Source organism: Neopsephotus bourkii, unplaced genomic scaffold, assembly GCF_033783945.1.
Source record: "Neopsephotus bourkii isolate Nb327-2 ecotype Australia unplaced genomic scaffold, CSIRO-AGI_Nbou_v1 NB_518, whole genome shotgun sequence".
Classification (NCBI taxonomy): Eukaryota; Metazoa; Chordata; class Aves; order Psittaciformes; family Psittacidae; genus Neopsephotus; species Neopsephotus bourkii.
The window spans coordinates 398,254-686,611 of NW_026901019.1; the positions used below are offsets into that span (position 1 = coordinate 398,254).

Sequence of the window (288,358 nt, forward strand, 5' to 3'; positions counted from 1 at the left end):
GATATCTGTGATGGAAGTATGAAAGACGTGCAAAATCTCTTCCATATAGCTGGACAACATCGTATGGGCAAGTTGCTTTATATACCATTCTGTGATAGAAAAGGGTCTCACAGGGGTGTTGTTTCCCCCCTTCATTTCAATTAAATCTTCTCAGGGAGTAGGAGTAGTGGAAAAGAACCTGAAAGATGACTTTTAAGAGGTATATATTGCTGCATTAATTGTAGTACAGATTCTTTCCCCCACCCTCCCATTGCTTTCTTTGGAGGAGGAGATATCCCAGCAGAAGAACTAAAGGCTGGAGGAAGAAGCTTGGTATTGCTGGGATGGTACAAGCCCCAGCTCCTGTGCTGCTGCTTTCCTCCTTTGTCATCTATGGTTTTTCCTAGTCACCAGGAGGGGGTCTTGAGTCAGGTCTGTGGCTAGCTGACCTTCCTCCCTATGCTGCAGCAAGGAAAAAGAGAATGTGGAAAGGGGCAGTGGCATCATGCTTTGGTGGTCTTTAATCAGCTGAGCCCTGATTTGGATCCTAATTCTATTCCACACCCTTATGAGAAAGAGGAGATTTAATGACAATCCAGATAAGCTTGCAGCTTTTTGAGCAATGAGGTGAAGCAACTGATAAATACAAAGCACATCTCACTTGTGATAGAGGACTTAAACAGAAGTACACATTCATCATGTTTGAAGTTTCTAGAAAGTAGAGAATAAATGCAAGGGTTCTGCAATAAAAATTGACAAACTTATAAATACCCGTAAGAGGAGTTTTAAAGACAAATCTAGGCAACTTTAAACACAGTTGTCATAGTATCAGCCATGTTATTGAAGTAGAGAGGTCATACATAAGGATGCAGAATGTGTACAATTCTGACTAGATTGTAATTCAAACAACTTCCTGTTGCATAGGCCCATATCTTTAATAGAGAAATGTTGCAGAAACATTTATTAGTTCTGGTGGAAGTTTAGAAGACAGAAGAGACCAATCACTCCATATCAGAACCAACCAAGTGTGAAATATGTTGAACAAGTGGTATCTTTATATGTAAAAATCTGTCTCGGGACAGTGTTGACTAAATAGAAATGCTAGAAAAGCAAGAAATGCTTCCCTTCTCTAGGTCTGGAAAGTTAAAAAAGAAAACCACCCCTGAATTTATCATTTGTGTGCTGACTAGGACTAATCAAACTTTGGCTGGTTTGCTTGGTTTTTAGTTTGTTTTAGGGGAGGATGGGACAGAAAGTCCAGATCTGCATAATAGGAAGGAACTCTTTCATTAAGGGGCTGTTGTTTTTTTTTTTTATGATAACCATGTGAGGCTGCTGTGGCAGAGCTGAAATCTTACAAAATAATTAGAGATGGATTAGCAGTCAAAGCTGCCTGATGAATGTAGTGAATAATTTGATTACCTCCTATCAGGCGTATGTTATGTATATTTTTACTTTCCAGATCCTTTCCAAATTTGTGGTTATTGGAAGCAAACCAACTAATAACAAAGAACAAAGGAAGAAAGAATAATTTGGAACAATGGCATTTTCAACAGTACCAACTAAGTAAGTGCTTGAACAGGCATCTGCACATGCTTGTAACTTTCAAAAGGTGGAATATGGATGAAAAAGAGCAATCCTCCTTAAACAGCATTTCTAGAAAACATTCAGCAGATAGAGGATTTGTGATCAAATTACACTGGGCTGCAATTCCCTCACCTTATGCAGAGGATTTCAGTAAGGGGGTGGAATATGAAAAGCCAAAGCTTGACTGGAGTTGCAGCTGAAAGCTAATGTGAAGTTACAAAAAGGGTTTCTCCAGGTACATTGACAGCAAAAGGAAGGCAAGGGAAAATGTGGGCCTGCTGCAGAATTGGGTGATTGTCCTGGTGATAAGGAAAAGGCCAAGATATTCAAGGCCCCCTTCACCTTGGTCTTTACTGGGAAAAAGACTTGCACATCTCCCAAGCTTCTGTGTGTGGCTGGTAGTAGACTTGGGGAAGGGGGACTACCCACAGTAGACGAGGATGAAGTTGAAGCCCACTGAATCAAAGTGGTCCCATACAAGTCCTGGATCAAATGGCATGCATTTGAGTATTGAGGGAGCTGGTCAGTGTTACTGTGTGTTCACTCCCTGTGACATTTGAAAGGCATTTAAGGAACTGCCCATGATTGAAAAAACACAAATGTTAGGCCTTTAAGTTCAGTATGTCTGATCGAATGTCACTGACTTTGGGCTTATTGAACAAGGGGAAATCACAGTATGCCATTTAAGCTTGACTTTTTTGGGCTTTTGATAGGGTCTTCCTCAGTAACCTTATAACTGGGGAGATGTGAATGGGGTGGGCAGACTATGTATGTGAAAGAACAGCTGTACCACCAGACTTGAAGGGTAGTGCCTCATTGGTTTGAGAGTCTGACTGATGCCCAGTTAGGAGGGATCAGGGAGTGATACTGAAGCAAGTCCTGTTTGATATGTTGATCGGTGACTCAGATGGAACACAATGCACACTCAGCCAGTTTTCAGCTGATCTCCACACCAGATTGGGGAGCTTAGTTGTCATACTGGAGGCCACAGCTGCCATTTAGAGTAGCCTTGGCAAGCTGCAGGAATAGGCCAGCAAGAGCTTCATGATGGTCAACAGAGACAAGTGCAAAGTCCTGAACATGGAACAAGCTATCCTCATACAGTGCTGCAGGCTGACTGCCAACTGGCTTGGGAGTAGCCCAGCAGAAAAGTTCCTGGCCATCCTAGTGGTCAAAAGAAATTCAGCATGGGAATTCAACACCTACAGAGCTATGTTATCAATATACCCAGCAGGCATATGCTGTGAAGGTGTTTGAGGCTAGAGCACATGATGTACAAGGACAAGCTGAAGAAGTGGGTTTGGCTGCACCAGGATCTAATTACAGTGTTCACCTTCTTAGGGGGAATTACAGAGAAGATGGCACAAGGCTTCTCTCTGAGATGTGCAGCAACAGGACAAGAGACAAAAGTGAGAAGTTGCACCCAGAGAAGTTCCAATTGTGGGTAAGAAAAGTTCAAAGTGAGAGTGGCTAAGTACTGGAACACATTTCCAGAGTGGCTGTGGACACATGGAGATACAACTAGACTGGACAAGGCTTTGAGCAATCTAGTTCAGCTTTGAAGATAGCCCTGTTTGGAGCAGGAGGTTGGCCTGCAAAGGATCCTGACCAACTTCAACTCTGCTGTGATTATAAATACACTTCTGAGAAGAATCCCTGTGGTATGGGGGAAACAATATTGATGACTCAGTAATTGTCATGTTTTGGGGGTTACTGATACAATGTCCCAAAGCTCCAGTAGGAAGACTTGTAGATGAGCTCATGTGGCAAGGATAAGTGCATTAGTGCTATTGTAACCTAGTTAAATATTAGGTAATCACACTGTGTCTTCTGTCGGCCAAATTCATGTACATACACTGATGCTGACCTCTGCACTCTCCTGGGCAATCACAGCATGGTGTGGTAACAAAAATAAATGTCAGAAAGTGCTGAGGATCCCATGTGATACAGAATGTCCTGTTCCATACAGGGTATCCCATATTATTATGTGGTCAATACAATTTCTTATAGAAGGGAATATATATCTGGCATGGCTTTCCCTATATTTCTGTTGGCAGCGGTATCTTTCTGGATGTGCAGGATGCCATGTACTGGGAGAAGTCAGACTTCTCTGTATGGTCAGATAAAACATGCATGTGCAAGAGGTCTGATGCCAGACTGGTGCTTACTATGCAACTTCTCTTGAGCATGTGCAGCAAGACAATATTACGTATACTGTGAATCTGATGTCAGACTTGCTTTGCATGCATGGTTTATCTCTCTGGGACTATCCTAGGTATCATCCTGCAAAATCTGGCTGTGTATACTGTGGTATATCACTCATTTTCAGATACATTAGGAAGTTCTGTATAGCCAGGATTTGGAAAGATGGTAGGCCATCCTGTCAGTGCTTCAAGTGGATGTTCCCACACTTACAACAGGCAGAATTACAGCATACTTGGACTATTGATTTGTGTTTTTTTTTCTCTCCACATCTTGATAGGCATAAATGTTCACTCTAACAGTTCCTAAATCCCCTTCTGGCCATTGTGTGCAGCAGGAGCTGGCAGATACTCCACAGAAAAGCCTTGCACTGATTCTGTCCCATGGGCTTTCAAAGCCTGTTGTTTAAGAGTGTCTCCTGTAGCCTGTGTTCCTTAATATTTGTGTGTTGGTTTCATGTCCAGGTCTCAGATGGGTTATCAGTGTTTCTGTGTGAGATTAGATTTATCCTTCTATTGTTGCACTTATTTTACTTTTCCTACTGGAGGGCCGCTCCCCTGCCTTTTACTTCTTGCTGGCTCTCAAGGCAATTGTTATTTCAGGCTTGTTGATTGTGTCTGCCAACTCCCACATAGCTCCTAGAGCCTAACCCTGAGTGGGGTAACACACTACTTTCTATTGCCTATCCATTGAATCAGGACCTGCCTCTCCCCAGAGGACATGTACACTAGTCCTTTCTCTCTGCTTTTTCTGTTTTCTCTAGAGGGTTATATTGCAGTGAGCTCTTACACCTGGAACTAGACTTTCAAGACTGGGCATGTAGACTGTAGTATCTCATATCCACTCTGGAATGGGCAGAGAGGGGAAATTATTACGTAATCACCAGCAGATTATATCTTAACATTAAGCTTGTGAATAGCTCCTTGGAGCCCTGGGATTACTTAGTTGGGGTTTTTTTCCTTCTTAATCAGGAATATGTGGTTTTCCCGAGTTCATGTTTAACAGCAAGTGAACTGCCAGATCCTTCTTGCTTGCTTTGGTCAAGAGAGTAAAGATTCGTGTCACAAGAATGTCATTGCATTACTATTTAAGTGCCCTTTATTTTAAGGGATGTCACTAGGTTTTGTGGCAACTGTATCTTTGCATATAGCTTAAAATACAGCTTTCTTTACAAGCTTCTCCCTCCTTGTTGGTGCATAGTATTTACATCAGAAATAGAGAGACAAAATTAGAGAAAAGAGTCCTTCATGTGGCACCATACATTTACCTAGTTAAAAGTCTTCACCACTTCATCTATTTTGTAACTGTTTTCCAGTACATCAGCTTTGGCACTTACACTCTTACTTAAGACCTCATTAAGTTTCAAATAGCTGCTGTAATAAAGGACACAAGACACCACCAATAACCCAGCACAAAAGTGCTTCTGCTGCATACTTGAAAATAGTGTTATTCCAGAACTACACTGCCCTGAGATGCAGGAGGGGGAAACAGTCATGGCCCAACAGCATTACACTCAAACTCTCAGGAGAACACTCACGCAAGGAAGAAGTTCCCTCTGAGCTAACAGTAAGAAGTAAGATGTTAAACCCATGTGATTCCATGACCTTTAAACATTACAATTTGCAGGAGTGTTTACTCAGATCCTTTTCTAAAGGCTTCTAGTGCCTTATACTTGAATATTTTTTGTCTTTGACTGATATATTTGGGTCTTTGGTACTAAACCAACCTGATTTCTCAAGTAGAAAACGTAGTGTTCTCCTATTTTCTATAGTGCTTGTTTTTTTGAAGAGGGTACAATCTGTGGGATATAGGCGGACACTGACAGTTGTTTGTGTCGACTAATACACTTTACTTGAATCTTTGCCTCACAAATAATACAGGAATTTCAAATACATGCAGATTAAACCTTTATGCTTTTGTGGCTTCTCTCTTAAGACTGCCAAAAAGGTTTCTGAAGCATGGTGTGGTAGGTAGGTTGGTTTTGCTGACATTCATTTGGCTGCATTAGTCATTACCAGTTTGACTAATGGGAAGGACACCCTGTATGTTGTCATTGCTATTTTTATCCATCAGCACAAGATGATACATCTGTAGAATTTTTAAAGTAATTCCTAGTTTTCTATAAATACTAATACCTTCTTTGTAAGCAACTCCTGTTTAATGACACTTCTTCAGAATGCCATATTTGAGAGACTAGTGTGTCCTGCTGCATACACTCAGAGCTGGGAGGCACAGTGGAAGTAATTCCAGCTGGAAGGAGGAAGGGAAGTTTTCAGGGTATAGGTCTTGTGACTCTTGGGCCTAGCTAGAATCTCATATATACAGTTCATTAGATAGTAAAGGGTAGTTGTTGCTGCTCAATTAGTTTGGTTGCTTTAAAAATACACACATTCAGGTATTCAACCTGTGCTGATTTATGCTTTGCCAGTGGACACATGTCAGTCTTCTCATTTCTGAAGATGTGTTCATCACGGGTTGTCAAGTTCAGTTGTCATTTTTATTTGCCATTTCTGTTTGTACAGATCAGGCTGCAAATTCTTCTTTCATGTTTGTTTTAGAGGTTTTCATAGGCAGGAATACTCAGTGTTCTTGTATTGTTCTGAGTGACACTGACATGCAAATAAGTAACACTGAAACTTGGAAGAGTGTTAATTAGAAATTATTATAACCTGACTTAGCACTATGGTATCTTGCCAAACTGGCTTTTTATTCTTACGCGTGTCTGATTTGTGTTTGTGGCGGGAAGCTAATGATTTCATGGAATTGTTTGGCTTAATCCTGCTTTCTTTACAGTGCAGAAGTTTTATGTGATGAAGAGTAAGTCACATATCAGAATGAGGTTCACTGGGTATGACCTGTGGTGATTATCCCAAATAATATTTAGTATAGATTTCTATTTTAGTAAGTACAGGTAGATAATACATTTGGCCTGTTGTTTCCTTAAATGAGATTTGCATCAGTTTGAGACTGGCTACACATACGTGATTCCTCTGGTTGTTTTTTTGTAATTCTTATTGGTGTGAGGTCACAGCAGGGTCCTTTGAAATAAATTATCATTTATGGAATGACATCATTAATCAACAACAACATAAGACCAAATTTGTTGTAACTTCTGATCATGTTGCCATCCTTGTAGCTCTGCTGATGAAGAGCAATTTAGGCCGCTGTGAGCAAGGATTGCTGTGTCTAGCTGGACCAGAATCTCACTTAAAGAGGTCTCTAAGTTAAAAGAGAAGTAGATCTTATCTTTACATCTGAATGTTCTACACAGACATCAAAAGGCTATTTCTTAAAGTCTTTGAAGTGAGATGGGTCTAACACTTAGCCTACTCCTCCTTCCAGCATCCACAGGGACACTGGGGCTTTGGGCTGGGGTTATGGAAGCAACAGGTCTGCTGCCTTAGCCGGCCTGCCCAGCTGCTTGCCATGCTCATTAGCTGGGGTGGGGTGCCCTGATGACACACCTTTGCAGCATCTTGTTTTGGAGTTAGTTGGTAGGAGTGCTGTGCTCAGCTGTGCAGTCATATCCTACCTTCAACTACAGGTTTATATGAGCAATATGTCAGGTAGCTAAACCAAAGTTATTCAGAATATTTAGCACAGGTGATGCAAATACCAAACCCTGTGGGACCCCGCTCTGTGGCCAGTGCTGTGTTCAGTAATTGTCGATGTGGTTTGACATGTGGGGTTGTGAGCAGCACAGCAGCATTCTCAATATGACACATCATTCTGTCTTTTTTGCATCTCCCGTTTTGAGTAATTCTTTGTAATCTCTCAGGAAGAATTCCCGGAGGTTATTTTTTTCTGCTTCTCTAGGAAAGTATGTGGTAGTAGCCACAGTTCAACATTACATGACATTGCATTACTTATGCAATATTTTAAACATCCATGAACCAGTAATAGCTATAGGCCCGGCAAAGTGAACCCTCTTTTTGTAGGTATTTAGTACAGGCATAAAACGAATGTCTGGCTATGCCCCAGTAAGCTTACAGTTTAGAAAAAGGAGACAAAATTGGAAGTTAGCATAAACAGAACAGTATGAATAGAGGGGATTTCACTGTAGTTTTTTCTTGATGTTGGTCCGAGTCTTTCAAACTATTGAAAAGGAAGTTATTATTGAGAAGCGGTGGGAAGGGGAAAGGGAAGACAAATAGTGGCCCAATAGTGTGAAGGGAAAGAGTAGAAAGAATAAATTTGAATCAGAGAAGCTTTTGGCAACTGACTTCATAGAAATAATACAATAGCAAGGGGAGAAAAAGCCCATGCTCAAATCACATCAGGAGTCAGTTCAGAATTTCCAAATAGGTTGCTGATGCTTGCTGGCAGCTTTTAACTTCAGCTGGAAGAAAAGAGCCTCTTTTCTCCACAAACCAGAATTAATCTGTAACGCTTTTCTCCTCCAGCTCAAGTGACTTGTGTTAAGGGAGCAGCTTTCAGACAAGGACCCTGGATCAAGTCCTGTTTGGGTACAGTGGAAGATTTCCAGCTGTATTTTAAAGCACCATTCACCTCTTGTGTCTGAACTGTTAATTTGCAGTGGGGTCACTCCCAACTTACACTACTGCTAGGACATTAATGGTCTAAGTAACTGCACCTGCTATGCTAATGAAAGTGTGCATAATAGCTCTAGTAATTTAGAAAATTAGGTATTGTGTTGGGGTGGGGAGGAGGAGGAAAGGGTATAAGGGGTGAGAACTTGGTCAAAAGAAATATAGATTTCAGATCACTTGCTGTATTATTACCACAGTGTTATCAGTGCTGTCAGTATAATGCCTTCACTATTTTACTGGCTGTATTCAGCTTTGCAGTTGAATGTGTTGAAGAGTGAGAGGGCTTTTTGAGTAAGGAAAGAGGGAATTGCAATAATGTTAATTACAAAAATAAATAATCCTCCCTATTCTTTTGATGGCAGTGTTTTAAGATTGTGAGAGCAACCCCTAATAGAAGATAGGCTGTTAGACATCCCTGAATCAAAATCATAGGAAAACAGGACTGGAAGGGACTTTGAGCAATCCATTCCTTGCTCCAGTCTGCAAAGACATATACCAGTATGAGTCCTGATAAATATTTGTCTAACCTGTTTCTGAAATCCTTCACAGCCTCCTCATGCAATCTATTCAAGTCCTTAACTGTGCCTACTGTTAAAAAAAACATTTCTAATGCCTAATCTAAACCTTCCACCTGCAGTTTACACCCATTACTTCTTATCGTGCCATGCTGGGCATGAAGAGCAGTTTAATTCTCTTCCTCTCTGCATCCATCTTTTATGTATTAGATAATGCTTATGTTCTTTTGAGTGTGCCTTTTTGGGTACATCTGGACTTGGATGAAAATAGTTTAAAGGTAAAAATAAGGCAGAAAATAAATCAATTTCTGGCTGAGACTGTCATTTTAGCCAATCAGGCAGCAAGTGTCTGAAATGGCAGAGTTGGAAAATGCTGGGCAGGGCAGGGTGATTTGCTTAAGGCAATATGGGGCCCTAAACATAGTGCATAAGAGAGGCTGGTGCCTGCCATGTGTTACACATCTCTTACGACAGTGCCTGTCTGGCATTTCTGTCTCAGCTTGCCATGTCTCAGCCTGTATCTCTCCCCCGTCACCTGATCTGTGGCCAGGAACCATGGGTGCTTTTGTCAAGCCTCACTTTCAGGGATTAAGTTAGTTCTCTGCTTCCATTTTTAGTTCTCTCTATTTTTTGAAGTCAGAGATGGGTGAGAAAAAGGGGATGGGAAAACTTGAAATGTGGCAACAGCTACAAGTTGCCCACCTAGTGGGAACAGTTAGAACTATGCCCACACTCCTTCAGTCAGCCGTCAAATGCCAAACTCCAGTATATGCCAGGAAATGCTTTCCTCCTTTCTTCTTCATATCTTACAGGGCCTGGCAAAGATCCCAAAAACTCTGTTGTCCAGAATGCTCCCTGAGTCCCTGACTGATTTCAGCACCTGCTCCAGACCAGTGTCCTGTAGCATGTGTACTACAGAGGCTTCCCAAGCATCCTGCAGATAACTGTGGTGGCCCCAAGCACTTAGGAGCACCAGCCTGCTTGGCATGACATGCTTTGACTGTCCACTGTGTCCTTTCCCGTATGTTCACAGCTATGCCAGCCCTTCATGATGGTATTCATGCAGAGGGTGTGAAGTCTAAACTGAAACTTTATGGTTACATGGTTTAAATTATATAGAATATATAGTAGTACCCTGTATAATTGGAGATAATTTTCTTGTTGCAGCCTGTGCTTTGGATCAATAGAGCAGCTTTCCAGTACTCCAGATGTAAGGTATGAACGCGGATCTGCAAACTTGAATAGGCACTGATTATACTGGGGTCACATTTTCTTTTCTGTGATGAAGACCACAAACTTACTTTGCAATTAAAACACATGACAACTCATGTTCTTCTGCTGGTTGTGTGATTCTGAGAGCTGGGACCTGAAACAGAAAGCTACAGTGTTACATATAATGGGCCTCTTCAAAAATGGAGAGGAAATAACTGATTCTGCTGTTGCATAATTCTTGAAAGAGTGAGCCTATTGAAACTCTTCCTCAAGTCCATGAAGTCTGGAATTGCTGCGTTCCACTCCAGCAGTGAAAATACTTCACAAATGTGCAGTGCGACAGAATTTTACCTGGAGAATAAACTTGAAAAACAAATGTCCATTTTTGCTGTAGTTTCTAAAAGAACACTGTGTTAACTCTGATTTTCATTTTTATCGAGGAAACCATTTCGTCGTCTTGGAATGGGGGTGGCTATTAATGCCGTGAAATGAACCTGGAGAAGTCCTCTAAGTGTAGAGCTTACTGTTGATAATTGTGACACCCAGTGGTCATTTAAAGAACCATAAAAACGTAGTGTAGAATGCAGTGAACCTAAGGCTACATAAAATACCGAGGTTTACACAATAAATGTGTGCTTTTAAGGGTAGTACTCTTTTCCTCAGTAATTTGTACAGATAATAAAAATAAGCTATTTTATGAGCTGTGAGAGTTTCATCCATTCAGTTTATGTTTTACCCGATTTAACAAACATACCTATATATTTGTGTTTACTTGTACAAAGCTTTTTAGTATCTTGTGAGGCTGAGGTTACAACTCCAATAAAACACACTGGATGGATGACAAGAATTTGCTTTATTGCAGTGAAGTATGAAATGGCTTTTAATTTTTGCTGGCGAGAAGCTGGCTCAGAAGTCTGGGAGATAAAGGGACCTTGTTTCCCCTCCTTTGTTTGCCACTGACTCATTGTGTGGCTTAGAGCAAATTGCTTGTGTGCATGGCTGATAAGTACTTCAGCCAGTATGTTCATAAAGGTGCAAAGGTGTAATTAGTATTAGTCTAGGTGGCCTTCACCTCCAACCATTTATGCCATAGTCAAGAATGATTAAATTATATGCTGTGAATAATGTGTCATATTTATACTCCGAAGCAGCATATTACTTTATGAGCTGTGTTTTATTACAAAGCACTGGATACAGATTTAGTTCCGTATACCTGGTAAATGGGAAATTAGATTCCATTGTTTATGGATTGCTGACCATAAAATATTTACTCTTGGTGGCATGTTTTAAATAAAGGAATACCATCAAAATTCATAATATCTAATTGTGGTGAATTAAGCAGCACATGTCCATTATATATAGTTATATCTATTGTTTGGGAATGCCTCATGGAACTGCAGAAGCTTTTTTCCTACACAGCAATAGGAGCAATGTCAAAAGACATCCAGTTATAAACCTGGAGATTAGACAGAGCTGCAAAGTCAGTTGTTGCCTAAGGCTCTCTTCTTGGCTGAATTTAGCTGTGTCTATACTGTGTGCCTCAGGAGTGCTCTTCAGGCTCCCTGAATGTGCGCGCCCTGTCTACATCCACAATTGGGATGACATCTGAATTCCCACCATTTAGTCATCTGTGCCCTACCCAGTTTCCATGCAGGGAAACAGCAGTCAGAAAGGAGCAATGAGATGTTCTGGCAAGTCCTCTTCTGTAAGGGTGAGGAGAGAACCAAGGCAGACAGATGCAAACACACAAGCTGAAAGGCTTTTACAGCATCACTTTCCAAGAGCATAAGTATTAACTTTTTAACTTATTTTTAATTTTTATTTTTATGACCATCAGTGTTTCATATTTAATAGGATTGCATGAAATATTTAATTGTCATAACCAAAACGGTATGTGAAAAAAAGGTTGTAGAAGCACCTCTGCTCCCTGGAAAAGGCTCTGGGGAGACCTTAGAGCACCTTCCAGGGCCTAAAGGGACTGACAAGAATTCTGGAGAGGGGCTTTGGACAAGGGCCTGCAGGGACAGGACAAGGGGAATGGCTTTAACCTTACAGAGGGTGGACTGAGATGAGACCTTAGGCAGAAGTTCTTCCCTGTGAGGGTGCTGAGGTGCTGTCAGCACCAGAGAAGCTGTGGTTGCTCCATCTCTGTCAGTGTTCAAGTCTAGGTTGGATGGGGCTTGGAGCAACCTGCTCTAGTGGAAGGTGTCCCTGCCTGTGGCAGAGGGTTGGAACTAGAGGATCTGTAAGGTCCCTTCCAACCCAAACCATTCTGTGATTCTATGAAAATCCTTAATTGTTGAATTCAAGACACAAATACCTTAAAACAACTGCATATGTTGGAACTAAACTGGTTTATAATGAAAAATACAGAGGTTTTATGTCATTACTTGCATTCCCATAACATTTAGTAGTCCTGGTTTCACACTGCACTGCCCTGATCTTCACAAGGACACACAGTCAAAAATACCATAGGTAACAATAGATGGAAACAGATAGAAGAGTGCACCCAAAGAAATTGAAATAATACTTCATAAAATGCATTGTTTACTGTGTAGACTAACAGATTGTCACCTGGTGTTCTTAATTGCAGGGTGAAGAGTGGTTTTGTCTTCCAGCTTCTGATAAGGAAAACAAAAGTATGTGACATTATGTTGTACTAACATAAGAATATAGACTGGTGCTTACTGATAACAGTAAAATATGTACACCTGGTACAATTGTAGATTAGTTTCTGGAAGGAGACTGTGAATAGATCTTTTGCTTTTGAAACTAACCCTTAAATATGGATATTTGCCACAGAAATTTGTTAGTACTTGGTGTCCTTCCACTGTTTATTCTGTACTTGAATGACTTGAATTCTGGTTTGGGGTCATAGGTGCCTGCTCTTGTTTTTCTTGATTTTACATGTAGCTCATTTCAGTCCTTCCACTAGTGCAATATTTTATGTTGTTGTTGTTTCTTTTTAGCCTTAAAAAAGCTTGATTTTATTCCCCAGACACTGGATAAATCATGTTAGAAACCAGTTTCTCCTTAACTTTGTTTACACTATTTTTTGCTAGCCAGCATAAACAAAGCCTCAGGCAATTTGCCATCCTATTCTAGACAGGATGTCTAACAAGTGCAGTAAGTGCAAGATGTTTACATTGTGAACTGAGTTTGGGGTTTTTTGCTGCCCAGTTCTGTATTCTTCATTCTAAAAGTATTTTCCCACTGTATGAGGAGAAAGCTACAACTCACAATGTGCAAATCTGCATTTTTAGATAAAAGAAGACACAGGTATATGCTAGCTGGAAGAAACCTGTTCCAACACTTGAATTATAAGAAAAAGAGTATGTTGAGAGAAGAAAGAAGTCTGACATGTATGTTAATATTTACCTTAGTTTATGTATTGGGAAGAGCGTGCTTGGTACATCATGAGTATTGATGTTGTTTTATCCCTTCCTGCACAGTATGCACTTGCATACACTGGAAGGGCATCTCCTGGTAATTGTTATTAATTGCTATGATGCAGTATGCCAGAGGCTCATGATGTGTCTCTGATACCTCACTGAAACCAAATGTTTCAGAAACAGCCATAAATATCATAAAATACAGTTTTCCCAATAAAGCTACACCCCTACTGATAAGCTGGTGCCCTGAGGCCTAGCGATAATGGGACCTTCTGACTTAAACTGCCAGGCTCATCCCTCTTCACACCACCCTTCTGTGACAAACCAGCTCTTCCAGCGCTCAAGTTCATTTCAGTAGTTAGAAATTAGCTCCTCACACTCAAGAGCATTGAGGCTTGGCTCTTTGTAAGCAGTGGCTGTGAGATACACACATTAATATATTAACTTCAGAGCAGCCTCAGAGCCTGGAAGCAGGGTGAGCCACAGTGCTCTGTCGGGAGATCAAAACAAGTGGATCCACCCTCATAATCTTCTTCTTGCACAACCCCTGACATGGCTGTGCGTGGATGTGTTTCACCCTGAAAAGAGGTGAAAAGAGGGCAGTCTGCTGACTTACACAACAGAGGAGACACAAGTGAATTTTTAGACTTGGCCCCTGCAGCCAGTACGCTGAGAAAAATAACAACTATAAAGGATGTAGTAAGCAAGTTGATTTTGTATCAGGGTGAAATGTTTAATAATTACTAGGCCAGACTCCTGCCTTCTGGTGTTTTGAGTGCTGAGGTATAAAAATAAAACTCATGAAATACAAAACAGCATTTCTGGATGGTGGGAGTGAGCAAGATTTTTTAAAGGATGTTTGTTTAAGTGCTACTACAGCAGATGTAATTACAGATCATACCATCTCTCTAAGTCCCTGGAGTTCAAGAGGTGAAAATGGCTGTTTAGGACTTGTGTGTGCAAGTGTCAGAGAAGCTGGAGAAATTCTTTTCTCTTGAAGTTGAAAAGGCTTCTCAGGCCCTAAAAATAACAGAAATTTCGTTTTGTTCACCAGAAAACCTTTCCACCACAAAGTCAGTGACTTGTAGGTCCAATGTCAATCCTAAGAACCTTTGAACACCAGAATATGAAAGGATGAAGCATCCTCTGGTACACGTGTTTGAGGTGCCACTTTAGCACCAGTGTTTTCAGGAATACAGGCACAGGTCTCGGTCACTAAATACCCCTGTGGTGTCAAGGACTGTTCCTTCTCTGAAGTTTTTACATGTCTATTTTCATCTTCAAGCACAGATAGCCAAGGGAGGAAGTAACTGACTGACCAACTACTGAACAAAGGCCTCTTTAAAGAAATGTCTTTGAGAATCAACAGACAAAATTATCAGTTGTTAGCCCATCGTTGATTTACAGCAGAAAATCACTTGGACGTTCTTCCCTGAAAAGTCCTGCCTACTGCTCTGCAAGGGCTCAGATGGGGCACTGTTGCTTTATTTCATCATCCCTTTAATTGTGTAGTATTCCAGAAGTACAAGGAAGAGGCAAGAAACCAATGGAGAAATTAAAAAAGTTAGGGATGTAAAATCTCAGCCATTGATTATAAGTGGATTTCAATTCACCCGTGCTAGAAATGTGCCCTATTGTTTTGGATGAGCCACTGTACCTGCTGGTGCCTCACACCCTTATTTAATTTAGGCCAGAAGTTCCATCTTTAGCCTGAGCCAATCTAAGACTGTACTAAGCCAAAAGGACTTTCCTCCCCCTTTTTGCATCAGACCAGCAACTCACATGACCATACAATAAACTGATCCAACCAAAAACCAGCCCTGGGAGAAAAAAAGGGACATTAGTTTTTAATTAAGTCTGGAAGCTAAGCCTTGTGTGCCACTAGACAATTGCTGGTGCTAACAAAATAGATAGACTAGGAACTAGAAGGAAGAAGATAGACAACTGCCCTCAGCAGCAGTGATATTCAGCAGGTGAGTCTCGTTTTAAGTGGGTACGTCTACTTTAGCATGCAGTATGGCCCAAGAAGATTTGCTCTCTAGAGAGAAACAGGAGGGGTTTTACTCTGTGTTAGCTCTAGGCTTGTCCCATGCAGGACCTTGGTGTATTGGGTACACTCCTGGAGCACATCTTCCAGTTTAGTTGATACAAAAGCTTATGTAGATGCACCCAGTATGTGCACTGGTTGGCACAAAGATGTTTTGAGACCTCTAGATCTTATCATAATACAAAAGTATTTAGAGTATATTTAAACTCTCTATTTGGAGATGGAATGTAGCAGACCCAGTGTTGAGTGAGGAAAGAGATCACAAGGATTTCATGTGGTTTTATCCCCACAAAAGACCTCGTCCTGCTTCCAAGCAATGGAAGTGTGCCAAGGCTGAAGCTCAGGTCTCCCTGCAGTTCCTGTTAGGGATGGTGCACTTGATGTTTTTCCCCTATTTGTGACCATTGCTGTACCAAAGTACAGCTCTGCTTTTCTCAGCTCCTGGATGTTTCCTGTGGACTCACACTCTAGTTTAAATGTGCATTTTTGGGCAGCATCTTTAATTTGTCCTTTGGGGGTGCTTTGCATTTAGTGCTTGCTGGTATTTTCACCGGTCACTCTGGCAGCAGAAGGAAAAACAGCAGGGGGCACCAAATCTGCATAATTCGGTTAAGTGACAGCACCCAGGGCCACGCTCTGCATACTTACAGTTTTCTAAGATACCTCCTTACTTCTCAGGTGATAAAGTGGTGAAAGTGGGGGTCAGATTTCCACAAATGTAGAAATCGAGGCCAGTAGCAAACCTTTCTCCTGCCAGTTGTCATCCCACTCCCTTCCTTACTTGGTGCTGTAGGCTCCAGAACTCATGTCCAGGAAGATGCTCCCTCCAATACTAAATTCAAGAACGTGTTTATATTGGTAGAGTTGGATTAACTGAAGGTTTTGCCTTTCAGTTCCAAAGTGTGCTGGTATTACAGAATAGGCAGAAGTTCTTCCCTGTGAGGGTGGTGGGACACTGGCACAGGTTGCTCAGAGAAGCTGTGGCTGCCTCATCCCTGGCGCTGTTCAAGGCCAGGTTGGACAGAGCTTGGAGCAACCTGGTCTAGTAGAAGGTGTCCCTGCCCATGGCAGGGGCTTGGAACTGGATGAGCTTTAAGGTACCTTCCAACCCAAAACAGTCTGTGGTTCTGTGACTAGCATTATGAAAAGATTTCATGCCGAAATCAGTGTTGGACTCGTGAAGAACTCTCAATGGCTATGCAAAATGTTTTCAAGCCTACAGTAAGTGATCTAGCTTAATTCTGCCTCTGTTTTTTTGCAGAATATGGAACTCAGCTTCCTTACAACTTACTTTTTAATAAAAAAATCCTCTGCAAAATAAAATTGGAACACAAAATGGCAGGGGCTTGGAAATAGATGATAAGGCCCCTTCCAACTTAAACCTTTCTATTATTCTATGATTTAGAGTATGTTGGGTAAGGTAGTGAGTCTCTGATTTGTAAATTATAACCAAAATCTAGCTAACAATCCAGTCTTAGACCTTAGATGCAACGTACGTGACATTTCTAAGGTAGGTTAAGGAAGCATTGTTTGGTTGACATTTTTACTTGACTATTAATGTAGTGTTGGGAACATGCAAATTTAGCAACATATTTTCATGTCTTTACCAATAGAAGAGTATTTCTAATCTCTAATTTAAATCATTTTTTGTAATTTAAGACCATTACATTTTATTATATCTGTAGTGGGCAGAGAATATTATGTTCTGTCTCCACATTCACTACCCCTTTACATATTTGACTGCATGTGTGTCTTCAGAGTTTTCTTTAGGTGAAATGAACTCAGTTCTTTGGGGTTTCTCTGAGAGGTTGTATTTGACATTTCTAACATCTCCTGAATTATCTCTAAGCGGTCACATAGTTTTCACAAGTGTAATGTCCAAAAATGTCATTACTTCACATCTTCAATGCTACATTTTGGCTTATGTATCCCAGTACAATGTTTTCTGTTTTCATTCTAGATTGATACTATTGACTCATGTTCAGTTTGTGAGGAAAATATGCAGCTAAGTTTCTGAGGACTGCTGTATTGTGTTGTGAAAATGCAGCCGGTTTTGCTATTCACGATTCACTGTCAAAATGGAAGGATTTTGCACATGGGATTGAGTAGGATTCTACCTCAGCTCTAGCACTACTCAAAATTTTCATTGATACTTTGGATAACATAGTAGAGAGGATTATTAAATACCATTCAGTTATCACTGCAGAGAATCCTTTCACTTCATGAAAGGTGATGATATTTGCATCCTATCCTATGAAAGGGTAGGATGCAAATTGAGAATCATCATGACAAGAAATCAGTGTGAAAAGTTATGCAATTCAACAACAAAAACGAAGAACTACTGCATTTAGGTAGGAATAATTATTAATTATTCACAATATTATTCACAATTACACACAATATTAAGAGCGGGAACAATTAGACAGCACTACAAAACGATGTCAAAATCACAGAGTTAGCATATATGGCTTTAGTTGCTCGTTCCTTTTCCCAAGACCTGCTACTTTGCTATGGAAAGAATTTTTTTTCATTTCATACAGTTTTACCCTGATTCATCACTGGTCCTTGCTATTTTTTCCTTGCTCTTTTCTGGGTACTTGTTTAATTTAAATTAACAGAAAAAAATAATGGAATAAAAAAACATGCCACAATATTTATCATTCCCAGGCTATGCCCTTTTCTGAAGATGTTTTTTTTACCTTTCTCAGTCTTCTGGAACCTCATCTGTCTTTCAGGATTTCTCAGTCTGAGATTATAGCAACTTTTAAACTATAAACCACATTGCAAATGTGCCTGTCTCCTTAGGTAAATGGGTTTTCATGTAAGGAAATTTCATGCATATCTCAGACTGTCTCATAATGTTCTATAGTGTTTATTATTGTCAAAGATAGTAAAATATTAGTTATTATTGTGAAAAAGCACTTTTTCAGAATGCATATAGGTACCATAAAACTTGTATATTGAAGCAGAACCTCATTTAAGAAGTTGTATAGACAGAAGGGTGAATGTGATGACGTGGTGATCTACTTTCACAGTGTAATACAACAATAAATTCAGACGCCTTAGATTTGAGGCCCAATATTGTAGGGTTTGGAATCTACATCTGATGTTGACAAAAGAGACTGAGTAAAATGGGTTTATACAACTCATGGTTGGTGCTGAATGTTTCTTTGCCTTTCAGCCCAGTTAAAGTAATGTTTCTATGACTTAAGTTTCTAAGCTGAAAGTTGTTTCCTTAAGGAAGACCCCGGTTGTGTAGTGGAAAAACTGGAAGATGTGAGACCTCACTTGGAGTATTGTGTGCAGTTCTGGTCTCCTCAACATAAGAAGGACATGGAACTGTTGGAACAAGTACAGAGAAGGGCTACGAGGATGATCAGGGGACTGGAGCACCTCCGATATGAACAGAGGCTGAGAAAGTTGGGGCTGTTCAGCCTGGAGAAGAGAAGGCTGCGTGGAGATCTCATAGCAGCCTTCCAGTATCTGAAGGGGCCTATAAGGATGCTGGGGATGGACCCTTCATCAGGGACTGTAGTGATAGGACAAGGGGTAATGGGTTAAAACTTAAACAGGGGAAGTTTAGATTGGATATAAGGAAGAAGTTCTTTAAGGGTGGTAAGGCACTGGATTGGGTTGCCCAGGGAAGTGGTAAATCCTCCATTCCTGGCAGTGTTCAAGACTGGGTTGGATAGAGCCTTGGGTGACATGGTTTAGTGTGAGGTGTCCCTGCCCATGGCAGGGGGGTTGGAACTTGATGATCTTAAGGTCCTTTCCAACCCTATGATTCTATGATTCCATGATTCCATGTCAGACAGCTTTCATGCACTTCTGTAGCTAACAGAGACAACAATTTTATTTTTGCTTCTCACGAGTCAGCAAATCAATTTAATTAATTTTAAAATTCTCCCTCTGGTTTCTAAGAAATGAAAGCAAGAATATGTTGCTAAACATGTAGGTAAATATACTCCACTTAAAGCAACTTGCAGTTGCCTGTGCCTTTTGAGGAACACTGTTAAATTGCATCTTAGAAAACACAGTGCGATGCCGCAGAGAAACAGTCAGTGTTTTATGAGCATATTTTTACTGAATTCTAAGAATATTGATAAAATCAAAGAATTGGAAACAATGTAATGTGTTTGGTTTTAATTCAGACGTGGCAGCCCTGCAGACTGAAATAACCAATGGATTTTGGAATGGATAAAAGCATAGATGCTCCCCAGTGTGGTTTTTGGATATGAGTGTGGAGATACCATTTCTTGGAGCAGAAGAGTAATTATGTCTTTGTTCCTCTTTGCTTGCACTGAGATGATTAGCAGGGAAATCTCATTGTGCTGGATACACTTCTGAGTTTTGCAAGACAAACGCTTTCCTAGTAAGGATTGGATTTGCTTATTTCAGACAGTGTGGTGAACCATCAGAGGACAACTCTTGGCTGCTGTGTCAGGCTCAGTGCAGTGTGGGCACACCATGCCACTCTCAGCCGTCTTAGTTGCTCAGATGAGTAGTTGGTAGGTTGATCAAACTGTTCATTCAGCTGCTAAAGCTCATTTACATTAATTCTAACTTCTTCCTTGGGAGACACTAGGCCCTCCTCTTCAAAGTGGAAATGAACTCAATAATGCCATCTGTGGACATAGATCATCTTAATTAATTTTCCTACTGACTTTTGTTACTTTTGTAATACACTTTTTTTCTTGCTGGGCATCTATTACCCTGCTAGTCACCTCCAAATCACCTCGCTTCTCCCCAAATCTTCGTTCGCGAAGTCAAGCCATGATGATGATGACCTCGCTTCTTAAGGGGCATTTCAACAGAAGGGAGTTAATAGGAATCCACATTGGGTGTGAATTTCCAGTTCATTAATTCACACTATTCTTGCTGGAGACACTTCCGTGTTAAAGGTAAAATAGCTTACTGTACTTTCAAAGCAAGATTGTGTTCTCCTGCCAGGAGAGCACAAAAAAGTGTTCTTAAAGTGCCCTTACTGGGAAACAGGGCAGCTAAGTTGCAGTGCTTGGAAATACACACCCTAATCATCATAAAGTAGCTTCTCCATCTGGGCCAGAAAATATATGAAGAATACTCAGGAGGTTGTCCAGTGCGTTACCTTTTCCTGCAGTATGATCTCCACTGAAAGCATGTGTTTTGTCTGGTCACATTCAGATCATCACAGTGGAAAACTCTTCCACAGTTCAAATCAGCAAAAACGCTTTCCCATTTTCAGTTGTCTGGATGTTCAAAGTACCTCTCAGAAGGTAGCATGCATCTATACATGTTAGTAACAACAGGAACTGACAGATCATGAACATTAATCGGAAATGCCAGTACTAGCAGTAAAATGTCATCTTTCCTTCCATTTCAAGCCTGAATCTGTCAGCTTGGTTAGCTTTGCCTAACTGAATAGTTTTGCTTATGTTAATTGTTTCAATGGATGTGGAATTACTGCCGCTAAAATGAATGCTTCAGAATCCAGAATAGCTCCTCACTTAAATACTTGCTGAAGAAATACTTTTCTTTTAGATAACCATGTCCACAAAGAAAACCTGCCAGGAGTCAGTTTGATTCTGAGACTTGCTTTACTTGCAATCTAAAGCAAACTCTTTCAATATTTGTTAGGGAAAAGAGGAAAAGAAAAACAGTTCATTCTTATTGTGTGCTATTTCACATCAGTTTATAGGTGAATAGTTCATGTAACCCAGTCAGCAAGTAACTCATATGTAGCAGCTACCCCTCTAAATCAATTGGCTGTCTGATGTCAAGGCAATTACATTAAATATAAGGCTGGTGCAAGTTCAAGGAGAAGAAAGCTTAGTTTCTCTATAGGAGGACTAAATGCCTTGAGCTGAGAAACAGATTTTATGTGTGTGCACGCAGTACTTGTGAGTCATGATAGTTTCTTAAAGGCTGTTTAACTTTCTGAAGTTGACATGAGTCATTGTTCTCTTCCCAGGTAATGAGTAGTTAAGATCACATTTAGCTCTTCCATTTCTCTAGTAATCTCTGAGACTTGCATTTCATTGATCTTCCTCTGAACTGCTTCAGGATTCTGAGTGACAAGTAAAGGCTTTAAGAACTAACACAAGATAGCTCCATTTGGAGAGCATGGATGACTAGAGCTGGCACTCGTTCCTGCTCAGCCGCTTTTGTCCTAGAAATAAAAGTGACAGTTTAAGAAAAAAAAGCATCCTATATCGTTACTGATTAATGTAGGTACAAAACCCTTGTGGTTTAGGCAAGTTTATTTAGGTGTTTCAAGATAACAGAAAGAAAAAGAAGACAGAACGGAGTTTAGGATATTTGTGGTATAAAATACACTGGTACCTCCAACCAGGTTTTCAAACCTTTCCTGTTTTCTTCAGAAGAGATGGGTATGTCACAGAGAATCACTTTGCTTTGCTGGTTCTGCTTCAGACTGGAGATATTTTATATGATGTTAAAACCAGGATGGCTAATGTATTGAAGGTTTATATTTAGAACAGGAATGATCTTTCATCACAGCATTCTCATGAGACTCTTTGCTAAACATGTTCCCACTCCCCCATTGCCACCTCCAACCTTTTCTTCTGGTATTTTTCCAATTTGCAATATGAATTCTTCAGTTCTTGTTGTCAAATGCTGAAATAGTTTTTATAAAGGACTTAGCTGAACCGACTAGAAATTTTAGGTGCTACAATCCTTATTTTAACTCCCTCAGTTTAAAACATCCCTATTTATGGTGTTTTCATTTTCTCTCTGGTACAATAAGAGGAATATGTTTCAAATTCACAGAAGCTTAGGGGATCAGTTTGGACAATCTTTCAATTCAGCATTTGATAACAGAACAGATTTCTGTTATTGATATGCTATTAATACAATGTGTGGCCTTTAAACAGAGGTAAAACCTGATTCTAATTTAGCAGAGGTAGAGAATGAGGAGGCAGGGATATAAGGGTCCTAAGCTGATGGCATCAGTCCATTGGTACTGTCACTGGAGTGCATGCCAGTGTACCCACTTCTTACGAACTGCATCAAAAGTGAAAACACTCTTTTTCTGAATAAACACAGCCAGAATTTAATGTTTATATCTTCATTAGTCAACACTATTATTTATGCAGACCATATTGTAACCATTTATGCATGCAAGTTAAAAATGACTAACACTATTAATTCAGTTAGAACACAGATGTAGGTTTGGTGAAATACCTAATTTTTCTAAACTATAGCAAAGACACCAGGCCTTGGTTTACTGCTCCAGGTTGTTGTTTGCTGGACAGCAGGGATAAACATTCAGTAGTGGTCTCAGTATAAAGAGGAAGAGCATCTGATTCAATATGAGAGAATTTTGAAAGGTGTTGCATACTTGACTTTGTTCTGGCTTCTGTGCTCGGAATGATAGAGCTATGAGGTGTGATCTGATACAGCCTGCAATGTGCGTGAGCAACCAGTAGGGCTTGTAGATGACCAGAATATTTCAGGCTCTAGGGAGGTTAAAAATCAAACACCATTAGATCAGAAGAATTTGGCCCCCAAATGTTATTCAGTGTTTGGACAAATGCATGTCTTATGCAAATTGTCTTACTATCATAGCTACCTCTGCAAGATCTTCAGTGACTGATGAAGGCTTTCTCATAGGTTACTTATTCAGAAAGTTTGTTTCATTTTCATTCCTTTATGGAATTCAGTTATTCAGAATTGGTAAAGTTTGAGCCCACTCTCCCCCACCACAGACCCAAATTAAATTCCTTCTTAGCAATCTTAGCAAGAATTACTTGTGTGAAGTTTCCAGGTATTGATTTGAAGCAAAACAGGTAATGTCAAAGGCAATTAAGAGATGTTGCCAGTGAGAGGACTTCACACCTGGAAGTAAGATGAATATGACTTCTGCTGTTGCCATGAATAATTATGGTCATTGGCTAATTCTAATCCTTCTGAAAAATTCACACATAGTTATTAGAGATCTGTTGAAATTAAGTGAATTCATTCCCCATTCAGTTTCACTGGTTGTGCTTTAAAGCAGGCCCTCCCGGGCCACTGCTATTTTCACTTGCTTTTGCTACTCTATCTTGGAACCAAGAGCAGAGATCCTGTCTTTCTGGAGTGCTTCGTATCCTGTTAGATAGTTCATCACTGGTGAGAAAGCAATCTCAATGAATTCCCAGGAGAGAACAGCTGAATTTGGAGGAGATGAGGAAGTGGGAGGAGTGAGATCAGCTAGTTCAGGTGAGTGACTTAAGTTCAGATCTGAAGCTTCAATTTTGCCAGTGGCCATTATAAGCATGAGTGTAATTCTGATATTGGCCGGCAAGTGAATAGGAGAAGCAAAGCAGTATAGCATATACTTCATGCTCTGAACAATCTTATTTTGCTATTTAGGAACATTTCTAATTAGAAACATTTCTAATTAAGAATATTTCCTAATATATTGGGAACATTTTAGGAACATTGCATAGTAACCTATGCTTTTCTAAGTGGATTTCAGTGATTAAGCATGGAGCTCATAGTCTGACAGGGACCTTAGGAAATCAAACAAGGACCAATGTAAAGTCATGTACTAGGGAATGAGTAAGCCCTGGTAATGATACCGGCTGGGAACTGACAAGTCTGCTGAAAACAACCTGAGACTGCCAGTGGAATAGGTTACCCGAAGAGAGATTTGGCCATCTGTCCTTGGAGATTTTCAAGATTTGACCAGATGAAGCCCTGAGAAACTAATCTGACCTTGCACCTGGCCATGCTTTGAGTAGAAGGGTGGACTAGACACCTCCTGAGGTCCCTTCCAACATAAACTTTCCCATGATAATATAGTTAAAATTCATTCAAACAGTTCCTAAAAAAAGAAGGTGGGCACAGTATCTTTGCTCACAGCTGGTGAAATGATGTATTTATTTACCTGGCAGTAAAATGAGATTATTATCAGTGGGTTTGTGAACTATCATATTCCCAGTGTCTGAAAATAAGACTTCATTAACAAAATGTCACTCGCCTTTATTAATGCAAAGGTAACCTTTTGAAAATGAACTGACCATGAAGTAATACAGTTGTTTCATTTGGAATCTGTAGATAATCTGAAATAATAATGCATAAGAGTATGAAATGCTTCTATCAATCTCTGTGGGATATTAGCTGTAAAGCCCAATGACAGCAATTTGCATATAAGAGTTGTTAATAATTTAAAATTACTTAAGGTTCACAAAAGAGATAGATATTATTAAATTAAATTAAAATATTCTCAATCTAATGAATGACAATTAACTACTGTCATTAATAAAATGGCTTTTACTCTAACATCACTCAGTAATATGTTACACTGCAAACTATACATGGTCACAATAACATGTGAATCTTAAAACTGTGAACAACCTTGGCTGAGGGCATACCACCTTGTTGGTGGATTTATGGTCATTTTAACCTCTCACTTCAGGGACTGATGGTGTAATAAAGGCTTGTCCTTTAGGTTTATACAGTTGTGGAATTTACTGGGAAGTTGAAAGGGCTTGTTAGCAGTGTCTGCTCATCTCTGATGCTGTTCTATAAATTAACCACAGGAAATTTCTTTCAGTAACTTCAGATTTTTTCATTATCTAGCACAAAAGGTCATTTCATATGAAATCAAGTGCTCCAAGATCTGCTAATGTAAGGACATCCTGAACTCATAAACCTAACTAAATCTATTTTTACCACATATGTAGGAACATTGGACATCATTTGGAGAGCAGTCTGTTGCTCACCAGATGTACTCCTTTGTTATTATTTATCTAGTGATTGAAATTTTATGGTCTCTTCATAGAGGTTCTCACAAAGTAAAAAGCCATCCTTAAGTAAAAATTTCCAAATCATCTCTGTCTGTGCCTTGACCTGTGATAGTATTTGCAGAGTGATAACTTTGAAAATCAGCATCTCAGTAGCAGTTGTACAGAAGTAGCACCACCCCTCTTGTGATGCCTCTTTATGAAACTGGGATCAGACTGTATTGCAAAAAAAAGCCTGCTTGATTCTCTAATTCCTTCAGGAGCCTGCAATCATATTTTCCAGTAAACGTGCATGGTAAAGACAAATACCTTCTGTTTACGAACACAACAAAACATGCTTCAGTGGGAAGTGTAGCATTCCAAAATTCAATCTGCTCAAATACAGCAAGGACACTTCTTTTTTTTGTAAAAAACTCTTTCTACAGAAGTTTTAAAACACACTGTCATGATCTGTTTGTGTGTATTGTGGGATTACAGCCTACAAAACCAGTTCAAATAAAAACTTTGCTAGGAACTGTTGTGAAGTTTGAAGTACCTTTTGTGACTCATCAGCAAATACATTTAGAAGAAATAGCCTCTGGTTAAAGATGAAAGGAGATAATACAAACCTTTTTCTTTTTTTTTTTTTTTTTTTTTGTTTTTTTTACAATCTGAACATGACTTTATTTTTCATTTCTTACAGACTTTCTATTTGATCTGAAATTCATCTCCTTGCATCAGCTTTCTGAGTATTTTTTGATGCTGCAGTCCTGGGTTACAGGTGTATGCCGCAGGGTGAGAGCATCAGTCCCTTCTGGAAATGGCTTGGGAATATATCACCTGGAGGAAGCACGAGAATTTGTGAAATACTGAAGACAGAAGAACAAAATATGAGGTACTAAATCTGAGGCTGTGGCTGCTAAAATGAGCTGTTGAGCACTGGAGGGCTGCAGAACCCCTGCACCTGTTATTTCCAGTAATAGAAAAGAACCCCAGGTGTGTATCAAACGTGTGGATGCAATTTTGTTTGTTTGGGGAGAAGAAGTGTTAAATAAAATAGCAGTTCTCTAAATACATAGCTGGAGTGTGAATTAAGACAAGAGACAGTAAAAACCAGGAGAAAGTTGCCTTGGAGTGTAGTCCTAAACTGAGTTTAATAGTTGGTTTCACTTTGTCTTTTATAATACCTACAGTATATCTCTACTTTTATAGACATGCATGTATATGTGTGTATCTACATACAAGTGCTCCAGAAATAAATGTTTTGTTTTGGTTTTCTTGCAAGTGTCAGTATTTCAATTTTAACACAGGTATATCCAGATATTAAAGTAACCATGGCAAAAAATACAATAATAAAAAAAGAATTCCAAAGACTTCTTCTGTACCTAATTTGCAGCTCTTTTCAAAATGTGTGGTTATGAATAAACCATTTACTTTCATAAGCAGAGGCTCTGCAGGATTTCAGATACAAAAGAATTAAAAGGTCAGAGAATTAGAATGCCTTCACTGCATTAAGCAAAGTTCGTTACTATTTGCCGTGTTCGTCCTTAATTAAAGCATCAAATCACATGTATAGTCTGGAGCAGCGCAATTATAAAAGGTTACATCCATCAGTTTCTTCCTGTTTGTTAATGACTGGCCTTGACTCTTGATTCAGTCAGCACTCTTTCCTGAGGATAAAAGTGCGTATTATGTTCAAAATAAGAACCATAATTTCAAACACAAATAGGTTGAAAACATCTAAATAGGAAGCTTGTACTGAACTTGGCTTTGGTGAAATTACCATCTCTTGTACCATGAAGTTTGACTTTTCACAGGTGACCCCTAGAAAATTTCGACATAGTTTTGTTACTGAATGCCCTTCTGTGCATAAAAGCTAGAAAAAATGTTGTGAACTGAAATTCTTTTCAAGTTTTGTAAGGAAACTTCAAATGGATAGCTCTCATCCATGGTGTTCAGAATATATTAAAATGGGAGTTTTCTGGCAGTTCTTAAGTACTACTGGCTATACATAGTTGCACATATTTGGTACGCTGGTATGAGTTCAAAAAGAGATGGCCCATCAAAGAAATTCTGTTTTATAACGGGGATGTTCTCGGTGTTTATGAACTGGTTTATTGAGGTATTATAAAAGGAACACTTTGAAAAACTCTTCTCTTAGATCTTTCCTCAAACTAACAAACCTTAAAGCAGGTAATTTCATTTTAAAATATTACAAAAGGGAAGGGCTCAGAGTGCCCAAAGCCAGTGTATTTGAAGACAATGACAAGGTGGTGGGATTGCACACAGGTGTGTCACATTTTAAATTATGACAAATAAACCACAACTTATTTGTCTGGTCAGCTCTCAATGTCAATGTCAGTCAGCTTCATTCCAGATACAACTCACTGGAGCTGGGTATGTCAGATCTTGATGGGAGTTCAGACTTGACACAGCTCAGTTAAATGGTAACAGGAAGCTAAATCTTAGTTCAAGATAGTTTAGGAATGGAGTAAAACTGATTAATAAAAAACTGATAGAGAAGAAAATAGCCAAGAACAGCAAAAAAAGTCTCTGTTAGTAAGACCATATATTCTGCCCTTGAGTTTAAAACAGAATCAGCTAGGCTGTAGAACACCTTTAAGGTCATCAAGTCCGACTGTTTCCCCAGCACTGCCAAGGCCACCACTAAACCATATCACCAAGGGCCTTGTCTACACGGGTTGTGAACACTTCAAGGGATGGTGACTCCACCACTGACCCGGGCAGCCTGTTCCAATGCCTGAGCACCCTCTGGGGAAGAAATTTTTCCTAATCTCCAGTCTACACCTCCTCTGGTGCAGTTTGAGACCATTTCCTCTTGTCCCATCCTTTGTTACTTGGGAGAAGAGACTGACCCCTGCCTCACTACAACCTCCTGTCAGGTAGTTGTAGGGAGAGATAAGGTCCTGAGTGTTCTCCACATTAAACCCCCCCAGATCCCTCAGCGGTTCCTCATCACATTTGTGCTCCAGACCCTGAACCAGCTGTGTCGCCCTTTGTTGCCTGCTCCAGCAACTCAATTATCTCTCTTGTAAGGAGAACATTTATCTGATCCTAAAAAGAAAAATAAGAATTTAAAAAACCCAAACACTTGAAGTTTAGGCATGAAATTATCTCCTTGGGATTTGGCCTAAACCCACACCACCCCACGCTCCTCCTCACGCTGTCGTGACAGGATTCCAGTCCGAGCCCCCCCCACTCCCGCCCCGCTGAGTGGGCCCGCCCTTCGGGGTCTCCCTGGCGGCGGGGTCCGCCCACCGCCTTACCTCAGCGGGGAAAGCAGAGCGGAGCACCGCACCTCACGGGCTGTCGGTGTGGCGAGGGGAGCGGCTGTGAGGGGGCGCGGCGCTCCCCACCGGGTCCGGGTGTGTGAGGCAGTCCCCTCCTCCACGAGGGCGCCCGCTGGCTTGGCTGCTTTCTCCGTCGGGATTTCGCGGGTCACTGTTCTCCCGGTCGCCCGCCGGGACTCCCTGGGCGGCGGGGAACACGGAGGGCTCTCCCCGCCATGGCCTTCACCTTCGCCGCTTTCTGCTACATGTTGTCGCTGGTTCTCTGCGCAGCACTCATCTTCTTCGCCATCTGGCATGTGAGTACCTCAGCACTCCTTATGCCCCCCAGCCCCTCCGCCGCGCGCGGAGACCATTAAAACCGGCTGCAGCCCGGTGGGAGGGTGTCGTGCCGTGAGGGAGAGGAGCTGGGGAGGGCAGCCCTGCTCCCGAGTTTCTGAGGTGAAGCCCCCATGGCCGGTGTGTGCGGCCGGCGTCCCGCGGCGGGAGCGGGCACTTCCCTCCCTTCACCCGGCCCGCCCCGCCCCGGCGGTGCCACCACAGACCGAGGGCGCTGTGAAACCCCGGCTTGCGGGGCCTTACTTGTTACAAATCGACCACCCTAAACACCGGTGGTGATCGCTTGTGCGAGCCCAGGCGGCCGCGCTGCTGGGAGCGCTTACAGCCCGAGTGCTGTCTGAGCCGTGAGGGGAGCGCCCAGCCGTTGTGAGAGGTGCTCGGGGCTCTGGCGGTGTTAAACCGGGAGGTGCTCCCGGTAAGAACACCTGCTTTTCTTGCCCGAGAGTCGAGCGTGGTGAGGCAGAAGACGCCCCGCGCCTGGTGAAGCTGTGAGGTGGTTTTTCATGCGGTGATTACTGCGTTAGTAAGTTCTTTTAAAAGTAGGATTTGAATGTGAAACTCGCTCTTTCTTCTAAGGCATGAATTGGTATTGGAGCCCACCTTCATTGGCTTCGCTCTGAAGTGGTGCTGTTTAGTCCTTCTTGTACCCGGGGTGGCCGTGGTAGGCATAAGGATGAAACTTGCAAAGTGTTTCTTTCCACAGTAGTGAGATTATTCTTATGCTTGACTTAAAGTTCTTTTAAGTGGTTGCGTATTTTCACTATGCGTGTTCTACTCAAATAATTTAATGCCAAAAACATTCGGGATGCAACAGTGTAAGTTGAAAATAGGGCAAGTCTCAGGAATGTCTCTTCAGATACCTGGCGGAGTAAGCCTTTCCTTTGTCTAACAAGCAAGGGAGATACAGCGTTTATTGAAATGAAAGTAAAGCTGCTAGCTTGTTTGTATTTAAGCATCTTAAGTGTGAAACATATCACTCTGTTGTGAGAATTCTTTGAAGTCAAATTGTTTTGAACTCTTAATAGTGCAGTCACAAGTTTTTTCTTATGAATGAAACTGCAAAAGTGTGATGGTAATGCCAAGTACTGTTGGGATCCCAAGTACTATAAGGTCTCTTAGCAGTCACCTACTGCACTTCTGTTCTCTGAAAAAGAGTAGCAAAAGTTAAATGGTTACTTATGTTTTCTTATTGCTTCCTCCCCGAACCTTTAGGTGCTCAAAAGCAAGAAATCTACAGCTTCTTTAAAGGGTTCTGCTCTGAATCTCTTGCTAAAAAGTAATCACAGAATCATCGAACGCTTTGGGTTGGAAGGGACCTTAAAAGTCATCTGGTTCCAACCCTCTGCCATGGGCAGGTACACCTTCCACTAGACCAGATTGCTTATTTTCTTCATTAGTACCACAGTTTTAAGGATTTTTGGTTTAATGTATTTCAAGTCTGTTGTCATATTGTCTTTTTCCCACACTGAAGTTGTTGTCTGAAGACATACAGTACTTGCAGCAAATCTGGCAAATTATTCTTGTGTAAATCAGTTTAGTTACTGCAAATTTACTTTCGGTGAAACATTTCCAACTTTGAATCTGTACACTCCTGGAGAGTGATCCATTAGTTGTAGAGCTCCATAGGAAGCAACTAGGAAGGGAAAACTTTTGTCAATAGGCTGATGTTTATGGTGCATATTTGTTAAATCTGTTGAAAAACTGTTGAGGGATTGAGGTTGAAAATGGCTGAAAATCCTTTCTATTGTACTAGAGCAAGAATTGGTACTTTTTGATATTTTTCAGTATCTTTTCTTATAAATAGATCATTCTATTAAAACCATGGTTTGTGAAGGTCATGGAATAACAGATTTAATATCCTGCCAGAATAAACTTTTAAGCATACAGTTACTCACATACACAAAACATAAAGATTTTTCTAGAAGAGCTGTTATCCTGTTGTTCTTTCTTTCTTCTAAAATGCAGTCTAGCATGTAGCTTATGTGTTGAGTCTTAGGAGTTTCTTTTACCTTAAGCACCTCGTTGTGAAAATCTTCCCAAGAAACAAAATTCTTACTCCTTCACTGTGACCTGATTTATTTTTTTTTCACTGTAATATACTTGTGAGGGACAGTAAATATATTTTAAACAGGTTCTTATAAAGGCAGTGGAGGATTTTGATTATTATATTTGCCTGTTAAAATGCATTTAAAGTATTATTAAAAAAAAAGAAGCACATTTCTATACTAAGAATAAGTTGTTGATCCCTCAGAGTGTCCAATAACCTTGAAATATCTGTGAGGTTCTAAGATTGAATTTTATAACTTACTTTAAAGGACAAGAAAAAACTGTAGCATTTGGACTTTATATTGTTCTGGCCTGAAGCTGGCTGAGATTTGGGCAGTTATTTGGGTACTGGATCAAATAAAAATCTCATTTTCTTCCTTCTGAGAAGTCAGATGAATATAATTTTCATTAATACTGATGTAATAGGTTCAGTAAAAACTGAAACCAAAATAGAAGAAGTTAAAATGAGGATTTTTATTGTTGAAAACTGTGCTTTTCTGATGCCTTTCCTCTGAGAAATTAAAGGCTCTTTATACATTGCTGTGCTCTTTAGGGGCGAACAGAATGAAGCTGGTCAGAACACTTAAACGGAATTGTAGCTGAAGTACAGGAACTCCTTCAGACATTTGGAACATGCAATGATTTATTTATTTTCTTTTTTCTATCTCCGAGTTATCTTATACAGGTTGTCACTGATGTTTGTCATGATTAAAAAAACCCAAACCCAAATTAGATACTATTAGAAACACTTGTTTAAGCTATGCACAAGATGTGAGATGTTGGAGCACGTCCAAAGTTCAGCAGTGGTGCTGGTGAAGGGGCTCTAGCACAAGTGGGATGAGGAAAAGCTGAGGGACCTGGGGGGTTTAGTCTGGAGAAGAGAAGTCTCAGAGGGGACCTTATGGCTCCCTACAACTACCTGAAAGGAGGTTGTAGTGGGGTGGGGTTGGTCTCTTCTCCCAAGTGACAGGACAAGAGGAAACGGCCTCAAGCTATGCCAGGGGAGGTTTAGACTGGAGATTAGAAATACTTTCTTCCCCAAAGGGTGGTCAGGCATCGGAACAGGCTGCCCGGGGCAGTGGTGGAATCACTGTCCCTTGAAGTGTTCAAACACCATGTAGACAAGGCCCTCAGTGACATCCGTTAGGGGTGGCCTTGCAGTGCTGCGGTAATGGTTGAACTTGATGATTTTAAAGCTGTTCTACAGGCTAGCTGATTCTATGAATATATGTTGTAAACTCAGTGGCAAAGTATGTAGTCTTACTAACGATCACAGAGACTTTGTTTTGCTGTCCTCAGCTCTTATAGAAAAGAACAAGCTTTTTACTCATGAGTTTTACTCTGTTTCTAAACTGTCTTGAACTAAAAATTACCGTCCTGTTAAAACTTAATTGGGCTATGTCAAGTCTGTTTGAACTCCCATCAAGATTTGGCATAACCGCATTCATTTATAGAGTTGTGTGCACTGAAATTGGTGACAGTTATTTGAACCAAACATAAGAAGAATAAAGGAGCAGAACTTTTTGTATTTTCTCGTTTTATGCTTTCCTTTTCCCTTATTTTCCTTTTGAAGCGTGATGATAGTATTAATCCTGATAAACTGCCTTAATATTATTCTGGCTTAACAGTTCTAAGTTCACAGGTATATTTAAGAACAGTGGGAGGCAGTGACTGAACAGAGTAATACAGACTAAGATCGACTTTTAATTTTAAATTAAAGCATACTTTTTTTTACAAACACCAGGGAAAGAAGCCCTTGGAATCTATATTCAGTGCTGTTTCTGCTGTTGGCTTAGCGTGTTATGTTTAGTACACAGTTTGAGTTACCTGTACCTTGTTTTCTCATTTACTAAGCTGTGGGTAATAGAACTAAATTTCAGATACTGCATATCATTTTACTTACCATCTATCCTTAAAGCCCTTTCGCTTTCTGACAGAAGATGCTATGTACATATAAGATATTGCTGCTTCTGGTGCTTGTCACTGTACTGTTCTGTGATGTGGAATGTTTTATTACTACCCAAATTGCAATAGCTTAGGTAAAAAAATCAAAAGCTCTTCAATAGGTATATATGCGGAATTTAGTGAGTATTCAGTGTGTGACTCACTTAGGCTTTGTCATAAAATTCCTAGCCTATTTTTTGATAGATTGTACAACCTTAATGTTAAAGGTACATAAAAAAGTATACAAGAGGATCATTTGAAGCTTGGTTTGATAGGAAATTCAGTTGAGCAAAGCACTTTGGGGACAGACTAGGTGCTAGTCTATGAATGTTCTCTGTGTATCAGTGTTATGTTGTTTCTGTAACTCTGGTTTGGAGGATAGCTATCTGTCTCACCTGAAACCAATAAAAAAATCATATTGTTTCTGTAAGTCTGGTTTGGAGCATAGCTATCTGTCTCACCTGAAACCAATAAAATCCATGAGCTGACTTGAACCTGTGCTTCTCTTCAGTGAAGGCTGCCAGGCATCTCAGTTAAGCTCTTTTAGAGTTTGTCTTGAAAAGAAGGTAATTTCCTTACAGACTTGTGGTCAAGGTTGAATTTTCTTTCAGATACTGAAGCTCAGTGCTGTCCTTAATTCAGTTCTGTAAGAATATTGGATAATTATGTTATTAAAAATAACATCAGATTAAGGTTTGATGAAGGGGAACACAAATGCAGTTGCTCTATGTTAGACACATTTCTTAAAGGCATTATTTCTTCTCTAAGCAGCTAAGCACTTTGTCCCTGAGGGTTTCATAGTCATGACAGTTTGAGGAATGAGTCTGATATTTTCACTCTTTTTAAAGACAGAGCACAACCAGATTGGGCTGGCTATAATATAGCTTGACAGTTTCCTTACAACTTTTCTTTCAGAAGTTTGTCACATTAATGCTGACAGACAGATATTAGGCCAGGCAGCACTGGCTGTGGAGCCAACTATATTTTATATATTGGAAAATAAGTATATTTCAATTTAGTTACATTGTCATGCTTAAATAATAATTAAAAAAATCACAGAAAGCTTTGGACTGTAGCACAGACTTAAATGCTGTGGAAAGACTAAATTGGATGTCTGTGTATGCTTGAACTGTCATGATGAGATTTATTTCCAGAATGATTTTAAATTGTGAGCAGTTGCCACTGGCTATAATTCCAGATGCTTCACAAGTCGTAGTGACTCCATTATCTGTGTAAAATAAATTAGCTGTGGAGTCTCATGCTTCCCACAGAAATGTGCACAAAACTATTTAAACATTATTTACTTGTCACGTATGTAAGATTTTTTTTTTTTTGGTCTTAAGATTAGTTGGAAAATCTACTTACTAGAGAGACTTTATATCCAAATTGGTAAAGTATTTCTAGTGCTTTTAAAAATATTTTTTTTTTTAAGCTGCTGTGCTTATGAATAACAAGACAATATCTGTCATATTTTATTAGATTGTGAGTACAAATCTTAGATTGATTCTGAGGCATGGGGTTATAGCTCATTACATGCGCTTGTTTATTCAGCCACCAAATACTACATAAAGTCACACCTAAAATACTGAATTGAACCCTCAGACCTCTGGCTTCGTCGATTCCCCTCACCCCAACATGTGTCCTTTTATCAAAATAGTGTTTCGGAGGAAGAAAGAGGAAGAAGCTCAGAAAATAATAAGAATCTTGTTACAGATATTAGACCTCTCTGTGACCTATTCCTTTTCCTTAGTGCCTCTGACATGCAGCTCATTTATAACCAGTGTTGTGCCTGGCAGCTGAAGGTGACTCTATCAGGCAATGGAACTAGGTCTCACCTGACTCAGAAGCTGCAGATACTGAGAGATATCCTTTTCTGGAGGTTGGTGGTTTAGGAAACACTTCCAATTTGTATAGAATATCTCTTCCATATGAAACAGGTAAGAATTATTATTTCCATCCTCCAACGAGATAGTCACTTAAAGCCACAGGGCAGAGTCAGTTTGTGAGATAAAGGTAGAAGAATGTCAAATAGTACTTGATTTGCTAGGTAACTTCCTGTGTTTCACAGGAAATTTCCATTAAAAAAAATATAAATCGTGTTTCTGATGCTGTGCGGAGAAGATGCAATTACATTGACAGAACGGTTCCTGTGTTCTTTGGTATACTTACAAGTTACTTAAGAAATAACTGTTTCCTCTTAAGCAATAAAAGGTTCACAGAAAAATTTCAATTAGAAGGGACCTAAGACATGATTAAGTCAGGTCTCTTCTTCAGGGCAGCCCTAATTTCAAAATGAGGCCAGGCTGCTCAGAGCTTAAGAACTTTCTATGAATGGAGAGTTCACAGCCTCTCTGGTAACTTGTTCCAGTACTTTACTCCTCTCACTGTGAACATTGTGTTCTTACACACAGCTGGAATTTTCTGTGGGTACAACTTCTGACTTTTGTCTCTTGCCTTCTTTGGTGCGTGCCCCTGAGAAATACTTTGTGCTGACTTCTGCCTAACCCACCCCAGAAAACTGAAGGCAAGATCATGCAGATCATCCTGAGTATACTCTTGCTTTAGTGTTTCATAAGGAGTCTAGGAAAATTCAGAGGAACATTTTGTGGGGCAGGACAAGAGTCTTTATATTTTTCTCCACTTCCCACTGAAGAAGTATTACTATAAAAAGCAAGAGTTTATTTTAGGAATGTCATTGTGAAAAGTTACACTAGAAGGCAATGGAAAAAAATCACGAAGCAGTTACAATAGAAGTAGGTTTTCTCAACAAGATGCTGCAGGAGTGCTGAACTTGCAGCTTCGGTTTTGATAATGTGAGCTCATGAAGCAGAACATAAGGGAGATGAAGAAATAGTGCCATTACAGAGTAATCTGATAGTATACTACTTGCAGCTCCTCACCAGTACAGTAGGTCATGAAAAACCTTTGGGTTGGTTTTGGGTCCTTTTGTGTTTTTATGCTTCTGTGGGTCATGTAATAACTTAGCTGTCAGAGATAGATTTTGGTTGTTTTTTAAAAACAGATGGAAGCCTAAGCCAAGCACATCACTGGAGGAACTGAAGTTTAAAAAATGAAGGAGATCTACAGTAAAATGGTGAGAATTAGTAAGTCCTCATCTTTGCAATTCTCTGAGATAACCAGGCAAGTGCCAGGCATTGTTGATACAAGCACACTTTTTTAATAGAATGTCATTTGATTTTTGAATGCATTTAAATGCCAGACATCTTCATGCTGTGAGTCACTGCTTCAAGTGTTTGATCATTTAGTCAATCTTCTGCAGCATTATTATTTTATTGCATTCTGAGTTCTGGCTAAATTGTATCATTGTAGCATGCTAGAATGATTTGGGTTGGAAGGGACCTTAAAGCTCCCCTAGTTCCACCCCACTGCCATGGGCAGGAATGCCTTCCACTAGAGCAGGTTGCTCCAAGCCCCGTCCAACTTGGCCTTGAGCACTGCCAGGGGTGGAGCAGCCACAGCTTCTCTGGGCAACCTGTGCCAGTGCCTCACCACCCTTATCTAAGTATAAACTACCTTGTGGGTTCACAGAATGGGCATTTACAAGCAAACATAATGAAGGCTCCACTGAGATCAGTTTGATTGCATCTGCTTCAAAGTTGTTCTTCCCTCAGTATTATGTAAACACTATTAGCAGATCCTTTAGAAAATTGACTTGCTGATCATTTAAGTGGCAGGGTTGTTTGGAGCTGAAATGTGTCCTTAACCTTGATCACACTCCTGTAATTAAACTAAGGAGTTTTATAAGAACATAGTGAACAGTTGAGGATGCTTTTTTGGCTGTTGTTATTTTACTTTTAACATTTGACCATTTGTACTGGCTGCTGTATCTCTTTCCCTATTCATGCAACCACAGCTGCATTGCTGTTCTATTGCTTTACCTTACCTTATCACTGCAAACACAGCTCTGTAGCTGATGGTCATTTGTGTATGTGGGTGTGAGGCTTGGCCTTGGAGTTACTTCCTCCAAGATTCTGCCTGGCCTCTTTTTGGGAAAGAAAGAAAACTTGGGAAGGTCTTGAGTCTGGGCATCCTTGCTTGATGCCACCTGCATTAGAAGAGCCCCTGCTCCCTTCTCCTGTCCCTTGCTGATCCAGCTGGGCTTCTGTTGTGCCCCTGGGAGGCAAGAAGCACAGGTCTGGCAGCATTCCTGCCTCCATTCCCACAGTGGGCTCCTTCCCATAAATGGCATTGGTAGGAACCCATTGTTGAGTGGGTAATGAGGAATAAAATGCTGTGAGAAGGGGGGAAATGGGACTGTGGGAGGCAGGGGTTCAGGAAGAAAGATGTGAAGGAAAGAGCAAATGAGAGGAAGACAATGCACTTGTGAGCAAGTCACTAATGAGGGAAGACTGAGAACACGGAGTTCTTGTCTGGGAGACCATCTGAAAAGAGAAGGCTCCTGAATCTAGAAGGTCTGATTGAATTCAGGTGGCAGACATTTTTGGACAGCCTGTATAATGAGTCCTCTGTGTGGGTATGGTGTAATATGTGACATGCTTGAACAGAGTCTTTTTTAGCAACAGAACCCAGATACCCTTATGCGTTTCCTGGATTCTGGTAAATATGCATAAATCGCTGCTGATAGGAATGAAGAATGCTAGAGAGGGGAAAAGAAGTAGCTGCAGCAATGTGGAGAAATGGAAGAGAACCCTGTGTAAGGAGCATGAGAGGGAATGGAAGGTAATACTTCTCCCAAGCATGTACCAGTGTAACAGAAATGGAAAATGTCAAAACAATAACTTGTGGCAACTTGTAGGAATCTTTGAAAGCTGAGGAATAGCATAAATAGTGGTGTGGTGATAGGGTTGGAAAGTTGCTTGGAGACAGCACTAGCCAACTGGCCAGTCTCTCATCCATGAATTTTGTCTTACTCATACTGAAAATAAAATCTTGTTCTCTTACCTCCTTCTTTGGAGTAAATATTTTTTTTAGTTGTATCTATTCTGGTACATTTTCCTATCTATTTACTACCCTTTTTCTGAATTTATTCTGCAGAAACATCCTGTTTATTCCTAGCTTTGGGATTATCATCTTTGTGCCGGTAACTAATAGAAAAAGTGCTTCAGTTCATTTTGAGAATTATTTATGAAGAGGGAGCTTTGCAGCTTTAATGTGTCTGTGCTTTTCTGCTTGCATATGCCCCATACTATAGGTTTGATGAGAAGAACAAGACAAGTAGAAATGTCGCAGGGGAGCACATTGCATGGAAAGTGGGGTAAAAGAGAAATTATTTGTAATTTTGAGGAAAAACAAGGACACAAGGGTACTCCCTCTCACATCTATAGGTAGCCAGTAATACTGTCTCCAGACAGAATTAATGTGTTATTGGTCTAATGTGACAAAACTACCACCCTTTCTCCTGCCGCCTTCTGGCCAGGATTTTGAATTAGGTCTTCCACCAACTCAGGTCTAGCCTGTCCCCAGTTTGGTGTGAAAAAAGCTGTGTAGCAAAGAACTTGGCCTGTACAAGTAAAAGGTGTACAAATTTGTAGCAGTGAATCTGAGAAAAAGGCTGTGTAGTGAAGGACTTGGCCTGTACAAGTAAAAGGTGTACAAATCTGTAGCAATGGATCTGTGATACAGAGGTAGTGAGAAATACATCTGAGTTGTTTCTTTTTTGGCTGTATTTTCTCAGTTGATACAGAGTTTCGTATAGAAAGAAGCAAAGGCAAAGCAGTGCTGTGCCTTGTGCTGAAAGCAGATTTCCCCAGCCTCTCCTGGGCATGGATAGAGAATGCTGTTTTCTGCTTACCCTGGTTGCTTGAATAGGTCTGCAATCTAGTTCATCTGCATTAGCTGCTGGCTGAATCAGAGGTCAAGACTAGCACATGCAAGGCTTTGCCTTAACTGTATACATCTGCTTGTTCAGTTTATCTGCAGATACGGTCTTTCTATGCTTTCTAGGAGATAAGATCTGTTAGGATGTCCTTTCTTAGCTTGCTGAATGTGTAGCTGTGACTGCGCATCCATACTGTAATGGAGTGTCTGCTTTTCAAGATACTCATGACTATCAGATCAATTAATACCTAACTAACAAGTTCCAGCATTCATGATAGGACATGTCAATTTGTTGTCACTGGTGCTCTGTGATCTTGCTGTTTTGGTGTTGAACTGAAGAAATCGGAAGCAGTTAGGTACTGAAATGTGTAAGAGTTTTTGTTCTTGTTATCTAAATGGAAAAACCTGCTTTGTTTTAGAAAGAATCCACCTTAAGCACTCCATTGCATGTAGGAGGAGGAGACCATATGTAGGGCAGAATACTGGCGGAATGCTCATGTCAAAAATACAAGGAGTGTGGGAGATTATTATATACAGTTCCCTATTGCTGCAGAGATTCAACCTCTATGTCTCATAGCAGACAAAGGTGCATAGATTTGGGGGCTTTGGGGCTGGTGGAAAACATTGTCAAATCCGTGTAAGATTTTATGGTAGAAGAAGAGCATTCATAAAACCACTTGGGAGGGCAAATTTTGTACCTGCTGCCTCTGATTTAGACCCTGACATAGCTTCACTGCTGACCTATATTGTCTCCAGACACAGGCATCCTGCTAAATGGAATGCTCTCACCTTGAATAAAATTCTTAGAAAAATAAGAGTTGGCCTGTTACCTCTGTAATCCCTTCAGTGAAATGTGTATTTATGCACAGTGGCATGATACCAGCAGTGGAACTAATGCTGTTATCCATGTTTCAAAAGAATTAGTATTTTGATATTTTGGTATTAGTATTCTGATGGTTCAGATTCTCTTGTGAGAGACAGAAAGCATGATTTTTTTAAGTAACTGAGGCAGAAGAATTATTTCTGTCACACTGAATGTAATTAAACTTAAATAATGCATCTCCATGTACATGCAAGCTTTTTTCTGTTCAGAACAATGTGGAATACTCACCAGTTCTGTTGCTAATTGAAAATACGTTCTTTTTCTCAATATTGGTAACAGTTTGTATCACTTAAAAACCAGTTGAGGGGTATGTTTGATTCATACAATACTGCTACTTTCTCAACAGTTCCCTGTACTGAATGCAGTAATGTAAAGTTTAAAAAAGGAAAAAGAATTGTGACAACAAAATGATGAGATCCTGTGGGGTGGGAGGGAAGCATGGCAGTCTGGACTTACCTTAAAAATTCCTCCTCCGCTTGAGGTCTGTTTTGAAATGTGTTCTATCTGCAGGGAGCAAAACTATTAGCCTATTTAGAAACAGGCTCTGTACAGCTATATTAGCATCATCCCTCCTGCGCAGCTTGCTTGCTTGTCTTCCTTCTCTGAATAAACCGCAGTTTATATGCGTGCAGCTGGTTTTTGCCTGGCTGGATTTCAGCTGGTCTAGACTGGAAGGCAGTGAGTGGGTATGAAGTTGTGATACAAGCACATGTAATCTCTGAACTCTGTACTTGGGGAAATAGGTGGGATATTTGTCTCCTGAAGGAGTGGGTTGATGTCTCTCAATTTCAGGATAACTGGGGAACATAGTTCAGTGACTGTGGTGAGCAAGTGAAATATGTGTATAGAATCCTATTGTTAGATGGTAAAACTGTCCTTGCAGTTGGATGAAATGATTTCATAGCAGTTGTAGAAATCTGTCAATAGATGCTTGTCAAATCATCCTCCTGGGAACATTGTGTTCACAACAGAATTTTGCAGCTGCTGAGGTTTTCTTAGTGGATTTGTCAAAACTAGTAAACGAATTCTTTACCATTCAGAAACCAGGTTGCTTTTCAAATTTTTGTCTGTAAGGTTGCAATAATAACCAGTAATTCATAGATGTATAACTTTCCATTCAAAGCATTCAAAGCTCACTACAGTATGGCTGTATTCCTGAAGATAATTTTCTGTCTGCTTCACAATGTGGATGGAGTTTTTAGTTCTTATACTAATAGGTGGACTGTTTCAAGTGATTACCAAATAATTCTTAGTGGTTTCTTCTGCACCTCTCTTCAGGTTTGGACATCTAATTCAGCACAGCTGAAATAATAATATTGCTTTTGTCCATCTGTGTAGGTGGTGTTTGTTTTGTTTCATTTTCTTTTTCTTCATTTGTATTTTTTTTCTTTATGCAGGGAAATACAATGGTGTAACTATATCAATGCATTATATGTGTTTGTGTATGTGTGCATTCTAAGCAAGAGAGCTCTCCTAAAGGCTCAGATTTGGCTTTTCATCAATATTTACTTACAGTGGTATAATTATATCTTTACATTTCCATAGGTAGATAGGAAAGCTTTTTTAATCTTGTTTGCAGAATGGAGATAATGTGTTTTTGATTTTGCATATTGGAGTTTCTGTTGGAAAAGGCTTAGGATCTGACTTAAATACTTCATAGAATCATAGAATGGTTTGGGTTGGAAGGGACCTTAAAGCTCATCCAGTTCCAACCCCCTGCCATGGGCAGGGGCACCTTCCACTAGCCCAGGTTGCTCCAAGCCCCATCCAGTCTGTCCTTGAACATCGCAGTAAGATTTTCATGGCTGTTAAGTTAGCCTAAGCTTCCAGTTAGAGCCTAAAAAGTTTAAATCGTGTTGGCCTATATGTAACATCCTCTTACAGACAAATGAACTTTAATAAAAAGATGAAAAATAGGTGCTCAGGTATATATTTGTGCCACCTTGGATGGAGCCATAAGAGCCTTGTTTCCTTTAGCAATGTGTTTGCGTTTCTGTGTGGAGAGTTGTTCAATGGTGGCAGCATATGGATTTCCAGTGAAGTAGAGCGGGGAAATGCCATACAATTGTTAGTGTGAAATCTGACAAACAGAAGAATTTTCTGCCCTTGAATGATTTAAAAACATTTGCAGTCTTAATCCAAAAAGGCACTGCTTAAAGCAATGCTCTCCTCTGGAGATGAACAATAAACGGTACAATAATCAGACAGAAATGCATATTTTCACTTCTCATATGTTAGGAGTCTGTTGACAGTATCATTGCTTCCCCTAATATTCGATGTGGTGCAGCAATCTGGAAGTTTTGGTTCTTTTGCCACAATTCTGTAAATAATTTAATTTCTCTGATCTTCATTTTTCCCCTTATATAAAAAGTGAGTTATCTTCTCCTTGCATTTGTTAAGACCTTCATTGCCTTGAAGGGAGATTTATAACTGCAGGACATTGTTCGTTGTTACTGTTTTGTGGAGAATTAATAAGTGTAAGAGTCAAAATAAGTAAATACACTGGGAAGAGATAGGGAAGAAAGGAATACCTTTCATGTCACTTTCCTCTCTGCACTTTATTTGGCTGTAGTGTTAAAATTCTTATCAAAACCAGCATTTCAGACACGTGGGCCTGGGAAACTATTGAATTACCTGGCAAGTATGATGAAAACAAAGTTTTAAGCTTTTTTACCTTTTAAAATAGGAGATGTTTAACAAAAGAATATAAACGAGGTATAAAATATGACAAAAGGGATAAAATTCTCTGGCTTCTGCGGCAGGTTGCCCATCTATTCATACAATTTTAAATAATCTTTCATGCTTGGTACCATGAGCCACGTCAGCTCAACCAGAAGAGAAAGAGGGAAGAGAAACCACCGTCTTGAACAAATGTTCACCAGCCACATATCTGAATTTCTTTTGCACACACATTATCACATCAAGATAAGAATTGGGTAGCAAAAATTGTTCTCAGTCTGTCACTTTGTCAATGTCACTGTTCTCTGCATCTCTCTGTGGGCTCCCCTTACTCCATCGTGTCAAGGCAGTGATTTATTTTCCATTTCAGATTCTTAGTCATTCTTACCTGACTGACCCTCTCTCTCACATTTTATCAATTGTTGCTTCTCTCAACAAAATTTAACATTCACCCGCCTTGCATCAACGTGGTTCAACCATCATACATGTTCAGCACTTTCCCAAACATAGTAAATATGTCTATATGTAGCTGTTGATGGACAGGCATGAAGTTTAGGAGTACAGAATGTTCCTAACCTTGTCCAACTTCTGTCCACATGCTGACTTGCAGACAGTATATGAACTGCTGGTATGGGTGCTGTGAAAGTTGCCTGTGAGTGTGGAGGGGTAGGTAAATTGTTTAAACGAACCATTAAAGAAAGTTTTTCAAGATGGGATTGTGGTGCACTGACAGTGTGGTAGCAAGGAAACATATGTTAAGTGTTACTGTTCTATAATGTGGTTTGTGTGGTTGTCAACAAGTTCTGTTTTATCTTGTCTTTTTCTGAGATGCCAATAAGCAGAGATATCCAACTTCTTTGCTGTCACTGAATTCACACCCACTCCACTACCACCCTAAACCATCATATTGTTAATTAAAGTATATTTCTGTGAGAGCTCAGTGATTTCAAAAACATAAATGTCTTCCCTAAAAATGAGAGACCATAATTCATATCCCATTAATAGGTGAAATTTTCAGTTTGATGGATGCATAAGCATAGGAATAAAACCCAGAATTCAGGTTCAATCTTGTGAACACTTCATTATTCAAAGCTGTTATTGTCAGGAAAGATGAGCACAGAGTGCAGGTAATGAAAATGAATTTTATAAATATAATTGCAATTATAGCTGTACTGAAACATATGTTATCACAATCTCATCTGTTTGGTATGTGCTGAAACTGGGGCAAACTCCTAGCTGACTTACACTTGGGGTTCTGAGATTTGCAGATGGTGTGAATCATCAGGGAATGCAAACAGTGTTTTTATAAACCTTTAGTTTTATGAGGTGGATAACACCCACAAGTGCACTTCTGTAAACAGACAATAGCAGAGTGGCAGAACAAACTTCCTGCCATGTTTTGCAATGTGGAATCACAGGGAAAGCTCCATAAGTCAGAAAATAGTTCAATATCCATGGCCTTGTCAATCCTTGGGCACATTCTGCAGTAATCATAAATATTGCTCAACCTGATGCTTTTTTGTTTCTGATTTAGCTTTGCAAATAGAGAACTTTGTGGTTTTATTTCTTGAAGCTCCTAGATAAATGCTCTCGCAGCCCAGAAAGCCAACCATATCCTGGGCTTCATTAAGAGGAGCATGACCAGCAAGTCGAAGGAGGTGATTCTGCCCCTCTACTCTGCTCTTGTGAGACCTCACTTGGAGTATTGTGTGCAGTTCTGGTGTCCTCAACATAAAAAGGACGTGGAGCTGTTGGAACAAGTCCAGAGGAGGCCATGAGGATGATCAGGGGCTGGAGCACTTCCTGCATGAAGACAGGCTGAGAAAGTTGGGGCTGTTCAGCCTGGAGAAGAGAAGGCTGCATGGAGACCTCAGAGCAGCCTTCCAGTACCTGAAGGGGGCCTATAGGGGTGCTGTGGAGAGACTCTTTGTTAGGGACTGTAGTGGTACGACAGGGGGTAACAGATTCAAACTTAAACAGGGGAAGTTTAGATTGGATATAAGGAAGAAGTTCTTTACTGTGAAGCAATGGAATGGGTTGCCCAGGGAAGTTGTAAATGCTCCATCCCTGGTGGTGTTCAAGGCCAGGTTGGACAGAGCCTTGGGTGACATGGTTTAGTGTGAGGTGTCCCTGCCCATGGCAGGGGTTTGGAACAAGATGATCTTAAGATCCTTTCCAACCCTAACTATTCTATGATTCTTTGATTCTGAATAGCAAATGATTCTTACTCTCCTTCAATGAAGCAGTGTACAATGTTAATATTTACTAATAGAAATAAGTTTCTCCTCTGTTTAAGATCAGTCCCTAGGACATGTTTCCATGTGCTGTCTGTTTAGCTTTCTGACTAGAGGCTAGTCATTTTTCTTTGGAACAGTCTCTTTATTGTGTGGCCTTTGCAGAGATGAGGTTGCTGATGTCCATGCCTATGTGTGTTTTGTAGTCTTAATTGCCATCCTGGATCAAATTAGGTAACTAAAATATATTGAATGATTTATCAAATACATTCAGTTATGAAGGTGAATCACCAGGGAATGCAAGCAGTGTTTCTCTAAACCTTTAGTTTTATTAGGTGGGTAAACAATTCGTACCGTGAAGTGCTTTGACTGAGATCTGTTATATCGTTTGTGTCCAAATGAACTGCTCTGTCAAGATGCTGACAAGTGTGGCAGTTTCAGAGGTGAAACAGACCTTGAGCATATCTGAATGGCATCCCAGGGCATTCAGCAACTCTGAGCAGCTCATGTATGGGAAACAGGTAGCTGTACTGCATCTAACTGAAATGGAAACAGGCAGGAGATCGTTTCTCCAGAGTATGGCCAGAACACTGCACCTCCTATGAAAGCGTTATGAAATACTCAATGGAGGCAAGTAGTTTTTTGGTTTTTGTGAGGGAAAATGACAACTCTGGCCAACCCTAGGCCATTAACTGCTGCAGAAGGCTGGTTGTAATTGAAAGTGGAAGATGCTTCCTAATTAATGATATAAACCACACTGCAGCACAACCCAGCCTGATTTTCAGTAATACAGTATAATTTGTTGCACAGTTATGTGGTGTATTGCTAGCAAGTGCCAATCTTAAGAAGCTACATCTTTCTCAATTGCATCTTTAGAATTAAGACACTCAACATTGTGATATTAAAAAAATAACCAAAACAAAATGCAAAAAACCCCCACAATAAAACATGTCCCCCCAACTTTGTGTGTCTTTACATTCCTTTTAATTGTGAGCCTGCCTAATGTTACCCTTTAAAGCTTTTCACTGTGACTGAGAAATAGAAATGCACTTTTTCATAAGTGAAAATAGATACCTTTATGTCATCACTGGATTTCTATTCCTGCAGATTTAACAAAATATAAACTATTATGGAGCTTTTATGAAATAATATATTAAAATTGAGGAGGATTTGTTTCTGTCAGACTCCAGAGAGGCACTGGAACTTTTATTCAAGAAGCTTTCCTCCAGTCCTGTGTGCTTGATACCACACATCAGTCTGTTTCTTGCAGATGTAGTGGGAATGTCTCTTAGCATTGTCATAATTTGCAGGCATCCCCAGAGGTTTGTCTATGAGACTATAGTATTTACACTTACTGGTGTAGTATTTACATTTACATGAAAATAATATCCCCAATACTGTCAGATTTTTTCAGTGTGCTTAGATACAATGCAAGTAAAGCATAAAATAAATCGCATGCCAGCAAATTTAGAGCAGGGTTTTGACTACAAAGTTGGGAATGCTCACAAAAAAAAGAGAAAGGAAAAATATTGGGAAATGTAAATATGTAGTTTGAGTGTAACCTGTTTCCAAAGCTGCCATTTAGGATTTCTTCAAGACTTAGCTGCAATAGTTCAGGCTAGCTCAACAGAGCTCTGCCTTAATGATTCTGTCTTTCAGAGCAGCCTTGCTCTTCATCTAAACATGCTTCAGGGTTATCATTCTGTCAGCATTCAGTGAATCTTCAGAGGCTTTCCTGGACTTGTTGAAGGGGATCCATCTTTGGATTTCAACATTTGGGTTCCCCATTTTGTTGTCTCAGACAAGTCTTCCCTCGCAAGATGGATATTGTATTGGCTCTGATTTCATTATTATCTCAAACTCCTAGTTGCTGTTCCTGACTACCAAAAAAAAAAGAGCGCAGCACATTTCAGCTCATCTCTACATTTACAACAGAAGGAAAAGCTGTTACCACTGTGCATTATTACAAATAGTCATCTCTCAAAGCTCGTAACAGTTTTCTGTCTTAAAGCTATGTGTGTAAGTACCAGTGCAGTGAAGCAAAGAGAATTCAAGGGAGATGCACAGGATCCCTAAGTAAATCAGTGGCAGAGCTAGGAACAGAGGCAGCTCTCTTACCTGTTACAGGGCCATCCTTCTCCCTTACCGTTAGTGCTGATCTTGATGCCCAATTGCAAACAGAAGTATGTGCATCTAACTCAAATGGATGTTACCCTCAACAGTTGGCCCAGCTTGAGAATATGAAAGGCTATTCAAAAGGTATTAAATAGAGGTGTCATGAGCCTTACTCTTCACAATTGTACTCCAACCCCCTCAAAGTTTCTGTTATTTGTGGTTTTATCTTAGTCTAAACATCTGTTGCAGATCTAATTCCTAACTTTTAAAGGTAGTGCATCTGTAGGGAGGAGTGCTTCACTTATAATCACATTTTATACTTACCTTTGTGGTATATTCTGGCACTTTTACTTGCCATAGTTGCATAAATTCAATTCTGTAGAGTGCTTTTATAAAATGCCACACTTTCGATTTTAAATATGCTTCAGTGTGATGAATGCAGCATTCGAGTGGGATGCGGAGCAGTGCTTAGTGTTGTGGATTGTAGCTCCAGGTTTTATTCTCAAGCCTCTCACCAGATTATTATATGAATCATGGACAAGCTTGCTGCTTCTGCATTGCATATCTGTAAAATGAACATGCTTTATGCAGCAGGCCTGTGTTGATACCCAGTTGGGTATTTTTTGGACAGCTAGGCAACAGGCATGCTGTAACATGTCATAGAGCAGTTGTTGTGCTTGTATGTTAATTACATGACTGCTACCTTGTATTTCTTTTTTTTTTTTTTAATTGAGAACAAATATTTTACTGGGTTGTGAATTGTCTAAAAAGGGATCACTGTTCTAAGATCTCTTTATGTGATGCCTGTGATAGTGAGCTTTCATTGTTTGGGTGGAGCAAGCAGAAGAAAAGGTATTACTGGAATACAAACCTAACATTAAGATTGTGCTTTGAGATCTCTGAATGAAATATGCTGAGGGTTATTACAGCTTTTTTCTTCCAAGAAAACATTATCAAATATTATTATTTTTATGGGCACTTTTATCTGCTGTACTTTAAAAGCAGACAGTAATTATCAGCATGTCTCAATCCATCAGTCACTGGAGAAAACTAAAGGATATGAGCAAAGGACTTCTCTCCATCAATGTGGTCTAAAGTAAGATTCTGAAACCTGCAGGATTTAGGAAGGATGTTTTCCTTTGGAGTGGTTTAACTTTTGAGGAGATTGCTTGTTAACAAATAGAAGTTTAATAATAATTAAATTGATACTAATTCAGATTTACTATCTGAAGTATGTTAAATAAGTAATGAGAAAGGGTTGTTGTTTATGTGTTAAACCTGGAATAGCACATCTGATCCATCTCTGTGTTTTAGACAGCTTAGGACATTTTCCATCAAGTCTGGAGATGTATTCATTTGTAGAATAGTTTATTTGAAAGTTTAAGAATTCTAATTGATATGAGGGAAGAAATCTGGAAAGCAATGATGCTGGAAAGGCTGCAGACATGATTTTACAGTGATAGTAATGGATTCCATGTGTCATATGTAGGAGTATCCTGTGTTCTGTTTTAACTAGTTAGTTCTGAAAGGAACTCGCTGGGGAAGCTAGTTTCCAGTATGTTTTCTGGAAAGAGGAAGGGATACAATACGTCTAACTAAAGGAAAAAGAAGTGTTTGAATGAGCATTCATTATAATACTTGAAAAACTCTTTTTCAGATAATTGCCTTTGATGAACTCCGGACAGACTTCAAAAACCCAATAGACCAGTGCAACCCAGTCCATGCGGTGAGTACAGCCAGTGGCTGTTGTTTAAAGAAAGGGAGATGCACTGAGCTGTCAGTGAAAGTATGAGTGGAAATGAGCATACAGTTTGTTGTGAAGCCAAGTGTAGTTTGGAAAGTTAATTGATTGGGCCAGTCTTAGGAAGCCATCTGGCAACTCTCTATGCTGATAGCTTTCCTTTTTGCTGAAAAAGACAGGAAAATAATTTGGAAGTTTGACTTTAAAGGGTATATGTGATGCTAATGCCTTCTTTTTATCTTTTCATTCTGTGGTACAACTTTTCCTTTTTGAGATCATTTGCTTTCTCTGTTCAAGCATGGGATGACCACCTTTTCCCATACTGTCTATATCAATGAGTCAAAGCTTAAAGGAATTTGATAACAAGCACATTCCTAGACCTCTTTGTCCTGTAGCAGCTTCTGAATTCTCTGCTTTAAGAGTAAATAACACTTTCTGCTGCATCTGCTATGGAAAAGGTTAAATACCACCCTGGAACTATAAACTCAGTTTTACCTAATGAACCAAAATGCAACTCAGATTTAAGCATATGAAAATTTCTCTGTTAATTAAAGCTGTAATCTAGAGTGATTTTAGCTGACTACACTTAAATGTGCATAAAATCTGTACTACCAGTACTGAGAGCAGAACTTGGCTCTCTCTCATCTCAGTGGGAATTACAGTGATTACGGCAGGTGCTGAATTTGATCTCTACAGAGCACCAAGTTATTTAATTTACTGCAAATGATAGCCAAATTCAGTAGCTACTACTTTGCCATTTAACCTTGTTTCATAACTCAGCAGAGGATTTGTGGTATTCCTTAGACAGCTGATGATTTTAACCATGATATTTACAAAATCTTCAATTTAAAAGACTTGTCTACAGTTCACTAACAAGCAAAGAATGAGAGCAGAAGAAAGAAATTATATGAAAAAATTGTATAGAGGACTTAATTGGAAGTAATCTTGTTTTGTATTAATCTTATCTATTTTTTATTTCCCATCTTGAGAACTGCACACAAGAAAAAGGTATTTATATGTACCAAACTCCATTAATTTTTCTCCTCCTAAAATTTGTAAGATGTTTCCTGGAGATAATTTTCTCTTATTTTAAAATATTAATAGAATGGGTCTCCAGGATAAAAAAAATAATCTGTTTCAGTCATATTAGTGATGTGATCAAAAAGTTTATTGTAGAGATTCCAGTAAACACAGGAATATGTTCAGTGATCAGTTGATGTATTTGACTCTCTTCTATGAAACTTGCTGTGATAACTCAAACAATAATCTCAGACTGCTTTCTTCTGCACAGTATGCATGTTAATGACTTTTATATTGACATGAAAGGAATACTTTTAGCAGGTATTCCTTACACTTGATGGAAGATGTGTTTCCCTTTTTCCCTGTGCATAGTTGCTCATGTCCATATTCCATTTATTTGGTGGGGTAGTTTTTCTTCAGTGCACTGTATGTTTGCTGTTTACTCATCTATCTTCCACAATGTTTTCATGACAGACTCTTTTAGACAAGAGAAGACTTGACTATGGAAAAATTGGAGCCAAAAACAATGGCAGTACTGAGAATTTAATTCAGATTTCCTAATTCACACTCTCTTACCTACAGTTCAAAGATAGACTTCCAACTTCTCCAAGGCCAGCTGCAGTTAGGCATCTGTCTTCTAAAGGGAAGTGAGAGAATTATCTTTCCTTCTCCACTTACTTCCTACTAAATGCAAGAAATTTTCTGCAGCTTCACAGGCACGTCCACACAAGTCTGTTCACATGTTTGTAACCATAAGTCTAAAATTTCTTAGTCTCTTGTAGATCACAGACATCAGAGAGAGGCACAATATTTATCTGGTGCCTGTCGAGCTGCCACTGCCTCATCGTCTTTCCAAAATTATACTGGTTTTATTTTTTTCAATGGCTTAAACTTGGGGATAGGAAAGGAAAAGAGACATTTCTTTGGAAAATAGAAGTGAAACTCCAACTTAGAGCACATTTAAAACACTTGTAAAGCAAAAAGCTTAGGGAGACTTGGCTTTCTCACATTGGTATTTTACATTACCTGCTTAAAAAAGGTCATCGTGCAGAATATCGTTTTCCATGTCTAAATGAAAATATTACCAGATGGTTACACTGCAGAAGGCAGAATGGGGTTTTTGTCCTCAGAAAACTGACAGTAGAACTTCTCATGGTAACTCCAGTGATGGGTTATGCAGAATGAAATCTGATTTTACTATTGAATTCCTCATTTTGAGCCATTTAAAAGAAAACTTGCCTTTGACTTCTTTCGGTGAATCAAGCTTAGACCATTTTGAGTCATAGTGCTTTACTACAGTGACTTACAAGATTTGTGAATACATCTGTATTTAAAGTGGCCTTTCTAGGACATTTCAGGTATTCTTCACTAATGGGTTAAATTCAGACACCCCTTAGTGATAGAAGAAGGACTGCCATGCTACCTTGGTACTTGTTTTTCCCATTCAGAGTTATCTTGAAGCCAGAGGTTGGGTACATGAAAATGCAAGAGCAAGTCTCTGTAGTATAGATTGGCACCATTGGATAGAGCCAAAAATGTTGCCTTAAAAAGAACTTAACCTCTGACTCAAGGCTGACATGGACTTGAATCCCCAGTTTATGTTGCTACACCCAGTAACAGATTTAAAAATGACTTTGAAATGGTAAATCATTTGGCTTGGAAGCAGTAGGTGAGAAGCATATGCTAATGTTTCAGAGTAATTGCTTCCCTGCAGCCATTAATTATGATTTTGACCCATTGTAATTGAGAACATAAGAGAATCTCCTCCTTTTCTTGCACTTTTTTGACAGAGAGAGCGGCTGAGAAATATTGAGCGTATTTGCTTCCTCCTGCGAAAGGTGAGTATAAACTGGCCTAGGATTTGTGTATGAGAATTAAAGCCATGCAGTAGCAACATGTATTCATTTTCTCTTTGAATGATCCTCATGCTTCATTGACGAAAGGCTGGATTCTGCTGCAGAAATGGGAATCAAGGTGACCTTGTAAGAACAGAGTAAGACAAATTATGAAAGGTTAACATAACAGAGGATTTCTGGATAAGAACTGAAACTTCAGGACATCATCCCATTCATTTTGGAGCATGCTTTTCGAAGGCAAGGAATCATTTTGCAGTTGCAGCTTGAGGTGCTTTTATAGCCTTATCAATTGATATTGTTGTAGTACAACAATAACAGTGGCTTACTATTTATAGCCTCAACATTTTATTAGCTACATATTTAATGTTTAAGGGTTTTAATTGGCTTACTAGAAGAGTTGATATGCTATTTATTTTAACTTGACACAGGAGTGCCTCAGTTTCTGAGGAATTTGAAGGAGCTTATGAATTGTAGGATTGATACATTCATGTGTTACTCATCTGTAGCTTGAAAGAGGGTTTCCATAAACATCCATTGTTTTGGCTCTCTCCTGTTGAAGTTGAAATAATCATAGTTCGAAACTATTTTATTCTCTATATTCATGTTTCTATAAATTGCCTTCTGCATAGTAATGAAGCCACCTAAATCATTTTGCATTTTTGCTTAAAAAGGTCGTCACTGCAGTGTGGACTGCTGACTGCATCCTAATCAAGCTAAGAGCTAAATTCAGATATGGTTTTAGGAAACTGATGGCCTGCCTCATCCTCAGAGGTCTGGGGAAAGACGGTGCTGGGTTGTACTGGTTTGGACTGATTTCAAAGGCATAACTGTGTCTGTCTGCATGCAGAATCTAGGAAGTGTCTTTCTCTGATCAGTCAGAACTGGAGTCATTCCTGTTTGGCACCATTGTGAGCATGTGACTGTTAAGAGGCCTGTTTATGACAGCAGGGATATGAAAATAAGATAAAATATCGCCAATAGCTTTCTATTTTATCAACTAGTCAGCCAGCCAACTTCAAGCAGTGTCCCAGTTACTTTGACATAAAGCAACTGGTGAGTGGTAATGTATTAATAAATGTGAGCCCCATGGGAATGCCTTGCCTGCCTCAGTGTTTAATTTTTATTGAGCCTCAGCCTCACTGTGAACAGCATTTTGACTAATTATAGGCTCTGTATGCGTAAGGGATTGGCTTTGCATCTCATTCACTTAAGCAGTTTGTTGATTCAGCCTCTTCAAAGTTTTTTTCTGGGACATATTTGTTTTAATTGAGAGATTAGATGCAAGAAGAGGAAGGTGCAATAATTACAGAGATTTGTAGTCTTCAAATCTGACAATCACTAAAAATAGCTCTAGTTTATGTAGTATAGAGGATTTGCTGAGGGGGAAAACTCTGGAAAAACAGTAGAGAACTGAGTGCCAGCTATACAAGAAAATATCAGCTATGATGCTTTCAGCAAGCGCTAAATATATCCCTCATTATAACATTGGCTTTAGGTCTGTTTCTATGAAACAGCAACATATCTGTTTTCCTATGTCTTGAAGACAAAATTCCTTTAAAAGGCTTTGGTAACAGTGATATCTTGCTATTTGTGACGTTAGAACTTAATGCTGAGGTTCTGCTGTGAATCTGCTTTTTAAGGAAGTTATAGGTGGGCTATAAAGATATGCTTAGTTTCATTATATGCTGGTTTTAGATGGAGTTCTTGGAAATTTTTAAATGGGCATACAATATGTCATAGAAATCTGACATTCCTATGTCATAGAAATCTTTGCCAGTGGGCAGAGCGTTTCTTAAATATTGATTTTTGGTTTTATCAACAAAATACTTGAAGAAGGTTAATAACAAACTGTGACCAGGTATGTGATATGTCACCAGATCTTATATAACTTATTTACATTTCCAGAAATAAAAGAGAGGATGTACTTGTGCTGTAGCCAGGCATATTCTAACTCTTGGTGTGGGGGAAATGTTTCTATATGATTAAAGTAGGAATCATGTGAAGCACATATATGTGATGCTGGCATGTGTACATGTATGTACACATGGGTCCATGTTTTTATGGTTCTGCAGAATTACATAGTCTAAACTTCCTGGTTATTGGAGACAGCCTAAACTTTCTGTTTACTGGAGAATGATGGATTATATATAAAGAAGCTATGAACTTTGTATAGCCATGGTCAGATCTCTTCTATCCTTGAGGTAACTGAGAGGAAGGACTTCCTTTCTGAAGCAAGCACAAAGTGAGGTTCTCTAAGGATGCAGGTATCTCATTCAGTGCTGTGTTTGGGGGATTTATAATATAGATTTGTGTTTGCGTGTGTGCTGTTAACTGTTGAATATTCCATTGTGTGGGCAATGATATGTCATAGAAGTGTTAGATGATTCATGTAGGACATACACTGATATGGGTAAATGCTGTGGAGTCTGTGTCTATGCTATCTTTTTTTGCTAAGTTTTCATTGTTTCTCGGGATATGATTATGTGACACTACAATGCTGTGCAGAGGCACACAAACTAGGTGACAATGAGCTGTGTTGTGCTACTGGAAGCAGTACAGTATACAGCAGTACAGGCTTCTTGGGCTGATTAGCCCTGCTGCGGAGTGGGGTAGGTGAGGTGTGCCATACAGATCTACTGTGATTTTTGTGATCCTGTATTTTGATTCAATTATTAAAATACATTCAATTAATGATGACAGCAATATTACAGAATTGCAGTTGTATTTCAAGACATCTACTACCTGATTGATTCTTTTTGGATATAATTACTTTAGCACTAAAGACAGTTAGGAATGTCCCAGGTTAAAACACCATCTATTTCATTAATCAGCCTCTGTAACATTATTACTTTACCTTTGAGGAAATTTAAATTAAGTTGTGCTTATGTTGTGCATTGTCATTTTTGTAATTACTTTGATAAATGCTTACTAAGGAGGAGAGTTGATTGAACTTGCTTCTTGCTCAGTGAACATATTTCAGACTTCAATGTGCTCCTGCCAGACACTGCTGAACAATATGTGACCTTTCTCAAATTATCAGCAAATAATTGTTTTTAAACCCTATAAAACTAAAGTATGAGTGATTTGTGAAATGCAGAACTGGAAGTTACCTGGAAGGGAATTAAGTAGATAAGACAGGCTTCTACTTGGTTTCCTACTATAATTGAGCCTTTTAGTTAAGGTAGGCATAAAATTTGTAAAACTGTAAGTGTAAGAAAATATTGTGCCAGAGCTCAATCCTTTTATCTTGATTTTATTTGGATTTTTAGGTTTTTGTTGTTGTTGTTTTTTGTTTGGGTTTTTTTTCAAGTCCTGAAGAGATGATTGGAAGAGAGCAAATGCAGCAAGAAATCTAATCACAGGCAAGGTGACATTAATAGCGAAGATGCTCCAGATGAGCTTGAACTGTCTTGAGAAATACATAGACGAAAAACCCTTCAGGGATAACTCTTGAACAACCAAACACAGCCATTTCGGTACTCCAGTACTAGCAGTAGCAATAGCAATAGTAGATGGTGCTAGGGTATTTAACACACAAGAAAACCTTCTCACCTAATCGTTTTTGAAGCAAGTGGTAATGTTTTAGGTAGGAGGTTGGGGGTTGCCAGTGCTTGGTCTGTTCTAGTACTTGTGTCGTTGTGTTTCCAGTGGAGCTGGATCTCTGGTAGTAGTAGTGAAAAATTATTCTATATTTGATAGTTCTGGGGTTTACCAGGTTCTGTTGTGGGTTTTACTACTCTGCAAAAATAAAATCTGCTTTTTAAAATGTCTGTTCCATCATATGCACCCTAATACACACCACAGTTGTGTTTTACTCTCCTTACAGGTTTTGGTAAGTAACCAAAAAGAGTGCAGTTATAGAAGGCATTTCATTTAAACTGAGATCCTGTAAATAAAATGTAAAATCCTAGTGAGCATAGTACATAATTCCAGACACCAGAGTGTCTGTGTGTGGTTTTGTTTTGCTGTGTTTCCATATATAAATGCTTTGTAAGAAACCTCAAAATTACTTATATATATGAAATTAATTCAGAGGCATGAGTAATCAGAAGCTTAAAGGGTTGTGGGTTAACACCACAGGTTCAACTGTAGATGGAACATTCCAAGGGAGAAGGTAAGGCTTGATCCTGTGTCTGTATCATGCCTATTTATCACTGCTGAATGCACATACCCAGAGCTTGAAAAATACCCGTGATATGTTCAATGAAGCTCATTGGATCAGCTAACCAGGGAACAAGTTAGCTTTTGAGCTTTTCCTTCATAGTGGATGTAAACAGTATTTTCTGAGTATGATGGTTCTTGTACTTCACATGTAGATGCATATAATGAGAAATCAGCATTTTTAAAAAGTAGCCCTGTCTGTCCTTGTTTATGCTTATTCAGCTGATACCTTTTTTTTTTCCTGCAGATCTAGAATGGAAGAGATTAAGCAGTGTGCACTAGGGCAATTGCTGTATGAAATAATTTTCGTATTTGGACCTTGTTAGTTTCCAGACCTTCACTTACTAGTACCTCCTGCCGTTCTCTGCATGCAGCAGGTACAGTGAACACACCCCTTTGCAAAGTGTCAGGTGTCTCGATGATCTCAGTTGACTCATCATATTCTATTGTTCTTGATAAATTTGCTGGTTATTACGATGATTGCTCCTTCCATTGTTCTACCTCACAGTCACTGGGAAGCTTGAGAATGTGATGGATTTTAAGCGTGTGTTTCTGGACATGTCAGTTGGTTGCTTCATCATGGATTTAGGGATTTATAGATGAGTGACATTCTTTTAGCCAGTCTGCAGGCTGATAGTCTTTAGCAGAGTACTCCTGTAAGCCTATAGCATGGTTCATTAAAACACTTAATATAGCGTTATATAAGCAAATTTAGCAAATGTGATGTGTACACACAAAGTGGTGTGTATCTTGTGTCATCTGAGAAGAAACCAGAATTTTTAGTCTAGTCATAAGGTATTTTGTTGACTATGGGAATAGCCATGGTATTCTGCTTTGCAGGACAAAGAGGCTGATGTTTTCAGTGTTCTGATAAACTGCTGCTGTAACAAATATCACAAAGGGGATTAAAAACAGGACTGTGTGATGTTTTTCCCATTAACAGTGGACTGTTACAGTGATGGAGCACATGAACTTTGTCCACGCACATTAGAGACCAAGGAGTTCATCATTGTTACTGGTTTCTCAGTACATGATGTATTTCTTGATGTATCTAATGCTCTCTCTTTTCATACCTCTTCAATATGATGAAACTGCTGAGTTTTGACTAATCATCTGGGCAGCAGGAAAACTGTCAGGAGACCCTTCCTACTGAGTGACTGGGGGCATAAAACCTAATGAAGAGACAATGTGCATAACTGCTGAAGAATGAGTATAGAATTGTGTGTAGAAAACATATGGCAGGCACCCAGGTAGTTATTCAGTATCTCCCTGGGACTCAGTGCAATAGACCTGGTTTATATTGAAAAGCTTTCTGAATGTCCCTGGATTTAGGAAGGGTTTGACTTCAAGTGTGGTATTCATGCTTATCATTCATCTCTAAGGTCAAATAACAACACAAGTGACTATGATAGCCCTCTGTGGGCATGCTGAGTCTCTCTTTGACATTGACAGGTTGGAGCAATCTCTGCTTATTGCTCTGAGATGAGAAACGTGTTGATATTCTAGTATAAGCCCATGTGGAATAGCCCTGGACTTAGATATGAGTTTGAATTTGTTATAATTTAGGCATTTAGATAAAAACTGTGTAGTGTAATTGTGGTGGTTAGGACCAAATATAACTGAATTTGTGTAGAAATTCCCAGTGAAACTCAGAACTTGTTGATTAGACAATTCAGCACATGCCTTCATAGCACTTCACTTGCTCTAGTAATGCTTTAGTCCTGGAAAATAAATTTCTTCCCTTTGGTTTTAGCCATTACTGACTGAGGGCTGTGTCATAAAGGAAGGGGACTTGTACGTGTTTCCATGAAGCTGGGGTACATTTTGATATAATCACATTGATAGTTTTATTAAGATCTGAACTTTCTATTAATTGGCCTGATAATATGAATATGACGCAGTTGTTCAGAAATCCTTTTTGTACATACTTAAACATACAATCTGTTATTTGGATGACAGATATTCTAAATTAACATTATTATATAAAACTTTGCAGTAAATTCAAAAAGGTGGTTTCAGGCTCTTCTGTTTAGTTTTCTTTCTGGAAGAAAAGTATAATACAGGAGCAAACCTGCTTTTGTTGTCTTTAGGTGGATATTCTTCTGTCTTCTGTTTTACCCCTCTTTTAATTGCATTCTTTATTTCCTTAGATAGATACTTTGATCTTTTAAAGGCTCTGTTGTGCTTTAGCCAGAGATTCCTTTCAGCAAGACTTGGCTCTCCTTTTCTGTTATGTTTTCATTAGTGTTTGTGTTAAGCAGTGCTTCCAGACTCAGTTAAAGGATAAACCCTTATTGTGCCAGGTGCTACGAAGCCCACACGGTAATGAAGAGTATTTGTATACACTCATAAGACATATATGCAGCAGGAAAGGAAAAGTTGTACAGCTGATCTGATGATAGGAATCTTGTTTCCAGAGAGCGTTCTTGTTACCTATGTTGCTAACTTTCTTGCTGGCAAACAGTTTGATTTTTTTTTTTTTTTTAACTGAAGCCAAAAATGTGTTTGCTATTTTTTGAGGGCTCTGATGGTTCATTGAGTTAATACTTGCATGTAGCCTTTAATCTCTACAGCAGCTGTTCAAATCCAGCCCGTCTGGAGAGAGACTTAAACTACTACAGTCCAATTGGTGACTGTTGGGAGTAAATTATCTTGTGTGGTATGCTCAGAGTCTTGTGATGCTTGCTCTACAGAAATCCTAATAACCACAGACAATAAGATGAAATACACCTTTGTCAACATTATAATGAGTATGAGCTACACCCCCCTGATATACATATGCACACATAGTTAGCTCCTAAGCTGTCTCAGAAGAAAGTCTAGAGTTTGCATGCAGGCATTGGAATAAAGGATATTGCTGCTTCTAACGCATTCTGTGGGATTGCATATTTTGTAGAATGCAGGTTTGCCATGCTGCATGCATTCTGTCAGGACTTCAACTGATCTTGGACTGTAATTACAATATCTCTCAGAAAACTAAATTCTTTTAAGTTCTCTTTTGTTTGAAGTTCTCTTGCTTGAGGTGATTAGGACTTTTTAAAGTACCTTAGACTCTGAATGCATGTGTGAGAAACATAAAATTGGTAGATGTGTATTTCATTACTTACTTGAAAATTGCTAAAAAGCTATTAGATGACAAAGCCAACTTTTTTCTGCCCTTCACAGTGGCTCTGACAAAGTATTTTTATATTAGAAATGAGAACTTTACACTCCAAGGATAAAATCTGAAGTTAGCTAAAAATGTATTAATACACAATTTTACTTTATAGAAAACCTGACTTATGGATGAGGGGTTTGTAGACAATTTTGGTACAGCATCTCTTGTTAGTCAAGGAGGCATGAGATATGAGAACAGTAAATATGCTGTTTATGTAAACAGCAGGGCTGTCTGTACGTTGCACAAGTGAAAGAAAGAAGAATGTAGCTTGATGGGGAAGTGAGGATGCAAGAAAACCAAGTAAAGTATTTTTAACTGAAATATAATATTTTTTTTAGTAGCTCTGTGTTGGTTTAATTGTTTTCTGCCTGAAAGAGGATGGAGTTTAACTAATAGTGAATCACACTATGTAGAGGTTTTGTTTGCATCTGGAAACATGAGGGACATAATAATTTCCCCTGAATCTTGCAATTAATTTGCAGTATGGACAAAACATAGGCCTTCTGTGCCGTTGTTGCCAAGCTGCATTTTTCCTTTTTTTTTGGCACTCCAATAGGAAACTCAGTACAGTGTCTAAAAGCTTCTCTTTCCTTTCCTGTTTTTTCTGCCTACTCTTTTGTTGCATTTATTATCTATGAAGTGTGGAATGGGATAAAATGGGGGTGTGCCCTGTTCAATTAGTCTCTTGGGTACCCACATAATTTTCATTTCATCACAAAGAGTAGAACTTGGCACAGTAGCTGTTTTGTAGAACTGACAGTGGAACTGGGACCAAAGAGCCAGCAGTATTCACAGTTTCTGCACAATCAATCCCATAAATGTTGCTTCACTGGAGGTAGTACATCTCTTCTTCACACTTCTTATTTTACTGTGAATATATTGAGTTCATATTTACTAGAAAAGTACTACTATTGCAATAAAAATAACCAACATAATCCCTTTTGTCCTTTTTTTGTCCTTTCCTTGTATAGACTATCATATCTGGAAAGAAAGTACTCAAGATAGGACTTCAGAATTTAGAGGAAGTAGAATATTTCTGGCAGACAATCCATTCACTACTGACATTCCTTTTATGATGTGCATTGTGCCAGCACTAATTTTAGTCAAATTTACAAGTTCCCGAATTCAGCACTTTTCAAAAGTTAGAACATAACAACTGGTATTTTTAGCAGTCATTACCTGAGAATGTCTGTGTGCTTACCTAAGGAGAATGAAAAGTTATATCCTGCTGTGCCTGCACTAGTGTTCAAAGCAGGGGTAGTTCATAAGGGGAAGAGTTACAAAGCTATTGCAAGAGTAAGTTCACACTTAAGACTCAGCCATAGTTTGGTCCTTACCTGCCTTTTACTCCAGGGAGGAAGTTATATTTGCTGATGCACTGTCTGGTGGCAATTGAAATATCCTTTGAATGGAGATACATATGGTTATTCATAATACTATTACTCATGAAAATATTTATGTATAAAACTATTTCAGGTTAACCAACTGTATTTTGCTGTTAATCTCATCTCTTAAATGTTTATTCAATAGTTAAAGTGGCAAACAGAGTATCACCCTGTAATAGATGACCTCCTGCTTTACAATTCAGCTTCTTCCAGTACTGTTCCGGAGGATATGTAAACATATGTCCTTAAAGTATCAGAATATCACAAGTAGCAGCAGAATAAGGCTGAAGATGCAGCAAAAATGTACATGAGTAACTGTTGCCTGGAATGTACTCCTGAGAGCAGTGTACTTCTCAGCTGCTTTGGGTAATGTAATTTATGCATCTGTTCCTCAGAGCTGTGTTGAAGATATTGGCAAAATTTGACTTGGTAATGCACTATATTTGTTCTAATTTGGTATGCAATAAAGTAAATATTTATATTTTAATAAAACCAAAGAAATAGGGGTTAAATCAAATGTCAGTGTTGTACTTGGCAGAATGTTCATTGTGGATTTAAGTCAGGAACAAACCCTATAAAACCACTATGCAATTACAAAAAGCCATATAATACCTAAAAATAGAGTACAATGATTTTGCATCATACCTGTTAAACGGATGAAAATTGTTTCTGCTGGGAGTTAAACGTCCTACCTTGCATTTAGGTGCTGATGTTTTCAAAAAAGCTGTTAGAATAGCAGGGCAGGGATTGTCTTTACCATGCCTGCACTATGCCAAATCTGCTTCCTCAGACTAACAGTCTTTACATGCCAGGTATGGAAACAGTGCTTCAGTGAACACTTAGTTTTCAGCATTTATGAAGCTGTCAGTTTTAGGCAGACCCTCGGGAGAAGGCCTGAGGGCCAGATGAATTTCTTTTTATGTTTACTGAGATTCTGCATTCATAGACCTGCCTATGAAATGAGGGGCTGGATTCCTATATTCTAATGAACTGCTGTGGTGCTAATTGTCATTCTCACCAGTTTTGGATGAGCAGACAAAGATGGCATGAGTTCTTGGAATAACCCAGCTGCAGGGCATCCTGGCTGGTTGTGTTTGAAACACACTAGTTGGGGTAGGATAAAAAAGCATTTGTTACCCTTTTTCCTGTCAGTGTTGTGAAAATTAGAGAAGTTCTCACTCCAGGGTTGCTAACCCAGCTTCTGTTGCTGGTTCTGAATTAACATCAAAAAACAAAAAGGTTGTGAAGCTGTCTCCTGGTCCCTGCTGAGTGGAAAAGAACAGTTTGCAGAGGAGGAACACTTGTAAGATCAGAACACATCTGCCTTGATGATGTGCCTTCCAAGGACAGGGCATCTTCTGAATTGTACTGGTGCCCTGCAGGTTTTATAGTGGAGAAGCCTTTTTTAAGTTTCACAGTCTCTTTACCTGTTGGCTCGTATGACCTCCGATAGTCTCTGCAGTACAGAAATATTTATAGATACTCTTGATGAGTGTCCCATAAAGACCTGATCTTCCTCCGACTCTTGTTAAAGTTACTACTTGTCCTATGACAAAGCTTAAATATCCTAGTCATAAACTAGCTCCAGTGGAATCTGTAGCTTCTGAATATATTTATCCCCATGTTGCGGAAGACAAAAATGAGACAATGAGAAGTGAAACAATAGGCCTAAATATAGTTGTGTTTAGTAGCTGAGATAGCAAAAGCACCCAGAAATACTGTATTTTAATATTAGATCCGGTTCTGTGTTCCAGGCGGATATCGGGTGCTTTGTGGGAATAATAATTAGGTTCTCTCTGTTTTATTTCATTGTCTAGTATCTGTGCTGTGGAGTGACTTATGTTCACATCCATTTAACACTGTTTAAAGAAATTCTAGTGGTTCATTAGAATAATGGAATTACCTTTACAAAGCATTGGCTTTGTGCTGCTTTGCTTTGTTGTTGTCCAGGGTGGAAAACATACATGTTACGTCCTTTCTTTTACTTTTCGGTATGCGTTTGGTCTGTAACATTGAGTCTTGCATATGTCTGAAGAGTCTTGCCATTACTCTTCCCTAGATAAAATGTAGAGCTGTTCATGTGAACTTCGAGTGCTCCAGCTGCGGGTTTTTCTTTTGATGATCTGGAATGCATTTCCAGACGTTTTCTTTCAGCTAGTTGCATACCATACACATAGCAAACTGCTAAATACTTACAAAGGTTTGCATAACATGGTTTTGAATTACTTAAAATGCTTTGGGTAGCGGTTTGTGTTACAACAATTTTAACTACGCAACTGAATTTCTGAGTGATTGCTATAAGTAACTAGAGGACAGCATGCAGGGGCACAAGCAAGAGTGGATTTTGACAGGAGAATTTAAAGAAACTGAACTTGAAAATTTGAACTGAAAACCTTAATGTATTTACTGTGACAGCTTTGTATTGGGCTCTAGGGCAGCCTCTCAGAAGTTTTGGAAGTCAAGTAATTCAAATAATTTAAAGATTAGAAAGATACACAAGGAATGTAAGTGGAAAGCCTTCCTGTGTTTCAACAGTAAATTTAATGTCTTCTATTTATCGATGCAGCAGTATGTTAAAAACTGTTGCAAATGTTAAGATATATGGTCTATTTAAATTAAACACCTATTTCTTTAGATTGTGCAACAGCAGGAGCAAACAGGTATGAGTTGTTTCTGTGTAGGTACTTTATACATGCATGCACACTCTGGGATAACGCACATACGGCTGCTATTTTTCTGTGTGTTTTTACTTTTTTCACTTTTTTGCACTACTCTGACTTTTGTGGTCTGTGTTGTTCAATTAGGAGAATTTCAGAGTCATTAAATGTCTTCCTTTGGTCTCACAATGTCTTTAATTCAGCAGTTGATACTCCCCCAGTGACCTAAGTTAGCTCTGTCAGGCTCTATTAGGATGGTCTTTAAAGTGTAGTTAAAGTAACCATTGAGTTTTGAAAACGTTAAGGTCATTTCCATCCTCTCGTTCCCTTCTATCAATGAGGGCCAATTTTACATGTCAGCTGTAGTGAGGGATATGGTGGAAAAGCAGCAAAGTGAGAATCATAGTGACATGCCACAGCCATCCTTTAATGGGTGAGCCAATCCTTTAATTGGGTAATGCAGTAGCATTAACCAATGCAACAAAGCAGCATGCCCTTAGGTCAGGCCTAACTTTGGGCCCTGGATTGAATCGATGCATGCATGGTGTTTTCAGTTTCTTGTTGCTTTTAGGTGGATGGGAAAGGGCTCATGTGTTTGCAAGGTGACTTGGTTTTGACTTGGGTATCTCACTTGAGCTCTTGGTGAAGGAGAATCAACCTCTATTTCTCTTCAGCTTTGTTTCCTGCTGTCTGTGGGAGGAGAAGGCAAGCATTGAGATGGAAAGTTGTCTCTGCCTCTAACAGTGTAATGAAAACTCTCTGAAACCCTGGCAAGGGTAGAGTGTCTAATGGCTAGCAATTTCTGTGTATGGTGCTGAATCTGTGATTACAGTGTGGAGGCTAACATGCAGAGATAGAGAATGATGTAGACTCGGAGTCTTTTGGGGGAAAACCAACAATTCTGTGAGAATTACTGTGCTGCACTCGATTAGCACAGTAAGCAAATTGCTAGAGACCTTGATATTGCAGTGGCTTAACAGTGACTGGGAAAACCATTTGGTTCACTTGCAGATTTATTCTCTAAGCATGAGAATTTAATAGCAGTGGTGAAGGGAGATTACTATTCCTGCTATGATACTTTCCCAGTTTTAGTTTCTATGAGTTATGTTACATGCCCTTTTCATTGGCCAAGGTGTAAGAGTCACTCCATGTAAAAATGATACAATGTTCTGTAAAAGCAAAATCAGATTTGAGAAGGATGTATCCGTCTGTAATAAACAGAATAAGGAGGAAAAGTACTGTCAGAAAAAGATGGATTTATCTTTTGTGTAAGACCAACAGAATATATTTAGGAAATAGGAAGCTGAATAAAATGATTTAGGACTGAGCTTCCCAAGAGATGGCTGCCTGCAGTTGCAATCTACAGAGGTCTTTGTATTCCTATAAATGTAAAGAAGCTGCTGACAGGTGCTTAGCTTCAGTGTTCCTTTTTCCATTCTTTACTTCAGCTGAACCTTGATGTCTATGCACAGCAAAGCCTACTTTATTTTCTTTGGAATTAGGGAGGAAGAATCTGCCTACACAGGCATGTGTGTGTGTGCTGCTTCATATGAGGATGTATTGAGTATTTAAAGGGAGATGGCAATGATACAAGTATGTTATCTACCTAAGATTTTACATTTTAAATGCTATTGATGGATTGTGAATGAGGATTTTCAGTATTTACTGATATGGCTATTTATTTAACTGTACAAATCAAAGCAAAACTTAGAAATGTATGGTGGTTTCTTTCCCTTGCTTATAGCAAAAGGTGTTTCTGATTAGCAGCCTTTTCGTCTAGAAGATGACTTTCCTTTTCAGGCTTTCCTGTATTTTTTCCACAGGTAAGTGTCAACCAGCAGAGTTTCTGGTGATAAATTTGTAATGCCACTCCTTAGATTGGGACTCAAAGTGACCAAGTTGCAGCCCTTAAGAACTGTGCTGCTTTGCCAGTTTTTCCTCCAATGCCATGTTCTCTAACCATCTCAAGGTTTCATCTTGTCAGAAAGCAAAGGTTGTTATCTGAATCAGAGTGTTCCTGGTTCAAAATGGAAGTATACTGGTTACAGCTCAACATGTTTACCATCTGGCATATTTGTATGCTCTTCCAGGAATGAATTAAAGACTTTGGTTGAATTCCTACTGCACAGCTATCTCTATCTCAGAAATCGCTATTGCTGTTGATTACCTCAGTGGGAACAAGGATTGAGTGTTGGTTGTTTCTGAGCCAGCTTCCTTCTCTCCAGGAGCCAAATCCTTTGTGTGTTAAAGTTGATCAAAAGTTTCCATTGCTGAAAGGACACTGTATCAAACTGCAAGACGGATCTTACAGCCAAGAACTGAGGCAGCATTATTTTTCAGTTTAGTTATTCAGTTTAATTTTCTTCACAATCCTTGCTGTTAATGCTGTTCTACAGTTCATATTTTAAATTCTCTCTCCTTTTAGATTTGGTCTCTTAGGTAAGTCACCTGAGTATAAGCAGTAATTGGCTTTGAAGGCTGGGCTTCCTTTGCAACTTTGCATATTCTCTTCAGAAACTGTGATCAGCACTGATCCTTTCTTTGTTTACATCCATAGGAAAATATCCCTCAAAGAAAAGGGTGAAGAGACATAAGTGACTCATTTATTGTTCTGTCAAAGCATATGTAGATTTAATTTATACCAGAAACTGTGACTGGGAAGTGAGTCTGTTTCTGAGAGTCTACGGCTTCCTTTGTTCTTTGTTTCCTTTTTGGCTTCACAGCAGATCTTTTGATTTGGTTTGGTTTTTAATCTCTGCATAAATTTTCACCATGGGTTTCCTTCCCTGTTATTACCAGCCAGCCCACTGATCAGGCACCAGGCTTGTGTTCCTGCTAACTTTGTGGATTGTGTTGGAATCAGAAATCAAATATGTGATAATTAATGTAACATGCTTTTAAGTGTTGTGATGTTTAATGGGTAGATGTACATCATGAAGATCTTTCTTGTCTGCAGTTTGTGATGAAGATGAATCATTCTTTGGGGAAAGGTTATAGTCATGTTGTAAATCACATTCTAAAAATGAAAGAAAAAATAAAATCCAGCAGTGATAAATAACTACCATCTGGAATCTGAACGATGTAATTGTATTACAATTTGTCATCTACATAAGATAAGCTTTTGAGAATGTATAAGTTGAAGGTGTAGACATAGAGATACCCAAATGTGTTAAATACTTCAAGTAGTAAAGTTAAATGAAGGTGAAAAAATACATTCCATGTGAGGTAGAAAGACTTATAGTACCAAGAAGATGGAACTCATTGCAACACAGCTGTATGGGAGTAGGTAGGCATTAGGGGTAGCCATACAGTAGGTTTTACATTGTTTTAAAAAATAAGCCTCACTTTAATTACTTGCCAGATGAAAATGAATGGACATCCGAGAAGACACTGAGATGCTTTTTGTAATTTAACTTTGGTTGATGTGGCTCCAAGATGCAGCAAGGGATGCAGATTAACTGTGTATGGGATTGTCCAGCTTTGAGAAATATGTACTGCTGAAAGAAAAGAAATAGAGGTTTTTGAGAAAAGGCATTGGAATAAAACAAGAGAAGAAAGCCAGCTAAGAAATAGGAAAACAGTGGAGAAAAAAAAAAAAAAAAGGCAAAATGCCTTTAGAAATAACTACACTCAATCAACAGCACATAAATTTCTGCTTCTGCCAACTGCCTACTCACTTTCTCTTTTAATAGAAAGAATCACCCTGGGTCTGAAACAAGTAGTGTGGGGAGCCATGGATTTACTAAGGAAGTGAGATTCCTGTTTTAGTAGGTTATAGCTTGCAATGCTGATTTAGTAATGGATTTTATCTCTATAGGGTGTATATAACACATTAAAGTGATAGAAGCAGCCTTTCATTTTTCTGAGGATGCTGCTCCAGTGTAAAAGTGAAGCTTCAGTAATAACTTTATTATTTCCTTTCAGAATATTTTAGTAATGAAACTTAGTTCTCTAAGAAGCCTTTTACAGACATTGCTTTATTCTCACAATGCTTCTGTAAGTGGTAGCAGCTCATGGAGTATAGCCATGTTTAGAACCTGGTACTGCATCTTGTGCTCATTGCTCATAGCAAAGCTGTCTGTCAACTGAGGCATGTCTAGGGACAGACAGACAGGCGACTTGCAGAGGTGGTTTGTTTTGTGGAAAACTGCTTAATTGATTAAAAGAGGTGCTTTACTAACAAACAGCTTTTATTTCTGTTCCTTTCTTTTTAGCTGGTGTTGCCCGAGTACTCTATCCATAGTCTTTTCTGCATAATGTTTTTGTGCGCTCAGGAGTGGCTCACACTGGGGTTAAATGTTCCTTTGCTTTTTTACCACTTCTGGAGGTAAGCACATCTTTTATGCTGACTTCTTGTTAGCCTTATTTGCCAACTCATCACCCATGCAGGTTGTATGAACTATGACATGCAGTGATAGGAGTGTGGCTGGATATCTTTTACCTGGAAGTTTTTGCCTATGAGCAGCTGAAATGTTCACAGAGAAAAAGTAAATATTTTTCATGAATGCTTACTATGGGTACAGAAAACACATAATATAAATATGGGGTTTAGTTGGTAACTTAGGTGAATATTGCAAAGTGTGTCCGAATGCACTCGCCACAGCTGAATGAAAACTTGGAAATCAGGCTGGAATCTAAAACTGGAACTTGGTGAGGCTCTAAGTACTTAGCAGATAGGAAGTGTTTACTTCTGAACTGAAGTACCGAACACAGAAGGCAGTTCATATTTGAAAGATCTTGGATCTATTCATTCATCTCTAGCAAGGAAATCTTTCAGTTGAAGTTGTGAAATAGAGACTGGCAGATTGACAGGATTTTGCTTCTCATTTTCTTTGGCACCTTTGTGCTTTTTTTTGTTTTTTTTTTTTTTCAGCATAAAATAAGTTGTACAGTAAAGAGTATCTGTTCTGCAAGGGAAGTCTCTTACATGCTGTTGCACTAGGGATTGCAGTAGTTGAAGAGCTGTTGTCTTTGCCCTGCCCACATGAAAAAGTGGGGAGTGTTTTCGCTCTCGATCTCTGCTATGTGTTTATATTCATTAAAGAGCTTTCAGAGTTGATCACATAAGACCTGCTGTTGAGCAGCTTTAATATTTTCTGGACAGGCAGTGTCAGCTGCTGCTGCATCTTCGTCTGCATTCTAGTGGAGGATCTGCCTTCTGTTGCCTCTGAAGATAACCAAAAAATACCAGCTTTTGTGGTTGTCAGCTTGGAGACTTCACTAGTTTTTCATTTCTGCGGTGTTTGTAGAAGCATGGATTACTTTTGTCTGTCAAGTTCTCTTTGTGTTACAAAGATACATATTGAAGCAAGTACCTCCAGTTGCAAAGTAGCTTGAAGAGTTCTGTAACTCTAACTTTTGGCAAAACCATTATCCCAACCAGGAACTAAATAGTAGTAGCTTCTTTACACTATTTTCTGCAAAATCTTAGCACAACACCGTATGATAAAGTGTATTATTCAGAAGTTAAAGTGCCAGTACAGTTCTCAGAAAGCTAAATTAAGTGGAGCTAGGAGTACTTTTCTCTCTATTGCTTAGGTGCAATAAAAATAATCATGTTTTATGGTGCTGTTTTACTAAGTATTAACGACTAAAGTGTGACAATAATATTGGTTTAGAAAGCTTTTAAAAACAAATTAAATTGTATTTTACGATCAAGGTGAGAATGGTCTGATTCTAAATAATGTATCAACCTTTGGAGGGACCTTTCGCTTGTCTTTTTTGCTTTCCATGATTCTCCATATGCTTTGCTATAATAGCTTGTCTATATAGGTATTCCGGAACTTCTGCTGGTTTAACCACAGATGGGTTTAGGTTCATTGTGTAATCTTCAGGAAAGAAAAAACCCACATGGGAAGATACTGTGTAATATCTTCATCTCAGTTAAGATAATAAAGTAAGGTTCCACTGTTAGTCTCTGTAAAAGAATTTGTAATGTTACTAAAGATTGTAAGTGGATGTGATTAATATTGAGAGGAAGTTATTATGAGAACATTTACTTTCAAAATTTGATGCTAGTCACTTGTTTTGGGATTTTAGATCTTTCTATCTATGTGTTTGTCTTTATAAGCAATCCCAGTAATCTTCAGTGTTTACTATTTCAAAGCAATAGCAATAACAATATTGCATCTGACTTACGCTGATCTTAAAGCAATTCATTAACTTTGCTGAGGATTTTTTTTTATTCACTTTTGCTTTTTACTGCAAAGTAGCAGAAACAAAAGCTCCTTTGCCAAAAAAGTTCTTCTGTGAGGATTTTCTCAAACATCCAGTCATTGCTGAGAATAATTAGAAATCTCACCTATTAAGAAGAAAAACATTTTCCAATGAAGATTATTTGGATAATAAATTTTTAAGCAGTCCTACATGTGGAAAACATTAGTCAGCCAGCTCTTGCATTACTCCATATTGACTTGTTTCCTTTTCAGACTTGAAGGAACTTACCTATCAGTTGGTTGAGACTGTCAGCTTTCATCATGTCTGAAATCAATTGTATAGGTGCAGTTAAAGCCCAGTAATCTTCTTTCCATGCTGTGATCATAAGCTGCCACATATCACTCACAGTATGTAAATTATTAGTGAGTAAGCTAGAAATAACTGTACAGGAAGGGGGAATTTTTCAATCTAAAGAATTAATAGAATACAGAAAGTCCAGATTCATGAATTGGTTGGTTCTGTAAGAACGGTCTGCTTAGACTAGTGTCCTGATTTTAACAACATCTGGAGATAGAGGCTTGAAGAAGAGAGGAAAATTCCTCCTATATCATGGAAATGCTTGTCATCTGGGAGGGTGATAAGGAGGGTGTATATTTGCACGTATTTAATACAGAATATTATAGTAATTTCAGATGTCTTCTGTTCTTTCAGGTATTTTCGTTGCCCAGCAGATAGTTCAGAGCTGGCATATGATCCACCTGCAGTCATGAATGCAGATACCTTGAGTTACTGTCAAAAAGAGGCCTGGTGTAAGCTAGCCTTCTATCTCCTTTCCTTCTTCTACTATCTGTACTGGTAAGTCTGGTCATTTCACTAAGGAAATGGTAGCTGCTTTTCATTTGACATGTGGAATTGTGTTTAGGAATGACTGGAGCCAATTGGCCCGTTTTCTTAATCTTATAAAACTTGCTTCTGATCTGGATTCAGGGAAACATGCCCACTTACACATGTGCTTATATCTGCTGACACCTCAGTACAGAATACAAAATGTTTATCTAAGGGCTGAGCCAGGCCCCAGGGTCAACCCAAGGGAAGAATTTTTGCTCCTCTGCATAGCCTTTTAGGATGGGTGAAGTGGCAAATGTTTTGATAATGGCATTACATCAAATAAAAATGATAGCATTCTTATGATTCAAGAGAATCGTAAGAAAAATACTACGTCTGCTGGTGTAGTGATGCTCAATGTAATAGGTAGATGGTGGGTAGGAAAGTGGAGTGCACCATGACTGTAGTCATTCCTGCAGGCTTCCTTTCATGACAGGGTAAGCACATGTCTTGTCCAAATCCCTCATCTAAGTACATTCTTGAAGATACGCACTCCAGTTGTGTGTTGTCTCCTGACCTTTTCTGCTGTTAGATGTCCTTAGTGCACAGTCATAAATGCTCAGTGCAAGAATATGTGAGGTTCATATTTAAGGTAAGTCCTTTTCAGAATCCTTGTGCTTTTAGCCTCCCCTCTAATTACACCGTAGAAATATTTGAAACAAAAGTTAACGTTAAACACAGGTGTTGTTTTTATGATGCCTTTGTTCTGCTCCTTCTTCCATAATGCGTTTGGACAGACTGCCTCTTCAAGCCAGTCTCACATGCAGCAATCCCTCTGTAAGGCAAGTTTGTACGCTAGTGAAGAAGATAAATGTTATTTCTCCTTTGATTACTGGCCCAGTATCTGTTCTGTTTTTCCCCATATCTCAAGGAGTTATTGCTGCAGGTTTTTGTTTCTCAATACTGCTTTTAAGTACTGTTGAGAACAAAGTTTTCTATCCACGTGTGCATGTAGAAGTGCCTGTCTGCATACATGAGAGAAAGAAAGCAGAAAGACCCAGACTCACAGAAGCTAGTAGGTGCCTAACTCACATTAAGATGGATGGGGCATGAAAATCTGAGGAGGACTTTAGCTTTGAGGATTTAGGCTGAGCACCTGTGCCCTAGTCCTCTTCACAGAGCCAAGAGTGGAAAGCATGGCAGTTATGCTAGACAAACTCTGTTGGTAGTGCTGGCAAGGAGGCAAGGCACAGCTGGAGAGAGAAGTGTTTTAACCCCACATTTTTGTGTTGGCTAAAAGACTGCAAAGTCAGCTGTGCAGTGTGGTCTGGCATTTCTGCTGGGATTCTACTGTTGTGTAGCTTCCTCTGAGTGCTGCTTCTTTAATTCTAAAATGTGACCATACTCCAAAATTCACTGCCTGGTGCTAAATAAAATAGTATTAATTACATTCAATTTTGCTGTGCTTTCCTGGGTATTGTCAGAATTAGAATTGCAGTAAAATGGAGCCATGGCAATTTACTGTGGTGTCTTTGCTTTTCAGAGTTGCATTTAATATATATGGATTTACTCCAGCTGGGTATGCGTTTTATGTTTCTTCTACTGAATGGATTTTTTTCCAAAGGAAACAAAGTAATGCAGTTTTGTGGGAAACCTTGCTTTCCCTGCTGAGAGTTGCTGGTTGAAGTTTTAAAGATCAGATGTTGTGAAGTAAAATGGGTTTGTTTCTTCACTGTTCAAATTCAGACATCAGACTCCATTTTAATAAGCTCAAACACAGCTTGTAGTTCAGTAGGATATCGATAATGAATTTGTTATTTCTTGAGTCCTTTTTGATATCTGTCTTGAATACACCACAATTAAGATGCTTTAGAGAGCTAGAATGCAAAGGAAAGCACAGGACATTATGGTCAGACCTGAGAAACAGACAGTAAAGGGTGATAAAAATCAAAGTGCTCTGTATGCTTCAAAAGGATACTTTCATATTGTGTCCTTCTTTTATTTTCAGCATGATCTACACTTTGGTGAGCTCTTAACTACAAGATCATCATTAAAGACTGAAAACAACAAAGGCTTGGAGGTGCAAGGATGAGTGAGCCAAGTGATGCATGATTAAAAACAAACAAACAGACAAAAAAAAAAAGGCAAAGAGAGGAAAACATTGAACCCAGGAAGTACAGAGAATACATGAAAGAAAGACCCAGCAAGAAGAAGCAGAGTACTATGGGAGAATGGCTGAGTTAACTGTGTTTATCTCCTGTTTCTCAGTGTGTTGCAGTAAATGACTTTCAAAGCAAGTAAAACAAAAACTGCAACAAGGTGGGCTGTTACACAGCTGTTCACCTCTCCAGGGATAATGCTGCTTGGTTTAGTGGCTCCATTATAAACTATAGTTCCTACTGTCTTCCAGGGAACAAAGATATTTTTTTTCTTAATGACTGCTGTGGACTGAAGAAGCAGAGGGCAGGATCATCCTTTACAGAAGGAACAGCTGTACAGCACATTGAGAAAATGAGCACAGACTTGAGTGCAGATAAGATGTGAATGTTCTGCAGGGATGTGCACATGATGCTAATCAAACAGGGATGTCAGATCGTGTGGAATTGCTTCAGTGTTGGGATTTTTTCCACCCATAGCAACAATAACAAAAGAATTTGCAGTTGCAGTGTTCTGCTTTCTAATGATATTCTGCTCTTGTAGGTGAACATCTGGTATGTTCCTGTACCTCATTTGTAATGCACTAATAACATAGTGACACATAGAAGTATTTTGGGTTTCACCTAATCATGCCAAACACTTATCAGAATAGTTTTCCTCTGACTGGAAAAAAAAACAGCAAGAGAAAGGTAAAAGCTGCATACATTAAGGAGGATTGTAACATAGGTATTATATTCATGAAAATGCTGGACCAGCTACTTATGGTCTGTAATTCTGTTTTGCAGCTTTATTTTTGCTGTCAAGTTTAAGCTGAAACAAATATACAAAATGTTTGTCTTGTATGAGGTTCATATTGAAAGATGTTCAGGGTTTTTATAATTTAAATGTTTTAAAATTTTATCATGTAATTGTCATTTAATTCTTATATATGGGCAGTATATCCTTACATATATATATGTATATAAAAATACACATTACATAAATACTCAAAACCTATTTATATTTTAGGTAAATCTGTTTGATTGACAGGTCAAAGGCATCAAGTGTCCAGAATTCCTGCTAGATATACTTCAGTGCTGAACCTAATGGACCAGGGCTGGCTCCCTCAGAGTCGCTAAGTTATTTCAGTACAGCCACTGGTGCTCTGGGTGGTAGGCAAGCCTGTAAGATCAAGACTAACCCCAGTGCATGCACAGAGACCACTTGGATCTTGCATTGTGAATGAGCTAATAAGGTATGTTGCTACCAGAGATGCTGCAGAGAACAGTGCAGAGAAGCCCATCTGTACCCCAGCTTGGTGTCAGCTGATCTTGGTAGCACTAGCTTATTGTTGACCCTGCCAAATTTGGTCTGACTATTGAGAGCCAATAGTTTGTTCGTATACCAGGCTCTGAGAACTTTTTAGTCTGGGCACAGGGCTGCAGCAGGAGAGATGGCAGTCTCACAGTCAGCACTGCCTCTGTGCTGACATACCCTGTTTCAGAGCATGGTGCAGAAGCAATGGCTGGATGGAGTATCTCGTGTCTGGCAGAGTGAAAACTGAGCTGTAGTTGCTGCATGTGTACAGTGCCAGCAATCCTTCTGGTTTGATCTGGCTGTTAAAGTTAAATCCTGTTAGCCTGCAAAGCACAGTTGGTACATGCAGACTGCTCCTGGAACATGTCAACTCCCAAGCCATGCCTGGGCGTTGCTTGGAAGAGTGCTAGTTGTCCTGCACAGAAATTATACCGGGGGCATTACGACAATATTTAGATGAGCAAGTTGTCCCAAGTGCTGACATTCTTTAATTTACAAGTACAGACATAGCCAGTAAGTCTTATTCAATGTAGTTCTTACAACATAGCATTCCTAGTTCTGGAAGTATACAACAAGGCTGCCAAATGAGGTTGCTTGGGAAGCTAATTTGGGCTCTAATGGTTCATTAGTTTAAGTTTTGCACACTAGGAAAGTGGCTGAACTGTTCTTGAAATGACACTGACCCCACAAGCAATATAGATATACTCACTTGGAATGTGCTTGAGCTAAGAAACTTCCCTGGGTCATTACAGAGCTAACTGATAAAGCTCTGCTGCCATTGTATAGTGAATGCACAACCTGTAAAAAGCTGATGACTGTAACTGAATTCCTTCCTAACTAAAGCATCTTGTTCTACAGAAGTATAGGAACTAGATTCAGAAGAACAAATCACATTGAGTAACTTCTAGATATCTTGCTACCTCATCAAACTCTGAGCTGTGAGCACGTGAATGATCTTTCAATGCATCTCCCAGGATGCATCGGAGGTGGAAAAAAATCATTTCAAGTTTCACATTTCCAGGTTATCTACTTAAGGTCAGTTTCATCAAGAGGCCTGGAATTCCTTTTGTGAGGTTGAGTGGATGGAAGTATGGTTATGTTTTGCCTGAAAGCCAATAATCCCAATTAAAAAAAATAATCCTGCTGTTCCCAGTTATCTTTTTTTTTTCTCTTTAAGAAAAATCTCAATTTGAACTCAATGGAAAAACTATTTAATGTGAGGATACTTTTCTCCTTCATTGAATTTAGTGAAGCTTCTCGTGAGAAAAAATAATTTATGAAAGTGGCTAAAGAGGAAGTTTAGTGTAAAAAAAGACAGGTACCTCCAACCCAGAACTCAAGTAATGAGACCTTCTAAGGTATCTGGCAATATTGAGAAGCTGCTAGTGTTATGGACCTCATAGACAGCGAAGTATGATACAGCCTTTGGCATATTCCGTGCTCTGTGTTGTTACACAGGTGGGCTGCAGTGTCTTTCTGGGTTACTCCCGACAGAACACTGCCATTTGGCTGCATGGCAGGCCAGTGTTAAGCCATTATGCAGTGATGCAGCTGTAGTGGTATCTGGACTTCAATTCCATATTCATACTGACATTCAAATTAGTAATTTTCACACAGTGACAGAATTGTCTCCTTGGATTTGTCAAAGGATACCAAAAAGAAAAGACCCCAATTTTTTTTTTTCTTCTAAAGTCAAATAGCTCTCTTGTTATGTATCAGGAAGTGTATGATTGCTGTAAGAAGTCCAGAAATTTACCCTGGATTCTGTGTTGTGGCTGTGTGGTTTGTTCTGTGAGCAGTTGTGGTGGGTGTTCTCAAGACCTGATTTGTCATTTTCTGTTAGACGTGCCAGCTGTATTATAGGAGAAGAAGCAAAAACAGAAAGGAAGAACAAGGGATACAAGATTCCCTGACCATGTGGCTGGCTAAACACAAGCTAAGCATGCTTTGGCCAGAGCAAGGGAAGTAAAGAACTGCATAGCTGTTGATGAAGAATATTAAAAACGCTGAGATTTTTGGGTTACAAGGCAGTCTCTTCCCCATGTCACACTTCTAAGGGAGAAAAATCGATGATACCGCTTTGTCTCCAGTTCTCGTTTTTGGTTGGTGGAGGCTGAGGATTTCTTCCCCAGGCCTACTCTCTGCTTGTCCCTTTTCCTGGAAGGCTGAATGTCATTACTAGGAGCAGCAGTTTTCTTCTCTTATATGCTCTGGTAATAGAAATAAATCCTACAGAGACACAAGAAAACATGTCACCTCCCTCTGCTCCATTGAGAAGGTGTGCAATGAGCGCTTGCTTAAATGTGTTTTTCCTCCTTTATACCACCTATAAAGTGTAAATGCTGATACCTAGCTTGTGAAATCTTTTCATACATATAATATATAGTTGATTTACTTTTATAACTGTTGAATCTGCTTAAAGGAAAAGGGAAGGAGAGAAAAACACATAAAAAATGTGAGAGAATGAGACCTGACTGAGGTGCTTACCAAAAGTATAGCTACACAGTGTGCTGGGCTATAGCTGCCCCTTCCTGGAAGGGATGAAAGGCAGCCGCATTGGCAAGGTGTTGTTCTGTGGTTCTGCCCATCCTATTTATAGTCAGGTAATGCAGTGATGCTGAATAAAATTGTTGCTGCTATGACTGTTTCAGCAAATCAATGCTGATAGCAGAATGCTTCGCCTACAAATAATTAACTACACTTAAGCTGTCAGAAATGTTTTTCCATCTGTTTCCTTGGGCCATAATCTTAGTGTTTTGCACTAAACCACAAAAGGGGGAAGAAAAAGTTCTTCAACCTACACCTTACAGAAACTGCACTGAGGGTGTTGTGAGCTGGCAATGCTGTTTGGGTCATAATTCCTCATACATTTATATGGCTGTTAGCAATCTATGGCTTTTCCTTTCTTCATTCTGTCTTCACAGAGATGTTTTTGTAAATTTTTTTTTTTTTACAGGGCATGATTCAAAATCCATTAATTTACTGGAGATTTTCTGTTGTTTACAATAGTCTTCACTTAATGTCCATTACTCTAGAGCTACATGGGGAATAGGTTCGCGCTGGAAAATCCCTAGAGCTTTGCCAGTAGTGATCCCATCCTTTAGATCTCCATTTAGCTGAATTATGTTAATAGAAGAGGAAAATGCATTTCAGAGGAATAACTGAAACGTTTCAATGCTTGTGCCAGACTGTCACAGAAAGTCGTACTAACTTGGTAAAAATCTGGCTTCATGGAAGTTCCTGGCAATCTTCTCTCTTATTTCATGTGATCCCACTTAGCGTAGTAGTTTCCACCAAGAGGTCAATGGAAATTAAAAACAGAAAAAAATCCCAAAACCAATAAGTTTAGTTAATCAAAAATGTCATTGGATGTTAAATAAAGCTTAGGTTTCTACAAATAAGCAGGTGGTCAAAAGGCTGAAGGAAGATCTTTATATTTGGGAAGCAACAAATATTAGGCTGCCATCCATGTAGCACTGAACTTTGTGTCAGTGATCTCAGTCCATCTTCTCCATATAGTGTTGTTTAGATCAGTGCTCATCAACACATTGTTCTGATTTATTTTTGTTCCGCACAGTAATGCAGTTGTAGGTGGAAAGGAAGGAAGATTCTGCTTTAAAATACAGTATTCCTTTCTTTTTTTTTCTCCCAGATAACCTATGAATGTTCTGTAACAAAATACTAATGATGTATTTCAGGGATGCACCTCAACCTAAGAATGAAGCCATTTGCTGCAGATAATATTCTACTGCAATGTAATAAACTGCAGTTCTAGAAATATTTTTAAGTTCTTTACAAAATTAAAGGTAGTTATTTTCTTACCTTTAAATTGCTGGCCAACTTCTCATGTAAGAGAAAGTGTACTTGTATGGCCCAGTTGACCATCTGTGTAGTCAAAATCTTCAGTAAAGCTCTGAGGTTAGGAAAGCCATTTTTAATATTTTTTTTTCTCCTAATAATGGGACCACATGTTTAGGTCATATATTATGGAAATGAAAAGTTAAAAAGCAAAAATCTCTTATTTTGTCCAAAGCTTGAATAGGTGTTGCATCTTTTTTTTTCCCTGTGGAGTATCCTTGATATCACCAGTCCTCTAGAAGATGCAAAGAAGTCTGACTCTCCCACTGTTCTGACAATTACAGTCTTGTTAAGCAGAGTTTCAACCACTGATCAGTAGCATGAAACACTGACTGAAAGTATAGCTTTTACAAACCATGCCAAGGTTTGTGGAGATGTCTTGAGTAACACAACAGTGACCCAGTCTTTCAGAGTAGCTCTCACCTGTGCCATGGTTATATAGAGTATGACAAGCAAATAACAGTACAAGTAATATATAGTGCAAGCAATGCAGCTTTTTGTGCTCCATTTCCAATGCATTTTTGGTAATACAGTATTTTTGCTTGGTGTAAAAAGCAGTATATATCACAAGACAGAAGACAGTCAGGCTGTGGCAGTCAGCAGGAAGGCAAAGTTTGACTATAGTTACTTCCAAACATTTCAAGTAATTACTTCTGACAGTTACTGACAGCTCAGAGTTAACTGGAGGTGCAAATTGTAATGGTATTAGTAGCTTTAGCATTGGCATACGTTTGCTTCTTTTGGAATAAGAATCCATGTGTCTTCTTAAACATACTTAACACATTTTTAGACCTTACCTCACTCTGAATATACAGTATATTTAAATGTATTATAGAAAAAAGAAACCACACCAAGAACACCCAACACCCTACATCAAAAGAACAAAAAACAACAGATGAAACACTAATAAGAAATATAGCAAACGTGACAGATTCTGTAGCAAATTTCTAGAGTGCTTTGTTTTTCAAGGGTAAATTCTAGGTTTTATGTCATTTATTGTGGGTCTCTGGACTGCCAACAACAACAGTTCTGCAAGGATATGAGCAAATACAAGCTTGGCTATGTTTTCCCAGCTGACCAGGAATGTCTCGTCATGTAGCCACATTTACTACAGAGCAGATGACATCCACTTTGTCACTTCAAATCACTTGCCCTTTAAAAAGGTAAGAACACCACAGTGCAAACCCCTTCTTAGCCATTTGCAGCTAGCAGTGCTGACCTACCTTGCCTTTACAAGCTCAAACTGGTCTTTGGGTTGAAAAATAGCACCAGGCAAAAGCAATTTTCACTGGCCTGTTCTTAAGCTTCAGCTTTTACTTTTCTGGGATGTTTTTTTTTTTTTTGACTGAAAGGAAGATTTGTTTCCTATGCCTAAAAACCAGCATCACTATATTGGTTTTAGAAGCCATCCTCCCACCCATCTGCCTTTTCCTACATGCCAGAGTGTACTGATTCTATGTCTTTGAAATGTGTTTTTCTCTTCAGGTCTGATTTTCAGCATTCCTGCTTTTTCAGTGCTGAGTAGGCGTCCAGCCATAAAGGAGGTATATAAATGAATTATAAACTTGTATAAAATAACTGGTGGAGGAGGACTTTTATCTAGCTTATCTTTCTTATAACAAAAACAATGGGAGCACTGTAAGAAAATGAGAGGCATGGATGTGAAAAATGAGAAGAAATACATGCCCCATTCTAGATTCGATTATCAGGACACCAAATATTCAGTATTGTTCCATGTGAGCTTACACCCTTACACAGGTAACAAACATTTCCATAGTTACATTTGAAAGAATGAAACTTAGAAGAGTTAGAAACTCACAATTTTGAGGAGCCATCCAGCTGCCAGTGGCTTGAGTTCAGTACCTGATTTAATCCTATGATCAGCTTATCTATCAGAAAGTATTTTCCAACAGGAACTGTTCTATGATTTTCCACTTTGTTCTGAAATGTCTAGAGGGAGCTGCAATCAGAAATAGCAGCTGAAGCCAGATGGACCATTGCTTTGTTTGTTTAAGGACTCTTGATTCTGTTCCCAAATCACCATAAATCCAGAACATCTACTGAATTAGAAACTGCATTTCAAATTAAGAACTTCTCTACAATGAGAATAAAAAAATCAGAAGCTCCTAGATGACTTCAGAGTGTAAGCCTAATTATCACAAATATTTGAGTATTTACTTAATTGAGCTAAGGATCCTAAGAATCTCTGGGAAGTGAGATAAAACACTTGTCCACATACCAATAATTCAGTGTGTAGGAGCAAACAGTAAGAATTTGTCATGTGGTAGCTCTTCTTCAACAGGTCTTTGAATTTGCATTTGTAAAGCAGTCTGCAGTTTCACAGGCCATTTGCACTGGAAGTGCCAACAGAGAAAGTTAATGCAGGGTAACCAATGTATTCTTCAGACCTTGGTTGCTCTTTAGTTTCATTTTCCCTACAGGTGAACCCTTAAACTCCTAAATAGTTAACGACACTTAAAAATGCTATTTGAGTGTGCTCTGATTGCTCCTGTTAACTGCAGAGAACATCCTTTAATCAACTAACCAGAAAGGATAAAAAAATAAGGCAAAGCCAGGTAATCACTCCTTAAGAAATTAAGTTCACGTGGTTATCAGAATTGAGAAAATGAGAGTTCAGTTCTTGGCTGTTGCACAGCCTTCCTTTGTCACTTTGGGCAGACACTTCATTTCCCAGGTCACCATCTCCTAACTTGAGGTGGTAGTGCTTCCTTTCTCCTTCATTTTATCTGTCTTGTCGTTTTAGATTATGAACTCTTGTCCATGAAGCCATTTCTTTCTCCAAGTAATGCCTGGCACTGCATAACTGAAATTGGGAATTTCATGTCTAGATGGTATTACAAATAATTAATGCTTTTTCTCATGGGAGCAAGCAACTGAATTCAGTGGAATCAGTCAAAATGTATTTGTTCCACTGTTGGTAATATTGGTACCTGACCTGGTTATGTTGCTGTGCCTTAGGGCCTGTTGACAAACCTAAGTGTCCTCTAGCCTCTGAATGCATATAATGCTGTAATTTGATGCTGCCAAAAAGTACTGAAATGTAAAAATAAATCCAAACAGCTCCCCATTTCAGTATACTCTAACTATTCTATGATTCTGTGATTTTGTACCCTTCTAATTCCTCTTTGCTCTACCCTTTATCATTTTCCTTTATCACACAATGATGTCCTGCTTTACTTTTAATTCAGAATTGCATAGAAAGCAAACCCAGTGCAAGGTCTGAGTAAAACAGTGCCGCTGGTTCTAATCCCTGTCATTTTTCTGCTTGTGGACATTTATTTGGGAACAATATCTTATTTTGGCTTTAACTAGGTAGAAGTGGAAATTGGCTGTTTTGATAGAAATCCTTTTTTATTCTGGAATATGAATAAAGCCACATGTATAAGGAATATGACGTTTAAACATATTTATCTGCATTAGCACAAATTTGTTACTAGGCTAGATAGAAGTTGCCTCCATTTGACAAAGGTTGATAGTTTTTTTGTAGACATAACCTAGCTGCAAAACAGCAGAGCTGTGTTCACAGGCAGGAATGTGCTGCAATTGCAAGCACTGGTGTAAGCCTTTCCTAACCTTCTGCAGAATCATGCAGGCTACTAGTGGGCATTTGGCCTATGAGCTGATGCACCTGATTTTGCATTGCAGTGGCTGAGGAGTGTTCACAGGTTAACACCCCTGTAGGACCAGTGTTCATTATTGCACGGGAAGTAAAACCATGTGGGAAGTTAGAATTTTAAGCAGTGCCAAACTTCTGCAAAGTGAGTTTAACAGTTGTTTCTTCCACCATGGTTCCACACTTGATTCTGGCCACTTAATGTTCTAGACCCTTGAGTTCAATACTGAAGTAGACTAGCAGTTTTGTATGTGTGTATGCATTTTTGTAAGAGATTACATGGGGTGAACTATAAAGGAATGTAAGGTTTTTCTATATCCCTTTAATTGTCCATTTAAAAGCCTTTAAATACTTTGGTATTTAACTTCATGCTCCTTGATGCTATCTAGAAGCTAAATAAATTCTTGTCTGTTAACGTAATGCACAAAGGGAAGTGTTCTTCTGTTGTCTCTGTGTATCTACCACTTACAGCAGGTCTAATCAGTAATGTTACTTAACGGGATTACACTGAGCAAGAAGCAGCTGCTGTATTTCTGGACTGCAGTGGCTTTTCTAAGGCATTAATTTAAAATTCCCTTCTGACAAGTGCTGCTGGTGGGTTCAGAAGAGCTGCTGTGTGGTCATTGTGAGCCACACCACCTCAGGTCGCTTGAGAGCCTTTTTTCAAGGGGTGTTGAAGACACTCCCTGAAGTGGCTCATTCTTTGACTCTTTGGCCTTGAAAACCTAACAGCAGTTAGCAAGGTCTGCTGGAGAAAAATGAGAGCTGATCAGTCCTGCTTGTAATCCAGAGCACTGTCATTCTTCCAGCAGCAGCCAAGTGCTTTGGCTTTCAGTGAAGGAATCTGGTGTATTTTTCTGTTTGCCTTACACAAGTAGGCAATGTACCTTTAAGTTAATTATTAAATAAGATAGTTAAATTGTTTTGGAAAATGCAAACCATTCTTTCACTACCTGTTGCCTTTAAGTAGAAGCAGTATTTATCTTCCAAAAGCTTCCTGAAGTGGTCGTGGCAGCAGCAGAATTCTAATGCACCTTCTCTCATTCATCATTTGAAGTCTAAAACAACAAGCGATGAATCTTTGATGAACCTTGTCAAGCTTCCTTCCGATTGTAATAGCAGTTCTAAAGGCTTCAAAAGTTCAGAAACAATTTGTTATGACTGCACTTACTTTTTTTCCTCTACCAGCACTCAGCACAGTGCTGAGCACTGATACATGACTCGATTAGAAAGTCTTGTCCCTATATTTCTAGTGTAAACAAAAAGCTATGTAGCAAACATTAGAAGGATGTTTTCCAGAGAAATCCTAATAAAAGCTGCCAGACTACAAGGATCCTTTCAAAGATTATTTTGTTTATATTGTTGTAAGTGTAATCAATCAATTGACAGTATCTAGAGACCATCTCTATCCCAGAGCACTGGGAGTAATTATGACTTAGTGGTGCTTTTTTCATGTAGTCACAGGGCTCTGTTTTCTCTCTGCAACATGTTTTAACATCCATGAAGCACATTTCTATCTCCAGCAGGTACCTTGTTCCCAGACCTTGGTACAGGTTTTATCAGAGACAAATAGTGTGCTCTCAAATGAGGACATTACTTTTGTCATCTTGGTTTTGTGCCTCTTCCTGCTAAAGGCTAGTCTGACCTACTGCATGCAAGCACTGAGAACTCAAAAGACCAGGAAATTTGTTCACTCGTAACCCAACCTTTGCAGTCACTGTATGTGGTTTTTTGTCTGAATTAAGTCATATCTGCATGGCTGCCTTGTTTCAGGGCTCTCATAAAAACAGAGCAACTGATCTACAGACAGTTTTTGACACCTTGCAAACCCCAAATGGAGCAGAGCTGCTTTGTCATGTCCTTGCCAATTATCAGGAGCAATAGGCGCTTGGTAGGACTCCACCCTGCCTTGCTAATTCTGACTGCTGGAGTGTCTGTTTGGGAACTGCTATTAGCTGGCCCATGCTGAGGTCAGCTTTCTTATTATGTTAAATGATGGACTACTCTATGAGTTCTAGCTTTGTTTCTCCAGTGTTTCTGTTCAGCAATAAATTGAAGTGCAGTAATAATGCTGGACAGGTGGAGCAAAAATATACAAGTTGTTTAATGGGCTTCTGCCAATTGGTACTGAGGGTACAGACTCCATATATCCTTTCAGGGTATTTATCAATTCTACCCAGCTATGAAAACTTCAGTTTCAGTCACTGACTATTTAACCTGCAGGTCATATGTGCAGAGGTGAATTTATGAGGAAAGCTTCTTCATCAGTAGTAGGTGACAGAGGTCACCAAGTGATGATGCTCTTTTGAGCCTCACTGTTGAGTCTGTGGTTTCTCTAGTATGTTCTGAAAGATCTCACAGTGTTGATCTGTGTAATTCATTTAACTCTGACTAGTGACAAAGAGCCAGCTTCAGTGGCTGAACTCCTTGCTGTCCCTCATTGTTCCCACTTGGAAAGCCTTCTTCATTGTTTGCCTTCTCAGTTTTTGACAGGTAATGCTGGGGCTACAACTTTTCACAAAAATGGGAAGTTTGTGTATTTACATTAGGTGTCCATGCATAGCTGAGACAGCAGAATTCCAGGAAACCAGAGTGTGGATGAGGTGGCTGTCCTGTGTCTTCACTGCAGGTTAAGTAGACTGACCTTGTCCTGTAATAGATGCTGATCTTTTGTAATGTAAGCCCTGTGAAATTCCCGGGATCATCATATCAGTGGATGTTTGTACCTACCTGTCCATAACAGCTGTCTAGCTCAGCAGCTTATTTCTTATAGTGGCCAGAATCTCAGAGGAACATCTAACATTTAATAGATGTGAGACAGTCTGTATGTTAAGTCCCATCCTGACCTTTTATAGCTGGAGATTGGTAGAAGCTCCTGAAGTCTGTAGTGAATGTGCCTGAAACATTAATTATGACTAACACTAATCCAATTGAATTTTGGGGTTTATATTGCCATGGGCTCTGGAATTTTATTACATGTTATTTGGGGACAAAAAAAATACTGCTTTGGAATATAATCCTAGTTTAATTGAAAGCCCCTATTCCCTTTGACTATGAGATTGGCAAGACAGAAGTTCTTGGTGTATCACCTTTACAATATTCATTAGCAAATTCTATCAGGAACCAATTTGTCTTCTTTTTTTTAGTGATCAAAACTGCAATGCTGAGTGTTTCTGCATTTTTTTTTCTATGCCCCATTTCAGCCATTCTCCCTGTTTGTGATACCATAACTGCATGTATTTTAAGATTGAGTGAATTGAACAACATTTTTGTATTCTCTGTATTACTCATTTTTCTTTAAAAATCTGGACTGAATCTTTTTGGAGAGTTAGAGAATTTGGATCATATCTTTGGGACTAGAAGAGAAAACTCTCAGGAAAAAAGGCAAAAAATCTGTTCTTCTCAAACAGTCAATTCTCTTACAACCTGAGAAGTCTGAGTTTTTTACCAATCAGTGGTATAGGTAGGAGGTCATCTCAACAGGCCCACCAGAATCTGCCTTTTTTGAGGTAGATTTTCTGCGTTATTGCTGCAGACTTGAGGAGCAGCTGAACTATTGTACTCTGACACAGGTTCAGTATGTGATCATGGACAAATGGCCTAACATTTCTACACTTCTGTTAGTTCATCCTTACAATTGAGATTAAGATACTGCACTGTAAGGTTTACCTGTAGCTTGTGAAGGAATTTGAATACATAGAGTGTGACACATTTCATTAACAAAAGAAATCCTTTTCTAATGAAGAGAGGCAGCCTATTTTAAAATGTAAATGCTTGACAAGGAAGCTGTCCTGGGCTCAGGAAGAATAAGTTTATTTCTGATTATCCTAATGGCTTATTATCAGTGAGGTATCACTTCATTTTCAAGAACATCGATTTTCCCCTCTCTCTAGAATTGGGTGAATGTTGAAATATCCATCTTTGTAATGAATAAGGAAATTTTCAGATAGAAAATATCAGAGAGGAGAGAACATTATTTATTACCGCTCACAAATACTGTGCACTTTGCAATCAAGGTATTTTGAATGGTTAACAAATTGCATGTGCTGCTATGAAAGTTGCCTTGGCAGCATAAGCATTTAAAATGCTGTTGTTGAATTATTTTGTTTTTAAGAAATTGTAAGTCCTTATTTGCATAATAGCCCCAAAAGTTCTTCAGCTTAGCTCCTGTTTGTAAGAAATATAATTCTTTTTATTAGCACTGTGATTAATTTGTAGACTCATGGGTTGCGACACATGGCATAGGAGTCTTTCAGCTTTAACTGCCTGATAGCTCTCAGGAATGTGCTAGTTGACTGACAGTTGTCAGAATTACCTAGTTTTATTTGCACTCAGCAAGAGAAGGAGGAGACAACAGTTAAAGCAGTCTGTAAAATGGTGCTTCTATAATCTTCTGGTTCAGGTCATTGAAATTAATTCACTTGAGAATCTGTTCAGGAATTAAAACTCACATAACTGATGTTGGTGCCTGGCAAGTAATCACTCATTTCAATTACCAGAGAACAATCCTTGCAGGTTGAGTTCTGAGTTATAGAAACAATTTGTAATAGTGGATCAAAATGCATTTAATTTTTAATTGCAGTATTTAATTTATGAGGTAAGTTGGGGTTGCACAGTGGTATACCAATACCATTACACTTCAAGCTCAAAAAATGGCAGATAAAAGCCAAAAATCATAACATGGTAGGTATTCATTATGCTATCAGAAAGTTTGGCTGAAATCGTAGCAAGTTCACAAGGAGATGTTATACTTCTGTTCACCAAGTTCTTAACTGTGGTGCCTAGGGCAGGACTAGGTCCTTCACACCACTGATGTGCAAAACCCAGAATTCCTAGGACTCTAAAATCCTGGGGTAAAGAGCATACTTGTTTTAGAGTTGGCTTAGTTTGAATATGGTTGTTGTAAAAACTTTTCATTTATTGCAGGAATTACAAGTCTCTTCCTATTTTCATGATAGAGAACATATTAAAAGCAACTTTTAATACAACTTTTGATGTGCCCTGACACTGTAGTAAGACTAGAATTTCTGTTAAGTTTCTACATTAAACTTGCTGTCTGAGCTCAAGCTGTGATAGGTATCAAGCAATTTGATTTTATATTAATGTTCTCAGAAAACAGTTTTGGTTTCATGAGACCAAACTCCTCACTGGGTTATCTGTAATTTGTGACTATTCTGCATAATCTCTAATTTGGCTTTCTGGTTTCTGAATTCCTCCCAGCCATTGGAAGAAGGCGGGTTCATAAATACTTCCTACAGACAAGAGGTGAGAAATAAGAAAAAAAATGTTAATTTCTGTTTATCAATTAAAAAAAATACTCTGTTCTTGAGAATGTTTTTTCTACTTCTCTCTGTGGCTTTGATAGGATCTTGGGGAAAATCTGCTGGTTCATCTTCAGAAATGAGTAAATATATTATTAGGCTGATGTAGCCAGGGGACAGACTGCTGTTGCCTGCTGTTTCTATTGCTTCTAAGTACTCTGTGGCTTGGAAAAAGGCAAAAGGAAAATGCTCTACTGCTAAAACCACTAAAAATGGGGAAAAAGGCAAAAATCACTCACAAAAAAAAAAAAAATTTAAATAAATAGGTACTCTGGAATACAGAAAATCTTAAAACCGCAGAATTGCTAAACTAAAAATGAAAGAATTCTGCTCATAATTGTACAAAACTTCTAAGGATCTAGGGGACTTTCAACTTTTATTAGTGTTATGATAAAGATATGACACGCAGGAATAGCACATTGGATGAGTTGGCCAAGCCAGTGACTATTCTCAAGTCAAAGGTCATCACTATCCCTGTAGTTTACTCCCGTAGCTATGTTACGTCAGCTGTTACGCCATTTCATAGCTGGACATGCAAAAAGAGAGATGAAGGTCGAACAGTCTGAACTTCCAAATAGGTCTCTATAACTGCATTAAAAATCCCATCTCACCGATTGGATATTTGCTTTCTGCTCAAGGACTCTGGGTACTTGTGATCCATGACTTTCATCCCATGAAGTGATGGCATTTGACAATCTGTGGATTATACAGCAGGTAATGGAGAACTAAGCAAAGTCATCAGCTATCCAGTGATAGCAAACCTTCTCTGAAAGACTAATGACCCTATTTGCCTAATTACTTATTGCATAGTTAACTGCTTGATTTAAAGTAAAATTATTTTTTAATGTAGATGTGTTATCACACAGGATGTGATTTTTTTTTTTTGGTCTTTTTTTATTTCACCGTTTCTTGCCCTGCTGCTATTATGTTCTGTGCTCCCATGGAGCTTAATCCTCATATCTCTAAAATATTAAAACCACTTGAGACCCAAGGTCAGTGTTGCCATGCACACAGTGAATACTAATGCAGAAGCTCTGCTTCATATTCCAGACTGAGTGACGAGACTTCCAGGAGGAGGAAAGATCAGGAAACCTTTGAAGTGCTGCACGAACACTGACAGCTTTATTATAGTTTAAGTCAAATCAAAAGAAACATGTTTAACAAAAGAGTTTTTTAGGTGTTTTTGTATTTAATTAGGAAATACCACATAGGAAATGTGATTTTTATTTTATGGTCTCTATTAACTGCATGTCTAAATGCAACTGTACAGTTTCTGTAAATGTGATATATACAGAGAGTGCATGAAAAGGGGCTGGATAGAACACTTGTGTGATTGGCAGAATCCATACACAAGCTAACGTGCAACAGACTGTGATTTATTTCTTGGCTTGTTAAATTGCGTAAGTGGAGTTTGGAGTTGCCTGGCAAGGGTCAGCAGTTACTGGCTCCAAACGTTGATGCTGTACTTGTGTATTGCCACAGTATCTGAACACAGCTCATAAATACTGGATAGGTCTTCATACTGTCTCACTGACTAGAAGGACCTGGTGATAAAGGCATAAATTCAGAGTCAATGCTCTGTACTCAGGAGGAAAGAATAAAGATGGCATGAGAAGCAGACTAAATCAGGCTGAAGTAATTGATGGAGGCAAAAGTCCACGAAGGATGTGATGGTCCCTTTTTGTGTGTGTTTCAAAACAACTGAAAAGATACAAGGAACTGAGAGAAGTTGAGTGCCTGTTGGTAGTGAGCAGCATGTTGTCCCTTGGGTGAATGTCAGGGGGCAGAAGAGGGATCCTGCTCCACAAAGGTGGGGGATGCTTTCCTGTGCTGTCTGCTTGAGACTGTGGAGATCAATTGCCCTGGCCAACAAAATGTCCCAAGACAGCGACACAGACACAACGTGAATCAACACAGACACAATGTGAATCGGTCCTGTGGCTCCCTCAACAATGAGTCTGACTTGAGGGAGGATTCCAAGAGAACCTGACCCTATGAAAGGGCAACCATCCTTCTCTGTTTTCTTTCCTTCTTCCTTTCCTTTCTCCTTTTCTTGCTTTACCTGCAGTCATTTATAAAAGCAAGAACTTGCCAAGACTTTTGTTCCTCCTGGCACAGTTTTAAGGAAGTTTGCAGTGAAGTTAATTGTTTTGTTTTACAGACTCTGGAGGATCTGTGGTTTCTCCCGCAAACCACACAGAGTGTGGGAAAATGGAGAACAGATGGGAAGGAAGGGAAATTTAAAATGCTGAATACATTTGTTCTGTCTTTCCGTATATGTTTCTTCCTGGTCATCTGAATTCCAAGAAAACACAATGAGTGGAGACTGGGAAGCTTACAATAAGAGCACAGGAGTGAAATAATCATGGTGAGTACAATCCTGAACTTCAGCTTGCTGATTTCCATTTCTAATCAGACTTGTCTCATGACACAGAGTTAAGTGAGAATTATAAGCACTGTAGGAGCTTATGCTGTCACAACTGAAATCTGATCATTCTGCATCTGTTGTTTAATTAAATCTGCTTTTAAATTCCATGTTACATGACCTTAAAGATTGTTCTTCATTTGGTTTTTTTTCACCTTTTAATCTGAGCTTCTAAACCTGAACTGCTCCATCATACTTTTTCCCTGAAAAGTAGCTAGTAGTTAAATGTGTTATTTTTATGGTAACAATCTCATTCATGCTTTGAAGCAAAGGACTGAATATTCCACAGTGACTTAAACTTTGACTTGTTTTTACTAAGCATAACTGATCTGATTAGTTATTTATGGAGGTAATTATGTGACTGCTGTTCCATTTGAATACCTGCAGGAGTGTAAAAATTATCACACAGGATTTCCAGCCTTTGGGGGATTGCATTTCTGATTTCAGCCTTAACAGCTCAGAGGCTGTACAGAAAATGTGCGTGTACAAGCATCTCACAAGTTCTTTCCCTACTCAGTGGAAACTGTGAGCAAAAGAACAGTCTAATGAGGCTCTGCTCTGCCACTAATCTGCACAGGGCTTTTTTTGGAGCAGGCTTTTTATACAGCTCCCCCATTATTTTTTTTTTTGCCATTAACTTGAATTTTACTTAGAGAATTGAAGTGACTGAGCAGTGGAAGTGACCACCTCTGTGTGTGGGTTTTGGGCTTCTCTGCAGCTGTAGTTATTTGATGCCACCATTTCCTAGCTTCTTGAGTAGAACCCTGAACATCCCAGATTTCTCTTTTGTTAAAAAGCTATGTCCTTAGTGGTAGCATCGAGCCAACATTTTTGCTTTGAAAGAATTTGTATAACTTTTGCCTGTTACCTTTTGTTTCCCCAGAGTAGCTTGGAATTGTTTCTTTCTTCTAATTGTTTTTGTCTTCATCCCTGAAACAAATTGCAAATGATCAATTTATTCAGTTTATATGACTTAATGAAATTCACCTTTTTTTTTTTTGCCAGAAAAATATATTCTGAAACATGAACTAACTGAAAATTACTTTCACATATAGGTTATTTGTTGTGAAAACTATTTCTTAATATTGAGTCCAAGTCTGCAATTCCTTACTCTGCATATGATGCTGTTTGCTATCAAAAGTAGTTTAATAGGAAGAGAGCTGTTAGGAATTTATGATGGTCTGTGAGAAATATAATGCTTTCACAGTGGTCTAGCGTATTTTATACGATACATTCTGTTCTCAACTATGGAGGGTTCTTTAAGCAAAATGACCTTTGTCTTAGCATTCACTGATACATCACAACGCAGTGGCTCTGAAGAATGTTGCACACATCTGCTACTGCTCTCTTATGAGATATCAATTTTAGTTGACTAAAACCAAATTTTATTAGACGTTAATACCAAAGTCTGCATTAATTTAATTAATGTGATATTTGCACACCTAGTCTTCCTAAAACAAATCCTTTTTATATCTTGCATTTGGTTTTAAAGAAAAGTATGATATTGTGCCACTTTAACATTCTTTGAAGATTTGTTGCATAGTTCTAGTGATATATTATCCTTTCTATGAACAAAAAGCTCCTTTAAAAAGTTGAAAAAAATTAGAGGGATTTAAGTATATTTCTTAAAACACTGAATTTAAAAGGCATGAGATTTTGGATGGGAGACCTATCACTTTTGGTGAATAATAACACTGAATGACAAAACTGGGCACAACTTCTCTTATATCTCTATTTAACTTCACTTTCAACTGGATCAAGTCTTCTGTATTTTTATTGAATTAGCACTGTGGCTTCACTAAATTTTCTTCTGATCAAGTCTAGAAAACTTACCCTTCTATATGTGATGCCAGTAAGACACTTGTCCTTTTCTGTTTGACTTAGTGTAGGCAAGTTTTTGTCAGACCCAGCAATTTTTTTTTGCAGCATTATACTTCATCATGTTTCATGTAGATTATTTCTCTTTCTGGTTTATGTTACAGGAGACTGAAGTGATAGTCCTCAGCCACTGGAGAAATTTTTATTGCAGGGTACATATAGTGTAGGCAGAGCAAAGGATTCACATATTCACATGATTGCAGGGAGATGAATGTTATTATTCTGCTGGGTTGTCAGTTGTTAATAATTCAAGATAGCAACAGCTGAAAAATAACTATAGAAGTTACACCAATCATGTACTCTTAATAAATCAAAATGGAAGGACTTTCACTAGTGAGGCAAAACGAGGGCTAAGTTTGCTTGAAACTAGCCCTGTAGTAGCTTTAAGCTAACTGGAGAATATCCTTTTTACTTTTCAGGTGTAGGGTCTGAATAAAGTGTGTGGGACCAGACCACTGGCGTAACAATTCCAGACAAACAGTCATTGCACAGGAACAGGTAATTGTGTAGCACATAAGCAGTGGTTTCCCTGCACCCTGAGAAACAGAGCACAGTACATCGTGGTTGGTTTCCAGAGTGCGAGAATAACTTACAGCACATCAGAGAAAGCTCTATTAAGAGGTAAAGGTCCCTTCCCACTGTGTTTGACATCATGTGTGTGAGAAGCCATGCAGTGGAGACAGGCAGTAGGTGAGAAGCAAAGCAATTCCACCTAATGAAGCTTCCCTCCTGCTGACTGTTGGGAACATGATGCTCCCGAGTACTTGGATGTATTTTTTTGTCTGGGCAAACTTGACAAGAAAGCAGTGACTTCTGCTTTTGCACTAATATTCGGTGCTCTGAATTGCCTAAGAAGCACAACTAACTACCAAGGAAAAAAATTCTAGCTGCTTTTTTTGGAGCATCATATACACATGTGCTGCCTAGATACTTCATCATTAATGTATTTTAAGTCTGAGACTCCTTAATTAGAATAACAACTTGAAATTGCATGAAATCAGTGCAGGATGCAATTTGTATCAGAAATGTCCATAGTAATTATCAAGACTAGAGATGACCCAGACATGATTTAACTGAAGCATCGTGAACAAAGGAAATTAAATAAACACTCGGTGTTCCTGTGAGATGACAAAAGTGAGTCCCTGATCACTCCCTCACAATGTGACTTTATTCAGAACTGATCTGGCATGCTAATGCAAGGATTACTTCTTGCTGTTAAACCCCTCTGTCCTTGTCTTCAATATGATTTCAAATGGTGAATTCCTTTAACAATATATTAGTAGTTAGTGAGAACATATGTCAGATTTCTACAGAGAAGTAACTGCATCTCAGGCAGTGACCCCTGAGTACACTTAGTGAATCTTCTAGAGGAAGCCCCTATAAATCATTAACTGTCTAATAACAATATGATCAATACATTAATCATAATCAAGTTTTGGGACTTTAAACAGATTGTGTTAGGTTATGTGATTAAAGGCTCCTCTCCACGGCTCAAAGAAGCATAGAAGCACCGTGACATGCGGGGGAAATGCCAATAACTCAGGGGTTTACTGCCTGGGGGCGTTGAACATATCATGGGATGCTGGGGAAGAACACGTAGGGATTGTAAAAGATCTAAGGTGTGATGCTTAGAGGAACCAAAGATGGGGAAAAGGATAGATTGAAGTGGTTCGAGAAGGAAGTATGAGAAAACAAAAGGACAAGGGGATAAAAGGGGAGAGCCATGTGTAAGCAGGGATGGTCAGTATGCTTGTCACAGAGTGGCTGCTTGGAGGAACCAGGAGCTACAAGCCAGCTACTAGTGAGACCATGGGGTCTGGGGCTGACTAAGACCAGTTTGCATGTCTGTTTCTCTGTTTGAAGCAACTGGAGCAGAGAGGATCTAAGAGCCAGCTGCTGGGGCCACTGTGTACATGTATGTATGTATTTTCCACTAATGGATCTTCACCCTGATCAGCCAGAGAGGGGAACAGGAGGTGGCCATTGGTGCTGTCTGTGTGTGAATGAGCATTTCTGCCTGGGGTAATGTGTATGTGTTTATTATCTACTAGCATGAGAGAAGAGCAGTTTCAGGTATCCTCCAGTTACCATAAGGTGAGCTTTCCTGTATGTGCGGTACAGTCGAGTATGGGGGTGAGAGGGACCAGTGCTGAGGCAAATATGAGGATAACTAGAAGCAAGATAATCTTGTTTGTTCTGGGCCACAATTAGACCATCTCAGGGCTTCTGTAAAAAAAAAAAAAAGTTACTTTTTCTGTACCTTTTGTCCTGTTTATCTGTAAATATTGTTATATATGTTCAGCTGTTATTTGAATAACGTGCTGTTGTTTGTTGTGATCCTGTCTAAGGATGGACTGTGGGTAGTGTCAAGAGAGGTTTCTTACTCAGCACTCTCTATCTAGTATGAGCTCAGCTGCAATTTTGAGTACACAAAGGATGCAGCTGCTCAGCTTCAGCAGAAAGGTAGGCAAAACATGCAAGTCGTGGTGGCTACACTGCTGCAATGCAGACCTTGGTGTTTGATATATCTCTGCTTCCCTCCTTCAGACAAAGTTGCAGTTGCACTCAAAAGAACATGTGATCTGGTGGTCTTCTGCTGACTGAATAAGGTGATGTCCTGATTGATTACAGTTAACGAAAATACAACACGGTACTCAGGATTTGTTTTCCTTTTTTAAGAACACGCTTACAAAGTGAGGAACTTCATTTCACAAATGTTAGTGTCTGGCTTGTGGAAACTAATGTGCTATTTCCTGAGAAATTTGGAAGTTTCTAAAGTTTCTTTTGACAAGAGTTAATCAATTTACTGGAACTGTGTGTGCAGCTGCTTCAGTTTTATTTTTACTAGATGCACAATAGAAAAGATCCTTCTATAAGCAAGTTATTACAGTTACTATGATCCTGCATTAGCATTATTAATATAAAATGATTCCATGTTCCCTTAGATTCTTCCCTTCTTCTATGAATGATCTACAAGAGCAGCAGTTTTACTGTGTTGCAAATATGCAGTTTACAAATACAAGAATTATTCATGATACTGTTTCAGCTTGAATCTTCCATCCCAGAGAAATGAAATTGTTGATTGGCATGAGTAATCCGTCAGGGATATGTATCTTTGCCAGCTCAATATTTTTCCAGCAGTCTTGTAATGGAAATGAGAAAAACTTGTGTGCATATTTGTATTTATGCACTAATGGCTGACAGTTTTAATTATTCCTTAATATTTCTATTTAAGGCACCAAACATTTAATCATCTGATTGCCCAGAATCTTCCTCAGCTTTCCATCAAGTTTATGAATAACTTGTAATGACAGATGGCAAAGGGCATCTCCTGACAGTTACTGACTGACTGCCATTGCTGAGACATAAAAGTCTGTAGGAGAATGGCAATACTGACTTCACAAAATAAAATCCGTGGTTAACAGCTTATTACACTTTCTTCCTAATCATATGTTTCCTAGGTTTGTTCTTTCAGAACCTCTTGGAATTATATGGAATGATAGCTGTCTACTGTCAGGCTAGTTAGTTGAATTTCCTGCTTTTAATATTTTTCAATAATAGGGAATAATGAAAGCCATTGTAAACTGTGGGCCAATAACAGTTTTGAGCGTGTTGGCAAAATACTTTTCTGTGAATATCAGAGTGTTACATGGAACACAATCATTTTCTTTAAATTAATAAATAACAAGAGTTGGACCAGGCTCCTGACTGCATATTTGTTGCCAGTATGTGCTGCTCCCTTCTGGCTTTCTTGAAGACTAGAACATAAAACACTTTAGGGGAGACCATCATCAGTAGCTTGTCTAGCACGTTACTGTGAAAGCCATGCTTGTAAAGAAGATAAAAATTGATCTTTCTTCTTTATTAATACTGTTTGAAGGATCATCTTTGACTTCCCTTACTAGGTTCTAGACTAGCCCTGATAGAAATTCAGTATCTGTTAAGTTTGCAGAGCTGACACGCATGAACATTTGTTACATCTGAAATGAAATACTGATGACAAAATTCATAACTCACAAGACTGAAAGGTGGTAAAATTAGATTGGTTATTAGGACAAAATTCTTCCTTGTTAGGTTGATGACGTGCGGCACAGGTTGCCCAGGGAAGCTGTGGCTGTCCCATCCTTTGTCAGGTTATGCAGGGCTTGGAGCAACCTGGTCTAGTGGAAAGTGTCCCTGCCCATGGCAGGGGCATGGAACTGAATGAGCTTTAAGGTCTCTTCCAACCCAAATCATTCTGTGATTCCGTGAAAATAAATCCTGCAGAAGGCAAGGTCATGAACAGCTCAGTTCTCATAAAGTGGAAAGTTTAAATATATAAAAGTAAATTATGTTTATTTGAAAATCATAGGGGTCCAGCCTACATTGCTTCATTGCTTTTTTATTTTTCTTTCTTGTGCTTTTTTTTTTTTATAAGAGTTGCCATATTAAAAAGTATTTGTTTCTGATCTCTGTATAATGCTTAGGCTCCTTCCAGTTCCCAGCAGGAAACAGTCTGCCAGCTGAGCTAATTGTGGAGTTGACAATTAAGGCAAATTCTGAGGGCATTTTCTCTGCCTTTGGTACCTGCAAACTAAGAAAGAAACCATACATGAATTTCATACTGACGTAATGAAATTTGATGAAAACATTCATAAAGCAATAATATTTAGTTCATATGAAAAAAAGAGCTCAGAAGAGTACTGCCAAAGTTTCATAAGGACAACAATGTCTTTTTATCAGGGAACAGTCTGATTTGCAGTCTTGTCAGTTTTGATGCAGTATGTTTAGGGGGTTGTTTCTGTATCTCTACAACATGTTGTTAATTTTGTTTTGTACTATATTGTTTAAGTATATAATTCTGTTCCTTGCCCTCTTTGTGCTTCTCTTGAAACTGATGTGTTTTCTCCACAGCAGGGATAAATACATGTCCAGAAAGTTCTGGAAGCAGATCCAAGAGGAGCTGTACTGCTGAGGCTTTCATGCCTCCCAGTATGATACAGGAGATGCCTGCACTGTGGTGGAGGAGGAAAGGTGAGCACTCTCACTGTCAGTAGGTAACTGTTTTGCTCAAAGGTGTGTGAGTTTCAAGTTACAAGTTATGAATCAGAGAACTTGTGAGTTAGAAAGCTCATGAATTAAATGGTGAATTCCAATGCAAAGGGGATTGAGCCCTTGTTTGTTGTGTTTGTTTTCTTTCCAAGTAAGCTCAGTAAATATTTTCATTTACAGAGTATCTTGTCCTGAAAATTTGAGAGATCCAAACAGACTATGACCTGTATGCTTTAATTTTTTTCTGTGAAAATACTTGTTTTTGCTGTGCAACAGAATCTGTTGGGAAACAATCTATGTCACATCCATAGAGCAGTCACGTTAACGGAGTCTGATCAGTGTCAGTGTAGTTAATGTGAAAGTAATTCAGTGTGCTGTAGGCTGCACATGTGATAGGAAAAGAACTACTTGAAAAATAAAACTGAGAGCCAGGGAACATGACACTCCACTGGCACTATATTTTGCATGTGAAAATTCAGCATATTTTGAAGGTAAGTGGGAGCAGTCCTGCAGCAAAGAGAGACCCAAGAGGTGTTTCAGCTGGCTTGCAAAGGTGAGCCTGAGCCTCAGAGGCTGCAGGGGAACACTGGCTTCCACCAGTGTACACTTCCTATTGCCCATACCTCTGCAAAAGCCACTCAAGAAGATTTCAAGAAATTTCTTCTTTACTGGATGCTGCATGAGTGTCAGAATGCTTTGGCCTCAGAAGCTGGGCGTACACTTGCATAGTATTTGCTATTTTGAGCTGTACTTTTGTACCTTACAATCCTAAAGAAGGTGAGATACTGCTTTTCTTTGGAGAGGGTACAGGTTATACTGCAGAAATACATTTGATTCTGGCTTCTTCATATTATACCAGTGAGTAAAATTGTCCTATATAGTATGCAATACTAGCTAGCTGATATCTACAAATAGGTTTCTTGTGAGTTAGTCGGTATTTATCCTTGTAATTCTTGGGATTCCTGGCACAGCAGGTGTTACAAATATTCCTTCGCATGAGTACAATACAAAGAATTTGGTGAAAAGCTGTAGGATTCAGGTGGATCCAGCTGCTATGCAGATTTAGCGTGTTCTGGTTATTTTTGGTTATGAACACTGAATGTACTATTTACAGATTTAAAGAGTTTTATTTAAATATATTTCATTATGATTCATGCTTATGAATCATATGAAAAAAAGTGGTTCCTCCTAAGATTCCCCTACCATTCCTGAATGCCCTTAGATTAGTTTTGTGATGTTTTAGGGTCAGAATTACTTTAGAGACCTTACTTCATATCCCCTAATGAAATACAGTGCTTGCTTTAGCATGCTGTACACTTTTCTGCATGTGTTCGTTTTAATTTTGCTTGCTTTATTTGGTTAGGAGCATGTTATCCTTCAATCAATTTTGCAGTAATGTTATTTATCTCACATGCAGAGGCCTGACCCTACATAAATCTGTCATATGTAACAAAAAAAGGTAAAATACTGGAAGTTAATTTGACAGCCACGTAGAATGTTTCTGGTTACAAGTATTGACCAGGTTCATGCAGTCATTTAAGTCAGCAAACATAACCAGAACTGCTTCTCAAATTAATTGCATCCAGATTCATAATAGAACTTAGAAAAGAATTTTTTGTTCTTGGATTAAAAATGAACAGTTTTCAGCTGAACCTGGCCTAGAATAAGAGAAGCGTATTGAAAGTCTCAATTCTCATCCTTTCTAAATGTTTCATAAACCCCAAGCATTTATAAACAGGAAAATCTGCAGATACAAATGAAGCCATACATTTTAACAGCTGGAAAATGCTACTTTCTTCAGCACTCCAATTTTCTATATTGTTATAGCTGGTCAATGTTAACTTACAAGTAGCTTCAGTAGAAGCTTTGCATGTAAATCTGTCCATAAATGGAAAAACAGATGAGTTTCCTGCAAGTACTTAATATTCATTATGTCTCTTGAGATTCAATTTCCTTAGTATGACGTTTATTACTGCTTCACCAAGGCAGACTCATTCATATTAATGTTTCAAAAAATCATGTTTTAAGTATAAGCATTTCAGATAAATAAAAGGATTAGTCACCATTTACATCTTCAGGGAAAGCCACATGGTCAAATCAAGCGTGGATGAGTTAGCCCTGAGCAAAATTTTCCTTTGCAGATTTCTGGCAGTCAGGCAGTTCAGATAAAATATCCGTATATTTCTTAAAGTACACTTTGTTCTTTTAATTATGAAATAAGGTTATGATTAATGAGAAACATAAACTGTATGCATTGGTGTCTCAAGAAAACTTTTAAACAGACCATTTTCAAGAACTGAAGTACTAAGTAGTTTTATCTTTAAGAAGTCCCCTTTAGTGCATCATGACTTTGAAGGGCTAGTAACACATCTGATTGTTTTACCTGACTGTTTGCTTTATTAATGTCTCTCTGAAAGTCCTACAGCTTTGGGTGTCTCTCTGTGATGCAGAGTCATAGTACAGAAATTGTTGAGAGAAGTTACTCTTGGCTTTACTCAGCATTACTAAGTAGCAGTTTTCACCAAAAACTGAACTGCTTTCACCAAGAATTAACCTTACTTCACCTCTCAGTTGCTGGGTTTCACTGCTGTGACCCTCTGCTCAGAGGCTGGTGTGTTGTGGGAGAGCTGGCTGGGGAGAGCTGTTAACCCCCAGTGCCCTGCAACAGTGCCCCAACTGCCACTGCTCACAGCCGGAGGTCCTGCCCTGTCCCACACACCAGCTCTCAGTTGCAGGTAACAGCCAAGTCAGCATCCACAGAGCCAGGAGGCTCTCACTGTCTTTTCAGTGCCAAAAGAATGATTCCCTGATCTGTCCCTAAATGGAGAAGTATTAAAGCTATTGCCTGTAGTGGAAAAGCAGGTCTTCTCTTTAGCCGTGGCTTAGTTTATGTTAACTTCCAGAGCATAACTGTTAGAGGTACTATTTACTTCTGCATGGCTATTGCTACTATAGCTGCTTCTGTATCAAAAAATGTTTTGCCTATGTATTAGTATTATATATTCTATATAATGTTATTATACATATAGAATCACAGAATAGTTTGGGTTGGAAGAGGCCTTCAAAGGTCGTTTAGTCCAAACCCCTACAATAAGCAGGGACATCTTCAACTAGATTAGGTTGCTCAGAACCACATCCAGCCTGCCCTTGAGTGTCTCCAGGGATGGTGCATTCACCACCGCTCTGGGCAACCTGTGCCAGTGTTTCACAACCCTCATTGTAAAAAATTTCTTCCTTGCATGCAGCCTGAATCTCCCCTCTTACTTTAAAACCATCATCCCTTGTCCTATTGCAAAAAGCCCCCAAGTCTCTACCCATCTTTGTTATAGGCCCCTTTTAAGAACTGAAAGGCTGCAATAAGGTTTACCCAGTCTTCTCCAGGCTGAACAATACCAATGCTCTCAGCCTTTTTTCATAGGAGAGGTGTTACACCCCTCTGTGATTGTTTTCGTAGCCCTTCTCTGGACCTTCTCAACAGGTCCATGTCTTTCCTGCACTGAAGACTCCAGAGCTGGATACAGGACTCCAGAGCTGCAGTTGGGGTCTCACCAGAGCAAAGCAAAAGGGCAGAATCACCTTTCCAAAGCAAATAGTTTAATTTGCCAGTTAATGTACAAATAACTGTTTTTCATTTGTCAACCGTGTAAACTTTTAAGTTCCAACACTGCAGAAGCAAATATCCAAACACCACCTGATTCATAGTAAAGCATGCAGCTGTTCTAAAGTATGAAGTTCACTCTGAAGGCACAGTGGGGAACCAGTCATCTCTGCAGATTTAATTCAGTAGTTATTTTCTTACTCTTAGGTTGAAGAACACCTACACCAGCTGGATGAGTGAAACAAAATACTGAAAGAAAAATTAGTATCTCGTCTCCGGTTTGAACCAGATAGGGCAGAGGCACTGCTTATGGTAGAAAGCAGGGATGTTGCGTGTGAACCAGCTGACAGCAGTGAAAAAGACAACAGTAAACAGGTGAGAATGTGCATGATCTTGAACTAGACTATGTGTTAGTATTTGAATATCTATTCTGAATTGCAGTTAATATCCTCCTAGCTGTAGTTATACTAGAAGTCTGACTTAGAGTTTATTGTTACAATTATCTATTGTCTTAAGCTACAGTGAAATACAAAAGCATGTATGTTCTGAATCCTTTCTAAATCTGGGTACCCAACATCCCAAAATGAGATCTTTAAAAGCTCTTGTCAGTTGCTAATAACCCTGCACTCTTAAATCAAAGCCAGCACTGTTGCATTTGAGCTTCTGGACTGAACTCTGGGCTTGGGCAGCTGTGACTGTTGAAAGTGTCATGTTGCTGAGCTCTTAGGGACGTCTTCAGAATGGTCCAAACCCAAAATATAAACAGACTTGTAGCTGAACACAGGGGCTTGTAGAGGCTCTCCGGGCATTTGGAACAGCATAATTTTTGCACAGCTGATTCTGTTTGCCAGTGTGGCTTTGGGGATATGGGGATGTTTTTTCAGACTCAAAGGAGTGATGTTAACGTAATCCAAGATTTAAAGTATTTTTACATATAGTATTTTTTTTTTACAATTTCTTTTTAAAATCTGGCTTCTGTCCTGGACAATATTACATGAATACTTGTTAATTACATATTTAGTCATGGGAGTGAAAGTCTTCCACCGAGGAACCTCATAAGGAAAACTTCAGAGTCTGCTATTTATTGTGAGGCATTTACCTGGAGGAAATTTTCCTGAGTAGCTATTAAAATATGGGAATTTGAAAGAAACACATTTTTGCTTAAAACCCAGCTAAAGTCCTGCAATTGTTGGTGAAATCGCCTTAATTTGTTAATAACCAACCAATCTCTGTCTTTCCAAAGCAGATTACAATGTAGAGCCTCGCATTACATACTTGCTTTTACCAAATATGCACAGTATGAGTTAGACTTCATCATTTAAATTATCTTCTCATAACAGTAAACTGTAGCTCTCAAATATGAGAGAGAGACATTATATTCTGTTTCACATCATCTTAGCTTTTTCTTATTCAGTGTAAACTCTTTATTCTTATCTTTCACATATGATAGGAAAATTCTGGTTTATGTTGCTAATTTGAATAACCAAAATCAGACCTCTAATTTTATATACATGAATGCCTTACTCCCTCTATAAATCCATGTAATGAATCTAATTTACATGATTAACAGAATTATTTTCATGTAGTTAGTGTTTGACTCAAGTGTCCTGAAAAACAATTTGTTGTTTTAAATTTGAAATTTATTTATTTTTCTGAAGGTTTTTAACTATTTGATAGAAACAGCAGAAAGCAATTTCATGCTCCTTATGAAATACTAGACATTAATTTTAGTGCTCTGATCACTGTTATTAAGTAACTTCTCAAGATTCTTTTTATAAGTAAATATTCATACACATAAAATGCTGGATATCTTAACTCAGAAAAGCTCTGTAATGAAAGCTGAGCTAAGCCATCAATTGGTTTGAAAATGTTTTCCATGGCTGTTTGATTTATTTTTTTTAATAGATTTACTATATGACCAGTCACTCAGTGGTTATTGAAATTAATTTATTTCTCTGCCCTTTGTTCCCAGTCATCCTCAGCAGAGGAGAAATATCCTATTCTTCGCACAGCAGTTTACAGAGCAAGTGGAGAAAGAAAGCACAAAGCAAGGATAAGAGAGGAAGGCATTTGTTTTGGAAATGTGTATGTGAAATTCTATGTCTTTATGATAACTTCCTGTTCTCTGCTATTTGAAATTTGAAACAGCAGTGGGTGCCTTCTACTGAATTAATTGACTGCTTCCCTGTGAATCCTGTGAAGCTTGGATTGATGCTCGGGATAAAGCTTATAATTTTTGATCATTGCAATAGAGTCTGATCTTGTTTATGTCACTGAAAATCTGGAGAAGCACTAGTGAAGTCATTGCAAACAGAATGCAGTCTAGTCAAGAGGGAATGACAGACTATATAAACCTGTACAAATGTATTCCTATGTACTGTGTTGCTGTCGCATGTATACGCGAAGACAACTCTGGTTTTCAAATTTAATGATAGAATATGATGGCTGAGTTGATTTGTTTAATGTTTACTGTCTGGAAGTGAAACTAAAGGCGTGTTCACGTTGCTCTCGGATGCTGTATCAATACCTCTTGGAAGTGGCATGATAGGTGAATGGATGATGTTTAATGGCCAAGAATTGAAGATTCAGAAAAATAGAAAATTGCTGTAGTGGGATCAGTGAAGTCCAGGATCCTGCCTCTAATATTAGCAGGAGTAGAGGATGTTTAGGGAGACCACACAAGCCTGCATGGCTACCTTCTGTGGTCCATTTCCCTTGTATTTCCCTTACATCCATAGTTATTTGATTATGAATGTTTGGGGCTGTAGTGCTGCTGTGTATCTGTTTATGAACCTGTTGACCACGAACTTTTCTTCTCTGCTTTTGCACCTCCTCATGCTGTCATCTTCCACAGATACCTGTGTCAGGAAGCTCCAGGAGTTCATAATCCCCAGTCTTCCAGCAGTTCAACTTTTGGTTTCCTTTCACACAGGTGATGAGGAAGGAAAATGTTTTTTCTGAGGCTGAAGAGGCATGCATGCCTTCTTACAGGCAAAACTCTCTTCCTGAATTTTGTAGATTGGATTAAAACCACACTTGGCGAATTTTATCCTAAGTAATTTTGGGGTTTTGTTTTGGGGCTGGGGGGAGCTGCTAATGAAATTTGTTTGCCAGTTTCTTCTCAATGGATTTTGAACTAATTGATCTCTTGCATCTGAACTCATATGAGACCTGTAGACCTCTGGAGGATGTGAACATTTCAGTTTGTGAGAGAACAGGTTTTGTACAATGGGACCTCAATTTTCATCAGTCCTGAGCTAGGCCCAGAGGTCTCCATCCCACACATCAGGAAGTATCTGACCAGTAAGGATCTGCATTCTGGTTGTATCATCAGCCACCATACATGCTGCCATTGTCTAGTTTAATTAGTAGGTGATGAGAGAGAAATTGAAGATGGAAGTATTTCTGGGGAGTGATTAGGGGAGTATTAAAGAATGGATTAGGAAGCTGCCAGTCTTCATCAGTTTCAGTGCTCACAGTATGAGTTATTTTGTATGTGTGTATTTTGCCTACTAAAATTTTTTGCCTTTTCTTCAGAAAAGCATGTTAAGTGCTGCTGCTAGTATATATCAGGGACTGCTAACGAACAGATTTCTGTCTCATCCTTCATGGACTGTATTTGACTTTGCCAGCACTTTATCATTCCTCAGTTGAGAGGAATCTTATTCAGGGTTTCATTTGCTGAGGTTTCACTCTTTTCCTCTCACTCCTGTTTTCTGAAGGCAAAACTCCTCTTAGAACGGAACTGTGTGCACTGGCTGTGCCATTCAGTTCAGTATGGTCTAGTTCTCCACTCTTCTTTTTAGATTTTTCTAAAGTTCTTTAAGGAGTTTTTTGTGCTCTGAGACTGCCAAGAAAGGATTTTGTAACAGTTAGCTCCCAGCCCCCAAAATAAAGGATGCCCCTATATCTTTGAATTAAAGAAGATAGAGTCTCCATTCATAGACTCAAGTACAAGATAGTTGCTAACCACCGTAATTCTTCTTTCCAACCAGGGTTTGTGCATTTTATCTTTTGGAATAAATGCTCATATTTGATTGCATGTTATCACATGGAAAATGTAATTCATAGTGAATGAGGGCCATTACAGGGGAAGTTTATACTGATCTACTGATCTAAGAAGGATGACAGCAGACCAGTACAGCGCAACAGTGTCCTAGCTGGATAAGAAAGAAGTTATGGAATAGGGAACTTTTGAGATGTTTTGGTTTTGTTTGTTTGGTTTTTTTTTTTTTTTTTGTATGAATAGCACTCACTCCTTCCTTTTAGTAGTTTGTATGTTGGAATTCTGTCCTGGAAGAGAAACTTCAAGACTTTTGCATTGATATTCCATTATTTTGTGCATATATAGTCTGTGTAGGCTGTTGCTAAAGCAGAAAGTTCAAGCATGTGAGTTTTAGACAATTTCAGCTGCTTCTAAGTGATTCTTTGATGCCATTGCCACTCTGATGTAAGATGTATTATGAATTGGCCTTTTCAGTCTGAATTATATAGCCTGAATTTTTACAGCATATTCACAACAGAGTTGGACCAATGGCTGAAGTATAAATATCCTGATTTGTTTTCCCACCAGTGTTCCAGTGGTTTATTTTTGGTTGTTATTAAAGATGTAATTGGTAAATGAGAACAAACTGTGTGTGAAATCACTACTTCCTTTATAATTTTTATTATTTTCCATTTTGTCCTGACAAGGGAACTTTTTTGGAACTTCGGAGATTAAAAATGTATCTAAACTGTGTGTGTTTTCAGTGCATGCAGAGGCTGTCACCTGCAAGCTGTACAAGAAGCTGGTGTCGCTAACTTTTCTGTGTTCTTCTTTTCTTTGGTTTTAACTGCTGCTGGTTATTTTTCTTATGTTTTCATGCAGACAAGCTAATGTAGTGCGTATACTTCTCAGAGTTCTCTAGCTTAACCTTGAATTACATTTGCATGTGTATTTAACTTAAGAGATTTTCAGATTGGTTTACAAATCTAAGAATGAACTTGAAGAACCCTCAAGACAATACAAATCCTGTGTTATGGGATTCTTATTTGTATGCTTTCTCTAGGAAAGCATTTAATTAACAAAATACTGTTTATTATGTTTTTGCTTTCATAGCAGATACCATGCTGTTGGAATTACTAAAAATGAGAACAAATTATAGCATTGATTTATTTTTTTTTAAGTAGCATTTTCTTAGTTGTGCTTCCTAGAGCTTAAACTTAGCTTAATCTTCGAGCTCTTTGAGGTTAATCAAAATAATGGCCAGGCGCTATGCAATCCTGCTTCTGATGCCTGTAACACAAGAGGTAGGGCTGTAATTTTACTTTGGTTTCTTTCCCCACCCTCACTGTCTATCTTATTCATCATGAACAAAGCTCTTGTTCTGTGTCATAGGACAGCTGTATCCTAATCATAAATGCAAACCATTTTACAAGTCTTATTTTAGTTGATTGTTCTATTTTGCCTGTAGAACTGAATCTTCTCTTATTTTTTTTTCCTTCCTAAAAGACTATATTGTTCAATTTTAGACTCACAAGAATACATAAGGAGGGAAGAGAAGAATCTGTTTGTCAGCCTACTAGCATTTCAGAGCATGAGACAAAGTTAAAAAGCAGCATAACAAAACCAACATCCTTAATGTCAAGGAGTGAGTATTTGAAAATGACACTTCCCACAACTTCTGCTTGCAAAGGAGCTCAGCATGGTTTTGGCACACCACCTTTGTCTTATGTGCGTGTTAAAGTACCCAAAATGACAGAAAGAGTGGTAATAAAAGAGATGACTTTCTTTCCTCATCATTGTAACTGTTCTTTTCGAAACAGTTGTAAATGTACGGTGTCCCCCAGTGCATTTCTAACAAAGAATACTGTAAGTCACTGGCATTCCAGGTTTTTACTTTAGGTGTCATCTGATAGTTAATTTTCTTTTTTTTCTGCTGAAAATAACAGACTTACTGGGCTTCTAATATTTGGTGAGATGTAATACTGCAATAGGCAGCTGTAGTATGAACATACAGTCTGTCCTCCCTAAAGCCTTTGGAAGGGAATGATCTTCTTCCTCTAGGCATGTAAGGGGATGCAAGCCACACTTTAATTGTAGGAGGTGAATATAGAAAAGACTCTTGCAAAACCTCAGATCTTTCAAAAACCAAGAAGGAAAAAGTGGAACAGTGGAGATGTAGCACAAACTATAACTCAGTATAACAACTGTAAAGTGCATAAAAGTGTTTATTCTCATTTTAAAAAGCTAGTTATCCATACTTCCTTCATGTGTGGATTTACCTATTGAAAGTTTCTTTAAGTGAGAAGGCTCTGCAATGGGTCTCAAATATGCCTTTTCCAGTATACTATAATTAAAACTGAATATGTAATTGTCTTTTTTAATTGTCCTCCAACCAATTTGGGATTTTTCTGAAGATTGAAGTGAGATCATCTCTCTAAAGTACAAAACTATAATTCATGCTTCTATGTATGAGGAAAGGAAGCTATTCACAAAGACTTAGCAGCTCTTGTGATCGCAATTCTTGCTCTTTGAAAGTCATTTTAAGCTTCAAACTGATGGCAATGGGTCAAAATTTAAGCAAATCTGCAAGCTTGAGCTCATTTACTGTCATTAAGTTTTGGATTAGGCTTTGAATGAAACTTGCAGAAAACATTTTTGAATCAATTGTGTCCTGTATGTCTTCAGCACATTGAAAAAGAAAATCGAGAAAACTGCCATTTAAAACAAAGCATTGAAGTGTAGGGTGGCTCTGGCTGGGATGGGGTTAACTTTCTTTGAATTAGTCTGTATGCTGTGCTTTACATTTGTAAACAGTAAATTTGTAAACTGCTAGAACAGTGTTGGTAAAGTGCCAGTGATTTGGATATTGCTGAGCAGTGCATTTCATGGGGTGCCAGCTTTCTGTCTTTCAGAATAGATGAAAAGGTTTTCTGGTCATAAACTTGGCCAAGCAAATGGCAAAAGCCAAAGTGAATGTTATCTATCCTCCATACCTCATGGTATACGTAGGAAACAAGTGCTACATTTCACATTCAACCGTATTGAATGATGATCTTGAATACAAGTTTTACTATACTGACAACAAAAAGAAACAGCTTCATTAAGCCCATCAGAATGCATTTGGGGAAGTAGACACTGCAGAAATTTAAATTTGTAGGAAGATTAATAAATTAGAAAGTAATTGTGCATAATGATCTGCTTTAAATGACTCATATTTTCCTTTTTGATGTGTCAGTTACAGATAATGTTAGAAACACTGAAATGCAAACAGCGGTTTTGGATCCAAGTTGCCATAAAAAGACTCGTGAACAACCAGAAGTTGAAAGACCTTCTAAAAAGCCCTTCAGGACCAAAGTTTATTCTTATGATAGAACAGGTATGTAACTTGCAGCAGTGTGGGGGAAGACTGTGCTGTCAGTTATGCTTGTAGTGTCTTTACTTCAAATTTACATTCATTTAATGGAGAATATATTCAACTAGCTGCTGTCTTTCCTCATCTCTTTCCTGTGTTCAGAGTAAGAGTACACCTGAAAGGGAAAGCTGTAAATGAGAGAGTACTGTCATTTTAAACTCTATTTCAAAGGCTATGGCTTTACCCTCTGTATTTACCTTTGATGTTTAGGGTCTTTTTTTTTTTTTATACCTGACCTCAGAGCAGAATTTCAGCTAGCATTTGAATTTTTATTTTCTTTTTTAATATTTTATAGTTAGCTACAGCAAGTTTTCTTTTAATTAGGGGATTTGCAAGGAGTAATTATGTTTTCCTACTTGCCTCCCAGGAGTAGTGTGGGGGAAAATAGATTTTGGCCATTATTTCTCCATTAAAGCCTGAGGAACTTATACCACAACTGGATTTTATTTTTTTGCAGATGTCTACAATGTTTTCTATGCACGTTGTAATAGGGGTTAAAAAACATGGGAAAAAATACTTCTGGTGCTTTCCATGACTTCTCAAATTATTTTCCATAACGTTTATAGTATTTTTGTTCAGCTGGGGACTTGTTCCTCTATACTGGACCTGATTGGTCTGATTTCTAAAGGGGAGGCATGTTTGCATGTAAAAAGAACTTTCTTTTAAATATTCAGATGAAAAATTGTTATTCTTCTGTTGTCAACATTCTTTTTGTTCAGCTGAGATTTTGCTCTGACTTCAGAAGCCTTTTATTTCAGTTTTTTAAGCATTTGAAAAAAGTCTTTGGTCTGTAAATCATGTTTTCTGCCGAGTGTTTTGAATTCTGCTGTGTAAATTACACCAAAGATCAAAAGGTCAGTGTTAAATCTCAGGAAGTAAAAATTGCTTAGCCCACATTTGAACCACTGCTCTTCAGCTGCAGGAAAATTTGGAATAAGACCTTCTAGGGCATGTTTTCAGTGTCCCAACTCAGTCTGAATAACATTAGACCAATCCTCCACACTTATTAAGGCTTATGCAATGAAACTAAAGAATGAATGGCTGGCTGGTTGGCTTGCTTGTGCAATGAATCTAAAGGTTTTGTGTTTAAGGGGAGGAAGAAAACCCACAACTTTTTCTTTTTTCTTCAGAAGCAATTGATGATGATGCTATAACACATATCTTGAGGCTTCAAGGCAAACTTGGCTGGCAAACAAATGTGCAGTCATCTGAATTGTTACCTGGAGAGGCTGATGTGGCCAGATTTCAGAAGTTCACACTTGAGGTGATTTTTACCTTCCTTCTCAAATCCTGTGCAATTACACAGAAATGATGCTGGTTATGAATCTAAAATACTTATTTCCTGCAAGTTTTTGCTTCTTAAAAAGGACAGATCTGTTCCTAGAATCAACAAAAAGTTTAAAAATATACTTTAAAAAGTATAAACTATTTTATAATGGTTTATATTATAAATAAAGTTTATAAACTTTAAAAATTAAGTTTATAAACTTTAAAAAGTATAAACTATTAGAATTAATTCTTATTAGCAGAGTTGAGTTATAATTTTTATATATAGGAAGTGGAAACCAAATTACACTTTGCTATGGTCTGAGCCATAGCAGGGTTCTGGGAGGAGATGGTACCTAAAATTATACTGAGAGGAGAATAGTGGTACCTGGAACTACTTATTCCATCTCTGATTGCATAGCAATCACTTAAACGTAGCACTTAGTCAGTGCTCCAAATAGTTAAGCTGTTCTAACATTAAGCAGACTAGTGGTCGTGTCTGTTCAGATCAAACATGCCAATCAGGAGGGCAGTATTTGTTGAGTGATACTGGGCAAGCTGTTCTTGATGTAGCCACAGAGGGGGTTGCCTGTGTTCTCTTACTAGTTTGGTGTCAGTGACAGACACACACGTATCTGGTTTAATTATAAGTAAACGTTATAATTAATGTTTATTTATAAGTTAAATGCACACTTTTTCATGAACAAAAAATAATAAACAATACAGAAAAAACCCACCAGGTTTATTTCAATGTGCACAATGTTGTGAAATATTTTGGATACAAAATGAAAATGAAATTTGTGTTTATCCCTTGGGGCTTCTGATTTCAGATATGACTGAAAAATATTTAGGAAGCATTGTAGTTCTCCACAAGTCTACAATTTCTTCCAATTAAAATGATGTATTTTCAGAACACCTAGATACTCTGATATCTCTAGTCTTTAACTGTTAGGTGTTTGCTACTTAAAGGCTTTATAGTGTTTTTTAAGCTTAACAATGCTTAACAGTTTTTATAGGTGATGAATTATTGAAAAGTTTCAAGTTTGGATAAGAAATTTAGAATACTAACAAGGTTATGTGAGACTTTTCTCAACAAGAAATAGTAATACTGAAGTAGCTGCTGGTAGAAATGAAATATTATTTAGAGTGGAAATAATAGAGTTGAAAAATGTGATAAGAGAATAACTTGCAGGTCAATTCAGTGTTATTACTAAACTTGCTTATACAGATGTTTAAATACTGTATTTATCTTTTCATGATAAAATCTAGAGATATATGACTTGTAATTGTGGAAAACAAGTTGTATATCTAAATATAAATAATTTCCTCTTTTGATAGACACCTCTAGTGTTAGAAGATAGTGGGGAATTTATATATTGTCTTCAACGAAACAGGAACAACTTTAAAGCTGCCTACAATCCATACAATTTACAGGTTGTCTCTGTGCATACAGCTATGCATAGCAAAATATATTGAACTGTTTCAGCTTCATATGTGTCTAAGGTAATGTACAGCACACGGAACAATATGAGCCCAGAGATTTCCACAGGAAGAATTATTTTGCTTTCTATTATCGTATCACATTCCCATTGCAATTATGTTGCTTTCTTTGCTTATTGGTCCCTTCTAAAGACAAGTCCTCTGTTGGCTTTGAGCTGAATATAGCTCACCCTTTTGCTCATGCATGGGTTTGGATCTTGAACTATGCTATAGTTCAAGACTAGCAGTATCAGAAGATGGGTAACTTCAAACTTAGCACTTATTACCTACCTTCATTTCTGAGCGCAGTAATGTACAGGGAATACACTCACATCCTGCATGTTCTGATCTCAGACAAGGGCGTACCCTCCGCTCTGTTCATGGAAATTGGTAGTGTTTATGACTTACCTTTGCTTTTTCTTCCTTCACTCTTTGCATTGTAAAAGGTCAGCCCCTAGTGACTTACTGATTAGTCTTTGCTTAGTCTTGGCAGTATTTTCTTTTGAAAAAAACCACAAAAGACCAGAGTTTATTCTGTATCTCAGAATGAGGTCTCACAGCTGGTTTAAGCCTGTGTAAAGCAGCTGAGAGACTGGCTCTAAGCCACCCTCTCCATTGCATTGGCACTGGGCATGGCTAGTCTGTTGGATTGTCTGGCTAATTTAGGTGAAAATGAAAGAAAATACTTTGTGTATTTGTCTGCTTGCCAGGTTAATTGTCAGTCAGATTAGAGAGCTAATCCATCTCACCAAGAACACAGAGTACCGATATTCCTAAAAGAAGTGCTAAAAATAATACCTTTTAAGAATATGAGCATCACATTGCAGGATGTTTCATCAGTTCTTAAATGTCTTTGAAGACAACTCAACTTTGAAGCCCTTTTTCTCTTTAGCATCAGTAAATTTTAGAGCCAGTATGACACTAAACTTGCATGGAAGAAGTGATAATTGCATAATTTACATAATTGGATTGTTGCTGGATGCTAAAGTGAAACTTTTTATTGTATGTATGAGGTACTTGATTTAAATGTCAGAAAATTGTAGACATACCTTAGAAACTCATACAATTACTATTGTTAAAATGGGGAAAATGTGTTTTCTACCAGTGGAGGTACTAACCTTTTATAAAAACAAATTGGAAAAAAAGAATAAGTGTTGGGAACCTGACTTGGGGAAAAAAAGCTATGGCGTCGTTTCTTTGCCTTCAGAAAAGGCACTGTACCACTTGCTGCAGTACAGAAATTTGAAGTACAGCCAGGATTTAAATACAAAGTGACTTGTTCCAAATCATTGGTAGTAAAAGAGCTGCTGCTTGCTTTGGCTAACCCACAGAATGATTAATTCAAAACAGTTAATTGGTGCTTCGTAGCCAGTCTTCTATCTTTCGTGTTCCTATGAAAGATAATGAAGATTTCTACGTAAGTACATCTGTGCATTGCCAATTTACTGTATTCTTGCCAGACGCCAGTCTATAATTTGAAGCTGATTTACAATTCACGTTTATATCCTTTCACATAGGAGTACACATTCTCTTAGGAGAATGAAAATCTGTTTGCTTACCTTGTTGTTGCTTTGGTTCTAAGATGCACTTTGTCTACCTAAGAGGTATGGCAGAGGTTTGAGAAAAGTGTTTTTGGAATTCACTGCTAGAAGCTGTTATGGTGACGTATCTGCCCATGTTATATTAGAAATCTTTCCACAAGTCTAATTCTCTTTTTCCTTTATTCAGTGTTGCATCAGGTAGCAGTGGGAAAATACTGATATTCCATAGTTTTACTTGCTAACAGTAAATAAGTACATTCACATTTCTCCTTCTTGCATACCTGCTGTGAAATAAAGCGTATTTGTATATGAAAGGTATTAAGTAAGCCTAAATAAATGGATTTTTAAATGTACTGAGGGGTTTTTCTAACTAGGGACAGGCTCAAGACATCTGCATGAATGCTTTACTGAATAGTGTGTATGTGCCATAATTACTTATTTTGAATGACAGAAACTTCTTAGTATTTAAAGGGATAAAAACATCTAGTAACTGTAAGCTTGTTCAAAATTAAACAAAACCATGACTGGTAGACAAAATAAAACTTGGCGAGTTTTACCACCACTGGGGTCATCAATAATCATGCTTTGGGGGCCTATAGGGATGCTGGGGATAGACTCTTCATTAGGGATGTAGTGGTAGGACAAGGGGTAATGGGTTAAAACTTAAACAGGGGAAGTTTAGATTGGATATAAGGAGGAAATTCTTTCCTGTTAGGGTAGCGAGGCACTGGAATGGCTTGTCCAGGGAGGTTGTGAATGCTTCATCCCTGGATGTGTTCAAGGCCAGGTTAGATGACGCCTTGGGCAATATGGTTTAGAGCGAAGTGTCCCTGCCCATGGCAGGGGGGTTGGAACTCGATGTTCTTAAGGTCCTTTCCAACCCTAACTACTCTCTGATTCTCTGATTCTCTGATTCTCTGATTCTCTGATTCTCTGATTCTCTGATTCTCTGATTCTCTGATTCTCTGATTCTCTGATTCTCTGATTCTCTGATTCTCTGATTTGGTAATGCTTGTCAAATTATTTTTTAAAAGGACTTACGTGGTTTTTCTTCTTCTTTTCCGTAGTTTTCTGCAGCCCCTAAATTAGGACAAATGGAAGTAACAGTGGTGCCATTATGGCTGCATGAAAGACAGTTGTATTATAAGTTACGTGATGTGAAATTCATTTCAAGTAAGGAATGTAAAAGGAAAAAAGTTAACTAATTACAGTAATAGATATCTCTGGTAATGTCATCACATGCACTAAATTTTAGGAAGCAAGTTTTCCATTTGTTCTCTTTCAGGTTATACGGGCTATGAAATAGCTTGTGCTGCTTATTTATATAAAATGCATTGAAGCGAATTTTGTAGGGTAAAATAGAAGAAAATAGGTAGTGGTGAAATTGTCACATTTTTCTGGCTGGCTGTTTTGGAAACATCAGTAAAAACATGATAGCCGAATTTTAACCTCTTGCTTTGACATATATTAAACATCCATCTCCTGTACATGTGTTTCGGTATTTTATTTGTATTGCTTTTTGGTGAGATATGTTTGTTTCTGGTTTATTTTTGGTTTTCATCTATGGAACATTGCTGGAAGTGATTCAGCTGTGGTACTTGACCCTGTGTCTAATGTTTGATTTGTGCAGTCAAGATTTTTGTGTGTTCATCAGTCATGACAATGATGATATGAATTTCACACATTTTTGCAACTGTATTTTACGTTTGTCAGTGTCACATTCCACATATAACAATTAAACAAAGTCATAATAATCCTAGTTCATTATGCTGCTCCACAAAGTTTTGGTAATATTTGTTGTTATGAATATGTGTGTATATGTGTCAATTAGAGAAGTAAAAATTGCTGCCATGGGAATGCTTAGAAGACAGATTAGCCAATTTTAAACTTTTAAACAAAATTTTACCAGGCTGACTTTCTTTAACTGCATTTGATGCTATAACTGTGCTGAATGCTTAGTTCATATCCATTATCAGTCACTATCACTCTAAAGTCAGTTAAACCTTCACAATCTCTATCTGTGAGTATGCAGTACCACAGAGTAGATGTGTGTGCATAGCACAGTTCATGATTGCCTGGGTCACTGTAGTTTAGGAGGTAGGACTCAAAACCTGTCTACGAAGGGAAGGTGAAACAATAATGAACATGTTGCAGCTCTCCTCCCTGCCCAACCACATGGGGCATTCTACCCATTTATAAATGTATTGTGTTTATATTGATTCTAGAAAATTGGCCTCACCTCTGTGAGGTGCAAAAGCTTAATGAGTACTTTCCCAGGCTGAAGCACATGCATTGCCCTGTAGCTTGGCTGGTTTTGTTTGTTGATTTTCCCCAGCTGCTGTTTCTTTTCTTAAAGCAAAAGTAAAGCTTGTCCAGCTTTGTGGTTGTGTGGCAGTTTGATCACTGTTCAGTAGCCAGGAATTATGGATTCTGGGACCTCCTTTTGTTTTCAAACTGTGGGCATATTTTCAAGGCCTTTACTGTTATCCTGTCCTTAACCTACATCCCAAAAAGAAACATCTGGTATCAAGGTTCAGTTTACATAGGACATGCCAGCACAAGTTGGTAACAAGCCTAACGGCCAGCACTGGGGCTTAGTGCATAAGGCACAGTTAATTTAAAGCTTCTGGTTTGTTACTGGCGGTGGTAATGCTAAAAATAGTATTGGGCACAGAAAAGCTGATGCTGTTTTGGTACCTTAGGGATGCTTATGTTTGGGTTTAAAACAAGCTAATGCTAATGATTCCTTAGTGTACTTTTATGAGTGCACCAGCCTCTTCTTTAGCTGTACTGTTCATAAATGTGTAAGATAGATGAAGAGGTGTGGAGCAGATGTAGAAAGTGGAAACTGGCTACATAGATCCATGTCTGTCTCCCAACAGTATCAGTGCTGTTAATGAGCAGTTGCCACAGCAGGTGTGACAGTCTGTAAAATTTTTATGCATAAATAATTATTTCTGTTGCTTCTAGAATGAAGAAGTACTTTCTAGTCTGGAAAATCGGTGTTAGAAGCAAGATGGACAAGACCAAGTCAGTTTGAATGTAGGTTTGTCATGGGAAGAGAATAAAGAATACTTCCTCCCCTGCTATATGCTTTACCTGTTTGCATTTGTTTTCTTTAAGTACATTATAAAATCAAAGCTCAGGTTTCTCCAGATTAAAATTCCAGGCTCCTTCACAGAAAGATTAAAGTACCAGGAAACTTTTATTAGAGTAAGTCTTCCGTGATGTTGTGAACAGGTAATCTGGCATTTGTATAATTGTCTCTGTTGATTTATGTTTGTCTAGTGCCAAGCACAGTGGGGTTTTGCTTCATGACTAGGGATTCTCGCTAGACATAGGATGACAATAGTAATAATACAGTCTTGTACTGCAAAATGAGAATCATTGCACCAAATCCAGGCTAAATATGGGCTAGATGAGAAGATAGTTTTCAGTCTGCATGTTGAGATGAGTAAACAAAATCCCATCACACTTCATCTATTCTCCTTAAGTCCATCCTTTATTGGCATGTAAATAACATCTGTATTATGTAGGTTTAATAATGAAAAAGACATTGTTAACTCCTAACAAGACATTTTTTTTTCCCCCTTTTATTGAAATGTATCCTATTTTTAAGATTATTCTTAGAGGTTTTTAATTAGCCTTGTGTTAGACACTTTCTGGGGTTTATATCAAAATGGTTAGCCTTACGCTGAGAGCATAGGGATTAGATCTTTCACTTGTGCCTAGGGTAAAGAACTGGGAAAGGTTGATGGCTGTTTTCTTCCATTTGAACAGTTAAGTGGAAAATTCATAAACTGTCAGGTAGTCTTTTGTCTAATTTTAAAGATACTGAAATAGGAAAGGTGTTTGAGTAAACAGGGTTTTTAACTGCATAAAAGCTGAAAACTGTCTTTTATGGAATGCATCATTAAAAATAATACATGAGTTGGCTTCTGAAGAGAAAAACCTCATGTTTTCTCCTTGGTTGGCATTAGTCAGAGACACTTTCATTAATTCATACATTAATGCTTAACAGATACATAGCGCTTTCCCTTAAGCAGATTTTTTGTAGGTGGCAAGTTCATCAAAATTCAGTTGGGGCACATTAAATGACCTGACTATAGAATATTTTTAGTATGTTTTATCAAAATGAGATTTGTCTCTTGAAACGTGTTTTATGTCCTGAAATCATACAACTTCAAACTTTTATAACCCTTTTATAAACTACAAAGTAGTCCTGATGCTCTTCACACTTCAGCACTTGAGGAAATTTGTGGGGGAGCTTTTCCTGGAGACAAAGATGGTGAGATTGATCACAGTCTGTAAATTTGTGGAGGTTTTGGATTTGGTTTTTTAATTCAGTATGTTGAAGACCTTCTTAATAGGTGGGTTAGGGCAGGAAATCACAGAAGGACTTCCCATGCTATGTTGACTACACAGCCTGCTTATGCAACTGATTTTTACTGGTAAGATATAGATCTCTGTGCATGAAAAAAAGCAATTCAAAAATTATTTTGTTGAATTTGTTCAAATTCTTTATATTTCTCAAATGTCGTGTTGAGGTGAAGCTCAATCTCTTCAAACTCTTTGAAGTTTATTCATGCAATCAATGGTTATGCTTTGGTTATTTCTTAACCATTTCATATATGGTTATGCGATTTCTTATTTTAAAGTCGTTTAAAAAAAGTACTCTAAACAGGGATAGCGAAACTCCAACATACTTGAGCTGCACGTTGGTTTGCTGTGTTTTCCATCTTCTGTACAAAGGTGTGTACATTAGAATCATAGAATCATAGACTGGTTTGGGTTGGAAAGGACCTTAAGATCATCTAGTTCCAACCCCCCTGCCTTGGGCAGGGACACCTCACACTAAACCATGTCACCCAAGGCTTCGTCCAGCCTGGCCTTGAACACTGCCAGGGATGGAGCATTCACAACCTCCCTGGGCAACCCATTCCAGTGCCTCCTTAATTTCCTCCTTATATCCAATCTAAACTTCCCCTGTTTAAATTTTAACCCATTACCCCTTGTCCTGTCACTACAGTCCCTAATGAAGAGTCCCTCCCCAGCATCCCTGTATGCCCCCTTCAGATACTGGAAGGCTGCTACGAGGTTTCCACGCAGCCTTCTCTTCTCTGGGCTGAGCAGCCCCAACTTTCTCAGCCTGTCTTCATACAGATCACATAACCAAAAAAAACCCTCAGTGTCTATGTTTTGAGTTGGAGACCATATAATGGGTTTGTTATCCAAAACAAGAGGTTGTGATCTTAGTCCACTTACATGTTTATTCTCCCTATATAGTGCTCCTTTTGGGTGTGTATTCCCCCCTTCAGAACCTGGAATTTAAGATTCTGTTATCAAGAGCATGTGCTGAAGAGACACCCTCCCTTTGAATATTCCACTGCTATCAGCCAAAGGTATAAAACTCATTGCTGCTTCTCATCATCTTACTAGTACCCTAGTGTGTCCTTGCTAGTACTTAGTGTGACATATTTTGATAACGTTATTAAAAAGGAGTTATAAGTTAAATAAAGGAATATCTTCTATCATTTTAGTTGTCCTAAATTCTCAGATTTTGGATTACTCCTGATTTCAGTTATTTATGCCATTGAACAACTGGTTCAGATTAATATGAATTATTTTTGAAGAGTAGAGAGATTTTAAAGGAATCTTATGTAAAAATGTAAGAAGAAAACGAATATTCTAGAAAAGACCAGGCACTCAGCAGCTCTCTGGACTTGCTAGGAGATAACATAAATTATGCCTCATGGAAAAAGTGCTCTAGCTATAGTTGTTCAAGGATTTTTGTATGAACTAAAACCCAGTCCTTCACCTTTAAGAAAAATAATGGTTTTACAACAAAAAAAAAAAATCAAAAATGTCAAAACCAAAGCAACACTGGTCTCACAGCCATCTCTCTTCATGCCTTTTAGGTTCAAGGTCCATAGAACTACTACCGCCTGACTGATCTGAATGGTAGATTGACAAGGACCCATTCAGCAGCTGGTGGTGACAGCCAGCAGGACATCATTTGGTATCTCAGTGCTCATTTGTTACAGACTGTTCTTCTTGCAAATGTGGTAAGAATTGCTTAAGTCTTGTTAATTCCACTGTTAATTACAAGCATACTGTTGCTCGTAGTAACTTCACCAGTGCTTTAATAGGACAGTCCATAATTTGTGACTGTTCCTCTGTTGTACCACATTCTCCTCAATCCGAGGACCTACTAGTGAGCATCAGCATTCTTTTTTTTCTTATGGTATCAGTACTAAGCTCTATTTTGCTAATGTCTAAAATTATTTGTGGCCTGATACCCAGTGTTGGTGTTAACTCTTTTAGGGTTTGAGATAAATTCCCCAGCTTGCAAGAACTATGTCAGTAATGAAAGATAGATTCTGTCCTTGCTAATCAAGAGGGACTGAACTAGAAGTACAATTCAGATGAACAGACACAAGGAAGTTGTCTTCACAGTGTTTGACAGTAGTCTGCATATTTGTAAGGCTACTATAATAATGTTTGCTTTGGAGGTGCAGTTGTGGATAAAACCTTTAACCAAGGGATATTACCCTCACTTCTCGTTCAGGTTAACTAGATCATCTGTTAAGAGGAACTTAAGCACACATACCCATATTACTAGGACAAATCAGTTTCTTCAGGAAGACATCTGCTTTCAGATTTCAGAGCTTGCCAAATAAAGCAAAGTGCTGCAAGTAAAAATAAAAGCTCAAATAATATAAGGAGTTGTTTCATAAGCAAAACTGCTAATAAGAAAAAACAGTGCAAATAGAAATAGCAAAATACTGTCTTTCAGACAAGATAGAATTGTATCAATTGGGATTCTTCTAAGATTTCACTTTTTAAAACTTCCAAAATATTTGTAGGTGAAATTAAGATTTTTATTTTATTTTTGTTTTAAATCACAGAGAGGACGAACTTGTGTCAAACATAGTACTGGAGGAAACCCTGCACGAGAGAACTAACATCTTCTGATATTTCAGTCAGGTTTGTTCAGACCTTTATGACACCACTTTTCCGGAATGTCAGCAAAGATGAAAATAACTAAAGTTCCTCCTTTTTGAAATCAGTAGATTATTTAGTACTTCTAAATAGAGTTTAAGTAGAGTTTAAGCATATTTCTATTTAGTCTAAAATAAAGATGCCTCTGGTGAGGCTGCAGTTTGTGGTAATTCTTTTACCCCTCTAACAAAAACATGTCAAGGGAGAAGTACAAGTATTATGCAAGTTTTTTCCCTTCTCTGCTTACTGCTCCATTATATCACCAGTCTCCCAGCAACTTCGGGACAGTTAATTCGGTCATTCTGACTTACAAATGCAATGGGTTTTTCTGTGTCACTTTTTTTTTGGTATAATGTCTCAGGAACATTAACAGAGTTATTAAACAGACAGTGACTCAGTTGCTCTGCCTCCTCGACTTTCATCTTCTTTCTTTATACTTATTTAGGACTTTCTGTCTCAAACATACGGGTCTTTGCTATTTTGAATTTCAAAATTGTGATTTGCTCTTTGGAGTGTTTAATTTTAAATGTGTGAATTAGATACATGCTACCCCGGGTATACTGCTTACTAAGATGTTCTGTAGAGCTTTTATAGACTCATTTCCCCTCCAGTGAAGTATTTCAATTACTTGGAATCCTTTGTGTAAACACACTGACGATTCAATATAGCTTCAGCAAGGGCCCTGTGTGCAACCTATCATAACTACCCTTATTTTACGATGAACGAATTGATCAGGGAAGGAAGAAGACCTGCTTTTTACATTGTTTGCTGAAGGTTCAGAGACATTCAGAGTGCCAACACGAAACTGAAGGATGCTCCAGAAGGATGTTAGGTTTTTAAGTTCTTTCTGTGTGACCCTTGTCTGTCTGGTTTGAATAACTCTACAGGAACCTTTGTCATTATTCTTTACTATGAAGGCTGCAAAAAAGAAGGGTGAGAACAGTGCTTAAACCCATGACCAGATTGGGAACTACTTGTACAAATAGACCTATGGTACCAAAACAATGCAGTGTCCCAAGATTAAGAAATGAAGCTTAAGTGGCAGTGGTATTTTAACTGTAGAAGGATAATTCCAGAAAATCTGTAGTTCAGCCCCAGAAATGTGTGCACTGCTATATAAAATGAACAAAATCTGTCCTGAAAAATTAATATTATAATAAAGAAACATTGAGGGGGAGAACCTGAGAGGGAAGTAACACTAAAAATATCAATACCATAAACCAAGAACTTCCAGGCAGGCTTTGAGGTAGTTTTAAAATATTGTGCAGAATATCAAGTTGAATAAATGGAAGAAAATACAATTTTATGCTCTTTGCAGCAGTTTGTCTTTTTGATAACACTATTTCTCAGAGCTGCAGTAGTTTAGAGTGCATTTCAGTAATTGCTTGAAATTGAGTTTCTTTTTCTATCTCATCTTACATATGACTGGGCATACTTCAAGAACATTGCAATTACAAGTAGAATGTGTTAAAGTAGTCCTCACCTTAACAAAATCTTTAGTTTTAGTAGGCAAATGGTTGCAGTCAAGAAGGTTTTAATGTACGAAATAAAACTCACCTTTTTTTTTCCTCTTGCAATGTTAAATCCACAGATGACAAGTCTTCTGTCTCTTAGTAGTTCAATGGCACAAGGAGAACCCTACAGCAAACAGTTTATATTATGTTGAATAGCTCTACCATTGCAAACATCAAAATCAACGCTACAAAAAGAAGTCTCTTCAGAAGATTTCAAGAACATTCTAGTTAAGTATATGAATGCTGTGAAATAAGCTGTGGGAATGACTACTGAAAAGCATAGATGTATGATCAAAGTCAAAAGCTTTAACTGTCAGAAAGACTGCCTTCTGTCTTTTGACAGCTTGCTTTCTGGTTGGCTAATATAACACATTTGTCTATGAATAATTAAATGGAAGAAATTAATTCACATCTCTTTCAATTAAGTGGATTTAGAGCTGGTGAGACAAACACTGATGGAGATAAATGAGAATATGTTATGTGATTGAATTTTGTGTTTAAAATTCAGTGATACTTTGAAATCAAATGCTGCTTCTTGACAGTGATGCCATTAGCCGTTTATAATGTCTGCTTGGCACTCAGAACCACATGCTGTGTAAGTCATGGTTCTGCCTCAAAGGGCTATGTGTGATAGCCTGTAGGCATATTCCTAAAGTAGATATGCATGTATCTTCTCTGTCAGAACTTTTTATTAGGGTGGTCGGTAGTGGGCATGTTGATGCTTCACTTCCCTTTCTCCTGGATACATGAGAAATAAGATGGAGTCCTTCTAGTTCCTTTCAGATGCCACCTGGTGACAAGCCAAAACATGTCTATGTTTTGCAAATGATTTAGCCACCTGTGGCTAAATGCCTTCCTTAACTATTAGACCATTTCTGAGCCATCCAGCACAGAGACAGTGCTCAACAGAGTGGTCCCACAATTATTGTTGTGAAGGATTCCAGAACCAACACATGGATGAGCAGAATGCACATACGCATACTTCATTTGGCTTCTAGTAAGCAAGCACTAGTGAAAATGCCAGCCAGCTAGTGTATACGTTTATAAAACTATGTGAAATGTATTGAAAAATTGTAATGTAATTGTAATGTATTTGTAGTTCGTCACAATGAAATATTCGAAGATTCTAATAATCTGCTTAAATTATTGATGTATTTTTTCCTGTTTCATTCATTCCAGGGACAAAAACCAAATCTGGAAAAGTGTCCTGATAAGTTGCAGTCCTCATCAGGGAAACTTCATCTATTTGCATTTACTTCGGCAACTGGAGGTGTGTTGGAATGAAAGGATGATTAAGAAGATGATTCTCTGCTCAGCATAAACACCCTGTATGAAACTCCTGTAAAAAGAACAGGAATAACATTTGGTTTCAATGATCTTGTTCATGACATATTTGAAAGAGAACCACCCCTTCATATTTTTATATGTGAAACACACCACATGTCATTTGTTAATATTACTGTGTTTCTGCTGTGCTGCTTCATTTTTCAAGACCAAAACCTTCAATTAATCCGCATGGGTGGTTTTAAAAGCCTTCTCTTTGAATATGATTCTGTACGTTTAAGAAGAAAAACCCATGAGTAATTCTCTCCTTATTTTCAAAGTCAGTGCCAGATTGTGTTCCACAAATCATATCTTTTATTATAAGGATTAGACACAGTCCAGGAGAAGATATTTATCCCTGATAGTATTTCTTGCTCTGATAACGGCTTTTCTGAGGGAGGAATTGTCCATGGTGAGAGTGTTTTGCATCCTACTCAGGACAGAGCAAAGTTGTGATGCTGCACAGCCTCTCCCTCTCAGGGGATGGCAGCTCCATCCTCCAGGCCATAGTCTTGCCTTTCTCTTGCAGCATGAAGTGTTGGGGCAAGCTGGGTAATGCAGAAAGCTCAAAACACTCAGCTGCCAATAAAAAGTTAGAGACTCTCTATTTGATGTCCTTCAGATTAATCCAAGTAACTATTTGAGAAAGAAACCAGGAGGTTTAAAGGGAGAAGAAATAAATACCTAGGTTCCTTTCCATTAACTTCTTTGCAGCAAGAATTGCCTGTCCCTTTCAGCTTTGCCATGTGCATTCACCAATTTCAGCTCTTTTTCCTAGTTAGTTACTACAAATGTCATGGGGTTGCTTTCTCATCAAATGAATGAAGTTTTCTTACTCTATTCCAGACTCCTACAGCACCCATGGAAGCTGTGGAACATATTGAAGGGATTTTTGACAGCCAGGTGACCACACAATGCTGGTAAGAAAAACAATCTCTTTTGAATTATCCTAAAGTAAAAATGTGTGATCCCTATGAAAACAGTTTCATTGGTAATCCTTACCTCTTCTGATGAAGGCTACTTTAAGCTGTCTGCCTTTCCACAGTCTGCCTGGCAAGAGCATCTTGAAAAAACCTAGGTAACGTAGAATTCCTTAGCTCCTTCATCCTAAGTTGTATTCTGATGAATATTATTTTTAATGCTAGATAACTTTATAAATCTGGATTTTTTCATTCTATAGGCCTTGCATTTCAAGCAAGGCACCTCCTGGCAAGCTCTTGCTTTCTAAGCACTAAAGGTGTTTTAGGAAGACAAGATCTGGAGATTATAGCCCCGGCTTCTTTCCTGTTTGCACAGTAGCTGGATGAGACCTTCCCTGTTCAAAACATTTTTCTTTTTAAATATGCCAAAATGTTTCAGAGGTTTCTCAGCTCTGGTGTTCTCAGGGATCGGAAGATGAATAATGGATGTTGGTTGGAACTTAATGATCTTAAGGTCCTTTCCAACCCTAACCGTTCTATGATTCTATGTCCTTTACTAGGGATGGTTTTTAGGCGATTTAAGCTGCAGTCTGACTTTTGGAGAAGAGCTTGATTCATGAGAGAAGGAGGAGTTGGGTGATACTGCTGTCAATTTTACAGCTGTTGCTGAAAAAGCTGCTTACTCTAATAGCAAATGAACTATGCTTGTAGCTTTTCTGCAGGTTGTATGTGAAGGATTAATTATTTAAACTGTTGGTGTGTCTGTTTAGGCATTTAGTAATTTATCAAAAGAAAATTAGTCTCTGGGATCAGTTGTCTCTGCTGCTTTTATGCTTTTTAAAGTGCAAGTTTAACGCCATTGCATCCAAAAAGTACCTTAGCTTGGGCCACTTGGTGTTTGATATTACAGATGCATTTCGTATTACAGATGTATTGGGGTTTTGTTTCTTCACAAGAAGAACAAAGTTATGGTCTGCTGATAAACTTCTGCTGTAGCTGAGGTGAATTCTTAATATTATTACAAATATGGAAAACCAGTTGATGAAGGCTGCTCCCATAAGGGCTGCAGGTTTGATCAGTGTTACAAGAGGAAACCTTCCTTCATAAGTCGAGCTTTTCTTTTAGGTAAAGAAATGTTTCAAACCATGGGTTTGCATAGTCAAGAGTGCAGGATTTAAAAATAATGACCTAATCTTGCAGATTGTTACCAAAGAATCCCTACTAAAAAGGGGTAAATTTAACATGCTCTCAAAAGCAACTAGAAAGATGTTTTGAACCCAGTGCTATTGTACATATCTGCTGTGAGAACCGGACTGAAAAAGCTCCTGCCTGTTGCAAAGCCTGCCTTAGCCATGACTAATTTTTAACTGGAATGAGGACTATCGCTAAAGCAAGTCTTCTCTCCTTATTCCTTCAGTTCGATTTTTCTCATTTCTGGTTAATTTAGAATCGGGATCTAGAAGTGCATGAAAATCTGCAACTGAATTAAGAAATGGTTTAAATGGAAAACTTGATTCTTCTTAGCCTGATTACACGAGTACAAATCAGAAATGACTCCATGGAAATCCATGGGGCTGTAGTAAGGTAATCTCAGTATAAGCAGGAAAAGTAGATAATTTTTCTTACTTCTCACTGAAAAATAGTCTTAACTTTAAATATATACTTATTGCACAGAACTGCTCTTTATCAAGCCAACTTAACCAGCAGACATTTGGTGTAAAGGGGAATTTTATGTTTTCCAAAACTAATGATGAGAAGACTTCTGTTTTTCAACAGCAATGTATATTTTACCCAAAGCTGTATTATTAAAGTCAATAATTCATATTTTTGCCTTACTATTGTAATTTGGCTTCATTTTTATCACTATGTAAGCAGAGGCAGGATTCAGCCATCTATACTGCTTAACCTCCTTGTTAGTGATCATATGGTATTCCTTTAGCACTAAAGTGGCTAATGTAAGTATTCATTCTAATGTAAGTATTCATTATAGCACGTTCCAATGCATCTAACAGTGTCACTTAAACTTAAATCTAAAGCACACCTAAATGAAAACTTAACTACATGGGTTTATTCTTGTTCTTTCTTAAATTGCTCTCTATTCCAAAACTGAACCTCACGTGTTGAAACCTGCAGAAGCGCATTGAGGATAATGAAGAACCATTTGACTGGCACAAGAAGTTGGGACAAAGTCACGACTGGAAGCTCCCAGGTACCTTTCCATGACACCAGCAAGTACCAGAAATGAAGCCTCTGCTTAAGAGGTGACAAACCAGCATCGTTTCCCTGTGACACAGATTGTCTGGAGCCCCCATGGTACTGCAGCAGGTGGGTCTGATGTTTATAAAGAGAAATCTCTGCCCAGGAAACCTGTCTGCTTAAGCCAACACTATGTGGCAGGGAGGAGTGCTCGAAAGGGAAGGTGAGATTGGATGTTGTATGTTCTATTCAAGATACTATTAGCACCAGGGGAAGTTTAGACTGGCTATTGGGAAAAACGCCTTATATCTTCCCTGTAAGGGTGGTTAGACATTGGAACAGGCTGCCCAGGGCAGTGGTGGAGCCACCACCCCTGGAAATGTTCAATAACCATGTAGGTGAGACCCTTAGTTACATGGTCCAGTGTTGGATTTAGCAATGCTGGGGTAATGGTTGTACTTTATGATCCTAAAGGTCTTTTCTAACCTACTCGATTCTGTGATTCTATTCTATGAAAGTTGACTGCAGGTAAAGGCAGAATGCCTCCAGTGCCACAAGTTCAATGTCTGTTTGTTTCTTAAAGCAGCCAAAACCCTATCTTTTATTTAATCACTGCTATGGCTTGGCTCTAAGGTCAGGGTTATCCCCAGATGCTTTTAAATCCCGCCTAAGCGCATTTGTTAGGTGGAAGTAGCTAAGCCTGTGTAAATTGCAAATCGTATCCCTCATTTAACAAGAGCAGGAACACACACAATTATTTGGAGCTCTGACTTACTGCAGTAGGTAAACACCCTGTTACCTCTGCAGGCTGTGCTGCATATGTGCAGCTGATCCTGACGTCCTCTGAGCTGACAGAGAGGAAGTTTTGCCAGTTATCCATGATCACAGAATCTGCTTTTTCATCCCAGCAGCAGATGTAACTCAGTATTAAAGCCAGTTGAGAACAGTGAGATGATTCTGGGCTCTCATTTCTAACAGCAAACTTAGAACACAACTGTGAAATGCACACTGCAGTTGATCTTCTTTTTAGGGGCTGTTTTCGTAACAGTTTAACCAAACAAAGAAGCAACACTTCTGATTGCAGAAATGCAGGATAAGTTACTTGTCCTTGAACTTTTAACAGAACAAAAATCAATGGTAGTTGAAAATATATTGTTGCTTTTACTATCTTCCCGTATCTTTAGTGGCATCTGGTATTATTTCACATCAAAATCGAATTCCTGTACAGAACTGGCTTGCTCGTAAAAATTAGAATAAACAACCTTTTTTATGTCTGTGTTGTTTCATGGCTAAAGAACCATGAGCGTATACAAATCTCTAGTTTTGCAGCCATACCAATTTGTACTGAGAACTTTCCTCTCTCCATATACATACACATATATATATATATGGGGGGGGGGCCATGCAAGAGGTTCAGTTCCTGAAGCAGGGGACAGCAGACATAGTGGAAGCTTCAGCGCACTGTGAACCATCGTTAAATGAACACCATGACTGATGAAGCCATCAGCCCTGTAGGAACAAGGACTGTTGCAGCGTGTGCTCAGGTACAGTTCCCTTTGTGATCACTCCCAGATCTCATTTCCACAGACACAGCCTCCGTGGCTGTTGAAGACTTTGAACTCCCATTTATTTTGGTGGGAATTGAGCATTTTGAGCCTGGCCAAGTTCCGTTCCCTGAAGGCTGTGACAGATACAAAACAGATACAAAAACATACAGAAATCGCCATATGGTCCCCAGTGTCTTTTGTCTATAGCATTGGTTTGCTTGCAGAGGAGTCCTGGCAAGACTGTAACATCACGAGTAGAGAAGAGCATGAAATAGTTCTGCTTTGGTCCTTTACACCATTCCATTTGAACAGCTTTGCATGAGCATCATTTGTCTCACCAGTAGAAAGGCTTTTCTATTAATAGTTACAGTGCAGGGCTTTTTAAAGCTGTGCTGCCAAAAGCGAATGGTTGGAATTTTAATGTGGCTTCGAGGTTTTTTTCCCCCTTTTCTCCCCTTTCCCAGTTCATTAATTCCCACTTATATTCCTAAGGATGCACCAGGTATTACAGTACTTTTCACAGGAATTCACTTCATCTGAATTTAAGCTTTAGATGGATTCTCTTTCTGGGCAGCTGATGTAACATTTAGAAGTTTCTGCAATTTGAAACAGAAGCAGTAAGGTCCTTGGTCAGGCTGGCTAAACGGGGCAATACATGGCTCCAAGAGGGAATACAAGCACTGTTAAGGAAGAGTCCTGGGAAGCTGGTCCTGGGAGAGTGGACAAGCTCGTGTCTGCACATTCAAATCTCGGGATCAGGAGCCAGGCTGGTCACAGGAATACTTGCTTGTGTAGAGCAAACCAAAGCATTGCAGCTACAGAAATCAGTTTAAATGTAAGTTTCACCCTTGGGGTCTCTGTTAAACGTTTCTCCTGAGCATCTGCAGAGACATTCCTCACAGCTGTTGCATGGACTGACTGAAACCCTCCTGGCACCTGCATATTCCACAAGAAGTATTTTACAAGGGCAGTATTACTGGCTCAGAACACCCCATTTTCAGTTGCAATGCAAAATGACTTGTAACATCTGGCTTCAGTGGCACTAGGGAGGCTTCTGAGGAGCAAGATGGATTGTGCGAATGACAACCACACACACAGAGCAGCTGGAGTACCAATCCCCTTCAGCAACCTCAGTCTTCAAAAAGGTATCCCTGCTCCCATGGTGGGCAGGACCTGCTTTTCTCCTGGTCCTCCACAACGCTGGTAGTGTTTACAGTAGCTCTACAACAGGTAGAACTGATGTTTTAAACTCCTCAGAAAAACCCCAAACCAAACCGAAGGCAGTGCTTTGCTTTTCTGAAATATTACAAACAGAAAAGCACTATCTAAGTATTTTCTTCTAATTTTAGGGAACTTCTACGAGAGAACAGTGTTGGAGGGTTTGGTTATACACAGATGGTGCAAGATGTTCTCCCACCCCACACTGGAGAGGTTTCACATCCTCCTTGGGACAGCTTTCGCTCCACACAAGGCAAGAACTGTGCTTCTGGTGAGGTTTTCATGAGCCATTGTAGATGTAATTTACACAAATGTGTAGCATTACCTCTGGTAAGTAACCTTCTGAGGCAAAATTACCATGAGTGGTCATTTAGTTTGGTGTTAAATTTCCCACAGTCTTGTTTGCGTTAGGTCAGATCAGCACAAAATTGATTTCCTGTGTGGTACCCTTCAGCTCTATCCCACAACTACATGGAATTGTTTCATTTTTGACTTCCAGAAGAAGCTGTGGGGAAAAAATACAGTGTAAAACCAGGCAAACCCAAGTGTTAATTCTGTCTTTTTACAGCTAATTTTAATGGACGAACAAAAGGAGGCAATGGGTGAGCCTTGCCCCCTTAAGACCCAGGGCACCACCACCTCCAGGCATGACAACATCAGTCTATCACATGAGCAAGGATGGAGTCAAGCAGTCACACAAGCAAGGGCCCTGCTGTGCCAGCTCTGACACTGGAAGCTCTCAGACATGGTCAGTGATGAGATCTTCATTTATCTGAAGCCATCATCTTTCCCAGTAAAGGTAAGTTTTTCCTAACATGACAAGCTGCTGTCCACTGAGGTTCCGAGCCAGCTTTCCCTAACCCCTGCCATGCCACCTACTTCTTAGGGCTTTGATTTTCTTCTGTTCAGAGAGATGAGCAAAGTAGCTGTTGGTGGCTCCATAAACTTTTGCATATAGAGAAGCAGAAGGAAAGGAAGAAAACAGAGAATACCTTTTAAATGGAGCCCTCCTTTCATTAGTGCCCAGGCAGGCAAAGAGAAGCACCACAAGCTTCTAGCAGACATTTGTAACATTCAGCCCACAGCCACAGATACAAAAGGAACGTCAGCAAACACGCACCTTTACTTCATCAGGTAAATCTTTTTTAATACCCCACCACAAACTGGAATAAAAAAAAAAGGCACTGGATTTTAAGCAAAAGCTTTATTTCAGTTTATAGACTTGTTTGTAGTAAAAACAATTACTTCAAAATCAAATTCACATAAAACTGAGCATGTAAATATAGGGAAGTTACCATTGGTCAAAATCTGTTTCTGAAAGACAAGGGCTCCGCGTTACATTTCAACAGCCTTGTGTGGCAACAGATGAAACTGGGATGGCAGCAGCACCTCCATCAGTACACTTTGAACCACCAGCTGCAGGCTGGGGCATTTGGATGATTGCTCTGTTGTTTCCCATCAATCCACTGGGCAGCATATCCCAGTTTAATCTGTTACTGCACAGGAGTGACAGCTCCTCTTGTTACAGGCACTGCTATCTTAGACCAGGAATCAAAGTACTTGTCCTAAAACATTTCCCTTACAACACCACCATTACAGATATTTGGAGGCAACTGTCACAATCAAGCTACATTATTTACACTTCAAATGTACAATTCTCCTTAAAAAGATGCCTGTGTACAAAATAGAGGGTTCTTTTATTTAAAAAGATTGTAATAGTTTTCAATTACATCAATGTTTTAAAAGAACTGAAAATGATTGATGAGTAACAGCAACATTCCCATTTATTAGGAACCTTCCTGCAAGCACACAAGTACATGCACTGGAGTTAAGATTCTGCTAAGCTGTTCTGGACGCTTTGTGCTATAAAACCTCCTGTTTGAGGTCTGTGAAAAGCTCTCAGTGTGATGACAATATAAGTTAGTTAATGCAAGATTATTTCAGTGAAATTATTCTACCTGTGAAGTCAATACTGCAAAGGCATCTGATTTACAGCCAGTTAGCCAGAGACCACGGCTAGTAGTAACTAGAACACATACATTAGTTAAAAAGTCAAATATATACAAAAATATATTAGGAAGTGGCTGAGTTTAACCACAGGCTCATGTAAAAAAATGTTGTTTTAAATAGCAATAGCAAAAAATAGCCATTTTCTCTATCCGCAACAGTACAAAAGGCAAAACCTACGTATGAGGTAGCAATGCCAAATTAAAAGGAAAAAAAACCCAACTTTGGATTGAGGAGCACGTCCTATATTTTCATAGCATCTCTTTCAATACAAATATTTCAGTGACCATTTCAATTGGTTTCAGAATTAATGCATTAATTTACAAAACCTTTTTTATTCAATGAGCATATTTTTAAAAAGTACTGGAAATGGATTTAGTTACTGGTATCTCCTGTTCCTAAAAAACCCCAAAGCTATCGCCTTTTCAAATCCAGACGGACTGTACAGCAAAAACATGGAAGCTCTATTATACACACATGGTAAACGCTATGGTACATTAAGACATATACAGAGATCAGAAGCAGCCAACTGTGGTCATTTTGTTCTTTCCTGCACCTTTTGCTACCCTGTGTTCACCACTGGATGCAGGAGTAGGGTTTGCTACTCGCTTCCACAGCTCTGCTCACAGCTGGAACAAGTGTTTGTATCATCCACCTTCAGGAGCCTGAGCCAGCAGCATGGCTTCTCTCTAGGGTCAGGGGTGCTGCCAGGAGTCCCCCTTGGTCTGAAACTGCCTCAAGAACGCAGGGATGGGATGGGATGGTTGTGCCCCTTTACTTCTCCTCCCACTCCCATCCCATCCCTTTGTCCCTCCTGCAGGTACAGGGGTCACCTGAGCCTCCCTGACCAAAAAATCCCATTAATGAAAAGCCAGGATGGGGACAAGCACCCAGCTGAGCTGTGCCAGCTCTGGCCCGCGGCTGCAGGACAGCACTGCCAATAGCACAGGCCCCTTACATGGGTCAAATCCTCTGCTCCCACTTCCACTGACCAAAAGGCCCTGCTGCTCCTTCAGTTCAGGCAACTAAGTCAGACAGCTGAAGTTAGATGGTACAAGCAACAGCAAAAAATGAACTGGATGGAATTTCTGTTATTTACTGTATTAAGAAAATAATATACTTTACATCACAGTGCTTAATTAAATGCAATAAAAAAATGTAAACTCAGGATTCTAGATAAAATTTAACTTGAAAGATAAGGGCTCCAAGACTTTTTAAAATTCACAATTTTGGTAAAAATTGAAGTCACAGACAGTCAGTTCCCATAACTCACATTTTAAGATTACTTGTAAATAGCTGTTGATGCACTCCACTGCTTGGTCACCTTTGTTTGTTTGTTTTTAAAAGCCTAAATAACAAACAGACCAAGTGCAAAGGTAAGAGGTATACTTTTATTTATAAAGAAACTAACTTTAGAAGGAATCTGCAGATCAGGCGTCTGGAGTGCTCTAGTAGATGTAAGGAAATATGCGGTATGGTACACGCTGGCAATACCTTTCCCATGCCAAGCCGTATTTCTGCTTACAGTGATGTTCATCCCGAGCTTCTCGATGAACAAGCAAGCAGATGAAATAGATAACGTAGAAATATGGTAAAATGTGATTAAAACCTGCAGAATAAAGTGAGAAAGTCTCTTTAGGCAGAGCAATGAAATGTTAGCTATTAACATGGACATGGAACTGTTGGAACAAGTCCAGAGGAGGGCCACGAGGATGATCAGGGGACTGAAGCACCTCCCGTATGAAGATAGGATAGCAGCCTTCCAGTATCTGAAGGGGGCCTACGGGGATCCTGGGGAGGGACTCTTCATTAGGGACTGTAGTGATAGGACAAGGGGTAATGGGTTCAAACTTAAACAGGGGAAGTTCAGGTTGGATATAAGGAAAAAGTTCTTTACTGTAAAGGTGGTGAGGCACTGGAATGGGCTGTTCAGGGAAGTTGTGAATGCTCCATCCCTGGCAGTGTTCAAGGCCAGGTTGGACAGAGCCTCGGGTGACATGGTTTAGTGTGAGGTGTTCCTGCCCATGGCAGGGGGGGTTGGAACTAGATGATCTTAAGGTCCTTTCTAACCCTAACTATTCTATTATTCTGTGTACTGAGCTGGTGCCATACTTGTCATAGGCTGAAGCATCTTACAGTTGTAAAGCATCAAAAGCTCAACAGGATAGTGCAAAATGTGACGTATTTACATGCAGATAACGACCCACCAAAAATCCCAGAAAACAATCCTCAAAATTCAGTCTCAGAATTTACCAACTTAACACATGCAAAGTTGGCACATATTTTAAGTTCCCTAGCTCTCAAAACCGGACAAGTAGGTAAACCCCTACAAGCACAGAGCTGACCCATGGAAGCCCCAAGAGGTTTTCTCTATTTTGGCTAGAGATAGTAATTCTATCTTTGCTCAGAGCACACTGCTTGACTTGTGGATGAAAGCCTAGACATGAGCCAGCAGGTATGACAACACTTTAGCAAAGCCGTTAAAAAAATGTAAGGAACAACTTATTAGCAAGCTCCATTGTTACTTGATGATGAAGTGTCAGAAGAGTCAAATCTATAGTGGGAGATGTCAAATCTATAGTTAGATATAAAGGATAAGATGTAAAGGAAAAGAGGTGTTGCATTAAGCTTACACCAGAGAAATTCACCATTCAATTCATTACAGGTTTCAGCATCTCAAATAATTATCACTTTGCATTTCAAACCCACTCAGATGCTAAAACGCACCAGCACTGTTAGCAAACTCCATCGTAGCTTCAGGAACTTACCACAGGGGAGGGACCACGCCAGAGCCATGATGATATCACCAAGATAGTTCGGGTGGCGAACAAAACCCCACCAGCCTGTGACAAGAAGCCCTTTCCCAGTTGCAGTGGGTATAGATTTCAGATCTGTGAATAGAGTATTGTAGTCAATGCAACTGAAATGTGTCTTTAAACACTACAAATAGGCGTTGTGTAGCAATTGAACAAATAAAAAATGCACTCACAGGCCAATTTGGGATCTGCTGGATTCCTTCGGAAACTGTTTTTCTGGGAATTTGCACTACGGAATATGTAATAGCCAATACCTGAAAAGAAACAGTATTTGGCATTTTCAGTATTGCACAGTTTTCTTTCCTTCAGCAGAAGCTCTTGCATGCTCTCTGCCACTCTCATTACACTGAAGCCTTTTCCTTAGGCAAGGTAACTTATATTCTCTGGTTCTCAGAGCTCTAACAAGACAGGAATGCTATCGGAAACCTGTGTTCTATATGCTCTTGCACATTACTCCTAACATTTTGGAGAACCTTTATTTTTACTTCTACTTTTATGTCTGACCTGTAGTTTATTAAGGTAAACTTGGGTTTGAAATTCACATAAGGTGATGTGCTGCAACAACTCTACTAGCAGCCCAGTATTTGCTGCAGTGTCTACTCCACAGACTGACCAACTCTTTACAGTATTAAAATACATGACCACAACGTAATTCAGATAAAGCAAATAAAGAAAAATCCCCTGACAATGCAGAAAGGATGTTGTGCTTCTCAGCAGTGCACATACTAACTTGTATGCCTTCCTATTTTTTCCAGGTGTTTGAATTCTTTGACACTTTTACAAAAGCTTTCTTTAAGGCTTGCTACTTAGATGAAGTGACAAACTGCAATGCCCTACTGGTGGGAATTTAACATCTCCTAAAGGTGCAAGATTGTTTCTCAAAGCATTTGCTAGGTAAAAGGAGATGCTTTCTGTTGACTTGAGTCTGTAATTACGGACATCAGGAAAGGAGATGCAAATTGTTAAACAACAAAAACCTCTTTTACTCTAGGTTCAGTAAAGCATAACTAACATGGTTATTGACTTCCTTTTTAGAAGAGTCACACAGACTGACTCTAAAAGGCATTTCATTCAAAACATCTGAGTCACTTCTGAAACTCCAGATGACATCCATCTAAAGAAGGCCCTCAACAGAGCAACTGGGTGTCTCATTTATACTTCATTAATACAAGTTTATTATATTCTTTGTAGCAAGAGACATGCTTCCACCACCTGTGGTAATGCAGAAAATATGATCACTGCATCTTAGCTAAAACTTCACCTTACAACTCAAAACCAGAAACTCAGTACTACATGGTTACTACCAGTAATAAAAACATTTATTATAACTTACCGTTCAGAATTGTGATTGCAGCAGCAACAGGCCAAGAAATTGCAGTAGGATGACCAACTAAATAGAAGGCCTGCAGACTGTAGACAAATGGAACCCACACCAGATCTCCGAATGCAAGCATGAATCCAAATCCATCATGGGTAATATCCATTGTAGTCAAAACGGCTTCCTAGAAACAAAGAGGAAGGAAATTAGAAAGTACAGGACTTCATTCATGTGATATGATAATTAGAAATGCCAACAGTTCAATATGATTGTCATTTACCTCATTCCAAAGAGCATCCACCACATACAGAAGCTGAAAGCTGTTCACAAGTATCATTGACAGAGACGGCATGCTCTGATTGTGTATCTTCATCTCCGCCAGGAGCATTGCCAAGTTTATAACAACCTAGTTCAGAGAACATTTTATTATAAGTTTTCCTTGGAGAAGACAAGGGTCTTTTCTGTTAGACCTCAGGACATATTAATACAGGTAGTTTTGAGCTATGTTTAGGTCGTAAAAACATAACTTAATTCACAAGCCACAGTTTGCAACTAAATACATTTTTGGAGCTGTATAACCTCAGCACATGAATACTTTCAGAAGGATTTGCATTTCCCATAAACCAAGGAAGCTAAAATGTAGAATTTTTCCTAAATTGCGTAAAAATGGTAATTAAAACTCTGGCAGCATGAAACTGTTTCTAAGTACTTTTTCCTGTTTATGAACACATACTGTATCCTTAATACCAAACATACATATCTATGTGTGTGCATATATATATATGTGTATGCATATCTTTATACAAAAATATTTTTATAGATATAAACATATGTGCATATACTCCATATTGCTATAAACTGTAATAAATATCTATTAATGCATGCCTTAAATATTAAATAATACATACAATTTTATGTTTTTATTTATAAAATTATATTTTAATATAGAAAATGTAATATATTATTAAATGTATTAATATATTATATATTTATATATAATAGATACATAAAATATATTGCAAATACATTATGAATATATAAATTATAATAGCAATACATTTTATATATTAAATAATACATTTTATATTTTCTACATTTTTATTTATAAATATGTATTTAAATATATAAAATTTAACATATATAAATAACATATTATAGAGTCTAATTATGTATTATATATTTATATATCATAAATGTAAAATATATTACATATATATAGAATCATAGAATGGTTAGGGTTGGAAGGGACCTTAAGATCATCAAGCTCCAACCCCCCTGCCATGGGCAGGGACACCTGACACTAAACCATCTTACCCAAGGCTCTGTCCAACCTGCCCTTCCCTGAGCAACATACATCTATACATCTCTACAGAGATTATAGGTAAATATAAAATAAATAGATCATCTATAGATAGAGCTATATAGTATATATTACATTATATACTACAGAGATATAATCTATATTATATACAGATTTTTAGCTATGCTATCTCTATAGACATAATTATATTTTTATAGATCTTTATTATATATAAAGTATATAATATATATTATAGATCTAATGTAAAATAATATACATATCTCTATATACCTATATATAGATATATAATACATAAATATAATTCAATACATTTAATATATTTTGTATTATGTATCTATATAATATGTATCTCTATATATAGCTATATGGATCTATCTCTCTATAGAGATATAGCTATATATAGGTATTTATTTTACATTACATGATATGTCTTTTATATACGTATTGTATTTTATATTTTCATATACATATTTTTATATCTCCATAGAGATATATAAATATCTGTATCTCTATATATACTATATAGTAGTATATATAATATATACTTATATACTATATGTAATAGGTAGTATATATCTACAGACAATAAATATCATACTATCTATATAGATAACGAATATCTCTAGGTATATCTATGTATCTACATATATATAGATACCTATATATATACACCTATATATACACCCATATATAGGTATCTATATACTTAGATATATAAAAATATGTATCTTTATATCTAATATTATACTAGATTGTATGCATTCTAAATTATAAAATTATACCATATATCTCTACATAAAATATGGATATTACTTTATATCAGATGTATTAGCTATATGTAGATAATTGTTATGTAACATATCTAGATCTGTCTAGATATCTAAATATCTGTCTATAGATATTTGTATAATTATAGATATATATCTATAGATATATCCATCTGTGTATATGTATATCTATACATATCTATATATCTGTATTTTATATGTAGACTACATATAGTAAAGAAATATATTGTTCTATATATTATATGCTTATATGCATATACATTTATATATATTTATTATAGATGAAATACACATATATACATGTATTTCAGATGTTATAGATAGAATATATAAGTACATATAGAAAACTTGTGTTTATATAAACATACACACTTATTTGTATTAATATGTTTTGTATTTTACTTATATATGATATACTTATTTTTTATATAATTATTATATGTACTATATACATAAGCATGTGTTATCTACTTTTATATACAATAGATTTTCTTATATATATCTATATATAAATGCCCCATTTGTCTAATATTTAAGTGAATAAAGTAACTAAGATTTACTGACTCACCCAGCCAATTAATCCTGGACGCAGCTCACAGAAGTATTTGAGATCAAAACTGCCAATACGAGGGTTTAATTCATGTCCAGTAAAAAAGTCATAAACAAAATACCCTGCAGGTAACACAGTCTTTGTTAGCAGTATTCTTTTTATCTGTCACTACGCTCCTTATAAAGAAGTTCCTACTTCCTATTACAGTTCTCTCAAACATAAAAATCCTTTAGGTTGGCAAGAAACATGTAAGAGTCTATGCAAAACACAAAGCACAACCCACATGGTTAAGAGGTCCATATATTTTATTTATTAGGAGTAAACACTTTAGAAGTTACTGCAGTCTTATTTCTCCTTGACACTTGTTTCTTCTTTTTTTTCAGCCTTATCCTGAACTACACAACACATTTTCCATGAATGTGGTCTCATGGTATTAAGTAATTCTACTTTTCCTCCTACTTCGGCCCTCTTGTCTGCAAGCAAGAATTCCGTTATCTGTGACATCTAAAGGAATGTCACAGCTGTCATCAGAGATGGACAAGGAAGATCCAGTACCTGGACTTCAAGATATCCTACACCAAATTAACCAACAACAAGCACTTTGCAGAACAGTTATAGAATGCTACTATGCCACTTACAGAGACTAGAACTGCATTTTCAAAGACAAAGCAATTTATGATCACTTATTTCCCTTTACACATGTACAAGCTGCACTGATGAAGGAACTAACGACTTCTGAACACTTCATCTTAATGCACTAAATGGTCTGTCCATGAACTCCCTTTCTTAGCCACCCTATGACCATTTTTAAAAGCAGTCTGTTTAATATTTAATGCCAATCTATCCTTGTCCTAACAAAACCATCTGCATAGAATTGATACTTTCTAAGCAGGCAGTCTCAGGACTGAATCAAAATGTCTTTTGGAAACTCCATTCAGATTTTTTTAAAGGGTACTTTTAAAACCCAAACAGTCAAAACACAGCACTGCACCAGCTACCAAGAAGGAGAAAAAAATGACTGCTGCTGCTAAACCCAGGACACAAGTGCACAGCAAAATTAAGCTTCGTAATTTCAAGTTCTGTACCTGACTTCCCACTGCCAAAACATCTACAGCTTTTGGTTTTCCTTTCCATTCCCTGCTGTTGAAGGCCCATTGGCAGGGGCACTATGAAGCAAACTAGACAAGCCTCAGCCAAATGCTGAAAATAGAAAGGAAGGAACTGTCCTCTCATCTCTAAGGGACTAGAGCAGCCAAAATATTTGTGTGCAAGCTACTCAAAATCATCCAACTACAATCTTAAGTACATTACAGTACCTGAGTGTGCACAAAAACCTGCCATTAAACATGCAGCATGCATTTTATATTAGCTGCAAGTAGATGTCAACAGTAATATAATACTCAGCCCTAGATCTAAGCCTTTCATTTATAAAAATGAAACTGTAGCAAGTAATTGGAAAGAAATGATCCAAAATATTTCTAACTTACCAGAATTTCCACCTGGGGCCAGTTCTTCCTCGGGTGCTTTCAGGGACCGAATGTACAGATAAATGCTCAACACCATCGAAAAAGCTGCAGCTGACACTGCAAACTGCAGGAAGTGATCATACAGGTAATGAAGTTCAAATTGGAAGTATAATAAAGTTGCAATAGCTGCAGCAGTCAAAACAAAAGCATAAAACCCTAAAGGATGTAAACAAAAGACATATTAGTGCAAATAAATCATTCTAGTAGAACCTACCCAGTCCAGGATTCGTACACCTCCCAAGATTTGTTGATAATCCAATGCTGTCTTACACATCCCATGCTCTTCAGGTTCAAATTTCTGGGGTACAGCAATACACTGAAGAGATTCTATCTCAGCCCTGAAATATCCTGTGCTCCTCCTCAAGAGCTAGGATGCAGGGACACTCTTTGAGTGCAACCACGTTTTACAGGGTAAGATCCCATTTCATACTGTAGTGGGAAAATGGATGCTGATACTAGTGCTGGATAATGATAGTAGGTAACTTCAAGAAGAAAATATGGTTATTTTCATGTATGCCTTGATAGTGGTCATTAAAGTTTTCAAATAAATAATCAGGTAAAAACTTGAGCACTAAACTTCTGTAGTGCATTAAATCACAGAGAATGGCATGATGCCCAGATACCAGCAGGCAGTTTTACATGGCCCTCACCTAAGTACTTTCTACAAACCCTTTCACAGGGTCACAATGGTTCAGGTTAGAAGGGATCTCCAGAACTTATTTAGTCCAATGCTCCTACCTGCAGCCCAGGACCATGTCCACATAGCTTTTAAGTATCTCCAAGGATGGAGATACCACAACTTGTCTGGGCAACCTGTGCCAGTGCTCAGTCACCCTCACTGGAAAAACAAGTGTTTCCTGATGTTCACATGGAACCTCTTTGTGCCCATTGCCTCTTGTCCTGCTGCTAGCTGTCTTTCTTTCCTCAAGAAGGCTTTCAAAGTTGCTCTGAGAATTAGCCTTTGAAGCAGCAAGACGATGACCTCTTTTCTTCCCTTTCCCTTCTCCTTTCTTTTTTAAAACACCCACATCACATAGCTTATTTCCTCCCTTTATCAGAATACAGAGAAAAAACCTTGTGGCAGTATGCCCCTACTAAAGACAGAGGTCCAAAATGAACGAAGTTATGAGGCAGCTTTAATATGACTCACCTCCACAGGATGCATTTCACCCTGCATCTATGAGGGCATACACCATCTTTAAGATGGTGTATGACACAATGCTCTACTATAAGAAAACCCACCTCAACCTTTTTAATGAAACACCTGGATTCACTACCACCAGTGTCCTTGAACTGACTAATCAATTAAATAGGTAGTCTGGAATAACAGCAAGGCATCAAAAAACACTTTTCTGTTCAAGCCTGAAAAAGCAGCACTGCTGAAGTATGTTAAACCATACTCTAAACCTAGTGGAGAAACCTGCTTTATTCATAAGAAGTGAAAACAGACCTGAATAAGGACTTAGAACTGTTCTTTGCCAGGCAAGAACATAGTAAATCAATTACAGCACGCTTCTTGTTAGTCTGTAAATTGGAGGCATCCAGGACCATCTAGACATACCTAGCTTGATCACAGAATGTATCTTTCCTCATTTGTGTTTTATGGTACAGAGTATTGCAAATCAGCCAGTGGTATCAACCTTCAGAAGAAGCAATGCAACCTGCTTACCATTTATCCGGTATTGCAGTTTCCTTCCATTTGAAAGAGGCAGGCCTTCTACCACCTAGGAAGAATGAAACAGCATCGTTTCAATAAAGTACTTTCTGAGGACACTGGCAGGGGAGGTTAATCAAGCACATCTCCACCACAAAGAGATTTAATCAAGGTAATCAGCTAGACATTTGCAAATCAGGTACTGCTCTCAAAAGCATAGTCTGCTCTCAAAAGCATAGTCTGCTAGCAAAAGGGTGACAGTTCTTATTTGAAACATTTACATTAAAAAATCTCTTCCTAACCAGTCTCAAGAAAACAGAGCAGCTCCAATCACTGTAAACATGTACAGCAACAGAACAAGATGAGTAAACGATCTATTTATTGTAGTGCTCTTTCAGAACCTGCCAGTGTCCCTCAAGTTACAAAATGAGGGAAATGGAGCATTTGCCTGATATACATATGACCAGAGAGATTAATAGCTTAGTGTAAGAGAAGATTACAGTCCAAAACATTGGACATCACTAAGAAACAGTCTCAAATAGTTTGCCAATTTTAAAGTGAGAAATCTAGAAGAATTTCAGGTTTCTATCAGGCAAATTTTATCCATGCTCTGATTTGAACTCCTTCTGCCTTTTCTGCTGTAAGACTGTGAAATGCACAGCCATTAAACTCCTAAACTGTGCTATTTTAAGCTTACAGAAATCTGCAGTAGCTATATTCTAGCTTAGTATGGCAAACTATTTAATCTGCTTTCAAATTCACTGCATTAAGAACATATCCTACCTTCCAGCCTAACACTAATTAATTATCCATGAAGACCCAACTTCTTTGCTACTGAACAGCTTACCTTTCCAATTGGCAGTAAGTAGAACAGAGCTTGAAGGAAAAACCACAGAAGAAAAACACCAAACGCCCTTGCCTCCCAAAGACTTTCAAGTGCTGGGAGAGGAGGGGGGAAGTTCATAAGACTGGGGTCATCTTGTTTGCACATCAAGAGCAAGTAGAGTACAGTAGCAGGCAGGAAAAATATCAGCATGAAGGTCCCTGTAAAGAAGCATCATGCAGTATGAGAAGATAAACACAGAACATTAACAACAGTTTCAGTCCCAATGATAAATATCAGTATTAACTTTAGTGACAGAGAAGAGGTTGTCATTATCTATTCCTGAAGCAAGACTGCAGCAACCCCCAAGTCATGTAATGGGTCAGAGTCATTGTTCTCACTTTCATATGAGGTCATACAACCAAACCAAAGGATCATGCCCACTACATCCCTTTAAAGCTTTTCAATAGAACTGTATGAAGAGTACTTCACTGCTGAGTTTCACAACTGTAAGGACTTTGCTAGTTACTTCTTAAGTAAGTTTAATTTGGAAATAATTAAATCCCACTGTGCAAGTGGAAGGCTCAAGATCTTCACTGTATTTCAGAAGAGAACCAAGTGTAGTAATGATTCCTGGGTGGCACCAATGCCAGCACAGGCTACTCGAAGCACTGTCACATGAGTGACTCTAGATTCTGCATCCAGGGTACAAACATCGGACAAAGAGTTCTTGACACAACTGTATGGTCAGTCAGCAAGTAAAACCAGAAAAGTACTAGTTTTCAACTCTCAAGACAATCTGCACACATACCAATTCTTCCTCCAAACTCTAGCTCCTTTGTTTTTGATGGTGCTTTCTCAATTACTTTTTTTGTCTCAAAAGTCTTTTTCTCTGAATAGATCTCTTCTTTTTTCTTTTCTTCTTTTCTGGAACGCAAGCTGTACTGTTCAAGCACACGCGCTATTTCCCGGTCTGGTTTCAACTTTTGCTGTTAATGAATAAAAATAATTCACTAAAAAAGATTCCCAGTGGTATTACCTACTGTACTCCAGTGTTTTATATTTAAGAGGACATTATTCACTACAAAACGTACCTCGCTCCTATACAATACTTAAGTTTATACATTTATATGAAGAGACTGCTAAAACCAGTTTCACTGTGATCACTTAGGCCACGACTATGTATCAGTGGCAGTTCCAATAGAGGCATCCATCTCCATCCTCCTCCTCCTCCTCTCCTTTCTACTCTAAGTCTGGGCATTAGCTAACAATCGGAATGGGCTTGGCTTAGAAAAAAAAAAACACATAAATTAATAAATCACTTTCTAAGGCCAAACATTCATACTGGAGAAGCATGGCAATGAACACAAGTAATCACTGAGGGTTTAACAGAAACGCAAATCCAGTACTCTGACAACTTCATCCCCCTCTCCCCTGAACTCACTTGGCTGGACAGTAAACTTACGTGACCTCTAAGTTTTACATTGCGTTCTAGTTCTCCTTGATGAATGTATGTCCCTTTTCTAAGGGCTTCCAAGAGAGCTGTTAGAATGTGACACCAGACTAAGGGTAAATACAATGTTCATACCTCTGAGGTTACGAAGGATGTGTCATTTCTTTCTGTACTCTCGGGTTCACCATTGTACCTTCTGGTGTTGTTCTCACTTGGTTTCTGGTTACAAGAAAAAACACAGTTTTAGCTTTCTGAAAATAACAGCTGCATTAAGTATACAATGAATAATTAAGAACAGTAACTATCTGGTTATCTTTCTACTGCCACTACTCCAGTTTTCTCCACAGGAAAACAAGTGGCTTCAACATCTGCAGTATGGACAGTTTCAGCTCCCAAACAAGGGAGGAAAAATCATTTCAGTAAAGAAAATGGTTAATTTTTTCTTCTTTCCCCTTATTAACAGTGGCACTACAACAGAACGCAGCTTCTGTGTTATTTTTGACTCAGCATTAGGGACTGTCCAATACAAAATAACAATGCTATTAGGAACGCAGAGGCAATTTCAGTGTCCCATGTATGACACTGCTTTGCGGGACTGAAAGTTTGCTTTCCCATTAAGTTCAGAAGCCAGGAGAAAACCACCGAAGATATTTTGCCATTTTTGTCCAAAGTAAAGTGTATCTGCTGGCTTCAAGCAAGCATATGGTCCACAAGCTATGCACTGGGTCACACAACCCAAAGGAGATCATTGCAGAACCAAAACCACAAGAGTTTCAGTGTCAAAGAATGTTTTGGTAGTAGCAATTTACTAAATTAAACCTATCTATTTATTTTAGATAGTCTGGTCTAGTGTACTTGAAACTTAACTAAAACATATCTGTTTTCAGTAGGCCAGCAGAAGGCATTTACAGTTCAAGGGACTGTGCCTCAGACAAGTACCCCTTGAAGCTATCTCTCAAGGGCACAAGAGGCAGAAGAAATGTCTCTTAATAGAGAAACATCAACACTGCTATTCTGCATTTACAGAACACCAGAACCTTCACAAAAAAGACCAAGAACAAACCTGGCAAATTTCAACTGAAAAAAAGTAATAGCAATATATGATAAACTTCCAAATCCTTACAGGACAGTTTTTATAATAAAAACAGTTGTGCAATATTATCAGTCAGCAAGGCCATATATATATATATATATTTTACATTTGAATGCTGCAGTTTTCCCACAGAAGCCTCACATGAACTGTGTATGAAACCAGAACTCATTTTATTTCAAATTCTAATACTTACTATGCATTGATCAATACATCTTAAAAGGAGGCTAACTTCTTTAGCCCTGTTCCGTAAGTGGGAGCATACAGCATATGCTAACAATGACTTCAGTATTACCTACAGCTGGCTTTTACAATAATAAACCCAGCTTGCATAACATAAATCTTTCAAATAGCAAAAGTTTGTTTTAAAATAATCCAACACACACATCCCTCCCCCCCCCAAAGAACAAACCAACCAACCAATGCCAGTGGAGCCAAGCTGGTTTCCGAAACGGTTTTCTTTTTGTCATCTTTATGTTCTCTGCTTTGGGAAGAAGAACGACGTCTGCCTTTTACTGGCCGACCAGGAGATCTAGATCTAGATCTGCTAGAACTTCTTCTGGAGGGAGAACTTGAAGAGGACTGGCTCTTCCTGTGCCTGAATGCTGACTGGGACTAAAAGAAAGAGGGGAAGAAAGCAAAATCTTATCTTAGATGTTTCAAAGAACAATTTTAGAAACTTGGTTTGTTTTCCTGATAAGGACTCTGGCACACAGCTCTACAGAACTGTCTCTTATCTCCTTTACAGGTGCTGTGCAAAGGCTGTTAAGAGCCACTACAGCATACTCCTTCTGTTGGTAACCACAATCCTATCTCAACTCCAACTGCAGACAATTACTGTCAAAGCTACAGAAATCAGCATATGGATGTAAGCTATCTGCATGAGCATTAAGCTCTTAAGTGTACTACCCTCTTAATCTTTTCCCCAGGTAAATGAATTGATGTTTGTAGTTGTTGCTCAGTAATGTTTACTCTGACCAAGGACTTCCTGAGCCTCATGCTCTGCAAGGGAGGAAGGGAAGCCGGGAGGGAAGCAGAGACAGGACACCTGACCCAAACTGACCAAAGAGGTATTCAATACCACAGCACGTCATGCCCAGGAGAGGGGGGGGCGTGGAGGCGTGGTTGTGAGAGAGAGACTGCATGGCTGGACTTAAACCACAACAAACAGTTATCATTTCAGTTACTTAGGTTGATTAATACATTTGGCATACCAAGATGCAACAATCTGTTTAAGGCAACATAGCTGAAATCAACACTAAAAAAAACCCTAAGTCAGCTAAATCACTAAATTAGAAGTGATAACTGATTTCTTAAACATTTTTCACAAAAAGCGTTGGTTTACGTCTCTGTGAAGTCTACAATGCTAATTTTCCCATGTAAATTTTCCACAACTTCTATAAGGCAGAAATGTTTTTTATAACAAAGAAAGGCATTTTCTCAGCTGGAGTTGAAAGTAAACAAGTTAGAGCAGTGAAGATGGCTGTCTACCTTGTGGCAGAAACCATCTAGTCCGAAAGAAAAGGCCAGTTACAGGGCAGGTACACTGCCACCGAAGTGAAACTATCTCTCACATAAAGACACACAAGTTGGTTTTGAACTTCTGCAGGCTTTGGAACGGGCCTTAAAAATCAACTACAGCAAACATTCAAATAGCTTTTTGTCTCCTGCATGATCACATTTTGAACTGAAATGAAACTTGCACAGAGTTGTAAAGGCTTTTATTAGTAACAAAAAATGAAATAATGAAGATACATAGTGAGAAAAGGACATACATATGACATGACCCTTTCTCAAAGATTCCAAATTGTCACAAATAGAGCAGTTAGCAAAACTTTTGGGGTCCTAAACAGTACAAACTATTCACAGATGTTTTAAGTATGCACCTAAAGAGCATATGCTATTTATATTTACATTGAACCTTGACTACACGCTTGCATTTGGTTTTCGGTTTTGTTATTTGTAAGTGGAAAAAGGTCAAACGAGTAGCACCTTCTGATTACTGGCTTTAGAAGTGACCCAAAACCAATTTCTCACCCACAATCATGCTATAGAGCTCCTGAAGGATTTGACTTGTTTTTTTCCCCACATATTTCACTGTTTGTTCATCGTAAAGAAAACAATCATTCTTCTTTAAACATGGGTCAACATTCTGGACTTCTACTTTAAATGTCACGTAGGAAAAAGCTATTATTTAGCACCAATTCCCTGAAGACATGGTTAATGAAAACTTGCAAAGGGAATGTCCAATTATAAGTTGTATTTTATCTACATCACCAAAAAATCAATATAATTTTATGTTATAAACACTGGTAATTATATAAACATGTACTTACTCTTATATCATTTTCCTTCAATGCAAGTTCAGTCCCATCTTTGTACTTCACAGTATAAAGATGAGAAACATCATCATAACTAGTCACTTGTACTTCATAGTACAGGACACTTCCTGGCCAACGGCCCATCACCACCTCACCATCCGCAAACTTCCGGTTTGGCATTTTCCAAAAGGAACCCCTAGAAAAGAAGTAAATCAATACATATGACAGCTAAACTTCAGTTGTTACGAAAGAAACGTTCAGATGTATTAAATGTACATATCTAGACCAGTATTCAACTGTGAATCAACAATCTCCATCAGAGCCCATCAAAAGCAGGCAAAATGTGTATTTGACCACAATTACAAATGCAGTTACATGATCTAGAAGGGAAAAAGTAAACGGGATGATACCTAAGTATCCTCTAATCCGGTTTTCCTGTGGTTCTAAAAAAAATGACTGAAAGGATTTCCAAATGTTAAGATAAGAAGAACCCAATCTATTCAATACACGCAGCCACATTACATACTTTCTGCCATTTATTATGTCAAACACTCAAAAGTTGGAGAACACCAGAATTTGGGCTCCTGTATGGGTTGAATGCTTCCTCTTTTCCACCTATTCAGCACAAAGCATGTAATGCTTTTTGCAGAGGCCTGTAGCAAACTAAAGTAGAGCACACCAAAGCAATCACACAATATCCTGAGAAAGCAAATTCCATGCCTCTATCTGCATCATAAGGTTTTACCCGATATTAGTAAAACATGGTTTAAGTAACTACCACCCTTGGTCCACCATACCAGGCTGCTGGGAAAACCACAACTGCATCTTCACATTTGGAGACAGAACTTCAGAGAAGTCCTGTATAACTCTTTGAAAAGTGCCTTGGTATATGTCATTGCCTTCTGAAAACAGGTATCCATAGAAGAAAAGCTTGAACTTCTGTGACTCAAGTCTCAACACAAAGTGAGGCTATCTTCAAAGACTAAGGTAAAATACATACTAATTTACATACTATCACCATCTGAATGATAAAGATGGCGGGAGAGGAAAAGGGAAAGAGAGAGGGAAGAGAATGACACCAAACAACCCAGCAAATAAGCATTTTAACTTGTTCGCTATAAATACGAAGCCACAAAATCAGGTGAAACCAAACATTTAACTAGGTGCTCATTCATTACACATTAACTAACCTGCAGTGAAAAGTTAAGATTCTTTGGCAAGAAAGGAAAATACTGTTACTGTCCAATCCCAGACCTTGAGAACACACTGGGGGATGGGGCTGAGTGAGGCTTTTCACCAATAAACTTTCACTCTGGCATTTCCTGAAGCTGCTGCTGCTGTTTCATTTTGCACCTGTGTAGCTCTCAAAGTCAAAGAGAAACCAAAACCTTGGCAAAATCCCCTCATGTGGATTTTACTGGTAATATTCCTAATTGCTTTGAAACAGAAACATCTGGCCATCTCTGCTGCGTAACATTTGAAGGAGCATTCCACTGATACTTGCCAGTTAGAAAAGTTAACAAGAGTTCTAGTTTATACTCGTAGGCACAAGCTCTTCCAGCTCAACTGTCTTCTACCTTTGTTTCTCCTTTCTGCACTCCCACTCCTCTGATTTATCCCGGTCAGTTTAACCCACTTAAAGTCATAGCCTTGTTTCTTCTGACTCCAAGACATACAACTTCCATTATTTTCATTTCAAAGTCTTCTCCATGCTCTCTTCACCCCCCTTTAATTCCCGGGCCGGGGGTGCCCTGCCTTTTCTGCCCTTGTTCACATAAAAAAAAAAAAGGTTCCTTTTCGCCACCTCTGGGCTCAAGTCCTGATCCCAATCCCCATCTGTCTCCTTGTCCATTTTTCTGACCCCAAAGATAGTTCTTTAAGAGACTCATGTCTACTAATGCTCTTTCCCCAGTCACTCGCACAGTTCCAACTTCTTCCTCATCTCCCGTAAGTAGTCTTAAACACTGCTCCTTCACCAAGTCCAGCCATCACTTTCAGCATATGCAAGAACCTCATCTGACTTCATTTCCCCTTTGCTGCTGTACTTACAGAATCCCAGAATAGTTAGGGTTGGAAAGGACCTTAACATCATCTAGTTCCAACCCTACACTCTAGCCAACTGTTTCTTTCTCCTGACCTGGAACACCTCAGGCATCATGTGTAAAGTCAAAAGCCTCACCAGGACAAAGCTGCCAGATCCTGGGACAAAGTGGTGAAAACCAGAATCTTTGGAGTTTAAGTCCTTTTTGAAAAGGGAAACACTTTTTCACAAAGTTGTTACTAAGGACACGTAAATTCATGGTTTTTACTTAAAACAGCCACTTCAAAATTTCATGGGATAAGAAAATGCAATTCTCTGCCAAACTTGAAAACCTGGACATTTGCACACAAATGTGAAATCAGCCCAAGGATAACCTGATGATTCAGTTCTTCTTGAAGGCAGAAAAACCTCCCCTTCCTCCAACCTCATTCTCAAAAGGAGCTGAAGGCAGTTTTAAGTTGGAAAGCATGAATGAAGGACCCAAAGCTAAATCACATCATGTAAGACAGCCTGAGGTAGATACCAATGATATGAAAGTCCAGAATAATAAATGAATTTAAGGAAGTGGAAATACTAGAATGTGATTCAAAGTCATGAACAATCTTGCTAGTTGAAAGACCTATTTATTTTTTTTCTTGAAATTTAATAAGGACTTCAATCAGTAAACACTAAAAAAGGCAACTATCACTTCTTAACCTACCAAGAATTACCACTTTGTTCTGCACCCCTGTGAGGCACTCCTCATTCCCTAAATCCCACTTCAAAAGACTACACCTTTAAGGCAGCCTTAATCTGTTCAGATAACAAAACCCATTACTGGCATCAAGAAAAATAAAGATCTTTTCTAAACTGTGCCTTTTTAATTACATTTTTCATTTATTCGCTTTCAAGCCCTGATAATTTTCTGGGTCTCAGCTGGCACCAGCCCAATGTTCACAGTTCCCATACACAAACTTTTTAATGTGCAGGGCTTCATAATTCATATCCAAACAACCTCGAAAGAAAATTGTTTCAACCAACAAACTCTGTACTGTACAGACACATGATTACAAGTATATTCACTTACTCCCAAGTTGAAATCTGTGTTTTCTGCACCATTATGACTTCCCTTTAGGAAATCTAAGGAAATAGATCAACAGGATTTTGGATCCAATACCAAGCCAACCTATTTAACTCAAAGCTCCCTGGAGCTTAAAAGTTGGTCAAGAAAAATGTTACCGCTCACTCAACCAAGAGCAAAACGATTAAAGAGAATGGAAGAGAAACATATTGCCACATACATTCATTTCTGGTCTTTCATAATGACCTTCTCACTAGGTATGTGGAAAGACATTTCACTTCTGTCAAGAAAGTAAGAAGAAAAAGACTGCTAGCTTGTAGTCACTAGATCACACCACATCATCACAAGTTTTAAGAAGAAACAAAGACACTGAAGTTTCCCCCTCTTGGAAGAGCAAAGTTCGTCAATAACCAGTAATTCTACTTTCCAATTCTGACATCCCCCCCACTGGTAGATACAAACTTGTGTGTGTCAGAGAAGGGAGCCAGCTGAAGGCAAGAAAAGAAATGCAGTAAACCAAAGGAAACATTGGCAATCAAGGCTCACAAGACAAAACTGCCTATACCGAAAGTTAATATTCAATTCACCAGTATAATGAATTCCCTAGGAGACTGGGCTGTGCAGGACCTTTTCAGGATTACCATTCCACATTTCTAGCTCCACCACTATAATGGTGGAGACATCTACCACTGTTCCAAGCTTGGCTCGGCTCAAGAGCCGAATTAGCCTCACCACTAAGCACCAGCACAAACGTAGCCCAAGGTAAAACTCTGCCAATCCTCAGACAGTGAAAAGAGATTTTCCCCTCTAAAAAGGGCCTTTCAGCAGGAGCACCGAGAGCGGACGCGGCGCCCCAGGAACCTGAACTCCCCACACGGGGCCACGGCGGTGTTGACAGGAAAGGACACACGTGCAGAGAGGGGGGAGGCCCGCCTCCCAGCCCCGCCCCGCCCGCGCTCCCGACCCAGGCCTGGCGCGGAGCCTCGGTCGTTGGGGAAGGGAGGGGCCGCGTTGGGCCAGGCCAGGCCAGGCCTAGCCGTGCCGTGCCGCCCCTCTCCACGGCGCACCCTTGCCTCACCAGCAGGCCGCGGCCTTCCCCCACGCCAGGCCCGGCGCCACTGCAAAGGAGAACGGCGGGGTCCCGAACAAAGCGGGGAGACAAACCCCGCTACCCCCAGGTCCCCAGCGGACGGGCTCGCCCGCCCACCCTCCGGGAGAGAGGCCGCGGCCCGGCGCCCGCGCGTGGGGGCGGAGAGAGGCTGCGGCGGCGCCTGGCCGCAGCGCTTCCCCCCGAGAAAGCCGCGGATAGAGGGTGGGTCCCGGCCTGCCCCGGTGCCGCCATCCCCTTACCTGGCGCCCGCCCGCACCGGGCAGGGCAGGAACCGCTTCTACGGAGCAGCGGCAGCCGGGCGCTCACTCTCCACCGAGGGGACCAACCGCCCTGAGCAACGGTTACGGAAACACAACGGTCCGCCCCCTCGCCCCGCCTCTTCCCGCCCGCCAACCGCTCCTACTGGCCATGACGTGCCGTTTGAATGGTGGGTGGCCGCACGCTATTGGCTGCCGCCCGATGGCGCGGTCCTCCCGCCCGTGGCGTGCCGGTTGTCCGCCCCGGTGAGGCGGTGAGCGGGGAGGCCTGGCCCTCTGGCGGTGGCGAGGGCAGCGATAACGGGTGCGGGTGGAGGGGAGGGGAGGGACGGCGGGAGGAAAGATCGCGGTCGCCATCACGGCGGCTGGGACCGCCCCAGGCCGCCTGCGCCGCACAGGCCCCGCCGCGGGGCGGTAAACAGAAAGGGGGCTGTGCCATACGGAGTGGTCGCGGTGTTGCCGCTTCAAGCGCTGGTTCAGGCGGCGAAGAATGGGAGTGCTCCTGCACTGACTGTACAACTGGGGCAGCTCCAGCACGCAGCGAGGCTGCACTGTGGTAAAATACTCGCTCTGTCCGCAAGAGAAATACAAAAGACGGAAAAAAATAAGCAGTGTGTGGTTACCAGTGTCTTTCTGAGGCACCTTTTCCAGAAAGGGGTATTCAAGTTCCTGGCAGGTTTTGAAATCAGGAAGTCTAAGAAACGCTTCAGCAGGCAGAACAGTAAATGGTGAAAGAGTTAACGAGTTGTCACACATGGCGAGGTTTAATGTAAAACCGGTTGTTTCAAGCGTTTGCATCTTAGAAGTGATTAAGGCCTTTAAGCGTGAGTTTCAGGCTTGTGTTTGTACAATCTTTATGGACCTCCAAAACAGCCTGAAGGCAGACACACTGGATTGACAACCAAAACAGCCCAAATTCAGACACATAAGGTGGAGAACTCTCATTCAGGCCTAATAAAGCTTCCCCAATCAAGGAAGATTCCCCCAGAAGACCACTGTGGCCCAATATGGAAGACTGGCAATGACACAGACACATCAAAAACCTCGGATTAAAACCAAACCAACAATAACATCACCACAAAGCAAAAAACCACCACCCAACATAAAGATCGATGGTAACCATGGCCTTTACTCATCCCAAAGTTGTTTTGGGGGGTTATTTTTTTACGTTTCTAGCTATAAGGTTTGGATTAAGAGTATGGCAAGCTTCTTACCTAAATTAATGAGTGCAGGAAATGGGCCTTCACACATGAATTGGTAAAAAGGAAAATAAATAGATTTTACTATTTATTCTGCCTCGTTTGGCCTTAAACTTTCTAATTTTCCCAGGCAATCCATGTTGTATCCCCCCATTTTTTATACCAGATAGGTAAAGCTGTATTTTCTTAGGTATTCATTATGCTTTTCAGTACATGATGCAATAGGAGGCATCTAGATGAGATTAACAGTTACTCAGTCAAACCAGAGTCTTGTTTAAGCATGATTTAAAGAAACACAGAATAAATTTGTATTTCAGTTGCATTAAGGCAATCAGATTTTATCTGAATGACATTTGATAACTTGCTATGTGAAAGAATGCAACTGAAGCTTCATTTCTGGCTTCAGATAATGAACGTTTTTGGTGCCAACCAAGATTCGTGCTTTATTACTATTGCAGAGCTTACAATTACGATGTTAAGGACTGTTTTCTGTAGCTGTCTTAATTACAGCAGCTACTACTTGGAATTAGCCTGCTTCATGCTGTTGGCAACAGAGGCCTACAATTAATATGCTTAAATATGAAGGTTTTCGGTTGTAATCTCATTTAGAGAACAAGCATGCCTTCAGAGTAATGGGTTGGTTGGGGGGTTGTTTAATAAACCCGGATTGGGAAGCTATTGGGCCATTAACAACATTCTGTTTCGTTTAACAACAAATATTAAGCACTACAATACCACATTAACCTGAGAACACCACCCTCGTGTCCCCATAAGATGCTGATCCTTCAAAATTCAACCCTTGATTCTCCTTTTGATTCCAGTAAGACTCAAAGAGGGCTCTGGTGCTGGAGTTGGTCCCACCAAGGCTGCCTGCCTCCTTTCCTGCTCTAATTCTTGCCTCTGAAATACTTTTCAGCTAGAGGTAGAAAAAGGGGCAGGAGACTGGGAAGAAGCCATTCAAAAAGTACTGGGCAGTGGGTGTGAACTGTGGCAGCCCTCAGGAGAATGGTGGAAAACAATACTGATAACCAAAAATGGGATTATTTTACTCTCCTCCAGCAAGGACCAGGAGAAATTGCTTGAGAGCCAAGATTCTCATGTCTCTTCAGAATACACACGTGGCAGTCAAAACTGCCTGAGTTTAAGAGAAAAGTAGTTGGCTATGTGGAAATTTAGTATTATCTGTACTCTGTAAAATCTCAGTGCTGTCACTGACTGGCCTTTGGAGAACAGGTTGGCTTTAAGTTAGAGGACCTTTCTCCAAATGATGAACCCCTCTAAGACTGGAGGCACTGCATTTCGTATCCCCAGATAGTAAGTTATTGTTAGTAAAAGATACTTGTAAAAACACTGGGATATTGGTTAGAGTTAATATTCTGAGACTTACAGTTTGGAATAGGTGACCATTTGAGTCCCCACAGCTGTTATTAACGAGGCTAGTGCTGCCTGTGATACTTGTTATTACCATGTGTACTGATATTTAAGGTAATACATCCGTAGTCCCATAACTGTGTTATGCTTTCTCAATGTTGTATGAAAACTCAGGACTCACAGTAGAGCCCTTGAATAAGTAAAGTCTACGGAACTAAATTCAAGGTATATCTAACCTGTCTTCTTTTAATTAATCAATTTAATGTGTAAACACTTCCTGAAACACTCTATTTTACTATAAAACCTTTGACCTTTATTTTTCATTGTTACACAATCATGTTTGCATATTCAATGCCTATCTTGTATCTTTTCCCTTCCTAGTTCTCATTTTACATGCAAATGTTTGTGGCTGTGGCGTAAAATAAGACCCATCTCAGCAGCATTCTCATTCCAATAAAGTTTGAAGACCAAAATAATCATTTAAGTTCCATTGATCAGCAAAATAAAGTTCTTACGTTCATTTTTATACTGTTTCTGTCCATCTACTTATCTCTTTCAATGTAATAAGATGCATATTTTGTTTTTTTTTATCTTTCACAGAATTAAACCCATGTTAAATTCACCAAACCAACATTCAGGAAACACACCATAACACGCTGCAGCAATAAGAGCTGATCACAAACTCCCCTAAATTTGTTTAGCTCTGAAAATACAATATTTCTGGTAAAAGTTGACCTTTCCCAGTCCCACAGCTTAGCTATCAGGGAATTCCCATGTATGCAGACCATAACTAGCCATCTCTATGCTTAAGGTAAGTGTTATTGTTACTTTGGGGTTATTTTACCATTGTTTTTTGTAGGTGCCATGAGAAGGTTGCACAAATGAGTCCTATAAAGCTGCCAGCACAAGAAGGTTGAGACCTGTTGTGATAAATGGCTTTAGCACAGGCTTTGGAGGTGGGTGGGGTAATCTGCTTCTATTTCCTCTCCTGATTAGCCCTTTGCTTCTGTAGAAGAAAACACCCCTAAGACTCACAGTAAGGTGGGGGTTTCATATTCTGTAAAACCCCAAACATATATATAACTATATGTACATACAATATATGCATATACTATGTGAATTATAGTATACACACACACACTGTATGCTTTCCCTTTCTCCTTCTTTCTAGTATTATATATGGTCAAAGCATCCTAGCCTGTCTAGTGAAAATACCTCTACTGTTTGCATGAGAAGAAGAAACCTCCTGGCTGGCAGCTGCCTTCAGGACACTGCTGTAGCCAAGTATATGGTGATGACCACATGCGTTGTCTATTTTGGATCACAGCATAACCTGGGAGAGAAGACACATTGAATTCTGGTTACTGACAAAAACCATCTCCGCTTCTCAAACTGCTGTTGAGTGCTGTTGAGAGGACAATCGACTTCTTAAAGGTGTTGTTGAGATGAAAGCCTGCTAGTGTGCTCAGGCACTCTGGGGACTGTTTTGATTAGTGTATGTAATTTTACTCATATTTTTTCAGGAATGGAATGCCTCTTTAAAAAAGGAGCAGGAGATTTGGGATTAACCTCTGGTAGAGAGGTTTGGTTTATACAGCCCTCAGTGAGGCCAAGATTCCATCCTTGACTATAGAAGTTTCTAATTATATGTTCAGTTTACGACACATGAAACTGGAACTTACAACCCTGTGCAGAAGAGCAGCCTGCTAACAAACAGTGTGGCCCGGGGTGAGTGCTGTTGAGCACTTGCATTCTGGGATCTTTTGCAAAGTGTTTATCTTCAGAAACAGCTTTAAAATAATGTCCAAGGCTATCAACCGTGCTGGGCCCAGCAAGGAGAGAGACACAGGCACATGCCAGTGACTTCAGTTCTCTAAACAGGAGGAGGAAAACAAAAACACATTGAAACTTTGATCTCCACAATCGTGCAAGAAGCTTCCTTTTCTGTATTGTATGTGAATTTATAAATAAGACTTATTCTTGAGTAGGGGAAGTTGATGCAATTCTCCAAGAAATGGGTCTTGAGATAAGAGTTTTGGCTACTGTGTGTTCTGCTGGGCTGCTTACCTCTCCATTTCTACAGCACAACTGTTAAATTACTCCAGCAGTAAGCCTTTAAAACAGTCACTTTCCTGAAGGCTTATGGAAAACACACACCACAGTATTCCTGAGTAGCTCTAAGGTGTGTCAGAGGTATGTGCATTAAAGAGCTGTAAATGTTTAAACAGAAAGTGGTTTTAATTCTAGAGAAAGAACAAAAACTTCATTACTTTAAAACACACAGGGAAGCCACTCTTGCCTCCCAGCCACCTCATGACTCAGGAGTACTTTCACAGAAGGCTTCTGGCTTTTCAACCAGTACCCTCTAGGCTTCAAAAGGAGGTTACCGAGCAGGGAGTGACTTGAGCTGACACTGCAGCCACCTGGGATCTCTGCAGGATGGGAGGGAGAGAACATACCTTTCCCCGGTTCCTGTGTGACAGCCTGCCCTGGATGAAGGGAGAAACTGGGCCTCGATCCTCATGTCCAGCACATTAACAGTGCTACATCCCTGAACCATTAGGGCACTCTGGAAGAAAAAAACAAACAAAACCCTTGGCAAATGCAAAAGGGGCAGAGCCCAAAGCCTTTGAAGTGACAACCCAAACATTTACACGTGCATATGTGTCTGTGAGTGTGTATATGTATATATGAAATATTCATATATGTATAAAGAGTGAATAAAAACGTTGGCTCTCCATCCTTTTTGCAACCAATTCAGGATTTTTATGCCTGTGGCTGGCACAGCTCCCTGCAGTAGCTGAAACTAATATTTAAGAGGCTTTGTAACATAAATTGAAGAGGGCCACATGCTGCTGGTCCAGAGTAAGCAAGCAGTGGAGCTGCTGGTGCTCAGCAGCACAGCTGCAGGCTGGGCCAGGCCCTGCATCAAGGTGGAATATTGCACCCACAGCCAGTTGTTATAGTCATATTCAGAATTCACTGTAGTGTTTTTTAATAGAGCTTTAAGAATGGGAAGCACTGTACTGCTGGGAGGGAATTTTTAAGGAAAATAATATGGGTAAATGTGGACAAGTATTTGTAACAAACCTTTCTAACACTGGGACATGTGGGATAGATTGTAAATTCCTTACCAGAGTACAGATCCCAAAGAAACCAGTTTATTTAACATGGCACTCATATTCAAGCTCTCAGATGTGGTGCTACTCACACCTCTCATCTTACTCTAGAAGAAACCCCTCTAGTTACTGCAACACGCAGGCCTAAGCCAGAAGTGATAAAGGAAGAAATCAGCTTGATGCATCTCACAGAAGATGAGCTCGCATATTTTAGGTTTCAGAGCTGGTAGTTCTGCATATCTACTCTCACTTAAACTGACTTCTTCTTTGATGAAACCTGTTCAACTGGTCCTGTTCATTTAATTAATGTTTTTAAATACAGTAATTTAAATGTTAATTAACTCTTTGAACTTCAACAGCTATAGTTCTACTAACAAGTTAAACTGTATGCAGATACTTACTTTTTTCCACTGTGTTTTATGAAGGTGGAGGGTTTAAATGGATACTGGTAAGAAAGCAAGGAATAAAATGGAAGATTCATTCAGATGGAGAAATCTTTCTTTAGAATAGATGTCTATAACCCAACCTAGCATACACTCATCAAGTTATGCTAGCAGTATTAGAGCAGAGCTTTGATGTGCATGTGTGATCCTTGCTAGGCATTGTTCATGGCACAGCTTTTAAAACTCTTGTTACAAAACACACACACATAAAGGTAGTTTCATTAGAAGCAATTTCAATGAATGAATCAGAACCCTTCAGGGCAGAGTTTGCATATACAAGCCTACACCTCCCTCATTTCCACAAATCTCTCTCTTTCCCATCCCCATATTGTAAAGTCTGTCTATACTCCAGCCATCACTTTAGATGTGGACCATTTTATAGCACAGCAACAAATCCATCTCCCAGTTCTTGGTTTAGCAGTGAGCAGCCAACAGCTGGAACAGAACTGCTGACAGACCATACTGATGTGAGAAGTTTCAGTGAGCCAGTACCTGGCAACAGATACGCAGCAAAGACGGTTGCATACTTCAATCTTCTGTCTTTCTCCCCCATTTCTTTCCAGTTCTTCCATTTGCCAAGCAGGATGAACTGAGCCCAAAAAATGGGTCATGGAAAACACAGGCTAATGGCAGACTTTTCATTTAATTAAAGGAGAAAGGACAATTTGGATGATTTCCAGGCTAAACTACACTAAACCCCAAATTCATAATTAATTATGGCACTAGGCAGACTGTCAGTTTTCAGGCACTTCCTCTATGCTGAACTGTAAACATGGACTCATCCCTGGTGTTACTGCAATAGTCATCTCTTCCAGTCATCGATACACCTCATTCAAGTTTCAGAGAGCAGTCACAGGCATTCCCAGGCTCTTCTGAAACAAACGACCCCAATATTAAAGAAAAAAAAGAAGTATTTCTGTTATGACCAATTCCCACACTGTGTTTATTTGTTCAGCACAAAGGAAACTGCACTTTGTTCCCGAAGCAAGCTGGCATTGCTGCAGAGATCAGTACACTGGCTCAGAGTGCTGGTAGGGCAATCTGGGCAGCTCACAAGTAGTTTTGCCAGCCTGTGCAGAGCTGGCCAGTCCCAGGAAGCTGAGAAACGGTCCAGATGAGACCGGTGTGACACAGTGCATCTGGCATTTTCATGGGCAGCAGGTGGCAAGATTCTGGTTTGAGATTCATCATTAAATACAAAGTGAAATACAAAAGAAAAGCCAAAGGCACAGGTACCTGGTACTGATATTGAACCACATGAGATTGCTTCCCCTGCCAGGTAGGACAGGCTTGCTGCTGGAGCAAGCCCTTATTTCCCTGGCCAGAAATGCACCTCAGTGATAACCTGACCTGAAAGCACCCTCCAAAACAAAGGCGCTTCCTGCTCCTACGTGCTTTGCCTTTATGCCAACAGGCAACATGACTCACTGTGTTTACTTTAAAGTGTGCTTTCTCTACAGAATCACTCTGGCTGACTTGGTCTGGACAGATTCCTCCTGCTACAAAGGCCAGTGGTGCCTGAGGCCATGTGCTGGAAGAGCCACAGGTCTCAGCAGTGTGTAAAACAGGGCCGCACCGGACTCCCTGTCCATTTTCTTCACTTTGTTTCTGTAAGATGCAGCTGCTGCTGTGTGGCTTGGAGATTATTCCTGTAGAGCACTGGCATTGCTCATCTTAAACACACACTGCCCTGATGAAAGCACCTGGCACACGGCGAGGGGGCCTTGCAGTGCAAAGGCAATTGGGGAACCGAGTGAAAAACAAACCGCAATCTGAAGATTACCCAATTCACTTTTGTACTTCTCTGTTCCTTTCCTCTCTGCTGTGTTTGGAGCACGTGTCACCATCTATGACCTTATGGACATTGCACCAGCCCTTTGGTGCTGCTGTAGTGGTGCAGGGCAGGCAGCTGCAAAGCGACTTCCTGGACTAGCTGAGGTCAGGCTCTGTTGGAGGTGCAGCAAACACCCCCACTTGAACACTGACACACACTGTGAGCTTGCTTGCACCTGAGACAGGGAGTTAGAAATAAAACCCAGGTGGACTCACAGAGCAGCTACTGATGGCCAGAAAAGACAGGGCTCCTTTTGCAAGCTGTTGCAGATAGGATGTAGGCAAAGCTAAACAGAAATCAGGAGGTTGTCACTGTGTCATAGAAACATAGAACGGTTTGGGTTGGAAAGGACCTTCAGATCATCCAGTTCCAACCCCCTGCCATGAGCAGGGACGCCTCACAGTAGAACATGTTGCCCAAGGCTCTGTCCAGCCTGGCCTTGAACACTGCCAGGGATGGGACATTTATCACTTCTTTGGCAGCCTGTTCCAGTGCCTCACCACCCTCACAGTCCTCAAGCCTTGCTTCAAAGCTGGGGTTTTAAAGCATTTGAAAGAGTTTGAAGGAGAGATGCTTTTTTTTCCTGTGCCTTCAGGCCACTAAAGCCAGTTTGTAGACAGCTCTTGAACCAGCCTCAGTCCCAGTTCCACCTTCTCCCTGCAGCCCCCACTTTGAAAAGGTCTAGTTCCTAAGTGGACAACATCTGGGGAAGCTTCTCCCATTGTTTTGAAAGAACCCCGCAGGGAAGGGCCTTTCTCCAAATGCTTTTTACCTACACACTTACATTCCAGTAAAGAAACGAGACGTGGCACCCAGACCGTACACTGCAAACGCTGCTGCTCTGAGCGTTCACTTGAAACCAAGCTTTGCTTTCAGGCTTGAGATGAGATGATTTTCTCTTCCTGCACACAGCTGCTTCTTGAGCCGTCTCAAGCGCAGCACGTTTCCTTTGCTGGGAGAGGGCAATTTCCGCTTTTCAAAGCTCTGAGACACTCCCTGCACCCCAGTGACCAGGTTTAATCCCAGCCAGCAACTGAAAACCACACAGCCCCCCCATACAGCCTCTTAGGAGACCAAGAAATGTGCAATGCTAACTCGTTTGGCCTCTCTGTATTTACTGGGGTGCTTTGTTCTTTAACTGGAGGTATCTAAACCTTCCTTTCCTCACCTGAGCAGGCACAAGGAGGTAGCACTTAACAGCAAACAGGAGCCCAGCTGCGGGTTTGCTTCCCTCCTCGCTCTCCAGTTCTCAGTAAGTCAGCACCAGTGATTTCCACTGATTTTCCTTTGCACAGTGAGAGCTGCCATTAAGCCACAATGTGTCATTAATATGGAATTAATAACTATGCAATTATGCACAATCATATAATTTGTAATGATGGCATTTATCATAAAAATGCCTTTTATTGTATGTATGCAATAGAAGCACTTCAGAAATCGTAATAATGAGAATTTCACTTGGTAGAGGCAGCCATGAGCTTTTTCTGCAGCTCTGGGAAGCCCTTTGAAATCTACTCAAGGCAGTTAAAACCCAGTTTAGAGCTTCAGCACATCCAATGTGTAAAAATGCTGCCTATTAGCAAGCGCTTCCGGAAGCAGCGTGTCTGAGCCTTATTGTTTCGCTCCTCAGACAGGAAAAGCATTGTGCTGCAGGCATCCTCAGCAGCTGCTCGAGCCAGGGAGATGCTGAGATACGGCCTTCAGCAGCCCTGATTGTCCCAGGAATTTCTCCTAAGTGCAAGTGAAAAGCAAGAAAGAAAGAGGAGGGGAGGGGCAAGAGAGAGAGGGGGGGAAGGAAGGAAGAAAGGAAGAGAAGGGAAAGGAAGGGAAGAGAAGGAAAGAGAAGAAAAGAGAAGGGAAGGGAAGAGGAGGAAGAAGGAAGAGAAGGGAAGAGAAGGATGAAGAAAAGAGAAGGAAAGGGAAGGGAAGGAGAAGGGAAGAGAAGGAGGAAGAAAGGAAGAGAAGGGAAGAGAAAGAGCTAGAAAGGAAGAGAAGGGAAAAGAAGGGAAGAGAAGGGAAAAAAGAGAAAAAAGGGAAAAGGGAAAAGAAGTGACAAAAAGGGAAAAGAAGGGGGAAAAAGGGAAAAGAAAGAAAAATAAGAGAAGGGACGAGAATGGAAAAGAGGGGAAGAGAAGGGACAAGAATGGAAAAGAGGGGAAGAGAAGGAAAAAGAATGGAAAAGAAGGGACAAGAAGAGAAGGAAAGAGAAGGAAAAGAGAAGAGAAGGATAAAGAATGGAAAAGAAGGGAAGAGAAGGGAAAAGAGGGAAGGGAAGAGAGAGGAAGAGAAGGGACAAGAAGGGAAGGGAAAGAGAGGAAGAGAAGGGACAAGAAGAGAAGGGAAAAGAAGGGAAGGGAAGAGAGGGGAAGAGAAGGGAAAAGAAGAGGGGGGAAGAGAAGGGAAGTGAAGAGAGAAAAGGAAAAGCAGTTTAAGCTTTTAATTTTTATTTCATTAGTTCTCACATTTTTTCCCAGCTCTATGCCATTGCACAGAAGCCCAACTTGCCTAATGTCTAAACTAGTGGCAGAGGAGCAGAGCTGGACGCTGATATGGAGCTCTTGGTACATTTAGGTTCGTGTGGGGAGGAAAACAAACCCTCAGCCATTTCTGCTCCCTAAATCTCATGCTCAGGGTGCAAGTGCTTGCTGGCACGGCACAGCAGGGGACACTGGGGGGAAGAAGCAGCGCTGTGCCAGTCCCAGAGCAGCATCACTGCAGTGACGCCACAAACATACAGACTCATTTCCAACCTAATTTCCAGGGGCTTTGCCTTAGGATCATCCATTAGGCCGTGGAAGCCCCCACAAGTGTAAAAAGATTTACTTTTGGTTTTAATGCAGCCTGTTACCTCTCTGTAGAAACAGCTTTTGGAGATGTTCTCAAAGGAACCACTGCCCTGGGATCACGGTGAGCTGCCTCTGGTCTTCACCTTATGGTCTCAGGGGTTGGTTTCCTGTGGGATCATACAGATAGAGAGACAAAACATGAGATAAGGCAGAGAGGAGAAACTACAGTGAATTATACGTGTTTTGCACAAAATGCAGCTAGTTTATCCACAGCTGTAGACCCTTACAGTCCAGTCTAAACAGCCTAGTCTATGATGCATTTGCTGTCTGGTGTGTATGATACAGAACAAAGTAATGTTAAAATATTAGGGGTAAAATTAACAATACAGATCATTAAGAAAGAATCTTTTTTTGGTATCAAGAATGGGACCTTCACCTAAACTGATGGAAGCTGGAGCCCTTTCTGTCATGCTGGAAACACAGGAGCATTAACCACATCCAATAGGACACCAGGGCTTCAGGCTACTCCACACCTCACTGGTACTTCTATAAGTTCACACTCCTTTGGAGTACGTATTTCAACTGCTGTCGTTTATGCTTGATTATTACTGAGCTAGATACCAACAGCCCCCTCGCCTGTCTGCTTGCTGTGCTTACACTGAAGTCCTGCCTTGGTGACTGGCTCTCTGTGCACATTAGCTGCTACAGGCTGGGGACTCGTTTTAGGGATGTAACAGCCCACAGTGTTCACAGTGTTAAAGGCATACAGCCATTATCCTGGTTTGTTCCCTTTCCCTCATTCAAAGTCCCTCCTCTTAGCTGTCCCCTTCTCTGCTTGAGCCCACTGACAGGCGATAGATGATGCAGAGTGCTTACACGTGTGACTGTCCTGTCCCTATGAGCACATGACAGTGCTCCTTCCCAAAAGGATGTCAGGTAGTGAGCTACAACCACCACAGTTTTCACCTTACCAAGCCCTAGGACTCTGCAGGATCAGGTTGTGACAGGGCTTTCTCTAGATTAAGGGGAGTGCTTTGCAAGCCCAAACTGATGGCTCTGAACTGGGCACTCACTGGGCACAGGGGAGAATGTTGGTACCCAGGTGGGTGGCCATATTCCCACTGCCACAACCAGCTCTTCCTCTCCTGTGCTTTCTGAAGCCCCCTTGGAAACCTTTCAGGGAGGCAGGAGGAAGAAGAACAACTCTTAGCCACAGTTTACTCATCCTGGAATGACAACTCCAGGAATTGTTCTGACTTAAAAAAGAGCTTTGGTTAATCAGCTCTTAGAGGAAACAAAGCTTCCTTTAAGTTTTGTCTGTTGAAATTGCAAGCAGCACATTCAGTCTGTCACTGCTTCAGATTCCAGCTCTCCATCCAGAGAGCTTTCATGACTCATGCTTGCAGGAATGGCTATCACTGGGTAAACCCACACAATTCAGTGCAGAATTTACCATCTATCTGAACAGAATTAGATGACTGCGTGACGTGCTTTCTGAACCCTGCATCTACTGCCCTCTCAACACACGGATTTCTTCTCTTCTTTGAGGAAGCCATCTGAAAGCTCTCAAGTGCAACTTGAGACAGACACACACACACACAAGGGGGTGGTAGTGATAAACCTCTTCTTCCACATTCTACCTGAAAATTCTTTACTGTGCACATCTAATAAGCTGATGTCTACAGCACTGGCATGAGTGAAGGAAGGTTGCCCTGTGCCAGTGCAATATGTTATTACCTCTAGGGTGGTACTTAGTGTTCAAACAGCCACACAGTTGGTTCTTTTAAAACATGTCTCTGGGAACAAGAGATGAGCTCCAGGTGGGTTTGTGCCCAACCCCAGTGCTCCACAGTAGCCTTCAGGTCACACGAAGCAGCAGGTTGGCAGAGGGGTGTACAAGTGAGCTCCCTCTTGGGCTCACTTGCACACCAGGTGAGCTCCTGGGCTCACTCCCCTTGTTAAACCAGCTGAAACAGCATTTCATCCATGCATGCACGCAGCCAACCTGTAAACATCAGGGCTGTGGGAAGAGTTTTGCTCTCTGACACAGTATCTGGGAGGGTTCAAGGTAAATGGTGCTTTTCTCAGCAAGAGTCCTAAGCAGCACATCTCCACAGCAACCTCACATATAAAACCAGAGAGGATGATGCACTCAGAGCGCAAGGGACCATTCACCAGTAGCTGTTGTGCACATTAGAGCATGCACTGTGAACATGTGGTTTCTGGCTTGAGGTGCTGCAATTAGACTGGGGGAAGGCAAAGCAATCCGTGTAGGCCCTGATCTCTCACTCTAAGTGTATATTAAACACATCACAGTTAGCATGCCAGTTATCTGTGAGAAAAACGGCCTTTGAGGCCTGTATCCCTGTCTTTTCCTGGTGGGAGGAGTGCTTTTCATCAACTTGCTGGACTTGGCCTGTATGTCACAGCTTTCCACTTTTTCCCTATTATCAATGGAAGTGCAAGCTACTTCTTCATGGATGTACAACTCTGAACAAAAGGCTTATTCAGTCTCCTATGAGTTTTCCTTGGATTCACTGGCAAATCACTGAAGGTTCATTAGTGATACCCTCCCCACACCAGGCCCTCCACGGAGCATGCAAGCGCTCCCCTCTAATGAAAACAGGGTTGTGGTACAGTGAGATTAGTACAGGGAGAGAAAGTGTGTGTGTGCAGGTGCAACTGGGGACCAGAGGTTGTGCCATCTTCCCTGCATCCAGCTGTGGCCTTGTCATGCCCTAGTTCAGATGTTATTGGGCTTATGCCTTGCTTAGCCAAGTAAAACTGAGTCCAACGAACTAGGTAGTGGCCTTAAACATGCTGTGCAAAAGAAATGTTGAGGCTGGGGCACTTCTCATCACTGCTTTTTCTCCCTCCCCACCTTTGTTTGTGGGAAATAACTCACCCACAGTGTAAAATCTGATGCCTCTAAGAGCAAAGACTGCATTTGCCATGGCACAGTGCTGCTGTGTTGTTAACTGTATAACACTTCTTATGAGTTTGATAAACACTTGTGAGTTTAATAAACTCAAACGCAAAAATCCTTCTCTACCATTTAGCATGAGTAATTTCAAGCTGTGGTAATACAAGGTCTCAGTTTTTATCTGATCTCAGTGCTGTAAGATTTACTATTTGCACACAGTCTAATTCACAAGAGAGGCTGAGTAGCCCAGCAAAGATTGGCTTTGTACTTACTGGATTCACCATCAGCTTCCAGGTAACACAGAAAGCTGGGAAGGCTGTTTTGAGGGAACCAACTGGATGCACACTTTGATCGGGAAACAGCATCCAGATCTGAGTATTGCGCTTTGAACAAGGAGCTGAATATTCGTCTGGAGAGAGTTCAAAAACCCACCAACCCCTGCGACCCTAAGGGAGCAGATCTCCTCAGAAGCTGCGGGTGATGCACACAGCAAAAGCTACAGTATAAACACACAAGAATACGCTATTTGTGAAAGCCCAGGAGGCTCTGAGAGCCCTGATGAGTAGCTTGATGTGAACATAAAAACATGCATGCAATAAAGCCACCACGAAGCAACCCAGAGCCTGCTCTGACCTACATTGCTCTTACGAACCCTGCTCCAGCTTCAGTCATGTTCCACAGAAGTGAGCGTGCAGCCCTCGCCTCTTGCAGCAGCAGCAGCAGCCAGGGCGGCATCATTAGCAGGTCTGGCAGCCCACAGAGCAATACTGGTGTGCATTAGGAAGCAGTGACAGCAAAGAGAAGCTCAGAAGGCAGCCCCATAATCGAATGTATAGATAAGAACAATAATAGCATGTGGTGACTCGGAGGAAGATAACAAGCGGGTTATTGAAATGTGCTTTAAGGAGTATAAAGATCAACTCAGATAGGAGGGAATCAAACTGGCACTGCTTCTAATTCAAGTTCAGCCTCAGCTATAATCTGCACATTCAGGTTGAGGTCCAATTCAGACTACCAACAGACACCCTTACACACAGCCGTACCACCCCACTTCATGTGTGAAATTGAGCTGGATCACTTCAGGTGTCAGCCTCATGAGACATACTTTAAAATTCGAACTCATATAAAGTTCTGAAAATGCTCAAAGCTGACTGTTTTCTGCAGAGCATTTTTTGCATTGCTGGGCAAAAGATGTAGGCATCTTTCTGATTTAACCTTGGACTCAAGGGGCAGATGAGAATGTAACTCTTGGTTACTGGGACATGTACTCTGTAAGAGATTTTAGAAGTATTGATGCCCTTTGGGAAATGAAGTTTTAACATACTGCAAGTTACATAAGAAAAGCCAGTAGCATCCCTTTAACATCATACCTGTGGCATCATCCGCTGGATTTGGTAGCAAGTTGTGCATGTTTTGATTTTGGGGTGAGGTGCAGTATTTTATGGTACGTCCTGAAGCCCAACAGTTTTTGTTGTATCCCAGTTACAATGGATATTTCTAGACAAGCATGTAGCAAACCAGCATCAACTTTCACAGCACCTGCCTTAGAAAAGAGGAAAGGAAAACAGCAGCGTCCCTGTAGACATTTTGGGTACAAGTATGTCTGTAGTCCTCTGTAGGTATATAGTGATTTACTGCTTGCTTTCCTCCCGTCCCCCAAAATAAGCAGCAAACACTTTGAATGTCATGTATTTAATTCCAACAGCCAGGAGAGGACCTTACCAGCAACAGGGCTTTTTTTCCCTCCTAAGTATTGTGCAATTGAACAAATAAAATCAAATTTAAAAGATCTCTGGTTCGAGTTCAGTAAATCGGATAAAATCTAGATCCTCCCTTAGCAGCACATCTGGAAGCCATAGATGGGACATAGTGTGGGACACTGGACGTGCAGCAAACACACAACTAACCCACATGTGGGCATGAGGGTTAACCCTCATCCAGGACTCCCACACCTATTCCTGCACCCAGGCTGCTGGGCTGGGTGAAGTCAGACCCTCTTCCACTGGCCTTGGGTTAACAAGAAGGATTTTACTACCAAAAGCAGAAGGGTTGGTGAATGTGGAAACTGCCATTCAGATTCAGTGGGAGTTCACCTAAGGCACTGGTTTAGGTTTCTGTGTGGAGCCAGACACAATGAGGAGTCAAGCCCTATTCAGAAGGAAAGGGATTTGCTGAGGAATTTGCTTTATTCAGCTCTTGCTCCCCCTCGGGACAAGCTGGTGGCATCTGAAAGGTGGGGAGGAAATTGCTGGGGGGTGTGTGTTAGTTCGTTTATTTTATCTCGTGCTATGGCAGATAAAAGCCATTGACAGGGCACATCAGTTGCTGTTCCACAGCCTGGTTTCTGTGCTTCCCATCTTTCCCTGTGCACTGCCAAGGTCCATTAACTTCTGCACGTGAGCACTGCAGTGGAGTGAGGGTTTAAAATACACTTGCAGTAAGTTGCCAGGAATCAAACGGTACAGCAAGCGTTAATTTAATCTATTGGATCATTTAGGTCAACATTAAGCTCTTTTGTGCCTTTTGCTATTCTGTTCTGAAACAGAACCCACTGCAGTATTCCCAAAGTGTAATATACTGTATCAAAGCATCAGTCCTGTCGAGTTGCTGCAATAAAACCCTCAGGTTCTACTCAGGATCAAATTCCTCCTCTACTAAAATAGTCGGTGTTGTGCTGGGTTTATACTGTTGCAGCTCAGAAACAACACAGACAAGTTTCATTTTTATAGCACCAAGATATGTGCAATAGGTTTCACAAAGCTCCACCAGCTCTTTGCTGAATGTTTTCTCTGTTGTTTCCTGCTGTAGAGAACAAGTTATGTGCAACTAATGGATCTTGCAACTACACAGATTAAAGGTAAATGGTATTTTTATGATGCCTTTCATTTATTCACTACCAATATGTTCACTTGCCAAATTATTATGCAGTACAGCAGTAGGCCCAGCTACCTAACTTTGTCTTTCACTAATGCAATTGTAAATTAGATGTATATATTTTCTATAGTAATCTGAAGCACTGAACCCAAAGAGCATCTGTGCAGGTCTAGTATGCCAAGTTAAATTTTTCCCACTGGAAAAAGATGTCTTTCAGATTATCCCTTTTTTTCCCCCACAATTGCTCAATTCCATGCAATACATTTAATGCCATTTTAGATAAAATACACAGCTTGAAACCAACCATCCAATTTGGGTCTTTAAAAGACATCAGTACCAAACTGCTTTCAATTACATGATAAAAGGAGTTATAAGGACTTCTAAGCTGCTAATACAACTGCTTCTCCTTTACCCCTGACATTGTGCACCAGGAGATGTGTTAACTGAATGGTCTTTTTACATTACCTCCGGAACAGTGAATCCCTCCTGTGTTTAAAAAGCAGATGTTGCTCCGTGTGAAATCAGATGACCCTGTAACTTTTCGGGTGGGGAGCTTTGGGGAGAATAAAGGAGAGTTTTGCTTGTTTAGCTTAAATCACTGAACATTTGTCTAAAAAGTAACTTCTTTCAGCAGTTAAAATGAGTCCCAACTGGTGAAATGCAATTCCCTGTAATTGCACAGTATTTGATGGGTAATGTTAATTCCAGGGTGATTTGCATTACATCTGTTCTCTCTTCTAGCATCGTCAATGACTTAAATCAGCCTCCAAGAGGCTGCACATGTATGTATGAGCACAAGGGAAACATTTACATATGCAGATGGAAATGTGCTCAGTGTTTTGCTTGCATTGCTCCTTACTGAGAACATACTGCTTGCTTTGACAGCATCCCAGTGAAAAATACTGAGATTACCTGGCCAGACTAGGGACACACATTCTCGAGGTTCAGCTGCTTTTCATCTGTGCCAGACCTCAAAGAAAGGGAACTTCAGTAGGGCTGAGATGTTGTAGGACTGACATTGATCTGAGGACAGCAAATCCTTAAAATAAATGAGGAAATCAGAATCAGTGAGTTTAGTTCATCATATTTAAAGCAAAGAATTAAATTTATGAAGTAGATTACAGGGAAATTCCAGTGGAACAAACCCCAGGAGTGCCTCATCCAACCTCTGGCTCAAACCAGAGTCAGCTGTAAGGTCAAGCCTCTCGCTCAGGGCTTTTAAACGTCCTTCATGTGGCATTTTAAATAGCTCTATAAAACATGCTTTAGTGCCCACCTATCCCATCTATTGTCATTAAAAACGCTGCAGTTGTAATCCTTGCCAGCAGATGCCACTACAGTAAAGTTGTTACAAAATACAAAGAACCAAGATGAAGACCTTTTGTTCCTTGGTGCATCTTGGTCCCTACCCACCAGCTTCACAGAAACACTTAGTTCAGAAGCTGGTCATTGGAGTAGAATCCCTCAAATCCTGCACCAACACCGCCCAGGAGAATGAGTTTTCTTGAGAAACCCACAGCATTGAGAAGCATGAAGGTGCTGCTTGATGCAAGCAGAAGGGCTGAACATGGCAGATGCTGATCCCAGTTAACCCACCCTGGAAGATGCTGAAGTAGACAATGAGAGGCATCACAGAAACCTCAAGGAACAGCCACACTTAGAGCATCCTGCCTGCAGCTTGTGCTGCATGAATCCTTGGAGACTGCCGATGCTCATGCAGCCTGAAGCATCTCAGCTCTTCAATACAGACAGGCCTAGAAAAGGGCTCTGGTTTCAGCTTTGGGTTTATGTTGTTTTGGTTTTGTGACGTTTCACCATAAACTGCTATTTGTTGACACAAGACACATGGCCGTGCACAGGCATCAAAAAGCAGCAATCAGCAGGCACCAAAGCCACATCTAGGGAACATCAGGCTCCATCTCAGCTGGGTTTATTTTCCTAGTCAGGTCTCTGCTTGGCTCTCAGTCTCTGAACATCATTATGCTTTTCAGAGAAGGAAAGATCTGCACTATTACTAAGTAGTACTAGTAATAGACAATACATATCTGTCCTTGAAGAGGCTGCGGAGAAGAGGTGGAGGAACCCACCTGCTTTTCTTGGCCTATGTCAGCTAGAGACAGTTCCTCAGTGATAGGGGAAGCTCAGCTGCAGAAACGCTCCTGGCTGCTGCCAGTTCAGCGGCCTGAGAAGCCTGATAAGGCTCAAAAGGCTGTGCTTGGACTTGACAGCAGCAGCCTATGACTTATCCAAGAAGCAGGCTGGCACAGTGGCAGGCATGCAACACCACACCCTGACCTCCCGCTGCTGTATGGGAGTCTGGGCTGTTTGTTAAATGAAACTGGTGGTTACGAAGGCGACATAGAGAAGAGGGGAGAGAGATGGGGTAATGCTGGCTCATGTACTGTGAGACAAGGTTGAATGACATGGAAGCAAACCTTCAATTCATACAACAGTACTTAAGGTATCACCACTTCTGAAGACAGTTGAGGTGGGCACAGGAAGGCAAGAAAATACATCTATAATGGCTTCACCTAGAAAGGGGGACAGGAACAAAGGCAGACCCTTAAACAAAAAGCACAGCATCCACACAGGTCCTGGACATCCTATAAACTAAGGGAGCCCACCAGCTTCTGGTAAGGATGGAGAGGGACACACTGGAAAGCATTCTCCTCCCAGAAGGAGAGACAGGGTAGTCTCTTCTGGGCTCTTGACTTTCTCAGAAGGGAATTTCTCTGCTTATGATGTCCCCAGGGAAAAAGCCTTGTTTAATGAGTCTCTGCCTTTGTAATCTCAAGTTCGGTGATAGAAACGTACTTATGACAGCAGCCAAAGCACCAGCTGTGCAGCAGTCAGGGAACTGGAGCAAATTTCGTTGGTGATAAGCCGTACTCTTGGGAATTAACTCTCCTTCTCCTGTTTCCAAGTAGTGATTTCTTCCAGTCACACTTGGGAATAGAGGGTGTCTCAGCACCGCTCCTGATGTACTCCCCTCTCTGTGGACAGAGCAGACTTGTAGGGAGATCATAGATGACATCTGTTCTGCAGCAGGGTGCTGAGGATGCAGTAGCTCCCCAACACACCCCACTGTGTATTAGCACCAGTGTTCAGCTGAACAAATAGCATGAACCAGGCTCCCATCAGCAACTCTAACTTTACTGACTGTCAAACGCCTTTTGCCCGACAAGCTTCACACTCCACTGGCCGTGGGACAGTACCACTTGTACATCTCTATTCTGAACACATTGGTGGGATTAGCAGCTCTTCACAAGACCATTTTCTGTGAACTTAAATTGTATTTACAGCATATGAAGGTGTTGCCCCATGTCAGGAAATAACGTAACTCAGACCACAGAACCAAGATTTCCTTCTCCTTTTTTTACTTGCAATTTTAGCAGCAGGTTTTTGGGTCTGCTCTTCAAAATACAATGGTGTCAATGTCAGGTTTGGGTTTTTTAGAAGGTAAAATGCCTTTTATAACTGGTTATTTGAAGGATGATTATTTTTGCCTTTCAGAAAATTCTACCTGAACATAACCCCAAGGCCTTTAAATAGAAACTTGTGTGTTTAGGAATAGGGATCTTATGCAGAAACACCTCCTAATTGCCCATCATTATTCTTGCTGAAGCTAGCAGAGCGCAAACACAGGCACCCCATTACAATTAATACCTCTGTTCCCACAGACCTTATTTTTCCCCTTCATTGGCTCCAGCTATATTACATGTTTCCCATGACATAGCACAATATTGGGCATTGTATCCTGAGTGGAACCACCCTGCGATTTACTGCAGCTGCTGCCTTTGCTGGCTGATTTCACAGCAAATGGGTATTTCCTCATTAATATACAGCCATGTGAATAACACTCCGGTTTGGGCATTTTGAGGGTTGTTTTATAGGCTTTTAGTTTTAAATTGCATTCTTGATTCTGGAATAAGTACTTGGGCTTTTGTACTACTGTGTCCTGAGGTTTGTCAGGTGTTTTTTCTACTTGTTTAATAACAAAGAGCACTATGTCAAGCAGCCCAGTCCACATCGCCTCCTGCCTCCTCCACAACTGCAGACAGCTTTTCCATTCATTACAGCATTGCTATTTTTGGATAGTAACTGAAGATGATCCTGCTATGGCTGCAGGGAGCCAACACACTAGTACATGATCACTAATAAAGCCCCAGTGAATTACGGTGAGGTGCAGACCTTCTAGAACCTAAACCTAACTATTATTACCCACATCACCTCAGCAAAAGCTTGGGAAGCAGCTCAGATCCAGAGGCTCAGAACCACTCTTTGGATGAGGAGGCTCACCAGAAACAGGCACTACCTCTGCCCTGTAGTGAGCAGAGTGTGTCATCTGCTGCAGCCCTGAAAGCTCAGTAACGTGGAGATACTGAACTCTGGACCAGAGTACACAGAAACAAAGAGGCACTGGTTTCCCAAATAAGTTGTGAATGCTCCATCCCTGGCAGTGTTCAAGGCCAGGTTGGACAGAGCCTTGGGCGACATGGTCTAGTGTGAGGCATCCCTGCCCATAGCAGGGGGGTTGGGACTAGATGGTCTTAAGGTCCTTTCCAACTGAAACCATTCTATGATTCTATGACTCTGAAGCACTGGGGAGACCTTACACCAGTTTTCCAGTACCTAAAGGGGACTACAAAGCTGGAGAGGGTCTTTTTACAAGGGCATGTAGTGCCAGGACAAGGGGAATGGCTTTAAACAGACAGAAGGTAGGTTTGCCTTTTCTGAAGCTATTTTAAGAGTAGAAACACCCAAAGGAAGTTGCTTTTCAGTTTTTGAAGGGAACAATTCGATTAACAATTTAGTGGTGCTTCAGCCACACTATAGGATATCCCATATAGAGGCTCACTATGATGAGTACCAAAAATCTATTTTGATTTTCCTCACTGTTCTACAGAGTATCTAAAATCCTTCTGTTAAAAGCAAGCCATCAGAGCAGAGACTTTTCTGGTTTCTGCCCTCTCTCAAGCACTTCAATTACCTTTTTAAATTAATGCCCATTGCTAGGAAAAAACCCTACACCTCTCACATTCATGTCAAATCATCAATATTTATTTCACAAAGAAAATGGGTATTTTGCTGACTCAAAATAGTGCCTCTTCTAATCAGGAAAGCATGGATGAGGAGGAAAAGTTAATTCGTTATTCCCCAGAATATATTCCCTTGTAAGACAAGCTTCCTCCCTCCCCTCCCTTTCCAAAACAACATACATTCAAGAGGAAAAACTGAAATTGGCAGGGGAAATCTATATGCAGCTCCTAAAGGACTATTTTTAAGTCAGTTTGCAACACAGAATCTCAATCCAGCTGTGCTCCATCTTTACAGCACTAAAGTTTTCCTCTGGGAGCACTAGTTTGGCAGTGACATCTAAAAAAGAGGTACTCTGAGGTCACTCTAATTGGAGCATTTTCATTTATAGCCTTTTTAAAGCAGACATCAAGCCATTTCTGAATTTTAAGTGAGGGACTGCTCCATAGAAAGCTGTTTTCGTTACCTATAGCCAATTTAGTTCTAACTGAACTCAGTAGCACAGTTCAAATATCCCTGAACACTTGCACTGGCTGCAGCACCCTGTAACGCTGGCTCCAGACTGCACCAATTGATGATGCCAACTCCTTACTCAAAAAGGAGACCTTACTTGTCAGCAGTTGCTATTTATTTATTCAGTTTGTGTCTCAGTCATTTAACAAATTGATTTTAGTTTAGAAATACGGCCAAATGCCTTTTATTCTTTACTCTTTACTATAGTAGCTATAATGTAGTCATATTACAGTATGTGCAATTACTATGCTACTAGGACACTGATAACAAGCACCACTGTACATAAAAAGCCATTCTAGAGCTTACAGATTGGAAGCAATTAGAAATACTTTTGAGCCGTGCTCTTGCACCACTGACAGTATTAGAAGCAGGATTCCCAATCTCCAGTAAAAACATTTCCTGTAATTCAAGTTATATTTTACTGGTTACATATTTTTCATAGATGCATACAGTGCTGGGCAGTATTTACTAGATTGTATAGTAACTGCTTTGTGGCAGTGAGAGATTCCCCTAGATCCACATCCAGGAGACATTTATGAGCATGGCTGCACTCCCCCTTTCCTCAGGGCTATGTGTCAGCTACTGGGGCTGGTTCTGCAGCATCGCAGGTGCTATGGAGGGTCAAGCTGGTTTCACAGTACAGTACTGGGGAGAAAGTGCCAAACAGCAGATAATTTACCTTCAACACAGTAGTATTTCATTAGTTCTAGATGCTTTCTTCCCTGCAGGCATCAGCCTACACTGAACACTTGGAAACTCCCTCACACTTTCTCTTCCTACGCTCACTTCCTTGCTAGCGTTTTATGTTTTTCTCTGTCTGTGTCAGCAGCTTGCGGACCAACTCCTGGAGGCTCTGCAAAGAAAACCAGGATGCAGTTCAGCACGTTCAATGGTGTAGTTAGCATACATAACTTTATTGCTGAGTTGAGAGCTGTTCAGAGGAGGTAGGGACTTCAACTGGCTAATGGTAAAAAAATACACTTTAATTTAAGGTGGAAAATAGGGGATGATGATGGGAGATCACTTCCAACTCTACCATGCTTGAGCAGTTGAAGAGACCTGCAGTTGTGAAGAGAAGTGAAAATGTCACACCAACATCAGCTCTAAAATAGGCTGGGAAGGGAGGATAAGGCGGTCCAGAGAACTGAACAATGATGACAAAATGAAGCATCTCAACAGAGAAAATGATCGCTGCAGCAGGCAGAGCAGCAGCACGGCTGATCTGCAGTAGCTGCTCCGCATCTTTGCCATTTAACAGTTTTATCAAGGTTGGACACCCGAAAAATACCACTAAGATCCAGGACACCGAACTCTATAAAATAAACATTAGAAAATGCATTTATACAAGCAATTCGAGAGTTCAACAGGGAACCATTTATAAAATGGAGATAATCTTACAAAGCTTCTTGCCTTTCCATATCATTGTGACAAACAGCTACATGAAGAACAGAGCTGCCGATTACCAGGCAACATGCAGACACTAGTGCTGTGACTTTAAGGTTTTGCTGAGTTTTCTCAACATGCAGAACTACACCTCTTCTTCCACACCTTGGACAATTACACTAAATTCCATTTCCCATTTAAGAATATGAAACTAAATCAACTTGAATACATTTCCTGATACATCAATTTCAACAGTCTTAGGTGACCACCTCCAAGGAATTAAATATGCATTTAACACCTGTCAGACCTTCGTATGGGCTGACTTAAAGATACTTCAAGTAACTTTACATAAATTACGTATGTCAAAATATATGTATTTATGTATTCTGACAGTTAATACTTCTCTCTCCATTAAGACTTTCCTGGACAGCATGTAACTGAACATTAAATAATCATCAGTGCTTTCATACCCCTAAATGACCCCCCCAAAGACAAGTGACTTCAGTGAACTTTAGCCTGTTCTTCAAGTACTTTGCACCAGCCCTAGTTCCACTGAAACCACCAACTCCTTCCCTTTTCACCTGCTATCAACACCCCCCAGTGACAGCCTACACAGCCAGAATTTAATCCCTCAACAACTATTAGTCTCAGGTAAAGAGCCAGTTTGGGAAACTTTCTCCTTGCTCCTCATCAGCCCAATCTTGTTCACCAACAGAAAACAGAGGGAATATTCTCTTGATTTTGCAAGCTTTGTATGATTAGTTGTAAAATACACACTGACAAGTAATACTTAGCACTGGAACTGAGCCTCATGTAAAGTGCTGATATCACCAGTTTGCTCAGCTGCAGATCACCATCCTACTTTTGTAATACTCCACTTTAAAAAGCAGATGCAACTCTTGTCACTGATACAGCAGGGAAGTGCAGCTTTCAGGATGCTAAGTCGGGTACTCTCAATATTCTGCTGTAAGACAAATAAAGCAAGTCCTCAGCGTACAGAGAGCTACATTAATCTTTCATGGTCGTTTTTCTTTATTACCAGTATTGAAAATGTCATGAACATAAAAGCAGCAAAAGTTGGATTAACTGCAACTGTTTTTCTCCCCAGTCTTTCCCTCTCCCTCCCTCCCAGGTTCTCTGCGGACAGAGACCAAAATGTATATGGTGTGAGAATGCAAATCACATCACATGTTTAAAATGGATTTTAATGTGTGTCTAGCAGTTAGCGTTCATGAATGTCACACAGTCCCTGCAACGACATCCTTTGTAAGGTAAGTCTTCACTTTAATGACTGCGATTGTTCCTTACTCCTTGATCTCACTCCTCCTTTCTGTTTTTGCATCAGAAGGTCCAGCAAAGGTTTCAGCAATTCAAGCAGTAAACCTTAGAGAGTCTTCTACAGAGTTCCAGAAATAAATGGTGGCAACGGGTATATATTGCAATTTTATTTCATTCGCTCAAACAAAACGTTAGCATGTAAGAAATTTAAAATGACACAATATGATAAAAATAGCAGAGAATGAACTGAGAAACTAAAAAGAAGGTAAACCTAAATGTACGAAAAGTCAACATTCATTAGTGATCATCTTCAGTCTTTGATTGACACTTGGTGCTCGGTAACTTTCGAAAACAATGAACTGGAAATCATTATGACTATTGGAAGAGATTTCAGCACCAGCACTAAGATTTTTACATTCAGTTGGTTTGCAGTTGACTTGGTAGCCACTTGTCTATAGTGCAGGTTTATCACAGGTCAGATCACAGTGTTGAGGAAAGCAACGCCTTCCTGGCATTAGAAAGGATCCCTTAAACTGCCCTCAGCTTAAGACATCCAGTGTACAAAAGCACAGAACCACCACAATATGGTTTTTGAAGAACTCAGCAGTAAGCAAAATAACCTCAGCTTCTGCAGTTCATTTTCAATACTGAAATCTCTGGAAACGGTGCAACTGTCAGGAGGACAGGAAATGTCTACAGTAATCTTTAATTCAATCCAATTTCCTGGAAAGAACCAATTCGGCGGTTTGGGATTACAGAAAGTGTGTATGTAGAAGCAGCACAAAAGACAATATCTGTTCCTTTTTCTTTTAAACAGAAATCATGTTAATTGTAGACCAAGGCACAAAACGTTTAGTGCATAAGCCAGTTCCTTGCACAATCTAGTAGTTCAGCCTTTAGTTTTGGACCACTTTATACCCATTCACACTATTCCACTATGCTACTCCTGAACTCTCCTAGAAACAAATCAAACATGATTTCTGACAACAGTAAACGTCCTCAATGCTCAAAAAGTCCGTGTAAAACAAAAACTTACATCAACAAAGATGAAAATGCCTCCTCTTGTTTTGAGAAAAACAGTACTTGACAAGCTTACTACAGAGTTGGTTTCTAATGCCTTCAATAAATGCATGCAGAAAAATGTTGTTGTCTATTTTCACTGTAGTCTTCTCTTAGAATTTGAACCTTCAGAAACAGGAAATGTTTGAATTGGAGAAAAGTTTCTCATCAAAGCCTTTCCAAAGCTGTAAGTGCTGTTTTGCTTCGGTGTTCAGCACTTAAGAAAGTATGTCACTGAAAGCATTTGTCTTACGAATGGAGCTGCATATAACTTTTAAGCTGAAACATTTATCTCCAAAAGTTGTAAATAAACTTCTCTTTTGGACCAGCACAGACCCCAAAGCAAACATGGCACTGTTACGCCTCAGAAAAACTGACAGTGCAAAGGAGAAAGGGAAGATTTTGATCCGTGTTCTTTGTCTGAAGCACTACAGATCCAATTCATGGGATTTCTATTCCAGTGAGTTGTACCACATTAAGGAAATTCAAAAATTAAAGTTTACAAGCATAAAGTCTGAAACCCCTGGGAAACAGGAAGGTATCATCTCCCCTAACAATGATTCTCAAATTGCTGACTGAAACCAATGGCATACAGCTGCTATTTGTTTCAGAGCCTGGGTTGTGTGGAGCTGTGGGGTCTTTTGTTGGTTTTGATTTTTTTGGAAGGAGGGTGGCAGATAAATGAGGAGGAGAAGGGGATATCTGCTGTGATGGGATGCTCTGTCATTCTAAGGTAACTAACTGCTGCCCTGTTTCATTAAACAACCAAACAAGGATTCTCAGAAAAGAGTGAAGCAGAGGGTCATGGTAAAAAGGTAAAGGACAACGCACTTACACAGGGGCATCCTCAGTAAAGTCAGATGCTTACACATTTGTTCTCTCACCGAGAAATGAGTTCGGTTCACATGGGAGTTTAAGAACCATTATGGAAGTCTTACTGAATTTCAAATAGAAAACTGAAAAAGATACAAAAGGATTAAGTACCTGGTTCCATTAACATGGTTACTGATAAAAGTAGTGTTTTCCCTCATTATTACACATGCATGTAAGATGAAGAAAAAGTGTAGAAAGTAATAAAAATGTGTCACCTTCCCCCTCCCTCATCCCACATCTTTCTGGGCATAAATTAAGCCTTACAAATGAAAAGGCTACTCTGTGACATGCAATTTTTCTTTTAATTAAAAAGCTGGCTGTGTTGTGTTACATTACAAAAATGTCCACATGCATAAATCTAAAAAAAGCCCCAAAATCTACCGTAAATCTACAACATACTAATGATTTACATTTGACTGCTGATTCGCATTATGTCGAAGTCTTAGGTTTGGTAAAGCATCGTAACAATGTAGGAAGGCATCTACATCTTTAAACTCTGGACTGTATTTGCTGTTTTTCATTTTCCTATAAAATTGCATGAAGGCTAACTAGAGAGGCTTCCTACCATAAAATTCCCAAATCTTGATATGTCATCACTGTCTAGGTCATTCACTTACAAATATTGCCCTTTAAAAGCACGCGTTTCTAATTGTTCCATGTTTCGTGAACTGAACTTCTACACATCTGATCTTGTAAATTATGCATGGAAGTATCAGATATGATAGGAAGACAAACCTGAGATACATTTGAAGTACAACAGTATAACTCGCTAACTCCTTCATTAACAAAGAAAACCTCTCTGAAAAGCCTTCCCACGCTTTCCCCTGGTTTTTTTGTCTTAACAACAAATTCTGAAACATGTGCAATTTTATCTTGACATGAGCAGACTTCAAAGCACTGTGATCTTGTCTGATAGGTGTAGGAATTTCTGCATAATCATTACAGTAACGTTAAGAGTCTTTTCCACCCTGCTGTAAAGGTCAGAAAAAAGCTGCAAACTAGGAGGGGAATAGCATATCACCCAAGTGATGTGTCTGAAGCTTTCAGAATAGGTTGTTTTCTCCCTCCTTCCAAGTGTCTGTCTGTCTCCGTTTTCTTCTAACAGCTCACAAAACGTAGTCAGTTTTATACCAAGTTAAAGAGTCACATCGGCTTAGTACTAGTCTTTCTATGCAGTATTCGACTTGCTGAGTTCCTGCCTGATAGCTAAAGAGAGAGAGAGACAGAGAGAGAAGTTAACACATCAAATATTCAAAGTTAAAGCAGAAAGCCAGGATACACAACTGACCTCTTAAAGAAAGCTCACCAATCTCCAAGTCTTATAATGTGAATAACCTATATGTAAGATAGTTTCATGTGGCTTCAGACATCTGGTATCAGTTTAATATCCCTTTTTCTTTTTCTCTTGCATACTTTCAGTACTTTCCACAAAGGAACATAAAAGGCAGTAAGTCACACACAGTTTTATTTCTTCCTTCATTGGTGGACCTTCTAAGGTGATACTTTCTCAATGATATCCCTCAACTACAGAGGACTACTTAGGAAAATACATTCTGTTAAATTAAAAATGAAAACAGTGAGAGTTCTTTTCTTTGACTCTTATGTTACAGACCAAAGAAAACTGAAAGCTGGAAGCACAATCCTAGGTCTGAGTACCACCAGTTTTGAAATACGCACCTCGGCAGCTCTGGTTTATTTAAAACTAACCCACCTACCACCACATGATACTAAAGATAACTGCAAATCACTCAAATATAGCATCCCTCCAACTGCTTTTAAAAGAAACTGGTGTCAGTGTTCTATTCAAATACAACATGCAGGAGAGAAAACATGGAAACAAAGTCAGTCAGAACTGGGCTGGCACAAATTAAAGTATGCCACCAGAGTAAGCACAGAGCTACTTTTACCAATACATTATTCTCAAGCTAGGCACACATTACACTGACGTTGTTGTATACCTGTAGTTAATTACTCTAAGACTGAACAGCAGCAACAGACAGACAGATACGTACCATCAATGAGTTCTTCCTTTAATTTCGTTAACTCCTTCCTCATTTCATCTAAAATGTCCTATGGTGTCAGAACATAAATAGATCAGTTTTTCAACACAAACTGCCCAGTTTTGCCACTTGTCATTTTCAGTAGAGAGAAATCTGAAAATCTTCCAACCTGTAATACTTCTGAAATGCATAACCCACCCTTTAGCTTCCAAGTTAATCCCCAAAACGTAAAGCATCCCTAAAACACTCTCACTGCTGGTACAGTGAAGAAAAAACCTTCTGGAGAATCCTATAAATTGATTCCGCTACAATTTATGAGAGAAGAAGGGACATACTGAGGTTAGACTTTGCACTAACTAAGTGCTAAATAAAAGTAGGAAAAATAATACTTGCCACAGCCCTTTAAAATAAAAGCTAGAACTGCTCCTGAGGGCTTGTTGTTTGTGGGTTTGCTTGTTTGTTTGGGTAGAGAAAGGATAAGGAAAGATTTTCTAGGCAAACCAGTTTCCCAGTTCTAGCTATAGTATCAACAGCATAACATCACCACGCTTGTGCATGATATTGCAAAAGCAGGAATCAGCATCTGTGAGAAAGTGATGGGGCTCTGTAAGCCACCATCCTACAGTTACAGTTCCTAACATTACTGGAACAAGTCTGGGGACAAATAATGACTAATAATTACTAAATCATTATTTAAGTCTGGAACTAGTTAGCAAAACAGTTTAAAAGTCTTATTAGACAACTACAAGTTCTTATACCCAAGTTTTCTATTCAAAACATTATATACATACCTGCTTCAATCTGTCGTAATCTAGACCTTCTGTCTGTACTCCATTGGCACTGGGTTGCCCCGCTGGTGTAGATTTTGGTCTGCAGTACAAAAACACATCCTTGAATTACTTGTCAGTCTTTATTACAGGATACATAGGACTTCCTCATCAAACTTGCTAACATGTGTTCACCAAAACCATAGTAAAGAATCAGAATTAAAAAAAATAATGTTGGGAGTGGGAGGGTGGGAAAATCAAGCAGACCCAAAATACCACACAGAATAGAAAGCAACAACCAAGACTATTTTCCACACACTGGAACTAATACCGTAAGAGTTATTAGTTCAAAACAAGAACTTTTCAAGTGGCAGACAGATTTCACTGGCAGTGGTTTCTGATTTTTTTCATAATGGGCATGAAAAGCTGAATGCCTTCAAATGTCAAATACTTTCCCTTCTCCCTTTTCAGCTGCTTACTCGTTTCAAAAGAGGCCTTCTCAAAGAAACACTCCCAACTAATGACTATATGTTGATGCTGGAACTGTATGAATGCTGTGGAATCATCCTGGCAGATTTTCAGCATTTGACAGAACAGGGCTGAGCAACTTTTATCTAACTCTCTTCCAACCTAAACTATTCCATCAATTGCTTTCTAAAGCTACTGAAAGCAAATACTGTAACAGCAAGCCCGATTTATAAGATAATATTTGAGAAGTTGTAGTGTTTTGGACTATGTCACATTCAATGTTTGCTTACACAAAACTCTCTTAAGACATCAAAAATGTGCTTAGCAAGATCAATTTGTATTTTAACACACATTCCAGAAGCAGGTTTCCTACCTTCTCACTCCTCTTTTCTGATGCCCTCTGTTTATACATGTCGTAATTCAGACTCATGTACTTACTACACTTCCACAGGGCCTTGCATACCTACAGCTATTAGCAGAGACAGAACCTAGATGCTAACAGTAGAAATGGTTCTCCAAAGCAGGGGTGGATGGGTGGATGGATGGAGTGGAACAAAGGGAGGACTGCTCTGCTGTTCTTAATTGCTTTTTACATCTTGGTTAACATTCTCTCTCCACTGCCCTGTAAAACGTTAAATCAAAAAGAAGCTGCTGATAAAAACTGCTGACTGCTCACGCCAGGAGGTTTCCCCAGTGTTTAGAATTATCACACTATGATAATGTTAAGGAAGGGAAATGTATTAGTAGGCTAAACTAGGTCCTATTTTCTTGTCCTTGTATGTGACATCACTGAACAAAAAAGCCTGGCCTAAACTCAGTGTCTAACTTCAAAATTCTTACATAGGAGGAATTCATTAAACAGTGTATTTTCTGGATTTGTTACCTGAAAGTAGAACCTTATTTATTACAATGGAAGGTGGCCAGGAACAAAAAAGACAAACCAGCAGGAAAAGCATAGTTCTGTGCTTTATCTTAGCTCAAATATACAGTATGAAACGATCTTCTTTCAGAATAAAGCAGAGTGTGTGAGGGACACAAGCAGTATGCCCATTGCTTTAATATTTCCATTTATGTATTTTAATTTAGCTAACAAAGAAAAACTGTGTTCTCAGAAAAAAAAAACAGTGAACCTATACATAGAGAGGCTTGTTTTTACAAAATCACTACTTTCAGCTTTCATGCATCTTCTCTTACAATACTGCAGTTCATCCATGAAGAAATTGTCCTATTACACTTTGTTCAGTACCAGGTAAATAAGCCTCATACTGGATTGTCTGGATGACTTTTAGGACTCCAAATGCAACTCCCAACAGAAAAGGGCATCCACACCAAAATGTCATTTTGCTACTAAAGAACCTTCTCAGATTTGTGCTTTCCATCAGATACTTTTACATCTTATAGGTTCCCAGTGTGAAAAATGCTAAGAAACAACATGGGACACAAGGGTTGCCTATTTTGCCTCCCCCTAACCTATAACAACATATGCCTGTGTCACTGAAGAGCCTGCCACATTCAAAAGATTCATTAAAACCTTCATAGCTACCAAGTAATCCTGGTGACAGGACATTTTAAATTGGTACACCCAAGCCCATTCATCTTTTCAAAAGGCGGTAACTCCAGTGTAGGTGGTAGAAACCTCTCGACAATCTTTTTAATGCTTCACAATTATTTCTGTGCTCTTGAGTCAGTTATGTCAAGCCTAGTGGCACCCACTTAGGAAAAAACTGTAGTTAACCACACAAAACAGTCAGCAAAAGGGATTGTGTTAACTATCCCTTTGCTGCTGGACTTTGCATCAAAGCAGAGAGGTGCAGGAACATCCTGTATTGTTCTACCAGCTTGGTTCTTCACTTGGGATCAAAATACTCAATTGCTACAACTGTTCAGATGTAAGCTCCAAGAGAGAAATCACTAACATTATTATTGCTTGAAACACACCAAAGTGAAATACATGATCTACTTGAGGAAGACAGAAGGTGAAAGGTTCAGTAACTTGGATAGTGGAAGAATCAGAAAATAGAATTGACCTCACAACCACCAGAAACTCTACAGTGTGTGCTAATGCTATGAAGACAAACCACAGTTTAGGATCTTTCACAAAACTCTTTAGATATCATCAGAGCTTAGCTCATTATGAAAGAATTCCTTGCTCAAAAACATTCATCAAGATCTTTGGCAATTGCTGCTTCATCATGTGTCTGATATTAAAAGTGTTACTTGCAGTTTACCCCTCAAACTGAACACTGACTGACTCCAAGCAGAAGAGCATGAGTTCTTCCAATTCTCCATATATAGTTTCTTATCATTTCCACTATCGCTTCATCCCATACATGATGATATTACAGCATTTACCCAACATGACCAAAAAAAGAATCAGTGAACTCCAAAATGCAACTCCTGGCAACTGAAAACAGGCACCTACTACCTGCCTTAATGGAAGAACCCAAACAAGAATATATTTGAATATTTTAATAAAATTACTTATGACTTTAATATTTTAATGAAATGACTTTAAATAAAAGGTCTCCACAGACAGAGTGCTTAAAAACACCTTAAATGTTTCTTTTGCTTCACATCTTTAGAATGAAAAGCCAGCTCTACCAGTCATACACTGTATATTCCTGCTACCTGTTAAAAATCTCAACTGGAAAGTCTCTTCATAAACTCTATGACTCAAGTCATAAGAATGCATCCCATTTTTGCTTTCCAAAATGCAAGATGTTCTTCATTCAAATGTGAAAGACCATCATTTGTAAACTAGATCATTTCTAATCTCAGGCAAATGTAGCTGTCATCCCCCAAGAATTATCCTGTTTTTCCTTCTTCTATTTGCTCAGAAGAAAGATCAAGGTGAATGCAGTTGTCGTTATGGAAAACATTAACTATTGAAATTTAGTGAGTAAAACACCCCAACCGTTTGATGCTAGGATGGCTAAAGAGCTCTCCCGTGTGGTTTTTCATAGCATTGCCTAACAGGACAGTAAGGCAACCTCCACAGTCCAGAAAACACCTTATATCAAGCATGCAAGGTAAAGATTTTTATTCATGCCAACATGCAGAATACACCACCCAAGATAAGTAGCTAAAGGGGAACTTTTCATACAAAAGATTAAGTAGTCACCACAATGAATGCCTTCATGGAAAACAAAGCTGGAATTTGACTCGGTCATTCTGAGGGGCTCCAACACATTTACCTGTAGAAAGCTCTTAAAACCTGAAGGCTTTTAAGACTGCCACTACAGACAGTGAAATAGAGACCTGCAGCTTAAAATACACACAATGTTAATTCTAACTTGTGAATATATTCCCAGCAGAAACATTGATTTCCCTTTTCAAGTATTTTGGTTTTCCTTTCCCATGTTTATCTTTACTTAATTTGTGAAAAGCAGATGTGAAAACCCACCTGGAAATATATATGCTATTCCTGTGAATGGTTCACTGAATGCTAGCATATCCAACAGGAATATGCATTTTTGCAGGTGGCAACTGCCAGAAAACCAGTAGCTACTATAAATTCATAGCTAGTTCCTAATCCATCTCAATTTGCCTTTGACATCACCTGCTTTTAACCAGTCCAAAAATGGGCTCAACTGGACAAGCAAAATGTGATGAGGAACCTGGTGGTGCATGTGGTGATTACCAATCTATGTAGAAAAAGTCCAACCCTGAACTGGTCAAAATGGTTATAACAAGTCCCAAACCCCAACAGGATGATACCTGTTTAATGAATCATAGAACCTGTTTTCAGAAGCAAGCAGATTTTTCCACGGAGATTCCCGTCTACGAAGGGGAGAAACACTACCTTAACAAGCTATAATAGGTCTTAATTTTGTTCAGTTCTAGCACCTTAAATGCCATGGAGTTTCACTAGTTGTGTTCCAAGAATGTTTCATGAAATACTAAAAGCATGTTGCTTAAGTCTTTTCAAAGTCTGCTACAAGAAAAGGGCCCGATTTTAAACATGACACTAACTTAAAATACTCAGAACATTCATTTTGAACAACAACTCCTTCATTGTCTACCTGTTTGGAAGCTCTGAAGAGAAAATTTTGCTTATTCACCAGTTTCTGAGGTATGCTTTGTTTAATCCCTGTAAATGACTCACATACTCTGTAGAGTTCAGAAGCAGGTTCTCGAGCCTTACCACGCAAAAGATATCCCCTTTTGGGGAAGAAGGTATTAAGTGTTTCAAACAGCTGCACCCTTTGATTAACTCACTGAAACAAAGCCACTTCAACAAGCTGCTTGCTGAGATAAACTTGGTAACTGTGGAAAATTAACTCAAATGCATTTTTTTTCCTCGGTCTAGGAAACGTTCCTCATCCTGGCAGAGCAAACTACCAACACTAACTAGAAAACTGTACCAGCAGTCATAGAATACATGCTGTGGCACCTTCCTGTATGTTATGACGGCACTGGAAAATAATACTGATATTCGATAAACATGGAATTCTTATTTTGGAAGTGCTTTTAGAGTCTACACCCAGTGAGGCTCTCATCAAGCTGAATTCTATCAATATCTTCCATTGGATGACTGAAAACAAAAGTTTAATGGAGAGATCGTCTCAGTACATCACGAGAAGTCTCAAAACTCCTCTGTACTCCTGTTCTCTTCTACGTCAGAAAACATGTTTAAACAGACCATAGTAACCTCTGAATTTCATTAGCTGAAACAAGATCATGAAACGGGATGCATAAAAGAGTTATAAGAAGACTCCAGCTGCAGGGACAGGTAGAATAAAGACTTAAGGGCATCCAAAACTCCCCAAAGGAGTCTGCTATGGGGAGCTGCCCTACTTATGAATCCCTCCACACACTTTCCTTACTTCACTTGTTTATCCATAGGGTATCTATAGCCGAAGGGCCAGGTCAGCAACTGGCTTAAACACTGTGAAATCTAAAATGCTCTTCAGAATTCCTTACACAAATTATTTCTGCAACAAGTACCCCCTCAATGCCCTGTATTAAGACCTTGATCTCCTTGAGAAAAAGAGACCTTGGTTAAAGGAATTAGATCTAGTGGGGGTGTGGGGAAGAATATAGTGGGCAGTCAGACGTAAAAGTAAAGCAGTATTTTGTTACACTGACAGTATAGCAGGGTGTACATCACTACCAATGTCACCTGCAAAGAAAGCAACCAGAATCAAGGCTGGAGACATTTTAAGCTCCTTGATTTAATCTGAAAGACAGACAAGGATACTGGTATAGGCTGAGAGTGTTTAGTGTGTTATAGAACTGAAGACCTCAATAGTAACTTCAATCACAAGTAATGCCACTTAGAGAACAATTAATTTTTCTTCTATAGTCACCAAATCTTGCGTATCTGTTTCCAACAGGCCTGAATTTTAGGGAGAATTCAAGCAACTGCAAACACAGCATTCTCAATTTTAATGTGTTTTCTTGATTTCTCAAGAACTTCAGGTAACTTTGCCAGGTTATCAGAAGTCAGAATCCTTTAACCTCTGCACACAGAATGTATATGAACTCTAAAATGGACCACAAACCTTCTTAATATAAATGGCAATTAAATACACCTCAAAAAACCGATTTAGAAAACGCTAAGGCAGCCATTTCACTCTTGCATTACTGAAATGCCTACCAAAACACCCAGTGCCTGCCAAAGTTCCAGCTGACAAGTTACCGAAGACTGGTTAATGCACTGAGGGATGTATAATATTTCCACCCTTCTTTAGGATGGACTCCTTTGGATTGGTATGAGACAGCTACTGAAAACTGTCACAGGATCAAATCTCACCAAGATGGCTTAACTATCTAGATACCCCTTCTATGATTAGCACAGAAATAAAAAGGAGATACACTACTGAACATATAAATCACAGCACTGAATTTGGTGACTTTTGGTGAATTACAGACTTTAAAAATTAAAGAAATAGAAAGAATTAAACATTGCTGTAGGCAAACACGCACCTTAATTGAAGATATACACCAGCAATTGTTAAAAAATCTTTTGGGGTTTTACTTTGGACTTTATTGTCAAATGCTTTGCTTACTAGCATTCTCCAAAACCAACTCTTTGCTCCTAATTAAAACTGACAAATGCAGTTTCACAGCAGTAATTTTAACCCCATACATTTTGCTTTTCATACTATTAAGGCAACTTTTACTGTTTTAGTCAAGCAGCTTTAGCAGCATGTGCAACAACAACAAGCATAAGGAGAAGACAGCTGGCACAAAAGGAAGTACCTGGAGATAACAGGCGACTTGCTTCCATTCACTGTATTTGTCCTTTCCCAAGGCTTTCTTGTTAGTTCTGGAAAACACAGCAACAAGATTAGAAATGGTCCTTTTCTATTTGTTGTGCAACTTATGTGAGGAAATTTCAAGTACCTGGCATCTTAAGTCAGACTTTGTGGGGTTTTGGTTTGGGGTTTTGTTACTACATTGCATTAGTTCTTTCATATTAAGCTACCACCTGTTGTATTTATCTTATTTTTAGTCATACTACCATTTAAGTTGTGATGGCATCTTGAAGTCTTGCTTTTGTTCTAGGCATTGTAAATGCCACTTGATTCTTAATCCAACTGGGAGCATGTCTGCCTGTGCTTTATGCATCTGACTGCTTCAGTCATGAAACATGGAATTCTGGAACTATAAGCGAATAGTCAACTTCAAATACTGGGGGATGGTACTATTTAAGGACAGAAAAAGAAAGCCTTGAGTGTCACCTGAGTCCTTGTAACACAAGTGTTTACAGTATGAACACATACGCGTGCTGACAACACAGCCTGGCCAACTATAGAATTGGAGAGATACAAGCTTTCCCTACTGACTGCAGCAGAAGTGTTGGCTACACACTTCCAAACTCTGCCACAAGCATACCTCAGCACAGGAATCATGATTAAAGAATTTCTATTCCATGCACTTACATTCATTTAGAAAGTGCACCTGCATGTGAGGGTATCTTTACTTAAGCAGCTGAAGAGACAACTCTTTCTGTCTGACTCTGGTAGTCTTGTGTGTCTGCCTTGAAAGAAAAAAGCTACTGTCCCAACCTGTGTCCTGCAATGACTGAAACAACTTACTTTCACATTCACTACCAACTGCTTTGTGTGCATCAGACCCATAGTTTCAACACAGGAGGACCCTATACCAAGTGCAGTGTTCCAGTGGATGTTCTTTTTATCTGTCATCTTATAAAATACTTCTGAACCAGGACCTGTTCTACAGCAAAATACCAGGCTGTAATCATAGGAGAGAGGAGGCAGGGTCAAAAATTCAGCAGAGGTGACTGAGATTTGTCATTAGGTTTTAACATTACAGAATCACACAGTTGACAAACCTGTGGTACTTACCAGGTGTGCTTGTTGAAGAAACCTTAGAAGTTGAAGACTCTGATTCTTCCTGATTAAAAGCAAGGAGAAAGGGAGAAAGGGGAGGGGAGAAAGAGAGAAAAAAACACCACTTTGCATTAGGCACTTCATAAAATAGTGCTTATGTAAAAAGATGTATGGTAAAGTATAAATAAACTCATGCACACCACCAGAATCTCTCTCATAATCTAGCATTGAATAATGTGAAGTAGGTAGAATTTCTCAACTCACAGTTTTATCTTCTTTCTGCTCTGGTTCTGTTGATCCCTTTTCAGCAATTCTTCTCCTATAAGCAGAGACAAAAAGTTACCAAGATCATCTTGGCTTTAAGATGGAAGAATGTTGTTTAGTGTAATTAAAGACACAGTGTAACTAAAGACATATACAGCTTGATAGCTAAGATAACTGAAAATCAGTGTTTAGAAAAAGTGCTTTCAAAATACTTCCAAAGGCAAAGCGCTCCTGCCAAAGTGACTGTGCAAGTCTGTATCCCCTCCCCATCTGCTAAACAAAGACTTACACAGAAGAAAAGTATTCGATTACACTCAAGTAAAAATGGCTATTCATAAAACATTATCAACTTCACAAAGCAACCACATGAGCAAGCCGATGTTTGATCTTTAGCCAGCTGCAAAGAGGCACCCAAAATCCTACCTCTTACAATGACTAAGCAGCTGGACCACAGCAGAAACAGCTCCTTACCTCCTGGCCAGCAGGGCACTCATTTCTTCCATCAACCCACTGCCTCCCAAGGGAAGTGGTCCATTTCCACGGCCACTATCTGTTTTAGATGAAGCAGAACCTCCTCCTCCTCCACTTGAACTGGAGGAGTCTTCACCCTTCGTAATACACAAAATAACAGCAGATGTGCAAATAAAAGGATAGCTGACTTAATGAAAGAAGCAAAGTTCACATACAAGAAAGAAACAACTGTATAAAGAATGTGATGGGCTGGTAGTACATCCTGTAATACTTTTTTAGTAATGAAGCAAGCCCTACTCCAAAAGTGTTAATACTATTATTCATCTTGAACAAAAACGACAAACAGCTCAGGAAGACAGGACTTAGAGACAAGAATTGGAGAAAGAAACAAGAGCTGTATTTACCCGTGAGACTTTCCTAAGTTTGGCTCCAGCGAGTGCAGCTGCTAGTCCAGTTAAAGGGCGATTTTCTTCGGACACGAATCCCACTGAAAATCCAGAGGCAGGAAGAGGGGGAGCAGGAGGTGGAAGGGGAACGGAAGGAGCTTGGCTAGGAAGTGGAGGAGGTGGTGGCGGCGGTGGCGGAGGCCCCGAAGGTGGAAGTGGAGGTGGTGGTGGTGGGCCAGGAGGAGGTGGGGCTGCTACTGAAGACTGAGCTGGGCCAGGGGGCAGGGGTGGTGGGGGAGGAGGTGCAGGTGGTCCTTGGACAACACCTAGTATCAAAGAGAAAACAAGTAGACTGTATTTAGGATTTAGAAAAGAAAGGTCTTATTTCCATTGAAATACTGGTTCTTTTGCTCAGTGTATGAGACTGTATGTATACTGGTAAGGGTCCTTTTTACAGGCAAGGAAACACTGCAAGTTTCAGCAGGAGAGAAGTATTCTTCTTAAACGCACTGAAAATATGACAGAGTATGCTACGAGAGAACAGACAGCTTCAGAGACATTTGCATACAAAACCCCTCCAGTCAGGTTCTGGGCTGCAACCAAGAAGAAGCTTACACTGGGAAACAGGCAAAGCTTTTTATAAAGTGTCAAGTAAGGCACGAGCATCACACTGCGTAGGAACAATCTGTGTATTCAAATGGTGCTAACACAGAGTGACTTCTGATTCTACTAACAGGCACTTAACACTCCACCCAAACATCTGAACCCTGGAACAGTTTGAGTTCCAACATGTTCTAAGCTATATAAAAACCTTTCCTATAAAGACCATTCCAGGAATCAAGTTTAATAATTTAATAGAAATGCTAATTAGTGAGTTAGAAGACTGACATGTTTTAAGCTGATGGGAACAAGCTCTTCTATTATTTATCTCTGATTCCTTTGATACTTTTAAATTCGCATTGATATGCAATACAAAAATGTGTTTTGAAGAACCACTATTCTGATGATCCCTGCGTTATTATTATAGGAACAGTTTAAGAAATTGTGACTAAGAAAACAGCCCCACACATCCTCCCCCTTCCTCGCCCGATCTGCCATAAGCTACTAAAAATGCTGAGCAACTACCTTAAGCCATGTTTACAGGCAGAAATTTCACACACAAGTCTTCCTGGTTTCCTACCCTGCCAACCACTGTGTAAATTTAAAAGCCCTTTACGCTCTCTTGGTGTCACTCAGCATCCAAATGTTGAGTGACTCTTTTATTCCATACTACATATGAGGCCATTCACCCTATTTCTACTCCATCTCAGAGCAGCTCACACCTTCATTTAAGACAAGAGGGTATCAACAGGATCTACTCTGCATGGCTCACGTGTGATGAAGCCATTGTCTGTTCATCTCCCAGGAGCTTCTCTGCCCACACCTTTAGCTGAGCTACTGCAGACCTAGATCTATTAATATAAAAGCAGTATTCAGGTTAACAAAGACATGTAAAACACATTTCTATCATACTGGTAGTGTCCATTAATACTGTCACCTTCAGCTGTGCTGGTAGAATACTACAGGAGACCTGTTTTCATATATATACATATATATATATATATATATATATATACATATATATATATACATGCATAAAGCCATGTATCAAAATATGACCACTATCCAGAAATTCTGTCGGTGTCACATACTGCTTCCTAAATTTGAAAGTATCTGGAGTATCAAAGTGGTTTAGATCACTCCTCACTTAAGGCCATTCACGTCTCCAAAGCTGCCCATATGCTTTTCCATGCTGGCTGCCATCAGAAAATGAATGATGATTATTACTAGCCTGTTAACACCATGTTCCAAATAAACCATCAGTGCAAGATTTACCAAGCAAGTATTTGACAAGCTCTGTTTTTGTGGAGTGCTCAAGAAACCAGAATTTTATTCATGACAGGCCACAAAACGCCGGCTCTTTTCCACAGAGCTTTATAGTGTCCCTTACCCCATCTTCCAAACGGTATTTCATTGTGGTATTAAGATCACTGCAACTTTGGAGCCATTGTATTAATTCTTCGGGGCAGTTACAGGCTTTGATACCAACTGGTTTCGACTGCATTCCTGATTAGTGCATTAGTAGCAATAACAGAAAGCCTTACCCTGCTGGGTCGTAGGTTCAATCGGCTGAGAGGCTGCCTGCAAGACTGGCTCAGAAGCAGAGGAGTCTCCCAGCACAGAGTTTAGAGAGTTCTCAACAGAGGCAGGGGTAGCTGCAGAGGGAGAAGGGAGAACACTAGGCTTGGATGAGGGAGTCGAGGCATTCGGGGAGTTGGGAGAAGGAGAAGCTTGAGGTCCAGAGAGTGACAGAGGCGGAAAGGAAGGCAGTGGGGGGGGAGGAGGCGGCGGAGGCGGCGTTGGACCTGAGGTAGAAGGTGAAGGAACCGGATAAGCCAGGTTTTCAGGAAGCCCGTTAGGAGCCGTGGGAGACGTGGACATTTGGGTCACTGGATTAGAAGCCGACACTGGGAGGACGGGTCTCGGACCAGTAGCTTTGCCTGGTGGACTGCTTATCATTACTGGAGGAGATGGGGGAAGTGGGGCAAAACTGGGTGCTGACCAGGCAACAGGCTTTGTATTTGGAGGCAAAGTCGCCACGGCATTGACAGGTGAAGGGGGCCGAGAACTTTTGTTCAGTGGACGAGGAACTGTAGCGTAATGGGGGAGAACAGGGTGGAAAGCTGAGCCTAAAGATGTAGCAAAACGTGATGCAGAGTGCCTTAGAGGCGGTGTAGGGGGAGTGGAAGTCGGTGGTGCAGAAGTCACTACAGCATACTCCGGTGTGGCCTCTGACATTGGTGCTGAGACTGCTTTTGCATATGATGGAGGAGGTGCTGAAGGAGGCTGGCAACTGGAGTATTCAGGAAGTGGAGTGCTATACGGGGAGTTGTCGAAAGATGGAGCTGGACAGAAGATGGAAAGCAGCAGCAAAGGCAGGATAAAAAAAGGAGAAAGAGAAAAAGGGAGCTAATGAAGCAACAAAACCAGCATTCAAACAAAATGTATAAATGTAGACTACAGTTAGTACCAGAGGATTAGGCACAAGTGAAAATACTGTTAGGAAAGTTTCACATATTATCAACAGCTGCTTGTAAGTTTTACCAACTATTTTTGTGCCAACATCTGAATTTACAAGTATGTTCTAGAGTAAGATTTCTCAAATCCCATCTGTGACATGGATTAGGCAGAGGGTTGATTAATGAGTCTTTTATCAGCTTTTATCTTTTTGTTTGGTTGCAAACTGCAAGCAAGTGTAGTGATCTTAACATCTGTTACAACTCCACTAACAAAACTCATACCATAGGCAGCAAGTATCATCTTTCTCTTCCCCAGAAAAAGCTCCATCGCAAACTTGAAAGTACTGGGAATAAAAATACCAATAAAATCCTCTGCTTTAAAGCGACAGCTCTTACAGTGTTCCTTGATTCCTACTATGAGCTGATTTATGTAATTTGAGTTTGTTACTAAAGAACAACCTAATGCTTGACTAATGTTCCATTATATTACCAAAATGAGGAGGCTTTCAGCTATCACTTGATACATTTCCACAGGCAGTGCATTATCTTATCTACAAGCACATAGGATACACTTCACTGAAGTGTTACTACAATGCTGAATTAAACAAGACTTCATACTGAAATGCGTTTCTTGCACTATTACTTCGCCTTATGTAGTGACATACCTTCAACATTAATACACTCAACCCGATATGTTTAAAGGGGGTTTCCCCCCGTTCCCCCCCCCCCAGATTATGTAATGAGAATACATCTTGTTGAATAGAGCAAACAATGACATGGTATTTAGCAACTCATCATATTTTAACCTATGTTGGAGGCACCCAGTGTGATTCAAGCACTTCAAGCGATCAGACTATGGCAATGGAGGGAGCAAGTAGCGCAAATAATTTTATTTCCGAGTTAATGGAAAATTGTGACAGGAAAGCCAAAGCTCTTGGACTTCTTGCCATAGAAAAAGGAAGCAATTTCAGCGAACAGAAGCCTGAAATACTGACTGTTGTTACACAGCTGTACTCACTGCCCTTTGTTGCTTCTCTCCCAACTCCATCACCCAAACACAGAAAGAGTAGTCTGGTACTCAAATACACTTGGTTTTGAAAGTCTTACCAGCATTTGAAATTCTTCTTTCTCTTTCCCATTCCAACTGTTCCCTTTCCAACTGTTCTTGCCGTTCTCTTTCTTGCCTTTCCCGTTCAAGTCGTTCAAGTCTCTCTCGATCCTGCCTCTCCTTCTCTTGTCTCTCCCTTTCTAGGCGCTCTTGCCGTTCCCTTTCTTGCCGTTCTCTCTCCAGTTGCTCCTGTTCTAGGCGCTCTCTTTCAAGTCTTTCCCTTTCTAGCCTCTCTCTCTCCAGCCTCTCCCGTTCCATTCGTTCACGATCCAGCCTCTCCCGTTCCAGCTCCTTCTGCCTCTGTTGCTCTTGCAACTGTCTGCAATCGTGGAAAAAAGGGAAAAAGACTGAGCTGCAAAGTGAAAATCAGTATCAAGCAACTGTTAGAGGACAAGAGATAAACTAATCAACAGTCTTTGCACCAGCAAGAACACACGCACAGCATTTGTACCTACATAAAACTCTTAATTCCACATGGCACTTTTCTGAGCTGGATAATAGCTTTATTATGTCTACAGTAACAAGAATCATATATCCAATTTCCTCTTAACTAATTTAACATTGAGAGACAGCTTTCAAGAGATAAGACTAGAAAGCTGCTGTTGCTAATTTACTAACTGATACAATCTTCCCACTTTGGGATGTGGAGTTATATTTGTTCTTTGCACAGTATTTTATACTATGAAGTAGTGAATAAAAGTACAGTGAAACAGCAGCAATACAAATACTTCTTAGACAAAAACTGCCCCAAACAGTTATTCAGCTAGTAAGATAGTTTTAATCCAAATTTTATAGAAGCATCAAAATGCACACATCTGTCTCCACTTGCATAATACTACACGCACATACAATTTAACCAGCATCAAGGCAAGAACACCCTGAAGGCAGGCGAAAACTGGACATGGTCAGAAAAAGATCCTGCGTGCAGCAGCCAAGGAAACCCTGCAGGGAGCTGGCAGGGTTTCCAGCTTATGGGAGTCTTTGCAAAGGAAAACAGTAGGAAGATGTGGAGAAGAGGAAAACAAGTAAAAGCAGCGTATGGGAAACAAAGAACTTCCTATAGGTAAGACGAAATTGTGCAAAATTTGCTGCCAAAGCCACTAGTTTAACTGAAAGAAAGGACTTTCTTGCAGAAACTTCCCTTTGGAACAGGTTGGCCAGACAAGCTGTGGCTGCCCCATCCCTGGTTGGATGAGGCTTGGAGCAACCTGCTCTAGTGGAAGGTGTCCCTGCCTGTGACAGGGGGTTGGAACTGGATGAGCTTTAAGGTCCCTTCCAACCCAAACCACGATTCTATGAAAATACAGTGGGAAAAGCTGTAAACAACCCTCTTGCGTCTCTTCCTCCCTTGTTTTGTATTTTGTTCAGGTTGTTTGGAGGGTGTAAATTAAGTTTAAAAGAGAGACATGTATCTAGTAAGCTAAAAAAACAGCTTTTTGATTTCCAAAGCTTTTTCATCTCCTGGGACAGCTTACTATCGAAACAAGAATTAGGCACATCCTCCTCAAAGCTGTGGCCAGTATGTTCCTGTCAGTATTTATCACTGAAAATGTTCGTTTTTACCCTTTGAGTTGTTCTTTTCCAAAAAGAAACCCAGTAAGCTTAAAACCAAAAGCTTGTATACTAAGCATAGTATACAAAGCTGCAAACTTTGAGATGAAAACTGAAGATAGCTTCTCAACAAAGTACAGCCAGCTTTTAAGTATAAAGCAAAAAGGAGACCTAAATTCTAACACCATGAACTACTAAGTATGTCTTTTGTATAGACCGCCACTGGGCAATCTGATTTGGAAAGGTCATTGTAATTCTATACTATATGCTTAGAGCCATACAAAACTGAAGTCTAAAAATGAAGGGGACTGCAGCTATTTCACTCTTATTCATGCCCAGAAAATACTGGCAGAACCAGAAACCCCATCCCATGCACTGTTAAATACTGAAGTCCATCCTCTTTCAGCCCAATGTTTTTCCTTCATAAACAACGTTGGAATTTCAAAATCACTGTAAGAAATTAAGTTCCAGTTATGTACAGCAGAAGTACTCTTCCTTTCTGAACTTGTTACCCAGCATCTTAAGAAGCAGCAAAATAGCTCTGCTTTAGTATCACTCCCCTCAGCTCCTGCTCTTCCATATAATAAAGCTGTAACATCAGTCACTAAGAAATCAGGGCTGGCATTCAGCTTGTTAAATTCTTGGGTTTTAGCCTCAGAAGTCCAATAAGAAGTCTGGTAACTGACTGACACAAAGTTGGAACCAGTAGAGGATTGCTATGAGTATCTAGACAATACAGCATAAGCCACAGAAATTTAAGCTCCAAAAGATACATTAAAAGTATTTTTGGCATTACATTTTTGCTTGCTCTGTAAAACTATGTGCTCTTTTCCCCTTGGATAAAATCTATTATTAGAGGAAAGCATTGTTTTCATCCTGGCTAACTTCAGCTTGGTCATCTTTGGCTCTTTTTTTGTGAAGGAGAGGTGGATGTACATATGTCTGCAGTTAAATGGCTATTCAGAGCAGGAGTCAATATTTACAGACTCCAAAGCAGCTTTATTTTGTTCACTCATTTTCATTTATCTTCCAGAAATTAGTATATTCTACTTAGAAATGTACACAGTGTTAAACCTAAAAATAAATGTAGATAAGGCATTTGAGGTCATACACATTCTATGTCATATTTAGTTTATAAAACTAGAAGGTTATCAATCTTCAAAGTTTAACAACACATCAAGCATATGCCAGGTATTTAAATTTTCCCTTTCTTAAACTCTTCATCTCTTTACAGAAATAGGAACTTGATATAGGTCACTTCTCACATAAGTGGAGCGTCACCAGGGCAGTTCTGCACTAAAGCCAAACCAAGAGCTGTGCCATTTCATATTTTCATAAGCAATGCAGAAAAGAAACAGCAAGGTGCTCCTGAAGAAGCTCCTTAATATTACGTTATTTAGGACAGCAAGGATAACAGGCTGATTATGAGGAACTACTAATGTATCCCTAAGTCCATGTGACTAGGCAACAAAATTAGCAAATAAAACTGAACTGAGATAGTAACTGATGCATGGAAGAGAGGGAGAATCTGCTAAATTCATATCTAAAATGTTGGACTTTGAGTCGAATGCTGACTCAGGAGTGAGATACCAGTGTTATGACAGGCAGCTCAATGACCACATCCATTCATCAACGTTTTCCGTTCAAAAACATAAATTAGATGCTACACGTTAGGAAAGAGCAGTATAGAAGATACCATCATCTGCTTCATGAACCCCACATCTCTGTTCCCACCTCAGAAGGGGAAGAAGGCAGAACTGAAAAGGTTCAAAGAGCAGCAACACTGTGATCAAATGTACCAAACGGTTTCCATTTAAGATAACTAAAAAGCTGGAATCCTGGATTCTGGAAAAGACAACTGGATGTCTATAAAATCCTGAGTAATGAGGGCACTGTAATACGACAGCTGGGAGGGAAGATTTGATGCAACCAATAAGAGCAAAGCTGAAAAGAAGAGAGCATCTCTGCACATCAGGCAGATGAACTATGGAAATCCTTGCAAAAGCAATTCAAAGAGGAGAAAAAGCCCACGTGGAAAAAACTAAAACAAAACAAAAACCAAGCCACAGGAGGTCACTTAGTAAATAGAAACTGCATCATGCACAAAAAGTTGAACCAAAAATAGCCATGGGATGGAACAGTACCCGAGGGAAGTACTCCAGGTCTTTGCCCTGGCTGAGAAGGGTTTCACTTAAAGCTTTTCTAACTGTGGAGAAGGGTAAGTGCACATGTGTGTCTATGTGTGTACTATACACAGGAGAGGTGGGGATGTGAGTCTCCATAGAGCATATAATTACATGCAATTTTGATTTAGGCATGCATTTTATGCAATTACAGCATAACTGCAGATGCAGGCTTGAATTGACTAGTTATCCCAGTATGTTTTAATACACTCCTGAAGCTTACCTGGGTGTTTTCTCCTCTTCAGAGAGCTATGAAGACACACAGTGCCCACATATCGTAGCAAAATATACCTAAGTGGTCTTAGGCTTTAAACTTGAGCTGAAGTAAAACATTTCAGTCGGGAACCCATGCCATCAAACTGCACTGGCTGTCTACTAAGATATAGATAAGAGACAGTGAGATATCCACTGTCATCTACACAGGACCTGAATAAGAAGTTCTCATTATGAAATAAATCTTGAGTGATCCCTCAGTATTTAACTTTTTTTTGTAAAAGAATCCTCATCTTCAGTTTCTTCAGGAAATAAAGGAATGAAACCAGACTTTGAAATGTACAAGTAAAAGCTATGAACAAAACAAGCACTGTGCATATGATACAAAAGCTCTACCAAGAGAGGGCAGCAAAATACCTTGCAAACATTTCTTACATAAAATTCCTATGCAGTAAAACATAAGATGAAATACACCACTGTTGAGAATAATTTTAAGCTTATTCTCATTATATATTGCTGAAGCATATATCATATATATTGAAAAGCAAATCAAACAAAACCTACCACTACCCCCAAACCAAACCCGGACCTCACAACCCACGACATTTTAAAAGTCTTTTTAACAAAACCTTTCAAATAGAAAAACCCACAAGTGGCAGAGGTCAAAAGATCAGTATGTCAGTAATGCAATCAAGTTGCTTTAACCCAACTTAATGAGCAAGGCTGAATTTCGTTAAGCTGGAGATCTTTCTTAGTTCACAAGTGTTATAGTTGTAGCTTAAAAGATTAAGAACTCATTTTGCTTATTAAAGAGAGAACAAATTTGTCTGCATTAAATCCCCCCCGGATTTAGTTAGCACTAGATAATGTGGTTTTAAAGTTTTGTCAGAGATCTGAATTATATAATGCAAAAGCATTAGTAGATTATGAAGAGTCACTGCACAACAATTAAAGCATTTCTGAAATGTCAGGACTTTGCTAGCTCTAAAGCATGGCAATGTTCAAGAACATCATGAAAGCAATACATGAAAATTCTTCAGCCTTACAAAGCTTGGTATAGCTACTAGAACATTTGAAAAAGCTAACAAGGTGCTACAAATGGCCCAGAAAGCCATCTTGTAACAAACTGCTCATGATGCTAAGGCAAAGTGATTCTAACTATTTTAATTACTAGGATCTAAGAGCTAATTTACACTGAATAGCTGAGATTGCTATAAAACTATACAGCACAATCATATACAAGGCTCTGTTACATATGGGTTTAGATGCAAATAGCCAACTTCAGAATTTCAGAACAGCTGCTACTTTATCACATATCCTATTCATGAAAGTTCCATTTTGGTTTTTCGTTAGTTTCATGGCAAAAGCACCTTTGGAAACTTCACTTTGGGATGTTTGGGGAGGAGAGGTTCTTGAAAATTTTTATTTATTTATTTGTTTGTTTGTTTGTTGGTGGTGGTGTTTTTAAATAAACTTACTCTGACATTGCAACAGCTTTTAAAATTACTTTTCCTCTTGCCCTTACACTCTTATCCAGTTACGGAGGTAAAAGGAGGTACTGTTGGAAGATGAAGAAAGAATCATATTTTAGAACAGTAACTTGTGACTTTTAACTCTATCACCTTTAATCCTGCTGTTCTCTGGTCAGCCAAGAATCAGGAACATGACTACATTCTTGAAATAACACAAGGAAAAAAATGCAGTGAGCAGAGTTACATACACACTGCTGTATTCCTGCTGAAAAAAAACCCCAAACCCTCTATTCCATGATGGTGAAAGTGTTCAGGATTTCTCTACACCCTAACTGCAAAACAGAATTGCAGTTCATTTACACAGGTACACACAAAGCCTTCCTAGTTTGTTCTGAATCAGATCATAAAAGGAAATAAGAAGTGCTACTTGCTACTGTCTTTCCTCTTGATGTTATATGAATATCCCAACTAGAAGGAAGTGCAGCAGGAGGGCCAGGAGACCTCCTTGGATGGATAAGGAGCTCCTGAGGAAAATTCAAATGAAAAAAGAGGCTTATAGAAAGTGGAAGCAAGGACAGGCAGCCTGGGAAGAGTACAGGGATGTTGTCTGGGAAGCTAGGGACCAGGTTAGGAAAGCTATGGCCCAGACAGAATTAAGCTTGGCTAGGGATGTTAAGGATAACAGGAAGGGATTCTACAGGTACGTAGCAAATAAAAAACAGACTAGGGAAAAGGTAGGCTCCCTCAGGAAGCTCTCGGGTGAACTAGCTACACAGGATTTGGAGAAGGCTGAGGTTCTGAATGACTTCTTTGCCTCTGGGCCCACTGTAGCAGCGGAACTGGCTCGAGACCATCTTCAAAATCTGAACATGCACAAGTCCATAGGACCTGATGAAATCCATCTGCGGGTCCTGCAGGAGCTGGCAAATGAAGTTGCTAAGCCGCTGTCCATCATATTTGAGAAATCATGGCCGTCAGGTGAAGTTCCCGACTACTGGAAAAAGGGAAATATAACCCCCATTTTCAAGAAGGGGAAAATGGATGACCCGGGCAATTACAGATCAGTCAGTCTCACCTCTGTGCCTGGCAAAATCCTGGAGCAGATTCTCCTGGAGGACATGCTAAGGCACATGAAAAACAACAAGGTGCTTGGTGACAGCCAGCATGGCTTCACCAAGGGGAAATCCTGCCTGACCAATTTGGTGGCCTTCTGTGATGGGGCTACGGAACTGATGGACAGCAGTAAAGCAGCTGATGTCATCTGCCTAAACTTGTGCAAAGCGTTCAACACTGTCCCACACGACATCCTTGTCTCTAAATTGGAGAGACATCAATTTGATGAATGGACCACTTGGTGGATAAAGAACTGGCTGGATGGCCATACACAAAGAGTTGTGGTCAATGGCTCAGTGTTCATCTGGAGACCAGTAACGAGTGATGTCCCTCAGGGATCGGTGTTGGGACCGGTCTTGTTCAACATCTTCGTCACCGACATGGACAGTGGGATTGAGTGCGCCCTCAGCAAGTTTGCCGATGACACCAAGCTGTGTGGTTCGGTTGATACGCTGGAGAGAAGGAATGCCATCCAGAGGGACCTTGACACGCTTGTGAGGTGGGCTGATGCCAACCTCATGAAGTTTAACCATGCCAAGTGCAAGGTCCTACACCTGGGTCAGAGCAATCCCAGGCACAGCTACAGGCTGGGCAGAGAAGAGATTCAGAGCAGCCCTGCAGAGAAGGACTTGGGGGTGTTGGTCAATGAGAAAATGAACATGAGCTGGCTTCAGTGTGCGCTTGCAGCCCAGAAAGCAACCGTATCCTGGGCTGCATCAAAAGGAGTGTGACCAGCAGGTCGAAGGAGGTGATCCTGCTCCTTTATTCTGCTCTCGTGAGACCTCACTTGGAGTATTGTGTGCAGTTCTGGTGTCCTCAACATTAAAAGGACATGGATCTGTTGGAAAAAGTCCAGAGGAGGGCCATGAGGATGATCAGGGGACTGGAGCACCTCCCAAATGAAGATAGGCTGAGAAAGTTGGGGCTGTTCAGCCTGGAGAAGAGAAGGCTGCGTGGAGACCTCATAGGAGCCTTCCAGTATCTGAAGGGGGCCTATAGGGATGCTGGGGAGGGACTCTTCATTAGGGACTGTAGTGATAGGATAAGGGGTAACAGGTTAAAACTTACACAGGGGAAGTTTAGATTGGATATAAGGGAGGAAATTCTTTCCTGTTAGGGTGGTGAGGCACTGGAATGGGTTGCTCAGGGAGGTTACGAATGCTCCATCCCTGGCTGTGTTCAAGACCAGGTTGGACGAGGCCTTGGGTGAGATGGTTTAGTGTGAGGTGTCCCTGCCCATGGCAGGGGGTTTGGAACTTGATGATCTTAAGGTCCTTTCCAATCCTAACTATTCTATGATCTTAAGGTTCTTTTCAGCCCTAACTACTCTATGAAAAAATAAGCTGATACCACATGTACACCAAGGTATTATGCCTTTAGCAGGTAACATCACTACATTCAAGAGTACAACAACTAGTGTGTGTCATCATCAACTAGGAATCTGTCCCAAGTTAATACTATTCGTTACTTTTAGGTCTGTATTGGAGGCATTGGGTGGGAAACAGGTGGTTGTTTTTACTTCTGCTCCGAGAGATGAATGACTGACAAAGAGATCCTCTGGTCCTTCTGCTAAAAACCCAATCAAAAGAATTGAAGCCTCAATCAGTTCTATCAAAATATAGCTATTATCACATGGGGTGAAGGGAAGACAAGAGATCTCAACTAGATCAAGAAACTTCAGTGCTTACTGGTAAAATGGTATTCTGTGTCAGAGCAGACTCAACAGCCAGAGAGAGCCCATTCTTTTCTGGAACACTTCTCTCATTTAAGCCTGCATCTTTGTCATCAGCAGAAGAGTTACCGCAAATGTCTCAGTTTGTGTCCTGCCACCAGGGAAAGTATGCCTAGACATTAAGCAACTCTCATGGTATCAAAAACCAGAGCTGTTGTCACTGGGGCACCAAGATCAAAATCCTACATGTAACAAATCCATTGCTGACACAGTTCGCGATAGCAAATAGCTGTCTGCTCTGGCAGGTCACCTTGTTTCCTCAACGGGAAGCTTTTCTGTACATTCACATAAACCCTCAGGAGTCTAACACTAGCTTGCTTTGCTCTTGGAGGCAAGATCAAGACTTTATTTTTTTTTCCCTAAAAAGATGACAGGAAACTGCACGAAGACAGCCATATATCAACCTAAGTAACAGAATTCTGCCACAAACCCGAAAGGCTTCTTGTCACGAAGCCAGATACATTAAACCAGAGGTATTTCCATGAACAATACAGACAAAAGCATCTTTGTATCATATCCAAATTCAAAAGGCACTGAGCTGGTAGACATTCCAAGGTAACAGAAACTGGTTTCAAGTATTTCATTTTAAAACTCACTGTAGAAAACAAAGATCGAAGACAAAGCCAGCAGAAAACAAAACATCTTGAGGAACAGACCTGACTGAAGTAATTGCTGCCCTGAGTGAAGAGGTCAGATGCAGGCAGATAATACACAGTATTTGACAGCTGTTAGTCATCATTTATGAACACACTCATTTCATAGCCCACTGTTTCCTGGCTGAAAACCTGGTGTCAAAGCAGGGCATCAAATCAGTCAGAAAAATCAATAGGAGCAGCCCTGTTTTGTTTGCTTGAAGATACAACAAGGATGGGGGGAAAAAAATACCACTAATGAGTGTAATAAAAGAGGACACTAAAACCCATCACTTCAGCCATTTAAAAAAAAAACCATGGAATTAAAAATCATCAAACAGATGCACTTGAGGGCAGATTTGCAGGTCTGTGTCCCACACTGGTTTTTGTTGGCTTTGAAAATGGTTTCTTGCTTGTGATGTTACCTATTCTAAAACAAATGTGGCATCACAGAAGAGACATATGGGTGACACCCAAAAGGCAGCATGAACATTGCTAGACTACTGCTCGCTTAAAATGCTGGAGTAGTATTCTGCACTAACTATTCTGAAAGTTGCCATTAAGACATTCTGTATAAGAAACCAAATGTGATTATACAAAACCATTCAACGAACGTATGCATCTTCCATTCTGTGTGCCATTAGTTGGGTTTTTTTGTTTTTAATTTATGTTTTATAACCCAACATCAACAAGAAATCTCGGAGTAACGCTTCTATGTCAAAGTCCTAAAGTTAAGTATGTAATATCAACTATAACTGAACCTGGACTCATCAATCCAAACCAATGAATTTGGATTGATGAGTCTGAAGTTGTTCAAACTGTGTTGCTGATCTGGCTGTTAAACTTACGCTTACTAATTAAATAAATGTTAAAATACATTTAACCATTAAAATATGTTCACCAGTTTACAAATTTGCATTGCAATGACCAGCTTTCAGGGCTGTTCCTTGCTCTTGCACCAGCTCCTCTAACCCTGCCTCAATCTATGGAGCAATAAACAAGACAGTGATGTTTGGAGTTTTATTCTAAAATGCAGAAAGCCCCAGCATGTGGGCACAGATAGCATTATCTAATACAACAGTCACTACTTACTAGAATACATCTCACATGATGGCTGTCCTCCTCCCACCACTGACTCACTGCAACAAACAGAGCAGCTGCCTGCAAACAGGCTACACAATGAGTAGCTGAGCGAGAGGCGCCAGCACCAGATGCAGGATGACCTCAGCTCCATCTGAGCATGCTGTCGTCTACACAAGAGCAGCTACCTTGTGGTTGCAAGGATCCGCATGCACTCCATGGACATCAATTTAGCTGGATACAGTCAACCTGCTTTATTCACTGTTAAAACCATTTACAGGAAAAAATGAAAAAGTTCTTTAGCATGCTATTTGGAACTTAGCTGCTAGTTTTAGTTTTAACAGCTTAATCTTCTGGTGATCTTCTGCACAAGTTCAGAAGAAGAAAAGATGTGTCCTTGGTGGCCCTTTAGATTTGCAGGAACTTATCTGAATAATAAAAACTGAATGTCAATGTGAAACTTGCTCTTCCACCTTTAATATTTATTTATCATGCCAAAATTCAGCATTTACCACAGAGCTCACTCTCCTGTATGGTCACATAAACCTACTCTATACATATCTCAAGGCCTACACTTCAATGCTTATGTATCATGGGATGAACCACACACCACACCACACCCCCCAGCTTCGTAATTCATTTACAAAGAGAAAATATAACCTAAATCATGGGGATTGGACTAGATGATCTTTTGAGATCCCTTCCAATCTCTAACATACTGTGATACTGTGAATACAGACTGCAAATTTCCATCAAACACAGGCAGACACCACTGAGATCAAGAATCTTCATGACTAAAAAGTACACTTGATGCACCAGTAACATCAGCAGAAGCGATTGATATTAACTTCTTTGCATCTTCCTTAGCTCTCTCAGTTGCATAGGCTTCACTCTGCACCATCTAAGCTGAATTCCTGCTATATGGTCTTCCTGTTTATCAAGTTAGCTTTGTTTTTTAAGTGCTAGACAGTCCAGACAGCTTCTACCTGGGCATACTGCACATTGTTTCAGAGAAGCCCAGACAAGAGGCAGTCAGCTTGATAAAATGAGCAAGAAAAAGACTGTTCAAAGGCAAGTGAGTTTATGCATATGCTCCGGAATTGACAACTGCGGTTTCAACAGTGGTGGACCTCTAGTTCTTTAAACAGTAGTGGAAAGTGAGACTGTTTCAAATTATGTCTTTAAAATTAAATATATCAAAGAACAGTTTACACCTAATTTAATCCAAAATTATGAAGGCATTTAACTGAGCAGTTTATGATGATTTTGAAACACTAAGCAAATCTCAAGGTCACTATAGCTATTTCCAATGTTCAAATAGCTTTCCCCCGACTGACAGATCATCACTGCGTGTAACACTTCACTGTCAATTTGATTTTCCTCATACACTAGTATTAAGACAATCTGAAAACTAGTATATGGTCTACACATTAACAGTTTTTTCCCTGAGAAATGTCTAAAACCATGACACTTGTTATATATTATTTCTCATATATATATTGTTTCTCATTCTGCAACATCACCCAACTCCTCCTGTTCTCCTTTGTACTCATGTATCTCAACTTGCATCAGCAGCAAGGACTTCCTTTGGTCAACAAAACACCAAATAAAATTTGACTGCTCTCAATCCCAATGAGAACTGCCTGTTCTTATGCTCCTCACACTTTCACAGCTATCCTCCTCTCTTCCACCCTAACTGGGAAATTCCTTCTTGGTATCTGTCAACTGCATTACTGAAGCCAAAAGAACACCTCATGAACAGCCTTTTTGCTTTTGCAAATTATTCTTTTCTTCAAAAGTAGTTCTAAAGCTTTTCACATCACCAAAGTCAAGCTAACAGGCTTTCATTTCCTTGATCAAAAGGGATTTAAGGTCTAGCAATAAGCCTCTATGTTATAAGCTCAAAACGCATTAGTTGGAAATAAGAAAATTAAGAACTAGGTTTTATCAGCCAAGCAAAAACTTGTAACCCACCACGCAATGAAGACGTGAAGAGGTAACTATAAATCTGAAGGTTATTAGATCTAAGGATTCTAACAGAGAAAGGGATCTATTAATACTCTTTGATCAAACGTCATCAAGCCTAGTTTTCCTCACCTTGATCTTTCAATGTATTATGTAAACTGAACAGAACACCTGAACTTTTCTGGCAGATGCCAGACTGCAGGAAGTCATCTGTGCATATAAAGGTTTAGAAAACCCCAAGAATCTCAGCAGTAGAAAAATTTACTTTCACTGGCAGCTCCTTCTCAGTGGTATATTTGAGTGAGTCTGGTCAGGACAGAACTTGTAACAGGGAACCACCACAACTAAAACTATGCAAAAAAGTGCAACAGTTTTTAATCCTAATAGCGTGGTTTGATTAAACAGAAAAAAACCCCTACAGAACTGAGAATTTTGCATAAGGGATAGAATTTCAGAGCAGTTTTGTCAATGAAGTCAGAAGACTGCTTAGTGAAAGAGTACTCTTTCTCAGTCTGCTAAACATGTCAATGGTACCCAACATCTACGTCTATTCACTACTGTAACCAGACAGCAGCCATTACTTCTCCATAAAGGCAGTTATTAAGTCTCTGAGAGCTAGACTTGACAGTACTAAGGAAAACTTTTCTGTGAATTGGAAGAAACTGTGAATGGAAAGAAAATGAGAGGCACTAAAAAAAATAATTCTACTAGAAGTCTGTTTTCCAGAAACTTTGAGGGCAAGAAAATATAGTCTTTAGGATGAGGTTAACAATGCTGACTGATGGGTCTTTCTGCTTTTGTCTCCCTTAGCCTCCCGTCCTAGTATGCAATGCAGAGGCTGGAAAGATCCAAACGGCTGCAGGGTCTCCCATGAAAGTACCACAGCAAGCTCAACTTGAAAATTAACTAAAAGTCACTAAACTACCAACTAAACTTGAAAGACTGAGCTGCTGGAGCTCTTAGTTTAGGCACGAAATCCTCCTTTGATTCCACCTAAACCAAGTCTCTGGTTTAGGCCCATTTTGTAACATGCACAGCACACAATACAATCATATGACAGTATTCTACAGACCACTCCAATAACCTAAACCAAAAAGCCAACTACTGTATCACATTTATATGCCTATCTCAGATTAGAACTGTTTGCTTAGTTATAATGGAATCAATCCATACGCCTTTAAAGAAAGCCTATTTCCTCAAAATGAGCTGTTGGATAAATGGCACAATTTCAAAAGCAAAGAAAACAGAACATCAACAGTGCTAGGGAAAGGTCATGGGTTGTGGGAAATCAGTAGAAACCAGGCTACCAGGGACAGAAAGTGACAGGCAACCTTTCCTTCCTTAAAATTATTACAGTTACACTGCCATTAAACTGGGGGATGCACGGTTTTCTCTTTCAGTATTTCCACACGTTTCCAAAAGAGTTCAGGAATTATAGATGCAATAAATGATTTATAGGGGGGAAATATCTTTTACTGTAATTAAAAATTAAGATTAGCAAAATCTCAGAGAGAATACTTTTAATCTGTAAAATAAAAAGCATTCCTTTAAGTCTACCAGTAAACAAGAACTTGCTACCCATGTCAGCCTCTGAACTTGCACTATCTACAAATAAGAAACCTTCCAAAAGATGTTACAAAACCCACACCGTATCAATACTACTTTCTAGCACAGTCACACATCAAGTTTTCTTTAACAGTATCATCCCAATCCATGAAATAAACTAAAACTGCAGGCAACCTTAGTTTGATCATTACAAACCCCACTAATAATCCACTGTTGCATTTTGTGAACTTCTAATTTTGGAGCACTTACGACAGAAGTCGGTCAAGTTTTGGTCCATTGCGCCCCTGAAGGACAGCAGGCGGCTTGTATACCTTCATTATCCTGACAATCTATGGGCTTTCTCTGTTTCTGGTGTTCTTGGTCTCTTTATTTATGAAGCAGTGATGATTGTGAAGTTATTTATAACCATTAACTCATTAAATTCCCAAGTGTCATATTAGATACCAACCCAGTGACTCATATTCCTGACAATATATTTATCACGGCTGGAAGGTAAATTTACATGCACGAGTAGCACACACAGGCATGCCATGAACTAATCTTATATTTTAAAATGGTATTTGACATTAAGTAACTCAAGTTATTAACCAATACGTGTATGTCAACTGAAGTTGGCTCATTATCAAACAGATCAGTGGAATTTGTAAACACTGCCTGAACACCACTGCCACAAGATGAAAAATAACCCATGTAACAAAATTTCCCTTCATTTTTTGAGGACTGAAAATGGGGGCTGGAGTGTTTTAAAGCTTGTTATTACTGCACTTAAAATATGTGCAAGCTAAGGAAAATCAGTTATCTCCAAATACTCCCTGAGAGGGAAAGCATACTCCATGTATGTTAAGGTTTATTAGAAGACAGTTTCAAAGTTACCAATTCACCAGATAGCATTATTTCAATAAGCACCTATGTGTAATCTTGGCCTTATAAAAATCTCAGTGTTTAAGATCACACATCTGATCCTAGTGGCTTTACAGATTGTCTCACTGCCAGACAGCAATGCAAATATTCAAGTAAGAAGCTCTGCAGCAAAATAAACACAGTAATATTGGTGCTTTAGCACTTTCAAAATAGCTAAACCCTTTGTAAACTAAAGAAAAATCTCTGGACCAAAATAATAGATTTTTGTCAGCTATGACCTCATTTAGTTCTTTAGTTCCCAATTTCCCCAAGATTCCTGAACACCAGTTACAAAAGTGAAGGAAAACATGGGATCAGTTGAAGAGCTCTCTTTAATATGCCATTCTTCACCCATTATTCCTTGAGCAAAACATTTCTGAGGAAGTGTTTCTATTTGTGCCTAGGAATACCCTGAAGCTACAAGCCACATAACTGAACTTTGAAACCCGTCCTGCTCTGAGCAGAGTTGGACTAGATGACCCCCACGGGCTTCTTTTCCAGCTGTAACTTTTTATGTGAGCAGATTTTTGTTATCAGACTTAGAGTAATTCCAGAAAATGTCTTCCTGAATTTGACATGGGAGTCAGCCAGACACTACTGAATCCAGGTACACTTAAGGGGAGAAATGAGACCAGCACTTAAAGACAACTATTATCCAAGCCACATCTTAAGCAAAACCCAACCTTCCAGACATTTCATGAGCAATAGACTTAGCAAAGCCTGCCTTTCTACTGATCCATCACAAATCCCATGTTCCTTCCTACACAGTAACATTTACTCCCTTCTCTTGCGTTCCCTGTAGTCCTACCGCTCCCCACAGCATTCAGTTCTTCCCACACTGCCTTTACCCTTTACTGAGAATGGAAATGTCACTTGTAAACACGTTAAAAGTAATATATACCTAAACCTTTTCTTCCCAACTGTTTACTACTCTACATTATGGTAGTAAGACTATTGTTATTACTGTCTGAAAGCTGAAAGACAGCTACTACCGAAGAGAAGTTCCAGCTTCGAGTTAACTGAACTCTATTATAACCATACAGTTACAGCAGCAAAGAGACCAGAGAAGCATTTGTGAAATGTTTTAACAAAATTATGTGTTCTTCTTAGGCTTAATGACACAACAACAATAGGCTTTCCACAGACAACTGGGCTAGCAATATGAGTAAACACTCACTCCAGATGTCGATCCATTTTTAGGGGAAAATCAATATCAGAACCAGGACCAGACTTCAGTGAGGACACTGTATTAGGCGGAAACAAGTAGAGCACAGTGATGAAATAAGGAAGTGAAGCCATAAGAATGCCATCTGATATGTCCTTTACACACAAAAACTTGAGACGTGCAGAGCTCTTAATATGTGGCAGCACTTTCTGCTGAAGAAACGTCTATCTAAAATACCTTCCTCTGAAACACTGTTGAGAAGTATTCAGCATTATAAATGTCAATTAATACAGCCTTCTGCAGGAACAGACGGGAAATGAAAATATTAAAAAGCCACTACTGTAGAACAGAAAAGAATATCAAAAGAAAAAAGCGTTTTAAAAGCCTGTCAAAAGAAGTGACATAAAAGACCTTTAACATGACAGCAGACTTGCACGTAAACACATCAAACAGACAGCTTTGTAATGAGCTTCTTGCTGTTTGTTTTTAAACAAGGCAACTTTCAGATAAAGCGACCCCTGCTCAGATTTAAGAACATACTGCAGAAAAGAGACGGACAAGTATGACCTATTTTCATGTCAAAACTTTGTTCAACACCTATGGCTAGTTTATCAAATCTATACTAGGAATTATTCCCCAATTACCTATCTGTTTCTGCTCACCTTTACATAAACAAACTAAATGCAAAGTATCAAAATAGGCAACATTTCAGTGCCATTTAGATCAACATGTTGAAGTATTTTTTCCAGTTACCACTGACATCTATGAAATGCATTTACACCATCAATCTGGACCACCTCCTATTTATTCAAGGATCCTGTTCCCTGCATCTGTACTGCATGTGACCTACATCGCTCCCAGCATCCCTTCTGGAAGGGAACAGCTAATGTCCTGGGAGTATTCTGATGGTAAAATAATCCAGGATTGCACCACAGGCTGTATGCTTGAGACAGCCCAAGGACTTGCTGTTTTCACTAAGCCAATCTCATAGCACTATCCTGAAAGTCTCTGCCATCTCATATACCAGACACTCAACCTATAGCACTAACCCACACTACCATGCAACGAAAGTGGGAATATGGCAACTAAAAAAGGCTGTTCCCAGGACTTGGGCACATGACTAATACATAGCAACTATTAAAAGGAGCTGATAAAAACTCTGTATGTTAAAAATGCTATGGGTCTGAAAGATACCCCACAGAGTATGGGACAGGGTACAGTAGCTTCACACTGAAGGGAACAGATTAGCTGGGATGAATGCCAACTGGTCGGGGGAACATGCTCTGCTCCCTGAGGGTAGCACAGATACAGCCACTATTGCTACAGCTGAAAGTTAAACTAGTAAAAGGTTACATAAATTCATACACTAAAAGCAGAAAATGAAGGTTTCTTTACTAAAGAACTCATATAGTATAAAGACAAACAAGCTTTCCAATGCAATGTTTGATCTAGTGCATCCACATTCAGGAAGAAAAACTGTCATTCTCCATGATGATTTAATTCTCTACTTCTAAAGGTTAAAAACTTCCTTCCATGCTTGCTGCTTTCTTCTTTATAAGCATGTGTCAAAAACTGAAGGCATAACAGGCACTGAAAAATTAATTAGCCTGGTTGAAAAGGACAGCAGTGAAATCTTCCAAGGCTTCCCATACGATCTTCAACTCTTTCATTACAGGCCAACAGCAACTGAATTGTTTGGGTGTAGAGAACACAAACAGGGGATCCAGTCAAAGTTTTTACATAGGAAAGCTGCACTGCTGAAAACTGCATGCATAAAAACACTGCTCTAATGCAAGGAAGTAATTGCAAGTCCTTGACATTTATTTCTCATCATCAGTGAGGAGTTAGTACATTCTTTAATTGAACAGCTGTTCATATATAATACCATACCTCCTCTGGATTTCCAATTCTTCTTGTGATGGACCATTTTGTACTTGAGAGGGAAGCTGTGAATTCTGTCGAGGCAATGTAGGACCTAAAAGTCAAGACAGACCAGAAATTAATGACTTGAACTTTCAGTATGCAAAAAGGCACAAAAATCAAGGAAAAAGGCCAGCCACCACATGACATTGTAAGAACTGTTTGCTTCTGCTTTTTAAGCCAAACAAGCTCAACAACATAATACAGCAACTAAAAACCGCAACAAATGTTACCTTATATATTTGCAGAATGGATTTATTTCACACAGATGGAAAGGTTTCACAGAAATGCAAAATAAGCTTTATATATGATGGAACTTGACAAAAGCTTTGAAAAGCACCCAAAGGCTGAGATTTTCTTGAAACAATGAACTTGAAACAAGTACTCTTGGAGAAACAGAAAAGGCTCAAAAAATTAACACACTCACCTAAATAGAACACTGGAAATGGGGAAGGAATAGTAAAAATAAGAAAAGAAGAACAGGAGAAAAAACATCAGAAGCTTAGATAAAGTATGTTTCTACAGGTCACACTTTTATTCAGATTTTAGCTTGTCTACTTGGATCAAATACCTTCCTTTTTGCATAGGTAAGTATTGTGTCCAAAGGAACAGAGGCATAACACAAATGTAACAAACTGTGGGATCTGAAAAGCACAAGAAATGCTAGAGAGAAGGACATGCAAATTCACCTTTGACTTTTACTGATGAGCAATTCTCAATCATACATCTTTCAAAAATTATATATGCTAGACTATCTAAAAGCAAAGGGGCTTTTCCATTTTCCTCACAAATGCATTTACAGCACAAAACTATTTTAAAGGATGAAAAAGTGTGGAATGGAATGCATTAGACCATGAATGGTTTCTGTAAAAATGGGCAGTAAACCAGGATATTAATATTTAGACTATAGCTACACTGAAGATTATGGAATTTATAAGCAAGCAGAATTAAAACCAACAAAAATGTATCAAGTAATTTCTTGCTGAGATTCCACCAAACTGCTTAGAGTGATGGAGTTGAAATGAGATCCCCCCCCCCCATCTCAAATATCAAACTATAAAATTTCTTTGCCATCTGAACTTGTTGAAGTCATCCAAAAACATGAAGAGACCATGTGTGATATACCGAGACATCAAGGACAGGCGATCTGCCTCAGACTCAGCAAACAAGTGCCCTGTTTTTAAAGGCTATACAAAAACATTTACTCAGAACAGCATAGTATGACCACTGTGGTCATGAAGACAACAAATGCTGAAAATTAAAGAGGTGTACACTATCTACTGCACCCTACAGGTTAAAAGAACTTACTTCTAGAAGAAGATAAAAGCAGGAAGTGTACTACAGGGTTTGTACATACTCCTCATGCAGTCTTTTCACCAGGAATTAGGTCCTCATACTGAAATACATGATGTCGCCCTGCATGGACTACTTTTGCTTAGAGTACATCCAAGAGATACCCACGGATATAAATCTAGATTATTTTTAATGCAAAAGATTTAACTGCATTGATAATCACTAATTTATCAGTAAGCAGAAACATCTGTCATATTGCTCATCTGGAAATCACTTCTGCTTTAAAACTTGAACAGTTTCACATCCTCCTCTGTCATATCTCCTGCATGACAGATGGAAGGCCTTTATGCCCACTAAGCCATGACTGCAGCTCCCAGGCAGCTGGGCTATTTGCTGTCTGCACCATGCTGCAGCCTTTCATGGACTTTCAGAAGTACATGCAACCCAGCAGCAGCTGTGCTGCTGCTTAAAGGTGCTATATACCACTACCGCTTGCCACGTCTAATATCCTCCCTTCCCTCAGATCTGCTGTATGAAACAAAAGAACAAAAATAAAAAGAAACAGTGATACTATAACCATTTACCAACTGGAACTATTTGGTACTGAAAATACAGTAGAAATGAAAACATCAAACTTCCATGCATTTAATCTTTAGGAGTTTAACAGAGATTTTTTTGAAGAAGGCATTATCATGCTGCTGTAGCTGAGTGTGGACCACCACTCTGCAACCTTTCTACCAGTGTCCATCCAACTCTTTCTTTTGATAGCTTCACAAGAAACCAACCATCTAGCTTTATTTGCACTGGCTATTCCAGAGAGCCCACCTATCAGGAAACCTGTTCCTGTAGCCTCAAGATTCATTCTAGAGCACTGTATGTCAGAAAATTATGTGTCTGTGGAACACAACAGGCACAAGTCAACCTGGCCAACCTACTCCAGTGAGATATGTGCTTTTTTTATAGCTATACCTGCAAAAGAGCTGAACACAGTCACCTGCTAACAATTAACATGGTGCTTTGAGTATTCCTCATATATTTTTGCCATAAGGAAATGCAACCTGAGCATACCAAAGGCTTTCAAGAAGGAAAAAATCAGCTAGCAAGTGATCTGGCGTGTTCTCTGACAAATCCCTCCCTGCAAGCATAGATTCTAAGCAGCATGTTAACAGACACTGGCAAGTTAAAAGGTACACACCAGGTGGAAAAGTATGTTTTATCTTATAATATATATTACAGCAAGCCAGGACCACCACTTCATTGCTAAAATACAACTGTCTGGCTAGTGGAACAGATGGTATAATAAATAAGAAGAGGTAGCTAATAAAAAAGCTATGAGGCTTTTGAACACTTCAAGATACTTCAGAAGCATCAGCCCCCAAGAGAAATATTCAGTGAATCCCCAAGAGAAATATTCACAGATACTGCCTGGAAAAAAAAGCCTGATCCTCCTACAGGATCACTTTATCTTCAGAGACCAGTACAAGCCAAGTAGGAGATGAGGCTGAGTGGTCTATTCATTCTGAGTTTTAAGGAAAACCTAACATCTTTCTTTTTCTAAAGAAAGCACAGATGGTGCACGCCGCAGCACACACTGACAGACAGAGGATATAATTTCATACTAATTTGTTCAGCAGCCATTCCAGTTTCAACACTTTCTGCTTTTCAGCTTATTCTCACCTTTGCATCATCCTTCCTCTACGACAGTTCAGGCAACTGTTAGTGAGAGATGGGCTGGAAATCAATGCATTAAAAATCCCAGAGAAAAAACCTGCAGGAAGTGTTTTCACCAGCTAAATCAGAACCAGTTCTGGCTCTTCACACAGTCACACAGACAGCTATGCTGGCACAGCTCAGAGAATGACATCAGACTGCTGGGGGTTGCTTGAACCAAATTGAGCATCCCCAGCATCACCTTTTTAAACCACATCCAGAGTTGTAGTTTATCAAACTCTGTAACTTCATTTTCACCTCCAATTGAGTTCTTACCTTTGTATCTCCATTCAAGAGCTGAATTAATTCCAGTTGTACAAACCTATGAAAGTATTATTAGGAAGTTGGAGATGGAAAGACACAGCTTCTCCTCCCTTGATGCCTTCTGGTTCATCAGCTTCTTCCATCTTTCAATTACATTGCCTGCTTTGCAGTTTCACACCAAACTCTACAACCCCACTTCTTTTCATGTCAGCTGCCTTATGCTAGCATCTGGCTGATACTAAAGACACCACATTCCTATGAAATAACAGCCCTGAAAACCCCTGAGTATAAACCGTTAGGATTGGAACAATTACAAGTACTACAGGTCACACAATGAGCAACAACCTGTATCTTCATTTGGCTGGACAGGCTTGCTTGGGAGCTGGTAATGTAAGGAAAAGCGTATTTTTGGGGGACTGCTGGTAATCAGATCATCTCCCTCCGAACTGCACGTGCCTTATGGTTCAAGAAGGACAAAACACACACAAAACCCCCCATTGCTGCAGTCACTGTCTGCTCAGAGTACAGCATCAGAAAACAAAATCTACTGCCTTTAAGAAAAAGTTGATCAACTGTCACACGAGAATTTTCGTTTGAGGTGAAGATCTCCATTCATCCCCCAGAGAAACAGTTTATAGAAACAATGCAGTAATTAAGAATTCCCACTCTTTCATTTCTCAGTATGCCAGCGCCAAAACTAAGCAACATTCCAATTACACAGTTTGCTATTCAAATCAAAGTATGACTGACTATTCAAAGGAAGAACTGACTGAAAGCAGACAGCAAGTTAATTTATATAGGCATATATAAATGGGTATAAAGATAAGTGTACTGACTAATTATAATCTTTAAAATGATTTTCATTGAGGAAGTTTGAGTACACCTACTAAGCAAACAACGTACCCCAAGCAAGAGTTCAAAACCACAGCAAAAAAAATGTATTTCTGTTATAGGATAATTTTTTTTTAAAAAGGTGTTTTAGTAAATGTTTTCTGAATGAATGGAAAGCAGGATTTTTCAGAGATTTATGCTAGGAAGTAATAAGAAAAATGACTATGGTGAAGTAACGTCTTACTTATCTCTGGTTCCTCCTCCTGCTCAGATCCTGTCCTGCTCTAGGATATGACAGAACAAAGTCTGAGGAGACTCATTAACTAGCTTTCAGCAGATGCAAAACGTCACCACTCCTCAACACCTGGATTTTGTTATACACTGATATGCAAGACCAGAATGGTCAAAAGCCAGGGCATTAGCAAGTGATAAAGCTATTCCCCAGTACTTCTATTTGGATGAATCATCTTCCAGCTAAGACTTTTCTTCCCTTCAAATACTCACTTCCATCATAGATAGCTACTGTCTTCCAAGTCCCTTCAGCTGGGTTAATTTACTCATCCCTTTGATTCATTTTAGCAGAGTGGTATAACTTATGTTGCATATTCTATGCTGAAAGTAAATGCTTTCCACTTCACAAGCACTTTTGGTACCTGATGAAGGTAATAAAAGGGGACAAGAATAACAAATATATTCATTAAGATACATTTGAATGGAAGTAGAGCCAAGCCTCCTATCTATGCCAGTACAGCCTCCTACCAACACCAGCAGAGCCTTGGAAACAGTGCTGATAACCTGGGTGGTAGCTTGGCTCAGCACAAACCTGCTGGATGATCTCAAGCAAACCTGTGGCTTTTCCCTCCACTATCCTTTTATGCAGGCAGAGATCGAGACAAAGCTTCAGCACTAGAATATTACAGTTGTTTAATAAAACTACAACATCACAATCTTAGAATAGCAAGTATGACAAGTTAATTGTATCAATACCATCTACTGCAGGATATTTATTACTTTTTCTTCTCCAATTCTGCCAAATTTCTTTAAGTAGCAATTTTTTAGATGGTGATGGTCACTGCTTGCCTATAATACTACAGAAATGAGCCTAACAAAGCTGTATTTTCACAATTACGTTCATAATTTCACACCACTAATCTGTTCGCACAAGGCAGCAGATTTAATACAGCTACATCTACTGATATTTTTAAGACAACAATATGAACCCTCAGAAGAAAAATGTATTGACGTTCCCCAATGTTTATTAAACAGTACTTTATCCACAGAGTGAATGTACTTCTACACAGAAGAAGCTTGACATGTGGTTAAGACCAACTACCAAATTTTAATGAAATTCTTTGGGTTGCTCACCCAAACTTTAATGCTTTCACCTGACAGAACATCACTAATTCTGAAGAACCACACAAGCAGCCATTAAAAGCGAGTATAACTCTGAAAATGTAGCAATCTCTCCCTTCACTTCCAAATACCACAACTAACACTGATGATGCTTTCAATAATCTTATGTGTAATTAAAATGTAATGGAAGAATTTTGTTCAATAAACAGTTAAAACTTCTTTTAGGTCATTATTTTGTCATACAGATCAGGATTAGTTAACCAGAATTAGGTGATTTCTTTGATCATCCCACATTTAAAAGGCAAAGAAAAAGCTTGCCAGCAAAAAAAGAGATTATTATCCAATTTCTGACCACATCATGTTACTCCCATTCTGACAGGGAACAAAGACAGCCAGCTCCAGAGGCCTACCAAAGTACAGGTATAGCATAATTACTTCATTGCAGTAACTTTTTCCCTCAAAACAAGCCTTAGCATGATGTGAACCAAAACAGTATGAGGAGAACTGCCCGAGATCCCCTTCAGACCTGCATATACATTTCTCTTTTCATTCTCCTTTAACGTCTACATATACTCCAATTAGGCAACCCCAATTTTTGTTTCAATTTGCATTTCCCAAAGATACTAAATTATTCAATCTATGATAGGAGTAAGTGCATTCCCCTCCCAGCAAGGATTTAATGAACTCTCTTTTCTGTAAGAGAAAGGACCACACATCAATATACAGCTGTGGAAACAGCATCTTTTCCCTATAAAGGTTTGATTATTTTATAACTGGACAACCCAACTTCTAGGTTTAGTAATAATTTCAAAACACTTTAACCTCAAGGGTGTTTTTTTTCCCAAGATTAGACTAACAAAACCTCTGTTTCTTTTTCCTCTTCCCCATTTTCCTATGAATTAAAATGCTATCTAAGGCAGTATTAGAACAGCTTCGCTGAAGCCATTTCTGTCCTTGCCTTTATATCCAGAATGCCCAAAATCTGGTCAAGAACTAATACATAACTGTTAAAGATCAGTACAAAAACAATCAGGAATTTTACATGTATGTGATTCTACTGAAAAGAATGAGAATAGGCTTATTTACAGCTGTATGACATCCTTCATTTTTTCTTTTGCTGCTTTCATTTTCCACGATGAACAACCCAAAGAACCTCCTCAAATGCAAATTACACCTATACAAACCTCATATTTAGTTTCTTATTCTCTTAGCAAGGCTTTCCTGAGACTGAAGACACATGCCACACAAAACACCCCTTAATTCCAGCCTAACCACAAGGTACTTTCTGCAGCAAAACAGAGTATGATGCCCCTTAGTTCCTCCCATCTCCCAGTGCACACTTTCCTGACTTGCCCTTATTCCTTCAAAGGAATAATCCATTTCCTCACACATCAGAGAATTTTCTCAGCCACTTTCCTTTCATTGAGGTTTTTCCCTCATTCCAGAGTCACTTTGATTACAACACCGAGCTCTACTTGATGCAGACATGAAAATTTTCTCTGTACTGCAATGCAAAACCTGCAGAAAGCAGTCATCTTTACTCTAGACCACTAAGACCGGTTACTGAATGTCAGACCATGCTGCACGCAACCTCAAAGCTAGAAATCCTCTTCAAGTGACCTCTTAAACTGATGACACATACTTGTCATTTGATGAAGGTGTAACTTTTGACCACCTCAGACAATCACTTAATGCAACGAGTAAGTCTTCCAGGCTTTTCCCAGAAACAAATTTTTGTAACGTATCTCTTAAACAATATTGGGAAGGAACTTGTAGCATAAGTAATCTACCTTAAAATTCCAGGAGAAAAGTGTAGTCCTGCGTTGTCTTCTGGATTTGCAGATGGCCTACAATCTGCTTGACCAGCCAGCAGGAAAATAGGGTCTGGGTGAAGAGCTACTAGCTAAGGCAATCATTCAAACCAGAACAGAGTGAAAACACTTTGACTTTTACATTTATTTCAATAAACAGAATTCAAGCATAAGAGAAATTAGGGACAGTCAGTTGGGCTTGTTCAGACTGGAGAAGACTCTGGGGAGATCTTAGAGCAGCTTCCAGTGCCTGAAGGGGCTGACAAGAAAGCTGGAGAGGGGCTTTTTACAAGGGCCTGTAGTGACAGAATAAGGGGAAATGACTTTAACCTGACAGAGAGGGGATTTACATTAGACATTAGGAAGAAAGTCTTCCCTGTGAGGGTGCTGAGGCACTGGCACAGGGTGCTCAGAGAAGCTGTGGCTGCCCCATCCCTGGCAGTGTTCAAAGCAGGGGATTGGAACCAGGTGATCTTGAAGGTCCCTTCCAACCCAAACCATTCTGTGACTCTATGAGAGGATAAATAACTAGATATACAGTATTCCAAACAGTTTCACTGACAGGGCAGCCATCCCTTCAGAGCCCTTTGAGATAAACCTGAATTGGGTTTCAATAAGAAATTTGCCAGTTGCAGTAAAGCCTGTTACTGTGCATTCTGAATTCATCAGAAGGACAAAATACCCATTGCTGGGTGCTCAGTGGGACAGGAGCCCAGTGGCTTCGCCTCTGCTCTGCAGATCCACTAGAGGGAGATCCTAAATTAAACAACCTCAAGACACGCAGGAGCCAGCAGAACAGCTGAGGGTGCCAACTGCCACCAAAGATCAATGGCATTGTTCAAATACATGCGAGAGCAGGACACCGTATCATTTTATATATAACAAAAAAAGACCAAGAGAGCTGTAAGGAACAGCTGACTTTCAAACTAAAAGGATGCTCACAAAATAATATTCCTCAGAAGTCGTTTAGATTTCTGTGAACCTTTGCATAGAGTTTCAAATTCATCTGCAGCTTTATGAATTTCTGAGCAGTTATGCTCAGCTAAGATTAAAGCTGCTTGCCTTTTATGAATAAAATATAACGTAAAATAACCAAGCTAATAAAAGCAATTGCCAAAAATGAGAAAACACAGCAGAAAATAAGGACACTGCAAGAACCAAACTTTAATTGTAGGCAATTCTAGAGTAAAGGGAAGTCATCCATATAGGTTTTCTTTATTCTGGGCTGGAGGTTCTATATGCTGGTTTAGATACAGTAGGAAACACAGCAATTCACATAAATTATTAGAGACAAGTTGTTCTCTTCAGGTACAGATTTTTGAAGCAGTATCAGCAGAATACCAACTAGCACTAAATGTGTTAGAAATGTTTAAGAGTCTAGCGGATAAACTGGAAGAAACAAACCTATCAATATGTAACATACTGATCTTCATGTATTAGCACAAATTCCTTTCATAACACATAACCCCCCAACACCATCTCAAAAAAGGATAATTGGGGGTGTTGAAATCCATCTCCTAAAGTGAAAAGCTAATATCAGAGCCTCAAAGCCAGTGAACTGTCTAAATAAATATTCAGCTGTATCAGTGATGCTAGGGGGAAAAAAAATTATCACCGAGGATTCGTTTCTAGCCACACTTTAAGGAAGTTATACTAACCACAGGGAAAAGAAATGCATTAAACTTTGAGCAAGGAATCTAATTTGCTTCTAAACTACAAACTACTTAGTATCCTATTTCCATTATTAAAGCAGGTATGTTCAGAAAGATACTTCATCTTTTTCACATCGTACACTGACACAGGTCAGAAAAATATGTAGATACAAGTAAAACATGTAAGATCATAAACTGACAAACCTCCTGGCTGATAAAATTTCGGGACACTTTGTGATAGTTTTCTAACAGAGATGCATTATAAACATTTACCTTTAAACATTGTCTGGAAATGGTAATAGGCTTTCAAAGCAATTCTACATACATAATTAGGATTTTTCTTCACAAGCAGCAGTGCAAAACTACTCATCTTCAGACACTGAAGTGACAGCAGTAACATTAAGCTTTAGCTGGATGGTTGGACGGGGCTTGGAGCAACCTGGTCTAATAGAAGATGTTCCTGCCCATGGCAGGGGCTGGAAATAGATAAGATTAAAGGTCCCTTCCAATCCAAACCATTCTATGATTTTATGATCCTGATGGCTATATCTGTTATATATCTGAAATAGGTAAGTGATAGCTAATCTTTAATCTTTCTTGGCTGACAGAAATTATAGAAGGACAGTTATCTCCTCCTATGCCAATGGTGTCCATCGTTAGCTTCTGATGCAGCTACCATGCATTTTGACTTGTACTGACTACTACCAAGTCAAATCACAAGGAGAAACGAACGGACTACCTTATATTCAGGAAACATGAGGGTCACCACCAGTCGCCATCAAGCATGATGATGCAACTTATGTCATGTTCTTGTCAGACCTACATCTCAAAGCCACAAATAATAAGCCAGACAGACTACAGCACTGTATTCAGCAACCTGGACATGGTATTCGTCATATTTAACACACAAATCCACCTGAAAATGAAACCTCTCCACAATCATTAGAAATTAATTGGTAATAAACCAAATGATGCAGACAAACTCAAACTGAAGGGCCATTTCAGAGGTCAGTGAAGAGACTACTGGCAGAGTGATTTGGAGGAATTCACAACTTGGGATGAGCAGAGGACAGTATTCTAAGTACAATCACTTTTGGGCTTACTGCAATGCTCATCTCCCCTTCCCTCACCATTGAAGAAACTACCGAAGTGATGCCAACAGCAAAGAGAGTTCTTGCACTGAGTTGTCTGAATGATGTTTTGTATAACAAAAGTTACAGTTTAAAAAAACCCTAAAATGATTTTAGTTTTATCCAAGTCTTTACAAACTGAAGCTGGCATCTTAGCTCAATACATTTTCTACTACTGAAGAATCTAACGACGTAGCGTTAGCCCACATACAGTTTACATAAAGCAGCAAGAGAGCTAGTCATCAGGCAAATCACAATAATCCATGAAATGAAGAAACAGACACACTGGCTAATTAAAAAATGAGCACTGTCATGCCTCCCTATGCTATTTCAGCCTTCTAGTAGCTCAGTGTTAGTGTAAGGGGAAGGAGTTAAACTAAATGATGAAAATAAATATATGTACATATACACGCAGTTGTTTTATAACTGAGTAACCCTGAGGGATAGGAGAACTGAGGGATTTAGAAGAGAAAATATCCAAGCAAGAGGTAGGAGAATGGGATACACAGCTAATTATTTTAGCTGGCAAAAAAAAAGCTTTACCTCTAGCTACCCTTTCTACTTTGGCCTCATATGCTACATAACAGCATAAGCACTGCAGAATACATCATCCTTGGTCTAGAACACTTAGTTTCAAATGTTAAGTCTTGAAAAAACTGTCAGAATGAAAAACAACTTGAAAAGTCACCCTTTTTTGCTGAGAGACGGCCCTAGTAAGGTCATCTACATTCTCTTTTCTTCACAAGAGAAAACTGGCTCAGAAGTACTATCTCTTGTTACACAATCTTTAAAGTTTAATGAGGACAAAAGAATTCATTTGGTTACAAGAACACTGAAGTCTCTTTCAGTCTTTTAAAATAAAACCTCCCTCTCTGTGTCTCAGTGTTATACTGACCAATTTGCTGTACAGCCTATCTAGAATACATTACAAATACCACCTGAAGACTGAAGCCACTAATGTTTCGACCAATGTTTTAAACTGCCACCCTGTTCTCCAAATCGATAGACCTGTTGTCTAGATTATATGTGTTCATCTGAATGTTACCCCTGGATCCAACGTCTCCAAGCTAGAAAACTCTTGTACAGTAAGGACTGCCAAAGAAGATGACTTGAATTCCCAGGTTTGGAGGAAAAAACCCTAGAGTGTTTATAATAAACTGGTTGTCAAGGAAAAGCGAAAATACCAATACACATTAAGAGCGTCTCTAGAAATCCCCAAAAGTACCTTGATTAAGAGGTATGCACTCCTTGGGTCAGGAGTTTTGGTGTTGTTTCCTTAAATAAAAGGCAAAACCAGCAGCTTTCTCTATGCAACACAGAACATGACAATCAATGTACTCATTAGGAATCCCATTTACACGGATGGCAGTCGAGATTCACTATTACAAAGCATCAACTAGGCAGACAAGACTCCCAAATAATTAAAATGGTTAGAGGCTGAATCATGATTAGAAACAACTTACTGACTGCTATGCATAAATATTTGAATGGTTTCCATCTGTATTTGAACAATCTTGTAAAAAAAGAAAAAGCTCGGAGACTCTTACCAGCTTCCTGTGAATTTAATACTTCTAAGGCATGCATCATGGCACTTGCGAAGACGTTGGCATCTTCTTTGCTGCCAAAATTCAGACCATACACCTGCCGAGCATCACGCCACTGGTGGAAGGTCTGTGTAGCCTGATTGTACTTCAGCCCTTTCGGAATGGCACAATTTATTACCACCTAGAAACATTACAAAATAAAAAGTTACTTACATTTAAAGTTGCTTTTGCACAACAAGTTTCAGCTTCATGCAGATTTTATTCCTTAACCATGTGGATAAATTCAAGACCCATAATCTGTAAAATCACAATGCTGAGGCACATAACCATTGCAATTTTCATTCCAATGCTGCATGAAACCAGTGATGAGAATACACAAGGGGACTAATGAGATATTTTCTATCAACTGTGTAGCTTAAGCATTCTCATTTCTAAAGATGCAGTGATGTTTCATAACAGCAATGTAGTAATATCAACAGTTCTGGCTTTTAATAGCAGAGTACTTGATGTGAATATGCATCTGGATCTCAGAAATGCATTAGCTTTTTATTCTCTACATTAGCTTCTCAGAGTACTTGTTAGAACCATTTTTTTTAACCAAGTTATCACCTTCTCTCTGTGGCTGCTGCACCTCTTAAGCTTGCAGTGCTTTCAACAGCAGTTCATGGGGACTTCTACTATGCATCACAAGGTATCATTTTGCAAGATCGTTATGGCTCACACAAAAGGTGATAAATTCTAGCTAGTAGAACAAACACTTATTACAAGCCATCCACTAAGAGGATCCCATTGCACTTGGATAACTATATCCTCTAACCTTTTTCCACTGAATAATGGGAGGAAAAAACCATGTTTCTTCTCAGATGAATTCACAGAGACCCTTTATTACTTCAAATAAGTGTTTAATGATGTCGTGGTTTAACCCCAGCCAGCAGCTAAGCACCGCACAGCCACTCATTCACTCTTCCCCAGTGGGATGAGGGAGAGAATCAGAAGAGTAAAGTGAGAAAACTCGTGGGTTGAGATAAAGGGTTTTTAATAAGTAATGCAGAAGCCATGCACACAAGCAAAACAAGGAATTCATTCACCATTCCCCGTTAGCAGGCATGTGTTCAGACACTCCAGGACAGCAGGGCTCCATCACACAGAATGGTTACTTGGGAGGAGAAATGCCATCACTCTGAACATCTCCCCCCCTTCCTCCTCCTTCTTTCCCCAACTTCATATGCTGGGCATGGTGCCATATGGTCTGGAGTATGCATTTGGTCAGTTGGGGTCAGCTGTCCCAGCTGTGTCTCCTCCCAACTCCTTGTGCACTCCCAGCCTGCTCACTGGTGAGGTGGTGTGAGGAGCAGAAAGGGCCTTGACTCTGTAAGCACTGCTCAGCAGTAACTAAAACATCCTGTTACTAACACTGTTTTCAGCACAATTCAAAACATAGCCGCATACTAGCTACTATGAAGAAAATTAACTCCATCCCAGCCAAAACCAGCACAAACAACAAATCACATAGCAGATGATCAGTGTATGCTTCAGGTCTGTGATAAATGACCATGAATAGACCAAAAGAATTGTTTGTAAATGCTGGGAGAGAAGGAAACAGATACAGAAGCTTTACTCAAACAAAAGGATTAGATTTTAAACCTCACCACAAGTTTTCACCAGGCAAAGCATATTTCAAGACACAGTACTAAGTTTGCCATTTAATCAAGATCTAACAACTTCATCAAGGAAATTTAGATGTAATGCTTGTAGCTCCCTTCTCAATCTCTTGAAGTGGTAGATGATGAGCACTACCAAATGTCAGAAGTTTTTTTGAATTCAATGACCTGGGGAGATGAGGTATCATGCATCCAACTTTTCATAAAGATCTACAAGAGAACTGCTGGTACCGATATAGACTGCAGTTAACAGGGAAGAAGAAAAGATTTTAGGTTGACACTTTACCTTTAAAGAAATCAGATGTCTTGTCTACACCACTAGCCTTTAGATTTATCTGTAGGAAGGAATGGTAAAAGGGTGCCCAAGGACTTTTGCCTTGGAAGTATGCAAAGTGCTTAGTTTATGGGGAGAAAGCCATAATACAGTTTTGCTACTTCAGTTTAAAAGAAAACTGTTTAATATTTACAGTTCCCATAATTTTACTCAAGATGTACTTCTCAGTGTTAAAAACAATCACAAAAATAGCTTAAGATTCCTATTCCAAATTTTCAGAGATCTGCTTACCTGATGATCCTGAATCTTTCTGCCCACAACTCTGAATGTGTTGTTGCCTGTGTGATGATATATATGAACTCTGCTGAATCCAGTTGATCCACCAGCTGGTACCCATTTCTTATTGGCATCATCATAGACCATTACAGCAGCCCGTGCTTGGCAGATACTCTGTTCACTGTTAAAATACAAGCATTTTGGAGTAGAACATAAAATTATTTATGACAAATCATCATCTTCTTGGTTAGCTTTTGCTTTTTAAACTCAAAACGTTAAAGCAACGCTCCTTGCTGAAACATCCACCTTTCTAAATACATAACACCAGTAGCACTTTGTCATTTTGCTTAAAGGTGCTCATTCTGAAATGCTGTGGTCAAGACAAACAGGCCAAACTACTACTAAGAGATCAGAAAATGATTTACTTTTCATTTCTTTTTTGCACTTCTCCCCCCTACAGGGTTTTTCCCCTCCTTTCTGCTCACCACCCACCATAATTTTAATTAAGTGCCATAACCATGCACAAAGTTTACTGCAAAGACTGAATTACAAAGAATCTGGAGTTGCACTGGCTCCATACAACTTCTACAAGAAATAAGGATTGGAAGTCCACTTGTTCGTCTTAACGTACATAGAAGGAAACACACACACAGGATAAAGTTTAGCACAACAAATTCACCTGCTCATAAATTAAATGCCTTTTTGGTTTGACATATCTTACAACTGTAAAAATGTGTTTCTTACAATTATTTCCTCCCTGAGAAAAGGTTCTCCTCATTACTGAAAAGTACAGTTCCATTAGGAAATTGTTATCAGTAGCTAATTCTGATTATTATGGCAGTCATCTGGAAGCTGTTGTATAGCCTCAAGTTCAAAGGGAGCATATCATGAATGTCATCAAACTAGAAACACAAGGAAGCATGATGTACCATAAACACACTGTTTATTAGGAGGGGGTGAGAGGGTGATACTACACAAGTTGTCTTTACGGGAAATGTCCAGATGCAGACAGGAAATAAAAATAGAAAGGAATTATTTCTTATCAGTAAGGCAAATTCTCTGAACATACCACTCCAGTACATCCAACATTATAGAAAGCACATGATGCCTGGCTTGCTAGGAATGTGGCCTGCTGTTTGGAAAACTGAGAAGGCTGAAGAGACATGCATTCTTCATAAATTACTAAAGTAAAGTAGTGAAATATTCATTCATACTTCATAAAGGAAAGAGAACACAACTCTCCCCAGTCTTTCTTGGGTTGTTTTTTTTTGGTGGGTTTTTATTGTTTGGTTGCTTGGTTTTGGGGGTCGTCTGGCTTGTTGGTGGTTTTTTAACAAGAATATGCTGAATTTCCTAGTATATGATTTCCATCTGACACACAAAACCTCAGCACTGTATCCAGCTGTTTTGTTAGCTTTCAGTACTGACATTGTTGAGAAAACATAGTCTCAATTTCAATCACACTTTCCACAGCACTCCAACAGTTGGAAAAGCACTCAACACTGGGATGCTTTTCAAGACTGGGAGAGAAGAGAGAATACTGAGATTATGTCTCCTATGTGTACAAGAGAACCCATATTTCTAATTTGAAAATGTTGTAGTCTCATCGCCTATTGAACAACTAGATCAGAATGGGATAACATCCTCTAATTAAACCACCTTTTCTAGCCAGAAATTAGTTCAATGCAGGGATAGTAAAATTATAATACACATATACAGAGTGCTTCTTTTCTAAGCATAGTTTACATTTTAGACCAAAAAGACCACATCTGATCCAAAAAGAAAGATCAGATGCAAAGGAAATAAAAGTTATTGACAAGTTTCAGGTGTTTCACCGTCACACTGAAAACATGCCACAGGTACATAAAGTTCTCTCATCTGAGAAGAGGACAAGGTAAGAATTGACTGGATTTCTTTGGTTTGGAAGTATTTTGGCACACTCAGTCTTAGACGTTCAAACCTAGAAACAATGTGTTCACGAAGTACATAACAAGCAGTAGTGTTTTTTCTAAAATGCATAACAGTATTACAAGAAACTTGGAAAATCTCTGAACCCAAACCAAGTTTTGGCTACATCTGAGGTTGGGTCAGTCAGAGGCATGATAAACTATAGGTGACAGGACCTAGATACTGATTTGGAAGCAGTGCCACGTGGTTTGAGGAGTTCTTGCCAAAAAATGACTTTATCTCAATCATGTGTCAGACAGATTAAAACAGAAATCATGTAGATTCTATTAAAAATTGAGGCTATGAGTATAAGCTAATATGTTCCAATTACAATGAAGGTAGAATCAAAGTGTGATTGAGTAATGGTACGGTGATCAGAAGACTTAATTAGTAGGACAAACCATCAAAGTTCAGATGTTCTTATTCAGAGTGTTCTCACTCTTTGCCCTGCCAAGGTCCTTCCATAGGCTCTTACAGAGGTTTTTACATTATATTATTTAACATAACAAGAAAAAAAACACCTACTCCTTTTAGAACTGTTTAGTATTCAAGTGGCGTAATTCATATGCACAAATAAATTGACCTTGAGTAGAGTTTCTAGCTTTTCTTTAACAACTGTTAAACTATTTTTAGTTCCACTTCTCGGGCGATGCCTTATAACTGGAAATATGACACAAGTCAAGATCTCAAATACTTCATGCTCCATTTAAAATAAAAGAATTTTCTTAATAGCAGGGGATTACTCTTTCTCATATAAAAATGTAAGATGATTCACATCCTTTCAAAAATGACATACGATTTCCAGTTGACCTGCTCAATCGCTACACAATAAGCCTTTTGCCTTCGTTTCACACAAATCCTATAACTAAAATGTTAATGTTCCGGGTCTATAATTTTCATATCCAGGTACCAATCTGGAGGTGACACACTCCCCTCCTGCCAACAGTTCCCACCACCCATCACTTTGCTTATCAGAATGCAGCAGTTAAGACACAAAAATGAAGCTATCCCTGTCAGAAACAAATTAAACATCACAGTGTGCTAGCCTTGTCCCAGGGTTCAATAGTTGCACATTACTAGATGTAGGGGAGATTAATTCAATCTCTTTCTCGTAGGAAAAAGTTCGGCACTCTAAAGTTACTACATTTTCTGTTGAAGACAAGCGTGGAGGCATGAGATTTAGCAAGGAAGACTTTTTAGGTCTGTTTTTCAATGACCATTTTATAGTTTAATATTTGAATACAGCATATTACAGCAAATAGACATCACGAAGTTTAGTATTTAAGTCTCAAAAAAATCACTTTTTAAACAAGATTAATATCTGAACTTCAAAGGGCTATAGCAAATCAAAAATCCATGCTGTCAGTTCATGACTATCTTTGACAGAACTAACAAAAAACAAAGTTCAGTTTTCTTTCCATGATCCATCTTTTCCTAGGAAAATGCTAAGTTTAACATACAGACTGTTACTAGAACCTGAGCCAATGCCCTTTGTATTCTCCTGCAAATATAAATTTAAACTTCAGTTCAAAGGAACAAGAGCTGAGTGAATCAGAACAGCATCATTTATTATATTTCTTCCTTTTGCTGTACTTCTAACAGGAAACAGGTCTTCACTGATCTCAGTGTTTATACATGAGCTCTTCACAGTCTACAGGGTTTTCTGTAACGCACGTCCTTAGGCTGCAGGAACTGTGAGATGCCAGGATGACTTGCTTCATTCACTGCACCAGAATCACTTTGGTCTGGTCACAAAGACCCTTTTTATATTTAACACTGGTGGGAAATAAACAAATTGTCTACAGTCGTGTTGCAAAAGAAAAGAATAAAGGATGTTCATTTATTTGCCGTGTCATTAGGCCTTCAAAAGCAGCCTACAGGGTTTACTTGCCTAGCTACAGATTTTCTTTTTCTGGTGTACTATACAGGTATAACGGTTCCAGAAACATTACACTTGGATTAGCCTGTACCTTCCCAACATGAGAACTCATTAGGGGATGAAGCAGAACAAGTGAAGGGATCCATCTCAAGCTTCAAATAATACTGCCAAAATGTACAGCTGCTCAAAGAACTGACTGCTAACTTACTGGGGCAGTGGGCTGGGGAACTAGAGTGACAACCTAAATATTAACTAAGATTAAGAAATTGTCTGTTCCCAAGAAAACTTACTGAACTAAGTTGTTCATAACGTATATGAAATCATATGCTATATATATCCTGTAAAATAGAAAATTGATAAAAGGCAACATTTATGCAAAACAGCGCTTGCCACTTAGGAAACAAAGCATACAAGGTCTCTTCCCAAAGTGTAAAGCTTGACAAATAGTTGGATAAACATATGTCAGGTGGAGATCTTCTCTTGACAAAGATGTAAGGTTCTTATTATTAAAACCAACCATTATTCTGGTTAAGTCCACCTACAGCAATACCATATAAAGTCAAATACAGGGTGGCTGGTTTTTATTTGGGGTGGAAGAGTGGGGAGAGGTCTGGCACTCAAAAGGCTCAGACAAAAAAAACACAGTAGTAATGAATCATAAGATTATTCTTATGGGAGAATATACTTTCCTCCTCCAGTGATGAGATCATATGGAAAGCTCAAAAAGCATAGCAAACTGAACCCTAACAGACACCATTCTTTTGTCCAGATGGAATGTGTTCATTCTTTCCCATCCCAAGTTCTTAAGCAAAATGCACAGTGACACCAATGCACAGTCTGCTGACCTGAGCCTTTATTTTCTTTTTACTACTCTTCCCAAAAAGTGGATGCTTGGATTTCCTCTCTCAAGAGCTAAAATGAATAAACAGACTTAAATAATCAAACTCAGATGGAAAACAGCATAACTGCAGTCACCAAAAAGATCATTTAAATACACTAACAAGAGCGAGGAAAAGCTGCGACTGCTCCAATTCTCAACCTTTAGTATTTTTGTCAGTGATGTAACAGTTAGGTTTTTGGAAAATCCTATCCTTTTACCACTTCTTCTGGTGATTCAGGGTTTTTTTGCTATGTTCTCAATTTACAGAAACATAACAACATGTTCTTCAGAGTGCAGTCTTTGTGGAAGGAATGGAAGGAGACGCTGATTCATCAAACGCCTGTTGAGGTTTTTCGAACCATGTGGCACACAGCTAGAAAGAAACTCCAAATGCTTCCAGTACTAACATCTTAAAATACACATTTTCAATAAGCAGCTGAATGCTGGTCCAGATACCAGGTTTTGTATCTTGGCCGTGGTGTTCTGTAAAATGGTTTTCCCTGCTTGATCCTGAAGCCTGACTGGCACATCACAGTGAAAATGTGCGTTCTCTATTTTGCTGTTAAAAAAAGCAAACAACAGAATACTCTGCAACATAATAGAAAGTAGTGGTGGAGTACACAGTAACTAAACCGGACACTGCAGACAAAAGTTGTCATGTATTCTAAGCTGCTCATTTGGCTTAACTCAATAGTTTAAGCTATTTGCTAGCACCTGAAAGCTAACATTAAAACGCTCCCAATACCTTCAAATACCTCCCCACATTATGGTCTGCTGAGAATCAGACTGAATTCAGCTGCATAGATTAGGATTTACTTTGAAGAGTAGGGGTTTGGATTTGAGGGTGGGGGGAAGAATAAACTTTGAGTCACTTCAGTTTTTAACTCCTAATCCACTGCTTTAATTTTACTCATTTTTTGAACTTAAGCCAAAAAGCAAATCTCAGAGGAAGCTGAGGATAAAAATTACCATCTCCTCCTGCCAACTACACCAGCATCCAAGCCATCAACAGGGCATCATGAAAAAATAGAATCCATTTATTATCCATTTGGGCTCAGCAAAGGTTAACATAGATCTTACAGTAAATTCATGGTCTTTGTAACTCATCCTCAGTTAAAAGGTAGGAAACTCAACTTTTTGTGCACTACTAAAACATAGCTGAAATTCTGCTGCAAGGGAACATTGCATGCTCAGTACAGCAGACAGAGCTATGCCGTGTTATGCTACCTGCATCCAACTTCGAATGATGTACCTTGCCCACCCCAACACTTCAGCTAGTACAGAATTTATTTGCTATTGAGGTTTTAGGAGCAGACTAAATTGGAACCAGCTCATTTATCTGACTGGCTTTCACGCAGATTCTTCTTCACATGCTATAACCCCCGGAGGATAAGAGCAGTTGTTGATTTCTTCTAGCAGGTGAAATCAAACAAGAGCTGCTGTTCAACCAGGAGGTGAATGTGAAGGGAGCAGTTCCAAATTGCTTCACTAACAGCTCTCTTGCTAATGAGTTAGTACTTGCCTGTGCCTAGAAAACTTTTGATTGATAACAAATTCATTCATCTCTCCCACTTTTCTGTCTCTGATAACCGAGAGATTCATTCATCTCTCCCACTTTTTCTTCTCATGAATTACTCTGAATATAGATTAGCTGCAACAGAGACCAGAGGGAAATCCTGCACGGGAAAGTTCCAATTAGAAATAAAACTACTACTGCACCTTGAGAAGCAAGGAAAACTGAATCTAAACACTGGGATTAATAGCTGGCAAAGGAAAGGTGCTTTGCTTTTGGCACAGAATTCTGCAACACTCCATTCCAGAGTTTCAGCCTTACACAGTTTATTGAAAACTTTCTTTCTTCAATGAGTACCTTCCATTGGAAGAAAATTGCTTTTCATCTTATGTCCAAAAGCATTTAAGATTAATTTAAGAGCAATCTGTTCTTGGAGCAAGTGAAATTCACAGAATAAATTTCTCTTGTTGCTATAAATCTGTTCCTTCACAACTTTGCAGCTGTAGCTTGTTCTGTAACAGCAGGTGAATATCAAACAGATGAAGGAAACCATTGCAGGACACTCAGCCAGAAAACAAAGTATCATTTAAGAGAACACCCTTGGTATCAAATGGAAGTCCACTTTCCACACAGAATTACCAATTTATAGCCCCAGGATTTTCTTTTAACATTGTTTCATGGTCCATATTGAACCTGACAGTATTTCATACAATAGATGATGTGATTTTGAGCTGGCAATTCGATAGTGTCTCCAGATTTGTTATATGCTGCTGATTATACTTATGGGAGAATATACCATATTATACCATACCTATAATTCACTCATTCCCTCAAAGGGAATCATATATATCCAACAGAGAACATGATGACAGTCAAACCAAGAAAAAGCCACACTACAGTGATGAACCTTAACAAAAACAAAGGATTGATAGGAATTAATAATAACAGACTGAAACACATGGATATTTAATAGTATGAAACTAGTTATATTAATGATGGCTAACCAGATATATAATATGCAATAATGTAATAGCAATTGCCATTATATATTCTTATCCATGTGACTTCACCATATTTAGTAACAAACTCCACCCTAAACTTAAGATTCCTAAATACTCTCTGAAGTGAACCTTCCAATTTCATCTCAAACTAAAGATGACATCAAAATATCTAGAGCATGTAGACATTTCAGGCACAGAACCATTTAACCAGCACAACCCATCACGAGACTGAATGATAACCCAAATTCAGGTATCAATTTTCAGACAGGAACAGAAACTAAAGTCGTTTAATACACAAAGGGGTGGGTTTTAAGCAATTATTTCAGCAAACAAAAGGAACAACTGTCCTGCTTTGTAAAAAGGAAGAATAAAATTCCTAACTTTTATCATCCATAGCACAAATTGCTTTCTACAAAACCAGAGATGCTCAAAACTTACCTAGAAAAACCCCATGATCCAGTTCGCAACTTCACTGCCATCACTTAATTTTCCATAGGTTACCTGCTAACCTTTTTTTTACCTTTACTTGTTTGTATTACTGTGCTACCCAGATACTTATCTATTTCTGTGTTTAGGAGGAACAGTTCTTCACAGCTTGCACTTCAGGTTCAAGGTTTTCCTTTAAATTAGTTTGGATTAGAAAAAAGCAGCACTAGAGTGCTGTACATGCCCAAAAAGCACGATCAGCCTGGGAAAAGACAATACTTTGGATGCTTAAGACAAAATGTAAGATTTTAAATCCCAGTGAAGAATTCACTTTGTCCAAACTTTACCATCAAATAAATACCAGGTTTACTTAAAAATTTAAAGTTATGAGATAGAGAAGTAAGAGCTTTGATATACTAGAATTTTGGTCCTTGCCTTGTATGCAAACCTAGTGATAACTTCATGGATATACTTTTCTAAAAGCCTTCATTATTTAGCTTTGAGGTAAGACGGTCAATGAAACAACCAACAAGTAACAAAAGCAGTATTTTCCCAATTTATCCTAGAATTTTCCAGATTTTTCATCCCATAGAGAACCAATAATTTTTTTTTTTTTTTTCAAAAACTATTTACAACAGACGTTTTGGGAAAAACATATCAGAACTACACAGAAACTATTTCAATATAATGCATTTGCACAGGTGGGACAGAATCTTTCTAGCCACTACTTTTATACTGGTAAAATAAAGTCTTACATTTAGACTCTACAGAACCATGAAATAAGATAATTCGGTTTACTTCCTCCACGCACACATCCATATTCTTGTTTTCTTTTATCCTTTTACACAGGGTGTTCTCTTAGACATAGCATTTTTGGTTATTTATCCAGATATTTTCCATGAACACAATCGCATTGTTGTAATCAAATCCATTTTTCCACTGATTCTTCAAACATATTTCTCCAGGCCATTTCCTATTTTACTTATACTAAAAAGGTTATGCAGAATCTATGCAGCAGTTTAAATAGATGGCATTTCCTCAATGCAGATTCGATAGGGTGGCATCGCATGCCAAAGGTTTTGCCACAGTAAGGCTAACACTGTCTGGAGAGTGATTCTACTGAGCAGTAAAAAACAGAAGATTTCTGACATGACTGTCACCCATCTGAAGGCAGATTTTAATCAAAATGAAGTTCCCTGTTTTGCCTATCCTTCAACAATCTAATAGAAAACAAGCTCTTCAGCACAACCTGGGAATTGTAAGCACCGGAGTACGCTGTAACTGAACAAAGCCAACAGTCATAAAATCAATACCTTTACATTTATCATGATTGCTCCTATTCAGCAGAAGTTCAAATCTTTAAAACTACAGGTCTTAAAGACCAGGGCCAAAAGCTACCTAGATCCACAGCTTCTTTCCTACAAATGGGCTATTTTTGATGGTTTGTTACTTTTCTTGCTATGATTCCGTGAAGCTGAACACAGTCGTAACTGTGGAAAGCCTTTTTCAGTGGGCATGAAAAACAACATCTTCAGCAACTAGACTGACAGTTGATGATTTCCTGTGAGAAACCACTTAACATACATTTCCTACCTTCTATACATATTTTAACATAAAGTGACCTTATTATGTTATCTCTTAAGCTTTTGACACACGGTATAAATCACAGCTTTCAGAGTCCAGATTCCCCAGGCAATCTGAGTTCTTGAACAGACACTGCAACAAAATCCGTCACTGCACTGCCATTACTGCAGATCATGTAACTCATTTTACTTTCAGATAAAGAATGCCCAGCTCCTCCTGGAATAGCAAGATAGTAGCATTTTTACATTACCTATTTAATGTAATGGTTGCCTCTGATGTAGAGAGCTGTGTAAGAAGAACGTGGCTGATCTCTGATTGAGCCATTATGGCCCCAGTGTTAATATGCAAATATGCAATTCATAGTTCATTACAAGATTCTTTTAAGAGTCTTTCTAAAAACCTCATCTAAAATATGAAAGTAAAAAAATTCATATTTTGTTAATTGAGAACTCGCTTTTAAGATGCCAAGTTGACATTAGCAGGAATTAATCAAGGAAAACGTGGGTCTACTGCAGAAACAAGACGGGGTTATCTAGCAACAAAGGACACAGAAAAGGCTCCATTTGCCTTGGTGTCTACTGGCAAGTTCTGTTCTCAGACTTCCCAGGTCTGTGTGAGTACTGGAATACTACCTGCAGTAGAGCAAAATTAAGTGAGGGGCTCCAGTTAGATAAAATGGATATAGAAAGTCTACTGAATTGAATAGTGGGCACTCAACAAGGATGGAGGTAGCTACATGGTAACATCATTACTGGTGAATTTCTCAGTAACAGCTTTGATACTGTTTAATGCCCTTGTTAATGACCAGGAAAATGGGATGCAACTTTAGCAAGCCTCTGATGGCTTTTCCTAAATTGGGATAGACTGATATGCTGGACAGTAGAGCTACCTTTCAGAGGTGTCTCAGCAGGCTGGAGAAACCAGCTGAACAGAAACTTTGAGAAACTTGAAGGCTGGAGCAAAACCTGGGACAAAACAACCACCAAGCTCTAGGTGGTGATTATTCCCCTCTACTCAGACCACATCTGGTCTTTGCGCCTATCATTTGAGATCAGTTTTAGGCTCCCAGTAGAAGGAAAGCCTTTGACAAATTGGAGTAAATCAAACAGAAAACCATTAAGGGGGGTAGAGAAAAGATGCATGAGGAGAGGCTGAGACAGCTGTGTTTGTTCAGTCTTAAGCTAAGACATAACTGCCACTCTCAGCTACTCAACAGGTCATTAACACAGAATACAGTCAGAATCTTCTCAAAAGCACCGTACAGACGGATGAGAGGTAATGATCAAAAGTTGCAGAAAAGGAACTTCCAACCAGGTAAGAAGTTGCAATAAAAGACTGGTGAAATACTGGGACAGGCTGCTCTGGGGAGCTGTGGAATCTTTATACTTGGAGACTTCCAAATTCAGCTGGACAAGCCCCAGAGTAACCCAACCCAACGGCATAGCCTGTTCCAAGCAGGGGACTGGAGCAGATGAACCCTTGAACACTCTCTCACCTTGGCTACGTCATTCTATGGCTCTAGAAAAAAATAAAATACCTTTGAGAAGACCCACTGAACAGCAGACGTATCTTAAGTACCGTATTTATGACAATTACTGCCTTAGCACCTCATTTTATTGGAATATTCTCCCCCCAAATTAACAACATGCATTTCACACTCCTTTTGTCCTCATACAAGGCTTTACGTTTTCACATCTGGGCTACCTGCTGCAGCCACATCACTCTTTCACCTCCCCTCTCCCATATTCCTCCCTTTCCTACTTTATGCTTTCTTGCTCCAGCAATTGCCTTACTTCATTCTCTCCACAGCCCTTGGTTAATACAACCTGACTCCTCAAATCCCCTAATCCCAAAGGTGCCATTCTCACTCTTCCAGGTGAGAACACCTCTCCTCATATAACCAAACCCACTAACTCCTGCTCCACACCAGTGCCACTGCCTCCCAATCTCACCTATGTCCATATCATCACACACAACCTCCATCCACTACCAACTAACAGCGCCTATGCTGCTTTCTGAACCAAGCCACTCATTGCAGCACACCTTAGATGCACAGGCTGCATGGAGACCTGCCCTTCCTTTGCATGAAGAAGGTGTTCAGTAAAGAGGTGCCTCTCCCTGATTTAGAAACAATGGACAAGAAAAAGGTCCACTTTGAAATACAGTATTTTTTTTCTGTATGCTTCAAGCACACACCTAATTTATGGCCTGCCAGAAAGAACTGTAAAAATTGTCAGGTTTTACTAGGCTGTGTTTTCACACAGAAGCAGCTCATAGGGCACAGAATATATCATTAAGTTCACAGAAAAGCCACAGAAGAACTCAAAACTGAACTTATACTAGCCTTATAAATAGCAGTTTCTTTGACACAGCAGTCAATATTTACTAAACACTGCAGAAGAAAGGTGTCAGCATCTCTTTTTACAATGCTGACATACTGAAAAGTGATGTTCTTACGACTATGACAAAGATTCTTCCTAAAGACTATCAGTATTTTCTGAACACATTTTAAAATTAGAAGGAAAAACAACCAGGGTAGTAAACTATTTGTTTCAGCAACCTGAGAATAACATTAATAGGCAACTACAAAACCAGAAGCATCCACTGTGTTACTAATGCTAGCATTCTGAAAGGCGCATCATACCTACTACAATACTGTTTTCTTCCTGTTCTTCACAAAAAGCACAAAAAGAGAAAGCAACATCTCCATTTTCTCAAGTCAATATTGAAATACTTTCTGCGCTCTAAAATCATAGCAGCCTTCCAGTATCTGAAGGGGGCCTATAGGGATGGTGGGGAGGGACTCTTCATTAGGGACTGTAGTGACAGGACAAGGGGTAACGGGTTCAAACTTAGGGGAAGTTTAGATTGGATATAAGGAGGAAATTCTTTCCTGTTAGGGTGGTGAGGCACTGGAATAGGTTGTCCACGGAGGCTGTGAATGCTCCATCCCTGGCAGTGTTCAAGGCCAGGTTGGACAAGGCCTTGGGTGATATGGTTTAGAGCGAGGTGTCCCTGCCCATGGCAGAGGGGTTGGAACTTGATGATCTTGAGGTGCTTTCCAACCCTAACTATTCTATGATTCTATGATTCTATAAACGTACTCTTCAAGGCTTAATCTGTGCTATGTTTATTCTACTCCAGCTTGATGTTCTTTCAAAAGCAATGTATGTATTTTGAAGTATGTGCAAGAGGCAACAATTTTCTCTGCTTGAAAGACATAAGACGAGTAAGTTTCTTAACCTGGCGCTTTACCAAAGCAGCTTAGTAAACTGCTCCAAGATTCATGCCAATTCCTTATCTCACACGCATACACACATATATTTTCAATACACGTATTTCCTATTATCAGATTTGATATCAACTATACACCAAAAAACACCTTTAAAATCCCAGAACTTGTTAAGAAAAAAAGAATAACTGATAACACTAAATTATCAAGTTGTAGAACTCCCATAATTAGGAAAAAAATAGGCCAAAATTCATGTTAAACAATCTTACAATTTTTAGTAATTCTTTTTTGGACAACAAAAAAGTGAAAAACATTGTGGTAGTATTACCTATAGCTCGTCAATGAGCCAAAACCAGGCAGCCTTTTTGTGCAATAAGCCTTATTTCTCGCACGGTCTCCTCCCAGCAAAGCACACAAGACTGATTCATAGATTTCCGCAATCTCTTACCAAGTCTGTACTACAAAATACTTCACATATAAAAACACCTCTTGACAACCCTGTCGTTATTTCTGAGGGCTCCAGGATAAGGTAAAGTTCTGGGCCTTATTCAAGCAACTCTGAACAAGTGAATTCTTAAGTAACCCAATACCAGACATGGTGTAGTAAACAAACAGGGATCTGTAAAATCCACTCCAGCTACAACTGCTGCCTTGTATGGGAAGATCTAATGAACATTCTCATGTTGTATATTCAGTACAGACATTTGTGATCACCTGCAAAACAAAGGAATACTAAATTTCCACTTACGTCTGTACAGGAGTGCTCTACTGCCTTCCCGAGCACAGGTTTCCACATGCAAATTCTACCACAGTTCAAAAAGAGGCTGTTATAATCAAGTTGACACAACCTGGAAGCATCCTGCTTCCACTTCAGTTATGGTTTATTTACATTTGCCTTTGAACATAGTCAAAGTTATCACCTACATTAAAAGATGAATTCAACTTTAATGCCAAAATACTGCATTTACTCACCAAAGAGCATGTTTTTCTTCTACTCTTCTCTTCTTTGATCCAACTTACTTTTTGGCAAGTCTAACTCAGCCTTATTTGGAACAACTCCGGTTTCTTTCCCACACCATTTAATCCTAAAATACCACTTTTTAAACAAGTGATTATCTTCTCACTTCTCCTAATCCCTACTTACTAGTAATAGCCTCTTGAAGTGGTTACTCACACAGCTATTTCATAAGCCCTTCTTCCAGGCTGGACTTCAAGTCAGTCAAGAGCTTGGAAGAATGATAGAATGGTTTGGGTTGGAAGCCTCTAACTTGACGAAACACCTGATTCCACCCCCCACACATCTCATTTCCTCACTTTTCCCAGCATTTTTTACTAATATACTTCCCTCAAGGTACTAAGGCTTGTCTTTAAAATCTAGTCCCTTATCTAGAAACCCACTCTCATACACTCTTCTATTAAATGCAGTTTAAATTAACATGTGATCATTCAGACCTGTGATCATGTTTCATACAGTGCTGTGTATGTTTCATTCAGACCTGTGATCATGTTTCGTAATAGCAAAAAGACTTGCATTTCCCAAAGTGTGTAGTTTGGCTTCATCCGCTTAATGGTTTTGATGAAAAGGTAGTAAAGGTGATTTGATCTGAAAATTCTACCACTGTTCTATAGCAGCCATGTTACCATAAGAAAATCCTTTTTTCAGGAGCTGGTGGAGGAATTCAGATGATTCCATCCTCTACTGTATGTGCTACACAGAAAGGAACAGGTTATTTTTACATCAATGAGGATGTAACCAAAAGGCTTGAAGAGTTCTGCTCTTCCTATCCAAACTAGTAGCCAAACAGCACAAGCAGAAATATGAAAATCAATGCCAGAATTCATTGCAAAAGCATTCTGAGTGTTGGTGACCCACTTTGATCACCAACAGACAACTGCAGTAACTAATTCAATGTAATTAATAATTAACATTTGTGAATTCACTACATCTGATGCTCTGGCCTAGAAAAAGGGATGATCTAGATGCATCACCAACCATCGAGTAGAGCTGTGATTTCCTCATAATGTCAGCTATTTCACGTGTCTCTTGCAATAAAAATTAAGCAGCTAGAGTGAAGTGGCAGTAAGCACAGCTCTTGAACTGAAGTGTATCAATGCAGATGTGTGCTCAAAACACTTGTTTGAAGGGGTTTTATCCATGCAGAATAGCTAGCAGAAATGGGCATTTGAATTGGCATCCCGTAACAAGAACTATTTTTCAGCTCATCTTGCCTTGCTGAAATAGGTCTATTATCAAAACTCTACAAAAAAGGTTACCCTGTGGAAAAAATAAAACAAATTGCACAAAGAGCAGTTTTTCTCCAGAGCAGACAACACATACGTACAAGAAATGACTAAATTATGATGCTAGTTCATAAAAGTTATTGATCAACATCTTTAGCATGACATTACACACTGTTTTTCCCAGACAGCAGCCCTTCTAGTGTTTCAAACCTCTTGGCAATGTAATTATTGTCTGAGATTACAATACTTTTTTTCCCCCATTTCAGGATGTTTTGTTTGATAGCTTCTTTAATGTTGTCATTGAGATCTGCCTTCACACCAGAAAATGTGACCAAGTTAAACAGTGAGAAACTGTGCTTGCCTTGGTTTCCTGGTCTCAATTCCTAGGCAGTTCTCCCCAGTTGTTCTCTCTGCTTTGCAAACGCTCATGTTTTGAGACAAAGCCTGAATTTTAAGACTGGAAAGTGAATTCTGTTTCACAGTAACTTTAATTTTAAATATGTTAATCTGTTAAACACATTGCCCAAAGAGGTGATAGATGCGACATCCCTGGAGACATTGAAGGCTAGGCTGGACGTGGTTCTGGGCAACCTGATCCAGTTGAGTATGTCCCTGGTCACCGCAGGTGGGTTGGACTGGATGAGCTTTGAAGGTTCTTTCCAACCCTCATTATTCTAAGATTCTATGATTTCCAGTAATGGGGACGTAATCCACGTTCACCTGAAGGACTACTGTTCCATTGCAATACCACCAACCTCTATCCCCTAGAAGAAACTGCATCACACCACTGGTAACAGCAGCAAAAGGAGACTGCATTTCCCAAGAAATCAAATCCATTTTAAAGAACTCCCAGACATGACCATTCATACCTTACTGAAGTATATCTGCATGAACAAGCACAAATGATTATTCAACAAATCCAGACTTCCACATGTGAATTTCTGTGTGTATTTGGGTACAGGATTTGACTCCAGAGTGAGGTAAATCTACAGAAAGCATTACTCGAAGGAAAAAAGCCTATAGTTATTTATATTTTTATGTTATATTGTATACATAATGCATTATATAAAAACCAAAATCCACTGCACAAGGCTTTTAGACACTATTATATTATCAGCATTATTCGGGAAGTCCCTGAAAGTTCTCACAACAGTATGTTTTCCTTTTAGAGCAGGGAGAAAAGTAGTTGCTGGCTTCCTTTACTAGAAAAACAGGAAAATAAGGTTTTCAAAACAGCAATAAGATTTAAAAAACCCTGATCTAGTAAGAGTGCATTTATTACATTGCTATCAAATCTGGAAAAGATATTTAGACACATTTCTAATATAGATTATAATCAGATATTGATTATTCTATCTCTTCCTTTTTAGGAAGTGTAACTCACTTTACCTTATCTCACATTGAAAGCCCAAGTACTAGAACTGGAAGTAGCACATAGGTTACTACTACTCTGGACTTAATTCTGCTAATCCTTTCTTTCCTAAATTTCTTCAGTGAATAATTACATAAGCAAACACTTCTCACTGAACTGAAAGTATAAATTCAACAGAGCATACACCCATACAAACACCCAAACAGAACAGCAGCTCCAGCCAAAAAGGCTTTTATTCTGAGGTTTTAATATTAAAAGTATTAAAATACATCAGTGGCATAAAAACCGGCAGAGACTTATACTAATCATTACTTTCCAACTGCAAAAAACCCCAAATCAGCTGTGAGCTCCAACTGGAAAAAGAATATTTAAAAGTATAATTATGTATCCCTTGATTATTTGTGCTAATAAATTACTTAGTGGAGTAACTATAATGCAAAGGTGACTTGAAGAACAATTTTGTTCACGCTGGAAAATTAAGACTCCTTATCAGCATATCCATTGTTTAGGTTTCTGCTAACTGCAAGTGCCAGAGAGCTTTATCTGACCAGAGACTTTTGCTGGTTCAGCTAATCCAGCAGTAACTATTGGAAAATGCTATTTTGAAGTATAAAAGCAGCACAATCCAGCATGCATCCCATGGGTCTCTTTCATTGTACAAGATGGCTGTTACAGAGCTAGAAATTTAATGTAGCTTTCATTACTCTAGAGCAACAGTCCAACCATTGTACTATCTTTCCTCTCCAGCTCCAAATACATTTTAGAAACCACCTCTTCCAGGCAATCTTAGGTTATTTTAATAAGCATTTTAATTTATCATGTTACTATGACAGTCATTTAAGTGTGAAAATACCTTAAAGCTTAATGGCATAGGACAAAGTTCTGCTATTTACGGCGTTTACTACTAGGCTGGGCTTTTCCAATGTCATCACACCCTTCTAATAGGTACACTCTTGTAGTTTAATTTTTAAACCACACAGGGAGTGTCTTGCATCTTCTTTCTTAACAGCAGCTTTGGGACTTCTACTCTCTAAACAGAGGCTTCAGGTTCTGCTTGAAAAAAAAAGAGCTTTCAGGCAGTTTTGGGGCTTTCATTTGGGTTGGTTTGGGGTGTGTGTGTTTTTAACTCAAGCTATAGTCATATACTACTATGCTACGGTGCATACATCAGTTTGATAACACCAGCTTCACAGAATCATAGAATAGTTAGGGTTGGAAAGGACCTCAAGATCATCAAGTTCCAACCCCCCTGCCATGGGCAGGGACACCTCACACTAAACCATATCACCCAAGGCCTCATCCAACCTGGCCTTGAACACCGCCAGGGATGGAGCATTCACAACCTCCCTGGGCAACCCATTCCAGTGCCTCATCACCCTAACAGGAAAGAATTTCCTCCTTATATCCAATCTAAACTCCCCCTGTGTAAGTTTTAACCCATTACCCCTTGTCCTATCACTACAGTCCCTGATGAAGAGTCCCTCCCTAGCATCCCTATAGGCCCCCTTCAGATACTGGAAGGCTGCTATGAGGTCTCCACGCAGCCTTCTCTTCTCCAGGCTGAACAGCCCCAACTTTCTCAGCCTATCTTCATATGGGAGGTGCTCCAGTCCCCTGATCATCCTCATGGCCTCCTCTGGACTTGTTCCAACAGTTCCATGTCCTTTTTATGTTGAGGACACCAGAACTGCACACAATACTCCAAGTGAGGTCTCAGGAGAACAGAGTAAAGGGGCAGGATCGCCTCCTTCGACCTGCTGGTCATACTCCTTTTGATGCAGCCCAGGATACGGTTGCTTTCTGGGCTGCGAGTGCACACTGAAGCTGGCTCATGTGCATTTTCTCATCAACCAACACCCCCAAGTCCTTCTCCGCAGGGCTGCTCTGAATCTCTTCTCTTAACAAAACTTAGTTATCTTCTGTTGTTACTTCCCCACAAAATCATTTCTTCAAAAAAGCACTTCTTTAAAGTAAGCAATGCACAAGACAAAGGGCTTAACACGATATTGCATTTTCAATCTAGCTAAGCATTCATATTCTGGAATATGTTATGTGATCAACTGCAAACCTCAGTAAGCGGACAAGAACAGGCAGACTGCACCACCAACCTTTAATATGCATTTTGTGGGAGACACAAAGAAAAGATAAGTTTTATTATCAGTTTTATGCCATATGTGGGTATGAAGACAGGCTAAGGAAGTTGGGGCTGTTCAGCCTGGAGAAGAGAAGGCTGCATGGAGACCTCATAGCAGCCTTCCAGTATCTGAAGGGGGCCTACAAGGATGCTGGGGAGGGACTCTTCATTAGGAACTGTAGTGACAGGACAAGGGGTAATAGGTTAAAACTTACACAGGGGAAGTTCAGATTAGATATAATGAAGTCCTTTACTGTGAAGGTGGTGAGGCACTGGAACAGGCTGCCCAAAGAAGTAGTAAATGCTCTATCCACGGCAATGCTCAAGCCAGGTTGGAGCTAGATGATCTTAAGGTCCTTTCTAACCCTAACAATGCTATGATTCTATATGCTATAACCACAGTTCAATTAGCTGGTCCCTGATACAGTATAATCAATTTTCCCTTTGTGCATATTCAGTTGTCCAAATCCACACTTAAAAAACATGTCATGAAAGGTAACAATAAAAATGTGCTTCATGTAACATGAAAAAAAGTCAACATAACTCAGTTTACCCTTGTGCATGTATAAAATGAAAAGGTGATGTTCCAGAAAACACTAACAAGCTTCTTATAGGCTTCAGAAAATCATATACTTTAAACTTATTTCCATTTTGACCTTTTTTTTTCCCCTACATCAGCAAATTAGTTGTGTTTCTTTCTTTGTTTTTAAAGGTGATCATTATCTTTGAAAGCAAAAAGGTAAACTGCTTTTTCTCCCTCCTCCTATGTACAAAGGACAGCATTCACTGCATCTATGCAGTACACCCAAGAGCTGTGAGTCATCTGTTTTGGAAAAAAAGCTCCCAAAGGCTATCAAGCGAGACTGTTGAGATAAAGCCCTTCAAGACTAACATCAGGGTTTCCCAGACACTACGTGTCCCAGTAAGTGCAGACTAATCACATTTTGTCAGACTGCACACTACTTCGGAACCCATCTACCAGCATGCCAGTGAGGATAATGTAAGCATGAACTATTAGAAGCACATGCTCCTCCATGCAGCAATTGTTTCTGCATCCTCACCCAGGCTGCCTCAAGGAGTGCTTCACAGCTTTTTACAAAGCTAAAATTAAGACAAATGGACTCGTACAGTGCAAAAAACAAGTAGGGGGGACACTAGGTGCTGACTGCCAGCAAGGAGTGAATGAAGCAGAAAGCTACAGGAAGGCTGTTGGAGACCATAGGATGAAAGAAGCCCCAGCAAACTGGCTAGCTACCCCCACTGAATAATCCAAAGCTCTGGTTTGGTTTAGAAACCAGTTACTTCAGCTTTTATTCCAGGAATCAAATGCTGCCAGTGACCTAAGCAGTCTAATCAAATCCAGGCCTTGTTAAAAACAGTAGTCTGAATGTCAGTAGCTGTTTTCCTTTCGGTAGCTGTTTTCCTCATGGTACTAGGTCAGACTAACAGCATCATCTGCACTCAAACCAGGACACAAAGTTTATTTAAAACTAGATATGTCAACACAGCTCCTTCCACCAAACACTAGGCAATGTTCTTTAACAACCTGTAGTTGCTAAATTCAGGCATGCACAGATGTTCACAGGAGCAAGAATTCCCACCCCCAACAAAACCAATACAAAAAAAGCCCCAAACTTCACTAGTCACTTTAAAGAAAAATCCCATTACATCTTCCTGCCTAACAATGGGCTGAAAAGTAGTCAACACATGTGAAGTGAACATGCAAAGCAACTGGAAAAGTCCGCGTAGGGGCCAAATAAATGCTAGTCCCAATGCCTCACAAAATACAGTGTACAGTGGGATCCACCACGAGCATCAGTGTTTCCTTCACCTCAACAGCTGAAGAAACAACTATAAAAAGTCTTCCAAGGGGTGAAGCAGCATCCTGAAGCAGAACTACTGCTGTCAGGTAAATATGCTCAGTTTATGGAGCAGACTCATGAAAATACAAATGAAGTCTTTTATATGGCAGAAAAAGCCAACAGGGAATACTTGTATTAAAAGTTAAAAAAAAAAAAGGAGTATTATTTCCAGTACCTAAAGGGGCCAACAAGAAAGCTGGAAAGGGACTTTTGACAAGGGACTGTAGTGACAGGACAAGGGGAATGGTTTTAAACTGGCAGAGGGGAGATTTAGATTAGACATTAGGAAGAAATTCTTCCCTGTGAGGGTGGTGAGGCCCTGCAACAAGTTGGCCAGAGACACTGTGTACCAAACGTTCACACTGTAAGGGTCTAGAGGTGTTAACACTGGCTTAGCCAAAACAATTCAAACAGTGCCATTACTGCCAAGACCAAGAACTTCCTGTTGAGAGGCAAATTTATCACAAAGTATGAAGAACATGCTCATAAAAACCTAGACTGCCAGTTAGAACATAAGATTTAGCACTTTACAACCCTTTCTATGACAAATCTATTGATGAGTAGCTTGTCATGAAAAAGAATGAGAGAACCATAGAATGGCTGGGGTTGGAAGGGGCCTTAAAGCTTGAAGCCAAAGGCAGGGACACCTTCCACTAGAGCAGGGTGCTCCTATGGCCCGTCCAGCCTGACTTTGAATACTTAAGATAATGAATGCGGAAAACAAAAGTTGTACCTGCTAGTGGTTATTCGGGAACTGTTTGTAATAATCCGGCTCAAGTAACACAGGCACGTACAAGACTACACACAAAGTACCACCCTGCTACCAGGAAGGACAAGAGATCACATTCATCAGTACCCAGCCTACTCTGGGTCTGGGGAAGTAAGCAGGAGTCAAGAAAATAAGAAGGAAAGGAAAAGCACTGCACACTAAGCATATGGTTTTGATAGCTAAAACATCACTGTGTAACTAATTAGTAAAATGGAGGTAGATGTAAAATGTAAAGTAAAAGGGAAAAGTAAGTTTAACTAACTTCCCAAAAACAAAGTACTACAAAGTAGTATGCTTTGGGCTACAGCTGACAAACAACTTGGGAAGGCAGAAATGCATCAAAAGTCATGGGGGTTATAAAATAAAAGAGCAAACCATTTAACACGGAGGCAAAAACCTGGGAATGTACTAAAGACCTCCTTAATAAAAAAGAATGGGTAACAGGAAAATTCCCCTAACAGTAACAGCAGTGAAATACTAGAACAGGCTGTTTGGAACTATTGTGAAATCTCACGCAAGATCCTGCAAAAGTCAGAGATGTCAAGATAAGTTTATTTGACTCTTGCTGCTCAACTTGGTCTTTTAGGAGTGCCTCTGTGTAGTGCAGCCCTTGAGCCTTGCAACCATGGGAGCACACATGCAGACATATGTGGGGTGGGACAGAACCCCGCTGTACAAAGGACCCCACTGTAGAGAGGACCCAGGGAAGCAATGCCTTCACTGCCCCAAGGCATTCAGCTCACAGGTATGTGCTGTGGATGAACCCTGTCACAGAGCAGACTGATGTTGGCTCTATGCAAACTGAGGTCAAGATCCAGCAGAGTTACTAACTGTATTGCAGCACTCAGTAGGTGCTGGGTTTATGGTTTTCAGATCAGCACGCTGCTGTTTCAGAAGGTACGGAGGAAGAATCCATCAGCAAATGAATCTAGCTCACATGTTCCCAGACCGTGGCTCCAGTCCCATGTCTGAGAAACACCCAGGAAGCACGCATAACTTCATTAGGGTCTGAAGCCACAGCTCAATTTGCAATTACAGCACCAGCTGGTGGCCCATAACAAGGTGCTGTGTCATATGAGCCTCTGCATCACGGCCCTTAGTATCCATGGCAGTAAGAAACATGGATGCTAGGAATATCTCAACTTCCTTTGACACTCAAGACAAAGTTACATGTAAGAAATCAACTGAGCAAGGATCTAAATACTTGCACTTATGTTGGTAGTTTGGGAATGGAAAAAAGTCTTCTCAATAAACACAAACTGAATTCAGAATACCTCATCAACGCTAGCTAGAGACAGCTTTATACCCCTGTAAGTGTTCTGGCTGGGGTTTTTCACCCTCCTCTAATTCATCTGTATTTGACTTATCTGCTGGGGATAAACAGCCCCTCAAACAGTGGTGTCTAGAAATGCTCCTGGCAAATTACGAGCTGGCACCTGATTAATTCTGAGTCCCAGGGTAACAAATTACAGAGTGAGCTCTGTATGGTTACAGCAGAGAGTTCTGCCTCCTTAGATACTCAACTGCCACAGGATACACAAAGGCTTTCAGGGCTGTTAAAAAAACCCAATCTTTCCCCCCCCAAAAAAAATAGGACAGTACTTGCATCATTGTTCCCCATATGCTGATGGAGAGCCTGATTTTATATTTTCAGGGTGAAAAAGCAGCAGAGACAACTGTTTTCATTACAAGTGCTAGCACATGTAGAGATAACTTCGGGGGGGGGGGACGACAAGAAACAAAACAGGACTCCTTCCTTTACACTACCGTTCTGAGAACCAGGAGATACTCCACACAGTGCTATAATACATCATAGCAGCCTTCCAGTATCTGAAGGGGGCTTATAAGGATGCTGGGGAGGGACTCTTCATTCGGGACTGTAGTGATAGGACAAGGGGTAATGGGTTAAAACTTAAAACAGGGGAAGTTTAGATTGGATATAAGGAGGAAGTTCTTTCCTGTTAGGGTGGTGAGGCACTGGAATGGGTTGCCCAAGAAGTTGTGAATGCTCCATCCCTGGCAGTGTTCAAGGCCAGGTGGACAAAGCCTTGAGTGACATGGTTTAGTGGGAGGTATCCCTGCCCATGGCAGGGGGTTGGAACTAGATGATCTTTAGGTCCTTTCCAACCCAAACCACTCCATGATACTATGGCCCTCACAAATGATGGGAGATTGGGAAATGAGAAGAGTGGGGCTAAATAATCAGCATCTAGAGTTACCTGGTCATTTCTAGAACCCATTAGCTTTTAGCAGTATTTTCCCTTAAAAGGAAACAACCAGTCATTAAATGGAACAAACTGTAAGTTGCAGTTCCCAACAACTTTCAATACAGTAAACCTGGTAATTTGGGGTTTAGTATTATTCTACTGAAGCTTCAGCTGTTTCAGATTATAAAAGTACCTGACGAAACTCATTCTATTGTGGTTACTCAAATGATGCCAGCCGATAAGAAAACGCAAGTTTTTCCCTCAAACAGTCTGGATCTTTACCTGCTTCCTTTAAAAGTTTGGGGGTATGATGTTCTGCTCAGAACACTGCTGTACTCGAGTTGTAGAAACCCAAGGATGTTCACCAGCACAAACACCTACAATTGCAACTATGGCAGTTTACTCCCGTCTGCAGCACAGATGCAGAAGCATATAAGCATCAGCTTCTCAGATGCTGCAGCCCACATGCAAGTCTAATTTTACTTCAGTTATCAATAACTTCAGATGTTTATCCACTAGCTGCCACTACTACCATAGCAGTAAGTAACAAATGCTTGAGCAATCAATCTTATCAATGTCCCTGAGAAACCCCATCAGCTCTCCTCTGTAATCCTACAGTATCTGGATAAATTCTAACACCTTGGGACAACTCTGATAATTGCATTCGAACAACTGACTGCTGAAGGTTGAACAACTATTAACTAGCTCTTCATAAACGTTCAAGCATTTTGGGGTTGTGGTATTTGATGCAGGCTCTGAAATCTGCTGTTCACTCTCCAAAGCTCAAGGCACTGTGAATGACCTTCCAGGTCAGGTGCAGAAATATGTATAAAGCATGGAAAGGAAATGGAGAACCTTCTTTCCTGCTTTTTATAGTGGATTGGTCTGAATAGAACACAGGTGTGTAGGAAATGGCTGTTCTTTGTCCCACAGTTGGGTTGGTGCAATCTATGCTCCCCTTTTGGATGCAAAGTCACATTTGTAGAAATACTGGGTAATGGAAGCTTAGACAGACCTAAAACTTGCATGTAACAGCAATATTTGCAGGCATCAAAATACACACAGCAAATTTGTGGTTTTTTCAAAGTTTTGACTTCAGGATATGTGAAGAGGGTACATTTTTAACAATCTGAGTCCAAAAACCCTGTCAGATGTCAGACAAGGTCTGTCTGTGGAGTGCCTGTTCAAATTCCTGCTCTGTGCATGTCATTTGACTCAAAGTGCAACCTGAAAGACAACAGGTCCTTGTTTCTCACATACTAATACTTAGGTTGGATCTGTTTATACTGTCTGAGTTTGCATGGCCACAGCTGTAATGGAAAAGAACTTCTTTTTAAATTCAGGAAATAAAGGAAACTCTCCCTAAATTTTTTAGAAGTACTTCAAATACTTTGGTATCAGAACACCGTTTATTATTCTAAAGCAGTCTCCAGTCTTAAAAAATATACAAGTTTTGCTGGAAAAAAACCTGTCTTACAAAGCCCCACATTCTTGATTCTAAGGCTATTTAAAGTAACTTTCCATAAATTCCTATACCTTAAACAAAGAGTTGCACTCATTTTCCTGATGTCTCTGAAGCCTCTTTAAGATCAGAAGCCAAAGCACTGAGTTCTATCACAGTACCACATTCCACATAGGTTGAAGCGGTGTCTACTTGAACAGTGAGTTATTGCAGAATCCACCGAAGCCTTTTCCTAACAGCAAGGCCACGCAGCCTGGGTGTGCCAGCACTGGAGTGAAAGCTGTTGCCAAACCCCTTCTTGGTTGATAAGAGCCCTGCTTAACAAGTGAGAACGCTTGTAAAGGAGAATTTCAGTACGCCAGCACTTCCTCTGAAGAGAAAACCATAGCAGTAAATGCATATGTACTGCAATGATTAGTACTGCAGTCTAGGTTTAGTTTACCTGCTGTATCACAGATATAATTCACTTGAAATCTCTGTAATTACATTTTACTAACAGTCCCATCATTTTCATTGAAGAAATATTTCTTCCCTGCTTCACACTTTTTACTCACTGTTTTCTCTACATCACTGTAGAATCACAACAGCCAAGAAATGCTCTTCTCTGACGGATTTATGGCGCAACGACAGCCAGAATCATGACCACCCTTCATCAATATTTGATTTTGGGTACTTCAATGATAAAACTCAAACCAAATGATTCAATTACAGTAGCAAGTTGCTATAAACAGAACTGCATTACCAATTTGTTGTCATAATTTCAGTAGGAATGTTGATTTATTGCAGTATTTTTTGCACTTTTATTTGTGCTATGGTATTATACATGTCTATAAAGACAATCACAGAGCTCAAGCACCTCTCCTGTGAAGACAGGCTGAAAGGGCTGGGCTTGTTCAGCCTGAAGAGAAGACTCCAGGGAGACCTTAGAGCAGCTTCTAGCACCTGAAGGGGTCGACAAGAAACCTGGAGAGGAACTTTTACAAGGACACGCAGAGACGAGGGGGAATGGGTTTAAGCCAAAAGAGGGGAGATTTAGGTTAGATATAAGCAAACAATTATTCACTGTGACAGTGGTGAGGCACTGGCACAGGTTGCCCACAGAAGCTGTGGCTGCTCCATCACTGGCAGTGTTCAAGGCCAGGTCAGATGGGGCTTGGAGCAATCTGCTCTAGTGTAAGGTGTCCCTGCCTGTGGCAGGGGTTGGAACTGGATGAGCTTTAAGGTCTCTTCTAATCCAAACCCTTCTGTGATTCTAAAACAACAAGTACCAGGAAAAACATCTGTAGCACATTCATTTATTTAAAAACAAAAAACCCCAACAAAAAACCCCAGAACACCTTTTCAGTTGAGAAGTTTTATTTCTCAGGACACAAGAAAGCATGTGAAAAGAAGTTACATTCAAAACATCCAAGTACATTCTAATTTTTGCAGAGGGCTGTCTGCAAGAACACTGCAGAGAAACAAAACAGTTAAAAACAAAGTTTTAATTGAATCAATGTGATTATTAAGTTTACAACAGTTTTGAAGTAAACAAAAGGCAGAGGTTTTATGTACTAAAAATTATCCTCCTCAAATTGAAGTTCTAGGCAGTTATAAAGGTACCTTATTGTGGTTAGCATATATTCTCACTAGGTGCTACCCCTTTGTAATTCTTACATACAAGACAAGAAAGGCCTTGTCTGCACAATTCACTGTTCTAAAGCATCCAAAAGAACCCAAGTTTGGCCTAAATATAAATTACATAACCTCCATTTCTTTCAAGGGGAGCCTTACAAGTGTAAATAAAGACACCTTTTGGTCCTGACATGGAAACTTAATTGAATTTTCTTACACACAGCTATGATCATTCTTTACAGCTCGCAACTGTCAGACAAAAAAAGGGAATTTTGCTGTAAGTAAGTATACCTTCTGACTGCGGCCTTGAACATTGGCTTCTTTTAAACAGCATTTCAGATGCCCCAGAATAAATCAGGAAGGGTTACTCATCAGTTTCTTGCTTGTACTTCAACATTAGACTGTTAACCCCTTCAGGGTCCAAAGCTCACCTTCCATCACTGAAGGACTACTCCTGTTCATGATAACAGAGGATATAAGAGAGAAATTTAAGCCCCAAACCTTCATGAGTGTCAGATTAAGACTTAAAACCTTCAGAAATGTTTGCTAAAATTCCCAGAGTAATCCAGACATTCATGGTATACAAACTATATCAACCCTCAAATACAAGCAACAAGAATGGAGTAGTCAGCATCCAACTTAAGAATCTTGAGTGATTTCAAGCATTTCACTAGATTTTAACTGTGGTATTATAGATGGTGGGCTGCTTTTTTTTTCCAGGCAATGAATACTTACACCGAAAATCTCAAGTGTCAAGTAAAACACTTCTATCAAAGTCACACTATACAGAGTGCTGTTACCATAACTATCTTCTGAGGTCACCATGTTTTCTCCAGTTTGGTTTTACAGCTCTCATAACAAGGAGATAGAGGAAAGGAATGTGGAAGAGTCAACTGATACTACTGCACCATAAAAAACCTCCTGACTTTTCTCCTGGCATACAAGGGTTCTGTGAATTTAAGGCTGAAAGATGATCTAGTGTTAAAATTTCTGCATTACAGGTACTGACTGCTCTGTCATAGGATTTTTACTTATGTTTTCTGTGCTTTGTTCTCAACACAGCTACCTAGGTTACAGAAAAGAAAGCTAAGCAAATCTATACTGACCTGTACTATGAGTAACTAACAAGGTACAGGAGGAGGACAGTGACCTGAAGCAAGAGATGCAAGGAAACCCTGATCTTGCATAATGTAAATCATACACAGGAGCTGAACAAGTTCCAAGCTCTTCCCTCCAGCCATAAATATTATGCAACATGTACTGCCTCTGTGCTACACACATAAAGAATACTTTTATAGAGATGGTTTCATAAAAATATTATGAACTGCCAGAGCAATCACTAAAGTAACCTGCCACAAAATTGTCAAAATGTTTTAAAACAGCTTTCCTTACTTGTGCAGACCTTTATTTGCTAAAAGGAAAAAAACTGGAAGGTGCTGTTTGGGTAGCCTGAACTACTTAAGCCACATATCCACTTAATCCACACTGAGGAAAATTAACAATGCCCTTTTCGACTTACAGTAGCACACACAACATGATTGTTCATCCATTTTACCTGCAAAGAAATATATTCACTATACTGCATACCATAAACCAGACTGCTTAACAGAAGCCGAAATCACAATCAGGGGCAAAAAAGTGAAGCCAGCCGCCAAATTCCTACCACCCAAAAAGGTTAAGAAGTTACATACAAAGAGGGGGAATTTCTGGACGTTGTTGCTACAGGAAGCTACGGAGGCAGATAAGATCAGAAGGCTAAAAAGGGATTAGAAGAATTCATGGCAACAGGTTCTTAAAAAAAGAAAATAATAAAAGGAATCAACAGGCATGTTCCAAAATACCTTGAATCAGACAATGGGAGTCTAGGGTGCCAGCAGAGAAGGAGAAGGGATCACTAGCTGGCTGCAGGTAGTTTATTCCAAGCAGCTTAGAATCATAGGATCACAGAATAGCTTGGGTTGAAGGGACCTTAAAGCTCATCCAGTTCCAGCCCCCTGCCACAGGCAGGGACACCTTCCACCAGACCAGGTTGCTCTAAGCCCCATCCAACCTGGCCTTGAACACTCCAGGGATGGGGCAGCCACAGCTTCTCTGGGCACCCTGTGCCAGCACCTCACCACTGTGACAACTTCTCCTATTGCTACTCTCCAAGACATAGCATGGGACTGGATCAACCACTGGTCTGCCCCATAGGACACTGCTCATTTTTAATGCTACCCTAATATTGAAATCTCTCTAATTGTCACAAAACTTAACTCCTTCCATGGGCAGGGAATCCTACTCTCAAATTTGTGTTAAATTATACATCCGGTTTTCTTTGTTTTGTTACCAAGGCAGTTAAATCTAAGATAGGAAGCAAAGTCTTTTAGATTAAGAGTCCCTTTCTATTGTTTTAAGTAGTCAGAAGGAAGTCCCAGTTTAAATACAGAGCCACACTGCTTGGAGACTAACAGGGGAACTCTTTTGCAAGCTTTCTTTTCAATCTGACACTAATTTTAGCTATCAAACCTATTTGCACAATTTCGTAGGTAATGTGGTGCTCCACTACTTGTGATATACTTTTATTTATTTCATAACAAACCAATCAACCTAAACCAAGGCCCAAAATGCCCTGTTCTCTCATCATCAGGCAACATTAGAAGAGCATTGCTACATGCCCCTCTAACAGCATGTTATCAGATGTAACAAGACAGACCACACACTGAAGTACAATGCAGACTGAGACTGAATTTGAGACAAACGCATCTGAGAAGAGTTTAGTATCCAAATTTTACACTGAAGAAAAGAGACCATCATCTCTACTGCAACAGGAAAGAAGCATGTATATGTGGGTTAGTGACACTGTTGTATTTAAAGGCTTGATGTGAACAGTGTTGTCCCCATCACCATCACACACACAAACAAACACTGTTTAATTTCAGTGGTAAGGTATTATCCAGAAAAAGCACTTATACTTCCAAGAGACTCTAAACAGGAAAGCAGAACACGGTGTATTTTATAGGCTTCTACAGATAGACTCCCTGCAGTCTTTTTAAGAATTTAAAAGTAAAACCAACCACATTAAGTTATGGTCTCCCACATCTCAGCTCCCCCACAGCTACTAAAAGGATGGGAAGCCTGCCAATGCTACCACCACCTTTAACTACTCAAGACCCATACAGCAGTGCAGCAGGTCTGGCTAGACAATGTCAAAAGAGAAAAACAGCTCCTGCTCTTGCTTCAGCTGGAGAGCTAACAATAGATGCAGTGCATTCCACGGATCAAATAGAGCTGCACATAATCCCAACATTTTTCACCATGGGCACACAGAGTGCACAGGCTCTCACTGAAGGTCTCCCTAAAATGGGGAACTACAAGGGGAAGTCTTAGGGCTTCTCCAGACTGCAGACAAGTTTTAAAGTGGCTTTTTAAGTTATAATCTCTGAATATGATCTTAAGCAAACAGACTCCTAAGTGGTTTGAACTGACCAAGCCTTGCTTAAACTGCAGATCAAGATATTCTAAAGCTGGGAAACAAAAGCTCCCATTTTAGACATGAACCTGTTTTCCAATCAGGACATATAAAAAAAAACTTAAAAAATGCAAACTAATTTTAAGATTAATAGTTCATGTGAAGCTTGTCCAGTTAATCCCAAACACAGGGAAAAAAGCTGAAGAACTTTATCAGATTAAAACTGCATTTTTTAAAATAGTTTTAATCTGCATTACCAAAAATAATGTTTGAACATTATTATTTTTATTATTAACTTCAGAATTTAAGAGTAATGGGAAAAAGCAGTTCTACAGTTTTAGACAGAAAAACACTATTCTGTTTCTAATTTCCACAAAGCTTATGATGAACCATAGTTTTAGCAAACACTAAGACATTGCTCATCAGCATTTACTGATAAAGCAGATATGCTTCATAAACAACATTTGCTTTGACTGACCATAATTAAGTTCCAAAACCCTGAACTGAGATATGCTATTGGGGTAAAACATAGAAAACAAGGTGAATGGCCATAGGCATTAACACAAGTCTGAAAACTCCACTACCAACCAAGTTTCTTTATCCTATTAAATTCTTTGGTAGCAGCTCCACCACCTCTGGGTTACAATCCCAAGCTACACAGAGGGCCTTCTGTAAGTTCTCCTGGTCATCCCATCTACAGGTATCTGTATCCTCACAGTAATCATCTGGAAAGTGCACTTAGAAGGTTGAGCTAACAGCAAGACGTGGACTGCCAAGTGAAAAGAGTTTGTTTCATTAACAACTCCACAAACAGGTTTACAGTTCAAGTACCTATTTCAGGTTTTCATTTGTGCCTTTGCTGGCCCTGCTAGTTGAGATGTACAGGTGGGAGTGAAAAGCAGCTCTTCTTTTATATGAAAGAAACATGATGCTACTAAGAAAAATAGTCACTTACCTCATGCCTCTGGATTTTACTTAATACATAAGTTAAATTCTTTCTGTACAGGCATTCACTAGTGCTGGATAAAAAGACTGGACACTCTCCCCACTCCTGTTTCCCTACTGATCTGTTCTTCCGCATTATGTATGAAGAGTTTTAAGCCTAACATCCAATAGGGAGACAAGCAGCATGAAGTTACTCACTTACCTGAAGATACTCAGCAGTATACAGTACATTAAAGGAACTCCATGAAAAGACTGTAAGTAGTAGAGCTGCTTGTAACACAGAAGGAAAGCAGAATGAATCCCAGAATTATAGAATGGTTTGGGCTAGAGAGGACCTTAAGATCATTTAGTGTGACTTAAAAGTCACAAATATTCTATATTCCAATGTACTAGACTTCCTTGAAGGTTTTTAAACAGTCTAGATTCCTGTTACAACAATATAGCTCATTCTGATGAAAACCTGGAGTTTCTCCCAAAAATCAGGGCAAGTGCAAGCATTTTAGATTCAGTACAGAACCTGGCTACAATTCACTGCAGCAAACAACAGCCTGGGTCAAACTGAAAAGGTTTTAATCAGTCAGGTACCACGGGCAAGGAAAGGCTCATATTGCAGTTGTGTAACTATAACAAGACAAAAATTTATGGTAAAAAGCGGGTTATTCCTGCAAAACCACCCTCCTCTCCTCTTTTAGGTTATTATCAATAGGCTGTAACCCAACATCTTACCCTACAAACTATTACACCCTACTTGGATCCCAAGCGGGTAACACTTCTAGCTGCGACACGTTGAACATTACCACAGAATTGCACTCGATGCTTTACTCTCTTCCCTGCAACACTATTAGTGATGCCAGCAACAGATTGCTCCATGCTGCTTTCCTCAAAGCTCGTGCTTCCAACCGTGTAAAAATTTGCAAGCTTCAGCGATGACAGATGACTTTTTTGGGCTAGTTTGTGTCTGCATTTACTAGAGACTTTTTCCTCAATGAGAAAACCCTGAATGTCATAGCTACAACCCTCTGTTTTCAGAAGACTGCAGTTGTCAGGCTTACAATGAACAGACTCCATTCCAAGCAGAGGAGAGAGCCAAATTTTCCCTGCAATTACTACCACTGTATTTTCAGGTAGTGTTCAGAACCTCAGACCATGCTGGGATGTCAATCAGACTGGCAGAAACCTGTATCCTCCCTGGCATCATTTTTCCCCAGAGCCTCCTAAGATATGGCCAAAGACCATGTACAATTATTAGGAAAACCTGTTCCTTGCTGTTCAGATACAACACTTCCCTCCTTAATAACCAAGCCTGCATCTGCCATGCAGCCAGAACACACAGAAGTGACCCATTCTATCATTCATTATAGAACAGTCGTATCTAAACAGTAAAAGGAGTCACCTAAGTGGACTGCCCCATTGTATAAGACAGGTGACTATTACCTGTCTTTCAATTATATGGAAAAGGAGAGATCAGCATAGACCAATTCAAAGCATCTTCAGAAAAAAGCCATGGTCTAGCCCACACAAAACCTTAGAACAATGAGCTAAGTGTCAAGGATCTCCCCAGTTCTACCATAAAAGCCGATAGCTAAATATTGATGTATCTTAGTTCACATGAAGTTAGCAACTCTGATTAAGCCCAGTATGAGCAGAACACAGATTCCTGGAGTTAGTGTTCCTCTCTGTTAAGCACACACTGCTGTAATCACAGTTTCAATGTCACTCACTGCATGTTCTACCAGCAGAACAAGAATTACCAAGAGTTACACTCATTTTAGGTAGCACATGTGGTTTAGAACGCACTTGTTGCAAATCTGCATGTTATTTCAAACATCACAACACATTATGTTTGGCTTATTATTTCTATTCTAGAAGAACAGAGAAATTACACTGTAATGCAGCAAAGAAAAATAACCTTCAGTTTAAAAACGTGCAAGAGTTAAGAACAACTAAAACTTCTGATTGCTTATTTCTGAGAGGAAGGAGTGACTTACGGTTGTAAAAGCATTAAAAAGTCTTAGCTGTAAACTCACTCCTCTCACCCCTCCTTCCTTTTTACTCAGACTACCTCCAACTGAGGAGTAAACGAACAGCTAGGAGATTTCTTCATTATTCAATGTGCAGTGAGTGACTGATCTTTTCTGGACATTAATCAAAACTTGTTCTGAATAGCAAATTCAGAAGTTATTTGTGGTTTAAGCACAGTGCCATAAAATACAGCACAAGAGCTTCAAACTTGTACACATTTCTTTATAAGAAATTAGTAAAAGTTGGAAATTAAAGGAGACACAGCTGAGAAGTTGTTTCATCCATTGGAGAACTGAAGCACAATAACCAATGTATCTAGTCTCTTGATGTTGATTTTTTAACCCAAACCTATCCAGAGCCCTTTGTCTTCAGTGGCCATATAATGTTCTCTGTGCTTTACAGGACTAAGGTATATGCTGAATAATCTAATGCTTTGACAGATCAGGCCCACAGCCTTAAGTTAGCCACTAAGACGGCAAGTCAGGACACCGCTAATGAACATCCCTGACAACTCTGAACAACTCAACCAGCACCTAAGGACAGAAACTCTTTGAAAAATAAAAAGCAGTCAGTTCTTGCAGAAAACGCTGAGCTGAAACCATTAAATCCTCTTCTCTTCAAGCAGTTCCCTACTTCATTCACTACAGACCTTCCAATCTCTGCAACAAAGAAAAGCAAACTGAAACAAAACAAAACAGCCTTCAGGCCACAATCTTCCTTCTGCAAATCAGAATCTGGCCCCTATTGTATGGGAGGCAAAACAGCATATAACTCACATGCTTCAACATCCTTCATACAGAATTCTGCATACAGTGTATGCATGCAGATATTAACAACCAAGAGCTGGAAGCTGTGAATGAGCAAACACACATAAAGAATGTATTCATTTATTTTCTACAGCTCAACAGAACTTTGAACTAACTGTATCAGATCTATGGGATTTGCCCCAGTTTAATTTCAATTTTGGGAAGGAAATGATGGTTATGAAAAGCTGACTGGTTTGTAATAGCCCTGTTTACAGCAGCATAGCACCTGAGCCTAAAAACAAAAGAAGAAAGAAAAATCAAGATAGCATGCACTACCCATACACTGATAAATTTCCCTCTGGCCACCACTAACATGCAAACAGATTGTTGCTTTATCTGATGCATCTATTTTCTCATTTTCAATGGCCACTCCATTATACCGTGAAGCAAAACCAGTACAAACCCCTCAGAATAGAAGAAAAGATGGGAGAGGACAAAAGGAGAAAAGTATCTCAAAGAGTATTTGTTCCTAGCTGTTAATTTTTGTTCTTCATTTTTTCTTCTTCATCCTAAAGTTGCAAGGGAACATTTCTAAGGGGATTTTCTTTTACCCTGGACACTGTCAGCAAAATCACCGCCGTTAGCTGACTTGGACGAAAAAGGAGAGGATGGGCTACATAACAGCAACTAAGAGGTTTCTCTTAACTCCCACACTGAGTTGGATTTAGGGTGCAACTAAAAAAGGCGTAGGGATAGTTTAGACATAGGAGAAGAAAAATAAATTGATTAGTATTTTTGAGCATTTAAATTCTACACGCTCTTTGTCCTCCAGCCAGTGTTTTTAGAACACCCCTTTTCTACTTGGAGTTCCTCAAAGATTTACCCAATAGCCTACCAACACTTCTAACTTACATCTCAAATTTCCCAACTGCTTGTGCATATTCTAGAACTTCTCCATTCTACACATTACAATAAGCTGATTTCATTAGTTACAGATAAAATTGTTGGCTTCGCAATCAAGTTACATTCTGCCCCCCTCCTCAGGAAGAGGGGGCAGGTTTACAAATTCCTACTCTTTCCTGTGCCAAAAGATACCATTAAAAGAAGCCACCCCAGCACTGAAAGCCACAAGCAGCATTCTCATTCTCACCAGTTCTGCAACAGAAGCAAAGATTCATCTACCCAAGCCAGAAAGCAAAAGCCCCCAAGCATCCCCATCCACATCTTTAAATCATTTCTATGTAACAAAGTGTTCAGGTTTGATCTCACCAAATACAGAATGGCATAAGAATCAGGCTCTTCTTTGTGTACACAGAGAAATGTTTTTTATTAGGTCTGCTTGAGAACAACATGCAATGCTCTGGCATCAAGGTCTGTATTAAGCAGCAGACTACAAGAAATAAAATGGTATTATTTAAGGCTGCTTGCTCCTTTAACGACGCTTTGTTTATTAGAGGCACCCCCCTTGGCAAAGCAAGCAAGAAGACAGAAGAGAGGTGTTCTGAATCTTCCCTGTCTTCATTTTGGCTCTTCCTTTTGACTTCTGCTTTATTTATAAGCCACACACAAGCAAATTTACAAAACATTAAAAACCCAGTGACTTACAAATCTGCTTCAGACTGACGATTTAAAAAGAGATGTTCAACAATGGTGCATTTCAGTTCTAAGAGCAGAAAAAGTGACAGTATTTGACCTGCTAATTTTTGTACCTGACTTTGTTTCAGTTTAGATTTTGCAAGCTGGCTTTCAAAATCCACAACAACATTTGGAGAATTGCTTAAAATAAGATGGATCATTATATAGGATAGACGTCACAGCACGTAAGACAATGCATGCGTTTCATTCTTAAAAGCACAGTATTAAAGATCCTCAGCTTTCAAGTTTCTGTATTTCAGTCATCGCTACTGCATGACAGCCTTTGAAGCAAAGATCAAATTAACATCCTTCGAGCCCTCAAATATTATTTTTGCATTCTTTTCCTCTACAGAAGTCTAACTAGATTACAAAATAATGCCTTACCAGACGTTGTTATTTGTCCATTACTTAATTACTGGTCCCAGAGCCACAGAACACACCCTAAACATAATTCCACAATCCATCTAGAGCGAATGTAGAGAGTTTGGATGCTGAGATTGGTCAGGTTTAGCACTGGGGGGAGCGGGGGAGGTAGGGAGGGGAGGTGTCAACATATTCAAATATCAAAGTCAATTCTAATCATTAAAAATTGACTGGGTATTTTAGTTTAAAGATCCATATACAGCCATCTGCATGAAAACTTTCCCTGCATCACATTTAAAGGTTTTCAGAATTCACAGCCTGAGATTTTTCCCCACACAAGGAATTTCTCCCTTTTGAAGCCTTAACATGCTGCTTGGCAATACCATCCAACCCCGGGGAAGATAACCACCACCCCTTTTTGTCTGATCGGAAGCCCAATTGTGTAGTGCAGGTATCCCATCCACCCGAAAACAAAGGAAGGCTCTGCAAGTCCACTGACGTCACTGCAGCTCCAGCGAGCACTGGAATAGCAACTCCAATGTACACTTCACACTACAGCCCTTCAAGAAGCCAGAACCGTACCCTCCTGATACAGTATAAGATGAACGTGCAGAGAGATGTGCCGGGAATACAAATTTAATATATCCTGTACTAAGTGACATTCTGTTTGTTGCATAGCAACAGGAATCTACTGCAAGGAAACAATATGGAACTTTCCTTTTTTTTTTCCCCTTGCCAAGCTACAGTTAACCCCAGTCTTCCCGAGAAACATAACATCCACAGCATAAACACTGCCCTCCTCACCAGTTTAACCAAAGATGCCATGTCCAACACTCACTGGTTTACATCAAATAGATTCCATACATCTCAATGGTGGTAGGGTATTGTGGTGCTGAGAGAAAATCCACCGATACAGTGCATACAGCTAGCAACATTTTAATTCTATAGTAATGCCCAAGAAAAAGTTCTCAGATGCACAAAATTTCCATTCGGAAGTGTGGAATGCTTTCATCATTTTATACAAGATCTTTGTTGTACTATGTGAAAACATTAAAGCTCTCATTCTGGAAGAAAAGCCTACAGCTTTATTTCTAACTGCTTTTGCTTTGTTTTGGGTGTTTGTTTGTGGGCTGGTTTTGTTTCCCAAAAAAGAAATGAATTAAAATTAGCATCAACCCAAACTATTTTGAATTTCAGATTCATCCTGAATTTTGAAGCTAAACTGTGTGTGGACATATGACCTGTGTTCCTCTTTGTGAGAGTTTTTGGCAAGACAGTATGAACTGCGTAAAATCTCTCCCCTTCCCCAAAGAACAGGAATATTACGATCACCCAATTGATTGGGAAATGGATACTTTGATACATCAGTTATACGAAAATATGCAATACCAACTAGAGAGAATCCTCTTAGGTTTTTGTTTCTTTGAGCTTTTGTTTTTAAGCCTTCCCAAACAAGACCATGGTAAACTCCCTGAGTTACAACCAAAATATCTAATGCCTGAGCTTTGGGGTCAGTCCACTCCCTACACCCACCTCAACCACACACATGCTTGAAGACAGGGAGCTCCGTTCGGTTCAGCAGGAAAACAAAATACAAGACGTTGAACACTGAGATTGCCACTGTGTAAATCACTAAATCTGAAAGCATTCCTAAGAGTCACATTAATAGCTCAGTCCTCAGCCTAACATCACTGACAAAATATGTGCAATTTACTTAGAACAAGTTAAGGAACAAAGTTATGAAAGCCTTACTATAATAAGGCCCAGATAACATAAAGCACACCATGAATGAACAAGCTTACAGACATTTCCCCATTTAAAAGAGCCTAGGATTTCTCATGCCATACAGGCAGTTCTCCCTCTTTACTCACACTAGTGAGGCACAGACCAGACCAGATAGAAATCAGATACCTGATTAGAGATGAAGATTGTACATCGACTGTGGGGAATCCTAAACAAGTGAACAGCTTTGTACAGAGGCAGCACACTGAGGTTAAGCTTGTGTACCAGGAACAGTGTTTCCCTTCTATTGCAGGGAGGACTGCAAGAGGAGAGGTTGCTTGGTTTGCACCCATCTACCCTAACTAAGAAAAGGATACACATGAATTGGAGGAAAGATATTCAGAGTATTTAGAACTGGCTTAACTGTACACTCTTCTATCCTGTGATGACTAACCAGGGACTTCAACAGGACAAAAATAAAACCCTACTATTCAGTATTATTAAGCATTAGTCATGTCTAGATGCAACCCTTGCAATGCAATCCACTTCTACCTGCATCTTACGCATTTACTACACTAGTGACCAAGACCACATCCCCATGAAAACACCACAGTTGGGCTCCTCAAACCAGGCACTCCAAGCATTCATTTTTTTCCCACTGATTCCCAATAGTCAGATGCTCCAAAGGAAAATACACCTTCACATGGGAACAGTAACACTTGAGAAGTATTTTCAGTGGTTTACTTACCAGTATTTTCCTCTGCAAAGCAATCTCCACTTCCTTTATACAGGCATCACCTTTGCAGACTAATGGAAAAATAAACGGCAATTTAAATAGTACCTTATGACTGCTTAGGTGATAGTTTTAAAGCACCTAATTCCTTATTCTTTGAACTAACAATTACACCAAATATTGTTACTTCATCAGACACCAAAACTATGAGCTAAAACAAACAGCAACATTTACCTGTACCTGCAACGTCCCTGGAACAATCCACACAGTACGGAATCTCCACATGGTGTCTCCAAAGAATTCAGTAACTCTCCAAGGAACTCAGCACTTGAATGTCTGAAAGTCTGCCCAGGACCTACTCCCCATCAATGAAGTAGCTGATCTAATAAAAGATATTGCCTCTCCTCATAAAGCATTTGTCGTGTTTATATCCTTAGACCAACACAGCTACCGCAACTGTATTCCTAACCCAGAATGCAGCCTCTGTGTTTATCTTACTGCCATCCATTTGTGGATTTAGCTACTGTTGGGAACAGTGGCAGTTACAAGAACATAGAACTGATTCATCAGTGACTAAGAAATACACAGCAAACAAAGATATATAGGAATACCCTTGGGTTTAAAGTCACCTTTAGAGCATGCCAAACCAAGAAGTCCATGATGTACTGTTCTTCCAACTTCACAAAAAGAATAGTGAAAGATATTGCCAAAATACGAGATGAGGTCCCTGAACTCAGCAGTCCAGAATTCCTCACCGCACAACTTGGTTGTAAGGTTGGATGTAAAGTTCAGCAGTAATAGTTTAGGGGAGTAATTTGTATATGGTTCAGTTTACTGAGTTGATCACTAAACTAACGGTGACTAGAATCATGACACCATACTGGGGAAACTAGAACAATGGTACTATCATAATCCTTGAGATTACAGCACAACATATTTAGGATGCAAAATCTGTTTGATTTACTTCTTTTATGTATTTGATGCTTTGGTCTTCTGCCTCAATCTCAAGTCAAAATTTTCACCTGAAACCCATTACTTCATTTCCGCTCGGTAGCTAAAAACCCAGCAAGACCAGCGAAACGCTACAAAACCCATTCTCAATTACTCTCCAAAACACATAACACTGAAGAAGCACCTAAGTACTGGATTCAACTTCTGCTTAAGTTTATCAGCAACAACTTACTACTTGAGTGTTCTAGCCATTCATCTGCTCTTCCTTCTACTCATTAGACATGGCTCCCCTGCTGGCTTTCTAAGATGAACCTATCTTCTCAGCGATCTTTTGGTCAGAAGAGTGTGGGACTGGGAATTTCTTTCACATCTTCACTCACCCCTCAAACAGGAGGCTCTAACCAAGAGAAGCGTAGTGGCTACAACGCACAGCAACTATTGTCTCCATACTCAGTTTAGACCAGATGGTTCATATCTTACTGGAAAGACAGTCCTGTGTTCAAAGTATGTTTGCTTCATATACATACATCCATTGAATGAAGACACAAAGTTATCAGCCACTTCCTACACCATCCTCCTGTTCTACTCACACCAAAGTGACTCTGCTAAACACATCAGTGTACAATATTAAAATACAACCATAGCTTCTTGAGTTCTGACTATATTCAAAATTCTATCAAAGCAGTATTCTGAACCAGAAAAAAAGTACTTCTAAAGGTAATTTCTAATGAAAGTCAGTATTTGTGCTAGAGTAGTATATAACTACAACCAGACTACACCTGCTTTAAGTAAAATGTCCAGTGATTAGGCTTATATATACATATATAAATACTGAGCTGCAGCGCTGATTACTTCCATAACAGTGCTGTCATTCACTACTTTGATTTATCATCTCTGCCATAATTAGGTTCATTTGGACTAGATTTCACCATTTTGGCAGTCTGGCCGCACCATCTATTTCAGATAACAGTGTTTCTTCTTCAGCTGTGAAGTCCATTTAACTTAATCCACAAGTAGCCCATTGCAGTCTTCTGAAAATGGGCTTTGTAAATGTTATCAAGAACACAGTACAAGTCTTCTAATAAAGCTTTACTGTGTTCAATTTTAAGTATAAATCCAACAAGTCAGGAAAAAAATCTGTTCCATTAACTTAGCCTGAGTACTTTTACAGAAGAATCAGCATTGTTTAATGGGCTGAGGTTTGCCAAACAATCATATACTTTTCTCAAATATCAGCAAGAGTTTAATACAGGAGGAGGAAGTAAAAGGTGTAGACATCACCATGCACTGTTTATAAAAGACTAAAAGCTTTTGAAAGAACTCAAAGAAAGGGAAGGAGATTTTCATAGTACCGGAAAACATACAGAGAAAACAAGTTTTCAAAACATGTAGCAGTGTACATGGTTCATAATAATGCACTACTGACATGAACATCTACAGTAACTAAACTCCTGCTAGCCTAGGCTTGGAAGCCTGGTACCCAAAAAAGTTCTAGCTAATAAAAGCTGTTTCAAGAGCTAGTGATTTTAAGCAGCAACAATACCAGGTTCAGGGCCCAGACTTACTCAGAGCATATGCTTAAGTCAGACTTAAAAGCCAACCAGAAAGCTGAATGGAACCTAAAAATACCAGCCGCCTCTTTCCACCAATGCCAGTAAAAATACCACTAATACAGCGGTATTGAAAGTTCTGTTGAAAATACATGAACTACAACTGAATCCTAACCATCTCCCCAATTAGTATTTGCATTTGCAATCCCACACAATAAGGAAAATATGTAACTGCAATGGAAGTCTCCACAAAACATTCAATTCTAGCAGATATGACCACATATAAAGACGTATACTGATGTATACAACTGAAATATAAAAGCACTTACCAGTAGCCAGATAAGACCACAATAAAACATTCCCTTAACTATATACCCTTCAAAGCGCTTCAGTTAAATATCTGGTGCTACTGTATGGTAACCTGCAACAAAGTGACAGCACTCAGTGGCTTAAAAAAACCACATTAAAAAATAAACTATATTTAATGAAATTGCTTTGAGGAGAATGACACATACATAGGAATTGATTTCTTCTGCGAAGAAAATTAAAATACTTCTCTATTGCTATAAAACTGCAGCTAAAACGTAAGAGGGGCTCTACCTATACCAACGGTTTCTATTGTTCTTTCACTGTTCTGCTAATTTCCAGGGTTTAAGATGTTTTCTCTTTCAAACTAGGCAGTTAGTACACTCAGAACACACAACCATCTCAGCTTCTTTATTGAGTTTGCAATAAGTACAGATTACTTCGTAACCTGACTCGGAAAACAGAAAAGGAGTGTCAAATCTATGAAGAGTAACGAAAGAATGAGAGAACATTTGAAACAAAATCCTTCCCAAACTTGTCTGTGGTGCAAACCAGGAGTTTAGACAGTTATTTCTGGGCAGCACACCATTCCAGCAAAGCAGCGTTTCTGTATCACCCTCTGGAGTACAGTCAGTTTCCACTTCTGCCCCCAGACTTCAGTGGGTGTCAGCACCTTCCTTTACCATAATTTTAAAAAACAAACAAACAAAAAAAAAGCCAACAAAAAGCAAAAACAAAAACTAGAAGAAAAAACCCACAAGACCAACCTATACACTTAGCAAAGCAGCATGCGAGTTTTGCACTAAACTGAAAGAGTTTGTATTGCTATTCCCTTATATAAGCCAGCTTCACCGGGAGAATTTTCAATATGTGAAACTAAGAGAATCATAGAATGGTTTGGGTTGGAAAGGACCTTAAGATCATGTAGTCCCAACCCCCTTGCCATGGGGCAGGGATGCCTCACACTAAACCATGTCACCCAAGGCTCTGTCCAATCTCGCCTTGAACACTGCAAGGGATGGAGCATTTACCACTTCTTTGGGAAATCAGTGCCAACGCCTCACCACCTTCACAGTAAACATTTTTTTGCCTGAATATTGTCTGTGTTTTAATGAGCCCTGACTAAAGATTACCCAGACAGCAAGAGAATCTTACTTCAACTCCTTACATGAACTTGAACACTGATTCCCAAAACATGCTTATTACCAGCAGTTCAACTGGAAAGACTAATCCAAAACAGACTGACACCACACTGTCACTATTATTTAGGTAGTAAAACCAGAAAAATGTCACATCATCTCCCAAGGAGCAGTTCCATAAGCTGTCCATAAGTGCCTACAGAACTCTAACATTAAGAGCAGCACATGTGTAACACTGTCAAAAGGTGGTAAGCATGACTTTTTGCATTGTTTTGGAATTTTTTAAACATTAGGGGTGAAACAGCACCAGCAAAGGAGACCTGTAATAAGTGATAGTAGGGGGGGGTTATCAATTATTAGAACAATTAATTAGGAATATCTCAAATAAAACTCTACCTTTTTCTCTAAAAACTGTACTGGTACAGAACATTTTAATGTAGACTCAGTTACTTACACATACATTTTTATTTCTCAAATTAAAAAATTTGAAAGTTAAGATAGTGCAGCCTCCTAAATGAGGAAAAAGATTCTCTGTGTTACTCAAAAACAACAAAAGCTATATACAAACCTCATTGTTTTCCAGGTTTGCAGAACACATGGGAAGTTAGGGCAGGGAGGGACAGTAGGGACGTAACACTGGCTCTTCATCTGGCAGGTTTAAACACTGACACATACAGAAGTGCCTTTGCTCCCCTATTAACCCCAAGAGAGATGCCAACAGCCCAAGAACACAAGGTAGTTTTATACAACTCAAGGACTGGTGGGAAAGACAGGCACATGGTGGGGGAGTGAGGTGGGTACCATGCAAAAGTACTTAAATATGTTGAAGCTGCTCAACAAGGCTCATTTGACCTCTGTCTCTGCTACATTTACTTTTAGCTACTCCTAAAAGTCAACTTTTTTTTTTACTCATATATATAGAAAGCACGTATCTTCTGCTTTCCCTCAACAGTACAGCACTCTTAAAACCTAAACATGTCTGGATGTTTAGAGAGCTGGCACATGTATTTCTACACTGCTGAGTGGAAGCAGGCATGAACTGTCAAGAGTGGTTCTAGATGAAAGGTCAAAGTAAAGAAGGGAATAATACCTGTTTCACAAAATACATTTGCTTTTGAGTAATGAAAGCAAATGACTGTCCACCGATTCAATAACCTACTTCTATAATAGCTCTGCATGAAACACACCGGCATGGCAAGAAACAGCCCTCGGTAGGAATTATTTCCAATCACATGCCTAAGGCAGCGCTGAGATACGTCACTCGGGGTGTAAGTGTTCTAGCAAAGCATCCACTGAAACAGGTGCTGGAAGAATAATTCCTCTCCTTTTTATGGAAGCGTGGAAAAAAGGCTTTTACGCTGCAGCGGTCTGAAGTAGGATGTTACTTCACCCGGGCTTGTTTTCTGACCTCCAACAACAAACACCAAGAAGCCCTGAATCAGAGACAAGAAAAAAACTACCACATCCCCTTCCAGAGAGCATTCCTGAATTATACACACTCCCAGACTGTTTCTAATTTTTAGAGGCTGACAACAGAATTGCTAAGATGGTCATAAATAGCTGTTTCTAAACCAACTCTCTTCTGATTCCTGCACCCTCCATTCACACAGTCATCTTTTAAAGACTTATACTTTTACTATCAAAATAATTCACTAAACCATCCAGAGACCCGAAGGGCAAAACAGTTGTCAGGTTCCGTATCAGGTGGGCAGAAACAACCCGTCCATAAATCACTTGCAACTGTCACAAATAAAGTGCTAGCTAAAGGCTGCACTTCTATCAGACAGATGACTCAGTCCATCTGTTAGTTTACTTAAGAACAAGCAAAGTAACCTGAATTCTTGTATCCACCTGAAAAAAAAAAAAACCAACCAACCAACCCTGCCTACACCACCTATTTTACTCTTGAGATATGAGCAATTTTAGGAACTGTATTGGTTGCAGTTATGTGTCTCCAGTCTAATTTAACTGCCTGCTTACATTTCAACATTATGTCAAATATTTCTCACTTAAATTAAGCTTTCTTCTTCAAATACAGTATTGAAAACAAAGGAAAGGCACAATTCCAAAGCATAACCCTACATACTGCTGTACACAATAACTTAATGCCACCGCTGAAATTAATGGCTTTGCTACTCTGGTATTTTACCACCTTAAATAACTGCAGTTATCACAGGAGACTGAAGTATACTGTTGTCACTAATAATACAACACTCCTGTATACTCACTTTTCTGGAAACCCTGGGAACTATGTGTGGGTTCCTTTAAGAATTCCTAGCCCTAATAAACATACATGTTTTGTTACTTCTGCCATGCGCTTTCACTCCTGAATTAAAGACATAAAAGCTCAGTGAGTATGGTATCAGATTTCTTAGCATAATGTTTAAAATGTAATGAAGGCTCACTAACCCAGGCACAAAATAAATTGACTTTTAGATGATAACATGCTTTACCTTCTGAAACAACATACTGGAGCAGAAAAGCTGGTGAATGTAAGCAAGTAGTAATTTTAATATGGTTTAGGGGCCACATATTTAGCTATTTTTTCAATATGAAAACACAAGTGAGGGTATGACATGATTTTCTAAGAAGGCAGAATCTATAGTAATTTATCTAAACACAGAATGAACGTTCACACATATGACACACATACTTGCCTGTTGCAAACACAAATGAATATACCAGGCTCTGGAAAGACTAGAATTCAAAATCTTTAAAAACACTGTTTCTTTCCCAGTTCCTGCAACTTGGGTAATGAAATCAGCCTAAGCAGTCTGCTTTCTGACTAGCACACTAATGAAAAACAATTCTTTCCCACACAAAGACATAGATGTAGTAATCCCAAGAGAAGGCTGTACAGCTTGATTAAAAAAAAAAAGAAGTTAGTATCTTGGAAAGCTCATTTATTTTTATTGGAGTTAGCATATAAAATGAGCTAGATACCAAAAAATTAACGATTAAAGATAATTCAGTTAACCTTCACTGTAGAACCCTAGCTCTAGCAGTAGTTCTGCTCGTCGCCTTCCGAGATACTGATATCAACATAGGCTTCAATACAAGTCTGTTCACACATGTGATGGGAAGTTATGCTACTACTAGAACTGGGGCACCAAATTGTGCTGTTACCTTCTCCCCCACCGCCACATCCCAGCCAACTAGTAAATGGAAACCTCACTGAATATGCCTACTTCTATGATGAAATAAGTGCATTCAGGAAGCTACATCAAGAGCAGTTCTGACTTACTCAGCTAACCAAAATACAATAGGAGCAACAGGTGTTCACAGGAATCAACCCTGTACCGAAAGCCGGAGAGAGATACACACACAAGCCCTATTCAAGCTGGCACTTGAACCAAGTAACTTCATACTCAGGCTAGACCACTGGAGATTTAATATTCAAAGTTGATCAGCAACCTAAAACCCCTAACAGATGGCACTCAAACAGCATATAATTTTAATTTGAATACAAAACAGGGTTCTGCAAGAATTCTGCTGATGTTTGTGTTTTACAATCACTGATTATCTTACAAGAAAATGATGCTCTTTACAATGATGTTTAATTTTACCTGACATAAGGAAAACCAGTTTGCCCTTTGGTAACTGACCCAGACAAGATGCAAGATCTTAGCACGAAATCATCAGAGCTAGTTCAGGCTTCTGATGGCTGAAGAACAACAAGTTCTCACACATGTATGTGTCAAAGCAAGAGAGAGAAACTGAGGGATTGTTGAAGTTTTTTTCCTGCAGCCCATCTACCTCTTTTTGCATTCACTGAAGCACCAACTGCATACCTACCTGCAGAGCAGCAAACTGCAGAATGCAGTTTATGAATTCCAGAAGGCCATCAATAGCATGTCAAAAGTATGGTTTTCATATTAACTGCTAAGATTTGCCACCAGCAGCAAATAGTGGAGCTATGTATATATGAAACACAGGTCACTTGCCCCAGCCACAAACCTCCCCCATCACAACTTGCCTTGACCAGCAAATGTGTATTAAAAGACATTGCCCGAACAAAATACAGCATGAAGCTATTGTTTAAACATGTTTCAGAGCTATACCGTCAATCGTAGTCTAAACAAGCCCAAAGAGAGAGCGTGCAGTGAAAGCTTGCCATTGTCCTGGAGTCAGACCAACTAAACAAAACGGAGTCAATTTAATAGTGCCTCCACAGAGAGAAAATACTTCTTTAACCACATCATTTTCTTAGCCTGTGTAGTTTAATTGGTACAGTTTGCTGCTTTATTCGAAAGGCTTGGAGCATCCACATGCTTCAAGTATTCTCCAAGTCAGGTTTCTCTGAGATACCCGATGACCACTCGGAGCGACCGTCCAACCTGCAAGTACATTTTCCTCTTCACACTCTGCACTCGTGAGTGTTGTAGCACATTCATTTGCCTATATTTACCAACTGCTTCAAGTCAACTATTCCATCATCTAAATAAGCAACCTAAGGGTAGGTTCAACCTAGACACTTTCCTGTTATGCTGGTTAAGAGGAATATTTGTGCTCTCTCCAAGCTGGCAGAGGTCCTAGCACACATACAGTTACATCAGTGAAAGAGCAGTCTTGCTGGTATAGCTTACTTCCCCCAGCATCACCCGCACAAGAAGAGTACGTTTTGTCAATAAAAAAAAGGCAAACTTATAGGGGGCTTCTCAAAACATTTATGCCAACTCTTGCTGGATTAACAGCACTCGTTCTGTTAAAGACTGTCAAGATGATAAAAACAACCCACCTCTGCTTAAAGGATCTGAACTGTGAGTTTTCCAAGTTGTAACATTTTATTCACAGGGCATCTGACTTCTACATGAGCAGCATGAGTAAGTGAAAATAAATTACCACAAGACAAAACAAAGCTTAAAATAATGCAGGACATAAATACCTACAGTTAACAAAGAAAACTAGAGGGAAATACAGGAATGCAGTTCTAAACAAAACAGCAGGGAGGCTGTCCCCATGCCTCCTGCTGCAATGCTACCCTTTCCACTGATAATGCACACACAGCGGGCAGGGGAACCCTTAAACAAAAAATGTAATTAGGATGTTACTACAATTCACAGAAAATTCTCATGGCTCATCATTTTTATGCAGCGCAGGAATTTGATGGTTTACACCGTGCAAACCTTGCCCACCTATACTCCGAAGGACCTCACGACTTAACAGTCATCTTTAAGACAAAGAAGGTTCAAATCCAACTGCAAGGCAGACAGTATCGGGGGGGAGGAGGTGGAACAGTAACTCGGTTCCCCAGTTGTCTGACTGAGGGACAGGCCTACAGGGAAGCACAACGTCCCTCAACAGACCGGCCAGCGCTCGGGCTACCGAGCCGCATTTCTCACCCGGTCCTGCACCAAACCAGAAAGAAGATTATAGAAACGGAACAGGCACTAAAAAGAGCTGGGAGGGGAGGGGAGGGACGGGCCGGGGAGGCAGAAAATCGCCTTCAAATGAATGAGCCGGCGGGGAGCGGGAGTCCCCGGCGGGAAGGCGGGCAGGGAGGCACCCACCTCCCTCTTACTGCTGCTCCCCGGCCCCCAGCCGCGTCCACCTCAGTGTTTACATCCGAAACCTCCAAACGCGACACTTTCCCGGCTGCCGAGAGGGGGATTCCCCCCCACCACCACCCTCCGGACGCCTCTTTTATTGATTACACAGGGAAAAACCCCGCCGCCGCCGCTGCTGCAATGCAACACGCGCCCGTTAAGGCGGAGGGGAAGGGGAAAACAACCACCACCGGCAGAGAAAGAAAGAACCCAGGAGGCGGGGGCTCTGCGCGCACCAGCCCGGGGGGACCCCACCGGAGCGGGGCCGCCCCCCGCACCCCCCCGGCCCGGACCCCGCTGCCACCCCCCGAGCTCAACTTCGCCGCCGCCGCGGGGGACGGGGACGGCGGGGCCGCCCTTCCCCCACCCGCCGCTAACAATGGGCCCCTCCCCCACCGCGGGGCTCCCCTCAGCGCTGCCCCCTCCCCTCCGCCGGACGGGCCCCCCCTCAGCACGCCCCGGTTCAGGGCTGCGGGCCGGTAGAGGCGGGGGGCACGGAGCACACATATACACACACATACATACATACATACACACACACCCCCCCCAGGCTCCCCGCCGGCACGCCCGCTCCGGGGCCGGCCCCTCACCTCATGGTGCTGCCCGGGCTCGGGGAGCCGCTCCCGCTTCCTCGGTCGCTCACGCTCTGTCCGCGGCTCGGCTCCTCGGGCGCTCCGCAAGGGCCGGCGCCTCAACCGGTCAGCGAGACCCGCGGCTGCCGGCACCTCCCCGCCCGTCTCCACCGCTCCCTCCGCCGCCGGGCCGGGCCACACCACCGCGGGGAGCCGGGGGGTGGGAGGGGACGAGAGAGGTGGGGGAAAGGGGCGGGGAGGAGCGAACCAACGCGCGGGAAGGGCGGGGGGGGGAGGAGGAGGGAGGAAGAAGGAGGAGGAGAAAGGGCGGGCGGGGGGAGCGCGGGGCAGGCCGGAGGCACCGGCGGGGCTGAGGGAGGGAGGGAGGGAGCGGCGGCGGCGGGCGGGGGGCGCGGCGGCGGCGGCGGCGCGCATAGGGGCACGCGACGGGCGGGAGGAAGGGGCGGGTCGCGGAGGCCTCGCCCACCGCCGCGCTGCCGCCGTCCTGCCTGCTCGAGAGGTGAATGGGGCTCGGCGGCCCCCCGCAGGGCCGGGCCGAGTGGCGGACGGGCTGGCCTCAGGTGAGGCGGCGGCTCCCCGGGAGGCGCTGCTCCGCCCGGCCTCCGGAGGAGCTCCCCCCCCCCCATGCCATTGTCCTGCGGGCTGGGGGACAGGCGGAGCTCGGCTCCGCTCCGCGGCGAGGTCCTGCTGCCGGCCGGGAAAAGCGGATCCGGGCCCGCCTCAGATGGCCCCCTCCGGGCGGCCCTGCCGTGACCTGTAGCGGCGGGGCGGGCTCCGCTCCCGGAGAGCAGCGTCCCGGAGTTCGGGGGCTTCGGGCTCGCTGAGGCCGGTTGTGAGCAATCCGTCAGCAAACCCTTCCCCTCCGTTCCACGTCCCGCACCGGGGTCTGCCGAGGCAGCCGGCGCTAGGTACAGAGGTAGCAGCGGGGTCTGTGGTTAGGAAAGTAGTGCATGACGCCTCAGAGGGAGCAGGCAGGTAAACCGCTCCCGGGGCGTGCAGCCCTTCCGATCGCTGCTCTGAGCCTTCGGAAGGCTGTGGCCTAAGTAGGCATGTTTTCAGGAATACGGGCATGTTACTTCAGCTTTGCACCTTCCCATAGCCCCTGTGTCTGTGGTACACACAGATTTACGCTTTGCTTTCAGTATTCCCAGTGAAACCGGCACATGGTACACGTAACTTCAACCCGGCTCGTGTTCAGCTCCTTTCTGTCACAAGCGGAATACCCATCCTCTTTCATCTCTGTTAACACAAGTGATGAGCAACTATCTCTGCAATTTTGCATTTTGGTGCTTCTGCATCACTGGTTTCACTTTTCCCTAACAAATACCAGTGTTTCCTAGCATTTAGTTATTTTAAATGTATTGCACACGAGCAGTAAATGTATATATGTATCTTTTTTATAAATTTCTAGACTTCTATATAAAAAGATTAAAAAATTGAGAAAGGCATATATCTCCTTTGTACATTTCTGATCTAGGTTTCATACATTTAGGGGGGTTTACCATGAATCTCAGTTAAAACCTCTTCCTTGTATGGTAGCAGTGGCAGGGTCATCCACTGTCAATTAGTAGTGTCAGTAACACAGTAAGAAGGGAGCTAGTCAATGAAAAAATGGCCAGTTGTCAGAAACACTGATTGAGGAGAAAGGACAGGCTCTGAAGCTGATGAATAAGGTTAGTAAGAAAACGAACATGTTTTTACTGGCATAGGGATGATGTCAATGAAAATGTTGCAGCAGAGGTGAATCACAAAATGCAGATGAGTAATCAGAAGAAAAACAGCACCGTAGCCTTAAAAATGAAGCACGCACCTTTGACAACAACGTAAACGCAGCCTGACAAAGGAGAGAAAATGGAATCTGGTGAATAAATTTACCTTCATTGCTTCCGGCAAATACTGAGGATTCCAGTGACTGACAGTGGACCTCAGTTCTTAAGGAGTCCTGAATTTTCCAAGATCTGAGCTTCCTATCAGCAGAGCATCCTCCAAATCAAAGACTGGAAAAGGAGGCCATTCTATAGTGAAAAGTAGCTTGAAGGCAGCCAAATACAAATTTTAAGATCTATACCAAACTCCTCTATCTATGTGTCTATATAGATATGTCTAGATAGATGGGTAGTGGGCTTCAGCACACACATCAGTAGAAGGACCATCAGAAGAATGATTTTGTTCTAATATCCCAGTTGTTTTGTACCATGAAAAAATCAGGGTCAGAATGAGACTATTCCGGTAAAACTGTTTGGTCATATTAGTCAAATCTAAAAGAGGTTTGACAGGTATATAAACCCCACTGAAAGTGTGTCTGGGCTGCAAGCCTGCCTGAGAGGGAATGAAAATAGCCAGAAGCTGTTACTCCCACAAAATAACTATTATCGCTATTTGTGTTATATTACTTGGTGTTCTTCGCCAAATCAGATACGGTCATAGCTGGATTTCTCAAGACGTGCTCCGTGGTACAATAGAACTTGTCAAAATGCCAGGAGAATCATTTTGCATGCTGGCATCGCAGATGTCACCGAGTGCAAAGTCATTCTGGATGCTAGCTTAGTCAAAAATCCCATTGAATTCATCTGTAACAAAATACTAAATCTGCAGTAACTCATATTAGCAGTTACATGAGAAGGAAGGGAGCCAAAATGATGTAGGGCAGAAATCAATTATAAATGTTGAGTGCCTCTTTCTTTCCAGGTCAATTTAGCGATGTTATTGTCAAGAAATTAAAGTATTCTAGCAGAAGAATGAGTTGGTGTCATGTACATGTTTATGATACTGAATTATGCATTGAGAAATCTGTAATCTCCTGTTGCGGGCCTGCGGGTCCTTAAACTGGAATCGTTTGATGTGTCCAAGTCACTTGGTGCGATTCTGCTGTTATCTTTCTCGCTGACAGGATCCTCCAGCGGCACAGCATGGGTGTTAATGCCCTCTGCATCACCTCCCAGCGCTCCCCCTTCTTCTGGCAATGACAAAGCTAATGTGGCAGAAAGCCTTCGTAGCTGGTGGTGTCACACTAATAACCTGAGGTCACTGACAACTTGTGGGGCAGAGCCACATAACGAGTCTTCTGATCTGTGTTTGTGCCTTCCTTCCTTCAGATCCAAGCAGCCCAAAGCCCCTTTGCATCCATCCCTCTTCCATTTTCTGCTGCTCGGCTGCAACCAGGGACTGGAATTCAGATGTTTCAAAAGGCTAAGCCAGCTCAGGTTGAGCAGTATGGTGTGCCTCCTCTCCAAACAACCCAACTAATGAAGGCTTTCTGAATGCTACAAGAATGGCTCACCCAGGCATAAACTAGAAGAGAATGTGCTTCTGTTTAGTATCAGCCAGATGCAAGAGGCTTGGCAGGCTACTCCTTGAGCAAACCCAGCCGAGTCTGTCGCATCTCGTCAGCATGGATCACTCTTAATGCAGGGTCATGAGGAGGATGCATGACTAATGTTCTGGAGACATTTGGGAAATCCAAAAGCTTCAAAAAGCACAGTAATTCTTCCTCTTACAGTGAGGTTCCCCCCATGTTCTCTGAAACACTCTCCTGCTTTGCAGCCTTTGTTTCTTTGGAAAGTTTGTATTTAAGAGAAAGAAGTAGCTGAGATCTTCATATGTCATACTACAGTCAGTGTCCTAGGACAACAGCACTTACACAAGACCATTTTGACCTTCTGTGATGATCTGTAAATAGCACAACACAGGATACACAGTCAGAGAGGTTTCTGGAGTGGGGGGAAGTGGTTTTTTCTGATGGTTTGGGTTTTTTGAAGGGCATTGTGTCTAGAATTTGGGTTTCAAATATGTAGGGAAAGACTTTTTTATTTCACTTGTTTGGATTATTTTCCATAGCACTAATATGCTAAGGAAATGCAATTTACTATATAGCAGAAGTGAGAGAATTAAAACCACAGAGCATGAGCTTTCCCTCTGGTAATAGTGAAGGGCTTTCCAAAAATGGTGAACTAAAAGAACATGGCTCTGACAGTGTGCTCCTGCTAGCATCTAAGACTATCAAAACAGAAATGAATTAAGTAATTTAATATATTATTCTCATCAGTGACTACCTTAATCTAATGGATAAATACATCTTTTGCTCTGGATCAGACACTGACACTATTGCCTGAGTCAATTCTGTGAGGTCATGGTTAGCTGAACAAGATGAGGCTCAGACTACTATATAGATAGTTAAAATATACTGGCTACTATAATTCTTCCTGGCCTCTTCTTTCTTTCCCTCACCCCCAAGTCATTTCCAATTTCAGCTTGCCATGAGTCAGCCAACTGCTGAAGTGTTGCACAGCAGACCATTAAAGGAGATGCTTTCAACCAAAAACTCTTTAGCTTTATTTTATTGATGAAGTTCTGCAGTATTTCTCAACCGTCTTCTGGGGAACAGGGAGTAAACAATCTCTGAAGTTCTTTAGGAATGCTAAAATAAACTATTATTAGCATGACTCAGCAGATAAGGACAACAGTGGCCAACAAGGTCTTTTCTTAATGGAACAAGATTTGTCTTCTGTTGTAAAAACACAAAACAACATCACCAGAAAAGGAAGCAAGTCTTTTGCTATCAAACACAGACCTTTGACTCCTGACTGTGAAGCTGTGTCTTCCTACCAGCATATCCTGCTCCTTACTATACAAGTAAACAAATGATAGATGTTCCATCAAGCACCTTCAAAGCGGAATAGAAACAACAGCTGAAGCTTTCCACCGTGTGTCTTCCCACCAAGGTTCCTACCGTGCCCCTCGTGCTGTCAAAAAGCATCAGCAAATCTAACCACAAGCCTCTGTAGATGTGACTCTGGAGTACGGTATGTGCCTTTCAATATGTTCCCAGGAGACTCAAAGATTTAAGTGAAAATTTCTTGAATAAAAAGGGGTTGTTTTTTCCCCTGCCTAGATTTATCATTTAAAAGAATGTGTGTTTTGCTGCAGGATATTCAGTGAGAGCTGAAGTCTCTTTGTGTAACTACTGTCTATCAGGTTTAAAACAATGCGTTGTGTACCAAGTGTAAAAATGCTTTTCTGATACTCTGATAAATTATGATTGTTGTTTTCACCCTTGTCTTTCACTCACCTCCACTCCGTTGCTGACTTTTGTGGTTTCTGAGATGACATGTTGATTTAGGACCACTGCGATAGACCAACCTCATCTCTTACTTTCCATCTAATTTTACACTCTTATCCCCTAATGGTCTTATTTGCCACCACTCTGCATTCTTCTTATGCATTACCAATACATTTATTTATTGTGTTCTTTGCTCTCCCTTGCTAATGTCTTAGAACAGATTGTACTCTGCTGCTTTATCTTATGCTGGAGGAAGGTCCAGGCACAAAGCTGGCTCAGGATTTGGTTAAGACTGTTTTGAGCCATCTTTTCTTACAACTCCAGATGACTTATGTTTCGAGTTCCTTAACTACAGCCAAAGATTTGGGCCATTATTAATTGGTCATTATTAATAATTTTTAAGTGCCTACAGCACACTTGTAGTATAAAAAAGGGCAGATTTTTTGCTCTTACTTTAAGGGGGTATCTACGCTGCAGTCTCCCATGTGTGAGCTAGCTTTAACACGCTTACCTCAGTTAGCTCGTATTAGCTACCAGGTACATTCTAGCTGAAGCTGCCCTGAGCTCTGCAAGCAGCTGCTCATCTCACTCCTTGGCCCCAGCACCAGCAGAGATTTGACTTTAAAAGAGCCTGTTCTCTGCACTGTACCCCTTCATCCCGTCCAAGTATAGGTAGAGAGACACCAAAGGAGGTGGTGTAGCCTTTCAGTTGGGAGCCTGTACCAAATGTCACCAATTTAAAGCTACCTTGCCCTTCGCAATTTGTCTTTGATGGACAAAAAAAACCCCACAGACAAAAAACAAGTAATTGCAAAGCATCTTGTGACACCCTGAGAATATTCTACTCTGACTCCATTGCAAATATATTCTGTCTTTTGACCGTCTTTCTCCTTTCTCTTCCCTTCTATTTTAGATGACTGACAACACACTTACTATTGCTGGTTAGTTTCCATTCACTGCAAAGTTGGAATAACTTATGATGGAAGTACTGTCCCAGTTATAGATGAATGACAGCACTTTTACTATAGCTGGTTAGTTTCCACTGACTGCAAAGTTGGAATAACTTGCAGTAAAAATAATGTCCCGATTATAGATGAATGACAACACTTTTGCTATTGTGAGTGAGCACCTGTGGACTGCAAAGCTGGAAGTAACTTACAATACAAATACTGTTCCAATAAAGGTAGAAGCTTAGTAAGATGATGCTAACCTCTTTAGTCCTTTCCAGCACTGCAGATTTTGCTTTCTGGCAATAGCTATAGCCAATTCCATAATTTGGATTTCAAATTTAGTAAGTGATAAATCATGCATGAGACCCAAAATATACAAAGCAGCACTTGCAAAAATATTCTTCCTTCAGTATTTTTGAGAGAATATCACAAAAATGTTTGCCAAATGAATTAACGTTTCTATAAAAAGACGCGAAGAAACAAGCTCTTAAGAAATTACAACACTAACACATGCCATTATTATTACTATAACTAGTTAGCAACAGTCTCAAAATGAAGATATACTCTATAAAAGAAATGAGAAGGAATTCCTTGCCATTGGCCCCAAGTCACATTACCAAGACTGGGGATCTGTATCCCAACAGTAATCACTCTGCTCAGTATTTATTCTCCACTTCCTCTGTTAGTTCAGCTCCCATGTTTCACAAATGCCACCACATAAACAGTGATGGATTTTCTCCTACTCCTGCCAGCCTCAGGCAGAACACAAGTGTCTCGTACCCTATTTCCTATGTCACAGGGTTTTTCTACACAGCTCATACTGCTTGTTTGCCACTGACTGGCAGAGTTCAGGCAGGAATTTAGGCACCACAGTCAACCAACTGCTCTCCAAGCATTCCACTCACTAAGCAGTACTGCTGGAGTGTCTATGTTAAAAAATGAAGGTTCTCATAGGAATATAGCCTTTTCCAGATGCTTGCTGAATGCTGGGGTTTCTAAGTGGCTGGTGAGAAAGCATTGCTTTTCTGGAGAACATAGATAAATAGAGGTAGGAAAAGACCAATAGAGAAAGTTCCTCACTAGACTGCTTCCAGAGTTTTGTTTAATAAACAACCTTACACTATGTAAAATACATTTCACTGTAGGAAGTTATTTGTAAACTTCCCTTGTTTCTCTTGGGATTACTGTGCTTAGATAAATTCTACCTTCCCTATATTTTTCTCTTCTAAATATCTGTAGATTTTATCCTGGGCTGCTTCAGATATCAGCTACCCCTAAAACATCAACTGCTCCGTGTCACCAAACAAGTTTTTTCAGTGTTCCTGTAGTTCTGTTTCTTAAAAGCCTCCACTATCACTCTGTGGCTTTGTTCTATGCTCCTTCCAATGATTCTAGTCCTGGGTGAAAAGTAATGCCTTTATTAAGTAGCAGCCAACTGCTCTTTGCTTCTGAATATGGAAACAGAAATCACATTTCATTACATGGTTTTTATAAGGGTTGTTGTCACTCTGAAAGATTCTGTCCATTAATAATAAAACCCAGGTAGCTCCAGCTGTGTGAAGACAGACTGATTGATAACCCTCAGGGATGCTCAGACAATCATTGTATTTAATTGTCACAACTGGTTGAACTTTTCTAACCTTCTGTTTGTGAGCAGAGGTTGCTTTGTGCAGCAGAATGTCTCTTACAACAGTGAAGCATTCATTCTGCTGTGACTACACCAGTGGGTGAAGGGGAAGTGCCAGCTTTGTAACGTTTGAAACTATTACTATTATCATTGTTACTATCATTACTATTATTATTTTTACTAAAACAAACTTACAACAAGGATATTGGCATATCTGCAAAGAAATAAAAAGCCATCCATCTCTTACCTGTTCATGGCTTAGAACCACCCTAAGGTGGTAGCAATTATAACCTTTAGCATCTGATAGGTGTATTCATAAGATCATCAGTAATATGAGCTGATGTGATGGTAAGAGAACATATTCATATCAAAAATGCTGAAAAGATGAGAAGCCACAAGGATAAACAGAGGGCTGGAGCACATCTCCTGTGGAGACAGGCTAAGAGAATTACAATTGTTCAGCCTGGAAAAGAGAAGGCTCCAGGAGATCTTACAACAGTCTTCCAATACATAAAAAGGGCCTAAAGAAGGTTGGACAAGGACTTTTGACAAGGACATGTGGTGACAGGACAAGAGGGAATGGCTTTAAACTGAAAGAGGGGAGATTGAGATGAGACATTAGGAAGAAATTCTTCCCTGTGAGGGTGCTGAGGCCCTGGCACAGGGTGCCCAGAGAAGCTGTGGCTGCCCATCCCTGGCAGTGTTCAAGGCCAGGTTGGACAGGGCTTGGAGCAACCTGATCCAGTGGAAGGTGTCCCTGCCTGTGGCAAGAGGTTGGAAATGGATGAGCTTTAAGGTCCCTTCCAACCCAAAACTTTCTATGACTCTGTTAATTCTAGGGAGACTTATATATGAATCAGGTCATATGAGGTCAAAGAGCATTACTAGAAGAGATGACTTCTAACCTGAACACAAGACTAAAAGCACTGCTTTTGAATCCTTTACAAAAGTGTAAGAAATTTCACCCTAGTAAACAAATACTGATTGCACTCATATGTTAACTCAGAAAGAGGTGTTTTCGCCTCCTCTTACAGAGAGATCACTGAGAAAAGCCCAAAGCAGTGGGTGTTTTCAGGAAGATCAGCCTGGTATAGACTGCAGGAAGGTCTCGGACACAGGAGCTCTGCTTGAGCACAGCCCAGTCAACAAACAGCTCTTAATTTGTAATATTTTTCAGGCAGATTCTGGAGTGGATCTTTTAACTGACAGAAATAAGCAAATTACCCTCATTATCTCTGCATTACAGGCTCACCCATGACAACATAATGTGGGGTTTTATGCTATGCAAGTATCTGAGCGTTTGTTTTCTGTGTGAGCTGGACCTTTAGCACATGCAAATCAGATGAGACTCTGACCCACATAAGATGTGACCTTACAACAGGGCATTTCCTCTTCCCTTCGACTTCAAACGTAGCAGCTCGTATTTTCATTTTCATGAAGATCTTTTACATCAATTACATCTGAATTTTATGCTGTAATTAAGATCCCTTTGCACTGAAAAAGTGGTTCAAAATGCATTAATTAATTACATTAAATAAGCACACAAGAGACTGCCTCGCAGCTTTTGTTCCTCTAAGAATTTTGTGGAGTTGGCTGCAATTCATAGTATTACTCAGCCTCATAAGGGCTTCTCCTTCAAACGCTCTGATTTCCACCTTTTGCACATCTCACAGGTTTCTGTTAGTGTGCTCAAGTAGCCACAAATAGGTTTCTCCTCCTGTATGTTCCTATATGTGTGTGCTAAGCCTTTTACAACAGGTTTTCCTCAAAAGCTACGAACTTTCCATAACCTAGTTTTCACCTCTCAAGTTCTGCAGATGTAGTCTCCTGAGATGCTGACCTCACTTGTTTCGTGATCTCTTTCCAGCTACTGCATTCTTACAGTTCTGACTGTAAGAACCAGGGAAAGGCTTATCTAAGTGTGTTCAAAGGACTTAAGAGCAGGACATCCACAAGGCAATTAGAAAAAGAGTCACCTTAACTGTCCAGTGTTGCATCCTGATTGTCTATTCTCCTCTTATTATGTAAAGAAACTCTTTGTTTAATGTTAGATTTATTATTACAGTTGTGAAATTGGGTAAGACTTTCAGATGGCTACAGAAACTACAGGGTAATTGCACATCAGTGGTCATTAGCAGGGGAAGACAGAAAGGAATCACAGAGTCGTCAGGGTTGGAAGGGAGATCATCCAGTCCAACCCCCTGCCAGTGAAGGGCCACCTTGAGCAGGTTACACAGGAATGCACCCAGGTAGGTTTGGAATGTCTCCAGAGAGGGAGACTCCACAACCTCCCTGGGCAGCCCATTCCAGTGCCCTGCCACATGCTTAGCTGGGAACAGTGCTCTTCCAGAATTCATCAGAATGCCAAGACTTATGAATATTCACCTCAAAAGAGATTTTTTTTGCCAGCATTTCACTTTACCATGGCTGTGTCCAAATGGGAGAATCATACAGAATTCTGCTTTGCTGGTTTCTGGTGTCTTTAGAACAACGGTGATAAACTACGAAGAATCCCAAACCAGATCATTTGCAAAGCTGACTGGAAATTTTTGTACAAGAAAAGGGAAGAGTGAGAAGTTAGAATCATAATCCATGTTCAGAATACATGGCTAGTAGAGCTCACCCAAAAGGCTGGAGGGATAGACCTGCTAATGCTATGTACCATGCTCTCCCTCTGCACTGCCTGCTGAGCTCCTCTGTAATGGAAGGAAAGAGATTGGCAGTCTTTGGTTTCATGCCTGTCATGACCATGACATTACCATACATTCCCTTCAGCATTGTATATGTCTTCCTTCACCTCTCAGCAGCAGCAACATCAGTTACTCAACAGGAAATGTCTCAAAATAAGCCTTTCATTTGAGGAGTCTGCCAAAATGAAAACACTTTTAGAAATAGACAGCTGATCTCATAAACAGAAATAAATCTAAAATTAACTGAAACCAAAATCACATGTTTCCCCTCTAAGCCCCCAGCCACGTCTCTGGTGTTGGGAATCTTAAGCTGTACTCTCCATTCTGGAACTAAATTAAACCCACAGCCTGAAAACTAACCTCAGACTCAAACTTTGGTGGCGCAGCTTGAAATGATACGTTCTATACTTAGACACAAATGCACAACTTCAGATTCATCTGTACTCATAAGTTGTTTCCTAGAAACAAAATCTTATGATTTCAGTTCAATTAGATTGTGTATTTTAATTAATTCTCTTTCTCTGGAAGCAAATCATCAAATAGAAAAGGCATCTGCACCCTTCTAATTGACTTAACTAGAAATAATGAATACTTAACCTTTAGGTTGATTGGACACCTGGATTATTTCTCACTGAGGAAAATAATACATCTCTCCACAAGCAAATTTTGGGAAGAGAGTAGTAATTTCATCAATAAAGCATTAGGAAAAAGGTGGGCTAGAATTATACACATCTACTAGTTGGAACCTCTGCTCCATCCACTGTTAGGGCATCACACTGAAGACTGAAACAGCAACAGTTTGCTTCCTTCTCTTTCAGAGATTTATGTAACAGAGGAGAAGGTGGGATCCAGTCCATGTATCCATGCAATAGGCTATCTAGGAATCCTTCTGAATAAAATATACACCAGGAATTGCATTTGCCCCATTTATTCCTTCTGACTGAAATATTCCTACTGAAATCTATTTCCTTTATTTTCCCAGAGAGAATAGGTTTACATTTTACTGAAAGGATACTACTATTGTTACACCTAGAAAGCAAGAAGCCCTTCCAGAAAAGAAGTATCTTTAACTATTTTTTACAGAATACAGATCATTTACTTTGCAAAATTCATCTCTTGCACTTGGAATTTCATCTAGAAAATGCAAAGCTCATAAATGATTCCCATAAGGATTCATTTAATAGGCTTCATTATGTGGAAAGGGCATAAAGCAACCGAAGCCCTAAAATGGCTGCTCGAAATTATGTTGTCCTGTGGCTGCTGGCATGATTTACAACTATGCTTTTTCTGCTCCTGTTTCTTTAGCTTAGTGCTGAATTATAAATGAACAATTGGATCCTGGGATTCTTCTTCTACTCCAAAAGTAAAATGAACCTGATCAAGGTTTTTTCACATCGTAAGTCAATGAATTCTTTATAATGAAATGCCTTGTTTGGAGAAAAAGACCCCAAACCCACTCAGACCTTCTAGTTTTGCTCTTAAATGAAGAGTAAAGAAAACTAGCTGTAGAACCAGACCACACAGTTACAGTCCAGGTAACTCTCTGGATAACCAGTTCACAGTGTTTTGTATGAACAATTATTTAAGCAACTAAAACTCAATGGTTTGGTTTGATGGTACACGTTCAGTACATTTGTCTGCTGACGTATTTGACAGCACATGCAATCTGCAAAATCACCTTCAGTCTTCCTGACAATATGGATCTTTCTGTCTTCTTAACAGTTGTGGTCTCTATCTGTTATTCAATAATGTAGGCAAATGCTGCAATCCTGTCCCACAAATGAATCATAAATAATTACTGAGCATTTTTTGCTAACAGATGACGCGAGGCCCTGCCTCAGGGCCCTGCTGTCTGCCTCGATAATAGCAAAAAGGACTGAAAATAATACACAACAGCAGCAACAGCGGGGGGGCTGGTACTGTTCAATACTAAAGACTTGAGAGAAGGCATTGCTGTGAAGGAAGATGAGACAGAACTGTGAAGTTCAAAGTCAAGAGGACATCAGTGCTAAAAAGCCATCTAAGTTTTACGTTCATAGTGGATGCAACCCCAAGACCTACAGTGGGGGATAACCCCCTCCATGCCTGTACAGCCCTTGCTGTACTTCTAGCTCTGTCACAGCAGATGCACATCTAGGTAGATCTTACTAAGCTGAGGGATGTCTTGTGCCTGTGGTTGCAGGTCCCAGATGGGTGTTCAGGTTGTCCCAGTGCCTTATCAAATACTCCAGCGTGTGGCTGTGCCCATTGCTGTGGGCTAGTGCCAGGGGCCAGGGCACATGGGGAAAGCATCTCTATGGGCCCTTCGCATCCTCTGACCCAAGCCACCAAAAGAGCTCTCCTGCCATCAACCACATCCCTGGGGAACAGGGAAGGTTCTTCAGCTCTCTCCTTTGTGTTATATGCCTGGATTAGGCTGATTTAGCCTTATTCGTTGTAAATAAGGCACCAGGATCTGCCAGCAACATTCCTCGACTGATCTCATAGGAATTATTTTTAGTAAGAACTGGTTTGCCCTGAAAGAAAGCTATTCTCTAAAAAAAGCTTTGTACACTTAAGACATATGGGACAGAAGGAAGCCTGCATCTAGCATTACATTTTTTTTTTCAGTTGCCAGAAAAACCCTGAAATTGCCCTTTTTAGCAAACAGAAAAGATAAATGAGTTGGTTCTGAATTGAAAGTAATAGAGATGCCCCGTGCCTCCCTCGACAACCTTTCCTGAAGTCTCATTATCTCCCAGAACATGTGCACAACTCCTACCTCTTTTTATGAGGAAGTTACACAGGTGTAATTCCACTGAAATAACAGTGGAGCAGCTGTAGTAGAGAGAGAGCTATTTCTGTCGCTTCTCTCACAAAAATGAACTGAAATAAATACTTTCCAGCAGCAGCAACATCAGCCAGCCCTCCCTCCTGAGAAGCTTACAAGCACTGCAGACACTGCTTGGGGTCATCATGCTCTGCATTTTGCTGCACAGACTTAGTGAATGGCATGCATGATATGCTTACTAAGCTACTTTGGATAAACATGGAAAAAATCTAGTGGTGTAGTTGTCACAGACCAGAATGGTTTCATGTAGAGAGCCTGACAACAGAATGGCTACATGACAAAGGCCACGATACTGTCCAACTAGTTAAGATCTAGGCCTCAAGGGCACAGCGACCTTGTGGTTAATGGTTACTCAAAACCAGGATGTACACCCTGCTGATGTGGCACATTGCAGATAGCTAGCAGAGCTGAAAGCAGAAGTGGTGGTGGTCACCTAGAAACCTTTGCGTCAAACGTGTCTAAGCCAATAAGCTTGTGTATCCTTGCATAGATATGTACCTGATTATGTGATCTATAAATGTAGATGTATTGCAATCAATAAACGAGACTTGCTGACCATGAGAGCATGAGGCTTGTCTTCCGCGACTCCAACAACTGGCGCCCGAACAGGGACCTCCCTGCCTCCCGGAGTCGCGTTGGGTGCGGGTCTCGACTGACGGCTTCTGCAGAACGGGAGTGCTGCATCGGCAGACTGCTCGTTTCCTGCTCTGGCCCAGAGGGCTGCATCGGCTGCCTCTGCCGCTACGCGCTATCAACGCCTGGAGGTTGCAACGGTACCGGTATTTATGGATAGGCAAGCGGCGTATGACCTTTTCACTGCCTTCCTCCGTCGCCGGGGGCTTAAAGGCTTAGATTTTGATAAAGACCTTCCCGCCCTTCTTTCTCATGCCCATTCCCTTGGCATCTTTGCCGACCCTCACTCTATTCATCAGCTTTCTGAATGGCGCCAATACGGCGATAAGCTTTGGGAACTTACTCTAGATGATGATAAAACGGCTAAGAAATTTTCTAAACTATGGCGCTTAATACATAATGAGCTCTTGATGGTGCAGGCAGAAAAACGTGCTGCCGAAAGCGCTCGGCTAGCACAGGACCACAGTCGTCACTACGACCCCTATGCACCTAACCCACCTGTCCTTTCTATGGTGGAAATTCCCCCTCCCCCTCCTGCCCCTACCGCCTCACCGGGTCCGCCCGGAAATCCTCAACCCCCCCTCCCTCGTCCTCGGATGCCACGGAGCCGTTCCCCGGGGCCTTTTCAGATCTTGCGGAGGCTGTGGCTAGAGAGAGACGGGAAGCTTGGGCTGCTCTGGCACGCCTTGGGGTTGAAAGTGGGGACATGACATTGGCGGAGGCGGCGCGGGAACAAGTCCCATCGCCCATGGCTTTCCCGGTAGTTTTCCACCCACAGCCTGGCGGTGGGCAACGGGCAGAGATTACACAGGTCGATTGGAAATTATTGGCACAGCTCCGTGCTACAGTCACTCAATTCGGGGTGACTAGTGAACCGGCTAAACAAATGCTTGATTATCTGTTCAACTCTATGGTCCTTCTGCCTGCAGATATCAGAGGCATTGCCCGTTTGATTTACACCCCCCACCAAAAACTTACCTTTGATACACGCTGGGGGGAGGAAGCAGCCGCCTCGGTAGCCTTTCCCAGAATACAGGGAGACCCCCTACAGGGCATCACGGTAGATGAGCTATTAGGTACAGGTGCTCAAGTTAGAGCAGAACAACAGGCACTAATGGGAGCAGAAAAACTACGAGAAGTCATGCGGGTGGCAAAAAGGGCGATGGACAAAATCCGGGAGCCTGGGGGACCCCCTATGTACATGAATATTAAGCAAGGACGAAAGGAACCCCTTGGGTCATTTGTTCACAAATTGATGCAAGCCCTCTCCAAAGCTGGCGTTGCGGAGCACATGCAGGATGCCCTCCTGAAACAGTGCATTATACAGAATGGTAATCAGGTCACACGCTCCCTTATTGCTACCGCTCCTGGCAACTGGGTAGTTCAAGACCTTTTAGATAAAGCAAACACTCTCCCCTCAGGCAGCCAAATTTTTGTAGTAGAAGCCCTTAACAAAATTGGTGAAGGTCTTAACGCCCAATCTAAAGTTCAAAGCCAAGTCTTGGCAGCCCTTGCACCCCTCCAGGCGGCAGTCGCGCAGACTCATCCTGCAGCCCCAGCCATCCGAATGAAATGCTTTCGATGTGGGAGATTAGGCCACATTCGTCGCGAATGTCAGGCCCCTGGTGTTTGGTGCGGACCGTGTCAATCATCCACTCATAATGGCAGTGCATGCCGCAGACGACAAAAGCAGGGAAACTCCCCGGCCAGCGCGAGGATGAGCCGCGCCAAGACACAAATAGCCGCCCAACCTGCAACAACCTCGTCCCTGCAACAGGCGGCAGCCTCGGATATGACCTGGCAACAGCTATAGATGTTACCTTTTACAATACAGATACCCATGCCGTCCCCACAGGCATTCAAAGTCCCATTTTGACTAATAATCAGCCGGTAGGAGGCATAATATTGGGCCGCTCCTCAGCCACCTTACAAGGCCTCCACATTGATCCCGGAGTGCTAGATCCTGACTCCACTGGAGAAATTTTTATTCTTGCTCGTACCAACTTTCCCCCATTGACTATCCCGAAAGGAGAGAAAATCGCTCAACTCATTCCCCTCCTCTCCACCATACCAGTCCCATCACATAATCTGCCTAATCGAAAAGGACAATTAGGATCCACAGGAAAAATTACTATGTTAAGCCTTGACCTTTCTGAAAGACCGAAAAGTCGTTGTAAAATTTTATGGCAAGGAACTCCCAGAAGCCCGGTAGGAGGGCCCTGTTATATAGGCCATTTAACAATGTTTGCACCTGACATAATGACAGTTCTTAACGCCAATCATACTCATGTACGTTGTAAAAGAACAACCACACAATTAAACTCAGAGTGCCACGATACTGTCACGCTTTGGGACCCTCCTGAAGTTATTTTAGCCAGCATTTTTGCTCCTGGTGTAGCATCTGCTCAAGCTCTCACTCAATTAAGAAAACTGGCTTGCTGGACAGGGAAACAAATAAACATCACAACAAATATTTTGTCAGATTTAGCCATGGACCTAGAAGGAGTCCGGCACGCAGTTCTTCAAAATCGAGCTGCCATAGATTTTTTACTCCTCGCACAAGGTCATGGGTGTGATGAGTTTGAAGGCATGTGCTGCATGAATCTTTCGGACCACTCTAACTCCATTCACAAACAATTAGCACAATTGAAAGATAATATGCGAAAGTTACAGGAGACAAGTGATCCTTTTACAAATTGGTTAGCATCTTTTGGACTATCCCCCTGGCTTATTACCATGATAGAGAAAATTGTTTTGGTAGTGGTCATAATATTATTAGCAGTTTTGCTTTTACCGTGTATCATGCAATGCTTGCAAAAAATGATAACGAATGCTTTTGATCATAAAATAACAATGCTAGCTGCTAAAGAAAACGGGGGAAGTGTAGAGAGCCTGACAACAGAATGGCTACATGACAAAGGCCACGATACTGTGCAACTAGTTAAGATCTAGGCCTCAAGGGCACAGCGACCTTGTGGTTAATGGTTACTCAAAACCAGGATGTACATCCTGCTGATGTGGCACATTGCAGATAGCTAGCAGAGCTGAAAGCAGAAGTGGTGGTGGTCGCCTAGAAACCTTTGTGTCAAACGTGTCTAAGCCAATAAGCTTGTGTATCCTTGCATAGATATGTACCTGATTATGTGATCTATAAATGTAGATGTATTGCAATCAATAAACGAGACTTGCTGACCATGAGAGCATGAGGCTTGTCTTCCGCGACTCCAACAGTTTCATGTGCTGTGTGATTTGAAAGGAGATTCCTTTGCTATGTGTCATTTACCTTTTATACATTGCTGTTGCTCAGTATTTCATAACCATTAATTCTTTGGATGCCCACAATGAGATTGTTATATACATATATGCATAAAAAAATAAGAACTGTGCATTCTTTTGTGATGTCACGTTATAGTCCACAAACAGCCTTATTGCTCTTTACCATGTTTGGGAAGAAAGGGAGCGGGATGCCAATGACGTATGTCTCACGTTAGAACAATTTCCTTTTCACACTTGGAAAACAGAGCTCCTCTCTTCTGCATACGTTTTATGTACACACATATAGCCTCGGGACATCAGGAGCTGAGAAAGAAACCCTCTCTTGTGTTTCCTATGTAAATCAGTGACAGCCTTGGTCATGTGCTAGATGAGAAATAAGCTGGTGAGGTGAAGTCAGTGAAAAACCGTCATGAGTTAATTTTTGTTTCTCAAGCCATGATCCTGTAAGTCATAAGGATCTTTGAGTAGATTGGGCTCTGTCGTGCATGAATTAACTACTGGCATAACCGATACAACAGCAAACAGCATCCTAAATCATAAATGTCTTCGCAAAAAGAACTGGTTTGTGTCTGTTCAGCATATAGCACAAGACGACCTTGCTGGCGACTGCCATCCCTGGCACACCTGTAACGCACACACGATGCTTCTGTTACTGTTAATTCATCAAATCAGTTGATGTAGGTGGGAATTCTGGGTACCACAGGATCTGTTCCTCCCTCCCGCTCCTCCTGGGGTACTCCAAACTGCCTTCTGATGCCTCGGTGCCTCCGTTTCTGCTTGCGTGGTAACAATTTCTCCCTCCTAGGAAAGCTGAGAGACTGCAAAGGTGAACTGAGGTCTTGGGTTGCAATTTTCATATCTGTTTTGTAAAGTAGGTTGTGACATTATGGATAATAAAGATAAGGCTTCCTGTACCTGAGGTGTTTTATGCTTTCCATTTAAGTCACTGTTTTCGAGCTGAATTACAGTATTACAATATTAGCAAGTACTAACTGTGACAGCTGGAAGTTACCATGCTGGGTATACACCTCATCTGAATACTTCTAGATAATTCAATCCAAACTAACCCAGCCAAGGAAGAAGGATATTGTTCTGCCCAAAAACATCCTGTAGAAATCCTAGTCCATCCTTACTCTGAAGGAGAAAGGGATCACAAATGCTGGTATCTAGGGAGCACCTTTCACTGTTTGACCAAACCTCTACAAATTGCTTTGCACTTGTTCAGTCAAGACTGGACAGAATCGGATTAAGTTTGGTATGACAGAGAGCTGGGTGGGAGAGCAGGGGGAGCAGTGCTGTGGCAAGGTATCTGGGGGTACCTGGAGAACCAGGGACTGACTGGTTGAGCTTGGAAGCAAGGGAGCCTAGGATGAAGACAAGGAAAAGCAGCTGGAACATGGTGATGGTGAGGACTAAAAGGTGAAGCTGAAA

General features: G+C 39.9%; 4 protein-coding genes and 3 long non-coding RNA genes across 18 annotated transcripts; 3 read left to right on the forward strand and 4 right to left on the reverse strand.

Annotated features, from left to right (window-relative positions):
• Window positions 1-21,041: 21,041 nt before the first annotated feature.
• Window positions 21,042-25,039, reverse strand: LOC133210791 (uncharacterized). The gene is made up of 2 exons (XR_009725026.1): window positions 24,926-25,039; window positions 21,042-21,606 (listed from the first exon to the last, which is right to left on the reverse strand). It is a non-coding gene; the product is annotated as an uncharacterized LOC133210791 (long non-coding RNA).
• A 3,495-nt stretch (window positions 25,040-28,534) lies between these two features.
• Window positions 28,535-88,770, forward strand: CNIH3 (cornichon family AMPA receptor auxiliary protein 3). 3 transcript variants are annotated; one of them, XR_009725014.1, is made up of 7 exons: window positions 28,535-28,798; window positions 48,196-48,264; window positions 51,090-51,137; window positions 66,730-66,842; window positions 69,383-69,526; window positions 71,505-72,887; window positions 87,924-88,770. XR_009725014.1 is itself a non-coding variant. In XM_061350472.1 (6 exons), the coding sequence occupies exons 1-6, from the start codon at window positions 28,718-28,720 to the stop codon at window positions 71,530-71,532; spliced, it is 483 nt and encodes a 160-aa protein (XP_061206456.1). In that variant the 5' UTR covers window positions 28,535-28,717; the 3' UTR covers window positions 71,533-73,939. The 3 variants fall into 3 exon arrangements, 1 of the variants encoding a protein (XP_061206456.1); XR_009725015.1 differs by lacking the exon at window positions 87,924-88,770 and having other exon boundaries at window positions 71,505-71,815; window positions 71,907-73,939; XM_061350472.1 differs by lacking the exon at window positions 87,924-88,770 and having other exon boundaries at window positions 71,505-73,939.
• A 5,599-nt stretch (window positions 88,771-94,369) lies between these two features.
• Window positions 94,370-97,143, reverse strand: LOC133210756 (uncharacterized). Its single transcript, XR_009724998.1, has 2 exons — window positions 96,865-97,143; window positions 94,370-94,638 (listed from the first exon to the last, which is right to left on the reverse strand). It is a non-coding gene; the product is annotated as an uncharacterized LOC133210756 (long non-coding RNA).
• A 1,867-nt stretch (window positions 97,144-99,010) lies between these two features.
• DNAH14 (dynein axonemal heavy chain 14) lies at window positions 99,011-113,466 on the forward strand. The gene is made up of 7 exons (XM_061350473.1): window positions 99,011-99,069; window positions 100,667-100,779; window positions 104,206-104,324; window positions 105,915-106,055; window positions 107,222-107,355; window positions 108,696-108,860; window positions 111,445-113,466. Exons 3-6 carry the CDS (start codon window positions 104,315-104,317, stop codon window positions 108,831-108,833), a joined length of 423 nt encoding a protein of 140 aa, XP_061206457.1. The 5' UTR covers window positions 99,011-99,069; window positions 100,667-100,779; window positions 104,206-104,314; the 3' UTR covers window positions 108,834-108,860; window positions 111,445-113,466.
• An 11,289-nt stretch (window positions 113,467-124,755) lies between these two features.
• Window positions 124,756-135,409, forward strand: LOC133210777 (uncharacterized). 3 transcript variants are annotated; one of them, XR_009725018.1, is made up of 3 exons: window positions 124,756-124,876; window positions 125,433-126,845; window positions 135,281-135,409. It is a non-coding gene; the product is annotated as an uncharacterized LOC133210777 (long non-coding RNA). The 3 variants fall into 3 exon arrangements; XR_009725016.1 differs by lacking the exon at window positions 135,281-135,409 and adding an exon at window positions 127,118-127,217; XR_009725017.1 differs by lacking the exon at window positions 135,281-135,409 and adding an exon at window positions 127,118-127,217 and having other exon boundaries at window positions 126,229-126,845.
• LBR (lamin B receptor) lies at window positions 129,477-148,323 on the reverse strand. The gene is made up of 14 exons (XM_061350474.1): window positions 148,216-148,323; window positions 143,780-143,960; window positions 141,864-142,058; window positions 140,489-140,572; window positions 139,712-139,889; window positions 138,925-139,121; window positions 138,093-138,147; window positions 136,385-136,579; window positions 134,916-135,019; window positions 132,519-132,644; window positions 132,254-132,422; window positions 131,094-131,174; window positions 130,873-130,995; window positions 129,477-129,713 (listed from the first exon to the last, which is right to left on the reverse strand). The coding sequence occupies exons 2-14, from the start codon at window positions 143,942-143,944 to the stop codon at window positions 129,553-129,555; spliced, it is 1,833 nt and encodes a 610-aa protein (XP_061206458.1). The 5' UTR covers window positions 143,945-143,960; window positions 148,216-148,323; the 3' UTR covers window positions 129,477-129,552.
• Window positions 148,324-173,144: 24,821 nt separating this feature from the next.
• On the reverse strand, window positions 173,145-270,129 carry ENAH (ENAH actin regulator). 8 transcript variants are annotated; one of them, XM_061350475.1, is made up of 15 exons: window positions 269,860-270,129; window positions 222,053-222,218; window positions 219,830-220,007; window positions 208,209-208,293; window positions 190,746-191,065; window positions 188,724-189,524; window positions 186,598-186,905; window positions 186,194-186,330; window positions 185,723-185,777; window positions 185,474-185,522; window positions 184,365-184,431; window positions 181,878-181,940; window positions 177,717-177,795; window positions 176,938-176,995; window positions 173,145-176,131 (listed from the first exon to the last, which is right to left on the reverse strand). In XM_061350475.1, the coding sequence occupies exons 1-15, from the start codon at window positions 269,862-269,864 to the stop codon at window positions 176,094-176,096; spliced, it is 2,409 nt and encodes an 802-aa protein (XP_061206459.1). In that variant the 5' UTR covers window positions 269,865-270,129; the 3' UTR covers window positions 173,145-176,093. The 8 variants fall into 8 exon arrangements, with proteins under 8 accessions (XP_061206459.1, XP_061206463.1, XP_061206460.1 ...); XM_061350479.1 differs by having other exon boundaries at window positions 188,724-188,834; window positions 269,860-270,124; XM_061350476.1 differs by lacking the exon at window positions 269,860-270,129 and adding an exon at window positions 257,344-257,448.
• Between the last annotated feature and the right edge of the window lie 18,229 nt (window positions 270,130-288,358).

Excerpts from the sequence above, each read along its gene's own strand:
- LBR (XM_061350474.1), bottom strand. The coding sequence starts at position 143,944 with ATGCCAAACCGGAAGTTTGCGGATGGTGAGGTGGTGATGGGCCGTTGG. Across the intron at positions 139,122-139,711 it reads AGAGTTTGGAGGAAGAATTG|GGACCTTCATGCTGATATTT; the intron begins GTATGTGTGCAG and ends GCTTCTTTACAG. Across the intron at positions 135,020-136,384 it reads GGCCCCAGGTGGAAATTCTG|GGTATTTTGTTTATGACTTT; the intron begins GTAAGTTAGAAA and ends TGTTACCTGCAG.
- ENAH (XM_061350475.1), bottom strand. Across the intron at positions 189,525-190,745 it reads AAGAAGAATTTCAAATGCTG|CTCCATCTTTCGACAACTCC; the intron begins GTAAGACTTTCA and ends TCTTCTGTCCAG. Across the intron at positions 185,778-186,193 it reads AGTGCCCTGCTGGCCAGGAG|GAGAAGAATTGCTGAAAAGG; the intron begins GTAAGGAGCTGT and ends CTCTGCTTATAG.
- CNIH3 (XM_061350472.1), top strand. The coding sequence starts at position 28,718 with ATGGCCTTCACCTTCGCCGCTTTCTGCTACATGTTGTCGCTGGTTCTC. Across the intron at positions 28,799-48,195 it reads TCTTCTTCGCCATCTGGCAT|ATAATTGCCTTTGATGAACT; the intron begins GTGAGTACCTCA and ends ACTCTTTTTCAG. Across the intron at positions 48,265-51,089 it reads AGTGCAACCCAGTCCATGCG|AGAGAGCGGCTGAGAAATAT; the intron begins GTGAGTACAGCC and ends CTTTTTTGACAG.
- DNAH14 (XM_061350473.1), top strand. Across the intron at positions 106,056-107,221 it reads TTATTCTTATGATAGAACAG|AAGCAATTGATGATGATGCT; the intron begins GTATGTAACTTG and ends TTTTTTCTTCAG. Across the intron at positions 107,356-108,695 it reads TTCAGAAGTTCACACTTGAG|ACACCTCTAGTGTTAGAAGA; the intron begins GTGATTTTTACC and ends CTCTTTTGATAG.